The sequence below is a fragment of the Atractosteus spatula genome, chromosome 25 (assembly GCF_055471065.1).
Source record: "Atractosteus spatula isolate fAtrSpa1 chromosome 25, fAtrSpa1.hap1, whole genome shotgun sequence".
Lineage (NCBI taxonomy): Eukaryota > Metazoa > Chordata > Actinopteri > Semionotiformes > Lepisosteidae > Atractosteus > Atractosteus spatula.
Window position 1 is genome coordinate 2409839 of NC_142730.1, and position 224918 is coordinate 2634756.

The 224918-nt window shown below is 46.3% G+C and overlaps 14 protein-coding genes and 1 long non-coding RNA gene across 33 annotated transcripts; 8 read left to right on the top strand and 7 right to left on the bottom strand.

The window, feature by feature from the left end:
* Positions 1-1885: 1885 nt before the first annotated feature.
* On the bottom strand, positions 1886-15785 carry ppox (protoporphyrinogen oxidase). Of its 2 annotated transcripts, XM_088905388.1 has the most exons (13): positions 15714-15785; positions 12232-12341; positions 11260-11394; positions 10457-10572; positions 9541-9673; positions 8881-9025; positions 7915-8111; positions 7501-7561; positions 6944-7062; positions 6728-6841; positions 4532-4681; positions 3657-3699; positions 1886-2938 (listed from the first exon to the last, which is right to left on the bottom strand). In XM_088905388.1, exons 2-13 carry the CDS (start codon positions 12316-12318, stop codon positions 2811-2813), a joined length of 1428 nt encoding a protein of 475 aa, XP_088761514.1. In that variant the 5' UTR covers positions 12319-12341; positions 15714-15785; the 3' UTR covers positions 1886-2810. The 2 variants fall into 2 exon arrangements, with proteins under 2 accessions (XP_088761514.1, XP_088761515.1); XM_088905389.1 differs by lacking the exons at positions 7501-7561; positions 7915-8111.
* A 1076-nt stretch (positions 15786-16861) lies between these two features.
* LOC148815040 (immunity-related GTPase family M protein 2-like) lies at positions 16862-17646 on the bottom strand. The gene is made up of 2 exons (XM_088905812.1): positions 17623-17646; positions 16862-17401 (listed from the first exon to the last, which is right to left on the bottom strand). Exons 1-2 carry the CDS (start codon positions 17644-17646, stop codon positions 16862-16864), a joined length of 564 nt encoding a protein of 187 aa, XP_088761938.1.
* A 1909-nt stretch (positions 17647-19555) lies between these two features.
* Positions 19556-23704, bottom strand: LOC148815041 (immunity-related GTPase family M protein 3). Its single transcript, XM_088905404.1, has 3 exons — positions 23487-23704; positions 21554-22297; positions 19556-20748 (listed from the first exon to the last, which is right to left on the bottom strand). The coding sequence occupies exons 2-3, from the start codon at positions 22288-22290 to the stop codon at positions 19965-19967; spliced, it is 1521 nt and encodes a 506-aa protein (XP_088761530.1). The 5' UTR covers positions 22291-22297; positions 23487-23704; the 3' UTR covers positions 19556-19964.
* A 5939-nt stretch (positions 23705-29643) lies between these two features.
* On the top strand, positions 29644-39304 carry upk1a (uroplakin 1a). 3 transcript variants are annotated; one of them, XM_088905398.1, is made up of 8 exons: positions 29644-29691; positions 31518-31614; positions 32419-32619; positions 33232-33306; positions 33627-33734; positions 34642-34821; positions 36363-36446; positions 37692-39304. In XM_088905398.1, exons 2-8 carry the CDS (start codon positions 31549-31551, stop codon positions 37734-37736), a joined length of 759 nt encoding a protein of 252 aa, XP_088761524.1. In that variant the 5' UTR covers positions 29644-29691; positions 31518-31548; the 3' UTR covers positions 37737-39304. The 3 variants fall into 3 exon arrangements, with proteins under 3 accessions (XP_088761524.1, XP_088761525.1, XP_088761526.1); XM_088905399.1 differs by having other exon boundaries at positions 29685-29753; XM_088905400.1 differs by lacking the exon at positions 29644-29691 and adding an exon at positions 31221-31294.
* Positions 39305-41832: 2528 nt separating this feature from the next.
* On the bottom strand, positions 41833-102426 carry arhgap33 (Rho GTPase activating protein 33). 8 transcript variants are annotated; one of them, XM_088905369.1, is made up of 25 exons: positions 102340-102426; positions 81070-81138; positions 78278-78312; positions 73573-73664; positions 72262-72346; positions 70756-70842; positions 70032-70169; positions 69397-69489; positions 68395-68517; positions 67326-67403; positions 67050-67131; positions 66152-66217; positions 61797-61946; positions 60700-60802; positions 60426-60570; positions 59336-59418; positions 58559-58666; positions 57602-57747; positions 52931-53132; positions 52203-52339; positions 51334-51408; positions 49169-49767; positions 48335-48515; positions 47436-47788; positions 41833-47111 (listed from the first exon to the last, which is right to left on the bottom strand). In XM_088905369.1, the coding sequence occupies exons 1-25, from the start codon at positions 102356-102358 to the stop codon at positions 44901-44903; spliced, it is 5460 nt and encodes a 1819-aa protein (XP_088761495.1). In that variant the 5' UTR covers positions 102359-102426; the 3' UTR covers positions 41833-44900. The 8 variants fall into 8 exon arrangements, with proteins under 8 accessions (XP_088761495.1, XP_088761496.1, XP_088761500.1 ...); XM_088905370.1 differs by lacking the exon at positions 102340-102426 and adding an exon at positions 99952-100105; XM_088905374.1 differs by lacking the exon at positions 78278-78312 and having other exon boundaries at positions 102340-102350.
* Positions 102427-104922: 2496 nt separating this feature from the next.
* On the top strand, positions 104923-109235 carry LOC148815044 (interferon-inducible GTPase 5-like). Of its 2 annotated transcripts, none has more exons than XM_088905407.1 (2): positions 104923-105133; positions 107980-109235. In XM_088905407.1, the coding sequence occupies exon 2, from the start codon at positions 107987-107989 to the stop codon at positions 109103-109105; it is 1119 nt and encodes a 372-aa protein (XP_088761533.1). In that variant the 5' UTR covers positions 104923-105133; positions 107980-107986; the 3' UTR covers positions 109106-109235. The 2 variants fall into 2 exon arrangements, with proteins under 2 accessions (XP_088761533.1, XP_088761534.1); XM_088905408.1 differs by lacking the exon at positions 104923-105133 and adding an exon at positions 105983-106017.
* On the top strand, positions 107980-115412 carry LOC148815045 (BTB/POZ domain-containing protein 17-like). Of its 2 annotated transcripts, XM_088905406.1 has the most exons (4): positions 108041-108085; positions 110622-110679; positions 112708-112801; positions 113600-115412. In XM_088905406.1, exons 3-4 carry the CDS (start codon positions 112751-112753, stop codon positions 114869-114871), a joined length of 1323 nt encoding a protein of 440 aa, XP_088761532.1. In that variant the 5' UTR covers positions 108041-108085; positions 110622-110679; positions 112708-112750; the 3' UTR covers positions 114872-115412. The 2 variants fall into 2 exon arrangements, with proteins under 2 accessions (XP_088761531.1, XP_088761532.1); XM_088905405.1 differs by lacking the exon at positions 110622-110679 and having other exon boundaries at positions 107980-108085.
* Positions 115413-116963: 1551 nt separating this feature from the next.
* LOC148815046 (uncharacterized) lies at positions 116964-118432 on the top strand. Its single transcript, XR_016086078.1, has 3 exons — positions 116964-117184; positions 117822-117919; positions 118120-118432. It is a non-coding gene; the product is annotated as an uncharacterized LOC148815046 (long non-coding RNA).
* A 285-nt stretch (positions 118433-118717) lies between these two features.
* LOC148815047 (uncharacterized) lies at positions 118718-124327 on the top strand. The gene is made up of 4 exons (XM_088905641.1): positions 118718-118770; positions 118856-119209; positions 122560-122832; positions 123631-124327. Exons 1-4 carry the CDS (start codon positions 118728-118730, stop codon positions 123735-123737), a joined length of 777 nt encoding a protein of 258 aa, XP_088761767.1. The 5' UTR covers positions 118718-118727; the 3' UTR covers positions 123738-124327.
* A 1623-nt stretch (positions 124328-125950) lies between these two features.
* On the bottom strand, positions 125951-145490 carry LOC148815048 (guanylate-binding protein 6-like). 4 transcript variants are annotated; one of them, XM_088905697.1, is made up of 10 exons: positions 145349-145490; positions 143357-143776; positions 142761-143012; positions 142314-142450; positions 140900-141189; positions 139066-139252; positions 138510-138583; positions 138115-138269; positions 135270-135418; positions 134787-134875 (listed from the first exon to the last, which is right to left on the bottom strand). In XM_088905697.1, exons 2-9 carry the CDS (start codon positions 143761-143763, stop codon positions 135280-135282), a joined length of 1641 nt encoding a protein of 546 aa, XP_088761823.1. In that variant the 5' UTR covers positions 143764-143776; positions 145349-145490; the 3' UTR covers positions 134787-134875; positions 135270-135279. The 4 variants fall into 4 exon arrangements, with proteins under 4 accessions (XP_088761822.1, XP_088761823.1, XP_088761819.1 ...); XM_088905696.1 differs by lacking the exons at positions 138115-138269; positions 138510-138583; positions 139066-139252; ... (3 more) ...; positions 143357-143776; positions 145349-145490 and adding exons at positions 125951-128824; positions 129611-129684; positions 130485-130671; ... (1 more) ...; positions 133201-133331; positions 133533-133787 and having other exon boundaries at positions 134465-134875; positions 135270-137545; XM_088905693.1 differs by lacking the exons at positions 134787-134875; positions 135270-135418 and having other exon boundaries at positions 135706-138269.
* A 1510-nt stretch (positions 145491-147000) lies between these two features.
* fli1rs (Fli-1 proto-oncogene, ETS transcription factor-related sequence) lies at positions 147001-182459 on the bottom strand. Of its 4 annotated transcripts, none has more exons than XM_088905566.1 (10): positions 182321-182459; positions 162182-162378; positions 161436-161599; positions 156840-157043; positions 154970-155041; positions 153815-153877; positions 153457-153519; positions 152461-152508; positions 151770-151853; positions 147001-149880 (listed from the first exon to the last, which is right to left on the bottom strand). In XM_088905566.1, exons 1-10 carry the CDS (start codon positions 182336-182338, stop codon positions 149351-149353), a joined length of 1443 nt encoding a protein of 480 aa, XP_088761692.1. In that variant the 5' UTR covers positions 182339-182459; the 3' UTR covers positions 147001-149350. The 4 variants fall into 4 exon arrangements, with proteins under 4 accessions (XP_088761692.1, XP_088761691.1, XP_088761694.1 ...); XM_088905565.1 differs by having other exon boundaries at positions 161436-161602; XM_088905568.1 differs by lacking the exon at positions 151770-151853.
* A 9746-nt stretch (positions 182460-192205) lies between these two features.
* On the top strand, positions 192206-197854 carry etsrp (ETS1-related protein). The gene is made up of 7 exons (XM_088905838.1): positions 192206-192293; positions 193463-193576; positions 193738-193812; positions 194919-195128; positions 195549-195794; positions 196714-196832; positions 197600-197854. Exons 1-7 carry the CDS (start codon positions 192212-192214, stop codon positions 197852-197854), a joined length of 1101 nt encoding a protein of 366 aa, XP_088761964.1. The 5' UTR covers positions 192206-192211.
* Positions 197855-199892: 2038 nt separating this feature from the next.
* LOC148815051 (apoptosis-associated speck-like protein containing a CARD) lies at positions 199893-207283 on the top strand. The gene is made up of 4 exons (XM_088905813.1): positions 199893-200207; positions 203653-203922; positions 205659-205733; positions 206167-207283. The coding sequence occupies exons 1-4, from the start codon at positions 199946-199948 to the stop codon at positions 206427-206429; spliced, it is 870 nt and encodes a 289-aa protein (XP_088761939.1). The 5' UTR covers positions 199893-199945; the 3' UTR covers positions 206430-207283.
* Positions 207284-207393: 110 nt separating this feature from the next.
* LOC148815052 (apoptosis-associated speck-like protein containing a CARD) lies at positions 207394-211904 on the top strand. Its single transcript, XM_088905709.1, has 3 exons — positions 207394-207789; positions 210146-210235; positions 210672-211904. Exons 1-3 carry the CDS (start codon positions 207522-207524, stop codon positions 210932-210934), a joined length of 621 nt encoding a protein of 206 aa, XP_088761835.1. The 5' UTR covers positions 207394-207521; the 3' UTR covers positions 210935-211904.
* Positions 211905-212019: 115 nt separating this feature from the next.
* Positions 212020-218878, bottom strand: LOC148815053 (sodium channel regulatory subunit beta-1-like). The gene is made up of 6 exons (XM_088905711.1): positions 218612-218878; positions 217270-217436; positions 216052-216289; positions 214845-214986; positions 214347-214425; positions 212020-213735 (listed from the first exon to the last, which is right to left on the bottom strand). Exons 1-5 carry the CDS (start codon positions 218658-218660, stop codon positions 214377-214379), a joined length of 645 nt encoding a protein of 214 aa, XP_088761837.1. The 5' UTR covers positions 218661-218878; the 3' UTR covers positions 212020-213735; positions 214347-214376.
* Positions 218879-224918: the final 6040 nt, after the last annotated feature.

A 224918-nucleotide genomic window follows, 5' to 3' on the forward strand; every position in this document is an offset into this window, starting at 1 on the left:
CGGAATAGGTACAGAGCTCTACTTTATGTTATAAATGTCCGAGGCCTTTACCCTTCTGAAAGATACCCCCTTCACACACCTGAAGAAGGCTTCAGAGCCGAAACGTTGTGTTTTCTCTCTTCTCTTTTCAGCATGGAATAAACCCATTACTTGCTCCTCTACTGTGGCCTCTCCGGCTCCGCCAGGCTCAGATCGTGACGGGGTGGTCGGGCAGCGACGGCTGCTATTACTTCCGGTGATTCGAGGTCACCTGCGGCCTCACGGGCGGTTTCTGCGCCTGTACCCCGCTTCCACAGGCCCTTTTCGGGGGCTCCTGGATTTTGGGAAGTTTTCCCACGTTGCCCCCACACTTTCAGGCCCCGAATCTGAACACAAATCGGTGGACTGTGCGCCTCTGAGCCATCAGCCAATAAGCCTGTAACCTCCGAATAACTGCGACGGTATTTGAACGAGGTATTCTGTACCCCCCGACATTCTCCCTACGTCCCCGGGAACCATAACCCCTCATCTCCAAAATAAACACACATACAGTACGGTTTACGATCCCTGCCCGCTGACATCCTTCAAGTTCCTTCGCATTTTCTAGTGTTCAGGGCAGCGGCTGAGCCCTGCTCATACGCGTCGGATTATCAATGTAATGTACTGTGGGAAGAACAAATACGCGGAACTGGAGAAGAATTATTCTGCACATAATGGAGGCTCGCTCTGCGCGGCACGATTTGTGCGGGTGTTGACGGAGAATTTAAATTGGAATAAAGGAGCCGATTCGTCCATGGTGGCTGCTTTCTGAAACAACCGCAGTGACTTTCGAAGGGAGTAGATTCTAGACTGCTTACAGCACTGACCGAGCAGTAATTGAGTTTGACAGAATGCCATTAGGGTTGGCTCTCAATAATCATTGTAGACAGGTCTATCTTGACAACCCCCGGGCTCGAGAAATCCAGTTTTTACGGCAAAATGCCACTTAGCACCAGCCTTTATTTTTACAAACCCTTTCCTCTGTAGCAGCATGCCGGTAGCCCTTTTAAACTTGGAATATCGGGGCGGCTGTCGCTGCCTGTCGGTCTACCATTGTGCTGAAGGAAACACGTCGTACGCGAAGGGAAAAGTGCACATCCATTCACGCGTTCCAGTATTTTCAACAATCCCACGAACAGCGCGGCGTGGAGATGCTATAGCGATTTTAAAAGCGCCTTGTGTCGCTGGTGAAGAAGCCGGGCTCGGCCTTGCGCGCCGATGCCCGTCTCTCACGGGCGGTCGCGGTTCGCGAACAGACCTCGGGCGCCATCCGGAGGGGACGGGAGGCGGTAGCTCATCCCAGAAACCGAGTCTCGGTTTATTACAGTCACATCCTCTCCAGACAGAAGCCACGACGGGAGCCGACACAAAAGACCTACTCTTAACCTACTCTGACAGCAACGCCATACCAGGTTAGCTACTGGTGTTCTGCGACACTCGTACAAATAATAACCGCATCGAATATAATCAGGAACTGTCGGTTTACGACCAGCGAGGTCCGACGGAAAATGGAAATGTATCCATTATATATTCAACATTATACATTCCATTCAACAACCATTATGTAGCTTTTTATCGCGTGCAGCAAACTCCCCCCCTACACGAAAACAGTAAAAATCCGATATATTAATGTATGGAAATAATTCCCTCACTCCACTCCCATTCAGAACACGTTTGATCAAAAGCATCTGATTATTACATCATTTTATCGAAAGCACTTTGAACGGAGCGTGATGCCCCCTGTTGACAGTAAGGGGTAGTTGCGTCGAGTGGGACGCACACTGAGACAGCGATAGAGCAAGTCTGAAGATGACAGCAAGTCGATCGACAGACAACAACAACAACAACAACAAAAATACAGCAGGATTGTAAAACGGGTCACTTTTATTTGACTAGAAAAATGTTAATATTTGCCATAAAAATAATCAGTCACTGCTGGAGGCTCGTGAGCAATCACACGTCTTCAGTGTAAAGGTATGATCAATTTGTATTTCAAGAACACCAAGAGAAATCCTACAAATAAAACCATCTGTATTATTTCCACACAGTGGAACCCAGACAAGGCCTCACTGGTATCGGTGCAACGCTGTGTCAGGAAGGCAAAGGCTGCAAGAAGTTGTCAGTCTGTAGAATTAAGATGTATTTCTTGCCTGTGAACTGCGTACAGTGGTCTACCATGATAAAAGCACTGCACTGAGAAATCATGGCAGGGCATGCATGCATGCAAAATGGGACACATAATTGCAGGCCAGCTGGAGCATTGTGTGTCATTGGCTGTTAATTGCTGATGGAGCTGAGGATCTCTTCTGAGCTGTCTTGAAGGATCCCAGCATCGCTGTAAGCTCCTTCCAGATTCCTGCAATCCTTTGAGTAAGGAACCACCCCTCGTCCCCAGTCGTAATGTGTCTGAAGGGGCTTGACAAAGCCAGACGCAGTACATACAGTACTCACTTACTGGTAAACAACATCCAAAACTTATTTGACTTGAATGCTAATTAAATTCAGGTTACATCATGGTAACCTCTGCCATGCAGAAATCCAATGAAGACTGGAAGATAACTACTACCAGCAAAACAAAGTTTAAATTCCAACAAAATGCAGCTTAACTGCTGTATAGGGTTTAGACATACTGACATGTCTGATTTGGCAAATCGGCAAATCTTCACACCCCTAATGTCAACTGAGTTACGCATGACCGAATGTACTCTAGCAGCTTCACAGTTCACAGATTAATGTCCGGTAGTAGATTAGTCTCTTTCATGTCTCTCAAGGGTACTCAGTCTTCCCCTTGCCTATCCCACAATCCTCTCTGCCGCCATCTGTCCACTGCGGATGACATCATTCACAGAGACTCCATCAAAGGAGGCCCCCACTAGGCTGAGTGGCAGGCTGTGGTGGCTGATGTAGTGCCTGATTTTTTCTGTTAACAGAAGGGGGACAAGATGGCTGATGGTTTGAAAAACACAAAAAAAATATAACCCAAATAAAAATAAAAGTAAGCAATAGCTTCTAAAGAGAGCATTTGGACTAAAGTGAAAAAAATATTAGGATGGAAATACTATCTCAAGGCTTTGCTAGATGGAACTGGCATCTTGCTGGTTTCAAACAAGCCTGTTAGGAAGTACTGCAGTACTGGCAGCATGAACATCATACACATGTTCTATATTCAACCTGATACTTGCTGCAATATCACCATCTGCTTAATAAAATAATCCGCTGTTCACAATGAATCATCTTCCATCCCGTATGGAATATATACGTTGACAAGTGAATCACAAAATTACATGTCAGAATTTGCATTTCCGCGCTGGCACAGCCAACACAATGCGTGAAAAGCTGTGCTTTGGCAAATTCTGCATCTAATCGCCCTTCACAATCCTCATGGAAGACAAAAAAGCAGGCCTGGTCTGCATTGGGAAGGAGGAAGCTTTTGAAAAGCTGCCATCAGAAATATAGGGTCTGATTTGCAGTCATACATTCAGTTGAAGCTGAGAGTCAATTTAAGCCATAGAATCTAAAAGCAGTGGCTTATTTCATTTGGCTTTGAGTGTTGGTAAAATGTTAGGACTAAGCTTCAAGCTATGCTCAGCAACAGGAAGACAAGTATCCTACAGAATCAAGCAAAATCTGGCCCTTACCCAGCCGTTTCCAGTGTCCTAGCGTGTACTGGGGTATGCAGTCCTGAAAAGAAAAAAAGCACAGAGATTTCTTTTGAACATTTTGTTCAGGGATGTTCACCTATGTCCAACTATACTTCCCCATCGCCTCACCCCCTCCATTCCCAACCTCAAGAAGGGAAGAAGAGGAAAAACAAAATCCCAGTCATGGCAAAGAACACTCTTCCTACAGAGAGGCAGTGGAAGAGATTCCAATTTCCCACAGTTCCGGCGCTCCGAGCCTGAGGCAGAGGGATGATCACGGCCGTTCGACGGGGCAGAATCACTGCGAAGCTTTCGGTCTGAGGACAGCGGGAAGAGGCCGTCCCATTCGACATCTAGAGCCGCTCAGAACCCACCTCAAGAGCCGACGACGGGGGTCGGTGGGATTATTCGCTTTAGAACTGCTTTGTTCAGGAGCCTTGGAATTTTAAACAGGCGAAGGCCAAAAAAAAAAAAAAAAAAACTTCTAAGAACCAGCTTCTTCAAAAAAGGAATTCGCTCCTCTAAATCAGCTTAAGCCAAAAGAGTTCTGAGATCTGCAGTGGCCCGTCCTTATCGCCAATGAAAGATTACTACAGCGGTGCCCATGGGCTTGAGGAATTGAGCTGGGACTCTGTTGTTTGAGTCTTCCGCTGGTGCAAACAAATCACCCATCTGCCCAGATATTTATCACCAGACGGGCTTATTTGCTTTGTCTATAGATCACTATGATGACGGGGGGGAATCTGAATTTGAAAGCCAAGACTAATGTCACCCTGCCTGCTTGATGGTTCTGAATTACAAACTTATTCCAACACAGGCAGAAATTGAATTATAGACCCACTCCCTCCCCTATATGATGAAGAGTTGCTTACCTTTTGCAAGGCCACGTGGCTCCACACCGGCTCTGCGGAGACCCCCAAGTGCCCTTTCACTGCCTGGGTCGCCATCTGTAGCAGCTGCTGGCCAGTCACTTCCTCAGGGCTGCCAAAGGCTTCGGAGAACCACGCTCCTCCCATCATGACCTGCAAAAGCACCACTGCCCCAGTTGGCTCTTGATTTTCACAGTCACGGCTCTATCGCATCCTGGGGGTCCTGCTCCTTCCTGAATTACATCTCTACAAGTCCTGCGGCCCACTGGAAAGGGGAGTGTGTGGTGTTGGGGGGGGGAATGGTATCAGAAACCCACCCCCTGAGAGTCGGAAAGCTAGAGTCCGGCTCGGAGTCAATGAGCTCGTGCTTTAACCCATTTCACAGAAGCTGCACTTGCTGAACGCTGGACGAGGGGGGGGGTTTAGACGAGGACAGCCTCTTAAATCGACAAGGGGAGATGGGCACACTAGTGACGACACCTACAGTTTAAAACATGCCAGTACGGTTAGAACAGCCCGTCTTCTCCAAGCTCAAGAGGGGCTATTTTTCTCAATAAAAGGGTTTCTGACATCTGCTCGGATAAGTGGCTCTCTCAGAGACCCTCATCTAAGGACGTTCTCACAGGACATCGATCTGTTCCACGTCTCGTCTCAGCTCGAGATGAAACGACAGCCGACAGCAGGGGAAATCGGCAGAAATTGAACAGAACGGCAACAGTTTTCCTACAGCTGGGAGCACCTTAACCCAATTTACTCCTGCAGCCCGGGCCCTGCCTGCACAGACCACCAGCTTCCAAGCTTCTCTGCGGAGGCGGATAATGGCTTTAAACAAATACGCTTTTTTTTTTGCTCGCGAATCTCCATCTGAGTAATAATATAATAATAATGTCCACAGTGCAGGCAGGTGGAAAGGGAAAAAAACAAACAAACAGCAGAGCAAATTTCTCCTGGCTGGGCCGCGGCGATAACTCCGGCAGACTGCAGCAGCCCGGAAACGTGATAAATGGGGAATTCTCTTACTGAGGCAACTACAAAGAAAAAAGACCGAAAGCTCTCCCATTATCAGCGCTTTGTGTCACAGCACCACTGCGGATACAGATAATATCGTCTGGCTACATGGCTGCAGGCGTACTTCTTATCACTTGGTGGAAACACGATGACAAACTGTGCGGAGCAAGATGGATATTATTTGTTCAGCTACACCTCTTTATTCATGATATCGCCCCAGCCTTCGCTACATGAGCTCTCACTCTGGAGGCCGGCAGTTAAGATCTATCCAGAGATGAACGCAGAAAGGCCAGGGGGCAAGGCAGGACGACCCCCTCGCTGAGACGCCAGTCCGTCGCAGGGCTCCTGCACATACGCACACAGACGCACGCACTCCACACAGCCCAGAATCGAACCCAGGACCCAAGAGCGGAGAGGCAGGAGCACTAATCACCCAGTAGCTAAGATCGTCACGGGTTCTTGACAGGTAGGTTGCAAGTTCACATCCCAGACATAGCTGTTGTACCTTTCAGGAAAGTACTTAACCCGAATACTTCCTGTGTAAATTGATGCAAATGCAACTTGCTCTGGACAAGGGTCAAATAAATAAACTCAGTTTATTTCTCCGTTTCAGATCTGTATTTCATTAACTAGGTGAGACGCCAAAAAGGCCAGAAAGGGATTTGATTAAAGAATCTGGAAGCCTCCAAGTTAGTGACAACGGCATCTCAAGTAATGCTCTATGATCACAGACGAAAATAGGATTTTGGAGACGAGTACAAATTAAGAGGAAGAGTGCTAAGGAGTGCATATTCCACCCTATTTAAAGATCGCCCCCCTGGACAGCCTTCGGGATACAGAGTAGAGGAGTTTATTGCCCTGTACGCATGTGCATTGGAATTCTTAATCGCTCTGATCTCTCGGGACACAGTGCAGCAGACTTCACCACACAAGGTAGACAGTACATTACAAGCATCATAAATAATAACGACAGGCGCAATACATATGTTCTGGGACAATAAATATGTAGAAGTGAGAAAATAAAATGAGAGACCATGGGAAATGTGCGGAGTGCAGATGTGTACCGAGTCTGAGGCTCTCCAGCCAGCTGTTAACTATGTGCAGGGCAGTAGGGTGGAAAATCTGAAAACGGACAGGGATCGCAGGCCAGGCGGCACTCTGGGAAATCAACCCCAGGCCACTCGTCCTCACCGTCAGCCTGGTGCTGGGGTCGCCCCGCCGGTTGTGCTGGGGGAAGGCGACCGAGTCGTAGACGATCCCCAGCAGAGCCCCGTTCTCGAAGGAAGGCACCAGGTGACCGAACCCCTGCAGGAGAGAGAACCGAGGGAATCAGGCTCTGGGGAATGAGACCCCCGTGGAGACTGTGGACGGGTCAGGGGGACCCCCCCCGGGCGGCGGGCTGCTCACCGTGAAGGGCAGGACGGACCCCTCGTACTCCAGGTTGACCACGGCCACTGTGACGGACTGGATGCCACGGAGCTCCTCGGAGAGGGGGCTGTCAGCAGGGGGCAGCACTGAGGCCAGAACTGCAGTTCGCACACGGGGAAACCGTGGTTACAGACGCAAAAATAAAATAAGCACTAGATATACCATAACTGTTGCGCAAGAATGGAAACTTTAACAACTAATACCAGAACAATTACAGGAACAAGTTTAGATAAAAAACTTTGGTTTTCCATTCACAAGTTTGTAGAATCAACTTTAGTTTTCACACAGCACAGTGTCAGTGCAAACAAGAAATCGATCACACACTGTCCTTTCGACAATGTTTTATTACAATTTTACTTTCCGGCACACCAACTTGGGAAGCGCCAACAAACTCCTATCTTTTGAGTGCACTTGCGCAGCGATCTGATAGAACGGGGGTCAGACGGTGGTACGGATTTCCAGTCTGACTGCTCGGCGTGTTCGCGACCCAGCTGGGTGCAGGTTTGCTCAATGTACAAACACACCACAGACCTTACCTTTTGCTGGCACTGCAGATATGACGTGATCAGCCTTGATAGTGCCGTCCTGCAGCTTGATCTACAGCACAGAACAACAGGGACCCTGAGGAGAAGTTCCCTGTTCCTATTCTGAATTAACAGTCCCCAGTGCAGAAAGAACACAAAGGAGATCTTCAGTGACGCTAACTCATAACCTAATCAAGAGGCCCGATTTCTTAATGACAAAAGAGACAGTACATGAGCAGCCTGCTACATTACAGACCTTCAGGTAGAAGATTTATTTTATCTATGCAGAGTGAACAAAAACTGATTTGTGTGCAATTAGTAAAAAAAACAATCTCAAGAAGCATTAAAACAATCGAGAAGAAGCCTGCAGTGAGCAGGTTTCATTATTAATTAATTGCAACCCATCCCCAGACCCCTCCGACTCACCAGCCAGCCACTGCCCCCTGCTGGCCGGCTCAGGCCCTGCACGGGGGCCTGTGCGTGCACGGCCACTCGCTGGTCCGCCTTCAGCCTGTCCTCCAGCGCCTCGGGCAGGGCCTGCATGCCCCTCCTCAGGGACCACTGCGTCCAGCGCTCCGCCTGCGCCCGCCGGGCCAGCCCGCTGCGCGGCTTCCTGTCCCGCTCTGCGGATCCAGACACCATCGAACACCGTCAGCCCGCAGCTCCCAGCTGGCCGCCCACTGGAGCCCAGCAGGTGTGAGTCACGCCAGTACCTGAGTGGGAGGCTCCTGGGGAAGCTGAGGCTGCTGCAGGAAGATGTGTTAGTGGGGCCAGCAGGGGGCGCCCACCCTGCGGTCTGTGTGGGTTCTAATGCCCTAGTATAGTATCAGGGACACTGTACTGTAAAAGCTGTACTGGTCATTAAAAAAACAGGGTTTAACTCCAGGGTCCCGGCCAAATTTCCCCCCTGGCCCCATCTCTGAACTGGCTTCATCACTCTACTCTCCTTCCCACTGAGAGCTGGTGTGTGGGGAGCGGACTGGGGCATCATCCAGGTGGGGGTACACACGGATGGTGGTGGAGGGGATCCCCATGAGTTGTAAAGTGCTTTGAGTGGAGTGTCCGGAAAAGCGCTATAGAAGTGTAAGCAATTATTATTATTAACTACCAGGGCAAAATCCGAGCAGGGCGATGGGCTAGACTGCAAAACTGTAGCCACAGTGAAACTGGAAATGCATGCCGTGCTGATAAGACTACTCTTGCGTCAGACAGAGGCCCCACATGGTATGGGCCAAATTATTAGGAACCCCATGTCACAGGTGTGGGTGTGGCTCCAAATGACGGTTTAAATCACAGGAGGGGGTATCATTCCAAAACATGACCCTCTGCGCCTCCGTGATCATCCAGGAGGCCTGTGTGCAAGACGGCGGTGAACGGGGCGCCGTGCATCACCTCCCCCGCGGATCAGTCCCAGCACGACGGAGCCGTAGTCCCGCTCGGCGCGGAAGAGCGGCGGGAAGCAGGAGCGCACGCTCAGCTCGCGGCAGTTCCCGGCAAACACCCCCCGGCACAGGCAGTCCATCACGATGTCCGCGAGCTGGGGAGAGAGCACGCCGCTGAGCCCTCTGCACACGCAGAAACATGTTTACCAGCTTCCCCGCTCCACGACGCCTCTTCTGGGAGTCACTCACGACAGGGGAGGGCGAGCTGCTCCACACTCCTGCTACCTCTTTGTGTAAACACCAGCCACCTGTTCTCTGTCCTGAATGCAGGCACATGCACTAACTGATTCATGAGACCCTGACTTGGAAGAAGCAGTCAGAAAAAATGAATGGATGCAGGTTTACATCAGGTATCCAAATATCGATCTAGGACCCACAGGATGGAAATCAGGAGCATGTGCCGGCCTTTAAGAGATACTACTTGACACCAACGGCAGCGGGAGTCTGGAACTCTTTGATCTTTGGGAATAGGATTAGGGAGAGTGATTCAAGAAGGAGCAGGTTAGGATTCTGGGATGGTCTAGTTTCAATGAAACGAGCAAGACTGGACCCGATGGCCCACGGTCCCGTGCACAAGTGTGTGTTCTCCACAGAGGCGGCCCTGTCTCACCTCTTTCCCCAGGCGACGCTCTACGAACCCGTGGATGGATTCATCCTCCTGGTCCCCCCTGCGAGTCAGCAGCTCCTTCAGGATGCTCACCGCCAGTGGGCGGGAGAAAGGAGGCACCGTCCGCACCACCCCACTGTCACCGGGGGGCAGCAGCGACACCACAGCAGGGGAGGGGAGAGAGGGGAGAGGAGATGGTTACACTGGGCACGATCAGGACACCCTGGTCCAGCTGTCTCATCCAGGTCAATGGATGAGGATGGACAGGAAGCGGAAATATAAGCTAGCCCAGAATTCTCTCTGCATCACTGGAGGGGATTCTGGGATAGTTTGTACTTCCACTTCTAGTACACTCACTTGGCAACATAACGATCAAGAATCAGGCTGAAGGCAGAAAAAACAGGGAAACTGCCAGCTGGAAAAGGACCATAAATTTATGAGGCATATGTTACAACCTTGAATTGGGGAAAAAAAAAATTCAGCACATTTTCAAGGTTGTAGCGGTATTGCTTCATCATGCTGTGTAATGTGTGGAAGAATTATTGGAATGTGTTCTCTACGCAGCCCTGCACCAGCCTGAAAACTGCTCCAAGGTCTGTTACAGCCCCTGACTGATTAAACGGCAGTGATTGGTTTGCCCCTAACGAGGTCATTAAGAGAAAAGAGCGATCGATCTGGAACAACAGCACGCAGACCACCCGAGCCTGAAGCAGGCCAGTCTGTCACCTCCGACAGGAGGCTGAACAGCACAATAAGGGGTAGAGACCTTCAGCAGTCCGGCTCTCGTGCGGGACAGACCCCACACTGTGCTGGGGTGTGCACTGGGCTCAGACAGGGCTGTATCCTGCTCCTCTGTCGACGAACTGCCCCACAGCTACTTCAATCACGAAGCCCCTTCTACCTCGGGTAGCAGACTCACCCCACTCCGGAGGGCATCCTGTGTAGCTGGCCGCCGACGTACAGGAAGCGGTTTTTGGAGGCCTCGTGACTGGCCAGCACGGGCAGCACCTCGGCCTCCAGGCCCAGCTCCGAGACCTAGTGTAGAGCAGGGAGGATGATCTTTGTATTCAGATCAGCTTAGAAAGGCGCAGACCGAGCTCAGCTGAATATCTTCTATCTGTGATCACTTCGGCCCTGGCGCTACAATTGCTTTTCTCCCGGGGGCATCTCGCTCACAAGCCCACGTGTCATCTGCCATTTCTCTCCGATAGCTCTGCTAGATGATCAAAAGTTTTCACCAGAACTGGATCCTTTAAACTAGATGGGTGACAGAGTCGTCTCTCCAGTGGACCACGATGATGATGATGATGATTACAAAGTCAGCTTTGAGCCGGGCAAACTGTGCCTGTGGAACACACCCCGTGCTGAGAAGAATGCTCTTACATCACATAGAGGCCCCACATGGCCTTTGGCCAAAATATTAGGAAGCCCATGCCACCAGTGTGTGTGGCTCTATGAGATGGTGCAATTACAGTCAGGGGTATTTTCTTTCTGGAGGATTTCAATGGTGAAACGTCTGCTGTACCACATTGCACTACATTAGTCATGGCAGTGACCCGTGAGCCGGAAATGGAAAAAATGTTGCCGTACCGTCAGTGAATTTATTTTGTTACCGAGATTTAATCAAAATCGGGAGTGCAGCTCCCCCTGGGAATGTCCCAGAGGGCGGCTGCAGTGAGCCGTGGGGTTAACGCCCGGGTTCGAGGCCTCCGGTGAAGGTACCATGTCCAGGGTGCTCCTGCCCACCGCTCCGGCTGGACGCACGCCCCTGGGCCCGTGCTCGAAGATCGCCCCGTCCTCCCTCCGCGTGGACCGCAGCCAGCCGCCCAGCTGCCCGCTGGCTTCCAGCAGCACCACCTGCAGACACACGGGGGACAGCACGCGGTGAGGTCCGGCCCCCCGGACCGATCCAGCTCCCCTCCTCGAGGGCTGGATCACCGCAGGCTGGGCTGGACCCTTTTGGTTAAGTAGAATAAGAATAAGTCTCATACTTATATAGCGCCTTTCTGGACACTCCACTCGAAGCTCTTTACAGGTTATGGGGATCCCCTCCACCACCACCAGTGTGTTCCCCCACCTGGATGATGCGCCAGTCCGCTCCCCACACACCAGCTCTCAGAGTGATGAAGCCAGTTCAGAGAGGGGGATTATTAGGAGGCCATGACTGGTAAAGGACAATGGGGTACACTGGGGTAAAACCCCGACTCTTTTCAAGAAACACCCTGGGAGTTTTAATGACTGGCTTCACCACTCTGCTCCCCTGGTATTTGGGGAGCAGACTGGCGCACTTTGCCTGCTGTTGCATCATCCAAGTGGGGCTGACCACTGGTGGTGGTGGAGGGGATCCCCATTACCTGTAAAGAGCTCTGAGTGCAGTGTCCAAAAAAGAGCTCTAAAACTGTAGGGAATTACTGATAAGGAAAGGTATTATTATTATTATTATTATTATTATTATTATTATTATTATTATACATTATAAGCCTCACTTTGAAGGACGTGTACAGGCACTCAGTCAAGCAAATATCACACAAAAGGCTTTTTTTTTTTGCTTTTTGTGCCATCTAGGATCTTCACAGGATCTTCTATCACAGGATCTTATTTCATGCTGGTTTCCATGCCTGCAGGCAGGTGCAATACTTTTGCTTCGACCTCCAACCCAGAGCCAAGCGTCACACAGAGCAGAAGGCGCAGTACCTGGGATATTCGGGGGCTTCTGCTCAGGTGATAGCAAGCGGAGAGCCCACTCATACCCCCTCCGATGACTGCCACCGCCCTCTGCATTCAGACGTCCTGGGCAGCCCTCCCTGTGTAGGCACACAAAGCACAGAGACATCTTGTATACACCAGCGCCGTGGAACAGACAGAGATCATCTTTTCAGGTTTTTCAATATTACTCTTCAGGCTTCCTGCTGGGCCAGGACTGTCTCCTGCCTCCAGAGCTGGAAGGCTGACACCGTCAGGTGCGGTCCTGGCAAGACTGCCCATGTTTCTGTGGAATCTGGGCTTGGCTCAGCCCACTATAAAAGGTGTATTGTGAGACAAAGGCATGGGAACTGTAGAGGATGCCAACGTGAATCACATTTCAGCAATGGCACGATCCACTCCCCTCTCCCCTTTCCCCCCTCCCCCTTCCCCCTTTCCCTTCTTCCCCTCTCTCCTATCCCCCTCTCCCTTCTACCCCTCTCTCCTCTCCCTTCTACCCCTCTCTCACCCTCCCCCTCTCCCTTCTACCCCTCTCTCCTCTCCCTTCTACCCCTCTCTCCCCCTCCCCCTCTCCCTTCTACCCCTCTCTCCTCTCCCTTCTACCCCTCTCTCACCCTCCCCCTCTCCCTTCTACCCCTCTCTCCTCTCCCTTCTACCCCTCTCTCCCCCTCCCCCTCTCCCTTCTACCCCTCTCTCCTCTCCCTTCTACCCCTCTCTCCTCTCCCTTCTACCCCTCTCTCACCCTCCCCCTCTCCCTTCTACCCCTCTCTCCTCTCCCTTCTACCCCTCTCTCCCCCTCTCTCCTCTCCCTTCTACCCCTCTCTCCCCCTCCCCCTCTCCCTTCTACCCCTCTCTCCTCTCCCTTCTACCCCTCTCTCCCCCTCCCCCTCTCCCTTCTACCCCTCTCTCCTCTCCCTTCTACCCCTCTCTCCCCCTCCCCCTCCTCTCCCTTCTACCCCTCTCTCCCCCTCCCCCTCTCTCCCCCTCCCCCTCCTCTCCCTTCTACCCCTCTCTCCCCCTCCCCCTCCTCTCCCTTCTACCCCTCTCTCCCCCTCCCCCTCTCCCTTCTTCCCCTCTCTCCTATCCCCCTCTCCCTTCTACCCCTCTCTCCTCTCCCTTCTACCCCTCTCTCCTCTCCCTTCTACCCCTCTCTCCCCTCACAGGGCCCTTGATCTTCTGTCCATTCAGGAGCTACAGCTGCTCTTGCACAGTGACCCAGGAGGTGCCATGTACACACCACTCTCTGCCCGGGTGTCCTGGAGAGATAGCAGCCGGAGAAGGCCGGGACACCAGGAGCCCACACAGGGCACGGCGGAAGGCAGGAAGAGACGGCGGGAGGAGATACCGGGGTGGGACAAGCGCGCGAGCTGTGATAAAAGCCGCCGGGCCTTTTATCGCCAGACAGCGCCCAGCGACAGGCGCCTCGACTCTCAGAGAGCAGCCCCGCCTGGCCGCCTGACGAGCACGAGCAAGTGGAATAAAGGAGAAGCACCTCTGGTGCAATAAGCTCTGCAGACACTACATTTCTACAAGGAGCACTAATGACATCTAAGGAAAGCCCAGCACGTCCTAAACGCAGCTCCACAGCTGCTTGAGTTCCTCTCTATCCTTCTGCCTGGAGCCTGACATGACCAAACTCCACAGGTCTGATGGCGGATGATCACAACTTCCCGTTACCTCCTTCTTGGATTGCAATTTTGACTTTTTAAATGCATTAAAAAATGTATTACCATTTTACTATGGCATGGGCTTGTGCTATAGTTTTGCAGCCTCTGGAAATACAAGGGGAATCTTCAAAATAAGTCATTAGCACCTTCCCCCCAGCAAGCTGGCTATCAGGGGAATTTCAGACCACATGCGATGAAACCCGAGAAATCTGCAGCTCCAGCTGATCCACTGTGGCATCAGGAAACCCTGCTTACTTTGAGCAGCTCTCTATAGACGCCTGTTACACTTTCAGTTAACTACAGCGCATGATAACTAGCGTGAACTGCCTGTGGCTTTATTGCATCAGATAAACAGTTCTTGCCCAGTTCCTTCTCCGAAGTGACCCGGTTTACAAAGAGGCTGAAATCTAGTTTAGGCAAACAGTGACCTTTTATCCGCATTCCAAAACTAACCCGAGAGTCATTAAATACACAACGTTACTATTCGATTACGAGAGTCATTTGCTGTGTTTTAAAGGCTCTCTCTGTACGTATAATACTGCTTTTAAACAAAACTTTTACACATACCTTGTACATAACTCGAAATGCAGAGCTTTCCCAGAGCTATTGGCAGGCTTGGCGCAACCAACTAAAGTCATCATAGAAAATTTCATTACAATCAGTCGAATAGTCAACAGTAATCGGTATCGGCTATTTCACGGATTGGTTGTAATCGGTTCAGCCGCGAAACCACTGATGACGAACTGAACACGTTACCTGCGTTTCATAACTTTCGACAAGAGGGCCATCACCCTCGTGATTACATCTAAGAAGACTGGAAATTATTTTTTTGCGCATCCGTTGCATTCCAAGTGATATCATGTTACAGAGCGAATTCAATGTGTCGCGAGACATACTTTCTTTCAAGAGTCAGACATTACAGTACTTACGAACAGTGTTGCACAGTCGCGCAGTTACGTCTAGTTTCGTTTATCTAGCAGAGTAATTTAAAGTAATGAAACTCACTTCTACTTTTTAAATAGACATTCGCCCACAATTTTCCAAACAACCCCTAACTGCCTACGCATTAGTAATGTACAGATGCAGATGGGGATGATACAGTGTCGAACAATAATCGAAAAATAAAAATAAATGACTTACATAATTTTAAAAAGTAACTAAAAGCAGAGCACTGGCGTACTCCAAGACTAGGAAGCAGATCTGAAGAAAGAAGCTGAAAGCGGACGTCGTCGATTAAAAACTGACAGAACTGCAGACAGATTATTTCACCCGTCTTTATTGAACAAATGTTATACTTTAAATAAAATACCAGGCATTGTCTTCCTCTGAACAAATACACATACTGGCCCTGGATCCTGGTTCTTCTGACCAGGTTACGTACCTCGTCAGAGTCCCGAGCAAGTATCTTTTCACACTTTACTGTCTACATGAAGCAAAAATAAAACGAAATCACTTGATGTCCCAGAACAACTCCAGACCTTCCCAAAATACACCTCCGCGACCGCGTGCAACAACACACAACACGTAAAAGACCTGCTGTCCAGTCGCCAAGCTTGCTTTCTGATCGAGAAAACAATAAAACACAAAATGCTTGCAGACATAAACTGGTTTCGGTAAACCTGAGTGAACTACCAGAGTACTGTACCTGACAACTACTGTACCTGCAGTACACATGCCTGCAGTTCTGCAAGAACAGCTTCGCACTGCAATTACAGATCCGCCACCCCGTTGGACCTCAGCATCGACTTGCCTCGCCTGTGATCGCTAACTCGTGGAGGAATTAAAAATTGTAAGCGTTTGCTTTACCTGTATTTAAAACCACCGCACAACCCTCCGCTTCTGAGAGACGCTGACACACTGTCACGTCCCGAGCGCGACGCTTCCGGTCATGGAATGTGTTGGCTTAGTCCTCCAATCACGAGGCGGAACGCGTTACAGGACCTGACCAATGAGAGGAGACGGTAGGCCTTAACGCCCTCCCACAAAAGAGCGACCTCCTCCTCTCTCTGTAAATTTAAAATCATTAATACTTAAGAGCATAATCATATATACCTGTGTTCTTACTGCTAATAACAAATAACGCGTTGGTGGAACTGTTACACGCACCTGCATGGTTACGTAGGACATCGGGAGTTTTCTAGGACTTCACAGGAAAAAAGAAAGGTTTTCTGAAAGAATGTATTTGGGATACAAGCAGAACTCGATACACTTTTATTCCTCAGGTCCCGTTGGGATATATTATTTATATTAAACTGTTTTTCTTTCTCGTCAATTCAGTGCCAGATTTTCCACGCAGGTGCGCCGAGCTTAACATGGCTAAAAATGAAGACTAAGAAATAACCAACAGTCATTATTTGAGACAAGTGATTTTATTACGCCCGTGTACCTTCCAGGATAAAGCGCAATTCTTGTCTCTCTCCAACGGAGAGGTATCATTCGAAACTACATTCCTCTGAAGACTTAGTAGAGCATCATCCAGGTGGGGCTGCACACTGGTGGGATTAGAGGGGATCCCCATGACCTGTAAAGAGCTTTGAGTGGAGTGTCCAGAAAAGCTCTTTACGAGTGTAAGAAATGATGCCAAAGTGGCGTGGCTAACATGGTCCTTTGCTGACATCTACCGGATAGTCGAGGCTATTTTCTAAAGTATTCGATGTTCGAAATATGGTTTAAAAGGAAGAAATGCCTCGTGTGCAATATTCAGCAAACTCGAACCTTTTTCTTCTGTCGAGCCGCCAGCGCGTCCCCCCACCCTTGAAAGCTATGCACACCCACAGGAAAAGTACAATTACTTTTAAAAAGACAAAGCTTGCATTTAAAACGATGTTCGCGGCGCTACCTTGTAAATATACTTCAATATTTGAGTGAAAACCCCGGTGAGTTCAGAGCTAATTCCCGCTGGTGTCTTTCTGAGCTGTCGGCGATCACTCCGGGCAGGCTCTTGAGGAAGGCCTTCAGCCTCGGGTGCGGTATGTGCTCCCGCAGGGCCCGCTCAAGGCGTGGGAAGTCCAGCCCCCCCCCCCCCCCCCCCCCGCCCCCGCCTGGAAGCTGGACACGAGAAACACGGGGGCGTCGGCCAGGCCGGTCCCGCGCAGAGTATCGGCACAGCTCCTCCTCAGCCGCTCGGCGAAACCGCCCGGGCCGCCGTCCGCGTCCATCTTGCAGAACACCAGATAAAAAGCCTTCTTCAGCCCCCTGACCCTCCTCGCCAGCTGAATGTGACAGAGTCTCAGGCGCTCCGAAACCACGATGAGATACACACCGTACGTGGCTTTCAGGGAGACGAGGACGTTGTCCGCTTGGAGGCTTCTCTCTGTCCATTGAGCCAAACCCCCTATTCCCGGCAGGTCCCAGAATCTAACGCCCGGGTATGCGGGGTGAGTGCAGGCGGTGGGCGTCGTTGTGGTCTCTCTATCGCCCGTGGGCGCGGCGCCGAGACTCTCATTCTTCACCCCCCTCAGCGCGTTGATAAAGAGCGACGTCCCCGCTCCTGCCTCTCCGATGACGGACAGAAACACGCAGCGACGCACGTTTAACCAGGCAGTTCAAAAGGGCGCGATGCCAGGGCCAACCCGCTGATTGGTACTTTCAATTTTCCTGCTTTTAAGCACCTCTTTAACACTGCATATCTGTGGAGGTCTTATTTATTGACACGGCTTATTTAGTCAGGCTTCCTAGCGCTCCTAAATAAAGTCTCCTGCTCCTTGAAAACGACATCTTCGTGGGCTGTCTTCTTCATCCTTCTTCAGCTGGGAAGGATGGGGAAACGTTCAAGGGAACGTTTCCGCAGGTCTTTCCTCCCGGCAGCTGTCAGGGTGTACAGTATAACGCTGCCCTAGGCTGGGACTGTTAGCCCTTCATTTGCTCCTCTATGGACAGCATGTTTACTCCATTGTACTTTTTGGACAATCAGTCTGTATAAACCTATGCACATTTTGCACATATTTTATTGTTTTTACAGTGACTATGATCAGCACATTTTGCACACACCTATGTATTTATTTATTTTTATTTATCTTGTTTGTCTTTTGTTTTATAACGATTCTGATGTCTGTTTTGCTTGTCTTGGGCTGGACTGCTGTAACACATCAATTTCCCTACGGGATTAATAAAGTATTATCTATCTATCCCATTTTCTCAAAGGCAGGCTCTGCCCCTGCAGCCTGATGTACCAATGTAAGCCTCCTTCTCCCAGGTAGGTTGTGTTCACGTAGAAATTAAGAGCAGTCCACAGTCTGGATGTGGGGGAACTGAACTTTAATATGACCAAAGATTTTATTTCCTATCTAAGAAGTTTGCAACAAAACGGAATCGCAGGTCCTTGCACTGTATGTAAAGCCCTGGAATTTTTTTTTTTTGCTCTGCTGTACATCTTCAAAATAGCTCTTGTTAAGAAGATGAGCCTGTTTTATTCTAATGACCTCGGAAAGGCAGCACTCGCTGAATCAACACTTTTTTTTTTCTTTTCACTTTGCTGAAATGCTTCAGTTGCTTTTGTTACCGGGAAAACCAAACCAAACCAAAACAAATCTGGCGTCTGACCCTGCCGGTGTTTGTTCAGTCATGGACACCTTGAGCCACCCGTTAACGATTCAACAGTGGTTTGTCTGAGGCTTGGAACTTTATCAAAGAGATTTACTGTAGGAGAGAGTTAATCACGCTAACTGGATTGCAGGCAAAACTTTAACTAGCAGTGCTCATTCGGCCATTGATAAAATTAATGCGCAAATTGGCTTATTAGTAAGAGCCTTGCATCTCTTGTTAAACGTACTTCTGCAACATGGCGGAAAATGACAATACTAAACAAAACACAAGGCAAGTTCCTAAAGTCCCGAATTTTCTTTTTGTAGATTAGCGGTGCCTCCCAAGATCGCCAAAGATGACTCGCAGGAAATCTCCAAGTCCAAGTCTGTTTGGGTAGTGGACGCCGAGCTCCAGCTGGAAGCCATTCTGAAGATGTCTGACCAATTCAAGCCGGACGTGGCGGTTGTCGGAGATGCCAACACAGGCAAGACCACCTTCATCTGTGCCCTTTGGGGTCAGGGAGGCCGTGACCAAGACGGATGGCATAAGAGTTGGTTATTTCTTATATATATATGTACGCTTTTGTTGCTGCTGCTGCATGTCAGTCATTAAGGCTCATTATGAAATAAAATACCTGAAATTTAGGCGTTATTTATTTTGTAGAGCCTCTACAAATGAGCAGTCGAATCATTTAGAGACTAAGATGTACTTTGCTTCCAAAACACGTTCATGCTTATTTATATCGTTATTGCTATGACATCTTAAAATGTTTTCTGATTAACAGGATCTACTTAAACTGGGATTTACTGGCCACCCTGAGGCTATAACCTTTTCCCACTTAGTAGGTCAAAAATGAATAAACTTGAAAATTATGACTGCATTATCAGTTTCATTCCTGTAGCTTCCTTCCAACAGCACTGGCAGACAGGCATTTATTAATTTAGCAATTATTGGCTTATCAAGTCCTGTTCATGAAAAGAAGAGTTTGAAATGATTTTGGCCCATAGCTGTAGAAGGAAATAAATAAGACATACACTCATGCATCTGTACATTCTGTAGGGCCTTATGTTAAGTGTTTAATAAGATTTTAAAAATTGGCAAAATAACCCACAAAATTATTTCATGAATGGAAAGGAGTATCTTTATTTAACTTATAGTTCATGAAGTTGACACTTTACATAAAATTTCCACCCCTATGAAAACTACATAATTTTATACAATGCAGCACCTAATGCTTAGACACAAATCAGCTTATTAAAAGATAAATCTATGTTCTTCATAATGTATCTTTCTGATAAACTTAATCCATTAACTTGAATTCCTGATCTCCTTAAAAGACACTGGACATGAATCAATATCCGTCATTGTTTTGTTGTAAAACAAAAAAAACATCAATACATGGCTAATTCCCCTCGCTGATAGCAATCAAAAATTACAATTTTCATTTTTTTTTATTTCTGAGGCATTAAATGAGAAAGAGAAGAAAAGCTGCAGAAATATAGTGTAGAGCCCGTAGCTCAGAAGGCTATAACATCACATCAGCACACAAGGGTCGTTTTTCTCCCAGATCTGCTTGGCCAGCTCGGCCATGTAAAGGACGAAGGAGCGCCTCCTGAGCTCGGGAATGTCCTCCTGCAGAGTTTTCCTGAGGCTGGGGAAGTCGAACTTCTCCGCCTGCAACCCGGAGACCAGGAACACGGAGCTGTCGGATAGCTTGGCCCGCTGCAGTCCTTCGGCGCAGGTCTGCCTGACCGCCTGCAGGGCGGCGACCTCGCCCTCCCCCGGCTGCCCTGCCGCCTGCGGCTCTCTCGCCAGGTCCACCCTGGACAGCACGAAGCAGAAGCTCTTTCTCAAGCCGGCCAGCTTGCGCGCGAGGAGGACGGGGCTGAGCCTCAGGCGCTCCGAGGACAGAATGATGTAGAAATCGCAAGGCGGGGGCCCGATCTGGGGGGCGCCGTCTGCCGGGGGCGGGTCTGTGTCCGTCAAGCGGCCCATTCCAGGGAGATCCCACAGTCTGACGTCGGGGTGAGCGGGGAGGGGGTACGCCGCGGGTTCTGTGGTGGTATCGGTTACCCCGGTGGGGGCGGCACCTTCATCAGCATCCTTTAGCCCCCGGAGGGCATTGACAAAGGTGGACGCCCCGCATCCTGCTTCTCCGACCACCCCGATGTCCAGCTGGAAGTGATCCAGCGCGCTCAGTATGGCGTGGAGTTTGGACGCGTCGTCTGTCAGGTCAGCGGACTGAAACACAGCCCGGATCGTTTCCAGGTCCTCGCTGCTCATTTTCTCCATCTTAACGACTTCCGGCAAGGCGCTCCTAATGAGGAGAGAGCACAGAGATGACCTTCATGTCGCTACATCACAGCACAAGCAACGGGCACGGAGTGGGGCGTCCCCGTGCGGGATACCAGTCAGTCACAGGACACACCCAGACAAGCACATACTCGCACCCTCTCTCTCTCACACTTGAAGAAGGCTTCACAGCCGAAACGTTGTTTCTTTTCTTCTCTTTTCAGCAGGGAATCAACCTTTATGTGTGCTTTGGCAGCTCGAACTACTTCACTCACGCCAGGGCCGATTTCCCCCAGAAGCCAGTGAACCTACGAGCATTTCTTTGGACTGTGGAGGAAATTTCAAGGTCCGTAGTCTCTAATGTAAAATAAAAAGGTGGAAAAAGATGCTGCCGAACAATTGTTGTTCAGTTGTTCAAGAACAGACATTGTGTCAGATGCACCCATAGTGCAAATGACATTGAAGACACACCCCCTGACTAGGCGGGACAAATATAAGACACGCCCACCCAGTGGGTGTGGCACTATATAAGTGTTTTTCCCTCCTGCCGAGGTCCAGTGGGTTAATATTTCAGGCTTCACACTTGAATGAGGGCAGTTCTGAAACTCAGAAATTTCAGACCTTGGCTGACACTAATCACAAATCCCATCTGACTTTTTAAGATCAGAAAGAAACAATTTTTTTTCATGCACCCCAAACAGAAATCTGACACCAACGAGCCTGTGATTAAGACCTCGGGCTCGAGGGAAAACCCAAAACTTGGTTGGGAAAAAAAGTTGGGAACCACTGCAGTAGAGCCAAGATTGGCCATCGCTGATCCCCACACTTACGTCTTGGTCATGAACTTGGGGCCCCGAATTTCCCTGGTGACATTGACCATGAACAGGCTGAACGCTGCCTTCTTCAGTTCTGGAAAGGCTTCGGTCAAGATCTTCTCCAGATCGGCAAAGCCAACAATGTCGATTTCCGAATCCGGCAGGACGGAGCTCTGGGAGAGAGTGCCCCTTCCCAGGGAAGCGATCTGCTGCTCCCTCATTCTCTCCCAAGCGCAGGTTTTGCAGACGTCGCGATTCCTGCTGATGGGAAGCAAGTCCTCCTCCTTTTCCGGGCGGACAAAGTAGACGAACTTCTGCTTTTTCTGGATCTCGGCGGCCAGGAGGGCGTTGTCGTCCTGGCAGCGCTCGGACGTGATCACGACGAGGACGTCGTGCAAGTCGACGTTCAGCTTCTGGGCGCTGTCCTGGGAGCTGAAGGAAGGGGTGGTCAGCCCCGGCAGATTCCAGATCCGCACGTCGGGATGCGTGGGGTGGGGGAACATCACGGGCTCGGCGGCGCCCTCGGCCTCCCCGGCCGGGCCCGCCCCGTCGCCGTGGCCCCCCAGCCCCCGGATGATGTTGATCAACCTCATGTTGCTGGCGCGCGACCCTCCAGTCACGGCAACGTCCAGCTTGAAGCGATCGTACAGGTCCAGAACCGCCTGCAGCTTGGCGTCGCCGTCCGCCAGCTTGACAGACTTGAAGATGGTCGTCACCCTTTCCAGGTCTTCGTCTCGTATCTTGCCGGCCATCGCACGCCTGGAGCGCACATCGGAAAGAGAAAGGCCCTGAGTTAACTGGTGAAAAGTTAAACACCTTCAGCTGAAACCCTTCAAAAATTTTGCCAGATCTGCGTGGGTCTCTCGACAGCAGAACCAACCTTCTAAGGAGCAAGTCAAGGTTTATTCCAGACTGAGAAGAGAAGAGAAGAAAAGAAACACAATGTTTCGGCAGAAACAAAAAGTTGTGTTTTCTCTCTTCTCTTTTCAGCCTGGAATAAACCTTTACTTGTTCCTTTGCAACCATGCATGCTGACGCAGCTCCCTACTTGAACCATACTTCTAGTTTTCTTCAGTGTGTGTGATAACGACACAGCGGACTCTCCTGGCAAACAACAGATGGCGCCTTGGATTGAGGGATCATATGGCACTTTTAAGGCTCTGATCAACAGCACAGGAACTGCCTTTGTGGAAAACTCTTCCACCAAGGCTCAGAGACAGAGAGATCTCAGAGAAAAGTTCAAAGAGAACAAAGAAAAGGATGCTATTACTCCGGGATGCGAAAGGCTGTGCACATTGTGCTGTCATCCAACTACTATAAATATTTGTTTTGACTCAGGACACCTGCACACCTGTAACACCAATATTTATTGAAGCCTCTGTGTATCGGTGCCTCACTTATTTCCACACAGAAACGTACGCACGCAGCATACATATTTCTGTTACACACGACACTGACCGAATTCACTTCAGATCTGTAACGACCATTAATCTTCTGTCATAATTAAAGTGATTTTAATCCTTCAGCCACAGTGGTGATTGCTGATGCATGTGATTTCAGGTAAAACAATTTTGTAAGGTTGGTTGGAATGTAAGGTAGCCCTTGGATTGTGCTTTGGTTTAAATAATCCTTATAAATTGTTCTTGTGCAAAGAATTTAGGTTTTGCTGGTACAGAATCTGACAAGGTCAGATGCTCTTTTGTCTTACAATCCATTTTTCACTTTTCCTATTCCTGTTTTTTTTTTTTGGTGCACAAGCTCTTGCTGTTTCGAAGCAGTCTTTTCTATGTGTTGTTTTGAAATCAAAAATGTTGCAAAAACGACTTCGGGAAATGCTATCCATTTTATGCATTTCGTGCGGCTGAAGAGAGATTTTCCACATTTGCTCCCTGCCTGTTGCCGATGAAATAATGCAGAAGAAGAGACGGGAGGTCTGATTCCCCCTTACCTGCTCCGGAGGAGTCTCCTGTAGGGGGAACGTACGGGCTGCTCTGAAGCAGGAGCTGTTGTTTCCGCAGGCTCGACCAGCCACACAGTGAAAGTTGCGTGCTGGCACAGCGGCACTCCAAACAGATGGGTGTTGGCTGCTGTGCTGTCAAGGGGGCAGTACCAGGAGTACAAACCTCAACAGGTCACAGATCTATCCTGATTGCAGCAGGGAGCTGTAGCTTGGAAGAGATAAGAACAAGTGCGGTGTGTTAGTATGAAAAGAAGACCACAAGCCACTGATGATCATCACTGGAAAATGGCTGACCATGCTGTAGATCCTCAGTCATGCAGATCCCAATAGATTAAGGTTCATGGGGCGTTGCACAAGGCATTCTGAATCTACCAGCCACATCTGTCTTGGCGCACTGTGGACAGCATATTTCGTCACAGCTTCACTAGTGAAAGATTATCGCAGTGAACATGTAGGGTTTTGCAATTTTCTGAGGGTTGTACCGTGTTTATGCCATACTTTTCAAACTTGTTATATTGTCTCTGCCTCTCCATGCTTTTACCATGATTTAGTTCACTTTATTTTCGTTAGTCTCAATGTGCTGTTCTACACGTCACTGAACTGCCATGATGTCTCGCGTAATTAGTGCCCATTACTGTACTTTTACCATGATTTTGCTCTTCACTCTACTACACTATACCTTGCTTTGATTGTGTTGTTCCACACTTTACTACACTTTACTCTGCTTTTACTATGTTTTATACATCATATATTACAGTTTGCTTTCTCCATTAATTTCGCTGCACTTTAAAACATGTCACACTGCATTTACCCTCATTTCACTGTGCTTTACAGATTGTACCATGCTTGTCTTTTAGGAAGGTGAATTGTAGGATGAGATGAACATAGCACTGTGTTTAACTTGTCCCATTTCAGGAGAGGTTAGGCTGCCTTCCACAGAACTCTCACAGCAGAAGACTGCAGGTGGGCTTTTCAGCCAACAGTCCTCTCTGAGAGACGTATGGCTACTTTTTCTTCATGTTTGGAATTGTTCTTACTATCCAGCAATGTAAGCTCTACAGAGCAAAATGGGAATGTCAGCATTCTTCCCCTTAGCTTCTTACCTGTATTTATCTGTCTTCTGTTCATACTTAAATAGGAATGACCTCCGTCCATTAAATAGTCTTTTGTTTGAACTCCAAACATTTGCCTTCTGCAAACCCTCTGTTTTGCCTGAGCTCACACGTAGCGTTTATAGTCTGTTTATTTAGCGAGTCATGAGTGGGGCTGATCTGATTAAAGAAAAAAATGAGCCAACACAGCTGTCTCTCTGTCGGGTGCAGCACAGAAAACAGGCACCAATACATCTTTACCTGCTGGAGCTCTGCCACTTTACTGCTTCTCTTACTCATCGCAAGACAGGGTGCACCCTAAACGGGGCGCCAGTCCGCTGCAGATGGACATCACACGCAGACAAAGACACACACTCACTCAGGGCCCAGGGCCAATTTCCCCAGAAGCCATTTAACCTGCCAGCATGCCTTTGGACTGTGGGAGGAAACCAGAGCACCTGGAGGAGACCCATATGAACATATCGGGGGAACATGCAAACTCCACACAGACAGCACCCCAGGAACTGAACCCAGGGACCCAGCAATGTGAGACAGCAATGCTGACCACTGTGTCACCATGCCACCCTCCTGCAGATATCCTGCCATATGAACAGGTCTCCAACAAATAAGGATTATTCTAAATTGATATGACTGGTAAAATAATAAAGAAAAACAGTGGTGCTCATTTCAGGAGCACATTTGCCTCTCTGAAAGTTAAATGCTCTGATGCACCCAGTGTTGCTAGGTCATGAGAAAATCTTTTCCAGTTAGGGATCACGATGATCCTGAAGACTGTTGAGCCTCCCCTTTGGAGGAAACACAGCTGCCAGCTGAGCTGATTACAGAAAAGAAAGGAGCTTTTGGTTTGTTTTCCCCAAAGCTGGGGCATCAATGCCCTCAAATAAGGTGGCTCAGTACAGGCTTCTCATTAACAACTCTGTTTCCTTTGCAAGTGCAGTTTCTGAGGTACTGTGGAAGAGATAAGGATTATTGAAAATGCAAACTACTGCCAGGGAAAGATATGATAGCTATCCTTGTCACTTTCATTTGCATGCCTTGGGGGAGACAGTCACACCAGGAACTGTAGCTCTTTTTAAAATATTGTGTGTGGTTTGTTCACACTTACAGAAAGACACAGAAGGTGCTCCCCTTACTATGTGTGGTAGGTCATATTGCAAAAATGTATCCCAAGTGTTTTAGAGCTCGTCTGAATAGATGTTTTTTCTTTGAAAAAATGTGCACATTGATGCCCTGATAGTTTCTGTGTAGACTGGATGAAGAACGCGAGATATACAGAGAAATAAAACTTAGTAAAAACGGGTAGTTGCATCCTGCGGAGGCGTGTGTTTGTGAGTCATAAATAAGATTGGGAAGAGAGATTGATTTTGAGATAGTTTAAGTGACACCATCTTGCGAACATTCTGCTATTTAAGAAATAAGGGTGTACAGTAGCCTAATAGCGCACGAAGAAAAAATATTGCGTTTAAGCAAGATAACACTGCCTTTAAGTATATATATATAGTATATTGCGCCAATGTATTAATATATTGTAATATATATGCAATAATATTGTCCCATGCAAAGTTCGATTTTCATTAACAAAAAAATATCGTCACACTCCTCTGTGGCGCAAATTAATTGGTGTGATGGATCACGTGTGATGTCTTTTGTTTACGTGAAGAATAACACCCTGCTATTGAGCATTCCTGGGATAAACGCATGCCATTTTCACCATTTTTGTAAATAACAGAAAAGACACGACTTCACTAACGTATTTTTTACTGATGTGAAAAAACTAGATAGGCTGCCTGATCTTTAAACAGTGAACAGAATACTTTTACGATGAGTTAACAGTAAGACGTACAGTATACCTACTGTTGGTTTACAGTCCTTCTATATAAAAGCATAAAAACACAAAAAGCTTTAAGCCTGTGCCTAAATCGAATACCTTGATCGATTGCTTGAGCCCCATGCGCAGCTGATGAAGTCAGAGCGCAAGAAAGGAAAGAAAGTTACAAATAGGAAAACTCCATTCGTCCGGAAATTTGAGTCTTTGTAGTGCCAATTAATTTCAGGTAAAATACTGACCGCGTGTCTGTTAGCAGGATGGTAAAACTTAGCAATGGCTCCCGGCACGACAAATAAGCTCATTTAAGTTATTTTGAAGGGGGCAAACACAAAAGTACCTTGTACGCTAGTGGCTGCTCGTCCCTTCATGACCAGCAGAGGTCGCTATCAACACACTGTCTTCATCGCCGGCTCTAACGCAGGACGGCAGACTGGTTACGTTGCTGCAGCAGTCTATTAACTGCACACATTTAACACACCATGAGGTGATTAAAGACGATGTTTTTAAACGGTCATCCTCGATAGGTGAATAGAGATCGCCATGCTTTTACGCCCGCTCTGAAAGGGCGGAGCCAACAGCGTGCGCATGAGAGGGCACTCGCATCGGTCAAACGCACACCGAGCCTGCAGTGCGCTGACTTCAGGAGATCTGGTGGTCAGTTATCGCTCCTAATCAGTGAAGTTTAAAAAGGCAAGTCTTCGCAAGACTTGCAGGGAAATCCAATGCGTTCTGAGCTTTCCTCCCAGTAACCCCGTTCAGATTCTCCGTGTTTAAACGCGTTGCGCTTGGATGGGAAAACTAATACACGTCCTGTGGATTTTACACCGCTACAATGTGGAAGAAAGAAGTGATCAGTCACACGCACACCGCCCGGAAGCGTGTGTACGTGGTCACTGTCGGTTTTGAAGAACAACAATATGAAAAAGAAGGCACTTTCGAGTCATCGTTAGTGTTGTTCCGGGTAGCTTTCACGGCTCTAGATAGCATCTGCAGCTGCTGTCTAAAACGCACCTGAACCGTAAAACCCAAGAACACTATCAGCGCCTTTCATGAGCAATGCCTGTGCAAGAGGACTGAAAATGTATCAATGTATAAATCATACATTTTCATAATCATGAAGATTGTATTGCTGACTCCTTGGGGATATCGCTGAGTAGTAAAAGGACAATATTTAAGGGCAGTTCAACTGTACTACAATTGGCTTGTTTATCTGTCATCCGCATTTGACCACAACACGTTTGAAAAAAAAATGCGGAACGTCAGACGCTGAAAACACGTACAAATAACCCATCTTTTAAAGAAACCAGCTCCGAGAAGCAGGTGTGCTGCGTGCACACCTAAACGTGCCACTAGGCGGCAGTGTGACGAGGCCCGGTCGCCTCTCGGCAGGATGCGACCACGGCCGCCGAGTATCCGCTACGCCCGGGGGACAGGTGCGTGTGCGGAGGAGCGACGTCACCCCAACACGTCCGGTGCCATTCTAATAGGCAAACACAGCAGCGGCACTTTGTCAATGTAAATGTTCAGCCACCAGACAGGACTGTCTTAGTCCTTGCTCAAGGCCTATGACCTTCAACACTCTTTCATTACATACACATTTCCAAGCACTTAAAGCACCAATAAAGACGTACAATTAAAAAATTCACGAAGGCGGTTCAGATGACTAAGCTAACTGGTCATTTCTTTTTACACTGTGTGACGGGCGACAGAAACAAGACATACAGCGTATAACTTTAAATATATTTCTGTAAATCATTATGTAAAATCATAATTATTCATTATTGACTCCTGACATTGCACTCTTATTCTGTTGAATGCCGGGAGTTTTCCTAATATCTTTTTTTTAATAAACGCGAATAAACCGCCCTCATCCGTAAAAAAAAGCCGACAGTCCACCTGTATAAACTGTTCCGATTTCTCAGTGATCTTGGAGAAAGAACGATCACCTTACAGAGAATCGCAGTGAAAATCACAATGATTTGGGTGGATGATGTGGACTTCAAGGGCGAGACCAGCTCGGAGATGATTGTCGGAGATTCAACAACGCCATGATGTGGACCGGTGTAACAGTAACAGAGCCGCGCCTCCGTGCGGAGATGAACGAGGGTGTGTTGAAGAAAAGGGCGTCTATAGCACCCGAGGAGTGTTTTTAAGGTTCGTAAGGGTGATTGTGAACTTTAAAATAACTAAAATGACATTATTGTTCCAGGGCGTTAACCGACCAACAACAAAACTAACTTAGCCCGAGTTTAATTAATACTTAACAACAACAGCTAGAGAAACTGTGATAACCACCTAGCTATTCAAAATAAAAAAATTACAATGATCTGGGTTGTTAAGGAAATGCACCAGCCCACAGAAGTTTTCTTTTCTTATGAGTAGAACACTCGAAATCTCAATAATTCTTTGGCATCGATTGCCGTACTTTGATTTTAATCTTGCACTGAAGAAAATTAGCATTCATTTTAGTGTCATAACGTGGAAAATCAGAGTCATTGTGCCCAGCCACCCAAAGGGGTCCCACACCTGTGAATAAACAAATTGCAAAAAATAGCAGCGTTTAATGTTTGTCAAACCTTTGGAGTCATTAACATAGTACCATAACTTACTGGCATCGGTTAGAAATTAAGTCATATTTATCCCATATTCATACACCTATAGGTAAATATGCTGTAAATTGTATTTTCCTGCATACTTTTATTATGGATGTTTGTTTATTAGATTGAAATAGATCTGTACACTAGTCATAATAAATCATACTCTACAGAATTGCATTGAATACAAGTCGAACTTCACAAGATTATCTATCAGAAAGTATCTATTAGGCATTCGGTTTAAGAGGCTTAAAGTTGCTCGCAGAGAATTTCAGATTTTAATCTTCAGACACACTAGTTCGGAAATGATCATCGATGGGACCATCAGAAACAAATAGAATAATTGAAGTAGTCTGAGGGTAAGTATCATTTATCATGAAATAATCAATAGACAAGGTCCATACGCAATTGCTAAATAACGTATCATTGTTGTTTATGGCCTATTTCTTGCAACCGTGATGCTAAATTGAATTATTGCCGATTAAACAAGGGTGAGGGAGGATGAAAGATTTTTGGTTTTCGGGAATTCCGTTCCGCTTTGAGAATCCAGTTCAAGGCTTTGAATCTGACCCGGTGACATCATGGGTGTTCGGGTTTAATTACACCTTCAGCAGGTGAACTTAGGTAGAAGCTGGTTGGGACTGTTGCGGTGTTATAGGGTGAGTGTATCGTTGGGGGAGCTACATTGTCACCTAGTTTTAGCTAGGCGTAGCTGTTGAAGGTATGTGTAAAGATTGCGGTATTTTATTTTACAGATGGAAAATTAGCTCTTTGTACTGTGGACAGCTGTCGAGGGCTGGAGAGTAGTGTTAATTGTCATTTTCGGTCTGTGTCGGTATTTCAGTTTCGCGATTAAAAAAAAACCACGCCATTTATTCGTTGTCTAACACGTTAGCAAACGGTATCTTTTTCCCTCGCTTTTGTAACTTTCTCGAGTGTGTGTCGGGTGCAGTCGAACCCCGGCTTGGATATTACAGGTGGGAGTGCGGGACTCCGGCCAAAGCAATCCTGCTGTAGGATAAGGCAGAAAAGGAGACCCGGCTGTTAATCGGGTTTGGTTAAGACTTTGTGGAGATTTTACAAAAATGCTTTATTGTGGGGGGGACGTCAAACGGGGGAAAAAAAATCATTTCTGACTTTTGTTCGTACCTGTATCGCTCTTTTATACTGGACAACGCGTTGATTTTCATCATGACTGTTTCTGTTAGCTGGTAGAATCTCTTCATGGATATAAAGTACCTGAAATTCTCGGCCGGACGGTGGAAATTTCCAAGTGTGACCACGGCGGTCGCAAGTTTTGTTCTCGCCCACCTGTTGTTCTCTCTAATCAACTCGACCCTCTACCGATCAATACGGTCTGATTAACAGGCTGCCCCGATACATGTTGAAGCGCTATTGAACCGTTCAAGGTCACGGTCTGCAGCACGACGCGGATATCCTCTGGGCTGCTTTCACCTGCTTCGAGACGCCTTTTTCTGCACCTGAACTGTGGCGACCCGAGGCACTGGGGGGGTTTTGAGACCTTTCCGTCTGGAGCGAGCCCGATCAGAGCCAGTCTTCGCTCGCTGCCGCGAAACGCCGTCAAGCGGAAAGCCAGTTAATTTGAGAACTGGTGACGGGGGTACTGCACAATAATCCGAGATAATTCACTTCCCAGTTTGACTCCATCGCCTCATCTGAAGCGCTCTGTGTTTGTTCCATATTTATTTTTAAATGTCGTAGTACAGTCTCGCTGGTCACATTTCCAAATCGTTCTCCGGTGACCCACATAGTGCTGGCTGAGGGGAGGAAAACGGATCGTGCTTAAAGACTCGCAGGCCCCGGGATAAATCGATCCCGACACAAAAAGAACTACAAATGGTCATTGTGCCGTGACCCCACGTCTGTTCGTTAAATGTGCATTATACAGCACCGCAGCAAGGTGGCTTTGTCGAATCGCGGTGCTCGACGAACCATCCTACGGGATCATTGTGCGGAACCGGTCTAGCAGCTTAAGCGCGGTCTACAGCAGTCTTCTGTGTAAACAAGACCCACGCATATCCCTCCTCCGTATTAATTTTATCTCTTTGGCATTTAATGTCTTTAGGAAGCACAACCTGGCCCAATTCCTCTGTTGCCCATCTCCCGTTACACGAAACGACTCGAAATAGGCCTCTGCAGTACCTGCGTCTCGACTGTATGTTAGCAGCATGCTTTCTTGACTAACGCATTACCAAGAACATATTTCAGAAAGAAACGTCGACGTTCAGCACTTTAACATCCGTAAGCTGGTTTTTAACAACCCTAAGGATCCGGAATCTTGTCCTTCAGAAATGTACAATAGTTGTTGTTGTTTTTTCGTTCAGAACGCATTTACCTTGACGTTGTGGGAAACCATTTGTTTTTCTTTTCCGCTTAACATAAGGCAGTGCTTGCGGTCAGCAGATTTATCCGTTTCTCATACCTGACACATTGCCTGCTTTTTTTTTGTATGTTCCACCTGCAGGACCTACGAAGACGCTGTCCTCCAAGCAGCCATGTCAGAGGGGAGAGGATCCACGCTCATGATGGTTCTGCTGGTCGCAGGGAACTTGTTCCTGGCGGTAAGTCTGTCCGTCTCGCCGTCTGTCCCGTCTCTGTAATTCGGAAGTGGCTCCTGGCTCTCGGCTCTGTGCGTAGAGAGTTAAGACTTTCATTCACAAAAGTCACACTTGGCAAGCCAGACGTGGTGAGGGACTAGTAAAGGAAAAGACGGCGGACATCTGAGCAGATGGTCCTCACAATATTTCAGAGCTGAAAATGATGATGGAGCTCTCATTACCTTGTTTACTTTAACCTTGACCTTTCTTGGAAGAAAAACCTGAGGACAGGATTTAGGAAGCTTGGCCTCATAATTGTACTGGACAAAAGCAATACTTCTGTCCAGGCTGTAAAATGTTATTGATCCTTTGAAATATATATATATAATCCCAGTGTGGACAACTCTTGTTTTGAAGGCTACAGTGAGGCACTTTTCTTTTCTAGAAAATAAAGGGCTGCTTAGCAAAGTCTTGATGCAATTTTATTTTTTTCTTTTAACAAAGACAAAACTGAAGTGTGGGGTTTCGACGTCTCTCTTGTTCCGAGATCTATTCTTGCCCCACGTCCAGGGTCGGGCAAGTCCAGTTCCCATCGGACTGTACTGTTCATGGGTCTTCATTCTGCCTGGGGTGGTGATTCCCTGATGGTTTTTCCGTTGTTGAACCTTGGTATCTGATTGAAAAGCGCCCGCAGCCCGATAGCTGTAGGTCTGGCTCGTGAAGGCGCTCTGTCTGAAACGTGCCGGACCGGAGGTCTTCAGGTGGTTTAACTGGGCCGGTCCGGCGCCCTGTGCTTGACACCCCTCTCCCTGTCCTCCTGTCCCACAGTTGTGTGGCCTGGCCCTCTACGCCGTGGCGATCTGGGTGGCCACGGACGGGTACAGGCTGTACCCCCTCTCGGCCGTGTCGGGCAAGGACGACATCTTCGCCGGCTCCTGGATCGCCATCTTCACCGGCTTCGCCTTCTTCTGCACCGCCGTCTACGGCGTGTTCGCCGCCGTCCGGGAGAGCCGGGCCATGATGCTGCTGGTCAGTCCCTGGGTGGTCCAACATCTGGGCAGGCCAGGCTGTGTTGTTGCAGTTGCCTGGACCCCCTCTGGAAAGGGGCATTTCTGTAGATGAGGGGGTTGTGCCTGAGAGCGGGCCACTCAGTCCACCAGCAGCATGACTGGGTGGCTTGTTCCATACTCCCACCACTCTTTGTGTAAATATGCCTCCGTTAGTGTGAAATGAACCAGTGTCCTCTGGTTCATGTAACACTTCTGATTCTAGGAAGGCCACTGGGTTGACATTGTCAGTGGCCTTCAGATTGTGAATGCTCTTTGTAGTCTTCTCTATGCAAGAGATATGCTTAAGCCCTTATGATTCCCGATTTAGGTGCAGTCCTCTAGGTCTTCCATGTCTTTGTTATAAATCTCTTGATATTTAAGAACTTCGTTAGTCATAATTAACCCTTTCTTAGAAGGTCTTGATTTGTGGTTCTACTGAGAGATATAGAAAACCGGCTTGAATGGCCTAATTAACCAACTGATTAATTATCTGGAAGTATTTCTGGATTGAAAACCTTGGCCTCGGCAGTAGATGAACTTTCGAAAACAGCTTGGGGGTCTGCTGTTTATCTCTCTCTTCCTGTGCCTGCAGTACCTGGTCTTAATGCTGGTCATCTACATTTTTGAAGCTGCTTCTGCAATCACGGCTGCCACCCACCGGGACTATGTAAGTATCTCCTGCACCGCAGTGCTTGAGGGTTCCTAGGGATCTTGAGTTTGTTGTTTCACAGCGGGCTGTGATCCGAGTCAGTGGTGTGAAGAGGGGCGGTTGTGTTCTTTCTTTGTGCAGCTGTGGCAAGATCAGTGGACGCTTCTGTATTTGGTTTCCTGTGGGATGTTGTCCTTGGTGTGAGGGATGATCCTGTTAGGTCTTAATCCCGATTGGAGAGCTGCGCAGATGGAGTGGATAAGGAGTTATTGCCCAGAGCTCTTCTTGTGCCATAGTGGGGATTGAGCAGAACTCAGTAACCCTGTTTTGGCTTCCAGCTGGTTGGCAACAGCAATCTGATAAAGAAACAGATGCTGACGTACTATGCGGATGACAGCGACCCGGGGAGACAGGTGACAACCACATGGAATCGCGTCATGTTGGAAGTAAGTGGCTGTTGGAAGTACTGTGCGGGTCCCAATGCCCCTGTATAGAGATGGGGACACTGTACTGTAACAAAGGCATAATAATGCTCGTCCGATCTATGTATGCTGTGCTTGGAAATGTGCCACCCATCTTCTTTTATTCTCCTGGCAAGCTGCACTGTTTGATCCCAGGGCTAGCTTTGCAAGGAGGGAGTACTGCACAAGGACAAACTCCTGGGAGCAGTGATGGGCAGCAAGTCAGCCCCTGGCTGTCCTGAGTCTGCCCACTGCAGTGACGCTTGCCCTGTCTGGGCCCTGCTGTTGGTGGGGGGGGGGAATCCTAGACATGTTGTTAATGATATTGAGGCCAATCCCAAGCTTATACTGCAGGGGAAACCATTGCCAATTAAACCTGGAATCATGATTGAAAGATCTTGGAAACATCCAAGGGAGAAGGTTTGGGTTTAAATGGGACATGCATGTGAGTTTTCTCAGTTCTTCACTGCCACCCCACTGAAAGTGTAAATGTGAGTCCCTGAGAGTTTTAGTTAGGTTACAAGCTAAAATATACTGGTAATGTGGTTGCATGTAAAAATGCAAACACTCGCTTGTACGACTGCATTGAGGTGTTTGCTGTCCCCCATTGTCACGAAGGTGATGCATTGCATTTACCCCAGAAACAAAGTCACAAGAGTTTCTCGTTTCAACCCATGGTCATGGGTGTGTGCGCTCGTCTGTACCAAGATCTATTGACGTGAGTCACCACATGTACTTGCCCTCGCAGGCTGGGACGCGTTCCTGTCCTCCTGATCCGAACTCCTCCTGCTGGTGTGGCAGGACTGGTTTTGGAAGGGTGGCGGGTGTCTGGAGATGACGTTTATTGTTACTCTGATGATGCCGGTGGTTTTCTCCTGGTGCCTTTCGTCAGGTGAACTGCTGTGGGACCGACGGCCCTCTGGACTGGATCAGCTACAACTCCACCTTCAGGTCCAAGTTTCCCACTCAGGAGTATCCCTGGCCGCTCAACTGCTGCAAGAGGAAGGACAACTTCGAGGTGCTCAACCTGGACGCCTGCCGCATCGGGGACTGGAACTACATGAACTACAAGGTAGGGGCAACGTTTGGTTGTTTTGCACGATGGGGTCCTGGAATGAAGGAGGCTGAAGGTCTAGGTCAGTGGTTCCCAATCCTGGTGCTGGTGACCCATACACCTGCTGGTGTTCAGCCCATCCCACCTTCGTGAGATCATTGAAGCCTGAACTGATCTAAGAAGTCACTTCACTGGGATATTTGCATTTTGCTTCTGGTCTCAAGTTTGAGATTTTTTTTTACCCCACTTACAAAATACAACGGTTAAAAGCTTAGATGTGTTTAAGGGCTGGGATCAAACGGTTCAAATGAATCTTGAAGTGTGAAATCAATGAAGGGTTTGATGGTGGAACTGAGGGCTCAGCTGCAACCAAAACCAACAGGTCAGCACCAGGATTGGGAACCTCTGGACTAAGTGAAGAGATGGGAATGGAGGGAGTCGGTACATCTTCCCCACCCAGACTGAAACTCTTGTCCCGGAACCACAGTGTGTTGCTTCACAGTGTCGCAGGGTACAATGTGGGTATTCGTCTTCAATCTTTATGGCAGTGTGCCTCTGGCAGAGTTAGCCCACACCTAACGTGGACCTGAAAAACGTTGGATAGGAATACAGGCGGCCCAATGAAACCTTTTTGGAGACGTAACAGATTTGGGACAGGAGAAAAGCTTTTTCGTTTCCGTTCCAACCAAGTTCATAATCGCAAGATAACGTCTGAAACAAACGTTCTGTCCAGGTTTATTTACTTACCTAGTGTCACAGCCCTCCAGAAGTCATGGATGGGCCCACTAACATCTTGAGTTACCTTGGAAGCTACAGAAGGCACAGGCCTGGTTGAATTCCAGGTAAATGCACTGCTTGAAGAGCATGATGAGACCCCTGCAGTCACTTGGGATGGAGCATGAAATCTAAGTAAACTAAAGGGGTTAAACAAGCAATCGGATCAAGTTAAACTGGTGCCAGTGTCAATTCACAACTTGAACAACTCCTGTCCTAAAGGGCTGGAGGGTTTCTCCTGTTCCTTCCAGCTGCACACTTTATGTAACTGCACATATCAGAAACCTTTCCTTGTTCTTGAGAAGTGGGGGATTTAGAGAGCCCTAGAAAACCTGCAGCCTTGAGCCACACGCTCTGTGGTGAAGTGCAGGAGCACCAGTGCTATTTCCAGTGTCCAGGAAACTGCAGAAATCCTAACGCTCACTCCCCTGGACCAGTCTTGAGCCGGTTGTGCATCACTGCTTGGGGTATGAGCTGCCCGAGACAAGAAAACCTGGATGTTTCTTGACTAATATCTCTCTACCTAGTCTTTGCTGACATGAGACTTGACAATTGCTGATTTAATCAAATGATTGGTTACCAATTGTCACAAAGGTGGAATGAAGGGTCAGGATTGGGTCAAGGGTCTCCTGTCATGGGACCTTGTTTTGAAAGGGGTACAATTCTGTTCTGAAGGGTTTTGTTCTTTGCTCTGGCACACTGTTGAAACTGTGCTGTTAGCAGTCTGTATCTAAACTGCAGTTGAGGGTTAAACACGTGTATTGCTGATTATTCCCTATCCACAGGGCTGCTTTGACCACATTGAGTTCGTCTTCAATCAGTATGCCTGGGCCATCTGTTGGTATGGCTTTGCTGTCCTGATGTTTGTGGTGAGTACTCCAAGGTCTCTCTTGTCCAGCGGGTGACTGCATGAGCCAGTGTTTCTTGGGGATTTATAATATAATTGCCGTTCTGTGGCTGTCTTGAATAAGGTTATGACGGCCCACCTTAAACACAACATGCTCTTGGATGTTGAATTTGAAGCTGCAAGCCAGGGGTCTCTAATTTTAGTCCTGGAGCTCCAGTGTATCTGCTGTCTATAAAGAAACTGCAGCAGCATCTGAAGAGCTGGGAGACGCTGTGAAACCGGTTCAGTTAAAATAATGTGGATTCAGGTCATTACCTTCCCACCTGGTAAAATAATCAAATCTGTAGACCTCCGGGATTGAGATCCCTGCTACAAACTTCTCAGCTTTGCTTGTTTCTGAAATTCCAGTGCTAAATTTTAACTCTTCAAAACTTCTTGAAGTGCCCTGAAAATCCCTGAGATTTCGAGCTTCATACGTTGGTTTTGTATGGTTTAACAGCTTTGGGTAATTTTAAGCTGAGACATGACCTTTTTGTGTACATTTGTCCTTTATGCAGCGGGTTTCAAACTCTAACCACATGCCTTCAGTAAAATCTGTCGAAGGCAATTATTCAGTCCAAGTTAAAAACTACTGTAGGTCTGCACGGTGTGCTTTTGCAGACTTGCTATAATGTGCCTGCAGATTTAATAAAAGATGTCCACTTCAGGAACCAGTATTGTAGAGTTTGTGCATCGCTCCCTGGAAATCAAATTTTACATCTGAAATCACTCCTGCATTCCTCTTCTGGGCCTTAGTGTCTGTTGTAGCCTATAGAAACTGAAGAGAAAGTGATATTGCCTTTTGACATTTTTGCTCTTGCTTAACCAGTACTTATATTTGACTAGAGATTTGAAGAATGCCACCATTAATCTTTCAGAAGGCCAATTCATGAGTTACTAGAAGAGGGGAAAAAACCAATTCAAGTTCACATTAGGAGTTGTTCTCCTTTTTTCCTAAAGGGACATGTATCGATTTAACAAATGTGGTCCATGGGCAGCGGCAGTGCTTTCACAGTTTTTTAGAAGTTTAGGATAGCCAGTGCTTTTTAATGACCAGCTCTGTTAACATCTCAGATGGATGTGAATTGCAGATTGTGGCGAAGATTGATCAATCCCAGAGCCCAGATGAGAAAAGATGCCTATCTCTACGTTCTGGGGGAAAGCTGGAATTGATCTTCTAGGGGGAAAGGGGTTTGAAGTTTTACCTCCTCTTCTCTCTCTGTTCCAGCTGCCTCTGATGCTTCTGGCGATGGTATACTACTTGAAGCTCTGAAGATCTTTCATCTACTCTGGATTAAGCTGCGTCAGTTTGTTTTTTTTAAAGCCGAAGCCCACAAAGAATCCCCAACCGAGATGGAAAAAACAGGACAGCTGTCACCCTGGTGTCAGGAGCTCATTGAAGCCCGCAAGCTACTGTATGCCAGGCTTGCTGAGAAGGTGACTTCTATTTTTTTCTCCCAAAATACCCCCCACCCTGACAGGGGGGGATTCTAGTTTGAAAGTTATGGCCTGGACTGAATGATTTTTTTTTTAAAGACGGATGCAGCTTCTTCCTCTGCACTCATGAACAAGACACACAGAGCACTGTGGGTTGGGGCAGTTTCCAGATGGTATACAGTATATGTCTGTGCCTTGTGCCTTAAGGAAACCCATATGCGGAGATACCTGTCCCTTGACTTTAGGACCCCTGAGTAGCACTTTACTGTATCGTGGAAGCTGGAATTAATATTTATATACTTGAGAGGGGTTGTTTCTTCAACTCCTAAGTACCAGAACAAAAGATGGTGACCATTGGCCTTAGTCTCAGTTCAGCCTTAAAACTGTCCAATTGCTGTATATACAAGAGCTGGGAGCTGTCAATAACTGTTGGTGGTCCTAGTGGGAGGAGGCACTGGGGGTGACGCCTTGTATCCCCAGGGTGCTTGGTGGGGGTCTAGATCTGGGTGCTTCTCTATCGATAGTCTTGTCAGCCTGCATGTCTGTGTCTGCTTGAACTCTTCTTCTGCATCCGGGTTCGAAGGGAGGTGGGTCAGTTTGGTTATTTTTTTAATGACTTGGGTTTCCATCTTGGAGAGGAGACTGGTCCACAGATGCTGTTTGATACCGTTGCACTTCTAATTCTTGAGTTGCGGTGGATGTTGGCCCAACCAAAACGTTTGCACGTGCGGTCGCCCAGATCTTGTCCTGAGCTGTTTTTTTTTTAACAAGACTGTCAGTAAAGGCTTCAAATTAAATTCCTGGCAATCTTACTAGACTCTGGAGCGAGCTGGTCAGATGTACAGAAGCACAGCAGTGTGTCGCTGGGGAGGGGCTGTGAAATAAGTAACAGGGAAGCAGATGCAGTTTGTAAGCTGAGTTTGACTAAATTTGATCCTGTTGTTTGGTGTCTTGTGTTTCTCAGGTATTGAATGAATTCACTCATTTCTCCTCTCTTTCGTTTTGCAAAAGACTTCTTATAGGAACAGTGGATGCACTGTTTCAACACTTTTGATATTACTGTAGAATTCAGCAATGCAAAAGTGATTTTAAAATGTAATACTTTGGCAAGACAGTCCCTCACTTTCAAACAAAACATTCTGTACATTTCAGATCTCTTAAATCGCTTATATAATTAAATCCAGCGGAATTTTATGTGCACCCTTGTGCAATTGTCAATACACTTTCCTATCGGCTATATATATAGTTAGTCTGTTTCTCGTTAGCTAAGCAGTATGGGAATGGAGAACTTTAACTTTGTGAAATCCCGTGCTGTAGTTAAATCAAAATGTATGTCTTGTTGGTTATATTTTTATAAACGGTGTATTTTATGTTTTATTTGAAAATAAAGGCACAATTACATGACTGCGCTCTGTAGGATCTGTTTGTCTTCCCGGCGTTCAGTAACTAAAGCAAAGCTTTTCAATACTGCAGGATGACAGGAGTTGTCCCCTCTATGGGACCCGCCTGTGCAAACAAGCCTTTTAACAAGAAAACGATGGCCTTTCGTCTATTACGCAACTGAGGTCCCAAGATATTAACTTTTAAATAATTGTTTTGGAGCACGACGTAAATTTCACGTTCGACGTTGGTAATCGTCTTTAATTTCCCTGCAAAATGTGCCTCTGGTAGCGTTAAACCACGCCTGAAAAACGGGCTCGCCCAGACTTCAGAAACCGAATTCAGTGTTGAAACCTGTAAACTGCTTATTGATGGAATATGAAGCCCTTATTTATACATCGCGAATAAGACGTTAACATGTTGATACTGTATCCTTAAAGGCAAAATGATTTTGATTATTTCGGGTGATCTGTCCCTTCGTAAAATCACATTATCCCAGATCTACCAACGAAAACTTAATCGGTAGATTTCTCATTTTCTTTACCACTGGCGTAGAAGGCGTGGAAGAGAGATTATTGAAAGAACAGTTGTCCTGGTCTGGCTGCTGTCTAGTTGCTCAGCTCCAGTTAAACCGGTTCGGTCAGTATTCAACCGCACAAACCGCTCTATACATCCGGCCTGTCACAACAAGTTTGGACTGATTTTTTTTGTTTAAAAAAGGCTACAAGCGCAGAGTAACACCTTATCACTGGCGCTTGATACCACCCAATAAAGGCCGAGTTAAAATGTCACCCAGCCGCTACAGGCGCAGTGCGACAGCGTCGGTTACAAACTCCACTGCTCATTATAAGGAGCTATTAGAAAGAGGTTCACAGCTGAAGAGGGCTCCACGGCCGAAACGTTGTTTTCTTTCTTCTCTTTTCAGCATGGAATAAACCTGTTACTTGTTCCTTTGCTATTAGAAAGAGCCCACGTCAACAACTGGAAAACCCTGCCTTTCCCAAACTACGCCCCAGTTAAAGCACTGGAAGCGAACCTGTGAATTAGAGAACTAATCCCTTACAATTAAGTGACATTCACGGTGTCCGCGCCTCCTGGCAGCGAGGAGTGCCCAGCCCAGCCCCTGAAATGGATTAGTTAGCTGGCACGCAGCAATGTTGTGAGGTAAGACTAGTGACTGGATAGTCTTCTCGCTCAGCAGTGGTGACGACGTCAAACGTCCGACTTTAATTAGTGCTCCACCTCCCGTTATTAAGCTCAAGTCAAATTTTCCCCTTGCAGGCTGACCCGATCTCTCCTGACCTGCTCTCCCGTCCGCCGGGTCAAGCGTTCTTCGATGTTTCAAGTCTCTTACCCTTCAGATCTTCCGCCTTCCTTCACGAACAGGGCGCTCTTTTCTACACTGGGTCTCAGGAAGCGGCCTGCTCCAAAAAAAGGCACATAAAAAACCGCACGAATATGCGGACATCCAGTCTAGTCGACGAACCGAGTAAGGCCGAGGGGTTTTCAGAATATTAGACTGTTTCTTACACGCGCGGTAAAAACAGATTTGACCTTTTCCACGTTCCAATTTCTTCTTGCGTGTTGCAAAACCGCAATTTAGAAAGTGATGATCGGAGTTTCCCCCCAACTACATTCAGCAGGACAGTGGCAGAAGATATAGTTACACATTACCATAGCGCGTCTGATGTACGGTTACAAGTATGGGAAATTAATATGAAAGAGAGGGATTTTTTGTCAAGATGGGGTAACTATTTGTACGAGGTAAGGAGTAGAAACTCCGTGAGTTCGCGTTGTTCAATATTCTCTGCCTACAAGATCCAGGCCACACCGCGGTCTTGACAAGTCGGGGCGGCCCTAATTCAATTTACTAATGAGCAATGTAAAGGCGTGGTCGGTACCGTGCGGTACTGTACTAGATCATACTGGAACGAGGGCTAGATCTGTAAAGACTTTTAGCGTTCAAGAGAGCGTGGGAAAAAAAGTCTTGGACTGCGTTTGTTGTAACAGGCACCTGATCTGTGCTTCACAAGATTATATATAATGGATACATTCTAGACATTATTGTGCATTATATACAACACTCGAATAATAGTCTTCGTTACGCCCACTGGGCGAGTCGACCGATCTTGCTCTGCAAGGTGGAGATGGGCTTTCTTTAAACGCCACGTTCCCTTCCCTAAACCTGGCCGCGATCCCGGCTTGTAGGAGCGACTTGCTCGCCTACATTCCTTCACCTGTGAGCGGTTTCCGCCCTCCCTCTCCGTTACCTTTGGGAACCGAGTCGTTCTTTTCTTTCCGTAGTCTTTGAACAGCCTTTCCGTGTTTTTACTTCGGTTTTTTTCTCGCCTAACGCGCCCTATGTTAACCAAGCGCTCTTACATTCCTCGTTTTTATGTTGTGCTTGTTCTGCTCTTTTTCCAGGAAAGGAGCACGTTAAAGCATAAAACAGTTTTTATAACTCCGCCTTGGTCTGGCTACAGCCATGACCTAGTCACACAATTCTTCAAAGGTCATGTCAGCACACACACACACGAATGCAACCCCCTCTCTCACAGTTGAACAAATTCGATTTATTGGTGTTAATATTCTAAATTCGATCTTCCAAACAGATTTTTTTTTTTTGCAGTTGTCACATACTTCACAAAATGGCTTCATGCAGATCTGTTGTTTTTTTTCTCACTTGTTGCTTGGTTACAAAAATATCAGAAAACACACTTTCAGAAGGTGGGGACAACATTGCAAAAAATTAAAGTTTGCGCCAACAGGAAACCCAAAAGACTAGCTGGGCTGACCCCCCCTGCCCGAGTTCGACACTTGACACAAAAGTGATCGTTCCTTCATTTTTCAACATGGTGAAAGGGAGGAAGTTCCTCTAATCTGCATCAAATGCATACTTGTGCTGCACATCACTGGGTATCGATTAATCCAATGCAAGTCCTTCATTGGCAGTAATGTGACTTATGGGGACAAGGAAGTTCATGAACACATCAGTAAGACAACTGCATTCCAAGATTTGAGCAGGTGTCACAGGTGTGGGACACTTTCCCAAATTTAGGAATCAGAGCTGTAGGGGGGAATGGCCTAGCACTAGGTCATAACAGCAAGGTCCACATTTATGCCCAGCCTCCCTACGTGTGAAAAGTTACTGAACATCTCTGTGCTCTGTCTTCAAACTAAGAACCCAGTTTTACATGGTAGCGAAGTGTGTTTTTGGACTGTGGAAAATACCTGCAGAACTCAGTCCTCCAAGCACGGGAATGACTCATTCCTGTCCTGTAACATCAACAGCTTTTCCTGCAGAATGACAAACAACAGAACTCCACCGGATTAGTAGGCATCTATTCCCAAAGACAGAACAGAGAGAGCTTAGTTTCGGTAACTCAGATCCGGGTGGCAGACATTGAGGGCATGTCAAACTCAGGGCCTTCTCTTTAGGAGTGCTTTTCGTTAACCAGTGACTCGTTTATCAGAAAACTGTCGTTGCAAGAAAGATACAGAGAATAGTTCAGTGAGATGTCCCATCATGCCTCCACCCTGCCCTTCTCCACTACATTCAGTCACTGAGGTGAGATTCCTCTGCTCCTTCAATACCATACAGCACCGTTTCACCACCCTGTCACTGACACAGGACTTCCACCCCTCTTCGACCATCATAGAACCAGTGGAAAAAATATAAAACAACTGGTCAGGCTGCTGCATTTCCCCAAAACACTTCCATTCTGCACAACTCGATTCCAAAAGAGCACGACACTACCTTATCCTTCTAAACCTCTGTTCTCCTCCAGCCCCTCGTGAATTATGCTTGCGAGGAAATTCTCCGAGAATTTTCCGGCTCTCTCACAGCACCCACTGAAATGTCCCCTGCACAGCTCAGGGTTTCTCTGAAGACAGCGTTGAATGGCAGTTCAAGCAATTTCAAATTTCTAAAAGACACACGGTCTGGACCCAAGATAAAATTGCCCCATTCAGGGGTCTTCAGTGCCATTAAAATATTAATCATCAGTTTTAAAAATGTATTAGAGTGTGCTTCGTACAAATGTGGAAGAACTACGGCAGTACAGAATTCTGTATTTCCATACTTTCAGTATTTCCAACAGCATCAAAGGCGAACATTGAAGGTCCCAGAATTGATCGGAATGATTTACAATGGTCATAAACAACAAAAGTCATTCACTAAAAATTAGCCAGTCATGTTTCAATAGTCCTGAATTTCTCCCCATGAGGGCTCAAAAAATTGTTTGGAGACCTTTGGTTGAAAACTTTGATTTTTGTATGGAAATGATGAGTTTAAAAGTCAATATACTATGAAAACTGAAGGTGCTGATGTTACGTTATGGGGGTTGGGGTGAGGGCAGGCAGGAAGATGGCTTCTGCCAATTATACAATATTTGGTTGTTGAAATAATGCTAAAAACAAATTCGATTCATTTCAGATTGGTGTAGTGTGTGCTTGGACAGACACTGGGCTGTCAAAAGGTTTTTCTTGAAGTAAGCAACTTGTGGGCTCTTCTGAGGCTCATAAAAACTACATTTCCCAGAATTGCCGCCTTATGAAGACATGGTAAGCCTTTAAAATGGGAGTCCCAAAGGTTGTATCTCAAGTCGAACCCTATCTCTAATTCCCTGCATATAGTTTTGCAAGAGTAGTACCACAAGTTTGAACAGATCTGCTCACTATAGTGTCTGGATGCCTTCATTCCGCTGGAGTTTAAATGCTGTGGAGAAGAGTCACATGTTGGGGATGAGAATTATTGCTAAACTTTATTACAGATATCAGATCACTAGAGCAGTGCAGCCCACCATCGACTTGAGATACAGCCTAAAGTATCCAAATACAAAACTCTCCTCCACACGCACACACAAAAACACGCACACACTTGAAATCTGTAAACAACAACAGATACACTCCCCATATTGATATTCCCAAGGCTGAAAGAAGAGTGCACCACAAATTTAAAATGACAAGTGACACAGAAATAGACTCCCTTTCATCGAATGGCAGTTTTCACCGTCACGAACTGTGCTTCTCACTTTGTAACTGTTTAGATATGAAAGTCGTTAGATACATTGCAATAGCCAGGTTCCAAGAAATTACTCTATTCTTAAAAAAAATAAAAATAAATAAAATGTTAGGAGAAGAACCATCACTCGTTGTTTATGCATTTTTCTCTGGAAAAAAAAAAAGTCAGTCCTTTACACGTCAGCAGCTTTGAAAGTCTTCAGGAAGGAAACCGAGGAACTTTGCTCTTCACTGTACCGAGAATCCATTTCGCTTGGTCGAGCAATATCTGTACAAAGGTACAAAACAGAAACAAACGAACACGCGTACAAAACATTGTGCTCAACGCCAGAAACACTTCTTAAAGGGCCAAGACGTTTTGGACAGCAGGACCTGCAAAAGACTGGAATGTTTCAAACGGAGGCCACTCCTTGGTGAAGAACCTTTCGTTGCCCCTTCGCGTATTCAGCATCGTTCAGGCAATGTTGACCAAAAATAATAAGATGATTTAGAGGGGGGGAGAATGGGGGAAAAAGTCTAAATTTTAAAATATCCCCCCTAGAACCAGGGTCAAGGAAGGTCAACGCGAATCCCTTAAAAAGGAGGAGTGGGATGGCTTTCAGCAGTAGCTGCGCGTCTGTCCCTCCGTGTGAACGGTCCAGTTCGGGCCGGGTAGGCTACCCTGTCTGGCCATGCCACTCTGGTGCCGAAGACCCGGGCGAAGGGAAGGGTCAAGAACTGTATCCCTCCGGGGCACGTTGCCATACTGGGTGAGCATGGGCACCGACTGGAACTGGTACGCGTTGTACTGGCTGGCCATGGTGCGGAACCCAGAGGGACTATGGCCTCTGGCTGTGCCCAGCGTGGACATGGACACGTGCGCCAGGCTGGAGAAAGGAGCCGGAATTGGGGGATCTTGACTGGGGTAATGGGGGTGGGCTTCCACCTGGCGGCCTGGGTAAGGGTCCTCGTAAGAGTGGTGAGGAGGCGGGAGGGAGTCGCAGGCGGGAGGGTGGGGTGAGTGGCTCATGAAGTCTTGCGCCGCCCGGTAGAATTTCAGCACCTGGTCACCGGAGGGCATGACGTCGAATGCTTGGCGGTAGTGCCCGCCCGAAGTAGACCTCCGTAGGGCATCCTGCCGGAGGAAAGGGGCACCTCTGGGTGCCGCTTGCCCCTCGAAAGGGGTCCGGGAAGGTCCGGGGCTGTACGTCTGCCGATCGTGGGGTAAGGGACGATCCGAGGAAGTTCCAATGCATGAGCTCTCATTAGCCGTGTCTCTTCTCGGCGCTTCCTCGCACAGTCCGGCCGACGGTTCTTTCCCTGAGGGCGGCTGATCATCTCCGGGGCCTTCGGAAGTCTTTTCCTGGGGATCCGAGTGACTCCGGAAGTGCACCGCTGCTTCTGAGCCACCCGAGTCTTCATCCAAGGAGGCGGTCAAATTGTCATACTGGGAGACGGCCCTTTTGGGCTGCGGGCTTTCCTTGATGCCAGGAGCGGCTTCCTCCTTCGGGACAGATTCTCTGGGCTCTTCCATGGGGGGAGATTCCGGGGCTTGCCGAGTCTCTCCATCCAGGTCGGTGGTAGTCCAGGTCTTGCCAGGGTTGAAGGGGAAGTTGACGTATATGGGCTCCTTCTGCTCCTGCCTAGAGGGTTTGTGGGTAGGGGGCTGGTGCTGGGAATCCTGCGGAAATCCGTCTGGGTTCGCCTCGAAGTAGCGGTAGCAGACCTTGCCATTTTCAAAATAAGGGTGCAGCTGAGAAGCAGTGAGGTCCCCCGAGGGGGATCGCTGGGACCTGTAGGGGTTCCTCTGGTAGGCAGCCACTCCCTGGCCTGGGTGGATTTCAGTCCGGGAGACGGGAACCATCCGGACGATGGAAGACTGAGAGGGCTGGGGCGGGGTGTCCAGGGGGATTTGAGAGAAGGGCACAAGAGAGTGACCCACGGCTTGCAGCGCCCACGTTCGGGGGTCTGCGGTCCAGTGGTGAGGCCGGACCGCCATGCCGTGGACCCTCAGGGCCCTGTCCGCGGGATCAAGGTCCAGTCGGGTGGGACGGTAGGGTGGACCATCGAAACGCAGTCCCATGCTCGGGTAGCCGTACCGCGCCGGGGCGGGCAGCAGGTGAGGCTCGGGCGCGATCTCATAATAGAGGTTCTCGCCCTTGGAGTGCTCCTCCCCGCGGCTCTGAAAAGCGAAGTGCTCCTCCGCGCGGCTCTGAAAAGGGCTGCTGGCCGCCCGGCCGTGCCGCGGCGGCGGCAGCTCCCTGGACGGCTCCGCGCGATGGATCCTCTCCGAGCCCGCGCGGGAAAGAGGCGGAGTGGACTGCGACGCCAGCAGCCGCCTCACCCTCATGGGTTCCAGGGAGCGCCGGGAGAAGTTCTCACTGCGGGTCGGGGGAGGATGAGACCCCAGCTCAGGAGGTTTGGGTGGGACCTTAGGTCGGGTGGGCTGGAAGGCGCGGAGCTGAGCCATGGGAGAGCACTCGGATTTCGAATGGTGCAGACGGGGGTTGGAGGCAGGATTGGGGCCAGACGTGGGGACCTTCTGCTGCAGATGAGGGGCGGAGAACTGCCTGGAGTAGGCGGGGGGCTTCCGCACTTGGGACTGGCTCTCCGAGCCGCCCTGGTCCTCGGCGGGGCTCAGACTGGAACGGTCCGGGGGCTGGTCCGTGGGCTGACAGGCAGCGCTGGACATGATCGAAGGGGTCTTGGATATCTGATTCTTGTAGGTCGGCCCAGAGTCCGTTTCCCCAGAAGAGCTGCTTGCAGACACCTCCGAGATAGAAGCTCCGGACTCGGACAGCGAGGTCTGAGAGGAGAGGGTGCCGGTGTCCTGTGGGAGGGAGAGCGACAAAGAAGGGATGTTCATTTTCGAATCTGGAACTGAACAGGGCAAGGGTGGTCAGCGCTGATAACGATGAACCCCTGTAGACGGTGTAGGACTCTCAAATTCATCAACACATGCCAGCAACAAAGGAATAACAGCGTGATTTTGCCCCAGTAGCTGCAGCTTTGAAGTGTCACGCAAGTCATCCAAGACGTGGAAGTGCATCTTTTCAGAAAAAGCGCACTTACTCATTCCACGAGTGGAAGACACCCAGGAATATTACCCAGGAATCCCCGTCAACAGGCTACAGGAACAGCAGCATCCTCTTACCTGTGGCTGACTCCGGTCTTTCTGCTCCCCTTCTGCTTTGTCCTCGGTCTCCACCTCGGCCCTCCACACCGACAGAGGGCGCACTGTGGAGTACAGGGGGTTGGAGACCGAGGAGAGGACCTCGCTGGAGTCCACGGAGAGGGACCTCATGAAACGCGCCTCCAAACTCTCCCCGGCCTTGCCCTGAGGCCGGGGGTGGCGCTGGGACCCGGCGGTGGCGGTAGTGGCGGCGGGCTGGCCGGAGGCCTGCTGGAGAGCCTTGTTGGCACTCTCCGCCAGGGCCAGCGCCATCAGACGGGCAGGGTTCTTCGGGGGAGGGGGCGGGGGTATCTGTGAGGAGGGTATCGGCAGACCTGCAGAAGCACAGGATAAAAAAATAGATGTCATCTTTTGCCTGTGTGCCTTTCTGTCCCTTTCTGCTTCGTTTTCTCTCTCTTCGCCTGAATGAACAGGTAAAGCAGAACAGAAACGACCCAAAGCACTCCTTTCATAGCTCAGCCGCTTGGCACTACTCAGTTTTCACACCAGTCCAACATTTATCGTTAGAGAATTTTTAGCTGTGTTCCTCCACCTCTCCGGAATACTCTTTGCATTGTATCCGAGATGTTCCTACTCTTCCTTTGGTCAAGCTGAGATTGGAAACAATTTCTTTGTTGGTTTTCCTTTAAAAGCGAGATTTGACGTTTAAGGTGGTTGCTTCGTTAATGGCCTGGTTAATAGCTGTTATTTTAGCAGCTTCAATGTATGAGAACGTGTTATATTGATACTATTATTATCTGGTATTACCCATTGAGAAGGATCTGTCGGGCTCACCCGCTTGTGACCGAGGATGATCTAGGAGACAGGCATGGTCGGTTAGAGACCCAATTTCAACTTCTGACCTTTGACCCTCGACTAACCTTTGACCTTGAGCTCGCCGCCCTGGGTCAGCTTGCTGCGGATCTCCTCCTGGCAGCTCTCGGTCAGCTGGATGTCGCACGACCTCAGCAGCATGGAGATCATCTGGGGCGGTTGGGCGGGGCCCGAGCCCTGAGGGCCGGTCGGCAATTCGCCAGCTCGCCCGCCGATCATCTCCAGCACCTTGTGAAAAGCCAGACACTTTTATTTCCCCCCAACGTGCCTTCGTTATGAACGAGGTACTTGTGTTTTCATGACATGAAGCGACTTCACAGTTCTACCCATTCATATTTGTATATTACATTATGAACACTAGACATTCCCTAGTGGTAATCAATGCCAATCAGCTTCTAATCAATTAATAATAATAATTCTTTACACTTATATTGCACTTTTTCTGGACACTCCACTCAAAGAGCTTTACAGGTAATGGGGATCCCCTCCACCCCCACCAGTGTGCAGCCCCACCTGGATGATGCGCCAGTACTCTCCCCACACACCAGCTCTCAGTGAGGAGGAGAGCAGAGTGATGAAGCCAGTTCAGAGAGGGGGATTATTATGAGGCCATGACTGGTAAAGGCCAGGGGGAATACTGGCCAGGACACCGGGGTTACACCCCTACTCTTCTCGAGAAACACCCTAGGATTTTTAATGACCACAGAGAGTCAGGACCTCGGTTTTAACGTGTCATAAATGAAAACATATTTCTGAGGCAGCACTTTAGAAAGCCAGAGACTCAACCAGCTGTGTAGGGTTACCCGCAGTCATGCAGGTACCGTGCAGATGGTAAGTTTCTACATGCAGGCTTACGGACGCTGGCCGGGATGAGAGCTCACCTTGGCCGGGACGCTGATGGCGATGGGGTCGGAAATGTCCAGAGGGGGTGATCTGGAGCCTCTGGGGGAGAGGGCATGTGCCACCTTGCGAGTGAAGGACCTCCTCTCGGGAGGGGGGCTGCTCAGCTCCCCGCCCTGGGCCTGGGCCCGGTGCTGGCAGCAGGACAGGGATCGCAGCGGGGGCGCGGCCGTGGCAGCCAGAACCAGGCTCTTCCGGGCCGCCGCCTCCGACTGGTTGAGCAGGGAGTCGGGGTCCTCCGTGAGCGGCTGCTGGAGGTGGTGGGGGCCGCAGCGGAACGCAGGGGGCGGCGGCGGCGGCGGGGACAGCGGCTCCAGCTCAGGGCCTCCTCCTCCTCCTCTCCCTCCGCCGCCCTCCTCGAGGAAGGTGGGGCTGAAGTCCATCTCGTCCTCGGCCAGCCACAGGGCGGGCTCCTGGGAGAAGTCGGGCAGCATGTAGACGCCCTCGGGGTCCTCCTCGGCCTGCAGGCTGTCGTAGGAGCGGCTGGGCTTGAGCTCGGGCAGGAGCTCGGTCTCCATGGCGACCGAGAGCGCGTCGCTGCTGGAGCGGGGCCGGCGCAGACGCTGGAGCCTGGACAGGCCTGAAGCCCAGGGCGACACAAGCGGCACACGTCACGAACGGAGTCTAGACCGGACACCGCCCACAGGGGGCGCCAGGGAGAACAAACAGTATTGAGTCATCACGAGATACTGTTATTAACACATCGCCACCAACGAGACCCTCTTCATAAACACCCTGTTCACTACGGAAGCAACTCATGAATAAAATATTCAATATTGAATAAACTAGATAATATTGCGTTATTACAAGCTACCTGTACAACGAGACTCTCTTCATAAATACTCTGTTCACTCCGGAAGCAACTCGTGAGGAATCCTGGAACTGTTTTGGGATTTTGAGGGTGGCATTCCCACACAGTATTTTATTAAATTCATGTCTGTGCAAACCGACAGAAATACAGTCAGCTTCTTGTCCCTTCACTTAACACGTTTCCTGCCGCTTGCTGTGTAAATCCAAATTCAAATGTATTCGACTGAAAACCAACAGTAGGTACCAGCAAGGACTTACGGTGTAACTCATCGTAAATGTGTTCTGTTCGATGTTTGAAGATCTGGCAACCTATCTACTTGTTTCTGCAGCTTTACATCAAAAGCAAAATAGGTTTGTAAAAAAAAAAAAGTCATCTTTTCACAAAAATGGTGAAAATGACATCTGCTTAGCACAGGAATGCTTAATAACAGTGTTATACATAGGACTACACGTGCTTCATTGTACTAATTAATTTGCACAAACAGTAGTGTGATAATATTCTTTGCATGGTACAATATAATTGCATATAGATTGCAATATATTGAGACATGAGGCAATACTGTTTATGAAGTAATCATTGCAGTTAAAGGCAATGTTCTCTTGTTTAAGCGCAATATTTTTTTCTCCGTGGTGCTAACAGGCCTCTGAAGAATGGAGCAGGTCAGGCATATTAAATGACAGGCTGAGCCACAGGTTAGTACTGTCGGGGCCAGGTAACGTTTTTCTACCTTTCACACAAAAGGGCAGATTGTGTATCCTTCCACAATCGAATGAGCAGTCTTAACATGCACAAGTGCACCAAAACCCGAACACGAAAAGCGCAGCAGTCAGGAGCTCCTTGTACCCAGTGCAGGGCCTGATGCAGACACTCATGAAGATAACTGGTATTGCATGTACAGCTCTCAGGGCCCTACAATTGGAGCCATGCACTCCTGTACTAGAGGAAAATCACGTGTCTTTATTTTAATGAGGGCGGAGATACCACAGTGTTTTAACAGTTCACCTCTGTGCTGCGTTTGTTTTGTCTCGGCATAAAGACAGCTCATTTTCCCTGGGGCTAGACGCTGTGGTCCGCAGAGACGTAGCCTACAATAGTGATCACTTTTGCCTGCCCTCCAGATTTTCAGCATATTTCAGTTCTTCCAGCACCCGAGCTCTTAAAGAGGTAACTGAATCGATTTCTGACTTCAGTGGCTTAATTAAGGCCCTGCGGACACCAAGATCAATGTAAATCTTCAGGGCTGGCCAGAGTGCGGAGGACACACCACTGGTCTGCTCTGCTGCGCGGCTGGTACTTGCAGCTGTTATCAGAGAAGACGGTTTGCGATAGTCTCACCTGCCCCGCTGTGCTGAGAGCAGAGGGATTCCTCACTCTTGGCTGAACGCAGGGTCACTGTGTCCATTCGTGTGCCTGAGAAGAATGAAATAAACAGCAACAGGGTGACAGCTGCTCTCGACGTCCTCGAGCAGTGACAAAAACAGGTGCCCTTTTCACTGCAAGCCTGGGCTTCCCTTGGTTAATGACTTTTCCTATTACACTGGTAAATAGTTTGGAAGGAATACGAGTCAATACAGGAACAGAATTCCAGGTGGTACAGGTCAAGTCAAGTAGGGAGCTGCGTCGGCATTTGTAGACTGCAAAGGAACAAGTAAAGGTTTATTCCATGCTGATATATTCCAGTATTCACACCTGGAATAAACCTTTACTTGTTCCTTTGGCAGGTGAAATCAAGTTGAGAGTCTGCATTCAGAAGTTAATATTACAACTTTTGATTTTATTTGGCACTTTTTTCTCCCAAATTCTTCCACTTACACACTTTAAAACACAAAACTGTGTTTGTAGGTGGCACTAGACAAATTGGTCTGGTGCCAAAGGTGGCCATATGAAGAATTTCTGTGGAAAGGACAAGTAATTTTGTTTGCTGCCTATTTCACCACTAGAGGGGGCATATCATCAAGCTAAGAAAGGCAGAGAAGACAAGTTTTCCAGCAGTTCACTACAGTTCACTGGAAGGTTGCCGGTTCAAATCCCGCGGCCGGCAGAGGAATCCTACTCCCTGAGCAAGGCCCTTAACCCCGACTGCTCCAGGGGCGCCGTATAAATGGCTGACCCTGCGCTCTGACCCCCAGCTTCTCTCCCTGTCTGTGTTCCTGTCTCTGCCTGGTGTGGAGGAGTTGTACGCCACAGGTGGTTCATGACCTTACCGGCCTGCGACGTCGCTGGCTGGAACAGGGAGCTGATCCTGGTGTGCTTCCGGCGGCCGGATGCCTGCTTCCCGATGGCAAAGAAAGTCTTCCAGCTCCCCCCCGCCGACTTCCGCACCTTCATCCCAGTTTTCCGCCTGCAGGGGGGGGGAAGACCAGACTGAAATTCCTTCTGCGCGGCTCGGTGTTTCCCCCACGACTCGCGCCACCCTTTCTACTGTGATCAGAAGGTTTGTCACAAAGGACACAGTGATGCAACTCGATGTGATTTGGGAACTGAAAGGGAGTGGACACTGCTTCCATACTTCAGTAAAGGAGCAAAACAAAAAGATAGACTGATCCTCCCTAGGGGTGACGTGGTGACACAGTGGTTAGCATTGCCACCTCGCAACGCTGGGGCCTAGAGTTCAATTCCAGACCTGGGGGGCTGTCCATGTGGAGTTTGCATGTTCTCCCTGGGTTTGTGTGGGTTTTCTCTAGTTTCCTCCCACAGTCCTAAAACATGTTAGCAGATTAACTGGAGCAGAGTGATAAAGCCAGTTCAGAGATGGGGATTATTAGGACGCCATGATTGGTAAAGGCCAGGAGGGAAATTTGGACATAAAGTGACACACTCACACCAGGGGCAATTTTCCCAGGAGTGGGAACCACTGGGATATGGCAACAAGGTGTCGCCCCCTGCTGCCGACAAACAAAACCAGACAAAACCATCACTGCGGAGACTCTACCTGTCAGCAGGCAAATCGAGGACGGTGTGGAACCGGCCCTGGAAGTCCTCTCTCGGGCCCTGGAGAGCCAGGAGCCTGGCCTGCTGCAAGCACTGCAGGTGGGCCGAGGCCTGGGTCCTCGCCTGGGCCTCCTCCAGGGACAGGAGCCTCGTGGACAGAGACGAGATGACAAAGGACTTGGGCCGGCTGAGGGAGCACCGCCCTGAGAACCGGAAACCCACCCGAACAAAACAAAGACACAAGAGAAACAACAACAACAACAACCACCATTAAAACACGTTACAGAGGCAACAGCGCAGTTCTGTTACATCCTGCAGGAAAGCTGGAGGGTTAACGCCGGAGAGACACAGGCCGGAGGTGGCCGGCCTGGCACTGCGAGTCAGAAGGCAAACCGAGACGCTAGTAGGCGCAGCGCAAAAGACAAGTTAATGTGCCAGGCTTGCCAAGCGCTAGGATGCCCAGCCAGTGGCAGAGAGGGAACACGCCCCCAGGAAACGGAAGCATCTCACACACGGTAAGGCAACTCCTCGAGAAGCGTTTGCTAGGATAGGCCCACTTTTGACAACGTCTTTGCTGGCGCCAAGAGACTGCCCTAGAGCGGCAGGAAACGCAGCAGATTCCGACGCCATCGGAGAGCTTCGAAGAGGATTATTTGAAACCGTGGATGTAGGCAGTTCTAGAATGAGAAGCGAGCAGACGAAAACAGAAATCGGCGCTGCCAGGTGTCTCGTCTCTGCCCTTGCCTGTCTGAATCCTCCGCCAGGAGAGCTGCATCAAAATCATCAGTTTTCTGTTGCGCCACACAGCTAACCTTGGGGTGCCAACAGCTGAGCTTTAACTTCACGTTGTGTTGGGTATTGCTCTGGTAAGCCAGGGTCAACTCTGACCACGATCAACAGCTGCAATTCGCAGAATCACTGGGAGACAGAGGCCATCACGAACGTGTTAAAACATGTTAGGCTCTTGATCTGGTCTGGCGCTCCTGAGACTGCTAAGCGGGCAGCAGCAAAAGCCAAAGAATAGGACAGGCAAGATGGTGCATCATCTGCCAGCGGCTGCTGCTTAAGCCCCAGCCCATATGAGAATGCATTGTGGGATTGCACCAGAAAGCGTCCTGCAAATACACAACGAACTGGAGCCCTGCTGCATTAAAAATGAACATCTTCCTGTTTGGCCCATAGCTCTGTAGGCTAAAGCATGAAAGGTCAACCGTCTGCATGAGCATATGCTTCAGTCCCTGCGGTTTGCAGAAGACCGAGCCATCAGATACTGCTGTGTTTGAGTGTGCTCGGTTTTGTGCCTCGTGTTGGGTGGCGGACTTCCAGTCTAAAAGGCAAGGGTGGCCATTCTTATGCAGCAGGGCACTGTACAATTCAGTGGGATTTTGGGGGGGGGAAGGTTCCACAGTGCATTATTATATGGGCTGGACAAGCAAGGAAATGAGCCACACGGAGGCCAGAGGTATTACCTGCAAGATGTCTTGGAGAAGGTGTCGTTCAGGTGCACTCACTAACCATATCACAGACATCAAGGGAAGAAAAGACTACATTCTGCAGAAATATATTCTGTAAACTGCCTCAAAAAACCACAAACCACGACGTCTGTGTCACGGCCATTTTCGTAGATAACAAGCTAACTCTGAAAATGGAGCAATACGTTAAGACAGCATTCGCTGAAGTAACATGAAGTGAGGCCATCTCTAACACAGCTAGCTACACAAAGCGCATGCATTTCCAACAGCAACATCACCGGCAGTCAAGCTGCATACAAATATGCAACCATAACACAGCTAAGTAAAGAAAATGAAGAGTAACAAAAACATGATTTCCAATAATCTAGACCTGAATTCTACAGCATAGTTGGGGAAAGTAAAGTTTATTTTTCCAGCCTTGCACAAAATGACAGTAAAATTCAATCGTCACAAGCAGCAAAATCAATCAACCACCTTTATTTGAAATGTGGATATTTATTACAAAAAATAATCTACTTTCTATTAGCTGGGTAAATTTCATTTTCCTACAGAGACTGTACACACTTGTATTCTTTCATGTCAGCTCTATTAAAATGGTCTGTTGCATTCTGGACTTACAGTCAATGATGCTTGAAAAAGACACTGCAATATAATAGGCATCCAGCAAAGACTTTTACCCAGAACTGGGAAAGAGAGATCCAGGGGAGTCAATCACAGCTCCTACTGCAAGGTCACTTACAAACAAACTGCTAACAGAGTAGGGGCTTGAACCTGGAACCAGCTCATCACAAGCTGGGATTCCTAGCCCTCTTCAAAACTGCCAGGCTAAAGCAACATTTTGTAATGGTAGACTCTGATGTAGTTGTCTCTATACATGTTTTTTTGTAAAGTCTTTTTTCTTAATTTCATTGTGATTCTCTTAAGGAAAAAAAGTAAAATGCTAAATTCCTTCTGTGACTACCTTGTAACACTTCCGAAACAAGAAAAACACTGGCACTCTTATTCCCATCTTCAAGAAGTAAGGATTCCATCATGTTTCCTGCATCAGTGAACCAAGATGGTAGCTTGTTTAGCTCGTCGAACATTATTCCCTAATGTCTGCTTTACCCTTCAGACAACAAAGCCATGATCAGATATGCTGTAGCAAATTGCTTATGAACATAGTAACTCCCAAGCCAACCATACCATAATTTGTCAACAAACAAAAGTCGTAAATGTGCTGCTAATCATTTAGCCTCCTTAAAATCAAGCTCTCCAAGGCTAATTCCTCAAAGTTATTAAATCTTACTCATCAATTCACAAGAATTAATAAGGATCTGCAGGCAGCATTTTTACTTATACTACTGTTACAACGATCTGGTGTTACAAATGCCAGGCACTGGCAAGAATACATTTGGCTTTAAGCAAAATAATTCTTAAATCTTGAGGCTTAGCCTGAAAGAGCCTGGTTTTGAGATGGCAAATCAGGACCATCTTCTCAGTGCTCCTAGAGTCTGCAGCAACAACGGCCAATGAGATGGTCCAGTAGGTTTTCTACATCTCTTTAACACTGCAGCTGCCAGAGACCCAGAGGGACTGGTCTTGAGGGGCGGAGCCTGGCACTACGGCCCTGACCAATCAGTGCGAGGGCATCATTTCTGTCTCCTGATTGGCCGAGACTCTCAGAGAGGTTCCCGGCTTTCATTCCATGAGCGCTGTTAGCTTCTCTCCTAATAATTCAATTGACTGTCCATGCCTCCTCCTCCTCCTCTCCCAGATCTGAACTAACTGAAGTGTTAAAGAAAACTAAAAAACCTTCACAACTGCAATTGTCCAGATCCAGCTGGGTACATTCTACTGCATGAAAGAAAAAAAAAGAGCACTCCATGTCTGTACAGCTGTAAAGGAAGAGTGCTGAAAACTGCATCAAGGATTCAATTAAACAATTAAATTAAAAAATAATCACATCGGCCGACCTCTGCTCACAAATGCGAGCAATCACACACACACAGACACTCCCCCTCCCCCTGGTGTCAGTCCTCTGCCTCTGTAATGCTGGTCTGGGATGTGAACCGCGATCTGGAGAAGCCCCCCGTGTCCCTGGGCAGCCGGGTCTGATCTCGGGCCTCGCTCAGGCTCAGCAGCCTGCGTTTCTGGGACTGGCCCGGGATCTTTTGAAAGGCCCGGTCCACTGCTAGAGAAACAGACAGCGTGCTGAGTGCACCGCCACGGTGGGGGGGGCAGGACCGGAATACAACCCGAAGACGAGCGGACGCAGACCGACCCTCGGGCTGCTGCCGACGGGTCTCAACTCTGCAATACACTACACACCCCGAAGGGTGCAAACCTGTCTAGAGAGCCTCCTGAACCTCCCCACAAGCACCTCTTCCAAGCGACCGATTGGCCTCAGTGCCTCCCAATTACAAAGCTTTCGCCATGAAAAGTATCACCGTGACCCACACAACCAAATTGACAGTGGCCATGCACATCAGCGAACTGATGGCCAGCGCTGACAAGCCACGTATAGGGTCTGAAGGAGAAATTACAGGGAGATAGGACCCTCGTTCAAAACAGTGGCTGTGTCCTAACACTTCTTTACACAAAGGGTGGCAGGAGCATGTTACAATCTACCCAGCCATTTCGCCAACACCAGTACAATGGCTCATTCCTACGAACAGTTGGGTGGGATCCCCCATCGGGACAGGAGGGACTACTTTACCCAAAGGGTTGTGGGAGTACAGAACAAACTGCTCCACCATGCAGCTGTAGCCAGTACCTTGGCTTCTTTCAAGAAATGGCTGGATCCGCCAAAACTTTACACAAAGGGATGTAGGAGTATGCAACAAGATTTTCAGCCATGCTTCTTTCAAGAAACGGCTGAATGAGATCCTTGATGAAACACTAACTAGTAGAGGAGCCAGACGGGCTGTCTGCCCTCCTCTATATATTACACAAATATATTTAGCAAAATATTTATAATGTGCAATACAACGTTTTGTGTACTGTTCTGGTTTGTTCTTTGTATATTCTGGACTGTGAGCAACTCTTCTTAGTGCACTTTTCACTGACTGTACTGATTGTATTGTATGTATTGCATTGTTGTATTATTGTATCAATTTCGTTACACTGTTGCTGTGTTAAGCTGCTGTTGCACTGCAATTTCCCTCACGGGATCAATGCAGTATCAATCTGGTTCAGGTTCAGGTGGTTTTGGCTCCTACCTGTGTTGAACTTGCCCACGGATGTGAAAGAGTCGCTGAACAGCAGCTCCACGTGGCTGAGCAGAAACTCCACCACCACCGACTGCACTCGGACCTCCTTGAAGGCCTCGGCGCTGCCCAGCCCCACGGCCTCGATCTCCTTGGACCTGCCGAGACACAATGGGGGGAGAAGGAGGGGTCTTAAGCTGAGATCAAAAGGGACTTAAGATAAGACATAAGATCACTTTATTGGCCATATACAATTTCTTGCACTAGGAATTCATCTTTTTCGTATACCCCAGCTTGCTCTCCAGGAGACACACAGACAGGGAGAGAAGCTGGGGGTCAGAGCGCAGGGTCAGCCATTTATACGGCGCCCCTTGAGCAGTTGGGGTTAAGGGCCTTGCTCAGGGGCCCAACGGAGTAGGATTCCTCTGCCGGCCGCGGGATTTGAACCGGCAACCTTCCAGCCACAGGCGCAGATCCTGAGCCACAGAGCCAGTGCACCACCCCTTTGGGGGTAAATTCAAATTTCTTTCTTTCTGCATGCAGAACTCTGGCAGGAGGAGAATGCTGATGTTCGTGATAATCGTTTATGTAGAAGGCACGCGAGCGGTTTGCAGTGCCCTTTTCCACTGTGATTGAACTGGCCAGAGAATCTCACAAGACTTAAAAACCACTGGCCTGTTCTTAGTGGTTTTCAATGGCCTCCTCATAATCCCCATCTCTGAACTGGCTTCATCACTCTGCTCTCCTCCCCACTGAGAGCTGCTGTGTGATGCTGGCTGCCATTACATCATTCAGGTGGGGGTGGAGGGGATCCCCACGACCTGTACAGCTCTTCGAGTGGAGTGTCCAGAACAGCGTAAGGAATGAATAATATGACTGGTTCCTCAGCAGCGCAGGAGAGACTGGATCAGGATACCACTACAAGAAGGCCTGTGGACAGACGGCAAGGAGGAGCCCAGTCGCCTTCACCTGAGCAGGTTGGGAGCCCAGACGATCGCCAGGTTCTTGATGTTCATGTTGGTCTCTCTGCTGCAGGTCGCCAGTCTGGACAGGTGTCTCATCAGGTACTCCAGGGTCCTGGTCGGGTCCAGTTTAGGACAGAAAAAAAAAATCAAAAGGCTTTTGGTTTAAGGGATGTTGGCGGATTCCCAGAGCACCCGCCCACCTTGATCTAACCATGTGTCAGGCAAGGCCTAATGGCCATCTCGCCCCAGAACTCCTAAGTATATGTCGTGTGTGCACTTTCCACATTCTGAAGTTCAGAGTTTTTTTTTTTTAATTCTACTATCATCCAGTTTGCAATGGGCAACTGTTTAAGACCTGGTTTATTATCAGCTGCAGGCCGGCAGGCTTTGCTGCACTGAACGGGAGCAAGAGTGCCAACTGATCACTCGAGTGTGAATGCCAGCTGTGCCGGGAGCCAAGACCCTCTTGCTTGACTCATTCCCAGCACTGCCCCGTTTGAACCCTGGGTGGCACCACTTTGGGAATCCCAAAACTGCGGCAAGCAAGGGGCAAACTCAAGACACTCGGGCCACTAAGATCCGCTTGTATCTCTGCTTGCTGAGCTGATCAGCAGCCCTGTGAAGCTCAGGGGCGGATAAGTCTGAAACCTCCAGGGGCTTCCATCTCACACTGCCCTGCAGCACAGGGCCAGTGACATCACCTCCGCCACGCCCACAGGCCACGCCCACAGCAAGCGATTGGTGACTGACAAGGCCGCACCCACACACCGCTGGCTCCTACCTGTAATGGGGGGGAGGCAGCTGCTGGATGACATCGTGCACCTTCACCATTCGATCGTCTTCAGGCGTTGAGGCCATGCATTCCTGAGGGCGAGAGAGAGAGGGATCAGGAGCCTAGGCCCTTCCTGAAAATAGATCAGGGCTTCTGTCAAGAGCGAGCCAGACACTTTCTTAATGATGCACAAGACACTGGCCCACATACTAGCTCTGCTCGACAGACATCGCTACGCCTGGTTCTAGTATGTAGATCACATCAGCAGCTTAAAATCCTTCCATCTATTATTAGAAAGCCTTGTATCCCTGGTAAGGTTGTCTGCAACAACCCCGAGCCTTCATCTTGACCGGCACAGCTCTCAAGCTGGGACTACACCCCGGGACACCAGTCTACTGTAGGGTGCACATCTGGAAAAACGAGGTTTAAAATGACAGATCCGACTGACTAAAAGCCTTATCCACAATCAGGAGTTGCATTACATGCATCAACAATTTACTAAGAGCCTCCACTATTTTCTTCCACTGTCACAAAGCCTCTGGCTGTCAATGATGCAACTTAATTTGGGTGAGAAGGAACCAAGCTTCTCATTCAGCAGTCTCTCATTCACACTGATCTTTAAAAATGTGATCACAGCAGCTCAAGGTTTACTAAACACCCGCTGTCAAGATGAAGTGCTGTAGCATCTAATCCATCACATTTACCAATCAGATCTTCCTCATTGTGACAGTTCCTCATTATTAACATCAAGAGCTCCCCTCTACATGTCCACAAAGATTAAAGGCTAGTTTATCTAGATCTGACGGGATCAGCTTAAACCGATTCAAAGTTCAAAAGAAGACTGACAAAGAATTTCAGCAAACAGAACAGAGCCATGCGAGCAGGTCATTGAAGACAACAGGGGAAGAGCCTGCATTCTGTCAGGAGCTCAGACTGGTATAACAGCTAGGCAGCCGAGGGGGGCTCAACGATCAAGGTCAGCCTTCGCTGCAGCACAGCCTGGGCGCCTCAAGGGACAAGCAAAGATCCGGCGTCCTCCTGTCATTTCAGTTCCAACCAGCGTGATACACTGCGGTCCTGCCCGCTGCGCCACACTCACTGCAAACTTGTCGTAGAGCTGGTAGGTGAGCAGGGGGTTGGGCAGCTCACGGAAGTAGAGCTTGCACAGGGAGCCCACGCAGTGGATGTCCTGCATGTAGATGTCGCGCGTCAGGTCAGGCACGTTCTCGCTGTCAAACTCGTGCCTGGCAGAGGGAGAGAGAAGAGGGAGGGGAATCCTTTTACAGACTCACCACAAGGGGGCGACCAAGACCCAATAGTCTGGATAAACGCAAGCCAGTCAAGCAGGCCGCATGCACGTGTGGATTTCTCACCGCAGTTTCTGTATGTTGGAGGACACCCCAGAGTGCCTGTAGATCCCGTCCACGACACCGTGCTTCTCGATGAACTCCGAACAGCTCCTGAGCACCTGAGGGACTGAGGTGGGCACACTGAGTCAGGCAGCTGCAACCTTTCCTGCCCTGAGCAGGGAACTCAAGAGGGACACTGGAACTCCGGTCCAAGCTAGCTATTCGGTGCACTGCCTCGTTTCAGAAGAGGGCCTGTGCCAAGTCCCATCACAGTTTATATTAAGGCACGTACATGAATGTTTAACATGCTGTCAATCATCAGTTCACTATCCATTGAGCTAAAAAAAACAAAGATATTCTGCAGTGTTAAGGGTAGGTGAAGATCAAGGGTCAAAGGATAAATCACCATAAATCACGGGTTCCCTTTTACAGTTATTGCTACTATTATCGTCACTTTTTTTTTTGTCTTTGTCCAATATCTCCGTAAGCCATATTCAAATTCAATGCAGAGGATTTCAATAGAATGAACAGTAAAATAGAAACTAGAGGACACAGGTGGAAGCTACACTAAAGTGCATTTAGAACCGAAAGCAGGAGACCCCTCCACCTCCTTACACACAGAGTAGTGGGAGTGTGGAGCAAGCTGCCCAGCCATGCTGTTGCAGCCTTCCTCTTGGAAGGCTTCTTCCAAGAAATGGCTGGAGCAGATCCTGGGATCAATTCGCCGACGAATACTACTCATTTGTTAACTCTGCACGCAGATCATGTTGGAACAGTTCTGCGGTGAAATGTCAGCTGCACAACCTCTACTTATTCACTGTACATCGCATTACAGTAGTCATTACAGTGACTAGGGAGCAGGAAGGGCCGCTTCATGTCACAGTTCTTGGGAGCTCGAATGTGAGTTTGCGACTACACGGTGACTTACGGTACTTTCACAAAGTTCCCGATTGTGTGCTCGATTCAAAATTCATGACTTTTTTCCCCCCTATAAAATCAGTGAATTTATTCTGTACCCGAGACGTACTAACTGGTCTGAGAAAGTGGGACCTCAGCTGCCCTTTGAAGGACCTGAAAGAAGCCCGTACTTTGCCCGCTCCTGGATTGAAATCTGGGGTTACCTTCGCTGCCCGAATTGAGCAGGTGCTCCCCGAGGTCACAGCCGAACACCCTCTCCTTCAGGATGCCCCTCTGCTTCAGCTTCTGCTTGCTGGGCCGGGACTTCATGAAGGTCCTCAGGAAGCCCATCAGCTTGCCGTGCTTCCTGGACACTGGGGCCGGGAGATGGAGATGAAGAACTTGAGAGCGGGAATGGCAAGGGCCAAGAGCAGGACGCAACGGGGCCAAACTCAGAGACGAAGGGGGGGGAGAGAAGGAGGAGGAAACTGGGGAGAAGCACCTGAGGGTTGGGCCCGTGTCTGGGCAGATGGGTGAATGCAAAGTGAACCAGCGCGATCCAGGGGTAACTGACGTTACACACCGTTTCCGGACGAAATTTCCGGATCTGAACAGCGGAAAATGGCTGGGCTATGCCTTCACAGGAGTGTGAGACCAGTCACCGCTGTATCACTTTCGGGTACTGGCAACCATGAGGCATCAGGAGTGTTGAATTAATGCAATGGTATTAGCCAAAGGGTTAGAACAGGGGTCCCAAACACCAGTCTTTTGTTTGAATTTAGGAGCTTGGTGTCTTAACTGAATTAAGTTAACTGCTCAACTACAAAGCATTTTTGTAGATAGCATTTTGTTGATGAACTGAAACGCATAGAGGCAGTCCTCAATTTACCATCTCTTTCTTGCACTTTTCTGGTTTAACGTATACCAATATATCCCACCTCTGAATTTAGCTCTCACTTGAACACGCCTGGCCTGAGGGTACTCGGTTTACTCAGCTGTGCACCCAGGTGAACAGAGTCGCTGTGGTCACACACAGGCAGTCTTGGTATCAGTCTGTTGATCTCTCAGCATCACATGCTTACTAACTACATGTCTGTCTTACCCTGTGCCTTTTGTTTATAGGGTATAAACCCAAAAATAAAACTATAAAGAAGTAGGTTATAGTGTGAAAAACAATCTTCAAATCCACAGTACGTGGAAATAAAAATGGGTAATTGTGAAGCATTCTTTTCCCTACCAAAACTATCCTATAATCTTAAAATTCAATTAATGAAACAGTACACTATTAATAATCAGCTAAAATTCAAATGAGGATAAATTGGTTTGTAACGTTACTCAGAAGACCTCAAAATACTTGGCATTAATCAGCTCAGCAAGAGGAAAACCACCAGTCCCACAGGCCGGCTGTGTCTGACTCCTGATCAAACAGTTAGCGCACAGTGTTTCTTTTTAATCGGTATTTTCTACCTTCTTGTTGGGACTAAATAGGAGACACCTACCAACCCCCCACCCCCCCATTTATATCCATTTTTTTTTGGGGAGATTAGCTCTTATTTTACACATTTTGGAATTAAGCAGCATTTTTGAGGGAGCTATCTGCCACCTAAATCAAGACCTACCTGCACTTGATCACAAAGCGACATCCTGAGTCCTGGTTTGACACAATTAACTTGCTTGTTTAACAAATCTGAATTTGGGACTCCTGGACTAGAGATTCTGGACACATTAAAAATGCCGAAATTAAATTTTAATCTGTCAAAGCTCGCAGGGTGGCAGCACTATGTATATTTTGGCCAAGGTGAGTATCACATACTAGGTAAAATACAGATTGGTTAATAGCATTTTAGTGTTTCCTACAGAATTATATACTGGCTCTCCCATGAAGGACAGAGATAGCCTTCTGAAGTCCCTCTTTTTGGGTAACAGATTCACAGCTTTCTCCTCGTACTGCATTTCTTTAGCTGGCAAATGAGGTCTGATTCTAAAAAACACAATATAATCCATTGAATTCTTAAAGAGGGAGAAAATTAATGCAAAAGGGTGTTCCTTTGGAGCGATTTGCTCTGTGGCAGGGCACCTGACTTCTCAGATAATGGTTCTGCTTGTTTTCAGGGAGTGTAACAAGTTGAAAATTGCTGCTTTATCAGATGCGTCGGACAGTCCACATATGCACCCTAACGAGCACGCCACAGCTTAAAAGGCAGGTGCTGTTGAGACACTCATGTCGTGTGTGGTGTCTGTACAACCCTGGATGAACTGCAAAGCAAGCTGTACACTTTGAGAAACTGGGACACTACTGTAGCATGACTTGCAGACGTTTTGCAACACAAAAGGACAAAAAAACAGAAGACCTTCTATTTCAGAGACACAGCACGTAATTCATTTACACAACAAGCCTCATTTTGTTTTAATCACTCGCAGCCAGTAATTTTACGGCGCTCAGAAAATAGATAAGATCACTTTATTGGCCTTATACAATTTCTTGTATTAGGGGGTTTGTCTTGTCCCAGCTTGCTCTCCATGAGACACACAGACAGGGAGAGAAGCTTGGGGTCAGAGCGCAGGGTCAGCCATTTATACGGCACCCAACGGAGTAGGATTCCTCTGCCAGCCACGGGATTCGAACCGGCAACCTTCCGGCCACAGGCGCAGATCCTCAGCCACAGAGCCAGCGCCCTGCCTCATGCCCCCACACTGCAGCGCTGCTGTGTGATGTACAGCAGCAGAGAGGACTGGAAAGGCTGCAGAAGGACAAGCCCAGGTCTAGAGTGTACTGCAGTGTAACTGGGCTCTAGGAATGTGCCACATGGACATATGGGGACAACAGCCGAAGGCTACAAGCAGGATCCCCAGTCCCGGCTCCCAGTCCCATTTCTGGGTCTCTTCAAACCCCCAGGTGTTTAAATGCAGCTGAGGTTTGTTTAATTAGTCCACCTAAGTCTTAATGCAACTAATTCAACCCTCTCCCTTAAGACTTCAACTTCTATTTCAAAAAGAGATTCGTGGGCCTGCAGCAGAGGGGTACGGAGGACACAGATTTTTTTTTTTAGCCTAAAACGGAAGGAGACACTACCTCTGATTTTGTCCTTGCATTAACACAACATGCGTTAGGCTCTCCTAGCTTTTATAAAAACTTCCAGGAAGAAAAAAAAAAGAACTTCCACCCCTCTTCTTACCGCTTTATCCAACACAGGGTTGTGGGGGAGCAGACACACACTCGCTCGCACCAGGCCCAATTTCTCCAGAAGGCAGTTAACCCACCAGCACGTTTTTGGACTGTGGGAGGAAACTGGAGCTCCAGGGGGAAAGCCACACAAACAGGGGAGAACGTGCAAACTCCCCACAGACAGCCCCCCCAGGGCTTCAGGGCTGCAAGGCTGTAACGCTAACCACTGCTATATACAGAAGGAGTGCGAGGTAGTGTCTGTGTATTCTTCATTATCTCACAGCCTGTAATCTGAACTAAAACTGACCCACTGAAGGCTGCTGAAAAGGAATGGCTTGTCCACACCACAGTTACCTGCCCCCTTTTCCTTGTGTTTCCCTCTTAAAATTGGGACAACCACCTAGAACTGATTTCCAGTTAGAGGAGAAAGCTGTGAACCCTGAAAGCTATTCATTCTGAGACTGTGGAAAAGGTCTGTACCCTTTTCATGGCCAAAATGGCGTGAGATTACCATAGTGGCTCATTGCGTGAATGGCTGTGAAAGACTTTGTCTATGTCAGTAAATTAGGGGGGGGGGGGAATACTTTGTAATAAACAGTTACCAGCAAGTCTTAGGAACCAAGGATGCAGAACTAAGAGAGAGAAAAAGACGACAAAAACACAACAAACACCAAGACAAAATGACAATCTGATAACATAAAGAAGCGACTCAGAGTACATGGAGAATTCACAGAACGTGCTCCAAACGCCCCTTCTTTCTACATTGAGGAGCCACTGATATGCGTTCTATCAGCAAAATAAGAACTTCTGAGCAAAGGAGGGGAGCTCCCTTCAGCCTGCCTCCCTTGTTTGGTTATGGGTCTCAGAATATCAGCCAGATGCTTCCTGACTTATTCCGGAGGGCAGATTTCACCCCCATCGGGTCATCTGTACCAGATAAACGAGGAGCTTCGGTTCTCCATCCTCCGTAGGCATGCTTTTTGGTGTTGCCACACGCAAGAAAGGGCAGTCTTTTTTTGTTAGGCCTATGGTCCAGTAGATTGCACTCATTCCTCTAGAACAAACTTGTCCAAATGGCCCTACTGGAGTGACAGAGAGAGGGACGCCGCGTGGTGAAAGGATGGCATTTTTTTTTTAGACTGGATGTCGAACAGATAAAGGATCTCGACTCCCTGCTCTAAAGATTCAGGTGGCCAAAGCCTCTGCTCTTGCTAAATTCTTCATCTTGCCCCTGCTTTCAGCCTGTTTACGCGTTGCCCTGCCGATCGTCTGGCTTAACCTTTCATCTTGTGCGATCTGTACCCCAGCCTGTGCAAAAGCGCTTCTTCTTGTAAGATCCAAGAGGGCGCTCCATCACAGAGGGAGCTGAAGACCCGGGTCCTCACTGTCTTCAGTAATAATTCTCATTTTTACCTGATGTTGGAGAAGGAGGGCGCTGGACACCTACTATCCCAGCCTTGGTGTTACTGCCGTCAACATCTGAAAGCACAAGGACATGCAGTTGGGAGGGGGTGACGATCGCTGGGCTGAACGCACACTGCTCTGTGGGCTTCCCCGCGTTTCCACCCTGAGCTTCGTCCCAGCTTCACTTCAGAAAAACCCCCATTGCCCAGGCGGTCCGTTTCTACTCTATTCGCCAGACTGCTACACCCCCAAATTCCATTCACCCTCAGAACCACTCCCCTCTGCCTTGCCAACTAGGATGACACCCCGTAATCTGCCAAACCTCCACCCAAACCTGCCGGCACCCCAACCACTTTGAATCATTTTTGAAGGCGCTGAATCGGCAATGTCACAGCTCTGCCTCTCCTCATGCAGTCTCTTACGAATACTGCCCGTGCACAGAAAGGGTCTGGAAAAGAGGATACCCCGTGCCTGCTCATCCAGTCCGTTCCTCGTACGCTAATCCAACAACCTCATCTGACCGGCTCGTCAAAGAGCCACTGACGAAGCCAAAACCCAGTCTGACCATCCAGTACATCTGGACTCGAGCTGCTCATTCTCAGTCCTACACCTGGAACTGCCCACTCTGTCATTGTCCAGGGCCACTGTCCAGAGATCTCTGCTATATATATATATTGATAACGGAATGGATGCTGGAATGAAGTCAACTGAACACAAATTCCCATTTACAATGAAGACAGCTTCCGATGACTTATCCATCGTTTTATGGGAGAAATCGGAGTGAGGTGCCTCAATCAAAGGCACGAGAGGAGTGCTCCACTTGGGATTCGAACCCCTATCCTTTCAGCGACCAGCCCAGAGCCCCCCCCACTCCCACTCCACTCCGCAGGACGAGTGGCACGCTCACCTAGTTTGGCCGCCGGCGCGCAGGAGGGCTGGGCTCTCCTCTCGTTGATCAGCTCCACGCACTCGCTGGGGAAGAAGCCGACCTGCGGCAGATCGACAGGCACCGGGTCAAGACGGGACACGGAGACTGCAGCGAGCACGAGGTGCAGAACGAGCAGTGGAGCCCTGCTCATGGGGCCACTACATCCTTTTCAGGACACGCTCAGCACTGTGCTGTGCTGACCCCTGTGCGGCCCTGCTGTAAAACCGGGCTTTTCTCAGAAAGACGGATCTGTACCTGGAAGCCATGCTTGCCTCTCCACCAGCTCGTCTCCTCCTTGGGGGGCATGTCGATCACCGAGAGGATATCGCCAACCTGCGGAAAGGAAAACGTGTCCCGGAGGGCCAGGGTAACAAACGGCTATATCATATAATACCCATGTTCAAGCGCCAGGTGCAATCAGCATAAAGTGTAGCGTCTTTCTCCACTGCACTATCTCTAACTACTTCTACCCTCTGGAATGACGGAGCTCTTGCTGATAACATGGCAAAATGACCTGCAAGTTACAGGGATTGGTATGGTGCATAAAAGTGAGCATACCCTAACCCACTACAATCCCACCAGATTGCAATGGCCAGTAGCCTGCTGTGCTCTATCACTTGGGTGAACCCTGGTCTCACGCTTGGCCTCTGGCCCACAGCCCTCATCCTGCAATCTGAAGGCAGAGTAACCAGAGGCACTCGGGAGCTGAACCCCATTGTTTTAAAGCTGCATCAGACAAAAAGCAACCCGCTGCAGGCGAGACCTCTTCTCCCCCCCCCCCACACAGCTGGCGTCTGACCCAGAAAAGAAAAGAACGGTTTCCGAATTTCCTGTCTCATTTGCACTTGAGAAATCCCAGAAGAGACCTTTCACGGCACGGGTCACCCATATCCCTGGCACAGATACCCAGAAATAGGCAATCAGGGCGCCTCAGGGACAGGGCTGGAAATAATTTTGAGGAGGATGAAACAGGACAAGGTGTGTGGAGGAGAGAGTGGAGGGATAAAGTCGGACAGAATGGACTCTTTTATTCCTTACAAGTTCACTCCTTTCTCTTTACCATAAACCACTGACCAAGGGTCAAGTTTCTAGTGGAATCTCCCTGTGCACCATGCATCTAGTAGCCCAAGCACACAATTATTTAGATTATTACAATTATGCTCCATAAATAATTGCAGAATTTTGTTATTTAACATCTTCCTTCCCCATTAGTACAGGTGACCGTTTAAGCCAACCAATCAGCTCGCGGGTTCGGCCAATCAGCTGGCAGGCTCGGCCAATCAGCTGGCAGCGCTGCCCGCTCTCCCCGTGGCGCGAGACGCACCTCGATGGAGATCTCGTCGCTGGCCTGCGCCGTGTAGCGCTTGATGACGTGGGCGGCCGCGATGGCTGGAATGTTGAGGGACGCCTCCTCCTTCAGCAGGAACCGGTTTCCTCGGTTATCGATCTGCCCGCGGGGGAGAAAGACAAAAACCCATCAGGAAGGTCGGTCAAAGACGGGTGCCGGAGACCAAGCTGACGAAATCTGCTAGCACACGCTTAGATGAGAGAACCATCCATCTTGGAAGCACCCTATGCATTAGAGGGCCGTGGGGAGCCGGAGCCCATCCCAGCAAGCACCGGGGCAGACACAGATGCACACACTCACGCCAAGCGCAATTTTCCAAGACGCCGATTAACCCACGTACTCGAGCAAGGACTGCGCGAGGAAATCGGAGCACCTGGAGGAAACCCATGCAGATGCAGGGAGAAGATACAAACAATTCCTGGGGTGCTTTCTGCGTGGGAATTGAACCCAGGGCCCTAGTGCTGCGAGACACCAATGCTAACCACCGCTCCACCATGCCGCCCTCACTGAGAGACGATCAACAAATATACATACAGGCAGCAGGTTGTGTCTGTGAGGATCATTCATGATGTTTCCTTATGCATATAAATAAACACTAATATGCACAATAGCCGCAGGCTGGTCTACATTCTTAATCAGGCCAGTGAGCCAGACAGAAGGCCTTGGATGGACACTGGATAGATTTTACAGGTGCTCTTTAACTCACAACTGATTAAGACCTAAAGAATCCTAATGATTCGACTGATGCCCACAGTCGCCTCATTGACATAGTCAAGATCAGAGGTAGAATAAAGAAGAACCGGAGGACCCTGCTGGTCTTGATGGCTTGACCCGCCCCTTCCTGTCCAGCTTCTCCTGTATAAGGGCTTTCCAGCAGACTTCTGGGAAAGCCATCGGGACTCGGCTGCTGGTTTGTAGCACTGCGAGCTGCGAGTCCAGGAAATGTCCCAGCAGGCTGTGCGCCTTGTGGCGCCTTACCTCCATCCAGGTGAGGACAGGCCCGCAGTTCAGCTTGTTATCCACGATCATGGAGAGGCGGTTCAGGTATTCGGACAGCAGAGGGGTGAAGATCTGTGAACAGAGGCAGAGTGTGGCAGAGGCTATACACGGCCCGCTGCAGGAAACCTCGTTTTTAAGACGGTCTAAGAATCCTCAATTAGTTGGTGTTATATTAGCACCCAGTTTGGACTGACCCTGTTGTTTCTTTTTGAATCTCTGGACTCCTGTACCCACGTGTGGCGGGGGGAGGATGAGGAGGGGCACTCAGGCCACCTTCCCATTCACCGCATTGACTCTACAGGGGCATCAGCGCTGATCGGGATAGGGGGGTGTGTCTCGTGGATGTCAAGAAAACGTACAGGGGTCCGGGAAGTCGCGGCGGGAGGGGGGGGGGGGGGGGGGGTCACTGTCACCCCTGGAGCCCTGAGAGTTCTCTCTGACCAAGCCCAAACCTTCCTCCCTTGTCACACCACTGCTGTCATAATCGTGATCAGCAGACCTCTTCCTGGATTCCAGGAAGTCGGCTTCGACACAATTCCTGGGGAATTTCGCTCCAGCCCCTTTCGGCTCGAACGAAAGATGGACGTGCACGGCCGGACCAGAGACGCCCCTACCTCCAGCCTCTCGCTGACGTCCTCGATGGGTGGCAGCTCCACCAGCTGGGAGTAGCGGCGATCGTATATGCACTGGTGCAGGTGACTGTCCAGCGTCCGGAACTCCTCATAGGTCCTGCGGACCAGCCAGGTCTTCCCCTGAGCGTAAAGACACACCGCTGAGCTCGCCACACCCTTAATCCGTTTCCTTCAGCTCGTGTTCGCCCTTGCGTCACTGACAGCTGCTTTCATCGCATACTCCATAAACCGTACTGTTTTTTGTATAATTTCTGTTAAGTGCCTTGAGAAATCTCCGTGTTGAAAGGTGCGATATGAGAATAGGACTGGGTGTTGGGATTGATAAAGCAAACCCCACTTAGTCTTCTGTGGCAGATCATGAAACCCTACATGAAATGCCTGTAATCCTGTATTTTCCATTCCTCTGCAGTCTTAATGATCTTCCAACACTTAATTACTTACGTGCTCCTGGGTGGTGAAGTCAATTCAGAAACCAACCAAACCTTGTATGTTGTATGTTTATGTTGTGTATTGCTTACTGTGCGCATTGTATTAATAAGTGTTTGTTTAAAAAAAAAAGTTGTTGCTTGTGAGGCATGTTTTGGCTCTATCAATGAATTGTATATTGTATGTTTGGAAAAAAAAAGAAACCAACCACAATACACACTGAATCAAAATACTCAATGGGGGGAGGCACATCTCATTAAGAAAGGCTGGCTTTGCTCACCTGGCATGACACCTGTACCAGGAAGACCAGGTCCTTGCCTGTGGCAGATGCCCAGTTGGCACTGTTCTGCTCACTGGCGAACTGCAGCTGAGAGTACAGACACAGAGGTTAGAGTCTTTCACAAGCCGTTCCTGGAAGATGCGCATCAGGGCGTCTGTCTCATTCATCACCCTGAGAGAACTATAGCCCACCTGGACAGGACCCTACAGCAGCTCACTGCAAAACTCTAAACACCAGGCTTTCACACAGGAAGAAGGAAAACCTGAGGGTTTTTTTTTCTACATCATACTACCACAGCTCTCAAGAGTCCAAACCCCTAAAGCGTGAGGCTTTGTTTTGAAAATTGTGATTGCAAACTATCTGTACTGATGGTTTCTTTTCAAAAAAGGCATGGGTTAAATAACAGAATCACGGGTTTCTATAACCATAGTTTTACTTTCATTGCTTCATTTTTAAATCAGCCTAGACTTGAAATGTAGCCGTGGGAGACTTCCAGGCTTCAGAGGGTGAGATTTAGTCCAGACTGAGAAGAGGCAGTTCCTTCGGCCTGTCCGTGCACATTCCCTCCGCTGATGAAGAGCCTCACTGCAGGAGGTACCGTGACCCTGACCGACCCTGGACTGGCTGCGAGAGTGATTCGCACATTTCACTCTCTTCTGCTCCAGCACACAATAAGACTCTCAAGACAGGGGGAAAGAAGGAGGTGGGGGGGGGGGGGGGACGACTTGGATTTTTTTGAAGGTCATCAGACAGAAAAAAGATTGGCTTCAGTCCTGCCAATGGCTGAAAAGACCTCCCCCCCCCCCCCCCCCCCACACACACACACACACATCAGAAGAAACAGCTGTTTCCCTCCCCACCTCTTTCTAACCTTCACAAACCAAGCACACTGCCAGCACAAACTGCTAGACCGTATGAACACAACACTGAGATGTTCCTTCCACTGCCTTGACATTCTGGTCTCGCAGTCAGGGCACATCCATCAGCCTGCGCCTGGAGCACGCAAGGAGTTGCCATCAGATTGTAACCCTGTGTGCGTTTGCTTATGCTTCTTCTTTTCTTTTGTTTTAAGGGGGGATAGCCATCTAAACACATCATTTAAAAAATGATTCATGTTCAGATTAATGAGGAATGTTCAGATCTTTTAAGTCTGTGATACGGGGTGATATTTCAGTGGAAGGAGAAAGACAAGGAACTCATGACATAAGCTGTTTGATCCGTTTAAATTTGCATCCACCTCAGGCTCTTATATAAGCCCACACACTGCAGGCTGCGCCAAGGATGTGTTTGGATTTCGAGTACAAAAAATCAAATGTGAGCTTGCAGCAACATGGTGACTTACAGTACCTTCACAAAGTTCACGATGTTGTGCTGATTCATTTTTCTGCCAATGAATTTATTGTGCTACTGAGACGTAATAACCAGTCTGAGAAAATGGGACTGCAGTTACCATCTTTTACAGTTCTCATATCTTAGTTTCTTTTCAGGTCTCGTGACAACGGTTACCTGGATCGTTCCGAAATCCACATTCTCGTAGTGGAAGTGGGCACAGTCCACCAGCTTCGGGAAGTGACCTTTCACAATGGACAGCCTGCAAAACACAAGGGCGCCTGCTAGTGTCTGATAAAGCAAGGACAGGTGTCCGAGCAAACTGGACGGAATGAGAAACTTTCAGAAGGTCGAGAAACAAACCTTGAAATGCAGGTCAACAGGATATAAAAAACAAAACATGAAACAAACTGGTAAAAACCACCCGCTGATAACACAACCACACCGGCCAGCTGCGCTTCTGTTACTGTTATTCTTAAAAAATAAAAACACACTGTTAAAAGTGGGAAATTGGAGCCTTCCTCCTTTTGTCTGCATGATTCAAGTGTTTTAGCTGCATCTGTTTTAGCCTATTCCTCGTTGCAGAAGGGACATTTTGACTGTTCCGAACAGCAGGCCGTGAGACGGAGGCAGTAAGTTCTCTTCAAGCAGAGGCTAACAGCACAATACTTCACAATAAAAATCTTCACGGCGTTTCTCCAACCATCCTCCAACACGAAGAGTCCTGTTCCCAGATTTCCATCCGAGATCACGCCGAACCCTCTTTGGAAATCGGAGCTATTATTAACTGATTTGACAGACACTATTGCTGAAAGCCACTTCCATCAGCACTCACCCCCACACAGCCAGCGGAGCAGTACGAGCGGAGAGGCTTGGCGAGGAGTAGGAGAGCGCTGCCCTGTCCAGGATTTGAACCCGCAACCTTCCAGTCCTAACCGCTCCTCGACACCGCAGCCGGAGCACCGACCGGCCCGGACAAGGGGACACGGCACCTGCGTTGGCTACTGGTGTCCCTAGCGGAACAGGGACTGTGGAAGGCGAGGGACACTCTCATCCGGCACAACCCGGAGTGGGGAGCGAGGGAGCAGGAGGAGAGGATCCCTGTGGAGCTCAGAGGGAGGATGAAGGGCAACAGCGCCAAATGGAGATTCTCCACGGCGAGGGAGCGCTGGAAGGGACTGTGGAGGGAATCCCTGCTCCCTGAGCTCCTGCGGAGGGTCGGACGGCCGCAGTTTCAGAGCCGGGACAGGGAAACGGCATGGATAACAGCAAGGGGCAGGGCTTGGAGGGACTCTCTCATTGTGCCAATCCGGCCCCGTCACCCACCTGCACTGATCAATAACGGACAACCGCCTGATTTAGAACGGTTTTCTTTAATAGGGGATTGATAATCTGTTAGAGTGTGTACTTACTGTGAAATAAAGTTAATTTTGAGAGGGGAAAAAAAAAATCTGCAGCCAATAAAAAAAAAAAAAAACACATCCTCACCTTTTGCTCATTTTCCCCTTCCCGGCGGCGTTGCCTCCCGCGGAGCGAGAGCCGGGCTCCCCTGAGCTGTCCAGGTTATCTGTGCTCCTTGCCTGGAATCGCAGCAGAGAGAGGGAGTGTTACAGCACAACCTTCAGCTAGTCATCCAGGGACACGTTCCCTCGGGGCCTTCCCTACTCAGCCAGGAGTGTGACGTTTCAATACCATTCCACTGCAAGACTTCGCTACTTTCGTTAACAAACTGACCCTCCAGCTGCGGAAGACCACTCAAAGGAGTGTAATGAGAGGCTGAAACATGAAGACACTCTGTTAGGCTGAAGGTTGCCCAAACAGCAAAAACAATCACGTTCTTGGAACAAGCAAAGTCGTTCGATTTAGAACTACAACTCCCACAACACACTGTGATTCTTACAGCCGACTGGATCCAAATGACAGGATCTTGTGCAACCCTGGATGTCTACAGACTGCAGATCCACCCGAATCTGATGGCCAATTAATTTAGACAGGCTGGGTCCAACTCACGGGAGGTGAGTGTGCCTGTGGCTTTCCATTCCACCTCAGATCCTCATGACCTACATCTACACATAATTCCCCTTTAGCCAAATGTAAATCCTCTCCTTGCTCTTCACATGCTGCTGCCTTAAAACGGCCTAAAAAACTTCCACACACTGGCCCCTCCAAGACCAGAACTGGACCACCCTGAATGAAGTCTGCAGGGAGTTCGGGAGGCTGCATTCGGATTGCTCCCAGCTGCCAGCCACCCACTGCAAGTTGTCCTGGACAATGTGGTTTATTTCTCCCGGTGGGCATCAGGGAAAATCAGCCCAATAAGGATTTGAACACAGAAGTAGCAAACAGACCTACGCACACTAACAAGGGATATTAAGCACAACAGAACAGCAAGGTTAGTAAATTTCAGACGATCCGGTAATCAGATAGCAAATCAAAGAAACAGCGATTGAATCAATCACACGGCTGTTATACAAGAAACCGCTTCAGAGCTGAGAAACTATGAGCTAGAAGACACTACAGTATTCTCCCAAGTACTGGGACGCCGGGGGCACTGATCTCAGAGTAAGGTAAGGAGGCTTGGAAATCTCGACTGGTGAAGCTGGCGTGCAAAATGAAATGAGGCAAAGTTTCCAGGACACCCAACACTGCCAGCTGGTATCAATGTCTGGAGCCAGGAGAGTGGCCATTTCCTCTGGATTGGACCACAAAGGGGAGAGAAATGCGTACAATGGTACATAAGAGTGTCTGCTTGGAGTGCTGTGCTCTACCACTCTCTCGGTCAGGAGCCCTGGGGCATTGCAAGCTAAGAACTAGCAATGCATTCCTCCAGGAGTGGGTCCATTTAGCCTGCAAGCTTTCAAGAGCCCGCACTGGGTGAGTGACCCGTTATGCAAGTCCTGTGCTTGGTAAAGGGGACGAGACGTTCAAGGCTGAGCAGCGAGGTTTCAAAAGCATCGGGCTTCGCCATGTGCTGCCCCAGCTGTTCCGGTCACATGCCTGTCATTTCTCTTCATTGCTCACATATCTTGGAAGCTCACTGGTCCGCTGCCCCTACCCTGAAGATGCCAGCGTGTATCCGTGCCGCGGCAGAGTTGCATTAGGGGCTGCCATCTGCCTGCCGTTAGAGCTGCCCCCCTGCTAAAATGCACGAGACGGAGCCACGTGCAGTTGGCGTTTCCTCAGCAGCTGTGAGCCTACGCCCCAGGGCCAAAACAGCGCGGACCCAATTAAGGTGCAATTAGAAACAGGGTTCAGATGGGGCCCCTCCTGCAGCAGTGTCTGATGAGAAGCCCAGACCCGAGCTGGTCCACATTTGGAAGGGGTCTCAGCCAGCTGCGTCTGGGATTCCCCAAGCGACAGTGCGCCGCTGGCCGTGCTGTGCTGCAGGTTTTGACTTGGTGTGAAGCCTGCCAGGGGCTTGCGACACAACAGCGCCCCCTTGTGGTCCGTGCCAGGCCCCTATGCGTTTTGCATGTTCATCAGACTCTCCCACTGACGCCACAGCTCGCCGGCAGGTGCCGTACCCTCCCAGCGTGATGAAACTGAAGAGGGGCACTGCATACGTTTCACGTCGCCTCCATCTCTCTCCCTCCGCAGCAGGCTAAAAGCTTGGGAGTTTGGAAGACAAAGATGCAGAGCTCCGGCAGAACAACAGAGAAATCAACAAGATGCAAACGATGAAGAGAAACGCTCCAGGCATGTCAGCTCCAACACCCCGTGATGCAATGAAAGAACAGACTCGCTAGCGTGCTCCTCCAGTGCCTTGTGAAGTCACCGAGAGTGAGAATCTCCGTCTCTTCCTCACTGCTCGGGAGGGGGAGGAGGGTGAAACGGCCTGACAGCTTTTCATTCTCCGTTACAAAACCCATCTCCACGGAGATGGGCGCCGGGACAGGGCAGGGATTGATAACCTATATTCTTCTGTCCCGTGCAGCTGTGAAACCTGGATCCCTTCCAGAGCCCACAGCGCTCCAGGAACAATCGCGCCCATTCAACCAGCCCCGCGGAGGACGGCAGCAGACAGGAATGGGCGAGAAGCAGCCAGGGTTACAAAGCGCACGGGTACAACAGAGCGGGGATATTCAAACTGATCCACAAGAGGGCCACGATGACAAGGAAAATAAAAAAAAATGACTGTTGTTGCGGTTTCTTTATAACTGCATACAAAAGGTTGGCAAATGATATCCTGTCAACTCTGAACTGGTATCCAGTACTCAAGACAGTTCTTTGCTAGGAGGATCAGAGACCTTCCAGATCCAGATTTAAGGGGAACATCTAGAGCCATGACAGGACTGAAGGTTCGAATTAAAACAGCCCACTCCTGCTCAACAGTACAGCTTTGTGGAAGAAGGCCTCAGGGAGACACAGCTAAGGTCTGAGATTCCTTCATGGGGCTGTATACTTTAAGAATCGGATGAATGCAATGAGGAGACCAGGACTTGCGACTGTAACTGATTCACTGAAATTTCACCACTGTTCCGAAAACGAAGGAGATGTGTGTGTGCAGAAACATAGGTCTGATGTCTAAGGAGGAAGGTTTCGTGTCACGCAAAGGCCAGAGTCCGGTGTCAGTGATGCCATTGGACTCCGGCTGCAAGCCGTTCTGCACAAGCTCCTGCATACAGATGCATACAGGAAACGTGTCTTGGGTCGTGCGAACTTTATCCCTGCCTTGTGTTATTTTGCTATATTGAATTGCGTAGCGGTAAGCGCTGCTGGCTTGCAGCACAGAGCCCTGGGTTAAATGCCAAGTGCTATGTGCATGGAGGTTGTATATTCTCAGTGTTTGCACTGTCGCCCACACTCCAAATAAAAACCATGCTGGTGGGTTAACTGGGTTCTGGGTAAACTGACCCTGCCGTGAGTGCCTGTTGTCTGTGTCTGTGTGTCTGCCCTGTCCAGGGTGTGCCCTGCTGGGATAGGCCCTGAACTGGATGAAGCAGTTAGGAAACGTATGGATGAATTATTCAGCTCATTTCCGTTTGTTCATAATTCTCTCCATGGCAGTGCTGCCCTACGGTCATTTTTCAGCTCGAGATGGCTTGCAGTTAAAAGTCTCCTTGGATAAAAGAAGTGGCAGCTAAATTAACATTCATTTTCGGAAATGTCGCTTAGGCCTTCACACACACATCCTCACTTATTCCTCGCCGTGAGACACGGCAGTCCTGGTCTCCGAGCTTAGGAATGGAACAGGATCTACTCCTAAATTTAGCCCTCAGAAAAAAAAAACAACTCAGTCCAAATTTGGGATTGCAGGTCAATCATCTGTGCAGAAGGCTTCCTGGACTCACTCTGGACAATATGTGGGACATGCGTTTTCTGTCAGATAGCTGTATGAGTTTCAGCATGATGTCCCTCCAGCAAAAGGTATTGTTTCAATAGACACCAAGTGTCCAGGACACAACTCTGTGCCAACCCTGTATACACAATTCCACCCAATACAGCAAGGGATCTCCGCCGACCTGCTCACCCACAGTGGGAGCTGGGGATAGAAAGTGGCCCTTCTGTGCTTTTTTTCCCCAAAACATTTATTGGTAATGCTCATCAACCCTTACCACTGCTCCACCCTCTTGCCCATATGGTTAACCCCGGGCACCAGTGAAGGCAGTGTGTTTAGTTATAAAGCTTTAATCTGTTTTGTTTTTTCAGGGCTGCGTGTCTGACCCAGCCACTGTACTTAGTAAATTAACAATTTATAAGCGACACATGGTGACGATGAGGGGGTGGATCAGGTGTTGTGAGAATGATCTGGGGTTCAATCTTATTAGCCGCCCGCGAAGGATAGAGCTGGTACCTCTCTATCCTGCAAATGCAAGCAGTTAAGGCATCCGTGTATCAAATAATATGTTTTTTACAGCAGCATCCCACACAAGGGACTCATTAACTACTGCAATAAGCCAACACTAATTTGAAACGCAAGACAAGTAGAGCAACCAGAAAGGAGTGAAATACTGAACATCCCTGTTTAGTTGAAATAACCGGTCCAATGGTAATAAAGGTGTTGGAATGAAATGGCCAATCCCTGTTTCATTCTGTCCACAGTGCTTCACTGTACAGTCAGTGTCATAGGAGATCCCTGTGGATTGTACTTGATCCAACAATTTGGTGCAACAGTTATTTCGGTGGCAGATTAAGATAGATTGGTACGGCACAGACATGGAGAGACTTGCGTGGGAAAAAAAAAAACTCTTACCTGTATTTGCAAATGTAATGGGCATCCGAAGGTTCCTTTAAAAATTGTCAAAATAGCACCATTGAAAAATACACTGCAATCAGCGTTTTGTTTCATGTCAGCCAGAACCCATACACCCCTGCTGAATAGCAGCGAGATCCATTTCAGGACTTACAAACGGCAGGGGCTTTAACAAATCATTCCACTGAATCAGAGAAATCAAGTCTGAAGTTATTTTAAGTCTGCCTTGATACAAAAGATAAATCCGAAACATCCATTCTATCTGCAAAATACCCCAGACCTATTATTTGCAAATGTTGCCTTTAGGCTTGTAACAACCCAAAACGAAAAGGTCATCTGGAAAGATATCCGCAAGCCGATTTCCAGGAAGTGAGTGGAGGAAACATGTTTCTGTTGCACGAGCCCATGGGGGAGATGCCCTGTGAACTCGGAGATTAACGTGCTACATTAATAAATGTCCTTCTGACGTCACATCTCAAAGTGTTGAAAAATCAGAAGTGCCGGATTTCTTTTCCTGGACTTGGGCTCTTTAATTCAGCCTGTGCGTGACTGTAGCACAATCAACGGTACAATTATTATGAAGAGCACCTGAAGCGACATTCCCATGATTTCAGTACCAGCCGTGATGAAGATCATGCAATAGGATGAACGGCAAGACTCATCGGCTGTACTAACAATTATGGCGCACACCCTAACAATACGAATGACAAAGTACAACATATACCAGCCTTGACAGCCAATTCTTAAATGCATGACAAGATACAAGGTCCTGTCATTACACACCTCGACTCAGAGTTTACCAAACCTTGGTAAGACAACTGCTCCAAGACACTCGCAATGCCCTCTGCAAGCTAGGCCTCCCTCTTGATAGTAATGTGCTGCTCTCTTGCCCACTTGAACCCAGGAAGCTACAGGAGTATTTTTCCCCAACTCTAAATAGCCCCCAAACTGGGCTAAACTGGCGGAAAACAAGGGCTCCAGTCTGGTCAATCCACACCTTTCAATTTTCTTAATCTCTTCAGATAATTATTACTCCAGAACAACACGTTATGAAAAAAAAAACCCTGTAGCTTTGATCAATCCTCTCACAATTGGAGACAGCTTAAACCTGGCAATGGGTGACCAGTTCTCACAGCTTTTTTTTTTTATAAGGCCCTTAATGACTTGGAATCCACCTGCTAGTTTTAAATTAGTTTGATAAAGTAACGCGACAGCAGAAGTCAGAGATGGTGTCTCAAGGGAGCACAAGTTTTAAAATCTAAAACTCCTGTGGTTCGAGTTCACCTTCCAATCATTCACATTAATGATACTGTTTTTCCTGGATGAATTTCGAGGTGTCATCCTGCAGGGACACAATATACTAACAGGCATGACACCTTCCTGTCGGAGGCATCACAAGCCTCCCTCATGCTGGCTTCGTAAAGCCAGCCTGAAATAGCATCTGATCAGCCCCGACTTGTTGTCCGACCTCCCACTGCTTAAATCAAAACCCAGCCATGCCATCCCATATGACGGATGACACATTTCTCCCTATTCTCTCCATAGCAGTTGCAAAGTCTTTCTTAATTAGTCTCACGGCTGGAAATGCACTTCACCTGCAAGCCCTGGTTGTATCTAGACAGCCACAAATGACCTGACCTTGAGGCCTAAATACAGCCCTCACCCCAAAGAACATGGTATTAATCTAAAGACACGTGTTAGTTATTATTACAGATTCCCAGCTCTGATTTTTGATCCAGAGTGTTACTATACCCATACATTTTGAGCTGTTGTGTGCTCTGATCTATTGCTAAAGAGGTGCTCTCTATAAGCCTCTTGTCACAGCTGTGAGTTATTGCATTACATAAACAGCTCATTACAGATACCGTACTTATTCATACAAATTAATTCGGAAACTGTTAAGTAATTATGTTTGAAAACGTGGTCTCCTTAAGTTTCTCCAAGCGATTGGTGTGGATGCAGGGCTTGACAGAAGGTGAGAGTTTGCTTGCAATACAGTAAAAAGCTCAACACAGAGATGCACATGGGGGAAAACCTATTGTCAATATTTACCTTGAGCAACATTCGAAGCCTTTTACGGGAATCAAAAAGCAATTAAAAAATACGTGCACCCTATACCAACGTTCAAGTCCGTAACTCTATACCCGTGCTGTCTCCAGGGTCAAATAACCGCCAGGAGCTCGACAAAGACAGCAGTAATGGGATCTGTGCTGGATCTCCAAAAGCCTCATCTACCATACTGCTCTCCCACAGCCCGTCACTCGCCATGCCCTGTAACCCATCCTGCTGTCTCTCCTCTCTCAGCGCTGTCCTCCGCTCTCTCCGATAACAGCGCGCAACAAAAGCTGCTCCTCCGATTGCTTCTGAATTTTTCACGAGAGTACGAGCGCTCTGCTGCACGAGAACCTGTGCCAAACGTTAAGCCCGCTAGGAGTTTGCTCCTCCCGCAACCTGGGTTCAACTTTAGCTGTGCGCAAGCATGACAGAACATCTAGTGGACCTTGGGCCGTTTGAAGAAGAGTTAAAATCTCGCTCAACACTACAGCAAAACATTAAGATACTGAAGAGAAAGTCATGCAGTCACTCATCTGACAACTAAACTGTCTCCAAACTGCAAACCCCCGAGAACCCCAACGGGAGTCGGTTCTCAAGCCCAATTGCCTGAATCGCTCTTGTTGTTAAAGGCTTCCTAACAGTGAAGCACCTACAAAGCTATGCCGTCCCGGTGCTGGGCTCCCTCTGCGGGGAGATACGGGAGCGAGATGGGTTGGGTGGACGAGAGTGCAACTTACCTCCGACATCGGTGAGACTCATTGCCCGCATTAACATGGCAATCTTTCGGAACCCCTTGGGTCCTGACACTTGGGGCCATGGAAGGGAAACAAAACCGACACTTAGTACACCCCTCGAACCAGCTGGCCCCGACCAAACCACGGTCTCGCGTCCTCACGGTGGCAGCCGCCAGAACGCGCTCACGGCCTCCGAGCTTCCGGAACATTCCCGGGGGCTCAGTCCTTCCGGAACATCCTGGGCGGCCCAGTCACTCGGGAACATTCTCGGAGCCTCAGGGCTTCTGGAACATTCTAGGAGGCCCAAAGCCTCCGGAACATTCTCAGAGGCTCGGGGCTTCTAGAACATTCTCAGAGGCTCAGGGCTTCTAGAACATTCTCAGAGGCTCGGGGTTTCTAGAACATTCTCAGAGGCTCAGGGCTTCTAGAACATTCTCAGAGGCTCGGGGTTTCTCGGGCCGGGCCTCTGAGGCTCCATTCCAATTTCTCATGCTCCCCATTCCCCATCGCATCTTCTTAAAGATCACGGCGCTCCCAAAGGTTCATTTTCAGAATGTTCCCTTTTGAAACAGGCAACTGGGACGCGCTGTATTTTACAGCCTGTCCTGTTCTGCTGTTGTTTGCTGTGTTTAAGTTCATTCGCATGGTGTATTAGGTATCCACCACCCAGTACCCCCGGCTCCAGAGTGACCCTGAACTGGATAAAGTGCTTAGAAAATGGATGGACGGATGGCAGGTGGAATCTGAGGCGTATACTGCAGCAGCAGCTGTAATCCAGCGCCTTCAGCTTGTAGGACATGTAGCATTTGACAAAGACCTCAATGGGAGCACACGACAGTCCAGAGCAGCCGATTTCAGATTGCAAAAGTCTTCATGTACCACACGTCCATGACGTCATACTGCGTATCACCAGCTGGCTCCAGAACAGCTTGCTGTACGCAAATGCCACGATTGACCGTTCGCCTCCGATTCACAAATTTAAAAAATATGAAAACATTGACATTAGGGCCATGAAGGCATCAGCTCCGAATAATGCCATGTGCTCGTGTAGGCTTTTCAATCATTCCCAGAACAGTCTAGGAAATCACTCGTCTGTTTCTTCATGTGAGCTTAAGCAGCAAAGTCACTGAGGGGCTGTGAACTAGTGTGAAATAGTTCCAAGACAAGGCCCTGGAGGTCTGAGGAAAGCACTGCTGTACAAGCTGACAGCATTAAAAGCATTTTTCCAGCACAATGAAATAATCAACCGAGCTACACACGGACGCAGCAATCAAAAACTACTTTAACCTGGAATCCTGTACAGTTTTTCATTTGCGCTGTCAATTAAACATTAAACACCTGCGCCAGCCCCTTCTGAAAGGGCATGTAAGTTCTCTTAAGCCTGACTGCAGATTGCTAACAAATCCCTGGCTTACGCCGCTACATTTAACGTGTGAGCAGAGCTCTTCCTAAGGCAATGTCAGATACGGAATACACTCTTCACACCTGCTGGATAGGGATTCAGAGTGCTGTACACACCAATTCTTGACCCTTGACCTTTCATGACCTGAACTGCCTTCTCGGTCTCTCGTGAGAATCGCCGGGCCTGCCTCTGTCAGTCGGTGTGATGCGCCAGGTGGGGTTTGTGTGTGGTACAGAGCGGTCCAGCGCCTTGAGGAGGAAGTGTGCGTCACATGTCCAGGGAGAAGTAGGTCACTGTGTTGCTAGCAGCTTCCTCCTCTCTGTTCCTCCTGCTGCCATTCGGCAGATCTGCGCGGCCCTGCGGTTCAAGGCCGGTCGCCACAGCAACGGCACCGCCGAGATCCTGCCCGGTCTACGCGGCCCCCCCCCACCACCACGATACTCCCTTCCCCGATAGGCCCAGCTCTAGAATCCAGAGCTGCAGGTGTCCCCCGGAGAACCGACGACAGGTCCCCCCACCCTCGCTCGCCGCAGGCCTGGGGTCCACGTCAGCTGGGGGCGTCCGGTGCGGGGAGAGAAGACCCCCTCGGCCCGTGCCCGAACAGCCACCTCCTGTTCTCCCCGGCAGAGGCAGGCCCGTGGCAAGCAGGAGCAGGGAGACACCTGGGGTGCGTCGCCCCGGCGACTGCCAGCGTAGTGCGGGGGTGTGGGGGGTCTGAACTGAGGCACTCCTGCGACGTTTTTTCCCCCCGCCCCTCCCAAGGAAAGCGGGTTCTGTCCGCAGCCTCCGCGCCCGCCACGGGCTGGTACGATTCACACAAACCGAGCTGGCGCCGTTCGTCCCGCCGTCAAGAGATAAATCAGCCCTCCCGCAGCCCAACAGAACGGGGGCAATCGCCACTGCGAGTCCACCGTCTGGGGGGGGAACAAGCCACCCCCGTGACATTCATGTCCCTCTCTGCTCCCTGTTGTGCTGAATACACTGCACACCCTTGTACAGGCGCGCCTGCTCTCTCGGGAAAAACGGCGACGTTGTTTAAAAAAAAAAAGAAAAGTGTCATTAGACAAAACAACATATTTTCCGTGCAAACGGACCCAGTTGCACATTCAGACACGCTGGCTGTAACTCTTTCAGCTGCTTCTCGTGTCGCACACAGGAGACTAGTTTGCTTCATTTGAATGGGGGCAGTTCAGAAAGTGATATTCTGATCAGGAGCGCGGCCCTGTTTGGTAAAGGAGGTGAGAAAAATCGATGTTGCAATGATTGACACTGGTCTTTGTGCGGCCAGGCAGTCTTAAGGCGCACCATTCAGTCTGCACTCCATTAGGGCAGCGTGGGTTCAAACCCCACTCCAGAAACACCGGCAAATTCCGATCGCCCTCCACGCTCAGGATAAAAGAGCCCAACCTTCTCCGCCCTGAGGGGACCTGATCCAAGTGTTCATAACTCTCAAAGTGAAATGTGAACTAGAGGTGACAAATGGAAAACTACATAGAAGTGCTCTTAGATCAGGAGGCGCTACTTTACACAAAGGGTTGGAGGAGTGTGGAACAGTTAGGCCATTAAGGCCAACACCCTGGTTTCCCTTCAAGAAATGTCCAGATGAGATCCTTGGATCGATTACTAAGTGCCGAACGGGCTAGCTGGGCTGAGGTGCTTACTCTCATTTGTAACCGTTATATCTTATACCGTTTTATTGTGCAAGGCTGGCCTCCTGCTCATTCTTCTTAATAATAATTACTTACACCTATATAGTGCCTTTCTGGACACTCCACTCAAAGCGCTTTACAGGTAATGGGGATCCCCTCCACCCCCACCAGTGCGTACCCCCACCTGGATGATGCACCAGTACACTCCCCACACAGCAGCTCTCAGTGGGGAGGAGAGCAGAGTGATGAAGCCAGTTCAGAGAGGGGGGTTATTAGGAGGCCATGACTGGTAAAGGCCAGGGGGAATCCTGGCCAGGACACTGGGGTGACACCCCTACTCTTCTCGAGAAACACCCTGGGATTTGTAATGACCACAGAGAGTCAGGACCTCGGTTTAACGTTTAATAAAAAGGGCATTAACCCTGGTACGCCACCTAATGTGTGCTTGGGGCTGGTATAATTCTGGCTCTCTAAAGATCCCCCTTCAATGCTAAATCTAAAAAAAATCACTATAGCGGTTTTTGAAATCAGATTGCCTCTTGCCTTTTGGCAGACAAGCACTCAAAACACCTACTCCATCCTTTCCTAGGCTAAACGAGTTCTAACACACTACAGCTTGAATGGCCAGGCTTCGTGCTGGCCTCATACAGGGCAGGGGAGAACGACCAAGCCAGCCAAGCTCTGTCTAAACTGAAACCATGAAAAGCTTTAAAAGCGGACATGATGCCCTTATTACAGAATAACTGATCTTTACAGAATCCTAAAATGTCTCCTAGTCTACGCCACTGAGAGAAACAGCAAAGTGCTGGAAAGGGCTCCCCTGTCTGAGAACACAGACAATCGCAACAGGCAGAAAACAGGGCCTCTTCAATGTCCACCCCGAACCCCAACCCCCCCCAGAACAGCCCATTCACAAACGCCACTTCTTGCGCCGCAGGGCTTTAAAATGCAAGCCCAGCACACACACACACACACACACACACACACACACACACACACACACACCTCAGTCCCGCTCATTCAGCTGTACTATGGGAAGACTCCGTCAGGGGCACGTCGTATACAGCAAGGTCAATTTTATCTCCGCATTCCGGGACCATCTCTTGGAAACCACCTCCCTATACAATCCCAAGTTCCTTTTCCGTGCCTTGTTAGCGAAGGGGCCACAGGCTGCATACTAAACACCCAGGGGTGCCAGCTGCTGCTACAGACCCTGACAACACCTTCCACACGGTTTCCTTTCTCTGAGCGTTCTGGATCGGCTGTCCAGCGAGTTCTTCAGTAAAAAGACAAATACGGAACGGAAGATGAATGGAGGTGGGTGGAATGAAGAAAGAAAACATCTCACAGCCCCCATCTACACAATTTCTAAAGCTTTCTCCTGCCCTGGCCCAGAGCAAAGGTTTCAGAAACAAACGGCACGAGTTTCATGTCTGAAGAGAGGCAGACAATGAGAAGCTTGCGGTATACGGAGCCATTTGGTTTCTTGAAAAGAAGGTGCGGAGATCTGCGCTGAATGCAATTTGCCAGCTGAAAAAACGATGAAGACTTTGCACTGGAGTGAACAGTCCTCTGTCCTGCCAGCCCGTGTGTGTGTGGAGCTGGAGACGGACATTTCAGTCACAATTCTTTACACTTATATAGCGCTTTCCCGGACACTCCACTCAAAGAGCTTTACAGGTCATGGGGATCCCCTCCACCACCACCAGTGTGTACCCCCACCTGGATGATGCTCCAGTCCGCTCCCCACACACCAGCTCTCAGTGGGGAGGAGCAGAGTGATGAAGCCAGTTCAGAGAGGGGGATTATTAGGGAGGCCATGACTGGTAAAGGCCAGGGGGAATACTGGCCAGGACACCAGGATAACACCCTTACTCTTTTAGAGAAACACCCTGGGATGTGCTTATTTACTGAATGGACCATTTCAGTGTACTGATTGCAGCATTTTTTTGAGGGGGAGGTAAGATTTATTTCAGCACTAAGGGCTTGTTTCTAATGAATTTCACCAGGCCTACAAAAAGGGAACTGGTAGCTATAATTTTCCTTCCAGCTCTTATACTGTGCTCCTAAAATAAAACAGCACTTCACTTGTTGTTGCAGTCTCAGCAATAACAAAAAACCCTATTCTTACCAGCGCTGCGTCTTAGCATTGAGACCACGTACCAGCGGATCAACTCAACCACATCCAACTGTACATCAGAACGCTACACAGAGTTCACACAGGACATCGCAGCCTCAGCGTCTAGCGCTGCCGGCGATGAACCGCTGTTAAATAGGCAAACAGGTGATCAAGAGGGCTGTGGCAACCTGACAGCCCGAGACACGGACATCCTGTAGAAAACTATCCCATCGCCTCGGGATATACAGCCCTCTCCCACTTTGTACACAGCTGAAGATCCCGACCTCACCTCCTGCTCGGCGTCAGATCTCCGAACGCTGCGAGACAACGAGGAGAGACTTAAAGGCAACCGCCTGTGCCTTCACCTCCAATCTGCTTTCTCATAACAGTCGAAAGCCGAAGACTTGAAATCACTCCCACAACACATGCCGCTTTTGAAGGAAAATTCCCCTGGGCGTGCTCGTTTTAATCACAGATCGCGTGCCCTCTAGGAGGGGGCAGTCGAGCTCGTTGTAGCAGAGGGCACTGAGGCACGTGCCTCAAGGAGGGCTTTAGCAGTGTTCTGGAATCATGGGAACTGAGAAGCGACAGAAAACATATTCTACTGCTCTTCTGGGATTTGGGCACTCCAGTGAAGGTACTGTTGGAACAAAGATTCCTAATCCCCTCTGTGGAGGTGGTCAAGATACTAATGGCCATGAACCCAACATGGCAGATGTGCAGTTAGACGTCGCGGATATGACCTAAGGCAAGACTGAGACCCAGAAACGCTGCTAAGCGTGTTTAAGAAGCGGGAAAACGGCAGGATCTGTAAAAAATCCACAACGCTGTGGAAAAGCTTCAACAGCCGAGTGGAACCAAGACGCAGCAGGTCGGTGTTTCCGCAGGAAGTAAAAAGGTTTGCGCAAAGAGGAGCCCGTCGCCCTTGACAACCGCCTTGCGGTGCTTCAACTCACTTAATGCCTCGTTTCATCTCCACTGGGCTCCTCTTACCAGTGAATCCCTCCTTCATGGAGCCAGCCAGTGTAAACTGAACACACTCTTCTCCTCAAATACTGGGCAGGCCAGTTTCCCCGCCTGTCGTGTTAATGGAGGAAGGAGCCGAAAAGGAGGAAGAGGAAGGCAGAAAACAGACAACAACGGGGACTTCGAAACCCTGTCAACCTGAATCGCAGTTTAGTACTGGTGTCTGCTACCACAGAACCGTAACTAAATACTACAACTGCTGAGCGGACAAGCAAACGCAGACAAACATAAGGGACACATTTGCAGGGCAATTCCTGGTAGACGTATTTCAATTCAGCTTGGGGCTATTCTCCAAAAACTCATTAAAGGCAAAAATTGGCCAACTGGCTATTGCAAAGCCCTCTGAAAACACAAGAGAGCGTGTAGACTGTTCCCCACCAAGACTATGCTCACCTGCAGCCACTCCGGTTTGTTGTCAAAGCAGAGAATTAACAATTAATGGCAGAGAAGTGCTCATCACGGATCAGAAACCAGCCAGCTCAGAGGCGCACGCATGAACCCGGCTTCCCAGGAATGAAACGACGCAAAACCTACAAACGCCGGGGAGGGGATAAAAGCTCCCACTACGCTGGGGTATCAAACTGTTTCAGGTTCTGGCAGTGCTCGCAGGGCCTGGAGTTCACCCCTTCTCGACTCACGACACGTGAAGACAGCGCTGGGAACTCGGCACATACTTGCCTTTCGGCTTCGCAGCAAAACCGCAAATGCATCAGGAATCTTAACGTGATCCCCAGCGCTGAAAGTCGTGAGAGTGCTGGGGTCTTGGAAAAGGACATGCAGCCATCTCCCCTAGGGAGCTGACAGCAAGGAGACCCTGAAGGATCGCCTGACGCAAGCAGGAAGTGCAGAGGAGTTCACAGTGGGCCCGTGACCAGAGGCCAACTGCAGCTCTTTTTTTTTTGTTTCTGTAACACAGACGTACAGAGGCGCTGTATAACCCATCTGGCGGCCACAGATGCGCGCTCTCCCACTGCTTGCTCTGCAGCTGAAAAGCAGGGATCTGGGAAGACAGCGAGCAGTCGCCTTCCAACCACACGCCTTCAAAAACCGTACAAAAGAAACATCAGGAAACCGTGGTTTAGTCATGAAGACTCATCTAATTAGAGCACCGGGTTCGAGCTAACCCAATTGAGAAATCTCTTCTCCTTTAACTTTGAGCTCAATGCAGAACAGGTTGACCAGTGCGCGTCACAGTCTACTTGAGGTTTGTGATCACCCTGATAGAAATCGCAGCTCCTGACAGATTCATCTCCTGTCACTCATGGGGGTCATGCATGATGAAGCAGAACCACTGCAGCCACAAATAGCCAGATTCTGACACGACGTTTTAAAGTGCATTAGGGACAGCAGAATAACTGTCTCTCTCTCATTACTGCCCTTGCTCACTGTGCAGGCTGCACCAAAGATTTTTTAATTAGCACGGTGCAATCAACACTTTTGGTCCCTAATTAGCTCTGTAGACAGTGTCTGTATAAAGTCAAGAAACGGCATTTTACAGAAACAAATTTGCAAGAATCAAGACTTCCGCTGTGAGATTTCTTCTTGAAAAGTCTAGCTTTGGAGCAATGGTGCATCTGGATCAATGAGCATCTCAGCTCTAGCACTGAACCTCCTTAAGAAAACTGACAAATACTGAAGTCCAATTAAAAGGATGGGAGAGGGCCTTGATAATTATGGGAGGGGGAAGCAGAGTCTCGAACCCTGGCCAAGGTTTCTACAAAGTGAAAAAATGCTCCCACGGCCCCACACTTGCTCTGACGGAGACGAGTCACCAGGGAGCTAGGCTTTCTGGGACGGCAGGAGTGACAGGGAACTCAAGCGTCTTCTGGGACACATCTAATTAAGATCAATGGAGATCACGCGGAGGCCTGGAGTCGATTAAAGCACTCGGCAATCGGGAGCCTGATCCGCTGCTTGGACCGAAGCCGGGTCCGCCCATGACCTCCAGCTGGTGGACAAACGTTATGACCAGCAGTTTAAGCCAGAGGCCCCCCTGAGCATCACAGCCAAGTTGGAGTAAAAATGCCAGCATTTTTTCTACCCTTTACTTTCCTGGATTCAAAATATTTAGCTTCGGTTTAATTTTATATTAAAAAATTCAGAGGAGCAGGAGATAACGCAGGGAGCTCCAGTCCTGATCCCCAAGAGCCCCAAATCCACTTTGTTTCATAGGTCGCCCTCAGTAGAGATCAATCAAGCATTTGTATAATTAAGGGACCTATGAGCCTTGGCAGCTGAATAGTCTCCAGTTTTTGGTTTCAAATGATCCCTAAATTAAAAACAAGTCACCTGTTTAACTGATCACCTTCAGCAAAATTAAATGTCTGGGACTGTTAAGCCTGGGACAGTTAAGTGACCCAGGTCTTTATAAATGAGTGATTTATTGGCTACTTAGAAAACCTGCTGGACAGGGGCACGACAGGAGGAGAGATGGAGATTGTAGATAAACTGTGAGCCTCTACTGGAAAGCGCTGTGTGACCTCACAGGCAGTATTGCAACTCACGTGGCTCGGCGTTGGTTTCACAACACCCCCACTGCAATCTTCGAGGGGAAATGTCACCGACACTCCACAGCACCGATTCCCACACCGCGTCCTAAAGTCCTCAGCCTTCCAGGGTTCACAGAGAACTCCAAGCTCCACGATAAGGAGAGATCTGGGACACAGCTGTAGTTGAGACCAATCGAGCCGCTCATGAACTCAATTTAGTCACCAGGAGCTCAAGGGTGGAATAAAAACCCGAGGCCCTTGTCCATCTCCAAGACCAGATGTAAGGATCACAGCTGAAGGATTTTAAACAGTACTTCGATTTTAATAGTTAATGTTTACCATCCCTTAATTACTCCGCGACGCAAATATATGTTGCCTTTGTAATTCTCTGTGGCATTTCTGAGACGTTCTCTAAGAAAACAAACATGCAAGCTGATCACTGTAGTAAATAATGCACTCAGCCCCAGGTGTCCGCAGTATGAGACACCGGATTAGGCTACACGGTACACTGGCTATCTCCTGCACACATCTGAAGACAGCACACTGCTTTCTTTAGAACCCCGTTAATAATTAAAACACCTCCACTTGCAGCTTCAGATTCAAACAGGAAGAAAACATTTACTGCCTAGGTAGACTGACGCCACTCCTTTATTGTCCCAGGTAGGAAACTGGCTTCCTCCCGTTCAGGTACAGGACAACACCATACAAAGAACAAAGAACACAGGTAGCTATTTTAACGAACCCGTTTCCAAATCAGAAACACGCGTGCATAAGCCGCAAAAAAAGATGTAGATACGTAAGATATGTGCATGATGCAAAAACAAAGACGTGTACAACCGCCTGTCTAAACTGAGCGGGTTGTTAGCTGTGGGAGTGGACGATATCTTTATTCTATGGCTCTCACTCTAGGTAGTCTGAACCGAAGCCTGACGGAAGGAGCTCTCTGATTCACTGTGCAGGGGGTGATGAGTGATGAGATTTATATTTGCTGTCCATACTATGTGTTTGGCCCAGATGTCTGCCAGCTGTAGCTCTCGTGCACCGATGACTCTGCTGGCTGCCTTCACCATCCAGACGGTCTTGGGCTCCCCGTCAGATTCCAGGCCGAGCAGCACAGAGTCCCAGGATGCCCCGCTGGCAAGCACGCGGTATTCCAGGGGCTAATCCTGCTGCTGGTGGGGCACAGTCCCGCCGGCTTTGCAAGACTCAATTAAAAAACAACAACAACAACAACAAATGCCCCGCAGGAGCAGAGACCAGGATGCACGTTCTGCTACACTGCAAGAAAGGATGAGGGAGGAGAGAGACGATCTCCCTCCGAACAAAAATAAAAATCCTACATTAGAGTCCTCACTCCTGCCGGGTTAAGAACGCTACGGACCCTACCGGGGGAGGGGAGGAATCTCAGTAGAACCGGCAGCCCAGCACGTCATCCCCCGTCACAAGCCCCAGGACACCCACAGACTTTCCCAGGAGTCTCCCATCCAGGTACTGGCCAGGCTCACACCTGCTGGGCTCCAGTGGGCTGCCAGCCGTGGGTTGGAGGGTGATACGGCTGCTAGCTACAGGAAGCAAGCTCCTTCACCTCCTTGCGCGCCGCTGGCCTTCAGGAGAGACGTTGAGCGACGATCTGAAGAGCAGCCACACAAAACTCAGCAAGGCATCCTGGGTAAGAGAGCCAGCTGCCTCCCTGACATCACACTGTACAGTACCAGAGGCTCAACCCTGGGGGCTGAAGGCAGGGGGGTCTTTAAAATGTCATTCCCTTGACCCCCACCTCTTAGAATCAACCATTTACTGCATTTTGTTTTCAAGCTTTCAACGGGTAAGGATTCAAAGAGACCTACAGCAACCGCAGGACTGCCGCTCACTATGAGAGGTGCTACAGTCAAAACTATTTAAAAGATGGGCAACCCACAGCCTACATTACTGGCCTAAGTGCCCTGCTGTTTAAATTAAGACCATGCAAAATATAACATGATACAATACAAGTTATGCAAATCAGGTGAACAGTCCTTTAACCCAAATGTATCCAGTACCTAGTGCCAGATGAGAGATCACTAAGAATAAGTGCCTCGTGCATCAAAGGTGCTCTTCGTTCCCACGCAGAATTTGAATATTTTATTTTTTCACATGCAAAACCCACTCAGGAACTCCAGCAGCGTATTTAAATGATGACCGCTCCCTTTCATGTTTAGGGCGATTTCGGGAGAAACTCGAGCTTGCCCTACCGGTTTTATGCAAAGGCCGTTAGGCAGCTGCTTCTGCTTTTAAACCCTGCCTGCAAGACGGTCTAGATAAGAAAAAACGGCGCTGTCGTACTGTCAGGTACGGTAGGGTTTAAGATACTGGCTGGCAGTACGGGGATGTGAAGTCTGGACTTGCGATCCACTCGGCGGTGTCCAAACCGACCTCTCCTGCTTCAGCACCGGCCCGGGCAACACCACACACATCGGGATTTGAGTTTTCTCCTTGGCCAATCGAAAGTTAGATCTGCACCCACCCACACACACACACACACTGGGAAATGGAGAGATGCGGTTGGGGGTGGACTTCACCCGCCGACAATACCAACACACTGACAGCCATGGAAGCCACATAAAACGACCATTAATCACATTTCCTCTTCCAGTGACCCCGGAACGGAGACGGAGGGAAAAGAGGGGAAAAAACAATACCGGCCCCCAGAGATGCTAACGCAGCTACAGCGGGGCCTTGAGAGTGTTGAAGACAAACTCTGTAACTATGGTGATTAATCACGTCCCGGCTTCTGCAGCTACACAAACAAACGGCGCACAGAATGCCGTTGTTTAACGGTAAAAAACGCACTGCACATGCCTTTGAACACGGGGCATCGGCTTTAGGAGCCTCCTTCGGTGACGCGAGACCATTTCTGACTTATTTAACAACGGCAGCGACAGCAGCGGGGCTGTACTTACACCTGCGTGCCAGGTAAGCGACAAGACAAGAGAGATGGGGGTAGCTGTATGATCTGACACCGCATGCAGCGCCGTCTGACAGCGGTATTGCATTTCTTTCATTGATCAGCCAGTCAGACAAGGTAAAAGGTCGGGGGATATGTCCTGCCCAGCTCTCGGCACCCATTGGCAGATCAGTGCAGCGCAGACCGGGATCCGTCACGGCCATCTGTGAAGGCGAGGGTGAAGAAGACCCGGCATGCCGAGCACCATTCCCCTGAAGAGGCAGTTTCTCCTCGTCTTGCAGTTCACAAAGCTTAAGCCGCCCTTCATCGTCCAAGAGGTGGGGGTGACACTGTGGCCTGGGTTGGGGATACGCGCGTCTCCTGGCTCTCCAGTTCACGTGTCTTAACGGGACCCCACCTCTTTCCGGACAGAAACAACTTCAAGGGGTGACAGCCGCCCCCTTTCCAAGAACAACAACAACAACAACAACAACAACGTTTCTTGTACCAAAAGTGTTACAATAACAGCCAACAGCCCACCTCGAAAGAGAGAAACGGGAGGGTGTTTTTGTTTTGTTTTTAAACGAACCTTCGCTTCTTGGCCACCAGCCTCCTACGTAACAAGCCCCGACAGTGACGGACACGCCTGCGGGGACTATTCCTTTCCAGCAGCACGCAGGGAGACGGGCACATGGTCGCCCCAGCCACATATCAGCGTAGAAATAAATAATAGTGGCATACCGCCAAGAGGCCGTTGCATTTCAGCGTGTTAGCAAAACCCCCATCACGGTTGGCGATCGACCCGCACCTGCTCTCAGCCCGAGACAGACAGGGGTGGGGCGGCCCACCGGGAACGCCCACCGCCACCAGCACCTCCACCGCGTCCCAGGCCGACTCTGGGGGGGGTCGATTCATTATTACAACAACAACATCACGCCTTCATCGCGTTTCACAACGCCACGCACTTCAACCACAATCCTCCCCCTCCTCTCCTCTCCTCTCTCACGCGCGCAGCCCCGCGCCGGGAGTCGGGAAGCGAAGGAAAAAGAAAAAAAGAAACGAGACAATACGTACCGGCGCACGCGACGCGTCCTCCACGGGCCCCCCGCGTGCTTCTCCCCGGAGCAGCTGCATGGGGGGTGGGGGGCGAGTCCCGCGGACCGGATGGGTGACGGCCACACACGCACACGCACACGTACAAGCACACGCGCGTTCAAAACACCGCTAACCCCCACCAGACTGGTGCGCGGATGAGCTCCCGAAGGCACGGTCCCCCCCCCCCCCCACACACTCCTCGCCCAGAGCAGGATCAAGCGGCGTGTAACTAATAGCAACAGCAGCTCAGTCTCGCCCTCCTCCTCCCCCCTCACTCACTCTCCACCCCTGTGACGCTCCTGCGGGACACAAAGAGTTAACCGCGATCTGAACGGCACGGCCCCCCCCCGGGCAAAACGGGCAGCAGCAGCAACAGAAAGAAATACATCATCATCATCATCATCATCAACAACAGCATGAACCCGATTGCCAGAAACTCACCACCATTCCGGACTCGGAGCTGGGCGACGTTCAAATTCACACACGGTCGCTCTCCCCCTTTCTGTTTTGAGCGGCGTCTTTTTTTTCCCCTCTCTCTTTCTCTTTCCTTTAGGATGATTTTCTCATGGTCTCGGAACGCCGCCTCCACCCCCACCCCCCGTACCCCCCCCCGTCCGTGCGCGTCTCAAGTCAGACCCCCATATTCCTCCAAAAAACGGGGCGCGTCCCGCAGCCCTGGAGAGCTGAAGAGGCAGCTGGCGTCCCGCTCAGATGCTACTGGCACGCGTTTTCAGTCACATTTAGAATCCCGTGTTTAAGTTTCGGGATAAAACACCCCCGTTCCTCCTCCTGCTCCTCCTCCTCCTCCTCTTCTCAGCGTCCCGGGGTCCCGAGCCTATAGACGCGCCTCCCAACAATGTGTCTCCGCTCCCATCAAGCAAACCCTGATGAGCGTCTCCGGGATCTCTTCGCCGCAACCAAAACCGAGGCGACGGGGGGAGGTCCGCCGAGGCCCCCAGCGGGCGTCTGTGAGCGTTTCAGCTTACACGCCGACACGGACGACGTGAATGCGAAACACGGGGGAGGGGGTGCAGCTAACAGGAGCCCCCTCCCGACTCCACAGCCCGGGTCCGGCCGCGGTCTGGTTCAGCAGCTTCCCCCCCCCCAGGCGTCGCCCCCTCCTCTCTCGTCCGGAGATGGGGCGCTCCGTGGAGATGCCTGCGGGCCAAAGGTGTTGCGCGCCGGGAAGCCGGGAGACCAGCTGCGGGCGGACGGATACTCCGGCGACGGGCCCGCCAGTTACAAAAACACAAACACGAAACGACTGCCTCTGGGTTCAGTGGGGACGGGTGCGTTCGTGTTGCACGCCCCGTGCAACCTTAAAAAAAAAAAAACGATGATGGATTCCCGTCACACATGTGAAGAATCCCTCGCCCCCTCCTCCGGTTGCAGGAAGGGTCTTTGTGTTATATTATATCACTGCGGTTTCTTCGGTGGGAAAACGACCTCCCGTTTTGTAAGGGGGGGGGGGGGTCGTATGGTCGACTCCACTCCACCCCCTCTTCGAGACGCAGGAATTGTTTTTATCTTTTTTCCCCTCTCTCTCTCTCTGGAATTTGAGGCCGATTCGTGTTTTGAGTCTCTCACATTGCCGTAAAATATTAAACGAGAGCTCGTTTTTGTTGTTGCCTGAGCGGCGCATTATAAGCACGGGAACAAGGGGGGGGATGCATTTCACGCGGAGAAGTAAAAATAGACGAGGAAAAGCGCTGCTGCGGGTCACTCGAACTTGCTGTAGTGCATCTGTACCGGTTTCATTTAATAAGCACATTGCTTCAGATTTTTTTTTTTTAGTACACGTCTGCGGATTATTTTTTCATTAAAACGGAGGGTAGGTTTTCCTTATTTACGGGAAGTCTTAACATAGTTCGGGCCGTTATTCTCTCCATTACATAGAAAACAGAAAAAAAAACACACGGATCTGGAGAAACCATACGTCTTCAATAAGCTGGTGGTTACCGCGTACTGTCGGTGTTAACGTGCTATTTGTTGTTGGGGGGGGGGGGGGTTCTATGAGCTTTAGGTGATCAAAACGAGACCGAGGTTCGACATCTCTTGCGAGAGCCAGAAACTGTCAAACTCCTCCTTAGTTTGAGAGGTCATTGCTGAAGGGAAACCCGGGGTGAACCCTTGTGGCAATTCTGCCCATCCCGGCCGTGTGGTTGCTAGTATCCCTGCTGATGGAAGTATCCCGTTCAGCCTTTTCTCGAAGGAACACTGCTGGGCGGCCTGCCCCTGAGTCCTCCCTTCACAGCGCTTTGTGGAAAAGAAGTCCCAAAGGTTTCTGAACCGTTCTGAAATAGTTGTTTTTTTTTATCCCACTTTAAGTGAATGTGAGGCTGGAAGGCTTCAATGGAAGGAGGTCACTGCAGGGGGGAGGAGTGATACTTTCTCTGCTACTGTCGACTGGTCCCAGCGCCTCTTCCGTCAGGTTCAGCGCTGGCTTAAAGCACATGAACACTTATGGCCTCCAAAAGCAGTTCCAAAACTCGGAGCTACAGTATCTGCCACACAACGACCCTGAAATTGAGAACTCCCTGCTCATGCCTACAGCAGACAGACTACATGGAAATAAACATTAAGTGCAGTACATCTATGTTTAATGGCATCTGTTTAACTGCAGCTCCATCTCATCATTTTGATGGTAAAGAAAGGTTTGCTGAGGATGCACAGTGATGTTGGGTTATAGCCCATCTGGAGCCGTTCTGAAATACGTTTTTTTTTTGGACTACTTTAAGGGAATGTCAGGCTCATTCTATGTCCACACAGGTGGTCACCCCACTGGAGAAGTGATACCCAAACTGTTACACAGAGAAGGTCATAAAAGAACAGGTTGTTTGTTTTTGTTGAATATGTCAGGATTTCCCATTTGTAGAAACGGGACTAAAATAAGCCTTACACTAAAACCTCCCGTTACACACAGTGTAATTCAAAACGAAAGTTCGCGTTGTCATTGCTGTGGGCGATAACAGGAAATCAGTGTTCAGCTGAGGTTTCGGGACCACTTCTCCATTCTCCTAAATAAATTCAATTTCTGATTTGTGACTCATGGTTTTTGCAGTACCTTCTTGTTCGTGTCTCTCCTCACTCTTTTATGCCCAGTTGGCTCTAACCCAGTCTTGGAAGGAAAATAAGAAGCTGTCGAAAAATAATTTTCAAAGCTCATGGACAGGAAGTACACAGGGGACACTAAATGAAGCTGCGCAGTGCTCAGATACCCGTTGTTCCTAATGTGTCAGAGAATGGGCCCTATAGCCTGGACTTACAATAAGTAAAGTCCATACTAATTGGCAGAAATGGCAGTTCCTAATTACCACACTGCTCTTGAGTCATTATTTTAACTTTGGGTTGCCAAACTAATTTGAATCAGCGATGACTGTAACCCACATGACTCGAGGTTTTTAGCTCGTAAGGATTTAAAGATGCAGAGTGGCAGTCAGCCTGCTCCGTGTGCTCTAAGCTTTCAAGTAATCTTGCTTCATTACCAATATCCAGAGATTCAATGGGATTTCCTGAAGTTTACACAGCCAGTGCTCTCGCCAGGCAACCCAGGATGAGCTGGTACTGAATAAACTCGAGTGAAATGATCAGATTAGTTACGTGCTGTGCAATTCGGGATGTGAAATTATAAATCTGAATCCCACCTCACTGGAACTGCAAACCACCGCCAGAGATGACGCACAGATTGTTTCCCAGAATACAATCCCGCCACCTACTGGCCATGCAAGGTATTGCACACATGCAGGAGGCAGAGAATTGCAAGGCCTTGCCTGGGGTAATTTAATTGCCCCTCTATTGCCCTTGTGGGAACTTGTCTTGCGCATCAAGACAAATGATCAAGAGCTCATAAGCATATAAGATACACAGCAATAATATCATCCAACAACACTACAATACCATGATACACAATAACATTTAACAACATTGCTCAGTCAGAATTTATCGCTTTTAACCTGAGTAGTCACCTTTAATCATCAGTTTATAAAGACACATAAACTCAAGTATGTTTCGCGTAATTTATTAATGTACATTGGGAGAGTACAGCTCTTCTGGCCTGAATGGACGTAGGGCAAACACACTGTTTTTTCTGTACAGTTAGATTGGAGGTGGAATACAGGTTTAGTAGCAGATGTCTCTTCCCACAATTCTGACATAGCTTACTCCTGTTTCTCTGGCTCTCATGCCCATACTGGTGGGGACATTTTTCATTTCAAATGAATCTATGGCCTTAGCTAGATTGTGATTCCTCGTGATCATTTTCTGTCAAACAATTTCATCTTAACCCTCTGCGGTTTTTCTCCAGCGTTTACTGGGGAGCTCTGAATTCCAACATTTAAAAATGAAGCTTTAATGCTTTTTAGGAAAGGTTCTGAAGGCTGTCTGAATATATTTTGCTCTGTATTTAGATTCTAAAAGATTTTTAAAACCGTTAGTAGAACAGTCTAAAGCAGGACTCTTGTTGTGGAATGCCTTAATAATTCAGTACATTGTATAGATCTGTCTAAATCATTCATTTTTGAGGACTTGAATACCTTTTAAGTTATTAATCAAGTCTGCATGTCCTTAGAATGAAAAAAAAAGAAAATAAATGTAATCCAAGCAGCTTGGGGCAGCTACTAACCACCATTAAAAATGAATTTAACGAAAGCCTGCTAACATATACCTGTTGCTTTGTTTCGTTTTTCTAAAATTTTAATAGAAAGGCGTTCTTCCCTTTTGGGTAAGATTTTGTATTGTTATAAACAGTTTTTGAGTGCACATACAATATATATATATAGTAGTTCAGGTGGGTAGCTGTGTCAGCATGCGTAGGCTGCAAAGGAACAAGTAATAGGTTTATTCCATGCTGAAAAAAAGAAGAAAGAGAACACAACGTTTCGGCCGTGGAGCCTTCTTCAGGTGTGAGAGAGACAGGGCAGTAGGGCAGTCTACTGCCCTGTCTCTCTCACACCTGAAGAAGGCTCCACGGCCGAAACGTTGTGTTCTCTTTCTTCTTTTTTTCAGCATGGAATAAACCTATTACTTGTTCCTATATATATAGTATACGTTTAAACGTGTAGTTTAATGTGTGCACGTGTGGTTGAGTTTGAGCCTCGCACTCTTGTGAAGTGTCTATTTAAGTCTGACTGATGTCATACCTGAGACGGAAGTTTGCCTACAGACGCAGTAAGAGCCAGCGCTCAGTAGCTTTGCTTGCGGTTTCCTCTAAAGCTCCGAGTCTATTTTTTACCCCTGTTCTTGCCTGGTGAGGTCTAGGTTGACTCTCATTGGCGCCATGTGCAGCTCAAGAATGGTTCACTGCGAAACGACGGTGTTCTGTTCATTAATTTTGGTCATGGTTTCAGTTCGAGAGAGGGCTCCGTCAGTGCGCCGTCATTATCTCGTTGCGTCTTTCATTCCGGCTCTTTAAAAGGTGTTTTTTTTTTTCACGGCAGAGGAATGCAATAAACATCTGCAACTAGAAGCGCATGTACATACACAAGCATCAGAACCGTGCCAAAAGAGCGTTAAGATACTAACGTGTGAAACGGGTGGTGCAGACTGTTGATCAATAAATGCACCCTTGTGCAAAACCACTTCTGTATGAAAACAGTATTATCGCACTTCAGCTTCATCCTTCTGTAATAGAATTAAATACCATCATTGCACAAGAGGATATCATGAAATATATTAATCTGTTCTACTGACCTTGTACATTGATTACTTGGACGACAAACGCATGCAAACAAAAATACACTTACACCCATTTATAAGGGTAAGTGTTTTACTGAAGCCACTCGCTACTTTGCTATAAGTTATAACAGCGGTGTCTCACTTGAGATATGAACCCACAACCTACCGGTTTCAAGACCTCTACTGTGTGACGCTGTTAGCTCGTATCCAGAGTCGCAAAGCAGACAGATGACAAACGCTTTAAGAAAGAATGTGAAATTCTACAGTAATGTAACGGTAAACGTATGAGTACATTGTGATCCGATAACATCTTTACACATGTCCATATGGGTAGATTCTACCAGACAGTTAACAGAGGAAAATTGTTATTTACAAATATACGCTTCGGGTGACCACACGACACTCTTGTGCCAAATGGAGAAATGCCAACAGTATCTACTGCACAAAGCCGGGAAGTTTTTCATTTTCGTTTCCAACATCACAAAATCATATTAAACAACAACTCTCACCTGCTTATTCGGATCCGCTTTTTGGATGTTTGTTCAGAAACCCTGATATAGTTTTCCCAGATTCGCTCTGTTTGACTTCTGGCTTTTCCATTACCGAGTAAAAAGGAACTAAGCCCTTTTTTCTATCGCGGGGATTTTTTGTCAGAACCGAGAGTGTTTAAGGAACTTGCGTGAAGTCTCATTTCCTCATGTAGCAAGATCAGTTAACAGACACCGAACGCGGTACAGTACAGTATGTGCGCGTTTTCAGAACAGAGTGTGTGTTTCACGGTGGGAGTTATAAAGTCTTGCTCCATCTCCAAATCTCCAAATTTTAATTCCACCCTCAATATTTGGAAAACTGACCGCATTCATTGTACTCTGAGATGGACGAGGGCTTAGTGGTGTTTTTCTTCCTATAACCTGTATATTTTAAGGTTAAAACAAACTTCAAAATCATAAATCAAAAATCAAATATTCTGTTCCACACGAGAGGGGGGGGGGTCTTTAAACCCACCTAGCAGTGATAGCTGGTAGGAAATACAAATCCAAATCTCACCAAGCCGTTTCTTGAAAGAAGCCAAGGTACTGGCTTCAAAAACAATGGATAGCTTGTTCCATAGTCCCACCACTCTTTAGATAAAGAAGTGCCTCCTCTTCTTGGGTTTTAAATGCACATCCATATAGTTCCAACTTATGTTTCACTCTTTATTCTGGAGATGCCTCCTGGATTGACTTTGCCAGGGCCTTTGAGGATTCTGAATACTTGTATCAGGTCCCCTTGCAAACCCCTCTGTTCCTCAAGACCAAAGAGACTCAGTTTCTCCAGCCTGTCAGTGTGGGACACTCCCTTCAGACTAAAGAGACTCAGTTCCCCCAGCCTGTCAGTGTGGGACTCTCTCCCTTCAGACTAAAGAGACTCAGTTCCTCCAGCCTGTCAGTGTGGGACTCTCTCCCTTCAGACTAAAGAGACTCAGTTCCTCAGCCTGTCAGTGTGGGAAACTCCCTTAAACCCCTTAAATGTTGCAATGCATTACACAATTTTAACACAACATTCCTTGCTTTGAATCCAGCACTTTTAAATTTTAAACCAGCTATTCCTCTTTCATTAACTAAACGATTCTCACTGTTGTCGAGAGTATAATGTCCTTCATCCTTAATGGTTCTTTTGCTGTTGTAGCAGAAGCTGTTGCTCTTGTAAAGTGCTCTTTGTTTTTAACATCGTGTTTGTCACATTCTATCTGTCAATCCTACTGATTTGTCTCCAAATTTACATGACTTATTATTTAATATTTTATTTATTTGATCATGGGTAAAGTGTTCAACTTGATTATTTAAAGGCTGACTAGATACTATCTATCGTATTTCTATACAGAACCTGCTACACTGGAGCTCTCCAGGACCAGATCTGAAGACCCATGAAGTAGGAAATAGACACAATATGGGGAAAAAAATAATCTTGTTTCTTCGATACGTCCATGAGCGCTATTAAACCAGTTCATATTCAAACGGGAATTCCATTCAAACTCACCACAATAAGTACGTTTACCTTCAACTGTGAACCATTCTTTAGTTTTCTTTGCTTGGGCAAATCTACACTTTTCAAGGAGAGTGACTCGTTTATTTTCAATTGCAGTTAGACTGAAGGGATCATCGATACCCAGGAAATCCGAAGCACATTGGCCGAGGGGATCCGGCTGCGTTAGGAGGCGTCAGCATTCCGAACTAAACGACAGATCTGCCGAACCCCGACGCGGAGCTCCCACAAGCCAAGCCAGGGCAAGAGATCACCTGCTTAGGAAGCGTCGGCTACCGCGGTTACAGCGGGCAGAGTTTGAAACGTCGCAGCTCTGGATTGTAAAGACAGCGGTTGAATGGCGCACGGAGTCGAGGCGTTGTACCAGCAGGAATGTCTCTTAAATAGAGGGAGCAAGCCGTTGAACATGCAGCCAGCCCGACAGACCACAGGAGGAGGCTAGCGTGGCTTTGAGTCCGGGGCTGGTAGACGTTGGTAGGTGGGAGGGATGGAGGCCGCGTTTCAGCCGTGGGACGACACAGACCGCTTAAGCAGGTTTGTGTCGGCAAGTCAGTGACACCCCCCTCCCTCACTCCCGCTTGCCTTCGCGACGTTTTCCTGCGGACCCGGGGGCCGCTCGACGATTCAAGCGAGCCCCGTGTTTGAATCCGGACCAGCGCGGCGCTCTAACTCCGCCAACTCTGACCAGCGCTGGGTGATCCGCAAAGCGCGGCTGTCGGGTGGCGTGTGCCGCCGGCTCGCCGGTGGATGGAGAAGCGCGCTCACACCCGGCGGCCGTCGTGCCGCCGCCGGGCAGGGCGGGGCGGGGACGCGCAAGAGCCGGTGTTCGCGCACGCAAAAGCATCCCAAGCGATCAGAAACCAGACGCCTACCTGTTCCGCGTCGCTGCATGGCTTTAGTAAGCGGGAGTGTGCGCTGGTCATCCGCACCACTTCTTTTGTTTCCCCCCAACAAGTGGAGGGACGCTGCTTCTCTCTCTCTTGAAAAGAGCAGCCAGCTAGACTTACGATTGGCTGCTAAGGTCTGCTATTCTGCTAAACGATTCTGCTAAAGTGCCACAGAAGAGGAAACGCTAGAGCCACGGGTGAACCGCAGGCCCTGGGCCCTTAAAGAGGCAGACGGGCGTTTTCGCGATAGAGACAGCGATTCGAAACAGTGAATAACAGCGCCACTGCGCTGCTCTAGAGAGTCAGCGTGTGCGATGGTTTCCTTTCCTGTAGGACTCCCGAGTGACTGAATCCGATGAATCAGTTGGCTTCCAGACCAGCCTGGCGCTCCCGGCCCAGAGGGGCCGCTCCCCTGCTTCATCACTTAAGGGTGCACTTCCAGAGGTAAGCCGATCCTGAAGACGGCGTGGAGCGCGTCAGCTGCTCCTGTGGCCGAAAACGACATTGATCCGGGGTGGGGTGGGGTGGGGGGTCATAAATCGAGGATTTAGGGGTGACTCCGAAAAGTGCGAAGTTGCGACAAGTCCAAAATAAGGACAATGCACAAGAGCCCGCCGGTTTTTTAACCGCCTCAAACGCGGTGTCTGATATCGCGAGATCATTCGGGTACCACCTTAATTACTTAATTAGACTGGTAAAACGGAGATCAAAAGTCAGATTACGTGTTTTGCTTCCACCTTAATTAAAAGCGAGTTGAAAACCGTCCGCATAACATGTTGACCTTACTTCAGGGCTGGCGTAATCTTTTTATGACCTTTATACGTGCTGGTTAGGTGACCTGGTGTCCCTGTGTATCAGCGCTGTGGCGGGCTGGAGCCCTGTCCCAGGCGGCAGTCCTGCCAGCCGAACTACCCCGAGCTGCTTCGGGTGGACTCGGGGATTTCCGCTGTGTTCATCGCCGAGCGATGACTCGGTATCCTCCAGCGGCCCTGTATTGCCACCTCGTGGCGAGCATTTGTTTAACCAGAAGGATTGAAAGACCGGAAGAATGTATAAAGATCCTGGTCACAAAAGATCATTCCACCTATCCGGCTCAAATATGAAAAGCTGTTTTAAAATTTCGGATTTTATTATTATTAAATGTATTAGCCGTCGCAAGTATTAAAAAAATCTCTCTCTGTTCTTTCCAGCAGCCACATCACCCTGCAACTCACACCTGGCAGCCCACTGAAGATAAGCAGGCGTGAGCCTGGTCAGTACCTGGATAGGCGACCTTCTGGGAAAAACTAAGGTTGCTGCTTGTAGAGGTGTTAGTGGGGCCAGCAGGGGGCGCTCACCCTGTGGTCTGTGTGGGTCCTAACGCCCCAGTATAGTGACGGGGACACTATACTATAAAAAAAGGCGCCGTCCTTCGGATGAGGTGTAAAACCGAGGTCCTGACTCTCTGTGGTCATTAAAAATCCCAGGGCGTTTCTCGAAAAGAGTAGGGGTATTACCCCAGTGTCCTGGCCAGATTTCCCATTGGCCCTTACCAATCATGGCCTCCTAATAATCCCCATCTCTGAATTGGCTTCATTACTCTGCTCTCCTCCCCACTGATAGCTGGTGTGTGGGGAGCGTTCTGGCGCACTATGGCATCATCCAGGTGGGGCTGCACACTGGTGGTGGTGGAGGGGAGACCCCATTACCTGTGAAGCACTTTGAGTGGAGAGTCCAGAAAAGCGCTATAAAGTGTAAGCAATTATTATTATTATTATTAATTTTTCCAGATTGTTGTACTCATCTTTCTACCCTCACCTACTTCAATAGATACAATTATGTGGAGCAGTTTTTTTTTCTTGGGGGGTCTAACAACTCCTGTCCGCGTCACCCACTTTTCCTGAGAAAACATCCCAAACCAATGTCCTCACTATGGAAGCGCTTTGCTGCTGCGTCCAAGGAACAAACCCACTCCTCGCCCTCATCTCCTAGTATCTCACGCCCTGATCTCCCAGTGATGACAGAGTGACTCTCGCGTGCCCCGCGCGACCACGCGATAGCGCAGCTGTCGGACGCGGTAACACCGTGATCATATCGCCGTCCCTGTCGAACGGACATCCCTACAAGTTCTGCAGCGCCGGACAGCGATCATTACACCCGAGTGCCTGCCAAGCTCACGGTAGCTTTTTAGATGCGTGCAGCGCACAACGTAAACAGGTTGCACATGCACCGAAGTGAGCATCGCTATGAGCATTTCCACTAAGACGATTCGTTATCTCGTGATGACGACATGCTTTCTCGTCATCACGAGATAAGGGGGGGTTGTTTTTTTTTCTGCTTCCCTCGTTGGCAGCAAAGCGCTTCCGTACCAGATTCCTCATAAGAGCTGGGTACCAAGTAAGAAGAAATCCGGATTCCTGTGAAACCGCGAGTCCTTCTCGGACTGCAGGGAAAAGCGTGCGAACGCTCTGCGTAATTCATGTTGCATCCGTTGTTTTTTTCTTTTGCTGTTAGTGGTTAGCTGTCACCGAGCGCACAGAGCAAGACAAAACACGCAGACTATGACGTCAGTAGCTAGGACCGGATTTTATAGTCGTGTAATAGGCGTTCATCTGCTTGATTAAACCAGCATTGCGAAATTGAACAGGTCGCGGAAGGCAGATTCGTGCTTCGACGCGAAAGAGCACTATAACGGGAGAATAACGTGTCGGCATCGGTCTTCATTATTTGCGTGCACGTTTTTATACTGTATGTGAGAGAGGAACACCCGGTTCTACGTGAGTTCAAGGTAATGATACAGGTGAGTGTACCTTACAAGAGGTTAAGGATCTCTAGAAGGGCATCGCTGATAGTATTATGTACAATTCTGGTCACTACGGTGTCGAATCGATATTGCTGCTCTGGAATGACGATCGGATACGATGCGGGGATTAAAGCTACGTCCTGCGCTGACAGACTGAAGGAACTGAACTGCTTTAGTCTTGAACGGAGGAGACGACGGGTGTACCTGGTTCAGGTAATTAAAATCCTCGAGGGCAGCGACAAAGCCAACCTGACCTCCTCAGAATCAGCGGTGGACACGAGTGGAAATGACACGGATGAGCATTTATATCTGAGAAGAGAGCTGAGGTGGGGGAGGGGGCGCCTTTTTATACACAAAGAGTTGGGGGAGTATGGAACAAGCTAGCCAACCAGGCTGTTGAAGCCGATAACCTGGTTTTTGTTCAGGCGACGGCTGGATGGGATTCTCGGATCGATTGGCTGCGAACGTCCGAACGGGTTAGAGGAGCCAAAAGGCATTTTCTCACGTGGAACCCCCCCAAAAAACCGAGAAGTATCGTTTCCTCCGTTTCTGGAGCGAAAGAACGAACCAGCAGCCCACAACCGCACAGAGTAACTACACAGCATATAAAGCGAGTTAAAATGGACGCTACAAATGTGCTCCTGTGTGTTTAATATTCAGTGTTAAGATTAATATCAGTGTGAATGTTTAAGTGACGATATTAAGAATGTCAAATACGACTCTGTCGAGTAACTCGAGAGCTAGGTTTCTAAGAAGGAGCTCTGTGGGTGTGGCAAAACCTAAAGCGGTTGAACCACCAGCTCTTCAGAAACGAACTTTATTCTTTCAAGGTTTTACGCTCAGAAAGGCTGTACCGATACAAACAGGAGGCGGAAAGACGAGTATGTATTTATTTATTTTTTTTAAATGTTTGCTACGATGAGTATTTCTGCCTGTATACCAACGTCGCTTTTTGTTTTTAAACTTGACAATTGCAACGGAGTGAAACCCCGGTTGGAAAGGGTCCGGTTCGGCGACCGTTTGTGACGGGTCGTCCCGCACTTGAGATGAACACAGAGGTGTACGGTGGCTGTAAATGTCGGGAGTCGTTCGAGGCGTTAATGAAGATCGCTCTTCACGCGCTGACATTATCCTTTTATTTCAAAGCCGGTGCAAGTGTCCCGGGAAAAATATGTTGGTTTCTCAAGAGTTTGCGGATTCGGCACAAACATCTGTCGAGGATTTGGTTTTTTTTTTTTCTGCACACAGGCAGCAAGCAGGAACGCAAGCACAGCCCAGGGGCATTTATTTGGAGACCCCTCGGAGATATTAAAAAGATATTTTTCGTCCCTGCTGTGCGCAATACTAAAACCTGCGCAATAACAGAATTATTTCCTGTTCCGTCGTTTAAACGAAAAAAGCAATTACACAGACGGGCTTCGTGAGATAAAAAAAAGCCTTTTTCTCTTTCCACCTAACACGAAAACAAAAACAGAAGAGGTCCGGTGTTCATTTTCGTTCGGATGAAGTGAATGTTGGAAGTCTAACAGCATCCCGAATTCAGACCCGAAGCGGTAATCTGTGGAAATGAGGTAGTTTACTCCCGGACCACAGCAAATTGCGATACGGAAATTCAGGGTGTATTAAAACACACTTATAACCTCGCCTCTTTCGCCTGTAGTCGTCAGATTTAACACAAAAAAAAGGTTTCTGCTTCCATGCTTTTTTCGAAGTCTGTCTCATTCCACATGAGAAATGTCAGAAACGAGGAAACGGTGTTTTTTTTTCTTTCCCAGCAATATTTCTAGAAGACGTCCGTGCTTTTTGTATTGTACAAATACAGTGAATAAAAATAATAATAATAATAATAATAATAATAATCGCCGGCTTTCAAAGTCGCTGGACACCTGCATTCCCAGGAAGAAAGGAGAAGGAGTGTCTGCGAGCTCTGTGAACGTGTAGCGGGGAAGAATGTTTTGCTCCAAGGACACGGAATCCAGTTTCTGTCCGCTACACATTCAACAGCTTTATCAGGCAAATCTGAAATACAGCTCCCGCCTTCTAATCGTTTGGCTTTTTACAACCGGCTGTGGTGGGAGGAGGTCTCTAGGGATGACGTGCTGACTGCTCTCTGGACCGGCGGGGTGGAAGGGCTCGGGGTGACGTCACACGCGAGGCGCTTTCTCATTGGCGGAAGCTGCTCTCGGTCGCTCGCGCAGGTCGACGCCCGGCTGAGCGAGGAGCAGCCGAGCTCTGCGTCACGTGTGAAACACGGATCGGATCTATTGCTCTGCCCGGGGATTTACCTAACGGGACGTGTGACAACGTGTGAGGTGTCGGTATTTGAGGACGAGGAGAAGTGGTTGAACGTTTTAAAAACCGGATAAAGAGTTCAGTCAAAGGATTCAGTTTAACAAAAGTCATTAGGAATTGATTTGGAAAAAGTAGACATGGAGAGCGCCTGGGATATAGGATGTAGAGATAACCGTTCAGAAACAGTATAAATACTAAATTCACGGGGTCCCACCCTCTGTTTCATTTTCAGCATCGCATTAGAGCTCCAGTTGCCGACGATTTTACGGTGCTGTTGGTCGGGCCAGTGAGACCGATGCCCATCAATTTCTGACGTCACCCCGACAGCCCGAGAGTGGGAGTTAATGGGTGTTAGAGGGTAAAACGTAGGCAGACATCTCTGCGCAGATGTTTAAAATTCAGGGCCAAATTGAGCGTGCTACAGTTCTCAAGTTTCATTTCAAGAGCATGAAGGCTCAAATGTCAGACCGCATTTATTTGTCTTAGGAGATCAAAGGGATCACAGAGTCTGAAAGCTCACCTGATGCAAGACGTTTTCATTTTGTCTTTAGCTGCACCATGACGGAGACGTCCAAGAAGAAGAAGAAGAAGCTGAAGAACGTGACGGAGACCTTAGACCAGAGCCAGCTCGACGCCAAGGAGGTGATCGCGGACCTGGTGAGCAACACCACCAACATCGCCGTGGCGGGGGAGCAGGGCCGGGCCAAGTCGTCCTTCATCAATGCCGTCAGGGGCCTGGGGGACGACGAAGAAGGAGCGGCCCCCGGCCGGCAAGACGAGCCCGCCGCCGAGCCCACCAAGTACCCCAACCCTAAGTATCCAGACGTCCGAATCTGGGACCTTCCAGCACCCCCGGCGCCGGACTTCGACCCGGAGGAGTATCTGGAAGACATGAGGCTGGGTCGCTACTGCTCCTTCATCATCGCCGCTTCGGAGACCGTCGATCAGAGCTACTACACGCTCTCCGCGGCTGTCATGGCAACCAACAAACCCCTGTACTTCATCATTCTGGCGTCCCCGGGGGAATCTTCGGAGTGCCTGCAGGAGAGGAAGAGGCGCAGCGTGGAGGGCTTTAAGACGAGGGGGATGGAGGCGCCAAGGCTGTTCCTGGTCTCCTCCTGGGCCCTGAGACGTCTGGAGTTCGTGGACCTCCTGCAAGCCCTGCAGACAGACCTTTCGGAGATGAAGATGAACAAACTTCTGATCTCCCTCCCCGCCGTTGCGGCCCCGGTGCTGAGGATGAAGAGCAAGGCCTTCAGGAACGACATCATGAGGGAGGCCCACAACTCCGGCGGGATGCCCTTCCTTGGCGTGGGCTCCAAGCCGGACCTCAGGGGCCTGGAGACGCTGCTCACCAGGATCCAGGAGTCCTTCGGTCTGGACCGCGCATCCCTGGAGAGGTTGGCCAAGCAGGTGGACCAGCCCGTGGAGCAGCTCAGGGCGGCGCTGTCGTCTGAGATCTCCTCGGAGGTCAGCAAGAGCCTGGTGAAGAAGCTGCTGGCCCAGGTGAAGAGCCAGGACTCGGCGGCGGCCAGGGCGCTGGACTCCTCCCCTGCAGGGGGGAAGAAAGTGAACAGACGGTTCTCGGCCAAGTACGGGATGCTGAAGTCCGCTATGGATGAGCTGGAGAAGGATGCGGAGGCTGTCCTAGAAAAAGCCTGGGGTGGAAAAGACTAGAACATAAGAGTGGTAAAGTCTAGAATAACAGGAGTGGGTTCAGCTCTCTCTTCCACAGCCAAGATGAATGGGAAGAAGCTGACTGACCCTTGTCTCCTTCGGGTGTTCAGTGGTGAAAGCTCTTGAGACAGTTATGTAGCACAGTAAACCCTTTGTTTAAAAGGCTAATATGGGGGGTGGGGGGGTGGTGTTTGTTAAATCACAAATGGCATTTTCTCAGCCAAACTATGAGAAATATTTATTTACTATATATGCTTTTTGGATCTTTTGATCTATGCTCACAATTGCAACGAACACAGTCAGTGAAAATTGTTCCTGTGCCTTTTTTGACGTAAATATACAAGCTATTTATTTCATGTGTTGTAAATAGACTGTATAAAATTTGCTTAAGCATACGGAACAGCCTTTGTAGGCAACTGACCAACACTAGTGATATGCCTGAATTTTAAACCTATGCAGTGTTTATTTTTACCTTGTTTTATTATTTGTGCATTTTCCAGTTATTGTGGGGAAGTCAGCGTTTCTGAGTTTAATGAAAAAAAAATCCCCTTTAGCAGATTTTGTCTGTTAAATAAGAAGTCTGTTAAAGAGAAGTACGTTAAACCACAGGTTTACTGTATTCATGTAAGCTTGTTCCTTGCCTGTCTTTGGGCTCTTAGAAGTGCAAACTTATTATTACAAAAATCTGTTACCTTGTTTTTCTCAAGGGGCTCTCAATTTCTGCACTCTTAAAACTTATATAGTTAGATACAGCATTCCTAAAATTGATAGCTCATTAGGAGGCAGAGAAGAAATGCTTACGCAAAATAATACAAGAACAACAGTGTCGTTTTATAGAGCAGGATTTTCAGCACACTCTTTGATCACTTGCATTTTTTGTGGTCTGCTTGATATTAACACAAGCTAACCTGCTGGCCTAGTCTGTCCAGTCTAAGGCATCAGATGAGAAGGTGTCCTCAACTGGCTTTTGACAGTGGACCCCTGAGACACGTGAAGAGACAGCTCCGCTAGGTACTGTAGAGCTCTTTATGGGATGAGATTGATGAGGGTTACGTGTTATGGTATTAATTTGAATCTTGGGTAAGAATTTGCATTTCAGTGAACGTTCATGTTCCATGTTCAGTGTCAACTCTGGATATCTGTAATAAAGCAGCAGGGCAGGACAAGGAGGAGAGAGAAAAACAGAAGAAGGCATTAAAAAAAGAACATTGTCCCCTTCATGCTCATGTTTCATTCCACAAAGAAATCCGGATAAAACCCAGACTGTGAACATCTGTAAGGTTAAACAGCATCCTGCTTGGTCTGTCGTCTCACGACCATGTATTTCCTGACTTGACTTTGTGAGGAACAGTCATATCGAAAGTGAAGGCGTAAAACCCGCCTTTTGGTTTTGGTCAGCTGACTGTCTGACTTGGGGACAACGGTCAAGGATACATTGTACTCCGCACGACATAAATCATTGAAAGTGTTTTTTTTCTCATAACTAAACTCCGCCATTCCTGCCCCCCTTTCAAAGCTCAAAGCAACGGAAATCACTGCTAGCAAGCAGGGGGACTTTTCGCAGGAGTAAACCGGTAAGCAGAGCTTCCGTCAGGAAAAACGAAATGCGTCTCGCCATCCAGGTCTCACACCGCGGGCCAGCGCGAATTGTCAGCTTGACGTTACCTACAAGATGATTCATGAATATTGCTCAGAATTTGACTGATGTTGAACCCTGTACACGTTATTTAAAAAGGGAAACTTTATTCTTAACCAACTAGGTTCGAAAAAAAAACTTTCCCAAAAGAAAAAAAGTGCTCTCCTGCCAGGAGTTTGAACTGCAGGCATCCGGCTGTAAATGTAAATCTTGTAACCTGCTGTCTTCTGTTAGATCGTTTATAGCAGCTCTCACTGGCAATGATAAACAAGTGTCTACCGATCTTTAGGTTTCATCTGCTACACATTTAAAAACTACTACATAAACTACAAAAAAAAACGGGTTTCCTTGTTTTAGACAGTGTGCCACAACATACAGTACAGTGTCTTTAAAAAGTCCTTTCAAATGACTTGAAGGTTGCAGTCCATCAGCCTCCCCCCTCGCAATTGAACTGAGCTTGAACAGTTCTGTGAGGAGGGGCGGACAAGCATGGCCAAATCTGTGAGTGCTGAATTGGTACAGACCAATCCAAACCGAGTTCTGGCTGTCATTCCAGCAACACGGTCTTCTACAAAGTACATCTGCACGCACTAGCTCAGGGGTGTGTACATGTATCCAACACATTTCTCTAGATTTTCAGTTGTAATTATTTTCCAGAATGCTGGAGCATGTGTTTTTCGCCTGGAGGCTATGCGTCACGGTGTGTAAATAAAAGGTCAAATACATTTCCATTTTAATGTGTCTTGATTTCATGCTGTTAGGCCACAGAATGTGATACGTTAGAAAGGGTGTGTAGGCAGTAAGCAAAACAACAGCGAGCAAATCTGGTGAGATCTCCTTTTAATGTCTTCACCCAGTAAAGTAATTAAGAAGTGAGAGAATTGCACACAATGCACAGCATCCTGGCCCTGAATATCAATAATAAAGACATTATGAAACGCAGTCTGCCCCGTGTGGTTTGAGCAGGGAAGTGAAACAGGCCATTTGAGCTGGAGAAGATCTCGTGGACAACATGGAAAGAAAACCCTCTACTTTGGTTGCCCTGTGACTATTTTAATACGCTTGAAACCCTGCTCTCTTGGAACTACACCGCTCACGGGTACCAGTGTTTCATATGTCATGAAAATAGAATACTCCACCGCAGGGAAGGAATTGTTTCACTTGCTGTCACAAACCGCACGCAGACACCATCACATTCCCACGAGCACCCACGAATTAGCCTCACGCACTTTGTCCATTTCAACTCGCGCTCTGCAGCTTGTCTTCGCTCACTATTGAGGTTCCCTCAGCCCGAGCTGCGTACAGTATCTACTTAGCGATTGTCCCTGACTCCTCGTTCGTTCTCGTGACCCCCCGGATTTCTGACCCACCGCCTCTGATCCCCGACCTCGCTCCAGCCTCACGACTTGGATAACGTTCGCCTAGGAATTCAGTTTTCTCTCTCACTCTCCGCACGGGGTCTTTTCCCACCTTTTTTTCCCGTGGGGTACGTAACACTTGCATGTGTTGAGCTCTAGCTGAACACCTTCTGTTCGCTCTCCGTACACGACCTTCCCAATGCAATCTGTCTGCTAGGCCCGTGCCACTCAAAGGGCTCTTCCTTCGCTCTGATTCAGTAGATCATGGAGCCTCTGCTCGTCTCTGGGACAGCAGAGGGGGTTGGCTTTTCAGCTCCCCCTGTGACACGTTGGCGTGCAGACTCCAGTGGTGGTGAATCCATGTGGGCTATAAGCACACCTCTCCCACTATATTAAAACTCCTTAAAATGCAATTTCTATTTTGGGGCGTCGGAAAGCAAATCAGATTATTGGCTACAGAAACTGCAACCTGGCAAGCAAATTCTTTCCCCAACAGAAAATAGCCTTCACCTGGTCAGGTTGTTCTCCCTTAGCATAATCATAGGATATTCTCTAAAACCTCAAATCTAAGACTTAAACATTTCTCCCACACTCTCTTCCTTCTCCAGGCACACAATCTCAGGCTCTAGATTGGAGAGGTTTTTGTGCCGTATGAAGAAACACAGGAAAGCAGTGGGACCCGTGGAGAAGAGACCTGAAATGGTAAGCACACAGAGTCTCACAAGCAAGCGTCTCTCACCACGCAGGGCTTCTAAAGGTGCAACTGTCTCCTTGCACATGCTGGGGAAGACACACGCCCGCGCCACGGATGATGTTCACAGGTTTGAATGGACAAGATCCCCTACAAAGGAATCGGAAGCCAAGTTAAGTTAAAAAGTTGGAGCTAGCCGTTAGTGCTGCTGTTGTTTTTGGAAAAGCTGGAGTACGGGAGGTGGCCGGCTGGTTCACACCGCACTCTTGAAAGCACAAGCTGTGAGCCTGAGGAGAGCAGTGGGGACTACAGAGCCCTGTGATGGCCTTGTGCCTGTTGACTGCAAAAAAGAAATCCTAGAACAAGAAAAAAGGAATTGGAACTGAACCAGGCCGTGCAACAGACTGATCTGTTCATTTCTACCTAAGATGTTTCCAAAGGGATGCAATAAGAACCTTACATTTCGCTTTATTGGAATTTTGGTCATAGTTCAGGTTTATACTGTAATGCAAACCTGTTCCTTTAAGCCTTACAATCTATACAGAACATCCTTTACATCTGCATAGCCACAGTCTGATAAAAAGGAGACAGATTAGCCACAAAGCACAATGAGCTTGCCATGAGTAATCAGTTTCACTTCCTAAAAAGCATTTATTTATTCCTTTATATGAAGGTCAGCATTATCAGTTCCACAATTAAAACATCTACTGCATTCAGCTGGGTTAATTTAGACTTGGGTGGATTGATTCCATTATTCAGTGGGAAACTGCAATGTATCAAAATGGCTTTTACTGGTTTTCCTGGTGCAGGAAATGGATGCAAAGATGCCCCCCGACACCCTAGACAACCACCAAGAGATCATGGAGGAGCTCTGCCAGCTCTTTAACAGTGAGGATTTCTGCGACGTCCAGCTGGTCATCAATGAGAAGGTCTTCCTGAAGGCCCACCGAGTCATCCTGGCTATCGGCAGCGACTTCTTCCGCAACATGTTCTCCAACGACTCCTGGCAGGAGAGCAAGCAGAACGTGATCCAGCTGACAGAGCAGGACGGCTGCGTGGACTACTTCCAGGACTTCCTGCGCTACTTCTACACTGGCTGCATCACAGTCAATTCGGAGAACCTCTTCCCCATTTACATGCTCTCGGATAAGTACGGCGTCCTGGCTGTGAAGCAGGGCTGTGAGAAATTTGCCCTGAAGAACGTCACCAACTGTCCCATCAGCCAAGCCATTGCCTGGTGCCAGCAGGCAGCATACATGAACTTTAAGGAGCTAGAGGAAGCATGCAACAAATTCATCGCCTTGAACATGATGGCTGTTGCCAAGTCCCCAGAGTGGCTCTCCCTAGAGCCAGAATATCTCGATTCCCTGCTAAGCCGGCCCGATCTGGTGGTGGAGAGCGAGTTCGAGCTGTTCCGAGCCGTAAAGAGGTGGTTGTCGCAGAACAAGGGCCACGCCGACGAGATTCTGAAGCACGTCCGCTTTCCCTTAATGGCGCCCGAGGACGTGTACGACCCCGGCTTCCTGGATTCGCTACCCGAGAAAGTGAAGGAGACGTTCTCCTCCCAGAGCGTGCTGGTCTACCAGGTCAACTCCCTCCCCATCGAGACCATCAGCTTGTTTCATGACGTGCTGTCGCCCCCATTCTCCATGCGGCTCTACACCTCTCCGAATTTCGGCTGCTCCCGCAAGATGAATAACTTTAGCTGCTCGTCCAGCGTCTCCATTGAGTTCTCTACGCGGCTGTTTCAGTCGAGGACCTCCTGGAGCATCACAAGTCAGGGAAGCTGCCAAGACCGTTACCGTGGAAACCCGTGCACCAGCAGTGCGTGCCCGTCCTGGACGTGCCGAGTGAAAGAGTGCAACCTCAGCGGGGAGAACCATGACCATAAGCTGTGCCTGCTGCTGTACAAAAACATTGGTGACAAGTGGCTTGTGTGCCACTACAAAACTTACGACATTCCTCACGGACAAGACGTGGGGCTGGGGAACCTGATCAGCAAGTCCGAAAGAGAGCAGTGCATGTACAAAAACACCATTTTCGCCCATTTCATTGGGAAAACACTTTGGAAGAGGCCTTAGGAGGAGGAGGCCAAAAGGCTCATGGCTGTATCAGCTAGCAATGCCTGATTGATTGTTTTGCCTGAAATCTTTCACCCCTGTTCCATTGAAGTACTAGAGTCCACTGACCATGGTCAGTCAATATTATTATTATTTAGCACCTTTTAATCCAGAATATTCATGGCACTTTAAATCAATTATATACATAAAAAACTACAGTAAACGAGAAATACAGTAGACGTTTATATAGTATATAGTATAAATGTGAAATTATAAGAAGGAAATTAAAAACGGATGGCCATTGAATAGTCAGCTTTGAGGCAAGATTTAAAAATCTTGATTTAAAAAGCTGTATTTTTAGTAAGGTCAGGAACACCAGGGTCCAAAGAGGAAGGGCTGCTGCTGAAAAACCTCAGTCCCCTGGCATACAGTGTGAAAACCCTGGGAATGTGGATGAGCCTAGAGCCTGGACCAAGTAAAAATGATATAATGAAACAAAATAATATAAATGAACAGTTATTATCATGGTCATTGTTATCACCATTAAAGTGATTATATACTGTACAGTAGTCACATGTTGTTTTTATTCCTGAAAGGCATAGAAGAATAGAAGAAACCAGAAAGGCCAATATTACTATTTTAATTCCAAATGGCAACATTTTGTGTTGTAGCACATGACGTAGCATATGATTTGTGAAATACGAAGGGTGCGTATTTATTACTACTGAGAAAGGGAGGTGAGGAAGGAGTTACTTTTCCAGCCTTTATATGAGGGTTTTCCCCAATATCAGTTAGGAAACAGTGGTAGTGTAGTGGTGGCAGATGGAACTGTATTAGGCAATCCATCCATTTTCAAGATCTGCCCAGTCCAATGTAGGGCTCAAGTGAGTAGGAGGATCATCACAATTCCAAAGACTTTTCATCCCAGCAGATAGCAGTGCTCTGCACAAAGGACTACTTCACCCACCACTGAAGAACAGCACCCATCCTGGGGGTGGAAGGTGGCTCCAGGGTTTACACACCCACTCTTACAAAACGTATTCCTGATGACTCGTTAATGATCAGAAGTAGTCGGGGTCTCAGTTTAAAGTTTAATTGAAGAGACAGCTCCTCCTATAGCACTGTGTTTCCCCGTCCCATTTAGAAATTGTGGTCCAGGAGGGATGACCAGCAGGGGGCGGTCTTCCCTGGAGGTCTCCTCTCCCCGTACTGATCAGACCCAGCCCCTCTTAGTTTCCAAGATCTCACAAGACCAGTATGTAAGGAGAGCAAGCAGGAAGATTGCACATAGTATATCATGACAATGTTAATAGGATATGGTAGTAGAGAATAGAGGAGCTTATTGCCACATGTTTGCTTTTGAGTCCATTGCTTTTCCAATGATCTATGAACCACTAAATTGACCAAACCATTGTTTTGCCCCAAAGAGAAAGCGATAATTGAAGTAGTGATCCATAGAACCTGCTTGACTGGAGGATCCCCAGAAACAGGGTGACTCACCCCAAGCCTTTAAGGTGAAACTCAGATATCAAAGGGCTCAGCAATGTGCACAGGAAAGACTCCAGCAGCCCTGCAATATTTTGCTAAGCATGCACAGCTTTGATATCCACTCAGCTAGCCCCTAACAACTATGCATTGCCTTTGGGACACTTCGTATTTCACAATCCCATTGGAATTCTTGTTTGCGCCAGGACATGCACAGGACATACCGCAGACGACACCTTACGGCAGACAGCACCACACAATGTAGACAGTATATTACAGAACAGTACATAACAATCGACAGTACATACAGCCAACAAACAACAGAAAGACTAAATATGTGAGAGAGAACAACAAACACATGGTAGATCAAGTCAAAACTTTATAGTGCAGAGGTGCATTGAGTTCTAAGGCATTGCAACGAGCTGTTTATGGGTAGAAGCTTCTCTCTCTCTAGTGTCTACTTAGATAAAGTATTACCTAATTTCTAACAAGTCTCCAGTCTCAGTGCCCAAAGTTTATGGGGCAAGGTGTCAATTCTATCAGAAGTGAGCATTCCTGCAGGACGTTTTGTTTATCAGCATCCTGTACAACATTTTCTTGCGAGTGTGTGTCGTGTGTGTCGTGTGTCGTGTGTCGTGTGTCGTGTGTGTGTGTGTGGTAGTCGGGGAGGAGGGAGAAGCGATCGAAACGATTCAGAGAGAACGGACAAAGAGGAGGAGAAGAAACTGTGGCTTGTTTTCAGTTTGAAGAAATATCTTCGAGGCCAGTGAGAGCAGGATGCTAAACCCACACAGCACTGATAAAGAAACAAACCTTGTCAACTGCTCAAGTCTTGACTCATAATCTGAGGTAAGTGTTTAAAAGATGTGGTGTTCCGTTTCAGACAAAATGAAATAGAAAGTTGAAGACGGGCTATTTGATCATATAAGTGGTGCCTAAACTCAGATCGCCATTGTTTGTTTCTTTCGGACGAAAAGTCTCTGGGCAGCGCAGCAGAACTTCCTGTGAAGAGTGTTTAGAAAACAATACAGCCATACAAATCTACTCTACTACTGCTCGGACAGCTGCTTGTTTGAAGTTTGGGAATTTCAGATTCAAATAGAACTCGGGGCTTTAATATGGTCCCTGATATAAGATTTGTTTTTAAAAAATGTTTTGGTTTTTTTTTAATTTACTGCAAAATAGTGCTTGAAAGTGTATAGAATGTCTCATACTGTGAAAAAATAGAAGATAGGTAGCCAATGTTTGGTAATCCACAGGGCCGTAATGTAGAGATTATTCGTGTTATAGCTGTTATACAGAGCCGTTACTTTGATCTCTTGGTTTTGCTCTCTTGGCAGGTCTTGGGTCATTTTCAAATGATCAGTTTGACTCAGGAAAATTGATCAAACTCGCCTAATTGGTTTAATCACGTTCGTCAGCTGTGTAGAGGCCAATCAGGGCTGCGGAGTGTGCTTGTTTTCATTTCTCCTGATCTCTGGACCAGGAAATTGACCGGACCATCCTTTTGCCCCAGAGAGAAAGCGATCATTGTGAAGTGGTGATCCATAGAACCTGCTGGACTGGGGGATCCCCAGAAACAGGGTGAGTCACCCCGAGGGTAGGAGATGCTGGAGGCCTTTCAGATGAAACTCGGATATCAAAGGGCTCAGTAATGTGCACAGGAAAGACTCCACCAGCACTGCGACGTGTTGTGTGTTTTTTTTTTGCAATGTTTTGCTAAACGTGCACAGCTTTGATTGATCTCCACTCAGCTACCCCTAACTGCCATTGCATTGTCTTAGGTACACAACCAGAGGTGACTCAGACCTATAAAGGTTAACACCTACAGACGCTTTGAAGCTACAACTCGCCGACAGAAACGCTGGAAAAGACCACCCCCATCTTACCCATCGGCCTCGTCCCGTCTTGTTTTTCAAAGAGCCGCCTGCCATCTTCTGCTCGGGGCTCAAGTCGGCTCTCGTTTTCGCCCTGGTAAGTGTGATCGGATTGTTGAGGGATAGCTATCGGAGAGTCAGGGGGAAAGATGGACATGCTCTCTGTGGCTCTGTGGGGTTTTAAACTGGTCAATTGTTCTCACAGAGCCAAGCGAATCCAAAGCAGGGACAGTCTTGTGAAAGATGGGAACCTGCCAGCGGGGACTCAGGGCTGCCCGTCTGGAAAGTGGGCACTCAAGCCACGAACAGCCTCTCAGACTCGTTTTTTTGTTGTCCTGTGAACAACAAGGCAATTATTAACGACAGCAGTTAAACATCCGGGGTCCAATTTTTCTCACGAATCTGTTTTTAGATGCGTTTCCACTAAGAACAACTTTTTTTACCCCCCCTCGGGATCTGGAAACCCCCCAAATTAACATTGATCTTTCTTCTTTCCGTAGCGGGTTTTCAGAACCATGTGGAAGGCTGTGTGTCTCGCCGCCGTGGTGTGCTGCAGAGGTAATGACGGGTCGTTAACTGCATCGTTAGCGCGACGGTGTGGTTGGCGACAGCTGCAGGTGATGAGTCTGTTTGTGGGTTGCAGTGGCCCCGGCTCTGGAAGTGGTCCAGCCCGCTGTGGCTTTCGCCCTGCGCGGGGAGACAGCTGTTCTGCCCTGCTCCATTTCTCCCGGAAGCGCGGCCGTTGAGCGCAGGATTCCGCAGTGGTACTACGGTCAGCGGGCCAACAAGACGGCCAACGTCTATCCCGAGAACGAGCTCTCTTCCGCTGAGCACAGGGGCCGCGTCGTGATGGACCCCCGGGGAGACGACAGCCTGTCCCTGGAGATCCGCGGCGTGCGCCCCGGAGACCACAACACCTACTACTGCGCGCTCTCCTGCCTCCTCAACCAGACCTACTACCGGCTGACGGGGAACGGCACGCTGCTCTTCGTGCACGGTAACGAGAGGCCGAGACCTGGAGTCTTATCTGTTTGCGTGACATATGTGGCTTGCACCTAGACACAAGTTAAGCTGCAGTACTAGAGCCGTTTTTTTTTTTGCGTAAAGAGCAGATGAACTCCTGTAGTACCTTTTTTTTTGGAGTGCAGGTCCCCTCAAAAAGAGTAAAGGCGTCGAGCTGTGGTGTAGAGTTCAAAATAGCCACTCGGGGGCGCACAAGATCAAGACCCGAAGTCAAATATAAAACTGTTACCGAAAACATGGAAAACGTGTGATAAAAACGATGAGGTGATGTTTATTATTGTTTTAATCATGGCTTGTAAAAAGGAGCAATATGTTTTAGTTCTGAGCCAGGCAAAGTTTTATTTGCTACATTCTGACAACAATAATAATAAACCTTATTTTATATTGCGCCTTTAAAGGTGGTTTCTCAAAGCGCACAAGATTTGCACAATGGAAGGGAGACACAATGAGAGGAGACAGTAAATGAGGGTACTGACTACAGTAGGAGCAAAGGTGCCAAAGGCGCCAGGCCAGGCACAGCCTTATAGGTGAGCAGGAGGATTTTGAAGTCACGAAACTTGACAGCCTTTGCAAGGACTCCAGGATAGGAGTAATGTGATCACTTGCACTGGACCTGGTCAGGATTCTGGCTGCTGAATTTTGGACATACTGCAGTTTGTTCAATGTGAATTTCAATTCGGGAGAAGACAAATGTTTTGATCAACCTTTCAGCAACAGTTAGTGATAACACAGGACATAGTCTGGCGATATTTCTGAGGGGAAAGAATGATTTTTTGACAATATATTGCACATGTGGGTCAAATGTCAAGCCTGGATCAAATATAATGCCCATGTTTTTCGATTTAGACTGAAGCTCAAGTACAGAACCATCTACAGATAAGGTTACAGGATTGGTTTTTATGAAGTTGATGGGTGGTGCCAATAAGCATGACTTCATTCTTGTCACAGTTTAGATGAAGGAAATGTTGAGTCATCCATGTTTTTATGTCAGAGATGCAATTAGATAGAATAGAGAGAGCCACATCAGTGTCAGGTTTGGTATGGATGTATATTTGAGTATCATCAGCGTAGAAATGATAGCTGAGGCCATGTGATCTTAAAAGCTGACCGAGTGGAAACATGTAAATGCCGAAGAGCAAGGGGCCCAGTATCGAGCCCTGAGAACAACAGCTGTCAGGCTTCATGGTACTAGTGGCTTTACATTTTAACATAGATGATTTAGAGGGGGTTCCAATCAGGGATATGGGCAAGGTTTGGAAAAGCTGGAAGTATTTCATGTAGCCTGTCTGCCTTCTCTTCTTGACCCGGTTTTGTCTTATGCTGGAGCTCTTGTGAGCTCCGGACATGCACATCTCAGACAGAGACTTAATTGTTGGGAAAGCTTAGAGAAGAGTCTCAGAGGGAGACTCTGTTGTGAAACCAATTAGCATCGTAGCCACCTTTTTACCAACAGAGAGGGCCTTGGGGAGAAATCTCGTTAGCAACGCTTCAGCCCACTCAACAGGGAGACTCATTTCCTTGCAAGCTGAAAATAGAGATCTCTCTTATGTGTGCTTATTGTGCAGTTCGTTATCCTTATAACCATTTTCCTGTGTTTTAGCTTTTTTTACACATACTGAAAAGCACTCTGAGATGGAACTTCAAAAGGCTATAGGAAATAAATTGTATTATAATAAGAGTCCAATTGGTTTAATTAACCTCCCCCCAAGGGGGCGCCATAAGGCTGATCCTCTCCAGTCCTATTATGTTAGACTGCAAACTCTCTCAACTTAGGGGCAGAGCGGTGGCACTGTGGCTCAGGATCTGTGTCTGTGGCTGGGAGGTTGCTGGTTCGTATCCTGCGGCCGGCAGAGGAATCCTACTCTGTTGGGCCCCTGAGCAAGGCCCTTCACCCCAACTGCTCCAGGGGCGCTGTACAATGGCTGACCCTGTGCTCTGACCCCAAGCTTCTCTCCCTGTCTGTGTGTCTCCTGGAGAGCAAGCTGGGGTCTGCGAAAAGACAAATTCCTAATGCAAGAAACTGTATATGGCCAATTAAGTGATCTTATAATTAAAAGTCCCATCAATTACATTAGTAGCAGCCAAGCCTTCAAGAGTTTAGGAGCTCTTTAAGGTGGTGAGCCTGCCCATTGGCCATATTCCCTTCCATGTGGATCTAGTTACAATCAAAATGAGGCTTTCCAGTCTTGAACAGAGAAGACTGGGGGGACCTGTATTAAAAATCATCAAAGGCAGAGGGCCAAACAGACTGGAGGGCACAAACGGAAACTGTGCAGATGTGTATTTTTAACTGAGAACAGGAAGCACTTTACACAAGGGAGTGTGGGAGAAGCTATGCAAGTATACTGCCAAAGCCTGTACCCGGGCATCCTGCAGGAAAGAGCTAGCGGAGATCCTTGAATCCAGCTCAAATGGGCCAAATACCCTCCTCTCATTTGTAACCCTTCTTATGTTGCAGTGTGTTTTAGGCATTACAGAGGGAGAGAAAGGGAGATTGCAGAAAAAATAATTGATTTAAAATCGACTTTGAGTTTATTGTTATTTTGATTTACAAATCAACGGAAAAGGTGCACCTCTAACAGGTTTCCAAGAATATACATGGAAGCCAAATGCATTGTAACAGTCTAATAAGCCAGCTCTCACTCCCTATGTGTTGTGGCAATGCTTGTGAATCTAGTTACAATCAAAATGAGGCTTTTCAGTCTTGAGCTGGGCACCAAACCCATTCTTAGTGTGACCCTCCCAGGGGTTGGGTTGCTGTAACAGGGTCTTTAAAAATAGTGGGGTCCAGGAAAATGTACACAAAAGCCAGTAGAAGCCAGAGTTATATTTTCATATAGTGACAAATGAGCAAACCACAAATACAAGCAAACAATCAAAATAACTTCTTTTGTCCCCTCTCTAGTGATACTGCTGGCCAGCTCACAACTTTACCAGCTTCCTAAATAAGGTTTCTCTTCCTAGCCTTTTCTCGAAACAGTCTCTTTCCCAGACCCATAAAAAATACTCCTAAAAAACTCACAGATCCACACAAGTTCCAATTCAGCTGATCACTTCTTTCTTCCATCTGGTGACATCACACAGAAAAGAACTATGTTCTGTTCACAAACAGCTGATCAGACCATCACTAAAAGCCTTTACTTCCTGGTTTCTGAACTATCACCTGACCACTTGTTTCCTAGCGACTGGTCAGGTGACTGAGGGCAGCAGCTCATTCCCCACAGCATTCTGAAGAATGTAGTTCAGATAAGAATCTCCATCTTGTCTGAACCTACTGCCTTTTTTACAGTAGGATTACTTTCACAATTGTTTCCTCTCTAACAGAGCCCATCCAGATGTCTCAGTCTCCTTGCATGGGGAAGAACATTACCCTCTCGTGTCGTGTTGTGGTTGCCAGGCCTGATAAAGTGCGGCTGGTCTGGAGAAAAGCCAATACCTCACTGGTGGCAAGGAGTTTTGTGCAATATGTACCGGGCAGTGGAATGGTGGTCATAAAGAGCCAGCTGACAATCTCCAGTTCTGAGGAGGTAGAGACCTACACCTGTCTTCTGATGTACGACTCCCACCTCTGCCTCCCAGGAGAAAGCATCACAATCAGTAAGGAGCTAGACTAAAATCAAACTCGTTCTGCTTTGAGATGAGAATGCTATGCTGTTCCGATGTGGGTCACGAATAAAAAAATAATTGTGCTTAATTCTCCAGATAAACCTGTAATGGTTTATGTTATAAGGCAAATGGTAGCTTTTAATAAAAAAAAACAATAGTTTGTTTTAAATTATGGATCTTATAAAGGACATATTTGGATTTTATTGCAGATAAAGGGTGATAACTATTGACATAATCTTTATACGTAGGCTATTAGTCCATTTATTCATCCTTCTATTTTCTAACCACTTTATCCAATGCAGTGTCATGGGGAGCCTTACTTATCCCAGCAAGCAATGGGAGCAGGGTGCGGTACACCATGGATGGGATGCCAGTCCATCACAGGGCACACAGAGACACAGACAGAGACACAATCACACTGGGGCCAATTTTTTCAGAAGCCAATTAACCCACCAATTAACCCACCAATTAACCCATCCAGTGTCTTTGGACTGTGGGAGGAAACCGGAGCACCCTCTAGAAATCCACATGTATACAGCAAGAACGTGCAAACTCCACCCTGACAGCACCCCAGGCCTGGAATGGATCACAGGGGCTCTAGTGCTGTCAGGCACCACTGCTAATCACTGCGCCACCATGCTGCCCTACAGTTAGAAGCAGAAATCCACAAATCTAAATCAAACACACCCATTTCAACAACGATCCTCCGTCGCTCCGCACAGATCATGCTGAAATGCCTCGCTCGGGTCTTGTGTCGGCGACTGCAGCGCTCTGTCTCCTCCTCTCCAGGCTCCATGAAGCTGCCGGTCCTGCTGTACATCGCCAGCCTGATCATCTCCCTGCTCACCCTGCTGGCCGTGGCCGGCGTGCTCCTGTTCCGGAGGGTGTGTGCCTGACCTCTGACCCCAGAAGCGTGACGCACAGAACGAACTCGAAACCTCTTCTTGCCTGGCGAGCGGCCAGAACCAAAAGCTTCGGTTTGGGTGGATTTCAGAGAGCGTGACTGCCTGCCCTTCACACGGACACTGCCTGTGATTCCCACTCTGCTCTGTCTGCTCACAGCGTTTCCTTCATGATCACACAGTTCTATTCCCTCATGTTTTCTACACAGCTACTTTATCACGTACACTGTTGAATATGTCTCCTATGATCTTCTAATTCATGCCGTTAGAATTATGTCCCCTTCTGTTAAGGGAAGAGTTTACAGGCTGGATGGAGTTCAGCTGTATGAGACTGACCTTTGCATGAAGAGATGACTTTTTCTGGTTGGTACAATATTATTCTCATGTTTTACATCCTCAGGTTTCTAAAATAGCAGTTAATTATCTTTTAAATCGGTTGGTTTGTACTTTGCTTGAATGACTAATTTTGCAGAGCCTACTATGCATGGTTTATGTAATCCACTATTTTCACTGAATGTATTATTGTGAACAGTGTGCTCGACTTGTGTACTTGCATACCAGCAAGAATAAAAATATGAGATTGATCAACAGACTGATCATACTAGATACCAGAAATGGTCTATTATCACACAAAAGAGTTGCAGAAATTATTAACTTATTGCAGTTTGTACAAGTCCTGCCTTGCAGAACAGTTCATCGTTTGATTGCTTTCACAAAAAATGCACATGTCCAACACATTTTTGCATGACAAAAATTCAAATCTCTGCACTAGAGACAAAAATCAGTTCTGCGAGACTCACTGGGACTCTGTTTGTCACACCAGAAAAAAACCAGACACCAGAAAGTGTTGAGCTATACCATGCGTAAGCAAACTGTAATGACTAATTTGTTCAGTCACCAGTCATCCTAGATCATACATAAAGAAGGCCGCCAGTGACCTGGGGCTGGAGGGAAAGAGGAAGGAGAGAGGACAGAGAGGTGTAAGAGAGCTAGGAGCCCCGAGAGGAACAGGGTTCTGTGTTGGTACAGATAGAGGAAAGGGGTGTGTGTGTGTTGCAGTATTACAGCACACAGGACACAAGAATTGATTTCAGTTGTGGTCTTTCAGCTTGAAGAGCTGGACTTCTAATAAAAAGGTCTAAGCCCCTTTAATTTGCTTCAGACACAGCAGATACAATTTCAGGCCAAATATGGTCATTCCCTATATCCTACATTAAAAGTGGACAGACTTATTTACGATTAGTTTGATCGTAACATATTTCTTCTCCAATGCTCTCACAAAATCCTCTGTCGAATCTATATTGCTTCTCCATTTCAGGGACCTCTGCTCTTCAGATGTTATTGTGCTCACATCTTTCTATATAACGGAAACTAGCAGGGTTATGACCATAAGCGGCAAGCACAGAAAAGCACAACATTCCCTCTCAGGGTTGTTAAATCTCAGATGATATCACCAAGGATGAATAAGGACACAGTAAATTGATTTTCCTCGCTGTACTGTGAGCAAAGATTAGACCCAATGTTGAAGACCACCTGTGGCCTGATCAACAGGAAAGAATAGAAGGGCAGTAAAGTACTTTCTCTTAACTGTAGATTTGTGTTTCTTTATATTTCTACAGTTTGGCTATTCTGTATCCTGTTTACATGTTTCCCCAATTTACAGTACAAGCATGTTCATTTATATTTGAATTGAAACTTTTACAGTAAAACTTCAAAATGAATGTGTTTTTTTTTCAGCAAAATAACATATGTGTTTCCATCCATCCATGTTATAATTGCTTAATCCAAGTGCAACAAAGGGTACGATCTAGGTGGGACACTAGTCAAACCCACACATACATAGGCACACACTCGCACCAGGGCCGGTTTTCCCAGAAACCAATTAACCTACCAGTATGTTTTCAGACTGTGGGAGGAACCCGGAGAAGCCAGAGGAAACTCACACACAAACGGGGAAGAACATACAAACTCCCCCCAGACAGTACCCCAAGTCCAGAATTGAACTCAAGGTCCCAGCATTTGCTACAATTGAGCAGTTACTCTTCCCTCTGACTATCCTATCTACAGTCTCCACTATCCCATTTCAGAATGTCTTGAGGTCCTTGTTCTACATCTGTCACAATTTAATATGCAGATACAATATCTGTTGACACATTTCAATTCCAAGGAAAGGGAAACGATGCAAGAAGTAAGGAAGTCACCAGGAGTACCAGACAGTAAGCATTATATTTATTATCAGATAAGGTTTAAACTTTTGATATATTTGATATTGTTGTGCACATTCATAGGTTAGTATGACTTAGTTTGAATTCCACTTAAAATTATTTCTTTAAATGCAATCATTCAAAAAATAAGAGGTTAAAAATACAAATATATGTGAGTTAAAGATATGGTTATGTCTATGATCCTGGTTACAGTTATGGTATGATAGAGAAATTAATTCAGCCAATGTCATTTCACAACATCACCAGTAGAGGAAGAGAGACTTTGAAAGGAACTGAATGTGCAGTAAAAGAGTAAGATGTGTTCCGCTAATATAACCTCTCATTGCTCTTTGTTGAAAATAAGCCTTTTTTTAAATACAATATTCCTTTGGCTTTTGGTGTTCTGATAGTCGAGCATGTGATGCATTAATGAAGTCCAGATATATTCCTTTTCATTTGTAAATCTAAGAGCCTTTCAAGTTCCACTTATAAAATATGTGACTTATTTTAAGCTTGTATAGTTGATCAATGTGAATTAAATATCACAGAATGACAATGACAAACTCTTTCTTCTCACTCAGACTAAGATGCACAAACAGAGAAGTCACAGCAATAGCAAACAGAAATATAAACGGCTTTTCAGCAAACATATAAACTGCCTTTGAGAAAACATAGATATACCTTTAGATATGATGATGCCAAAGACTTTTGCAGAGCAGTGCTGAATAAAGCAAACATGATATATGGTTATAAATGCTTATAGCTTTTAATTTATGTGCATGTAATAACTCATAAAGTAATGAATTGAATGCAATGATTAATGAATGCACTCTGATGAGAAAGGATAAGCAATATTAACAAGTACTGCATACCTACAGATTATATCCATGAAGCAAAATGTCACAGAAGAAATAAAACTCAATTTAAACTAATAGGTGACGTTACTCTTTCTAACCTATCAAAGCGGACAATAGCAAATTCACGTATTAGTAAAAAGTAACTTTTTTTAAAAGTTTTAAAAACAAGATTTCATTAGGGTACTTTAGATTCATACTTTATGTATTCTAGGAACGAAATTGCGGCATTAAGCTTTTAATATTTGGTCACACTATTTTGACTGATGAATATTCGTTTACTTGCGATGTATTTTGAAAACGGAATATTTAAATAGTACACGTCTTTAATAGTACAAAGCTTTGAGGTATTGCCAAGTTTACTTATTTAGTTTACTTTGAGTGAACGTGAACTAATGCGTTATGTTCCTCGTCCTGTCATTTCTGTACTGGGACAGACGAGATGACGTGTTTAATAGAACAAAGCTTTGAATAAACAGAGCGCGATATTGCCACGTTTTCTTTAGTTTCCTTCGCCTGTTTTGAGCCGAGTCCTGCTCAACATGAACGAACACGATGTGTCATTACTTTTTTGGACGGACAGAATGACATTGAATTTCATTAAACTGCGAGCGGAGAATGATACATTCTTCAAAAATATATATATATATCGGCCGACACGCACTTGCTCACCGTAAAAGAAGCATCAACACGAAGCATCTTGACCCTGAGCCGTGCGACAAAGGAGTGACGTCACGCCAGGTGTCCCAGGGATACAGACCCGGACCCTCACTGGCGCTACGTCACAGAAGTGCGGACTTGGAGGGGTCTGAGGGCTGAGAGGGAGAACTGGGACCAATCTCAAAATGATAACTAATTACATCTAACAGGATTATAGTTCTCTATTGCAAATATTGTGACTATGATAACAGAACACATACTAGAACAAAGAATAATAATAATAATTGCTTACACTTATATAGGGCATTTCTGGACACTCCATTCAAAGCGCTTTACAGGTAATGGGGATCCCCTCCACCACCACCAGTGTGCAGCCCCACCTGGATGATGCGACGGCAGCCATAGTGCGCCAGAACGCTCCCCACACACCAGCTCTCAGTGGGGAGGAGAGCAGAGTGATGAAGCTAATTCATTCAAATAACTATATCTTGTCCTCCTGATTTACCTGAGTCTTTTTTTTCCCCAAGACACAACTCTTCATGCAATTTATTAGGGCTGTACTTAGAAATTTTCACCGCAACATGCAACAGCAATTCAAGCATTTGGGGTTCTGATGGTTTCTGTTTTTACTGAGCTACTGTATGCTTGCTGTGATGTCTCTGATCATTAACATGAACTCTCCGATCTCGTCGAGACCCTCTATGATCTGGTTTGCCTGCTCACGGATCTTCTGCGCCTTCTCTGTTTTGCAGCCATCATAAAGCTCCTTGGAGTTCTTGACCAGAAACACCATTTCCATAACTAAGCTTACCGCTGCGAAAATAAAGCCAATGATGACCACTGTTCTTGACAGGACCTTGGCTCCTAATCCTACAATGTCATCAACAAGAGAAGCGATGTTCAGTGCCGAGGTGACGCCAAATCTGGAGTCAGCTAAGAACCGTGGCAAGCCCTGGTCTTGAAAACTTAAAAACAGCTCTCGGACGCATGTAATGTGCTTTTCAAGTTCTCGCATGTCTGCTTCAATGTTCTCTGCTAGCTCTTTTAATTCCTCCTCATACTGTCTGTTTTTAATGATCCTTCCTGCACTAAATGAGACACTAGTTGCGGCTCCAGCAACTCCTATCCCAGCCCCAATCCCGGTCAGAATCCCAGATGCTCCCACTGTGACAGGAATCAGAGCCAGTCCTACAATAGTAAGAATTGACCCTGCTATGGCAGCAGAACCTCCTGCAATGTTGCCTATAGTGGTGCCCTTCTGGGTGAAGTCAATACCGTCAGCAATCTGCCTCAATTCCTGCACAAAGTCCTCAATCCTCTTCCTCTTTTCAACATACATTTCTTCCAGGCATTTTATCACCACCTGTTAAGAGAGTCATCGAAATACAGTGTCATGCTTGTTAGTAAAAGCAGACGAAAAACAAGGCCTTTGAATAATTGCCCCCATGATGCACCTAATTTTGTGCTTTTCTCTCGTCATTGTGAGGTTATAAATTCCAAAGAGGACAAGTAAGGACCACCCAGGCTTGTTCCTCAATAATGGGAACGATCGCTGCTGAAGGTTTGTGCAGCTCAGAGCGAAAGACAGGTTTATGAGGGGAACATGGATCTGAGCATGAGACTCCAGGCCACTACCCTAAGCAACAGCCTCTGGAGCGCTCTGGGCAGAAGCAGAGCTCATGGAGGTGTCTCATTGTCCTGGAGAGGACTCACTCATGAGCCCCATCTCAAGTTACATGAACTTCATTGAATTTCTTTCTTAATTCTAATTACTTATATTATATGCTGAATAAAGTGTAAGTATGCAAGCTCTGCCAATCCTAAATAAACCCCTGCAAGAGTGTCCTTATAATGGCCTGTAATTGTTTTGCTGAAAACACTCTTTACACACCATACAGCAAGAGGGTGGTCTCCAGGTGTCATAAGAAAGGCAACTCTGTTGTGTCTGTCTGGTTTGACCTTCAGAGACAAAGGCTCATACCAGGTCTGTGTATCTCTGACATCCACTATACTATACACAATGAAAATATCCATTTATTTCATTCATCCCAATATAATAAACGCTATCTGAAAATTGTGGCCTTTGGGTCTCAAACATTCTAGGAGAAAATTTGAATATTCTGTTGACTTACAGAATAAGTTGACTTACCTGGTAAGCCTTTTCCTCATAGGCACCAGTTCTGAGACATTCATCAAATACAGATTGTTTGGCAGGTCCCAGATCTAAAATTATATGTAAAATAATATATTGAACAATATAAAAAGAATCACATGACTAACCACTCTCTACTGATATTTAGCAATGCACAAAGTTTCAAAGCTGTTTTTTTTGTTTGAACTCATTTTGGTGATGAAGAATCAGATAGTCATGAGTATTTAACCTACATGAAAGCAAAGCACATAAAATCTAGGTATCTGGAAATATGTTTGGTCTTCTAACACTAATGAGAAATAATTAATGATTCCCATCAGCTGTGCTATCATTTTATTTATTCTCTCATGTAAGTGCTACAGTTAGGGTTAAATGTTACATGTTGTACAGTAATTGTGTTCTTGAATGTAAAAAAATAATTTGTTGGATTTTGAAACTATGTCAGTATAAATCGTCAGTTATATATCAAGTATATAAACTGTGAAACACACTGGAAACACTCTACTATGTAAAATAAGTTAGAAAAAATCCCAATAAATTAATCATATTCATACACCAATTAAGGTTTCTGTTTTGTAATGGGGGGCTTGTCTGGATCAAGAACCAGCAGGAATGTGGCCCTCCAGTGTTAAAACTGGAAGCCCCTGATTTAATCCAATGCTTAATCTGAGTTCTGATGATTCAGGCTATCTTAGTCTGCCAAAGACCAGCATCACATAATGAATAATAGAACCTACATTTTTAAACAATGACTTTCTTTATTATTGCACTGCATCTTATATACAGTATACTTCTCTTATCCTTATGAAATGCTCACTGATTTAAGAATATTACAGTATTAGTATTGGGAAACTATATTTTTGACCCTTACACGGCAGACTGAAGTATTCTTCTTTCATTACTCTAATTTTCTTCTGCAGTTCTGAATATGCTCTGATCCCTTCGCAGTCCTGAAGATTGTGTATTCTCGCTAGTCTCTCAAATTCTGTCTTGCACGTCACCTCAGATTTGTAAGAGTTTGTCCTCTTTTGTTTATCCTTCATTTCATCCAGTTCTATCTGTAAGAGAAAATCATTACAGTTTTTATTTTAACTCAGCACATTTTCTAATTGACCTTGTCCATGGTTCCATATTTTGACTTTGCAATCAGGATGTCATGGGAGCCGGTTCTGACTCCCTTGTAGTGCGTAGTTAAAGACCCTATGCTTGACGGTATAATTCAGAATGGTCTAGAGAAGGACATCAGGGGAAGATACAGCAGGGTTAGGATGGGTTGACAGACAGGGGGGAGACGACCAAGTCCAGAGGGGTCCAAAAAGGGGTTATCAGGGCGCAGTCCATAATCCAAAGGCCGGGAGATCCATCCAAGATGAAGACACTTAAAATCCCCGGGAAGGGGAACCAAGACCGGGAACACTACAACTTTATCAGGACCAGGCGCTCCGAGCCCCGGACTCAGATGGTCAGGACGCCTGGGGATAAGGTCTTGCCCTTGGGATTCTCCTGAGCCCGGTGGATAGGCGGGCCTTCAGACGTCCGTCTTCCAATACTGAGACAGGAACTGCAGACACGCTAGGCTTTTAACCAAAATACAAACAAGACACACCAGGAAATAATAAAAACTAAACATAACAGAAAAGGGTAGGAGCGCCCTCTAAAGGAGGGATGTGGAATGGAACACATGAAGAACAATTAGAAATCTGTTTAGGTGGTTCATATTTCTAGCACTCTATAATAGCCATAGTTAATATTTTCATCCTCAGAATTCATAGCCACTGTTTGTGATATGTCATAACTTCAAAAGTGTTACAAAGGAAGATCTCAAAAATGTTCCTTGTCAGATACATGTTGTGGCATGTGGACAGGTGAAAGTGTCCTTTCATGGGAATACCTGATACAATATTTACACTAATTTCAGTGACCAAAGTTACCTTTGTCATGCTGATGATTCAGCTGTATGTGGCTAACTGTCACGATCGTAAACCCCCCCTCTTAAGGACGCTTCCTTGTTCTGTACTCATTCCCTGCACCTGCCTCCGGTTCCTGCCCCCAGTCCTATAAAAGCCGGGCACTCACACTATTCCAGGCTCTGCATTGGTTCCCGTACCAGGCGAGTCCGGGACCTGGAAGCGCCTGGTCCCATCAAGGTTTTAGTTCCTGTTCCTGTTCCCGTACCGGTCCCGACCCGGTTCTTGTTTTAATCTCATCTGTCTTGGATGGACTGCCTGGCTTTGGACTTTTGCCCCATTTTGGATTGCCCTTTTGGACTCAGCTCTGGATTGTTTGCCTCAGCCACACCTCCCCCGAACACCAGCGCACCATGGACACGCCCCCGGTTCTCATTCCCGACTCCTGCATGCCTTATTCCTCATGTTTTCCTCACTCATCCCCGGATTGCGTCGTCTGCATAGGGTCCGGAAAGAACGCTTTTGTTACACTAGCCTTAGATATGCAAAGTGGAATTAGTCTGTTTAAATGGTTCTGCACTGTGAAATAGTTATTTAATATTCCCCTTCTCACAGTATGCATATAGTTATATTACAGCATATAAACAGTAAATTCGTATTTTTATTCATTTAATTTATATTTAAACTACAATCTGAAGTGCAAAAAAATAATGGTTAGTCATCTTCACAAAAAGAATCACAGATCAATTTTTTTTTAATTTTTAATGTCATCATCAGCCATATGATTGGAGTGTATGTCTTCTCACTCACCTCAAGATCCTTTAACTTCTGTTGAGTTGCCCTCTTGTCTAAGAGGAAGCGGGTGTAGTTTTCGAAGACTGACATTGCTTCCTTATGGGCAGAGCTGTGGAGATCTTCTAATTGCTCGGCTTCCATTGGGCGATCATCTAAGACAGCAGTCTTTTCAAACTCTTTCTTTGCCATTAGAGCAGCATTACTGAAAATATTTTCAGTCATATTCCTGGAGGCCTCCCTGAGGCAAACAATCTCTTCATTGTTCAGCATGTTGATGTAGACTTCAGCAAGGTCTATAATGTCTAGAAACACAGAACAATGAAATTTACAATAAACAGTAGGTGATGAACACTGTTCAATATTAGATGAAATTCAAGACTGGGCAAACACCTGAAAGAAAGAAGACAATTAAAGTAGGCATGAGCAGGTAATAAAAATATGAACTATAGATATCGAAAGTAAAAAATGAGCTAGAAGAGGCTACTTCTGAAAAATACTTAGATGTTTATCTTATCATGCCACACATGGTGCAGTGGTCAGCATTGCTGCCTTTGAACACTGGGCTTCAGTTCTTGGTCTGCTAGGTATGTTCGCATGAGTTTCCTTTCACTGTCCAAAAACATACTGGCAAGTTAATTGGCTTTTGGGAAACTGTGTGTGTATTTGTCTGTGTGACCTGCTTTGTGCCTGTTCCTTATCAGGAATGGCTCCGACTCACCTATGATCCTGTACTGGTTAACACAGAAAATGGATGTATGCATCAATGTTGTAAATGTTGCTCTTCTCTCTATTTTACAGTCAGCTGACAGATTTGTCTGTGTCTTTCGCTGAATGCAATGCGTTCCCACACGAAATAACATTACAGGAAGAAAATGTGCTCTTTACCTTTAGGTGTGCAGTATATTTTGTCACCAATTTTCTTTGGAACAGAAAGATCTCGTACAGAGGTGATCATGCTTGTCAAAGAGTCTTGGAAGTCTTCATCAAGTTCATTATATTCCAAAGCTTCTAGACATCTGTAGAAAATATTATAAAACCTTTATATCTATATATATTGCCTTGATTTTTACTTGGATTACCAAAACACAAAATCCTCTACGAGATTTCTGTTTTTATACTTTGGTTAGCTGGTACTGAGATGCTGTGTTGAAATTATAACCAAAACCTCAAACAGCAATCGGTCTTATATCTAAAACTGTTTAAGAAACCGCTCAAACCTGAGTTTGTCTTTGGATGCTGGTGTTGGTAGAAAATATACTTTCAGAGAGGAAAAGGATTCTTCCACATTTTTTTTTATTTCTGGGCCAATGCTTGTCAGCACTTCTTGCAGATACTCATCTGTTTCACCTTCTTCTGACTGGTAATCACGGAGCAAGACACAGAAGAGGTTCGGCAGATAATGCTTGATAGATTCAGCGCTGCCTTTCGAGCTTTCATTGACCAGAATCTCCTGGACCGACTGGACCATGATACTGAGATTACAGTCAAGTCAAACCCATACAGTAACATACAGAGAACAGCTCTCAGCCCCTCAATCCCATGACAGTGTAAAACTAAGAGATGGGTTTGAACATCCTGAAGTGATCAAATAAGGCAGGACAAGTGACTGTGACAGTTAATCCTTTGGATAAACTAAAAGAACAACTCAGTCAGGTTATTTGAGCACTAAGTAGATCAATTCTAGAAGTCAAGCAAAGGAATTGTAGTCTAATTGAGGAAATAGTTGTTTTCTATTTGTGATATCCCGCTGGCCAGAGAACCTACATTTGTTTAGTGATGAAAAAGCTTCCCTTTCATTTCTAAACACATTTAAATAGAAATTTGTCCTGATTGATGTGAAGTTGTGCATCAGTTACAGGGTGATTTGTACTTTTCCTATGTTTTAGAATAACTTAATAGTAAAAAATACTGTATGTTTGAGACGTATAGTAAATATTATGTTGGCCTTTGTTTTACTTACTTCTTCCTGCTTTGTTAGCACACTATATCTAGACAAACACAGACCACTTGGAGTTCAGTAGATCAAGCTGGTGTCAAGACATTTTGTTGGATTGGACTTCTAATTTCAAACTTAGGTTTGTCTATTATTATTAGTATTATAATTAGTAGTAGTATGTTTAAACATTAAATTGATTTTTAAAAAGGATACTTAATTTCTTTAATATCACTTGCATCGATGCATCTTGTTATGTTGTAGATGAGGCTGCTGGACAGCAGGGCAGTCAGTAATAATATCTGCTTGTCCTGTCTGACTGTCCCTTTAGGGTCGTCCAGGCCCTCAGTGTCCAGCAGGAGCAGGTTGGTGTCTGGATGAGTTGGGTGTGGTTTAACCCACAGCCAGATCCCTCTGGTACCTTCCCTCCTGGAGCTGAAAACCGGAAATCCTTTCCCACTTCCAGGAAACCTGGACAGGAGGTAGGACTTCCCAGTCCCATGCTTGCCCACAATGCCTATCACCACTGTTTTGTTGGTCAGCTTGGTGAGATCTTCTTTAACCTCCTCGTTGATCACCAGCTTATCTCCTCTGAATGCAATGAAGAGCTTGGGAGCTTCCATGATTCTGTATGAAGCAGGCAAAATCATTCAAACATGGTTTAACATGTGTCTAGCAAATCACACAGTGGCAGATGGATCACTTATTAATAAGGGGTGGACCAGTTTTTCACAACCCTTTCTCCAGAACCAATGTCCTCATTTTAATTAGTCCCCAATCATCAGGCCACTGTAAATATTTCAAAATAAAGGTTGAGATAAAAAAATATATATACACACAGGTCAGTGATTTATAAGCTACTATATACTGTACATCTCATATCTACATTTGTTTGAAGCTGCATATTACTTATTACTTAATAAATTCTGTACATAATTGAATGTTACTAGTGAAAGTTAAAAGCATTAAAAAAAACTAACATTTGTTGATTGCATAAATATAATAATATTAATTCACCCACTGTGGTATTGTCACGAATGACCCGCCGAGCAATCAGGAGGATGGACCCTGTGCGGCACCTCAGGAGACAGAAGGGAACAAGCAGGTAGCTTCCGATCCAGGAGAGGGCTGGGCAAGTTCCGTAGTTCGTACCGTAAAGAGTTTAGAAGACTAGAAAAAGAGAGCAAGGTAAGAGCTCCAAAGGGCGACCAATACCAGGCAAAGAGCAAAGAGCTTTAGAGGGTTTAAATATCGTGAGAGGAGGAAGGCATGTTGATAGGTGGAGTGTCGTGGTTGTCCAATTTACAGGAATGGTGTCGTTTAGAAGAAGTGCTCGGGACATTTCCGTGTGGGATCTGGTTGGATGAGGGTGTGACGGGTATGACTTCATGCTTGGAATACTTTTGCAAAACACTGTATACAGTATGCATATTTGTAACATATCTGGATTATTCTGGTTTTGACCACAAAGACCGCAGACTTTATTATGTACAGTATTTTGAGACCTTGAAAGCTTTTGCAAAACCCAACAGAGATGTAATTATCATTCTGAAAGAATTTTAATTACTATAAGTTACATACAATTGTGCACCCTGCCAGAATGCAAATGATACCACTGCAAGTAATGACTTATAGGAAATCATATATAAATGTGCAAACTATAATTAACCTTTGACAATTTGATTCTATGATGTTTTGTTTACTTCTGGAGCATTAAATTCACCTTACACAAACTGTATTGCCCCTACCTATCTAATTTATGGCCAGACCCAAGCCAGATACTGACTGAAAAAGAAGTTCAACTTCCCTAACTTCCCTTAAGTAACTTCAAGATGAAGTTAAGCTATGCTATTCCTCACTTTCTCTGTGCCCTGTACAGTGCCAGACAGCTGAAGAGACTGCAGTGGTGTTTTGAAAATGCTCTCAATAACACCGAACTGGGTGACATGTAAACTTTGATATTCACATCATAATCTCCACTGTACGGTGTATGAAATACAAGTTAAATGCAGTTAAATAAGTGCAATACTATTCAGTACAGAAGTCTGTAGCACAGAAATAGGAAAGGTACCAGAAAACAAGAGAGTTTTGAGCTCAACACATGAAAACAGGAAAGGGCTATGAAAGTAGCTACTGTAGGCAGCCTACCGAAAAACTAACAGATGTTGAATAAAGTTTTGCTTAATTCAAAATTTGTCTTTCTTTTCTATAACGTCAATGAATTTATTTTGTTACTGAGATTTAACAACCAGTCTGAGAAATTGGGACTGCAGTTCCTCTTTAATTTCACCGTCCCTACTGATCTAAGTACTTATTATTAAATGTCTTGAAAGATATTGACAAAGCTTGTTCAATGAACTTCAGAATAAAACAGTAAAAGATGGAGTTAAAAATATTGCAAACCATTTCTTCACACAAAGAAAGTGAGTGTCTGAAACAATCTGCCTGAAGCTCAGTCTCAGGGATCATGTCCTACGTTACATGGACTTCAGTACATCTGCTTTATAACATGTATGTTTTTAAAGCAAATTTACTGAAATCCACGTAAGATATTATCTCTGACTCAGAAAGCTTTGAGCAACCAAGCAAATAGCCTTCTCTCAATGGCAATCTACTGTAAGTCCTTACCCAGAACTGAAGCATTACTTTCACAACTGGACCATTCTTAACGAACAGAGATCCAGTGTTAGGATTGCAGTGCAAAGAAAAGACAATGAGCACACTGACAACAAGAAGAGCAGGGAGACAGGGAATCACAAGACAACAAGAAATACCGTAAGACCCTCATAAGAAGCAGAATATTTATGAACATCCATTTAAATAATTTTCAACCTCAAAGGAACAGGCCACATTTCAGTAAAAAAAAACCCAGATGTTTCAGGACTTAAATTGTTGCAATTATAGCAAAACTGACTATAAAGACACATCCATCCATGTAAAAAAGAAGCCACAGCACAACTTCTGAGCTTGTTGAAAGTCAACATAAGGAAAATGTTTGGAAGGTTATGTGTGCTCTCCCTACTTGTAATCTAGAATTACATACAATCCTTATCCTATATAAAATAAGATTTTAACAATCTCACTGGAGATTTACTTTGATCTATGTGTTGTTAATAGTTAAATACTCTTAGCATATAACCGGCAAGAACCTTCTAAAATATATCCACAGCAGAACTAAAACATATAAGGTTTAAGCTGTAACAAATAAGAAACATACAGATACTTTTGAACATTTCTTTTTCCTATTAATTCATCTTGTCCCACGGGTCTGTTTGTGTTTGTCTTACACAGATCAATTAGACTCTTGCATACGTTGGACCTCTGACACAAAATTCTCTATCATGTCCAGACTCTCCATGATTTTAGCTGCTTCCTCACGTAATGTTTCTGCTTTTTCAGTTTTGCACCCTTCATATAGCTCTACAGAATCCTTGACGATTGACACAATCTCAACGATTATGTTGATGGCTGCAAACACAAAACCCACAATCTGCAACGACCTTGACATGGCTTTGACTCCTAACCCTGCAATGTCATCAATTATGGATGTAATGCTAATGGTGGCTAAGACACTAAATTTGGAAGAAGTGGAAAGAAACTCTGGCAGTCCATGTTCTTTGAAGATCAAAAGAATGTTACAGACAGACATAATGCATTCATTTAGTTCCTTAAGCTCAGCTTCAAGGTTCTCTTTGATGTCATTTAATTCCTTCTCATATTTCTTGTTTTTAAGTACTTTGCCTATACTAGATGAGACACTAGTTGCAGCTCCAGTAAGTCCCACCCCAGCCCCAACCCCGGTCAGAATCGCAGATGCTCCCAATGTGACAGGAATCAGAGCCAGTCCTACAATAGTTAGAACTGACCCTGCTATGGCAACAGCACTTCCTGCAACACTTCCTATAGTGGTGCCCTTGTGAGTGAAGTCCATTCCATCAGCAATCTCACAAAGCACTTTCACAAATGATTCAATGTTCCTCCTTTTCTCAGAATACTTCTCCCGAAGGGATCTTATCACCTCCTGACGAGAAACAGAGATCAAATTAGAGCCCATTTCCATTTCTATACTGCTTTCTCTTTGCAGTTTTGACTGACATTTAACTTCTTTTACCGGTGAAATTGTTTGACCATTCAATTTTGTTGTAGTTGAAACATTCAAGCGGATCTGGCATTTGGTTTTATAGAAACCATAGTGCCATTTCCACCTCAATGAAGGTCAATTTCTATGACAGTGAAAGAGGGTTCTGTAAAGAACAATTACCTGGAATGAGTTCTTTTCATAAGAGTCACTTCTGAAAAGATCTTCGTACACAATCTCTCGGGCAGGTCCCATATCTGTAAATACAGGTGATAAGTTATGCCACTGTAGTTATGGGGAAAAAATGAAATCATAGTTTTAAATTCTCTAATTCATTGATTTTTTAAAAAAGCATACTAAATGTTACACCTCACTATTAACATATTAGGAAATGTCTAAAACTTAAGTCTATTATATGGGATACTCTTTCAGAATTTCTTCAACAAAATTCAACAGATCAAATAAATCCTAACAAAATATTCCAAGTATAAAGCCTTTCCATTGGAGAATGAGTGAATTTGAACCTACTAGCGTACAGTGTATCCAACAGCTAGTACTTTTAACCTTCTAGTTTATATTCAAGTGCTAGTGTATTAGCTGGTCACTGTCTCTTTGGAGTCTAAGAAAATAGAAAGTTAAAGATATTGCTGAAGCTTTCTGCACCAATGTCTGTAGAAAGGTAAGACCTTTACTCTTTACCCTTTCTGACTACTGGATATGCAAATAACATTTCCTTTACCTGGAAGACTAAAATACTCTTCTTTTAGATCCTTGATTTTCGACAGCAATTCTGAATAAGCTGTGATGCCTTTGCAGTTTTCAAGTTTGTATTTGTTCATCAATCTGTGAAATTCCATCTTACACTTCTCCTCGGATCTTTTAAGATTCTTCTCTTCTTGATCTCTTTTAATTTCTTCCATGGTTTGCTGAGACAGAATAGAAATCACTCATAAGTTGTATGCTAGTTTACCATTTTCAGTTGTGCATGCATTTTCATTCCATTTTAAGGTTTCTGGGACAAAGAACAATTATATACAAATCAAATCCATCACACCTATGTAAAAAAATACCTCCCTCCCCTATCAGCACCACACCTGATCTACAGTGCAATAAAGACCTGGCCACTGCTGAAAACAGGAAATGCCTCCATCGCACCTCAGACCATGAATACAAGCAAAAAAAGGTTCTGCATAAGTGGGGTCTATAAAAAGGAGCTGCTTCTTTCTGTACACACCAAGATTAACTAGGTAGGTCAATTTCTATTTGCACCAAATACAGTGTAGGAAATCTTCTTCATTAAATTTTTTTTCATTTGTGTAGTGCTATTCATTTAGTAGGATCACCCATAATATTCATAATCTTTTGTGCAGAAAAATAAAGATATTTGTTTTCTCTTTCTTTTAGAGGATACATACTGACTTTTAGCAGCTGTTATTATTTGCAAGTGCAACAAGACTGAAGTCACCTTCTCGGCACCCCCTATCAATTATGTAAAGCCAGTGCAGTAACTCTTGTCTGTGGATGGCACCGTACTGGAACTTCAATCTGAACTGAAGAACTCTGTAGGTGACATTTGATCCAGGCTTGAGCTTTGACCCACATGTGCAAAATATTGTAAAAACATAATTCTTCCATCTCAGAAATATCACCACACTACGTGTTTATTTTCTTCTCTTTTCAGCAGGGAATAAACCTTTACTTCCTCCTTTGCAGCCTACGTATGCTGATACAGCTCCCTACTTATATTACATCCTATGTAGTCACTGACTGTAGCTGAAAAGCTGGTCAACACATTCATCTTCTCTAGAACGGATTACTGCAACGCCCTACTCGCTGGTGTAGCTAATTCGACGCTAAACAAACTTCATTATGTCCAGATTTCGGCAGCCAGAATCCTGTTCAGACTTACTATGTTCCTGTTCCCTTCTTCACAACCTTTGTTTTTCTGACTCGGATCTCTTTTGTGCCGTTTGTCCCCCAAGCTCATTTACGTTCAATGGGTAACAGGGCCTTCTCCTGTTATACCCCAATGCTCTGGAAATATATTCCCAAGGATATCAGAGAGTCACCTTTCCTGAACACTTTCAAATCCAGACTCAAAACCTTCCTCTTTAGAAAATACAGGTTAAAAAAACTACACATCATTTCTACATTCTATTTATAGGTGAAGAAGGCCATAACAAAAAAAATACAATATTTAAAATGTTTACATGTATGGATAAAATTACTCGATATTAATATCTTTTTCTGAGGAAGTCATTACACTGATGTATTTCTAGGCAAAAACAATATCTCCAGAAACCTACTGAGATACAGTGCGTATTATTGTTAGTATAAGGTTCTTGTTTTGAAGCTTTTACAAGGCTTTCTCCTAATCCCTGATCCTTTTTTTATCAGTTGAATAAAATCCAAATGATAGGAGCAGATGTAGTCTCAATAGTAATTTATGTTTGTTAATTGCAAAGATTTCAAGGAATAATATGCAACGTGCACAGCGACATCTGAGAATAAGGGTTTGTTCATTATGTACCACTTACAATGGTAAAGAATGGAGATGGACGTAAACAGCTCACCTCAAGTTTTTTACGTCTGTTTTGAGTTTTCTCTTTTTTTAACAGGAAGTGGGTGTGTTGATCAAAACGAAACATTCCCACACTGTGTGCTGAGGTCTGAAGGACTTCCAGATCCTCTTTTTCCATTGGCTTCGTGTTCAACATCTCAGTCAGACAGTCAAACCTTTCCTTGGCCATTCTTTCAGCACGATTGAGAAGGTTTTCCATCATATCGTTGGCAGCCTCTCTCAGACACACAATTCTGTTGCTGTTCAACATGGTGATGTAGGATCGGGCCAGGCCTACAATGGCTTTTCAAACAGACGACGGTTTAAACTCGGATTTCTGAACTGTCTTTACAATAAGATAATATCCTGAACATACAATTCTGTATGCTGACACCACTGTTCCTTTGAAAACTCTTATGACAAAACAAATGGCAACTAAGAAAATTATATTTCTACTGTTTTGATATTTACAGTATGTTTTAATAGTTTAAAGAGGCAGTATGGTGAGCATTGGTGCCTCGCAGCGCTGGGGCCCTGGCTCAGTTTCAGACCTGGGGTGCTGTCTGTGTGGAGTTTGCATGTTCTCCTCATGTTCATGTGGGTCTCCTCTGGGTGCTCCAGTTCCCACCCACAGTGCAGAGACATACTGGTTGGTTCATTGGCTTCTAGAAAAACTGGCCCTGCTGTGAGTGTGTGTGTTTGTGTCTGCCTCGAAATGTTGAAATTGTCTAGGTTGTATTGCCTCGCCTTGCGCCCATAGCTTGCCGGGATAGGCTCCATCTCCCCCGCAACCCTGAACTGGATGAAGTGGACGGATGGATGACCAGTTTAGATGAATAACTGTACCATAATACCAGTTACTTAAAATGGGTTTGAAAAAGAAAGAAGTGCCGTATGAGAACTCACCTCAGTATTCCTTTCAGAAACTCTTCCTACTTAAGAAGTTTAACTATTGGTGAGGAAAACAGGATGATTCTCAATGTACAGTAAAGAAGAACCACAAAGTACAAGCAAGGATCCAGAGGAAACAGTGGAGAGACAAACAAAATGCACTACTAGACCCGGCAAACACAGCTTTATAATGGGTTCAGAGGGTTTTTTCTTCTTTGAGTACAACAACAACGTTTACCAGAATGAAGTGCTCCTTTCTCTTATGGTTCCTTAGGGGCCCATAGTATTCATTAGACTAAATGTGTTTAATAATCAGCTTCAGTATCTGTATCTTTCTTCATCTACTATTTGCATTAAAGAAACAAACCACTGTTCTGGGGTTTACCTTGTGTTTTCCAAAATAAACCAAGTGCTTTAAATATCCTTCTCTCATTTGAAACTGCTCTTATGTTCCTCTCATCTCTGTACTTGTGCTTGGTGAAGGGTCTGTCTCCTACCTATATCAACAAAAGCTGTAAACTTTATTGTTGCTTTACCTGCAGGTGTGCAGATAGTCTCGTCCTTCGCAATAATCTTTGGAGTCGACAGCTCATCCCGTATGGATTTGATCATTCTCTCCAGGACATTCTGAAAGTCTTCATCCAGGTCTTTAAGCATCATGGTATCCAGGGATCTGTAGGAAAATGTTTCTGCATTTTAAAACTTCTATCACAAGGAATACAACAAAATGCAGTTTTCAGAATTATCCAAATAAACAGCAGCACAATAGAAAAGCCCCATGTTGTTTTTTGGGGGGGGGGATCATTATTATTAATAAATGAGAAGGCTGCTGCTCACTTTTTATTGCTTCTCCTTTAAGCAGATGAGATGTTGTCTTGATTTGTTTAATGCTCAGCTCATGTTTTATAACCGCAAGAAGGACAGACAGATTTATACCGTACTAGATTAAATCTAGTGTTCAGATTTGAAAAAATCTGGCTCACCTAAGTTTCGTCTTGTGTGCTGGTGTTGGAAGTAAATGGACTTCCATTTTAGAGAAAGCTGCTTCCACGCCACTTTTTATCTCTGGTCCAAGTTTCTGCAAAACATCACCTAAATGCTCATCCATTTCACTCTCTTCAAATTGGTAGTCCCGGAGTAAAACAGAGAAGTGCTGCGGAAGATAATTCTGTATTTTTTCACTGTCCAGTGACCCTTCTGTGACCAATATCTCTTGAACTGACTGGAGCACAAAACTGAGATTTCAGTTAAGACAGAATACGCAGACTGGAAGCAGACAGCAAGGTTAATGACATGTTTAAATCCAGAATTGTGCAATGGAATGGAATTATTTGATTTGTATTTTGCATGACGGTATGCGGTCGCATGAAAATCTTAAGACTCGGTAATAAGCTCTCACTCCCATTAAAACGTCTCTCACAATTCAGCTACCTAACAACCTAGTTATTGCATGTCCTTCTAAAAACACCCTTTTTAATAAAATAGCAATTACTTCATGTAATTCTAAGCATTAACTGCAAATAACAAACAAAGTAAAATTTAAAAATGATAGACTTGATAGAAAATGATAGAAGGATACAAAATGTCTTCAATGTTACTTTTGTCAATGCATCTTGGTATATTGTAGATTATACTGCTGGACAGTAATACAGCCAGTAGTAATATCTGCTTATCTTGCTTTTCAGTGGCTCCAGGATTATCCAGGCCCTCAGTGTCCAGCAGGATCAGCTCAGTGTCTGGGTGTTTGGGGTGAGGCCTGCACCACAGCCAGATCCCCTTGGTGCAGGCGTCTCTGGAGTGTCCAACTGGGAAGCCTCGCCCTGTCCCAAAGAACCAGGACAGCAGAAAGGACTTCCCAGTCCGCTGTTTCCCCACGATGGCTATCACCTCCGTTTTGTTTCTTAACCTCTCCAGGTACGCTGCAATCTCCTCATTGATTTCTATCCTATCCTCTTTCAACTCGATGAACAGCTTGGGTGTCTCCATGGCTCTCTGACCTCTGTGGAGGAAAGACAAGGAAGATACTGTGTTTCACTGGAAGGAAGCACGCTTTTTTTTAAAAAACAGAGAATTGTGAATCTGAATTAGTGACTATTTTATTTTTTCCAGCAACATACAGTATGTAAATAAGCATTTATCTAATTAGCAAACAACGGAAACACTGTTGTCCACACCCAAATCTACACCTTATGTATGGTGTTAAATGGGCTATAAATTCAATCCCTCCCCCCCCCCCCAAATCTGAGAGAAGTGGTTCCCAACCTTTTTTTCCAACTGGGCCACAACCATGGCTAAAAGCAAGTCTCGCGGGCTGCATATATGAATCACTACTAGGCCTTCCTTATCGGTGTGCATAATAGCTACTATAATATAGAATATTAATAGTAATACAGTATATAATTTTATAATAGCTATTAACCATGTGTATATATATAAGCAAAGTGCTTCTGAGGTTGCAGAGCTGATAAAGGACATCCTGTTTCTCAAGCAACCTTGTGTACTGCACCATAACTTTTCCAACCTCTCTCTCTCTCAATATATACAGTATATCACCATCACTGAATGATCTGTCATGTTTAGCGAGTAGCCATGACATTTTGAACGCTAGCGTCACCGCCTGGGGCGCTTTTAAAGTAGCCCGTGTGATTTTCTGCGCGGCAACAGCAGTTTTTTCGAGATTACCTGCTGGATATTGCTGGTCAAACTTCCTGTGAGTAGTATCAAAATGTCTTTTTACATTGTACGTTTTGCAAGGGCCAATAATTTTACTACAAAGCAAACAAAATGGTTGCCCATCTCTAGCAATCACGGCAAATGTGCTCCTCCATTCTTCCAGTACTTTCCTACCCTCATCGCTCATGCTCCGAATCTTTTTTTTCCCCCCTCTTTGTACGTTTCATTGTCTGTATTTGTTTCGTGGACATTTTCTTCCTCTGCCCCATGGAGTTTTTCCCGCCCCTTACAACAAACTTTCTCTATTTTTCTTTCTTTCTTTCTTTAATAGGAACTAGCAGGCTACTAGGTTTATTCCCTGCTGAAAAGAGAATAAAACGCAACGTTTCGGCCGTGGAGCCTTCTTCAGGTGTCGGCGAAACGTTGTGTTCTCTTCTCTTTTCAGCAGGGAACAAACCTGTTACTTGTTCCTTTGCAGCCCACGCAAGCTGACGCAGCTCCGCACCTGAACTACCAGCCCAGGCAGCCCTGCTGTGAGCGAGCTTTTATTTGCGCTCAGTCGCATGACGGGCGCGGCTGACAGCGATATGAACTTTGTTCGAGTGACGCGCGTTATAGCCTAGAGTAATGGAAAACTTATCTGACCACTAGCGAATCTATTCAGAAACGGTTTTACGTGACTAAAACACACTCTTAGTGAGGCTGCGAGTTCTATCTATGTTTTAATTATTTTTTTTATCGAAGGAATCGACTGCAAACAAATGTAATTCATTTTGAAAGGGGTCGGACGTTGCGGGGCGCAGATTGAGAACCACTGGCAGAGCATGCATAGGATACATTCAGGTGACAGCATCGCGAAACTCCCCCCGTTACAAACAGCTCAAACATTGAAACTCACCGAATTCGTTAGAGCCGGTGTGTGCAGTTGAAAAGCAGCGTCCGAACCGCATTCGTTCCCAAGATACAGCGAAGATTTTCAGGGTGTGTCCTCACTCAGCTCCCCTACAATGCCACAGGAGGACAGAAAAGACGAAAGTGGAAAGTCGGATCTGAAGTAATTTCGCTTTCCACTTCCTTATCGGGAAACCACGTGACCTGATATAATGAACTTTTCGAGGAAACAGAAGTCGAGGACTAGGAGACACCGCGCACACTTCAGCTCTGCATTAAGTGATAGACGCAGAACAGCTAATGTACTTGATCACTGAATACGAGGGAGCTTGGTATCGGTGCACTTGGATATATTTGCTCCGCACAACTACAAAGAATTGATATTGAAAGAGAATTGTGTTTTAACTGATGTCAACACCTGCAAATTGGTTTCTCGGTCTTTCCAGGCGTGGAGTGTCGCTTATTTGTATATTTTGGGCGTATTTGTGTGAATAGTAAAATAAATCCAGTCTCCAATATCTTAAAGTAACCACAGGAGTTGCCGTTTTAGGCTTAAGAAGGTAACTTTAGGAAGCAATTTCATTTTCAAGGTTTAGAATGAGCAATGTCCTACATTGAAACACCAGACCTGGATTCTGCATTTTGTGAGGGACACTGTACTGAGTTGACCTTAATTACAAATCAGCAAAACAGTCGTATTTAAAAAATATGTGTACTTGCTCCTAAAACTATGCAGAGAGTATCTTCCATATTGTATTGTGTTTGAATTGGAACATTTTTACAATTATACAAATTTCTCTTGTCAACCTGTAATTTATAAAAACTATTTGCTATTGTCCTGTACAACCAAGGCTAGCCGCACCTCCTATCCTGTGTGAATTAGAGAGACAAATAAAAATAAAAAGTGAGATTTTATGTCTGTACATATTATAGCTAACTGTGAACTCACAACTGCTGCCTCGGGTTTTACTTTTTTGCTCTGTTCAGGGAAAAAGCAGAGTGGCCATTTTAGTGAGTTCAGGCAGCAGAAACCCCATTTAACCCCATTTAATAATAAATGAAGGGACACCCTATACACTACAGGCATCTGTACATCTAACCCTCCCACATCTACACACAACACAAAACCCCAGTCAGAAAAACCGTAAGTGCTGAATGTGACACAGAAGGGGTCACAGAGGTACAAATAAAGGTTAATTCCTTGCTGAAAAAAAATAGAAAGGAGAAACAGATATGTGGCTGTAGAGCCTTCTTTAGGTGTGTGTGAGAGAGAAAGGTGATGAGAATTTAAAGAAGAGGAAAACAGAGTATAGAGTAGGGTAAGAATGGGCAGCCCACCACTCAAATATATTAGGGTCAGTCCTACAACAGTACTCAAAATATCATTGAAATAGGAGCAAAATGTGGTCTGGAAAACCACTTTCCAAAAGGTCTACCAGAAGAGTGACAGAGTCACTATTTTGAATGTAGAGTGTGGACAGGGGCTTCGTGTGTTGCTCTCTAGATAGAAACAGACAGAAACTTGGGGGTTGATATTTTGCGACCCTCTAAAAGCTAAACAGCTGTTTCTTTTGTACTGCACATGTTTTTTAACCTGTAGAGCAACAGGTATGTTTGGCTGCAACCTCATGGCACGCAGAAAAGGAAACACACAACACACAGATTGGCACATGTTTATTTCAGAATTCTGCTACATGAGAATGGATGAAGACGTGATGTTGGGGCTACATGAAAACCTGCTCGGGGAGGAGGATGGAAATTAAATAAGAAGAAAACAAAACAGTGATTTCGCTCATACGGGCCATTTAAATACTGTCTTAGGACAAGTGGCTAAAACTATTGCTTACCAAAATATACATGCTTGCGAAGACCAAAGGAGTAGTAGAACAGACCGCTTTGGAACATGCCAAGCTGGATAGCATGTTATGAGCAAGCTGATTGTGACCCACCTGGAGAGAAAAGCATTGGACACAACAACATCTCATCTGGTTCTGTGCTTCAACTTACAACACGACTAAATAGTTTAATCGTCTCGCCTGAGTATAAGCAAGCAGATCTGGCTCCCAAAGTAATTGGGCTTGAGAGCTCTTTGGCAGACTGGACAAGCCTGACCCCTTCAACAAGCGAACATAAATATCAAACCTCCTTTGGTTACAGAAACACTTGCTTGGCAAGTCTTATTCTTGAGGACATCTTGAGGATTGTTTTCAGGTCTGTCTCTGAAGTGTGCACTGAGTTTCTGGCAGGGATCACATTTCCTGTGGGACCAGGGAAATCCTAAACCTTTCTTGAGCTAGATGACTACAGATCTGGAAGTGTAAGAGTCTGCCTATCACTAACACTCGTAGACCCCCCTCCACATTATCACACTCGTGCTTCAGAGCAAAGATCACTGGCCTTGTGAGACCCAATCGAAATATTGCTTAGTTTAACCTCGCTTTTCTGGTCCAATCGTAATTCGTCGTGAATCCGAACCTGTCCCCTGAGAACGGTTAAAACCAGCTTCAATCGCGGCTGCCAATCACGTTCAGTGCAGATCAGGGACTTCAGAAACATTTGGCGAATGTTAATGCAGGGACAGTCTTGCTAGTTTGCTTCTGTTTCTAGCAAGCGCTGTGGAACAGGGCTGAGAATGTGGAAGATGAATATTTGTGTGTGTGCGTGCGTGCGCGCGTGTGTGTTATTGTGGATTCCCAGGATTGGTCCAAACTATGACATTAACATACAAAGGTAACAAACCTATTCAGAAGAATACAAAAAGAGAACTAAGTAGGAAACAAAATTCTGTTTCCATCCACCAACTAAGCAGCAGGAAAAGATCTGGATGAAATCTGCTTCAGGTCTCCTGAAATGTATTTACATTATTAATGGGTCCAAACCTGAAGACATTGCAACGTGTAAGAGACCTAAACAGACTATCTCATGCAAGACGAACAGTATCTGCAGACCCACTGGAGCTCTGCCTGTGTGACTTCCTCTTTGTCATAAGGACGTTTTCATCAAAGTTATCAAGAACGTCAGAGAATAAGATTAATGTCTGGGTTGTGGTACAATAGACAAACAGTGCTCTGTTCTGATGACAAATATATAGGAGGACTTTTAGAGCTTCAGGTGCAAACCATGTGTCTTCCCTTGAATTAACATTGAAACGTTTAACAGCCAGGATTCTCATCATGGCACAGCAGTGGAAATGAGTTCACACACAGTCTCTTTTAAACACAAAACAAAAACATCTTCTTTCAGAGCTAATGGAAATGTCATCATTGCAGGAAGTATAATGGATGAGTCAGTGTGTATCTTCCCTTTTACGGACTGACGGCTTAGTTTTAAAAATGATTTTTTTCCAACCTTTCTAAATTTGTTCTGTTTTTTTTTTTGTTTTGTTTCAGTTTTCGGTGACCAGTCTCGGGAAACGAGTGCCATCCCATTGACAGTGTTTTTTGTAAAGAGCCACCGCTATCGAGGAAGGCAAGAGGGGTTTTCTTTCTACACAACAAAAGGATGTGTTGATCAACATTTTAAAAAAAGAAGCTTTCAGTGGTCAAAAATACACATATATACAGTATACAATTAAGATAAAAATAATACTAAGACGTAAAGAAATAACATGGATGTTTTTCTGAGTAGTATGCAGTATATAAGGCCATGTTTATGTATTCGTGACACAGTCCTGGCATAAACCTAATTTCAGGAAACTTTTCTGGGGTTCACTTGGGCTTCAACACATTCAGTGTGGCCTTTTTTTGTTGTTGTTGTGTTTGTTGCTGCTGCCATTTTGCTACGGTGTTCAAAGCAGCCGTTTCCTTGATGTGGCTCCCGCCAATCCGGGCGCGCGGGGGAGAGACACGCCCCCCTTGGCGGGTGGGCGGGCCGAAGCTCATCTCCCCTCCCCCCCGGGGCAAAGAGATCTCGCGATCCGGTCTGGCGGGAAAGAGCGCAGTCAGAGAGGAGCTCGGCGAGGGCTGCTGTCCGTTCGGCTGGGGACGCAAACAAACTGCGTCTCCGCGGCTCAGTAGTAGGTGCCGAGATGCGAGGAGACGTGGGTGCCGGGCAGCCTGGGCACGGCCGGACTCTGGTAGATGGTGCCGGTCGCCGAGTTCCAGTAAGGCGATGGGGGCCCGAAGAAGCTCCCAGAGGTGACGGGCATGGGGGAGCTGTGCGTCCCAATGTAGTTCACTTTCGGCTGGTGGCTGTGGTACGTCTGGACGTAGGGGACCTCGGCGGGGTACTTGAACACCCCAGAATCGTTGCCGTGGTTCTGGTGGGCCTGCGAGATGCCCTGGAAGTCGAACTTGTAGGCGTAGCGCTTGCCGTGCACCTTGGTCATGATGTTCTTGTCGTAGTAGTAGCGCAGCGCCCGGCTCAGCTTGTCGTAGTTCATGTTGGGCTTGCTCTTCCTCTCCCCCCAGCGCCGGGCCACCTCGTCCGGGTCGGTCATCTTGAACTCCCCGTTGGTGCCCTCCCAGGTGATGCAGGCCGAGTTGTTGCTGTCGGACAGGAGCTCCAGCAGGAACTGCCACAGCTGGATCTGCCCAGAACCTGCAGGGGGGGGAATATTCCAATGAAAGAATTCGGGGCAGGGCTTCGGTAAGCTCAGGCAAAGCAGTTCCACCAATGATGAAATGAGTCAATGCTTTCCGTTCTGAAATGTGCCTAGGACTTCAGATGAAAGCATGCAACTCCACTGAAACTGCCGGCAAGCAATCGGCGTAAATGCATTCATAATGCCATCTAGTGGGCATATTTTGCCAATACAATGATGGTTTGAAAAGCAATGCGACTACAGTACTTCCTTAACCAGCAATTTCTTATGTGAGAGTCTAATATACAGCAGAATCTGATCAAGTGGGATTATGTAAAAAGCGTTTGGTTTGCTTTCTGGGAATGACAAATGTACTATAGATGCATTTAGATTAATATATATATATATTCCAGTTTAAGGAAAATGCATTTGGTCAGTTGATAAAGATAAAAGATTAAGAGCTTTACCTTAATTTGCACTTTTCATGATTCATTAAAGAAAACTAGAGAAACAATAGAATTTGAAGTCTGAAACTACTTCCCTTGAATGCAGTGATGGTCTTTCACGGTGTCGGTACAACATAAAAACTTTCTAATCAATAATCGTTTTCAAATCAAAGCTCCTAATAAGTACTAAAATCAGTCCTAAAAAATCAGTTCTGGAGATGTGAAAACACATCACCCATCACATGAAACAAAATCGAGTTCTACTTCAAAAAATCTAAACAAGGGTTATGGGAAAACTCATTTCACTGAGAGAGCAAACTCCGGAAGAGAGTTCTGTGATCGGTTACAACAGGCTCCTGCAATATCTGTTTTCAGCCAGCAGATGGCAGTGGAACTGCAATAATGAAAGGCGTGCTAGTTTCTGTGTTTGCGCCTTTGTAAGGATGCATTGACACCACCACCCAGGTGTCATCTCCCTTATTTACATCACACAGGGCTGAGATGAGCAGGATTAACAATGATGAAACTAATAACCAGACACACAAGACCACTTACAGAAGCGTCTTAGATTGCCTAGTCCCGCCACAAAATACGCCCCTCGCCAAGAACAAGAAATGTCGGCTGGATTCATCCACCTAATCCCGAAAAGAACTCGAACTGTCACCATGTCCAGGAGGGCAGATGCCTACTGTTAGTACTTCATGCAACAATAAATATGGTGCTATAATTGTGTCCAGCATTGTGGTCTGCCTCCAGTACTGCGCCATACAAATAGAAAATTTTCCGTTCAGAAAAATGTGGCAAACTCAAGAGAGGTAACCCTGCAGTTTCCCATCTCCGGGATGGCTGGCACTGGAATGGTTATTCATCCAGGTCACAGGAAGTACAATGGTATAGCAATAACCTGCTAACCTGGAAGAGGAGAGTGGTGTGTTCTCAAAGAGAAAGAGTTGCTTACATTTTTTCACGTAGTGCCATGTGATGGCTGAAGACCATCTTATTTATACAGAAACAATGACAAAAGTTACTTCCACACTGAAAAGGAGAAACGTTTTTGTCTGTTGAGCCATCTTCTTCATACCCCACAGAAAGCTCAACAGCTGAAATGCTGGGTGTTCAGTGTGGAATTTAACCTCTACTTGTTCTTTTACAACCAGTGAATGCTGACAAAGACTCCCTTGGAACATCTTACGGTTTTGTATCAAGATCCTCTCTTGTGGCAAGGCGTCTCTCGCACATTTTGACTTTAGTGACTTCAGCTGGGCCAGTTAGGAGTGCCCATGGCTATTTGCTCTCCACAGGTGGTGAAAAAAAAAAGAAATAAAAAGTCCGGCTTTGGCAAAAAAACACCCCTAAACTTCTCAAACTGTCAGTTAAGCCCCAAATTTGCAATGCAATTCCGAGCAGTTGCTGTTAGTTTCAGTCAGAGATTCACAGATATGAGTCTGCTCACAACCTACCCACAATCCTGTGAGTGCTGGAGTCAACGAGCTTGTACGTTTCGTGTTTGCCTGTTCTTGTCTTGTGGTGTGGCAGTGCACTCTCTGTTGAGACATGGCAAAAAGCATTCATTTCTGTCTCGCTCTGGGGAAGCGCCAGGCTCTTTGTTTTCGAGGCAAAGTGGGACAAAATCTGACAGCTTGTTCCGCTGTTTTGAGGAAGTATTGACGTAACAAATCTGATCGCGGTCCAAGTGCTTCACACAGGAGATGACAGAGCATGTTTCGGGGAGGGGGGGAGAATAAGGATTTAGTGTTCATTTGCCAAAGCAGGAGGTGTCACTTCAAAACCAGAGCGGAAATCAGCCTGATACTTGTGGCCACGTTTGCGCTGATTTATCGTCATCAACCGTACCCGTATCGTTTGTAAAGCGATCACGGCCCAGACCAAAGCGAAACCCAATGGATGGAGGAAAACGGTCACGAGTCCTTAAAATCGACCCAGTTGTGCCCAGCAGGGCTGTCCCTAAAAGTAAATTCCCGGATCAATCCTAGTCGGGATAATCGAGTGCCAGCCCCCGTTATTTCAAGACCATGCAAAACAAATAGGGTATCTAGCCCACGTTCGATTCCCACTGAAGGCTTTGTGTTGGAGAAGGAGGCCTGTATCGGAGCTCTGGTGTTGGAGTTGGAAAGAGAAAGCCTGGATTACCTGGGTTGGCCAGTCGGCTACTTGTGGGTCCCAGGACTTGGTAAGGATCTGCAGAGACAGGATGGAGCGGATTTAGAAGACATGGCCAAAAGTGATTGAAGACAGAAGACACCGGATGGCAGATCCAAGATGGCCGGCCCAGGAAATACACATGAGCTGCGTCTCTCGGATAACCACAGCGACATACCCAGGAGGTCAGGAAGGTTGCTCTGGGTTTATTATCACACTAATTAAAGCCCCACAAACCCGTTGCCTGGAGGTGGTGGAGTTAAGCCTTGGGTTTGGGGCCCCCAGAGGTTTCTCCTCTCCAACAGGGGGGTTTTCCCCTCTTCCATGCCCACGTGGTTTATTGTTGTTACATATAATAGATACTTTATTGTCCACTGCTGTGGAAATTGGTCTTTGACTACTCCCACAGAAGTACGGAATACACAAGCAAAACATAAGAATCACATGAAATCACATGAGATCACAACAACATTATGTGATAAATAGATAGGATACATAAATAGGTAGAGGGGGGAATACATTTACATACTTTCAATGAGTAGTTTTATTGCAGAGGGGACAAAGGATTTCCTATAATTGTTTTTGCTTGAATTTGGTCCCTGTACCGTCTCCCTGATGGGAGCGTTATGAATTGAGAATGTAGTGGGAGTGTAGAATCAGCTGTGATGTTCCTTGCCATTCTGAGAACTGTATTATGATATATATTGCAGAGCTGGGGCTGCTGTTTCTCAATTATTTTTCCTGCCATTTTCACAATCCTGGACAGTTTGGTTTTGCTTTTCATCCCCAGGTTTCCATACCAAACTGTCATGTTAAATGCCAGGATGCTCTCAACAATTATATTGTTAATAGCAATAGGAACGTGTCTTTGGCAAAGTATTACTATAACAAGTAAAATCATGACTGGATGGCATGCTCAGTGGCCCTTCAATAGCAGCAGGTAGCGATGCCAGATGGCACTTGAAGAGACTGGATCCAAGTCCTTACCTGGAACATGGCGTGGAGAGGGTTCTGTTACTCGGGTGTTGGGCTGGATCTGTGTGGGAGAGCCTGGAGTAAAGAAAAAAAGGAAAACATGAGACTCTGAGGCATTTCTTTACAGTTTCTCAGGATCCATATTCAACCAGATCTTGTTTCTCGGACTACAGAATTCCTAAAGAACTTTCGGCACGGGTAGAATTGTGGAAATTTTACCTGTTGAGCAAGCATCAATTGATTTTTTTTTATCAAGACTGCATGGAGTCCAGGTTAGTGAAAAATTGGTCATGAGCAGACCAGCCCCATTAAACTAGAGCTGATTGGATGTGTACCTGAAATCCCTCAAGCACAGCAGGGAAGAAGTTACCTTTCTGCACTGCAGTTATTGGAGATTGCCAGTTGTTTCTCCTGATCTCCTCAAAGGTATTTTCTGAAAGAAAGAATGGAAGAATGTTTAATAAGTGACTCAGAAATTCCCTTTGTTTTCCCAGGCCTATTATCACGAGATTTGCATTGTGTCCTCACACTGGAGTCCTGCCCTTGACTTCCTGTTGCTTGGCAGCTGTTTCCTGTCTGGAGTTCCAGAGGCAATCTTTTTTGCCAGTTTTGTTTAACTCATAGAGCTCTGTCCCGGCAGAGGGTTTAAAGAAATTCAAACATGTTGCTCAGATTATGGCGGTAGAAGAAATTATAATTCTTCCACTCCGCAGTGCTGGGTCAAGATAAAAATAATTCAGACAGACATAGCTTTAAGTCCATCTTTGAAAAGTCGAGGCAGGGAAATGGTTCATCTTGGTTGCCTCCTACTGCAGTCCTAACAATGAATCCTCCTCCCTCTCTCCTCTGTGTTCTCTCAGTGTAGCTCATGTCATCCTGTCTTACCTTGCTTACTACAGCCACTTCAAATTGTAACTTGTTCCTAGATGTTTTTCTTTGCTACGTATTTTTGGGATTCTGCATCGTTACAAGCAACACGGTGGTCATGTTTGCAGGAATGTACCTTCACAGCTGCAGGTCACGGGACCTTAACAGTTTTTCACGAACTGATAGCGCCAGCACAAACGGGGGGAAGCTGAAATCTCGAAAAAACAATTAAAACATTTGCCGCCTCCACATTACAAGGGTTCCAACTCTATCTCTTCCTTTCTCTCTTTCATCTTATATGGTACTTCGCTGCGCACTCACTTGCATTTCTCTGCTTTTTCCATCTCGCCCCCCCACCCAATTCAGATGGGTTTTGCCAGGTGTTCCAGATTCTGCTCACCTTCCAGAGGCATGGTGCATACAGTAGGTACTGATAAATTGCGAAAAAATTGTGAAAAATGACATGCTGATTGAAACAGCTCTCTGTGGCTGCTAAATGTGATGTTATCCATATCAGGCTGGTGGCTCCATTTAGATGGTTCTGCTTCCTAGAGCTGTGAAATGGCCAGAGCTAATTAATATTGCCTCTTATATAAGCATGTCTGTGTTTGTGGGTACACAGACGTATTTTCTATAGGAGGAGCTTTACTTTTCTTACCTGCTTTAACCTGAAGTCGTGGCTGTGGCTGCGTGTTGGCTGTGGTTGTGGAGTATGAAAACGTGGGGCTACCTGGATGAGGAAGAAAAGACGAGAGACTCAACAGGAGCGGGGGAGAAAAACACCTGACTTACGAAGGCCCGAGCCAAACTGAGAAGCCAAGGGACTCTCAGTGTTCATAAGTCGTCACCATGGCTCATTCTCTTGACATCCTGCACTAATGGAATGAAAACGAATCGGATTTGGGTTGATAGTCCAAGGTGTAATACAGGACTGCCATTATTTCACATTTTCATTCTTCTTGAGCTCCGAATGGTCTATATCTTGTCTTAACTAGGCCTGTTGACTGTGACCCAGAGTTTTACTCTATTAAAAAAAAAACTCTGAACGACAGTCCGGGAAGGCTTGAGTTAGGAATCTATTCATGTGAGCAATCAAATACCAGACTCTTTAATCCATACAGACACCAGAAAATAAAAAAACAAAAACTTAAGAGTCATTCCAAACAATAGGAGTCTATCCTGGCTATGTAGTTCATATTATCCAGGGTTTAGTGACACAAAACTCCTGCTGAGTCATTTCCTAAAGTACTCAGACTTTTCTCAAAGCCCCACAACTGTGCCAGTGTAGGAGGAAGGGGATTAGTATAGACAGTTTTTTAATTGTTGGGCTTATAATCAATTCAATTGCATAAGGATCTAGATGTACAAACAACAGTCCATAACACTTCCCAACATTACTACAGAGATCCATGAGGCTGGAGTTGACCGAGGTGCTGAAACATTTGCTCAGAGATATCCTCTATCAGAGCTACTGACTGCAACAGTTTCAACCAAAGATTATAAATAACTGTTACCACTACACCCACAGCATGTAGCCACAGCATTTCATATGCTGTACGGTGTACTTACTAAAGCTGTAAAGATACTAATTCAGTCTTTTTCCCCAAAGTGATTTACATTGGCACCCATTTAAACTGCTGGGTTCTTTACTGCAGCAAGTGAATTACCCTTGACCAAGGTACGACAGCAGGGTCTCACCTGGGCAACAGCACAAGAGTCTCATGAGTAATATCCTCTGCTACTAGAAAGTACCTGATGGAACTGTACCTACCGTGATAATAAATATCACTATCATGGAACAGGAGTAATAAGTTTCTCCAATCGAGTTTTACAGTATTTCACAAAATATAGGTTGTGGAATGTTAGCCTGTCCTCTGATACTGTTCTATTCAGTGTGGAAAAGGCACATCAGAAACAAATGTCAGATTTACTAGAATTCCAACTGGAACTAGGAATAATGACGAGTTTTTAATTTTGCAGTTAAAAATGAAATCTGCAGCAGGGCTCAGTGCATTGAGCGAGGTACAGAAGTGACATCCCGCCCTCTGAAATCCAGCCCGTGTGATGAGAGCTGGTCTTTCAGGAGGGCTGAGTTGTCCGCTGTCTAGGGGGTGGCACAGTGCATGCTGGGAGCCCACGAGCGACCGTGACCATCTTGGGGCAGGGGGAGCTATACCCATCGCTTATGTTAGCTTTGCCCACAAGTGAGATCACGGCTCTGTGGCTAAGGAGGTTGCCAGTCCAAATCCCATGAACGGCAGAGGAATCCTACTCCATTGGGCTCCTGAGCAAGGCCCTTAACCCAACTGCTCCAGGGGTGCTGTACAATGGCTGACCCTGTGCTCTGACCCCCAGCTTCTCTCCCTGTCTCATGGAGAACAAGTTGGGGTCTGCGAAAAGATGAATTCCTAATGCAAGAAATTGTATATGGCCAATAAAGTGATCTTATCTTATCTAAACAATCCATAAAATACCCGTTGACATCAATCGCAACGCATTTTGAAGTGCGGGCCCTGAGCCGTCCTTACTCTGCCGGAGGTAATTCAGGTGCGAGAGCAGCACGTCCGTGTTGTAGGCCGACGTCAGGCGCATCATGTCCTCCTTAGTCATCTTGCAGAGCGCCTTGCCGTCGATGGACTGGAACAAGGACACCTCCACCTCCACCAGGCTGTATTCCTTAATGGCCCACTCCACCCACTGCCTGACGTGGTCCTGCGTCCACACTTCCGGATCTGCAGCAGGGAAGGACAGGGAAGGGTTTCAACGTTGCTCCAGGCTTGATTGCTCCCCTCACCTCCGCAGATCTAGGAACTGACGAATGAGGGTCCATTCTGGTAAAACTCAAGCTCGCTCTCTAGATTTAAAGTGGAGGCTGCATCACTGTTATACTGCCGAAATGCAAGTTATAGCCAGCAGCTCCCAGCAGCCCACTGGAGCCCAGCAGGTGTGAGCCAGGCCAGTACCTGCATGGGAGACCTCCTGGGAAAAACTAAGATTGCTGCTGGAAGAAAGCCCAGGCCAACTCACCCTACCCCGTTCATGGTGGCGCTTGACCAATTGTGCACTGTGGCCTGGGGGAATCCCTGTCACACTCTGTGTCCCAGGCTCGAACCAGTGATCACAGAGCCCAAGCACTGAGGCCAAGTGTCTCTACGAGCTGAGCTTAGGCTGAGACTTTGGAATTCTGTTTCGTGCGCTTAAAACAAAACACAATGATTCGTAAAAAGAACAATGAGCTGGTGCCACCCACCCCTCGGGGACTTCTTTCACGTTTGGGCAGGGGAGTGGACCGTGTTTCTCTGGGAATGGCGTTTGCATATGACGGCGCTAAAGCTTCAGCAAACCAGACAAAGCTTTAGCGGGATGACTAATCACCACCTCTACGCCATCCAGCCTGAGCTTCCCAGACGTGATGCGCTGAGAGAGGCGGTCTGGGGAATCGGGCAATTTGGTTTCCGGAGGCAGGATATCCTGGTCCACTGAACTACATTTCTACATTACAAGACGTCGAGGATGGAAAGCACTGCACTTAAGCAACGTCAGGTTCTGGATGCAGCTCATAACGGCAGACCAGGTAATGACCAGCCATCTCCCATAGTCCCGGGGGCTAGAGAAGCCATATAAATAGTAACATTGAACCTATGATACAATAAATCTAAATAGACGGCCATGTTTGGAACCCAGTACCCTGGCTGTTTCCAGGAATAAGGTTTGATCAGATCTACCAAACTGGCCAGGTGGGGGCTGAAGAGCCATCTCTCATTTGTCACCTGTTTTACGTTCTTAAAGGGGAGCTGCAACAGTATTTTTATATTGCAGGATGAGAAAAAAATCATCATTTCAAACTGCTACAAAAATCAAATGGACACAGTAACTGGTAAAACCTTCAACTGACATCACAAAATAAACTAAATTTCATGGTCTGGGCAGTACCATGTTGTGCAATTCAGAATGAGGCAACAAAATATTATTATATTGTAAATAAGCAGGCTTGTGAATACATCTCTTTCAATCCAATAGAAATACTGCTCTCAATTTTTAGACAGTTTTGCCAACAAATGCCACTTATTTGTTAAATCTGTATGCAGATCACGTTGGAACATTTCTGTGGCGAAATGTCTATTTATGTGCTCGTACATCTCATGATATTAGACTAGTGAGCAGGAAGGGCTGCTTCACGGCGCAATTCACGGGATCTCGAATGCCAGTTTGTGACGACAGGAAATGGGGGGAAAAAACGAAAAATATTGAATCATCTCAGTAAAATATGGAGAGAAATCTATTAGAGAGTAAAGCAAAAAAAAGATTAAAACACTGATGTCAATTGTCTTAAGGAAAGATGCCTGCATTTTTATCTTTTCCTTTAAGTTAGGAAGGAGCTGTCAACTGCTGCTCTCCAACCAGGTGGATGCCGTCACGTTAGCAACACTCCTTTTTTTAGCGCCAGAGGGTTATAATCGCTGTAACCGAATGAGCCCTGTACCGGTCTCCCTGTTGAAATTCCTCCTCCAAAACTCCACTGGCAGCAGATCATCAGTCTCTAGGCGCCGATGACTCAGCCATCAGTGTTCGTCACAGCTGCAGCAGTGTGTCCCCCCAGATGGGAATTCAGGCATGTCCTAGTCGCCCAGGACCACACCAGTGACACACAGGCCTCCACATGTGCTGAGTCACAACACCGGTCATGTGACCTAGCGGGTTGACCACGCCCCCAGAATGATCTCACCAATCCAAGCCTGGTACTCAGACATTCTTGGATTCTTAACTAATAACCTTAAATCAATAATTCGCAGTTGGCAGCTTTTTTATGAAAGAGTGCTGTCATACGCAAGGTGCAGAAATCTGCAAAACTGTTCCTGACCGGGCTACACCGGGCTTGAATCCTGATTAGGACACGTGTAAGTGAGCACATCACAACATTACTCCTGTCCTAGAGTCCCTGCACTGGCTTCCCATCAGGTTTTTATCTTATGTGCAGAAGCATTACCTGATCTCAGAGGTTAGGCATGTTGGAACCTGGCCTGTGCTGGGATGGGATGGGACACCTCAGGAGAAAGGGATAGGTGGCGCTTTTCTCTCTGGGCCAGGCTTTTGAAACCAGTGCCCCACTGTGATGAACAGGGACATGGTGCTGGAGGAGGTGCTGTGCTTTGGACAAGACGTTAAACTGAGGTTCCGAATACTTGGTCATTAAAGATCCCAGGGCAGTGTTCAAATGAGCAGGAATGTTAGGCCAATGTCCTGGCTAAAGTGCACTCTGGGCTTGAACAAGCCTTCATAAAGTTCCCTCAATTCATGAAGCGGTTACTCACTTCTCTGTGGGTGGGGGGATATTTGTTTCTGATTCCCCAAAGCTTTGGAACATGACCCCAAAAGGAATCCAGAACTCGTCATACTGAGATTTTCTTTCAAATCTAGCCGGAAAAGCTACTCATATTTTGCTTTTAGACAGTCTTTTTTTGGGTCAGTTTTTGTCCATTCTGTTTGTTATGCCTTCAAAAGCAGCTTTGCAATTTTGAATTGAAACTATTACAACATACTGTGCGATGCTTTTAAAGGCTCTGTATGAAGTAGTTTGTTATTATTATTGGTGCTGTCACTGCTACTACCTCTACCCTCCTTTACATGACATGCTGTATATTGAAGCTCAGGTCAAACCCTCAGAAGACAGGTTAATAAAAGCAGGCAGGAAGTCACTATTAAACCACGTGTGGCTGCATAATTTTAGGCTTGTGTGTGCAGAGCGTCGATGTTTCTGTGTGTCTGTTGCTTCCTGGATCTCAAGCACAAACAACAGTGCTTTGTATCACCAGGGTTGTCCTGGGCGACTGATAAATGGCAAAATAAAAATAAATAAAGACGGGCAATCTCAGAGCTATCCTATGGCACATGTCGTCTTGTAACAGCACAAGGCTCTCGATAAAGGGAAGATATCTCCAAGTGTCAGGTCCGTGCCACCAGTATCACCAAACCCCCCACCCGACTCTTGCTAAATATACTATCGGCTCATTTTGCAACAAGTAAGGTTGTGCAACACCGCCAGTCAGTGAGATCTCCTGATATCATGGCACAAGCTGTTGTTTTTCTTGCTTTGGTCACATTTCCAGTCCCTAATGCCACCTCCAGCCCCCGATCTGGAAAGATTCATCTGCAAAGGTGAATGTTGGGTTGCCTCCAAAGCAACACAAAACGTGAATACGCTTGTGCGTCTGTCTATTCACATAAATACCCATAAATGTGACAACCAAAACCCACATTTCCTCAAACACAAACCAGAGGACACAAGTGGAAGGGGGCACTTAAAACTGAAAACAGGAGGCACTTTACCCAAAAGGATGTGGGAGTGTGGAACAAGCTGCCCAGCCATGTTGCTGAAGCCGATACCCTGTTTTCTTTTTCAAGCAGTTCAAGCAGAAGCAGTTGGGTGAGATTCTGGGATAAATTTAATAGCTAGTTGTTTTCTTTTTATGTTGCTGTTTGTTCATATTTTCTCATTTCATATTTAATATGGAAAAACCAATAAAGATATTGTTTTTAAAAAATAGCTAGTAACCACCAACTGGGCTCACCTTTTTAACACTCAAGGGCAGACAAACAGACTGACCGCACACTGACAGACAGTTAGATAGGTGGTGAAATATTAAATTTACCATTTGTGTTTTGCAATGCAAAATCACAGTGTGACTGTGTCCCAGCACAGTCTAAATAAGCCATGATCACATCACTTTGCATACCCCCCCCCCCCCTCCAGGAACTAAACTGCGTGGTTTATGAATGGGGACAGCTTTTGGGGATTCCCTAATGTGGCTGATGGCAACCTGGGTCATTCGACATGACCGCCCACAATCCCGCAGGTGTGATAAAGAGTCTCTGACAATCGAAACACATCTTGCACCAGATGAGGAAAACCCTAATGATTCTGTTCTTTCTTCCGTTAATTAGAGGACTGATTTTAAAGCATTGATCTGCGTCGTGCTTTACCCTCAAACCCAGTGATCGCTTTATGGGAAAACAAGTCAAGAGTCGTGACTGGTCCCTCAGTGCACTGGGGACACCTGACTGGAAGCCCAGTAGTCCAACAGGTGCAGCGAGATGAGATGAAGGGAAGAGGAGAGACACAGCACCTGCTGGGACGATGACTCTCTTCTCGTCGTTGTTGCTGCTGACCGCCGTGTTCTGAGGGCTGGACCTCTGCTCTGGGTAAGAGTTCTGGTAAATGAGATGGTTCCCATCCGTGCTGTTGGCGATGCGGGTCCTTTTGGTGACGCTGCAGTCAACGGGGGATTCCCTGCTTCGAGGCACGCAGGAAAAAAAAAAGAATGAGATTTTAATCCCGAATCCCCCCCTGCTCATGGGCATCCATTCGGGAAAGGTCGATTTTGTTACCCTTTTTTTCTTTTAATTCGGGGGCCGGGCGCAAAACCAAAACGGCATTTAAAAACCCCAAAAGGGAATTTGACGAATCCGCACTGTGCTAGCCATCCGTCTTTTTTTCAGTAGAACGGTCACTATCGAGTCTATAGTAATAGCCTGATCACATATAAAAGGGAAGAATTCTGCAGAATTCACAGGAAGGACATCAGGATGGCTATTTTACAAACCCGATTACTCCTCTAAATCCAGTATTATCATACATTATTACTAAAGAGATCACTGACTATCAGTAGGATAGCTATGGAAGGTGTATATTTAGCATGCGACAGCTCAGTCACTTTCCTGAGGCCTGCAGGAAGTTCTCCGTGGAGCGGATGGGTTCATGTTTTGGCCTCCACTTGGACCTTACAGCTCCAGCACCCCGAGGCAGGCCTGAGGCGATCAGACCGCAGAACGGCGCCGGGGGCCACACAGCGTTCTGGGCCTGGTCTCTCACCTGGAGCCGTTGACCTGCTCCCCCTCTCTCTTCACCGACCGGCCGCCCTGGCTGATCCACTCCGGCTCCACAGACTCGGGGCTCTCTTTGGACCCCTGGCTGAAGCCCCCTGGCGAGGTCATCTCCGCCTTCATCATGTGAGAGGGGTAGGCGGTGTCGAAAATGGACTGGTCCTCGCTCACCACCGAGAGGGCTTCCTACAGCACAGAGCAATCAAACCAGGTAAGGAGGAGGAGCCAGAATGTGCCACCACCCTGCAATGGCAGAGCGTGTCTGTTCAACTAAAACGAAGCTTCTTGAGCACACCTGCCTGGGTAAGGCTTCATAGCTCACTTAGCGCATGGGTCTTGTTAAGCAGGGGTCACACTGGAGCCTCAATCTCATATACCGAAAATGCAGATCAACACCCTTTTTACAAGACCGAATGTAAAAATTGTGGCTTTCTCGTTACAACTTAAATTGGAAGATGTTCGATGTCTACACTGTATATAATATAGGAACAAGTAAAGGTTTATTCCAGGCTGAAAAGAGAAGAAAAGAAACACAACATTTCAGCTGTGGAGCCTTCCTCGGGTGTCAGAGAAGGTGGAGAAGGCTCCACACAGCCGAAACGTTGTTTCGTTTCTTCGCTTTTCAGCCTGGAATACTGTAAACCTTTACTTGTTCCTTTGCAGCCTACGCATGCTGACACAGCTACGCACCTGAACTATATATAATATATATGTTCAATGTATAATGCGCTAGCGGGTACACTTTCGGTCTTCGTGTTTAGGCAGAGATATTGCTGTGTTTTGCATGCAGTCCAGAGAAAAGGAACTAGACACATTCCAGGGCTCATGGGAATGACCTACACCGATAGCCTGAAAGGACTGAATCTTTTTAGTGTTGAACGGGACAGAGTACAAAGAGGCCTGATCCAAGCAGTTAAAATCATCAGAGGCCCTGATAAAGTCAACCCAGCAGATTTCCTGTGAACAAACAGTGAAACATGACCCAAAGGGCACAGGAAACTACTTGGAAGTGCAATTACAGCTGAGAAAAGGAGACACTTCTCTACCCAAAGACTTGTGGGAGCATGGAACAAGCTACCCAGGTATGTTGTTGAAGCTGATAGCTGGCTTTCTTTGGAGAACTGACTGGATGAGTTTCTTGACTCAATTAACTACTGCCGAACGCGCTAGTTGAGTCTTATCTTAAAGGCAATCGTGGACTGTAGGCGTCATTTTCTTTCTAAAACCCCAACAGTGCTTCATTAACTTCTACTTCCTCTACAGGCAGTTTGGTCGCCACGTTCATTCATGTGGAAATAAAAGTAGAAGGTGATTCGGAAACTTCAACATACTTCAACATACAGTAAACACAATTTTACAAAAGTGCTGTGGAAATCCGTTAGCCGCACGACTGAGGGATGACGCTGAAATATATGGGTTATTCTGCTTAGTCACTAGTTTTGTTCTTTGTATGACATTGATTGGGTACTATTCACAGCTTTTTGTTTCAAAGGAAATGTTGATAAAGAGAAAATCGGTAGCTTATATATTTCAGCAGGAAACTGGTGTCTCCCCGTACAATTCCCAGTGATGAAACAAACTCCGCGGCACCATGGTAGGTTTTGGGGAGAGGATAGTTTAGTTTGTTATGTCAGTCTGTCTGCTTTGGGATACAACAATATGTGACCCTCCTTTCTGATTCATTGCTTTCTCTACATTTCTCTGCTATTTTACCATGGTTCTGTGGCTTCGTCTTAAAGCAGTACCGCTTTTTACCACTAGAAAATAATTTGTGACGTCGTCTTCACGAAAGGCGGGGAGATGGAGACGACCGCAACGTCGTCTTCGTTTGTTTTTATTTGCCGTTCAGTAAAAGTTTGGAGAAAAAAAACTATGGCCGATTGAGAAAACAAATTCGCGTTTCAAAAGAAAAAACCGGACGCCCGTACTTCCAGGAAATGAGGAAACGCTTTTCTACGAGACCAGTTTTATTAGAATTTTATCTGCAGTGAGATAGCGAGGGTGAATCAGTCGCTTCTGTAGAATGAGAAGACAAAATCGCGATAAGGCGTTGCTGTGCTGGGTGAACGATGGTGTCGAAGGCAGAGAGGGGTGCCTCTCGGGTTCCTACGTCAGTACGAGGGCAGGAAGGAAGCCACAGGCCGGTTTGTGGCCTAACCTTCTGGCACAGGCAAGCAGGGAGGGCAGGCTCAGAGGGAAGTGAGACACAAGTTCTGAAGTAAACAATTGGGGGGGGGCAGGATAATCTTTAGGAGGAAACGGGTCTGTCTGGAGCCCCAAGAAAGAGGGGAATTGTGTTTGTGTGTGTGGGGGTTGGGGGCTGGAGCTCTATTGTGTTTTCGGTGCCCACCAGATGCAGCTGAGGGTACAGAATCAAGCCCACGTCATCCAAAACACAGGATTCTGCAAAAAAGAAATCACTGCGCAGATGGGCTGTTTTCAACCTCAGGTTTTGAGAGAAGGAAACTACTGACGGGGACCGAGACCAAAATAAAAAAAACAAAAATCGAGGCATGACCTTTGAGGTTAAGGACAGGGTACATTTTCTTTCTGGGAGACCCTGGTTCACCTGAGGCCACCTCTAAACTCCTTTCTCTCTCAGAGCCCTGAACCAGTATCCCAAGTATCGATTCCTAATCTGCTTTCAACACATTTTCCATTGTATAGTCTTCATATCACCTGGAATTAACCTGCTCTGTGCCTTCAAAACCTTCAACACTCAGTCAAGCTGACCTTGAGATCTTGCTCTGCAGAAGCAGCTTAGGTATATCATTCTGTCCTCATGGCTATCAGCCTGGGAGAAGTCAAGAATGTCTTTATCTTTCTCGTAATGACTTCAGTTCTTCACTACCTGCATGATGTTGTGTGGGGTGCGTATTCATCAGGTCTGGCTATGTGCAACAGTCAGAGAAACGTTCTGGATTTAAACTCATAAATGAACCTCTGATCTAGATTTTTTTCCCTTCACAACCAGCCTTTACAGTGCCCAAGAGGTCCAGTAACTAATCCTCCTTCTGGAGGTAGGCCCAACACCAAATGAATTTGCTTAGAAATAAAAGCACGAAGTGTTTTGTAAAAAGTATGTGCAAATCTAACTCCACATGTGGTCACGGTGCAACGTGATGTATAATCTGTATTGCACATGATGTGAGTTTCTTCCTTTTCATACGAACATCTGGGCTTTGTTCCCTCAGCAAGGATAGCTACCATAAGGAGATCATGTGGATAGAAAACTATTGCATAAAGTGCGAATGCAATTTGTGTTTTTCATACATCATGGGGTTCTATAATTGGACTTCTGTCAAATGCTTTAATTAGTTTACTAATTGAGCGGAATTTAATAAAGGGCGTTGGATTGTGTGGGCAAGTGATGTTTATGTTAAATGTAGCTGTGGTCACTGTCACATCCATCAAAAATTTGCATAATTATTTTACTCCACTGTGATCAGGATACACCACTTAGTCAGCCTTCACCACAAAATGGAAAAAAAAAAGCTCAAATTTCCCTTTTCGTTGCAATCAGAACCACTTTCTTAAGCGACTCCTCGACTGAGGGTCAGCCTAAATAAAATCTAAAACCTTGATCAGCTTCTAAACTTTAAACTCGAACCTGCAATTGTTTTAGGAATCTGCGACTGCAATGCTAAGGGAGAGACGAAACATTCCTCCTTCCAGTGAAGTCTGAACTGAAACCCCTGACCACGTCAATTGGTTGGACTGAAGAGAAAACTGCTTTTGATTCATAGGCTGACACAAGCCCATAGCTTGATATTTTGGTCATCTGAACCGAGATTATGGCTTTAAAATGGGATAGGCCAGACTTCTTGGATACTGTCACAGTACAGTGAGATGTCTCTCCAGTTGCACAAACCTATGTATTTTGCAGTTCAACGTCTATTTTTGAAGTCACTGGTTTTCCCCTTACATCTGACTCCATCCTGATGCTCAAGCCTGGTAGGTACAAAAAAAACCACCCAACACCTCTTTCAATCTGACTGACAGGCAGTTAGATCACTTCCTACTGATAAAATGCAAGAATCCTCTTTATAGCACCTTCACCTCTCTCCTGTTCAAACCTTATCAATAGCAGAATGTCGTTCGTGTAATTTCTACTGTATTGGTTATTTATAATACACTGACCATATTCCCATCCATTCATTTTCTAACCACTTTATCCAGTACAGAGTTGTGGGGGAGCCAGAGTCTATCCCAACAAGCAAGGAGCACAAGGCAGGACACACCCTGGGTGGGAGTCCAGCCCATCACAGGGCGGGCAGGCACAGGCACACACACAGTCACATCAGAGCGAACTTTCTCAGAAGACAATTCGCCTACCAGCATGGCTTTGGACTGTGGGAAGAAGCTGGAGCACCTGGAGGAAACCCACGTGAAGGTGGGGAGAACATGCAAACTCCACCCAGACAGCACCCAAGGAATTGAACCCAGGGCCTCAGCACTGCAAAGCAGAAATGCACTGCCCCTGACCATATTTTAATAATTACTCTTATAGAAGCTATGTCAATAAAAATGAGAAGTCAATGTTTCTATTGGAAAGAGCTACATAGAAAACCAGGTTTAAATGAAAAATAGGAAAAAAATCCCTGAAGATCAAATGTTTGATGAATATTAAATCTTAAAATAACCCAAACACAGAATATCTGGATTGAGAATATAACTAGGCAGCTGGTGCAAATACCAATGGAAAGAAACGAAAGTAAGCATAAATGCACACAGCTCACTGGAACACGATCCAAAAACAACTTCATTATGGAGAGTTTTTCAAGTCAGTGATAGTACGACTGCATGTTAGACACTGCAAATGCACGTATGCACGCCCTCATTGACAAATCATTTCAGTGTCTATTGTGCAGCTGGACTATGACTGAAATAAAAAGCTCTTCACATTGAGCCTTTTTTTGGATCATGCCCGACTGAGCTGTATGCATTTTTATAGTACTTTTTTTCAGTATTTGCACCAGTTGCTTAGTTATATGCTCAGTCCAAGCATTTTGCATTTGGGTTATTTAAAGCTTTCACATCGATCAAACATCTAGATAAGCGTGTTGGAGGATTCTTTTACATTTTTCATTCACACCTGGTGTTCTGTTTAGCGCTGTCCACTAGAATAATTTCTCTAATGTTGATTTTGAATGATGAAGAGTTTATGTGCGACTCAGGTGAAAGTTGCTTTGCCAACATGACTACCTGGCAAAAGAGGAGAAGACACCCTTTTTGATATCGGCCATGTTTCTTTTGTGCCGTGTAAAACAAACGTCTTCAAGGTGAGTTTATTTTCTGGGCTACGGCCATCATCTGCTACCTAAGAGCAGTGGCACTGGATGTTTGTGTTTCTGATCTGTGACAGGTTAGCAAACACCACAGAGGACAGCAGGACATTTTCTGTTATCTCCTCCTGCAAATCAACAAGATTTCTAACCATAGTAAACTTATGGTTTATGGGAATTGATGTTATTGCCCTAACACAGTCATACCAGAAATGTAACAGTTTTGCACAGTCTGCATATTTTATATTCATATCTACTGTAATGACAAAATAAAAAAGTGCTGTTTTTTTCAGGGGGAGAGGCATTGAATTTTATCCTTCTGCTCTGGGTGATCCTATAGTTTGTCCAAACACAATTCCTTAAGTATAGGACAGTTCCAAGGAGCACGCTTTCTTCCGATTGAAGTTTCCGGCATTCAGGAGAGGGAGATCCTTGAATGAAACACCCAGCTTTGCTTCAATCACTCAGAGAAATCAGCAGGCTCTGAAATCTCAGGAAATTTTGTTTTACACTCTTCATGCTACTTCATGGTAGAAACTTGTAAAGTGTGAGAAAGAGCCTGTGTGGGGTGTGACTCCTTTCCTCCAGAGATTTAATCAAGTTAACCACATGAATCTCATCCAAACAAGCTCACAATATTTTGCAAAACTACGTCTTTAGAATACCATACTTTCACTCTGAAACATATGGGGAAATAAAGAGATCAATATGTCTCCACACACCCAGACAATCCTTCAGTGGTATGAATAAGGACAGTAACACCACACACGGGTTAGATTAGGGTAAGGGCAACAATGTGGAACACTAGTTAGGCTCCTATTCCTGGATTGTTGTGGGTTCACAAACCAGGTGAGACGGCGCTGTTGTATCCTTAACAAAGTACTTCACCTGAATTGTTCCTGTATAAATTGGTGCAATTATAAGTCACTTTTCTAGAAAGGTTTCAACTCAATAAACTACTAAGGAGCCCAGCAAGAAACATACTCGGTTGCACTGCATTTACTTGTGCAATACTTCACTGGGCACCACAGTTTTCACAATACTCTTTTTGTAAAGTTTATATGGGGCCCAACTCACTCATAACTCTTTCGATATAATAATCTGTAGAGAGGGGCATTCTAACATTTCCTGATATATGAGCCGGCAGCGTTAGTTTCTGAGTTTATCTATATCCAGACGGGCTGAATGTTAGGGTTTCAGGGGTACACTGGTATCATGGAACACAGTCATATTTTACACTGTTCTCTCTGGTCGAGAACCATGCTGTGCTAAGTGTTTAGGCTTATTCCTTACAGTTTAACATGCAGGCTGATGTCAAACCAAACTTCATTTTTATAGCTTGTCTGGTTCCGAAAGCAACTGACATGCCAAAGCATTGACTGTCTGTTTCTTCTCATCATTCACTGTTCAATGATCCTTTCCCTTGTGGAGGTGGCTGTCACAAGGGGCAGGTGTGGGTTTTTTGGGGCTGCCTGCCTGGTTCTTGGATCGGAATATTTTAGGTCCACAGAGAAGTGATCATTTCATCTGGTCCTGGAGAGCCACAGCCCAGCAGATAATTGGAAGTCCATAAGCTTACTCACTGAACTGCTATGCCAGTTGAAAGCAGTTAGTGATTCAATTAATAAGAGTTAGGAAATAAGAATAACTGTTTGCAAAATGCTTTTTTTTAAAGTATCTCATATAATCATGGTGGACAATGCATCAAAATCTATTGTGGAAAAGCACAAGCTACAGTTACTTGCCAAAAGCATATTCACAACAGCCAAGAATTTGGCATATTAGAAGATCTAATGAGCCACAGTAATTTGGCTCAACTCGTTTGGCTGAGGGTTAACCTCCTGGCCAGTGGGGTGGAGGAGGGAGGCAAAAGATGTATGTGAGGGAAAGGAGGGGATGTTTATAGTGTTTAAGTGAGAAAATGACATCAGGTTCAATTTCAAATTACAGACAGCAGAGGGTGATTGAACTTGACTGCTGTTATTTCTCCTGAACTTTCATTATAAACTCCAGTTCGTGACAGAGAGAGTTCTGGAACCAGAAAGTCCGGCATAAAGCACATTTCCATAACCGCTGGATCACTGCAATTGCTTAATGCAGGAGCTCCAGGCCCATCAATAAGAATCACTGCACTTCTCTTTGTGAATAGACAGGACTAGTGAGCTGTATCTGCAGCTAACGAGGGCTCATTTCCCTACGTTTTGCAAAAGCAAAGCAAAACTGTTTAAGGGAGGGGGCTGGGGGGGAGTGATCAAGACTTGTTGTGCATGCAGACCCAAAGAAGATCAGTGCTACTCTGGAGGAAGACATTTCCTGCCTACGTTTTAGCACGATTTAGACTGAATCATGAGCAGAGCCTCTGTATATGTGCTTGTGTGTGGCCTCACATGTGTGCTCATCTGGACTCTTCTTCCAGTGCTTTAGAAACCCTGTCCCGCTCAGCAATAATTGGTGCGCACCACTCTCAACCAAGAAGTGAAACAGCAAAGAGTGACTTCCAACCACATACAGCACAGCGAGCACAGGAAGGTCAGGGCAAGACACTGCACAAATCCTGCCCAGCCAAGGGCTGATTCATGCTTCAGAAATGAGAGGGCGAGTGACAGATGTTAAAAGCAAAATAAGGCACCTTTGATGTACGGTAATCTTGCACTTTGGCCATATTTCTTCCTTGAATGTTTTGTACTAATTGCGATTAACGTGTTGGACTATTATTAAAAAAAAATAATTATGGAGTAGAGGTTAGGGCTTTGGTCTCAACCTTGCAGTAATGTGAGCCCAAATCTTGGACAGGGCTTTACTGCTGTCTCCTGGAGATACTGTAGACACTTCACCCAGTTTAATTTTTGTATAATTTCCCAGGGTTACACATTTCAGTCACTTTGGATAAAAGCATCAGCTCGTTAAAGTGATTAATAATGATAGAGTCCTTCAGTTTATCCTGGTAAATCTAACTCAGACATTTTGGAAATCAGATAAAAACCACTGTGCAATAAGATATGATAATAGAATGAATGACTTTCTGCATTGCCCTTCTGTGCACTTGTTATGGTTCATTTTGGTGCAACCTGGTCTTAGCCTGAGACAGAAGCACAGGATAAACCTTTGGAAAGTGATTCAATATAAAGCAAATTATATCATTAAGGCCAGCATAACCATGCAAACAACCCAGAATCAAGGTATTTCACTAAAGACCCAGAGCAGTAATAACAGTAGCATGGCCTGGACTTGAATGTCCATCACTCTCCAAGTACTATACAGATAAGGCTTTTAGAATGAAGATGCATAAACCAGACAAAACAAATGTCTTTAAAATAATTTACATATGACCCTCCACTACCTTCACAAACAAGCTTGCAAACACACTAACCTGACCGCTGACACCACAATCACTTCCTGATCTGAACAGTTTCAGTACTTGCAGGACACTATTTTGATTGCATTCTTTCCCCGATGAAGGCTCTCCACAGCAATATCAGAACACCCATCTCTGTGTGTAGGCAGTTCGTTTTTTCTGTGCTTTTATTTGTGCACATGACTTAAAAAACAAGAGCAACGATCAGAATGGTTTTGCATGTATTTGCAGCTTTTTGTTCAGCTGTTTGGCTTGCAATCAGACCATCGGATGGGCTGTTATCAGTGCGAGGTCGGCCAATTGGAATTTGGAAGTTGGTAGCAGTTGTACCTCCCAGGAGATTGAATGGCTCAGCAGGTACCCTCCCCCAGTCCATGGTCTGATCACAAACATGCCGGGTGTTTTATTGGTATTAGAACACGTTTCCAGCTCCAGTTGCACCTTGGGCTCAAAACACTTAGGTTTAAATTTGTGTAGAAACCAATGGAAGGTTTAAGTTTCAAAATGTTTTGACTGTAGGACATCTTAACTTTAAATTTGCACTGTGTTTTAATCTTGTTGTCCTAAAGTCTAAGTCTTGACAAAACACGTCTAAGTCTTGACTACACATGCACATTTAATACCTAAAGTGGTGTATGGAGCTTTCACCTGTCCCTTCATAGAAAACATAACTCAGTTAAGCAAGGGGAGATGTTTCTAAGTATTGGACGTCACATCGTCAGGTTGCTTTTTGAAAAAAAAGCTCTAGAGTTAGGGGCTAGGAGGAGGCTGAGAGCAGCAGTTTGTGTCGAGTTGTGCTTGTTCAAACATGAATGGATGTCCTCAAAACCTCTCGGCTATATTTGTCTAAGCGCTGTCCAATCCCGGTTCTGGTTTTCATCCCATCCCACCTTAAATAGATAATTGAAGCCTTAATTGATCTAAAAAGTCTCTTTATTGAAATAGCTGGGATGGGACACAAGATTGGGATTTGATTTCCCCTACAAAATACAGCGATGGAAGCTCAGATGTGTTTAACATCTCAGATGGGCTTGGCTGCAACAAAAATAGGACCAGGATTGGGAACCATTGCCACAGTACATGCGATCACATTACTGGATAGCAGGCATGTCTACTTCTCCAACAACATCACTTGCTGCCTCCTGCTTTTGGAAGCTCCTGTGGGAAAACGCATTAGATCTACAACAGTGAAGAATTGAAAAAGGAAAGGTTTTAATGCCAATGTGCTGTAGCAAAACCCCTGCTCCTGGTGTATCTTCTGTCTGTAATAAATAAACTCTTTTCATAGAACTCTTTGCTTGATAAGATCTTTCAGAACGGTTTTGGACTCTTGATGAATTCATGTGGGTCTACTCTTCCACTGCCAAGACAAACTAAAACTCTTATAGGGATCTTTGATACTTGACAGTTACAGTGTTTACAAATTAATAACCAGAAACCAGAAGATTTGCTTAAACAGTTATAGGGGACCGTAAATTCACTTCAGTGCATTGAGCCTGGATTGAACAAAGTGGTGTTTTTGCTGAGTATTCTTGGCAAAAATACAAGTAATAAGACTCAATCAGTTCATGTTTATGTGTTCAGTTTAGGAAAGAAGATGTAAGAGTACTTCAGTATCAGCACTGCACTAAGAGCAAGACAATTCAAATGATGCAAAACGATCTCACATCAAGCACAGCGATTCAAATCCTGGCTGGATCTAGAGTAAATCAGGCAATGGATCCCAGATCAGAGGGCAAACTACACCTAGTCAGAAAAAAGTTACTGAGGCACTATGCAGAAGCTTTTTTTGCAGAAAATAATAATACAAAATAATTCAACAATCTGCCATCAATGCTCATATCTCAGCGAGCTGATGCAGCCTGGAGAAAAAAAACATCATATTTGCAACATTTTGTGATAAAAGGAATGCTACCACTTGTGGGCGGCTAACTATTCTGTTCCACCACAACTCAAGCCAAGGCAGGGCAGTTCTTTCGCACAAGCAATCTGTGTGGAATCTGGTTAGCAATTTAAGAAAACCTGCAGCCTCTATCGATGCAGACTGCACTGCCCTACATATTGTACTATGCAGAAAGTTCACAAACACCACATCACATGCTTGGACTTTTTAAATTCAGTGCACAGGGCGCCAGGTGAAATTTGTTCTGCCATTCCTTCAGAGGCTATAAATGAACATTTCATACGCTGAAAATTAAATTAATTGTTGAATTTTGGGGTCAAAGCTTAGCTTTAAGGAGTTAGGCTTTAATGAGCATTGACTGCATTGCAATAGCCAGCTTCTCGAAGGAATTCTCAACATTTCCTAGAACTCATTCCATGTGTACAGAGCCGGTGCTGTCTTTCCATGGGCCCTGGCACAGACATAACAGATATGAGAGATATGTGGCCATTCTGCTGGGGAGGCGTGTCCTTTCTCTTTGGTAGATCAGGGGATAGGCGTGGCCATTGTGCTTAGGAGGTGTGTCCTTTCTGCTTAGGAGGGAAAAGGGAAGAGGCATGCCCATTCTGCCTGGAAGGTGGGGTGGGCGTGGCCACTAGGTGCAGGTCTCCACCAAGCATGTTCCTGGGAGCAGTTGTCTTCTTGTGGATTTGCTCTAGCAGTCCAAAGACCTAATAGCAGGTGAACTGACTTCTGGAAAAACTGGCCCTGATGTGAGTGGGTGTGTCTGTGTATCTGTCTGCCCTGTGATGGACTGGAGTCCCATCCAGGGTGTATCCTGCCTTGTGCCTGTTGCTCTGCATTGGATGAAGCAGTTAGTAAATGCAAGGAGATGAATAAAACCACCAAAATATAAAGACCATTAATATTCTGTGACTCTAACATTGTATGACTCTCAATAGAAACTTATTCTCCTGTCTGTTCTGAGCATTTCTGTCTCACTCTCTTATGTGAGCCCAGTTTTGCTCTGCATGCTTCTCTTGGGCGTGTAATGTGACTTATATAGTGACTTAAATTATTTTCTTCCTCATATTGCACAACTCATCTCCTTCGTCATCGTTGGACTCCTTGTACATCCCATTGGCCGAGGGCAACAGACACTGAGGGGACTCAAGTCCATCAAATCCAGTGACAATCAGAATGAAGCAGAGGGCAAAAGTGGACACTGTGTGGCAGTATGATCAAAAAACGCACACGACCCAGCCATGTTATTGAAGCTGATACCCTTGTATCTTTCAGAAACCGGCAAATTAAATACTCGGCTCAATTAGCTGCCAATTATTAATGATTATTAATTACCAGCTAGGCTCCATCACCAAATAGGATAGAAGAGCAGAACGGTCCCCTCTGGTTTGTAACAGGTCTAACATCCTTAGGTCCCCAAAATAGAAATAACAATCCTGCCCTTTTCATGCAGCAGTTAAAGACATTATCTCCCCACTCCCCGCGGTCATTCAAAAACATTTCAATTATCCCAGCTGATTCAGTCTATAAAAGCCCCCAATCAACGGCACGCACACAATCTCAGGAGCTAAAGCCAGCTTTGCAAGTCATGGAATTTACCCAGGAGTGGCACCAAAGAAACCAGTTAAGCGAAAGTTGTACTCCATGAATAAAAGCAAAACAGAGCTCCTCCATTCATGACGTTACATGCAACTTAGGGTTTTTTGCAAAAGCAAACCACCCTATTGAATCAAAAACATGAAAAATCCACAGAACAGAAGAAAGTGGAGACTGTTCCACCCATCTTAGACGTTTAGTTACGAGTAGCGGATGATCTTCACAGGTTTCTGGAGGGCACACAGGAGTTTATTTCCCACAGCATGGCTAGGCAGTGTGTGTCAGGCCCCTGTGATAATTTCTCCACCAGTGGAGAAAGTACACTGTAGCACAGAAACAGAGCAGCTCGGCACCTGACCCTGCTGGACTGGTTCATTCGGGGAGCCTGTTGAAATGATGCAGCAGGAGTTCAGCACAGCTGGAGGAACTGGGCTCAGGGCTCAGGCCTGAGAGGGATCAAGGGCCAGACCACACGGGTCACCCAGGGGCTTACTGTTCCGAATGATGTGTCCCCGAGAGAGAGAGAGAGACAAAGGACCCTGCGTGTTCCTCTCAGAGTGTCGGAGAGTCGGAGAAAAGGAGGAGCAGGGAAAGGAAATCGATGGCTACTTATCTGTCAGAGTCGAGGGACGAAGGCCAGGGGTTCTGTCAAGACGAGGATACCTCAGTCAAGAAGGACGAGGTGGGAGCTCATTAGTGTGGTGTCACGGTTGGATCATTGATCAGCGCGCTGGCGCACGCTGGAACTACCCCTAGCTGTGGCCTGATTAGCAAGAGGTCGTTTGCGGGACACAACACGGTTGCTGGTGGACGTGACAGCTGACCTGTCCTGCAAACCTGCTCGGCTTCCTTTTATTTCGCGAAAGAACGGCCAGGGCTCATGTAGAAGAGCAGGGAATTTTGCGGATGTTTCATTCTGGTCACAAATGTCCGATAGCCCTTTTCACTTTCCAATCAGTTTTTTTTTTCTAGCACATCTTACAAAAACAAGAAATTAGGACTCCAGATACACTTACATCCCTTTCAGCACATGGGCTGCAATTCATCCTAACTGTACCTGGAAGCACTGGGCAGACTTTCCAAAACGCCAGTAATTTAAACAAGAAATTGTGAGTATTTAAATAAAAAAGAATTGAAAAATTGCATATAAAGATTACTAGGACCAGAACCAGTGTTAGTGAATTAGAATATTCTTCTGTGATCAAAAGGTGTAGAGTACACTGCACAAGTACAACTAACTTCACTTGCTAGACCTTATTCTTATGTCCTGATTAAGTTTTTGTTTCGCATCAGCCCATATTTAACCTATTGAACAAATTATTCACCCATCTGACCTGAATAGGTCATTTCTTTCAAAGATTAATGCACGTAATAGTTTAATAACTTAACCACATAAAAACTCTTATACCGGATTTTAAGCTATGTAACAGATTTTCCAGGAGAGCAATGTGTGTGCTGTCCATTATGATTACATGTCAAGCTAGGTGTGAATACACTAGATGAGAAACACCACATACCGGCATGCATGAATTGTTAAAATGGATATCTACTGGGTTTATCTTACTCTAGGTCAAACCATTTGAAGCACTCTCCTTTTAAACTGCAACACTGCCAGTGAGAGAGCAGGTTTTAAAATTCTGAGGTTTGTTGTGCGAGGAGGAGTTCCTGTCTCTAGGGCAATGTAGTCATACTGAAGATCTAGGTTCCTGATTTTTTTTAATTGTCGCTTTCACCACCCTTTTGCATATCCCAGCTTTCTTTAGAACTTGGGTTATGCAGGCAAAGGATTGTGATGGTTATTTGCGATCTGATATGGTCACACAGTGGGGGTGTGCTGGAAACCCCACAGCCAAAATGGGAAATAAGTGATAGAATAAATATAGATGCTGGTTACAAGGCGGTCATGATGGAATAATATCACAAAAAGTCAGGGATCAGAGTTTTTTTTTCCTCATATCACTGGGGGTGTTCATACACAACCCTCCCAGGCTAACGCTAGAAATTGATCATGCATACTTGTCTTTTTTTCAGGCTTGATTATTGCAGTGCAGTGCTTGCAAAGCATCCATATATAATCATGACTTTAACCAAACCTAAGACGCATTATTGCACATCACCCAGATTCCTTGCATTGGCTCCGTGTGAATTTCATCCATTCATCCAATACTGGGACATGGGAGAGCTGGAGCCTGTCCCAGCAAGCAACGGGTGCAAAGCAGGGTACATCCTAGAGGGGGCGCCAGTCCATCACACACAGACACACACACCAGGGACAATTCCCAGAATCCAATTAACCACCAGCATGTCTTTGGACTGAGGGAGGAAAGCACCCGGAGGAAACCCATGCAGGCATGAGGAGAACCTGCCAACTCCACACAGATAGTACCCCAGGTCCGGCACTGCCCCAGCCCTGCGAGACAGCAATGTTAAGTGCTGAGCCGCCCTGTGGATTTTATTGTAGGATAAGATTCCAAGTACTGCTTTTCACCATTGAGGTCAATGGCTTGGCTCCTGACTACACGAGTTTAACTAACACCACCCTACACACCCACTCTGTGCTCTTTTTCTTTGTGCTCTTTGGTCTCTGGCCTTCTCTCAGTTCCTAGTCCGAGGATCAGAACTCAGGCACACCGGGCTTTCAGTTCTGTTGCTCCGGGCCTGCAGGACTCCCTGCCCACATCAGAACTTGCAAGTCGAATCAGTGGAGCGGCATTTTCAGGTTTTAATCAGGGTTTTCTAATATCTGCAGGAACCTGGCACTAGAGGACCAGGGTTGCTTATTTCTGCACTAGCTTTTCATTTTTCAAGAAAATCAAGAAATAGGTGCCCTGTTCCTTCTACTGTATGGACTATGGAGCTCAGGAACCTTCAATACAAGCTTTCTCCTGTTTTACCAAAACTGAATGAGACAATGCACAAGACAGTGTGCTTCTGGAGTGTTAACAACCACATGCTAAACAACAGGAGCACACAAGGAATGTGTTGAGGAGATGAGGGAAAGCCGCTTGGCCATTCTGGTTTGTCAGGTTGTTAGTCATGTATTGATCCAAAGCACACATCCAATCCTGTCTTGAACGATCCTCAGGGATCGTTTCTGAGAGCTTTGGCCGATCATTTCAGACACCACTGCCCCTTGATGTAAGGAACCTTAAGATCCATTTTCAAACCTAAAAAAGCTCTCCTGTCTAAACATGGCTCTTCTTTCAATAACGATCAATAAAGTACAATCAGGTGACTTTTCCCCCTAATACCTTTTAGGATTTTACACACTTGCATATCATCCTTTTTTACACTAGAAATAGAAGCAATTACAAAAGATTCAATCCTTCCAGCCTTTTAATCAATAGAAACTATTCGTTGTGGACCAAGTGCCAGGCTAAATCTAAACACCTGATACGGTACATTACAGGTCATTATAATGGACTCAAATAAAATGCAAGGCATTATTTGCAATCCTGTTTAATTAGATAATCCAAACGAAGTGATTAAAACCTAGATCAAAATCCAATGCTGAAATGCTCGAAAGAAAATGCTGGGTTTATGAAATGCTGTGGCTAATTACGATGGACTCTCAAATGAAGAGACACTTCGTTTTACACAGAGAATAGAACTAAAGAGCACCTTCAGTGCATTTGCATTGCAAGAAACTTCATAAGCTGAGGACAGCAAGCCCAGTTGCCAATCGGCGTCATTATGGAGGTTAGTGGATTATTAAGCGAGAAGTTACAAGATGAGAAAGACTGCCACCTACTCCTCTCAACTCATTCACCTATATTCCTGGCATACAGATCCCAGCATAAACTCAAATCAAAATCCTGAATCCATTATCATCCAGTGATATTCTGTATGGAGCGAATTGATGGGCACATTTGTTTGAATCTGTTTTCTGCACTTAGTGGAAGGAAAGCATTTCTAAATGTAGGCACTACATCTGGATGGGAAAGCGTTCTCCAGCTCCGGAAGAATTTGGAACTAAGAAATTAAGATCCATTTGTTTTAATTTGGTGGGGTGTTTACAAGAGTAGCCTACACTACCTCGATGCCCCTGGAAATCAAATAAGTCATTGAGAGCCCTGATGGTCTTTCAGGTGAAGTGGATATTCCTGATCGGAATAGATGCCTCTCTGCTAAACCACTCATAACTCACTCTGTAGGCTCTGGAGAGTTGCTCAGAAGTATTAATATGCACACTAGCATCTGCAATATGACAATCCACAGCACACATGCACAATGCCAGCCAGCACTTAGACCCTGCTGGACTATTCCAGTGTATTAACCAAGTCTGCTCTCCAGACATTACACAGCTCAAAAAGGATTGGGATTCAAGTGGGGCGGACGAAGCAATCTGGACATTGCAGGCTTGAAGCCACTACATTCTGGTTGTAAAATCAGGACCCAAAATACTACTTCACAAAACAAACGATACCAAAAGATACAAAAGATATTGAAGAGTTATTATCCCATGCTTATCAATGCATTTCATGTTTAAGGGATAACGAAATATATACGAATATATCATGTTTTTGCAATGCAATAATCTGTAGTAATACTGTACAACATGTAAGTATTCAACTGAGCTGAATAAACATTAATATTATCCACTGGCTGCATAAAACAACATATTGTTTTAGTAGCTTATGTGCATCATTCTTCTTAAGGGCTGTGGAAACACAAGCATGAGAAAACAAAAGTTGCATGTGTATATTTTTAAACATTGATTTGTACGCATAGATTAAGTGATAAACAGTAAAAAAAAACAGTTATCAATACTTAATGTTTTTCATTAGTATTGCTTGAGTAGGCCTATGTGTCTTTGCACTTGCCCTACTTATCGGAGTGCAAAATCTCGTTAAGTTTTTTTGTGTGTGCCTCTGCAAAGTTGTTGGTTGTTGAAAAAAGAAAAGAAAGGAAAAAAAGCAGAAGTTCTGGTTAAAGCTGAGCTGATTCTGCAAGTGCAAAAAGGAGAGGTACTGTCAGCTGCGCCTCGCTGCAAAATTTGCGGTTTTCACAACATTTTATTTGCAGCAATAGCGCTCGAAGCTCGTTGCTCTCTTTTCTGCCGTTAAAAAAAAAATGGCGGGCGGCTTCGGAGTCTGAAGGCGTTTGATAGAAAGCGGGATTCTTAGAGTCTTTCGGGCATCTCACTTTTGGAACATAATTAAATAGAAATTAAGCAACAAGCTTTTAAAAAAAACACGCCTATGTTGAACATTTCGTTTGGAAACGATTCTATCTCTCTCTCTCTTTTTTTTTTCGCCTCGGGGGGCTGTTTGCTTTTGGTGTCGCGAGGTTGCGGAAGTTCGGTCAGGAAGTCTGAGGCTTTGACAGGAAGCCTGCAGAGCTCTTGATAAAGACACCTGACGAGAGCATTTGCTCCCAGTTACTATCAATTATTCTTTAAATAACTCTTCCATCCTTGGAAAAGAAACAAAAAGAAAATGTGCTGATCATTGCTCTCCCGATAAAATTCCAACACCCCCTCCTCCCTCCTCCCCCACCTCGTTCAGGCCTTAATTTTTTTGTAGGAGCGCTCCGTCTCTCTGTCCGTCTTGTGTGGGGGGGGGGGGGGGGGGAGGGTGTGGTTGTGTGTTCGCCTGGTGCAAAAGTACAGAAGTACAAGTAAAATCTGACGGTTTAAGATCTTAGTGGTGAATCATAGCGATATCAAATGGGCAGCAACGGTAAAAAAAAAAAACAACAACAACAAATGCATCGCTACAAACAAGCCCGCTCTTTCTGTAGCACAAAAACTGCGTTTCGTTTAAGGGCAGTTGTAGAACTTCACAGAACCTCACCCACATTACACAAGTCAGACTGTGTTCGCGAGCAGTTTGACGTCTTTTGTTCTGTAGCGGTTTTAAATAACAGCAATGACTACGGCCGTGTCAGGCAAGCTACATTCAAAATACAGGCCGGCTCAAGTCGGTGGTTTTTCCTTCTGTGAAAGTTGCCGACCTGTTACGGTCTCTGGGAGAGCTGCTCTTTCTGAGAAATGCATTTGGTTAGATTTTACAGGGCAAATGACTCGTTAAAAACGAAGCGTTCGTAAAACACAGTGTGGCAAAAAATAAATACCTTGGCAGGACAATGGATTTTCATGCAAACAAATCGAACGTACAACAGTTATAAAACATTCCAGTAGCAGAAATGAATATAATTATATTTAAGGAAACAAAAGACTTACAGGGTGACCTTTGTAATGAAGAATTTATATTACGCGACTGTAAAGAGGATGATTCTGTATCTCAAGTATATTTATCTTCTACTGTTTGCAACTTAATGTCGTTTAAGACGGTAGCACTAACCTAATGTGTTAAAAAACAATGTATCTAAGCAGAGATAATCCTTGATTTTAACAGAGACTTGTGTTAATACTGGTTAAACGCCGGATTGTGTTTAACACATTGGAGTCTGCATACGGTTTAAGATATTAGTAGTGAATCACAGCGATATGGGTATCACGGCTGAACGGGCAGCACCATGTTAAGAATATCGACGTGAATTCAATATGGGCATAATCAGTTAACGAGATTTAAAGCTACAGACCTATACGTAGCAATTGTGACCAATTTGTCGTTTACAATGTGAACACTATGATGGAACAATTCACTAATTCACCTTCACGCAAACAAAAACCAATAAATGGCGTAAATAATAAGGAACCCAACAAAATTTGCGTACTGTATCTGAATTATTGCACATTCGTTCCTCCGTTACGGATTTAATAGGTCCTAGAAAATCTGAAAATATATACTTTAAGTGTAGAGATGTTATTGATTTCGTTTTGCTGGTGTAGCAAAAAAAAACAACAAATCGCATTTGTTTTCCATGAACACGTCTGGAGGTCTGACGCTTCTTAAAAATACTGCATTCAACAATTATTCGTTTAACAACCTACACCCGACCACACAGCGACCTAGAATTACTCTGCAAGTACACGGTTTATCGCTGTTCTAGCGATGCGCTTTTATTCAACTCCCGAGTCAACGGCCGTTGTGTGCGCCGCAAAAACGACAGTCCAAAATTAAATTTCAAATCCGTCGTTGCGGAAAAAGACTGTGCACATTTCTCTTGCACATTGCAAGTAAAGCCGAATCAGGAGTTTTGCGCTGTTTGTCAGCTGCATTTCTTTTGAGGTAGCAAATCGAATGAATTTAGCAGGATCTTGGTAAACAAGTGGGTGTCGTCATTTAAACAAAGACATTTTAAACAAAGGCAGCTGAAATGCATTCGATGTTGGTTTAGTCATGACCAAAAGTATTATTCAACCTTAAACTTATTTGCCAGCTTTTTGGCGTCTCTTGAGATGTTTTTTTTTTTCTGAAAAGTATGTCACAGCAGAAATACCAAACTCCACGGCGGCGAGGCCGGCGCCCAAATAATGAGTAAAAAAAAAAACAATCAATAAAAATGAAGCCGTTCGAACTAACCGTTTTATTACTTTTCTCTCTCGCTCGGGGACTGAGGGGACGGCGGGTTGGGGGGGGGGGGGGGGTGTTTGGGACAAGTCAAGTTCAGATCAAGCCTAGTCCGCGCCGGACCCCCACCGCCTGGAAGACCCCCGATCCGCTGAAAACGTGAGAAAAGCTCCGCGGGAGGCCGGTCCCGACGTCGCCTGCTGCCGCCGCGGCCACCTGCCCGCTGAGCGCCCTCGCACCCTCCGAGGTTGTCACCATCTTCGCGCAGATTCGAGCGCGCCGGGAGAAAACGCGCACGAGGCAGGGCTCCTTCCCTCGACCCGCCTGGAGACCATCGGGTTTTTATCTGACTCTAAAGCGGCGGTTTCTTGTGTTATTACAGAGCCGACATACAACCACTAACGGGAAGGAAGAGGAAATTTTGTACGAGAAGGAAAGAGTGGGGACCTCGCATTGCCGCCTCGTCGCTGCAAGATCTGTGTGAACCGAGCCAGTCAGTGGGTGGTTTTCTATTCATTTTAAGAAACTCTCAACGCAAACAGGTAGAGAAGAGGAGATATCCGCCTACCTTAATTGTGCAGTCCATTGGAAATGCCCTGGTGTTTAGATTTCATGAATTGGGTTTTGCTTGATAAAAATAAATACTTTGTGCTTGAGTCGCATCGGCTTCAAGCGAGCGCCCTTTAAGGTTAGGTACAAACCATTGCAACAAATTCGCTGAGACCATACCGGATGAGTACAATTTTTTTTTTCTAAAATTGGGAAGTGAAGTCACACACAAAACCATCAAAGCTAGTTTCCTATTGGTGAAAATGAGCCATTTTTAATTTCTGAAACTAGCAGGCGTTGATGCCTTTTTTTTTCTTCTTCTTCTCCTCTGAGCAAAAGTTAGACCTGCAGGTTGCGTTGCGTAAACGACAATCCACATATTTCAAAAAAAAAATAAAAATAAATCAAGCATTGAACTTGACATCTGTCGTGACCTTTGGTAGGTCCTTTCGTTGAAATCTGAAATGGAACGGTGGATTGATTCATATCTGGTACAGATGTCTTTGTAACTTTTAAAGGCTAACGAATCTCGACATCTTTGATGGAGAAGTCGACTTTGTATTCTGGTTCAGTAAACTGCAATTTTTTTTTGTAATGTCAGGTCCCAGAAAGTGGGGCTACTGTAAACGCATCTCGCATGTTCCTCCCTGCCCTTCACTGGCAACAGATGTCAACGCATTCTTCAAGAAGGCAGACAAGGCCCGGGCGTTAAAACTCTCCGTCACAGGTGCAATCGACCAATCGACCAGTCGACCATTATCAGTCAACGCAATTGAGCTACGCGCGCTCAGTGGCTAAACAGCAACTATCCACCCAGCGCCAAAGAGGAGGCAGGTTTATGTCCGTGGACAGGAGCTGCGCCTCATGCCCTCCGTGCTATACGGTGGTCCTTTCTTTGTTGTCAGAAATGAGGGGGAAAAAAAACAACACTTTTGACCAGTCCAGTACACTAGCGAGGCCAAGAAGCAGAAACACCCTTTGCGGTTGTTGCGTTGACGCCCAGGAGCAGAGAAAACAAATTGTTTTCCGCCACGAAGGCAGGAAAGATCAATATTGCCATCGAATACCAACGTCCTTTAAAAAAAAAAACAGGACCTTGCGTTAAGTGGAGTGAAAACCCATGGAAAGACGGCAAATCACAGTACAGATGCTCAAATCTAAACAAAAAACACAGGAGAAAATAATACACGCGGCTATCTACTTTACCCATTGGGAGCCTCAGCCCGGCTCGACCTGTACATCGCCCCAGATCATCGTTTTTAGGATTATGGACGAGTACGTTATTGAAGAAAGGCAATTCGTTCGATTAACTTAACTCTGGTCGTCGAGGGGGCGAAAGATCTTTTGACTTTGGGTCCAAGTGAGTTCTAGATTTGATTAAGTGAACAACCCGTCTGTTTAATGGTACCAATTAAACATGTTTAATGATTTAACGTCCAACTCGTACCTGTTGACGACTGTGTAAGCGCGAAGAATTGACCCAAAAGTGATGGATATACAGCGGGGGTTTTCTAAAGGGTCAAACCGAAGGCCCGGTTCGGTTTTAAACCGCTGTTCAAATAAGAATGTTGGTTTCATTTTACATCTTCACGCTTCAGTTTTCCACTTGTTTTTATCTGTACTAAAAACCCAAACAAAAACCGAGAGAAGTCGCAGAAAAGAACAACCCGATGCGATCCTGAAACTCTACATCGCGGGAAGCTGAACCCGCGTCACTGAAGCTTTGTTTTTCGCGGGCGGCTTGGGGTGAAACTGCTCTGTCCGCGTTTTTGCGCGAATTGTCCCGTTGTGGACAGTTTCTGAGTCTAGCGGCCTTTAACGCGAAGCTAAACCCTTAGTTCCAATAAAGTCCTTCGCTTTACAGTGCTGTAAACAGACGGAAGTGAAGGAGGCAGTGCAACACCGGAACGATCTGTCTCGGCGCCTACTGTACACTGGCGTCGGTCATTTACTCTTGGGGACTCTTGTCACTAGCGCGCTCTTCTGCACTTTGCGACGCGTGGGCCACACACGACCTGCATTCCAAAACAGCAGCTGTATCACTCTGCGACTGAGAGAGGTGTTAGAGGGACCAGTAGGGGGCTCTCAACCTGCGGTCTGTGTAGGCCCTCATTCCCCAGTATAGTCATAGAGACACTGTACTGTAAAAAAGGTCCCGTCCTTTGGATAAGACATAAAACCGGGGTCCTGACTGTCTGTATCCCAGGGCATTTCTCGACATGAGTAGGGCTGTTACCCCGATGTCCTGGTTAAATCCCCCCCCCCCCCCATGCCTTTACCAGTCATGGCCTCCTAATAATCCCCATCTCTGAACTGGCTTCATCACTCTGAGAGCTGGTGTGTGGGGAGCGGACTGGCGCATCATCCAGGTGGGGGTGCACACTGGTGGTGGTGGAGGGGATCCCCATGACCTCTAAATAGCTTTGAGTGGAGTGTCCAGAAAAGAGCTTTATAGTGTAAGCAATTATTATTATTGGTGTTATTATTACAGTATCAGGGTCAAACGCCTGTGTGTTGGGAGGCGTGTGTGTAGTATTGTTACCAGTCAAGCCGTGCTTCTCCTAGGAAGGCGAGAGAAAGCCGGAGCACCCTGGAGACAGCAGTGCGCACCACCCGAGAGCTGGAGAGCACTGACCTCCGTGGCATCACAACACCACCCCCGAGCACAACGCGCTTTGGGAATGCCTGGAAATGGAGGAGTTCGACAATAAAGAGTGAGCATCCGCAGTGTAATCCTGCCTCAAGAAAACGCTTACAGTGCCGTGTGACCGGTATGCAACACCGGAATACTTCTTGGTCGTAATTCAATGAGCAGACGGCGCCCACACGATCGCGACTCTTAGTCGTGAATGTCTCAAGTCGTCGCTTTCACAAGGGTCTGTGAGCTCATGAGGTCGTATACAACGCAATTCTGCTGCAACAAAAATATATATTCCAATACGGAAGGCAACAAAGCTTTGTGCAAAGTTTAATGAACAAAGCGCGTCATCGTTACACGCTCAAATTAGCCTTTGTTAATATCCATTACATCTGTGCTGCTCCTATTATTTAAAAGAAAGTATAATTTATCGCCCATTTCTGTGTTTTAACTGTCTTCTCCGTGTTGACACTGTTAATCTGCATATGACCAGTTATATTATTAAGCATCAGTGGCCGTGCAAAGGGGTGTGAGCAGAACGATTGCACAGTCTCTAGCGCAAGGGTGATTAATCCATTGTCAGTGTAACTCCCCGGAAATATTTCTCACAGGCGAATCGACTGGACCCTATCGAGATTCTAGACTTTCTTCCCGTTAAATATGATTTTAACCTCCGAGATCCCTCTGACTGCCAGGTGCGCTTTTAGCAGGAACGAGCACGGAACGGCCCGACCTGAGTTAAACTGGTCTCCGTTCACGCAGTCCGTTACAGGTATCGACCTTGTACCGCGCTCCTTCAGTTACGCTGCCCCCTGGAGGTGCCATTTAAAAGTCATCGTGTGGAGAAAGACGCCTCACAGAAACAGATCGCCTTCAAATTTGCTCGAGATTTGCCCGTTCTTTTTCTCAGTCGGATCCTTTGTGCTCTTCTGTCTGTTCGTGAGGAAGGGGGGACTCACCTGTTTGTGTAGTTTCTTAGTACTATCATCCGGTATCGACGATTTGACCAACTCGGACTTGTTATTCTCTTTAACTGGAAGCGACTTAACTAAAAGTTTCCGAACTTGACATCATCTGTAATAACGGGGAAAAAAGCTTGGTTGTCAGCTTTAAAAACTCAAGAAATTAGATGCAGGCAACAAAGTTGTTGTTGGGTAATCCTAAACTAATGCAAAAATGAATTTCGATGCTTGAGGGTGTGTATTCCTGTGAGCTACCTAGCTTGAAATGAATTGTATGAAATGATATAGAAAGCAAAGACAAAATATTACGAAGCCGCATCACATAAGATGTATGTTAAAGGGGGAAAGTGGATCACAGAGAGACAAACCATTTGAGATTCCAAGAAAATAGTTACAGCGCTGTCATTTTGAGTAAAAAAAAATCTGCAATTATTCGATTAGAAATTCGACTTGCCAGGTCTTCTGCATTCAGAACACTTTACTGACCTACTCGAATCAGATAAACGTTGTTTTTTTATAAACCACAACCGTAGTCACAAGGAGTCACAATTATCAAGCAATCTCATACACATCTGCGACGGAATGTCCAACACATTATGTATTGATCTGAGTTTTCTTTTACAATTGTAGGCTTTGCAACGAAGTATGTGACTTATTAATCGACACTGTTCAAAGTAGAAATACATGAAGATGATTTCTGTTTGTATGAGCATTACTTCATATTGCTCGCTACCATATTAGACGCCTCAGTTGAATGGCGCACTGCACCCTGCCTGAAAACGGGCGAGGACACTTTCAGACTCTTTCAAAACTTCCTGCATGTTGTATTATATTATCTACTGTCCTGCTTGACTTCGGCACACTACAGAGGGGCGATGACTCGCCCTTATAAACCATCTAGCAAAAAAAAATTTTAAACAACAGAAATATTTGCACCTCAACGTGCTTCAATTTCCTAGGCTTTCAGAGCAAGAAGAACGTCTGATTTTATCCCACCAATATTGGGATTTTAAAACCAGATTGCGTGTTATCTCCGTTTCTTCGTGTGTTTTCATTCCTTTTTATTCCGTGGTTTACTTCCTTCACTTAACGCGTTTCGAAGCAGGGATAGCGCATTTTCGTGTTTAGCCCAGCAATTGACCAGGCTTTGTGATCGTTGATTTGAGCGCCAGTTTACAAAGATCACGTAATACGCTTGTTAAATTTAGCCCTATGAAGGGACGAAGCTGAACTTACGGTATTTCTCGCACTTACTGACATGAGAAGATGAAAGTTTGTTAAAAATCGTCTGTAGCACCTTCTTCGACAGGATGCCAGCGAATAACATTGATAGGTATTGATACGTGTGATGGCTAGCAGGGCTAACACATTGATCCGCAGGCGCATTCGGAGTCTAATGCGCCTGGTCTTTCGGCACCAATATTTATCCCATCAAAGGAAGAATGTTCGTTTGAAAAAAAGTTATAGTCATTCCCTTTAAATAAACCTTTAAAATTCCGTGAAGTCTCACCTCGTCTGGATGAGCATCAGAGAGTCACCCTAAAATAAAATGTATTGTCTATGTTTCAAACGATTTTCACCGTTGTATAACTTAGAGCCGGGGAATTTCTTAATTGAATTGCATCTTTGAAGCTCCGGTTTTAAACGCAAGAATCGAAGCAGAGGAATAAAGAGGCAGATAACGGCCTAATTGTACATTTAGATTCGAAGTGACCTTCGTATTGAGCAGGGAGATATTTTATTTACTCGCGTCCATAGTTAAATGGGAACAAATTCGTATTTACAGTGATGACCTGGAAACCCTTTTACACTTGTTTTACTGTAACAGACTTCGAGATACTTTTAGGACAGAAATACCCCACACGTGATTTAAACGCGCATTCTTCTGCTGTGGACCGCCGTGCCCGAACAGCACAGCGACAGCCGCGGCTCTGGTTAGCGGGAGAGTAGCTGGGGCAGCACAAGACCCTGGACAGACTGTGTCCAGACTCCAAAATAAACGTGCTCCCTGTGCAGACCACTCCAGTCACTTAAGATCAAGGACGCTCTACTGTAAAGACCGAAGCCTCTGTTGGCGCGATTTGTAAGCCGCAGTTCCTTCGTTATCTGTTTTCAGTCGGGAGTTTGAATTTAAACAGTTTCATTTTCTTAACGAGGTGTAAAAAGACTTGGGACTCTGGAACGCAGGTGCACTTGTGAAACCATACCACACGTCAAAGTCGAAGATCTGCCTCCAAGCGCCAAACTAGAGGTGGAACAGAGACATTATTAATAATGATAATAGTAATAGTAATGACGAGGTGGAGGCGTGTGGTTTTAGTAGAGTTAATCGAACCAACAAATGAACAGCTATTTAATCACAACCGATCAATCGGGGGCGCAGATACAGAATGTGACTGAAAGTCCGGCCGGCCTGGAAAGGCAGCGGACGCCGAGGTCACGAAGACGAGGACTAGGAAGCCTGAAGAATAAATCACTGGGCTGTAACTTGACTCTCGAAGTGTCTGTCGGGTCTCAATCACGACTCGGGCCGGCCGCTCGGCTTTGCCAGATGTGATTTTCCGCGGAGGAGAAACAAGCTGTTTGTTTATAAAAGGGCTTGCCATCGCCCTTATCTGCGCTCGCCACTCACGCTGTGATTTCTGACTTTTTAACAGCCCATTGTCTGAGAATGACCCTCTTGGGCCGCTCTCGTCGTGCAGACAAACCCACGAAAACACAAACAGTGCGGTCTAATTAAGGCGAGTTCCACACGGCGTACGTTTCGGGAGTCTTTGTTGTTCAATCTGAAACCACGATTTGAAAAAACAACATCGACGCCAGTTTCTTTTAAAAAAAGGCCCAAAATAAACTCAGTGTTTTTCAAAAGGAACAAAAAAAGTCTGGCACTGTTTAATCTGTGTTTTGGCAAACACCTTTCACGTTAGATCTACCGTATGACATTATTTAACCAATAACTGGTTACCGGATGCCCCAGGAATTAAATCCGAAAGGTTTTGGCAGTAAACCCGCAGTTCCGAGTGCACGTATTATTGATTTCAGTCTGCATTTGAACTAATTTGAAACAATTCGCAGTTTCTATAGGCAATTATAGGATATTGTGTAACCACTTTATATTAAATGAAATGTATTATTATAAAACATTATAATAATAATGTATTATTTACATTGCTGTATAGCTGTATGAAATGTCCGTTCAATTAGTACTGTACACCTCTCAGAGAGACATTAATGCATAATAAACAGCACTAATTTTAAACTTTCAGTATGTACGATACTGCGCACATTCATCAACAGTGAATTATAGATTACGTGGCTGAACTGTCTGCCTTTAAGCGACGTATATACTGCTTGTTGATTCTAATAATAAAAGCGTTTCATTCTGCCGTCTTTAGATCGGCCTGTTTGGGGACCACGCAACAGACACGCAGCTCACAATCACAGGGGTGCAAAAATAAATCTCGCAAATTGCTCGAGTCCCCCGAGTGATGACTGAGCGGTATTTGTACGAACAAGACTGGCTTGACCTTCCTTTACAGAAGATCACGAGCGCGAAGGGCCGGATCGGAAAACTAGAGCAGGAGAAATTGACTTCCTATCGAAAGTACTACAACGAGAAACGCAAAGCATTATATAGGATATAAATTATTAATTATTATTATTATTATTATTATTGGATTGGTGATTAGTATCGGTAGCAGTAATTACTCTGCAACTCTGCATAACACTGGTGGAATTATAAAATTAGAGCTGACGGAAATCTCGGCTTTTGCGGTTGTGGACAAAGTATGCCAGCGAAGAGCCCAGACCATGAGTGCATGATGTCCTGTCCCCCGAGCACAAACACCTACAGTTGCGTAGGTAACGATACGACACGGGACGGTCGTGCCGTCCTCAGGAGAAGTCGAGCTGCTGCAGATGCGCTTCTCCCACAATGCGCTTCGAAGCCACAAAAACCTCAAAAAGCCGGGAAAGATAAGGTCACGAGGCGTTAATGTCCTTATTATTGGTCAAGCCGTGAACCCAGCTAATCGGCTGTTTGCGTATGCGTGCGTGCCTGTGTAGTGATGAATAAAAAATAAGAATTTAATTTAGGTGAAACAGTCTATTTGCTTTGTTATCTCCCTGGCCCGCGCCTCGATTAGCAGCACCTTCGCTCGATTAGTAGGGACCCTGCCGCCTGTGCCAGATGTCGACGCGGGCTTCATGGACACACCGCAGCGGGACAAACACTCATCCGAACTTCCCTTGCTTTGAAGCCGCGGAGTTGGCTTTCTGCCGCTGGCTTCCTCTAGCCTTGAATGGGAGGTATTAAATATATACATGGAGTCGTGGAAAGACAGTCTCATACGCTTTTCCAGTGTCCGCTACTTGGTTTACGGAGAACAGGCCGTCTGTTCAAATTACATGACATATGTTTTCCACTACTAAGTAATACTATTATAAATGCATGCAATGCAAATCAAATACCACTGGCTGGTGGTTATTTCCAAATAGGATTAAATTAGGGGTATCTGTTTGTCATGCTTAATTTTACATTCATAGTCTCTTTATTTCCAGACACGTGCCGCTTCTGATTTCTATAAGAGTGTTTTTGTTTATCAATTCAATTTAGCAAATAAAACAAGGTTCTTCCCGCCGTTTTTCGTGCATTTTTTTTTATCATTCGCGGATTTATTTATTCCCCCGCCCCGACATGACGGCCGGCTCGCTTCTCGCGAAATCGTGAAAACCCATGAATGTGAGAGACCGGGCAACTTCGATCAGATCAGATAAGAACTGGAGAACGGCGCTAATCAATAACGCGCCGCGTGCCCCCTGTGATTTAAACGGCTCGGACAAGAGAGACTTGGCACCGAACCGGCTTCCCCTCAAGGAAATATCCAAATGTCTTTGAGAAAATTTACTGCATTTCCTTCACACAAAGGTCCCATTGCTGTTCAATAGCGAAAAAAAGGCTCCCCCTTTTTAAGCACAAAACGGGGTTCCTTAGATGCACTGTGCAAAGCTCAACTGGAAGATTTCGGATTTCTTTTTAAAACGTTTTAAAAACGGTGTTGTAATCTTCTCCATTAAAAAAAAAAACATCATTACACCCATCTCACACAGATACAACCCAAAAACTTTTGCAGAAGTTAGAACTTGACTGCCGGTAGGCTGGAAAACACCTAAAATTCTCCAAATTCGGTTATTATATCTGAAAAGTACCGAGACTTTAAATTACAGCTGGAATTTAATTTTAAAAATAATTTATTGCCGTGGGTCATTAGAACAGTCTGTGAATTCCTCATAGGTTGTTGAGGAAACAGGGAAGAGATTTTCAGCCTTTCTTTTCGCAAGACATTTGAAGTTCGCGAGTGAAGTTCCAGATGTTTTCTCCTTTTTTTTTTTAACGGAGTGGAATTACAGATATAGATAAATCATAAATCTGCTTGGACACGCTCCTCTGTATCAAATCGGTGTTCGTGACTCCTGGATGACGTCACTAAGAGGGTCTGAGACGCGAGTCACGAAGCGGCCGACCTGCAGCCCCGCCCTTCCCCAGCGGCTGCGCTTATAACTGTCTAGAGCCGGACAGGCAGCTAGCTCACCACTACAGGAGTTTACAAACCTCTGACCCAACGCAGCGCTGGAATTTGGAAACGAACGGATTTATTTTCCCCCGAAACAAGGCTAAAAGGTAAGAATCATTTTCTGGCAAATCTTCGCGCTGCTGCTATTAAACTGCTTCAAAGGTATAAAAACCAGTCTATGACTGTGACCGGATTATGAAGAGTTAGTTTGTCCAGAACTTAAGTTACTTTGGAGGCCTTTCGGCATAAAATAGGCATTTGTGCCTATAAAAGAGGCGCGTATTATAAAATTCAACTACAAAACGAGCCCTACATTCTATAAGTGTAGACGTAATCGACAAGTAAATATTGTGTTGTCACACGAAAAGACTGACGATCAAAAAGACGTTATTGCATTGCGATTTCTATCGATAACTTGCATAAGGAGACTAGAACATGTTGCCTTTCTTCTTTGATTAAAGGTTTATTAACCGAGTTGTCTATAAATTATTCCGGGAGATATGCCTTCATTCAGCACACTCAAAAGTTATCTTGACACTTTGAATAACCCACGTTTGCTCCTGGTTGGACTGAACGGCTTCATTAACTAAAGGGAAAAAGGGGGCGACTTTTTTTTTTTAAAGCTGTGAGGGATACCCGTCTTTTCGCAGATAAAAAACTGTCGGGTTGTGAAAGATCTTTAATTACTTTCGGCTCCAGCTTATCCGCGCGTCTCCCTCATTTGCAGACTCGCCGCGATGGAGATGTATCAGGCTGGATATTACTACGAAGACTTCAGATCGCAAGAAGTCCCATCCGGGTTCGACTGCGGATCTTATGGTGTGACAATCTATCGAATCGATTATTTTTCTGTGAGCACAGCAAACACCTAATTTGCACTTCTGCTGCTACAGCTCCCGTTTCCATTATTTACAATTCGAGCATTTTTTTCTGCTTCTTTTGCATCTGTGGCTGTTGACTAACATTTTGTGCCTAGGGTTATGCAGAATAATTATACAAAAGTTCGCCTTAAACAAAAATAATTGTACACAGGTCCAGTCACTTTAAGTTGGCGGCAATAAACGGGCGAGTCAAAACTGTTTCATTAAAAAAAAAGTTCCTGTCAGGTTTTATGATTTTCTAGTGTCTTTCCTAGTTAATGTCACAAGTTGCCCGTCCCCCGTATTACCCATTAGCCTTTGCGGCTGGGCAGCAGTCAGTTTTCAGGGGCTTGTTTGGATAACGCGCAAAATTTCCCAAAAGTTGACTTTCCTGAAACAGGCACCGCTAATCGCGCTTCCGGGCAGAGGAGACCTTGAGAGATCGGGTCATTTAGTTTGGGTGGGCTGCGTCCGGAAACGGTGGTCTTTTGTTTGACGTTTTAGCTAAAAGGGGATCTCGGCCGAAGCCCCCCCTTCCTAATCCTGTCCTGCAGATATCCGACACGCGCAGGCGGACGGTCATTTCTCCTCCTGTCCCTGTCCTATGCCATTTACTCCCGGACCGGCCGTTTCCTCACAGGGTCCGGCTATAATAGGACTTCCTATCCTGGGAACTTCAAATCCTGCCCTCTCCGCTGTCAGTGCGGAGAGTCAGATGTTCTGCAGTAACGGGCCGAGCTGCTTTGTAATTGTATTATTATTGTAAAAATACAATAATACAATTGCAGTAGCCCTGCTGATCTCCTTCGATGAATTAGGATAACATTAGGATAATGGGTACACCTATATTCTCCACGGAACACTTCCTAGAGACAACAGCACGCTATCTTTATTATCTCGATCATAGCTTGAAATATTTATTGCAGTGACGCTACGCAGGGATGTGAAAAATACATTTTCAAATCAGATCGAGAGCAAGCGAACTGAATTTCTGGAGGTTAGACGTGGGGTCAGGAAGATAACTCGTGTGGTGTGCAAAAGAAAAAGTGTCCTGATTTTGGCAGAGGGGGACGCGGGCGATTTGCGGGCGCAGGACCAGCTCTAACAAACGTGTATGTGTGTTCCCAGATGCCAGCGGAGACGATCTGTCTTTCATGGTGGACAGCGCCGTGACGGGACACCAGAGCTTCCCCGAGGTGTACGACGACTTGCCGAAGGAGTTCGGGCTCTACAGCTCCAAAGGTAACTTAACCCGTCCGTGCCCAGAGCATACTGCGGGTTTCTCGGTACAGGTACCCCGATTTTAATACGAACGGCGAATGGGTTCAAGTCCTCTGAAACGTTAGATTCCCAATTGTTTTGCGTGTGTGCAGAAATCAGATGGAACCTTTCTTTTTCTTCAGCGGGCTACGGCGAGTCCGGACTGTTCGATCTGGACTGCTACTCCGACCAGCAGTACTGGACAGCGCACACAAATGGTGAGTTAGGAACACAAAAACCCACTTCAGATTCCCTTTCGGGCGGTGCAAAACGTCCTCTGAGCAGAGGAGCAGCAACGGGAGAAACAGCAGCTCTAGCGTGGAGGTTTCCATCTGTGCTCCTGAAGGATCTTCAAGCATTCAGTAGTAACAGGAACGGTGACCAGTGAGACCAATAACTGACTCAGTTAAGTATAGGAGAGATGAACTGGAAAGAGAAGCAAGCGTCACTCAGGCTCAGACTTTGGAATGTCCTACTTTCAAGTCAGAAATGCACAGTATGTGGTGAAGAATTGAAGCTTATTTATAAAAGAGAAGGGTCAGCACTCCATTGGTCAACACCGCTGCCTCGCAGCTCTGGGGTCCTGGGTTGAATTCCAGACCTGGGATTGCTGTCTGTGTGGAGTTTGCATGTTCTCCCTGTGGTCATATGGGTTTCCTCCCACAGTCCCAAGGACATGCTGGTTTTACAGCAGTATGACAAATGGCTTCTGGGGAAATTGTCCCTAGGTGCGAGTGTGTGTCTGTGTGTGTGACTGGTACCCAGTCCAGGGAGCACCCTGCCTTGTGCCCACGGTTTGCAAGAAGGGGTGAGATAATGGAGGGATGGCTAAAAGAGAAAAGAGAGCAATGTCCTCTGCCTGTTGGTGGCCATAGTGGTGAATATGGAAGACAGTGATGGCTCTCTAGGGATCCAGAGCGCAGTCAAGTAGGGGTTTCTGTGTAGTGAACTCGGGGCTGATTGTGAAAGCTCGGGGGTAGCACCGACTGCAGCAGCCCATCACAGTGAATTAATGGGGAAACAGCACGGTAGCATACTGTAGGACACACACCCAGGAAAGGCCAAGCCAGTGCAGGGGAGAAATACAGGGGAGGAGTCCATGGCACAGTACAACTACTGTAAATTGGAACTATATGCAGTCACAGTAATACTTCCTGCATCATTCCAGACTGTATTCAACACCTTTTCAAACAGTGCTCTGATAGTGTGTGTGCGGGGGAGGGGGGGGGGGGGCAGATAGACAAAGCAGCACCAAGATGAAGGCCACTTGTGTAGACTCACCTTCTTATCACCGTGGCGACCAACCTGACCGTTTCCATTTCAGGAGGCAGCGGGACTGCAGTAGACCCTGCTCAGGGGGTGTACCAGGAGCCCAGTCACTCGGGACAGAGCTATCAGACTCTGCTCCCGGTAGGGCGCCTGGCTCCGAGGGACGAGAACAGCGCTTCCGCCGTCGACGGCCAGAATCACTATCTGCCTCTAACGCAAGAGCCCCAGCCGGCAGGGGGCAGCGCAGTCAGCCTGGAGCACCTCGGTAAGAGAATCCGACGTTCGCTCATCTACTCAAACTAGACCCAAGCATTTCCTTTCTTCGTTGAGTTAACAAGCTGCTGCCCACAGGAGTGCCGTGATAACGCGCTGTTGTTGAGCAACTTCATCTGCAGTTCTCTTGCAACGGCGAGAGATCTGACATCTTAAATAGCGTTGTTTTTTTTCCCCCAAAAGTCTGTCTTCCGTGTTAAATTAAGACACCTTGCTCACAAATCCTGAAGGCGCCGTGGTTTTCGGGAAGCAGACCCGCACCCCCGCACATTACGGCCCGGAAATGCCTGTACCCACTAAGCATTTTTTTCCCCCAAAACATTTTCTACACTCTTCAGAAAACAAAAATAATAAAATCCAGATCTAGCTTTTGTAGCGTTTCACGAACGGTCCCCTCTCTCGACATCCGCAGGTTGTCCAGATCCAAGCTACGCGCACGGCGGCCTGGTTTTCAAATCCGAACCCCAGGACCCCCCTCGGCATTGGAGCGATTTTATCCCTCCCAGCAGCGGCCGGCCCCTGAGGGAGTACGCCTCGCCCCCCGCCCTCCCCGCCGAGCGCTGCTGCCACCGTGTGGCCAAACACCGAACGCCAAGACAAGCCTCTCAGAGGTCTGGGACCGAAACTCGCCAGGCAGCGGGAATCGTAGCTTATACCGGTGAGTGTCGCTCCGAAACTAGCGGACAACCCAGCTGTACTAGATGAGAAATCTTCCTAGTCCACCTGTCAGGTGTGAGACTTAATTAAACTCTTTTTCTAAGAATTTAGTGATCAGAGTAATCGTGCTAAGAAATGCACTTTTTATATTCCAGTTAATCTTTCACTTCAAGGGCTTAATAAAATGAGTCCCAATTAATCAAGTTATTAGTTTAATTAGGGTTCAGCTAAGTAATAGCATAACTGGAGAAAGTCAGCAGATTTGGACGGGTACATTCTATATTAATTACATTTTGAATTATATATATTCAGGTGAATTAATATAACCTTTCCATAACGTGACCAGTTCTTAAGCAGTTGGAGAAACCTGGTTGCTTGAAACAATATCCAAGTACCTTGAAATCAGGGGGCTTTTCTAGAGCTGCGCTTTTTGTAAAAAAAGAGTCAAGCAGCAACATTAAGCAATAATGTCAATTCAGATGTATGTGTTAATGTAGTTCAGGGGCCTGTTGAAAACCCTCACCACTGACAGTCACTGTTATACCAGAGTGCAGTATGCAATAGATGCAATAGCTAAGCCCTCAATTTGTACACAAGAGTCTCACTTGTAGGATATGGTGTAACATTGTTGTTTCCAAGCCCCTACACGCTGATCTAAATTACATACCCAAAGCTGTAGTGTGAGGATATATTTGCATATTATTTAAAGCCATATATTATTAAAAATAAACAACTCTCACATCCCGTCTTCCACAGACAATTATGGGAGACACTGCTGGAACTTGCCTTTCTTTCAACAGCAAATGTGCCAACAGAAATGATTTTTTTTTCTATCTCACAATATTCTACTTTTCTAAGCCTTTACATGTAACTCTGGAAGCTAAAATGCGGTCTCATGAAAGTTACTTGTCACATCGCAGGCTCTGGGCCCATGCAGCTCTGGCAGTTCCTGCTGGAACTTCTCCTGGATGAGTCGTGTCAGAGTTTCATCAGCTGGACAGGAGACGGCTGGGAGTTCAAGCTCTCCGACCCTACAGAGGTGAGACAGCTGGGTGAACACGCATGTTTGTATCTCAGGGCAGCCAGAGACACAAACACACACACACACACACACACCAGGGCCAGTTTTCCCAGAAGCCAATTCACCTACCAGCATGTCTTCGCACTATGGAGGGAAACTGGAGAACCTAAATGGAAACACAATGGGAACATGCAAACTCCACACAGACAGCATGCTTGATATATCATGACCATTTTAGAGGGGAACTGCAGACCCAGTTTCTCAGACCTGTTATGAAATCTCGGTAACAAATTAATAGACGGTATAGCAAAAATTTAACAAAGTTCCAAATTAAGCACAAAATCGTGAACTTTGTGAAAGTATCGTAGAGTTGCCATGTTGTTGCATACCCCTGGTCTCATCATAGGTGATAGCAAGAGCTTGCATGTATCTTCAGGTAAAATCGGCCCTCCCTGCTCACTCTCCATAATGACTGATGTACATATGTAAATGTAAAAAACTGATGTACAAGTAAATAAATATGGGCTGGGCAACAGACATGTTCCAACGTGAACTGCATGCAGAGTTAGCAAGTAGTATTTGTTGGCAAAACTGTCTCAATGATGAGAGCAATATTTCTATCGGATTTACAAGGATCTATTCACAAGCCTGCTTGTTTACAATGTAACAGGGACGCTTTACCTCACTGGTATTATTATTATTATTATTATTATTATTATTATTATTATTATTGTGCGACGCCGTGCTCGCCATAGCTAACGTACTCCGTCCCTCCTCCGTGCCAGGTTGCCAGACGCTGGGGTCGGTGCAAGAACAAGCCCAAGATGAACTACGAGAAGCTGAGCCGGGGCCTGCGGTACTACTACCACAAGAACATCATCCACAAGACCGGCGGCAAGCGCTACGTGTACCGCTTCGTCTGCGACGTGCAGGGCATGCTGGGCAAGACGGCGGAGGAGCTGCACGCCAGCCTCAACGTGGCGCCCAAGGCGGCTCCGTCCCTGCCGATGTACGAAGAGCTGCCTCCCTTTGGAAACTGATGAAGGGTTTTTTTTTTGTTTGTTTGTTTTTAACGCCCTCGCGTCCCCAACCTCCACCATTCGCCCGCGCCGGTTCTGAAGCTACCTCCGGGACGGCACCGCAGTGCGGACATTCACCCACGGCCCGTCTCCTCCTTCTCGGAATCTGGCATCGGGCTTTTGGAAACGCTTTGACTCGGTATTTCAACGAGGCATGCTCCTTTTCGCGCTGAGACTGTCACCCGAAGGGTCTGTGTCGCTTGGGGACGAGTCGGGCTCTGGAATTGGGAATCCTCTGATCCAGACTACACATGACGCACCCGGGACAGGCAGCAAAGAACTGATGGTGTCGCGAGAGGGGGAAAGACATGTCGGAGCTCAGAGCGGTCGAAAGCGAATGTCTGATCATCTGTACCCAGCAGCACAATGAGTTCCGGCACGTCCTGGTGTGCAATGATCTTACTGTAGCCCCCTGAAAAGGTCTTGAGTATAATACACGTTCTGGAGCACGTGATCCGGGTATTTCGAGTACAGCGATCGTGCGCTGGGATGGTCGATCGTGTTTTAGCACCGCCTTAACAGGTGAAGCTGGAATGCACAATGGACAGGTCCGGTTTTTTTTTTCTCTCTCTCTCTCATTTACAGGGCTGAAACACTCTGTAACAAAGCGGAAGGACTTTGTACATGAAGTATGGTTGTAAATAAATTGAGTTTTTTTTATATATCCCGGCTGTGGTTTTCATGTGAAATGAGAGTGAGGGAATGGATGGGGTCGGTCACAGTTAATATTAATAATATTAATAACAATAACAATAACAATAATAATAATAATAGTAATAATAATTACTTACACTCACGTAGCGCCTTTCTGGACACTCCACTCAAAGCACTTTACAGGTAATGAGGACTCCCCTCCACCCCCACCAGTGTGCAGCCCCACCTGGATGATGCTCCAGTCCGCTCCCCACACACCAGCTCTCAGTGGGGAGGAGAGCAGAGTGATGAAGCCAGTTCAGAGAGGGGGATTATTAGGGAGGCCATGACTGGTAAAGGCCAGGGGATTTTTAATCCCACAGAGAGTCAGAACCTCGGTTTTAAATCTTATCCGAAGGACGGCTCCTTTTTACAGTACAGTGTCCCCGTCACTATCCTGGGGTCTTAGGACCCACACAGACCCACACAGGTGAGCGCCCCCTGCTGGCCCCACTGTTGTGGGAAATTCTTCATCAGAGGAGCAGGACAGTCTTGTGCAGGTTCAGTTTTATTGAGCTCAACAGGCTCTTGCTCTCTAGTGGTTAGGAAAATGGTTGCAGGATATTCGTGATAATTCTTCTCCAGCGATACTCAAGTAGTCTCATTAGTATTTGTTCCAAACACAGAAGTGACAACTGGGAAAAAAAAACATGCAAAGTAAAATTGCAACAGTTAAACAGAACAAATAAGAGGAAAGATAATGGCGGGTGAATGAAAGATTGATTGCAATGAAACCCACACAACACCCGCCAGGGGTGACACGTGCAGAGAATATCCGAGCTGAGCCCCGGCTCACGTGTTGGAGGACATGCAGTAGACCTCAGACTTCCTCCGGCGTTTCAAAAAGGGAGAAGCGAAACTTGCAGAGTGTGTCCTGGCTTGGGAAAAGTGAAGTTCGGAAATAAAACCCAGAATGCGATGTGTTTGTAAACAGGGAAATGAAAGTCACCGAATTAAGAGCACAGGCTCCTCTTTGGCTGACTGTGTCCTTTCGACTCGTGTAGAAAATTGTAATGTTAAAAGCATCAAGCATTACATGCTTTGCGTGTAATGAACGAATATTAATTAAGAACCTCCCCTCTATGAATGTATTTCTCTAACTTAATTTGCAATAGACTCTACGTTAGCGTATGAAGTATTTTCAAATCTCACTTAACTATGAAGCGCCTAGATTGTCCCTGTCCCACACACTGGAAGGTGTTATAAGTTATGCTTTTTTCTACTGTGACTCGTGGTGTAAAGTTTCGGTTTTAAATAGGCGCAGGCGCAGAACCTGTTTTTTCTTTTTTTTTAAAAAATTCACAACTGACAGTGCGCGGAAATCTGCGAAGCTTGCACATTTTTTTAAAGAACCAGAAAATGTCGAAATCCGTTAAAGACCACATTCTGGAAACGCTGGAAGACCTGGAGGAGAAGGACCTGAAGAAATTTAAGAACAAGCTGTGTGACCGTGAAGGGGAGCCGAAGGTTCCCCGAGGTCGCGTCCAGAAGGCAGACGCTATCGACCTGGTGAACTTGCTGGTCAGCTACTTCACGGAGCGCGGGGCTGCAGAAGTAGCGATCGAGGTGTTGCGCGCAATTAACCTCAACCAAGAAGCGGACGAACTGAAAGCAAAATTTTAAGGAGGTGAGGTAAAGGTACGAATCTGGGGAATGTGAATTTTCCGTGTGAATTTGGCGCCTTGGTTTCCTGAACTTGACTTTTTTGTTGTTGTTGTTGCTGTTTCACTTTCGTTCTCTTCGCTTTTCCAAAATAATTAAAAAATAATACTAATTCGATTGGCAAAATCATGACATTCAAGGGCAGAAGAGAGAGCTGCGGTGATTGTGCCTTCGATGCTTCGGGGTCCCGTCTCAGATTGATCACGTTTATCCTCACGTCGCCTTTGCTATGTTTTCGTGAAGAGGAAATGGCAGTAAATTGCATCAGTTAATACGGCGGTTTAGCCGGATAAAAACGATTAATGCGAGTTTTCGCAATGTTATTGGTGTAGTTTGTGGTTTTGGCTCATCTGGAGATCTTCATATCACTTTTTTGGGGGGGGGGGTGTTCAGTAATTTCACCGAATAAAATGACACGGCCAAGACAGGGACTAGAAAGCGGAAATAACGCCAATTAAACGATTTTTTTAAAGTAAAACTTTCAAAGCAGGATTCCGTTTTCCAAACTGTGTTCCATCTCTGATCTTGATGTTCTCACCCACTTGCTTTAGACGAAAAAAAGCCACACCTGCACCGAAAATGTAAATAGTTATCTCAATTTTTAACAACGCTTCCTCTTCACAGTCTGTGCGGGCTAAATACTGTATAATAGGGTGGAGAACCCCTCTTCTGTGGCTTGTGCCGTCCGGACGGTTTATTGAGAACCTCACAGCTTCGACGAGTCCACTTGCTCGTCTTTAATATATTGTGAGACCCAGGAGAATAATTAACCCTCTACTGTCAATGTGGCTGTCAATCCTGATCCGAGGAGAACCATTGCGCCCCCGTTTTAGCTCCAACCCTGTTTTAAATCGCAGGCAATTCGATCGAGTTCGATCGTCTGTTTTAGGTGGCTTTTTAATTATTTTTTTGTCAGCGTTTAAAAACCTTTGGGGTTTGCGATTTGCACCAACCTCGTGCAAAATCCTAAAATAAAGCAGTCATCCCCAGCCATGTCTCCTTAGAGAGAATTGATCATGAGCGCTTTTAAATATTTAACTAATGCACCCACCTAATCATCAACTAAAATAGATCATTTGGAAAATAACAAATGAAAGAGTATTCGGTTTTTAACAATGGGAAGAATGATGTCTTTATAGATTCATTTCTTCCACCTGAGATTCTTAGTAAGTTAACGAAAACAAATAGCTATTACCCATTCACATGGGTGAAAAAAATTATCTGGAAACAGTCATAGTCCCAGCGACATTACCTTTTCAAACGAACCCTATGCGCTGTGATTTGCTACAATTAGCTTGTATTTGCCTATTGCTCTCCTTTCAGAATCAAATGTCTGACATCGAATTTGCTTAACTCTATCTGTTTAACTCGTATAGGTCCCGGTCAACTGGCATGTTCATTATTCGGCGGGTCATTAATACGCAATGCCAAAGGCTTACTGGGTGAAAGATGAGGCTAACTTTCAAAATCGACGGCAGCGTGAGAGTTGTTTCTCACTTCGATTTCTTGCATTTTCAGGTGGAGCTGCTCCGGATCCGTCTTCGCTAACCAACGCACACTCCGCGACTTCCGGAAGAAAGCACATGGGCATTCCTTTTCCTGAAAAAAAAAACATGGAGCATGGACATGGTGTATGAAGGACAGCCGATTTTTCTCAAGTCGGCGTGAGAACACAGCTCGAAGCGGTTTGAATAAAGTTTATTTCGTCACTCAAGGTCAACATTCAGTACCGCTTCACTGTTCTCTACAGCAATATCCCCAAGGGTATAGAAGAAAATGGGGGAAAAAACGTCAAAGCAGGGATGTGTATCATGGTGGAAACAGACATCTCAAGGGGAAATCACAGAGGTTCCCAGTATCCCTCCCCGAATACGAGCAATGAAAATCAGCTATGTGCAATATTCGTTTTGCATTGAGATGAGAACAGCCTGTCAGTAATCTGTAATCATTCCTGACGCCATTTCCCTTCGACTGTCATTTTTCCTATAAACGTTATAAATACGATACATAACCCTCCCCCTGTCCCTTGCATCCCCCCTCCTCGACATGTACTGTGAATGAATCAACCCGATATGTTTGTCATCAGCGCGTAAATTGTGCCCTGTCAGTGTCCCGGCTCAATAAACCTTTTGAATGCGCTTCGCTCTGGGTGTTGTTATTCCTAGTGAGGTTGCATTAGCACACCGTATAACATTTTTATAGTACTGCGAGTCCAAGCAACGGCATGTCTGTCGGGGGGGGAAAAACCACCTACTTTAACATGAACTTCTTTTCAATTTCACAATTTCTGTTACCCGTGATTCCGTGCAAGGACGGATAAAAAACCAAGTATCATCGAGATACTCAATCAGAGAAAAACTCCTTTCTACTCTCCGCTTCCACTGAATCAGGCTCAAAGATACTTAAGGCTCCACACCACGGCGTACATCTGATGCGGATGTAGGCTGAGCCTGTTTATTCGGGAAACTGCCAATTACTACTGCGAAATAAAGTGTTGTTGTTTTCTTCCCTACACTCACTTCAGCTTGTCTCCGTCCTCCCTGAATGGAACTGGCAAGCCTACCGCATTCCAAGCTCCGTCAGAAAAGAAAATGGAAGAGGAATGTCGGTGAGGTGCAATTATATGCACAAGGTCGAAGAAAAGCTACAGGAGTGCCTATGTCTTGTCCTGCACGAACCCGAAAGATCGAAGCGTCGTTACTAATAAAATAAGACAGGATGATTCAGTCTAGGAACGCAACATCGCATCACAAAAGAAAATGCTTTACCCCAGAGCGAACTGAACTGTGGTACTTTAGCTGTCTGCTTCACAACATGTATGGTCACTTGCCTTGTTAAGCGCCTTGGGGCAAGCTTGTTGTGAAAGGCGCTATATAGAAATAAATTGAATTGCCTCGCCTTAGCTCGTAGCTGAACCCGGGCTCTTTGCCTTGCTCATCAGATCCAAGTCTCTCTCTCTCCCCCAGGCCTTGGCGCGGTCATGTAAACCCGATTCTCACTTATTTTCTTAAAGGCTAAACCGTGTTCAGACGAGCGCTCTGTTTTTAAAAAGGACGGAAGATGAACACAAGCAGACGGCTCGGCTCGATGTGTTTTCATAACACAATCCGTCCACACGGAGTGAAGCTGCGTACTGTATCCGCAAGGACCTTGCCTCTGACGGTTTGAGTTGATTAGTAACAGCCTATTAATTTGCATGTGTTTTTTTTTTTGAGAGAGACGCGGGTCTGTTTAAGTTATAACCTCACGCTCCACGAGAGACCGAAAACGAAAGAAATAATCAGAGCGAGAGAAGAGAGAGAGAGAGAGCCATCTGTAGTTTGAAACCCCTCCACATTAACGCCTCTGCTGTAAGTGAAGACTGCCAACGAGCATTGTCCGTACATTTGCGCCCAACGGCTGACACAAAATGCCCAAAACCATCAAAGACCGCATCATAGACGCCCTGGAAGACATCGGGAATTCCAAACTGAAGAGATTTAAGGCTAAGCTGTGCGACGGCCAGGACCGCAGAGTACGCCGCGGAGCGATTGAAAACGCCGACGAGATTGATCTGGCTGACAAACTGATCAGCGCGTACACGGAGAAGACGGCGGTGAATATCACGATCGATCTCCTGCGCGCCATTGACGAGAACCAGGCGGCCGCAGATCTGCAGAACAGCACGAAGGAATGTGAGTCTAGAGACCCACGGGAGGCGTCCTAAAGCCATACTTCCCTGTATCATATATATTTCATATGATTAAATATAAAGTAATTAATAACTGTAGGGTAGTAAGTCAAGTCTGGCCGCCAGCTCAACAGCCTAAATACATTACAACTATAAGATTTGTAACGGAAATTAAACTACGAATAGGAAAACAGATACGCCGTATTGAAGTTTCTCTTAACTTTAAATAAGGGTTAGGGTTCATTAAGTTCAAGATTTACTTTTCTTGCTTTCTTAATATAGATTTTCCGGTGAGAATGGAAGAGTTGAGTTTTTTCAAGTTGCTGGATGCGATAAAAAGCGAAAACAATGAAATGATAACCCCCTTTAGATAATAGAATATATCATATACATTAAGTGCTAACGATGGCGTTTTTGCCCTTGTTGTTTTGACATATTTTAATCGACCCGTGTGCGTCATGCGTTACTAAGGGCAAATTTACAATGGATTTACTTTGGGATTTTGAGAAGGAACTGGCGGAAAAAAAATGTCGTCGTTTCCCGAAGTTAACTGGGAACACAATCATATCCCACATCTTCAATTTAGTGTTGTGTTTATGTAGTGCGGTCACCGCTACATAACCGCTACATAACAAAGACATGAGTCACCCAGTCACTATTCCGTTATTTCCCAACTACTATGCTATCGTTATGGTAAAATACATTCCACTAATTTGAAGAACTACTGTAGTTTGTCATTTACACTTTTTTTTTCACCTGAGCGAGAGGGAATAAATTGTGCTTCACACCTGAAGAAGGCTCCACGGCCGAAACGTTGTGTTCTCTTTCTTCTTTTTTTCAGCATGGAATAAACCTATTACTTGTTCCTTTGCAGCCTACGCATGCTGACGCAGCTACCCACCTAAATTGTGTTTTGCTTGGCTGTCAGGGCAGATCTGATATCTGAAAGTCTCGGCGACATGTTACACTTGTTCTGTTGCTAAACATTCCTGAAAACCGCTGGATGGCTGACTGTCTTTCATGTTTGAGCAGGACGTGTTTTATTTTCGTTCTGTTTTTCATCCTTCTCGCCCCACTGCTGTTGGATAATGAACTTTTTTTTTTAAAAGTTCACCGCGGTGGGCTTTGGCGGCTGTACATAACGTCATGCGATGTCACGTGTCATTTGCCAAACCGCTTTAAACCATATGGTGTCTCGGGAAGCCGGAGTCTATACCCGGCAAGCAACGAGCGCAAGGCAAGGTACACCCTGGGCGGGACGCCAGTCCACCGCAGGGCAACTTAGAATAATATTATAATATTATAGAATATATTAATCAAAATAACGAGTCGGGGCGGCACGGTGACGCAGGGGTTAGCTTTGCTGCTTCCTGGTGTCCTACCTGCGCGGAATTTGGATGTTGGCGGAGGTTTTCTCCCTCAGTCCAAGACTTGCTGGAAGGTTAGACCGCTTCTTGGCCCTTTGGCTAAGATCAAATGTGCTTTCTGCGGGGCTAACTGACTTCCGGGAAAACTGGCCCTGGTGTGGGTGTGCGTCTGCATCTGCACGTCCTGCGATTCGCTAGCGTCCTGCCCGGGCTGTATCAAGCCTTGCTCCACAGTGCTCGCCGGGACCCGACCCGCGGTTAGAAATTGCGTGAATTGAGCCTGTTCCACAGCTGCAGCAGGACGGACAGGCCACTGGTCTGGCCCGCTAGCTAGATAGCTCCGTCTCACCGCCGTGTCCTCGCCATTTTTCAGTGATGGGAGAGGCGTCTACCGGGAAGCCACCCGCAGGGGCAGCGGCAGCGGCAGGAGGGCGCTACATGAAGGACGGTGAGATCTGAACCCCAGGAAGGCGGAGAGGGGTGCGAGATTCATACCCTATCACCCCAGGACACACGGAGACAGCGGTGTTAAAAGCTAAGACTGCTAAAAAACCTAAAAACAACGAGTGAACTAAACATACAAATACCTCTCCACAAACACGATATTTTGTATTCAAAGTTTTATTACTACTACTACTACTACTACCACAAGTTTACTAGGTGTTACTTCCACTGGGAGGCCCAGTAAAACTATCGAATATCTTTTTCTGATATTGCAGAGGTCGCTATTCCTTCCTAAGTTCGCAGCTGACCCAAGGCCTATTTTGAAATAATTTTTAACCACATATTTAGGCACCAAGACACGCGAGCTAAAATACTGCCGTCATGAAGTATTTGTTGTTGTTTTTTTTTAAAAACACGTTTCTTTTTTGCGTCAACAGGAGTCCATTTTGTGGACAGACACCGGTCCGCCCTCATCCAGCGGGTCACCATGGTGGCGCCGATCCTGGACGCCCTCCTGACCAAGAAATACGTCAGTCAGGAAGAGTACAGCTCAATCCTGGAAGAACGCACCCCCTCCAGGCGCATGAGGGCGCTCCTCGCCGGCCCCATGGTGACCTGCGGTAAAAGGGGGCAAGATGAGCTCTGTAGGATTTTGGAGCAGGAGCAGCGCATTCTAATGGAGGACCTGATGGGACAGTAATGCCGAATCGTCGGCCTGGATCACCCGCGGACTCGGGGCCACTGCTATCGTCTCGCTCGATTGTTCCGGTCTGAAAGTACAGATCAGAAACCTGACGAATGATTGAACTGCTGAAACAGAATGGGCGTTGGCACGTACAGTAGCTGCCAGGGCATTATGAAAGCAGTTCAAATCCAAGGGAAATGATCTGTAGTCTTCTACACATGCGGTAATGACCCTGCTCAGACTAATGTGTGTGTGTACGCGTACTTCGAAAAATGGCTTTCTATTAAAAAAAAATAATAATAATAATGATAATGTCAATGTCTTTATCGGTCTTCACGAGCTGGTGAATCCCATCCTGAAGGACACCAGTGGGTGATACGTCCGGATAAAAACAAAACAAAACAAAACACTGCTTTCTCAGTGGGTTAGTTTAAACAGGGCTTAAAACCCTGAATCGAATGAGAGTTTAACTAGGCCCTTTACTTTCAGTTTCATCACATACAGTATATTTTTTTCCTAAACTTGAGAACATGCTCAGAATTTGAGATTTGTAAGAAACGCTAGGCCTCATGCATCCATTAATAAAGACGGGGGTATTCCGCTGTAAAAGTGACTGCACATCTGCTACACCCTGCTGGGTGAATCTGTCTACCAACACCGAATCACGACAGCAGTTACTTACAGGCGGTTTCACTGTTATTTCGTTCATGGACAAACTCTTAAAACCGTTAAACATGCGTGCTCCTTCCTAAAAAAAATTAGGTGCACGTCGCTTTCAATTGGTTGTGATTTCATGAACTGTCTTCAGCAGAAGAGCAGGATTAATGAAAGGTTTTCCTATAAAAGTGTGGTAAAATGTAACTAAATGTAGCCAGACTGTAGCGTCCGAGAAACCAACAACTTTTGAATAAAACTGCGGTGTTTTCCGTTTATCTTCACCTCGGATGGTGTTTCATTGCAGTGGAGTATTAGATACATTTTATTTTCACAAAGCCAGGCCCCTCCAAGTCAGAAACGCAGACCCGCGAGAGAGGAAGGAGGAGGGTGGAGCAGGCAGTTCTGTTTCTGCACAGAACACACTCGCCCGCGCACGGAGCTTCAGGAAGGATGGCCAGATCCCTGAAGGACCACATCATCGACACCTTGGAGGACCTGGATGACAAGGGGCTGAAGAAATTTCGGACCAAACTGTGCGATCGCCCAGGGGAGCCAAAAATCCGGAAAGGGCAGATTCAGGATGCCGACGCCTTGGATCTTGCTAACAAGCTGGTCAGCACGTTCAGAGAGGACGGGGCTGTCCGGGTCACGGTAGAAGTTCTGAGGGACATCTGCGAGAACCACCTGGCCACCACACTCAGCGACAAAACTAAATCGCGTAAGTACGCGGGGGAAAAGTAACCCCAGGAAAGGTTATACAATTTGTTTCTTCTCTTCAACATGTTATCGAGTAGGAAACGTACTTACTTTCGATTTCGTTCATCGTCAAGTTCTTTATGGCCTAAAAAAATAATTTGCAAAAGCCGAAACACACACACACACACAATGATCTGAAGTGCACCAGGCTTAAGGTCGATAATTTGTGAGGTTGGTAAATGAAAAAGCTAGGTGTCCAGGGCATGGTGTCACTAAACAGGAAGAGAAACTATCACATCTGAAGATTTGCTTATCGACAGCGGCAAAGTACCGCGCACAGCACGCGTAACCGAGAACTCAAAGGGACGACAGGGAGACATTTAGTGACAGTTATTTGGAAGCGATTTAGCCCTGGATGCAGATCTAAAGGTCTTGCCGGTGAGTTATTTCTTTCGCGCCGTGTTTATCCAGCGAATCCGTACTACGGTATATACAGCACATCAAAGTCATGAAGTTTGCACCCTCGGAAGCGTGCTTGCCGGTTCCGTTTCAGTTGAAAACAACAACAACAAAAAATGCTGTTCTGCACCGAATGGGTTAAGGAAAGCACATTCCCTCCGTCGCAAATGGATCCTCAAAAGTGCATTTCACTTTTCCGGGTTTGAAAAACAACGCAAAAGTGTTATGTACATTTCGGTTCCGGTCTGTTCCGGCTTGTATAATCTTCTGTACATTTGTTTTTAAAAAAGGAACTACAGGGCAGAATGTGAAACGTGAATGGATTTTACATTTTACAATAGAGTAGCAACTTCTTCTTCTTCTTCATTCATTCAGAATTTCTACCCTGTCTTTCACAATAATTGACCTAATAGCCGTGTATATATATATCTACTCGTGTCTGAGTGACGCGGAAACCTCATAGTTCTGACTCCATGGGGCTGCCCTGCTTCGTGACGTCACAGCGTGCCGGCCGTGACGATGTGCCTCTCCGAGACGCGATTGCGCTCTGTCCTCACAGGCTGGAACTGTACTCTAGCGTCCTGTTTCTTTTCAAGTAAGCATTCCAATCTCACAAGAGTCCAGAAACCAAAGGGTTGGATGGAATTACAGTGTAGGAACGTTTTTCTTTTCTCCCACAATCTAACATTCTCGATTCTGTAATCGCCTGCGAGGGACAAAGCGGGGCTTCGTAAATGTGTTAGAGACGAGCCTGGCCAACAAGCGCGCATCTATGTTCTAAATAAAATTCCTTCGTTTAATTCTAACTTTTCAGATATTAAACACGGATGGTGGAATATTATTATAATATTATTGTAAGATGATTGTCTTGCTACAACAGCTTTCGAGCTGTTTACTTCAGCCCTCCGTCTGTATCCGAACATTACAGTTTGAGGAACTGAATTTATTTGTGGGAAATACTTAGTGTGTTAGTGGGAAATTACATTGAATAACATATATTAAATTATACGACAACAATTATTAAACAGATTTCTTCTTGATTTTCCACTGACGAACACTTTTATAACTTCAGCAAAATCCAAAGACGCTGTAAAGTTATTTTCAGTGATCACATAACGCTTTAGATAATGATCGCTTCTCCACATTTTCCACAGGCCTCTTCCTTTTTCTTATTTTTTGTGCATTTCGCGGCTCCCGAAAGAGACATTACTTACTGGTCGCCCAAAGTGAGCACGTTTAGCACAAAGCCTTGCTCTCCAGATAGCAGCAACAACTAATGACCACGAACTAAGCTCGCATCGCCAGCCGACAGGTCAATACAGTACGTAACTCAGCCTGTACGCGGACCTAACATGCTACAGTATATTGAACATCTTAAAATGGCCGTCTAGAACCTGTCTGTAACTTAATAACCTGCTTACAAATAAACTGAACGGATCCAAATCACCTTACGTTTATCTGCCTCCAGTAAAATATCAGATGGTTACATAGGAGAAACATGTTTAAAGGTGAGTGTAACCATGTTTGGTGAATCGAAAGTTTTTTTTTTCAAAACATAAGAAGTCTTCCCGTTTTTATTTACAAGATGATTCTTTAAACTGCGTCCCATAAAGCAAGGAAAATCTCTTAAAATATCGAATCCAAGCCTGCGGGTAAGAGCGATGTTGACGTGCAGAGCAACCAGATTTGTATCATGTTACTGCAGGGCTTACTGGCAATCCGTGAATGTGCGCAGGTCCCGCTCCTGTCAGAACTCCGTTTGCAGTGAGATGCAGCAGGACCGCTTCAGAGGTCACGTGTACCCGAGACTATGCCGTTCTAGTGAGACTTGAGCCGTGTATTCCAGCTGTGTTAGAACTAGAGGCAGGTGCTGGACAGTAAGGAGGAATGCCTCACTGTGCTTTCTGTGATTTCTGCAGTGGTGGGAGACATCAGCCCCAGTGGATCCGCTACAGGAGGAGGCACCTGCGACGAACCAGCTGCACCAGCCATCCCCATCAATATGGATGGTGAGAACAGAGAACCAGTCACCCCTAGACTTATTCCTACCTAAAATCTCAACCCCCCCCCCCAGGCTATGTGGACAGGGTTTCTGTAGCTAAATGATACTCTTTCTCAGTTATGATGAGCCAGCAGGATACTACTTTATTTGCATAAGAAATCGTCTTCTCCACCCAGAGTCTTAAAATTGTAGCTTTTCATTAAGAAATATTATATTGGAGCGAATTGTACTGACGTTCCTGACCAATGCTCAATCACGAGATCGCTATTTCCAAATTTCTCAGTTTTTTTCCCCCGAAATGTTCACCATATCCCAAGCATTCGGGTACAATAAATCCAAAAGGAACATTCGGAAAGGAATAATATGGGCCTACAACCCTTTTCTGTGCCAGCCTGACCAAACACACCTGACATTCTCTTCTCCCCCCATCTCTTTTGGGACAGAAGTGAATTTCGTGGAGAAACATCGGAATGACCTCATACAGAGGGTGACGCAGGTGGAGCCCCTCCTGGATGAACTGCTGGTGAGGGGAATCCTCAACCAGGAGATGTACAGCAGCATCCTGGCAGCCCCCACCCACCAGGAGAAAATGAGGAGGCTGTTTCAAGGGCCCATACTGGCTGCTGGGGCCAGAGGCAAGCGCATACTCTACCAGATACTGCTTGAGCAGCAGCCCTTTCTGATCGCTGACCTCATGGGACAGTGAATCCAGTCTTAGACACCAACTCCCCCTTCCCAGTCGCAGACCAGGGCTGACCACACCCCGCCCTTTAGGGTCAGAGTGTATCCTGTTCTCAGGTTCAAAATCAATGTCTTCATTAAGAGAATGGCTTTCCGTAACACCTCACTAATACAATATTACTGAACGCTGCAGAATTCTGCCCCTTAAGAGCCAGGTGTGGCCTCCCCTGGCACAACAGTGCTGGGCATTGTGCTGATCTGTAGTATCTGGTTTGCTTTCAAGCTGACCCGAGCCGTGTTTTTTCAAATGTTAGCTAGGTGTTTGGTATCCTTGTGCCGAATCTGAGAGGGCCTTAGTCTCCTTAGTGGAGGAACGTGACCGATTGGGCCCCATGCAGATCCAGCGTGGTTTTCGTCAAGACATTGCCCACGTGCGTCTGCACAAGATTGATTAGTAACCTATTAAGAGCTGTAAAGAGGGCAGTTTCAGAAAGCTGAGAACAGACCGATCAGAGTTCAGCCCACATCAACGTGGCAAACAAGCTTGAAGAATAAATATTTCAGCTGCAACCAGAACTAGAGTCACAATGTCCTGAGCACTAGGACTGGGAGACCCATCCCCTGTAGGCCAGTTAGACTACAGTACCCTGTGTTGTGCATTCCTAATCATTCCAGAGTATGTCAGGTCTTAAGTACAATCAGCTTTGTGATCGTCTGCGTTTGTTTAGACATATGTGGACATTAGGTTTTGTTTTGTTCAGGAAATGTACAGTGTACATGGGCCAGTATTGTGAGTATATCTGATATTTCACTCCCAGAACTGACAAGCAAGGATCACGCTTTTTTGTAAGTCGGGAATTCAAAAGAGTGGCGGACCTTGCTGTGAGACTCACTGTGAAATCCAAAGAATTGGAATTTTTTTTAACGAGATGTTTTGCATTTTTTTTGCAAATGAAATGGGGGATATTTTCATGGAATAAACGCGAAAAGCTCCACTCTCCTGCGCTTCTTCAATTTTTGGTGCTGTTGTTAAACATGACACTCTCATTGCCCCCTCCAGAAAAAAAAATCGAACTTTAATTTATCGACATTAGGAAAAAAATCAGTCTAGCTATATTGAAATCTTAAACGTTCAATAAATCATAAAAAGACATGCCACAGAGTTGGAAAGTCAGAGAAAACCTGGGTTATCACATACATTAAAAAATGTGAACACTCCGTCTGTGGAGAGAGGGGTAGAGTATCTACCCCAGTATCCATTAAATCAGCTCATAAAATGCGCTTTCAGCGTACATTTGCGAATATTACTGCTGTATCGTGCAATAAAGAACTACATACCCCTCCACATGAGCCCAGATTCAGTACAAAAGCAACAGAGTAATTGGAGATTATGGGAAAAAGTCAGTGAGAAAAAGAAACTGTTATGAAGGTGGTTTATTAGTTCTCAGATTGTACCAAGAGATGGATCACATCAGCAAAAAGTTGACAAATTTAAACCGTTGAAGTGATTAAACACCAGCATAAGCCTGCAACCCAAACATGCATTTAATTTCATGTGTGAAAGGCTTTTCTAGCAGAACTATATAATCGACACCCAAGGTAAAAGCACTGCTAAACATTAACTGGGTAATTTAAAACAGGCAACCTTATTCTATCAACCACCTGAGGTTTCAGAATTTAATTTAGGTAATGATAGCAAAACGAGATCAGGCCTTCCCAGTCTAAAGAGGGCGCACACAAGATTGATTATAAGGGCCTACATGGTCAAGTGCTGCAGCATCTAATTAGAAAGAATTCTCCGGAGGCAAACAAAGACAGTGGGAACTAATGACTTGTTTAAAAGAGTCTTTTTTTCTAGCTTTATGTCATGAGGATGTAAGTATGGAACATTTTGGTTCTAGATTCTCTCCTGCTTCTGAAGCAGAAGTTCACTAGGTTTTATAGGTCATTTATAATCCTCGATGAGTGAAGAGTTACAGACCGATTACTTGAATGACTGCTTCAGATCAAGTCATTAAGAATCCAGGGTGGAATGGACCTGTGAAGACCCAGCAGAAACAGGTTTGACTATGATTGCTCTAGACGGATAATACTGTTTACGATGTTGGTACAAAATGCTTCTTTTCACTCACTCTCTTATCTAACTCATGACAAGGGAAAAAAAAAAGACCTTATGACTTAGACTGCAGGAAAACCCACTTGACAGGACAAGGTCATCCAATGCTTCATCCAATTCAGGGTTGCAGAAGCCAGAGCCCATCCCAGCAAGCAATGGACACAAGGCTGGGTACACCCTGGACAGGACACCAGTCCATCACAGGGCACACACAGGCCAGGGCCAACATTCCGAGAAACCTATTAACCCACCAGCATGTCTTTGGACTGTGGAAGGAAACCAGAGCAGCTGGAGAAAACCCATGTGAAACCGGTGAGAACATGCAGACTCCACACAGACAGCAGCCCGGGTCTGGAATGTCAACCCAGGCCCCAGGGCTGTGAAGCAGGAATGCTGACCACTATGTCACCATAAAGCCCTATAAAAATGGCATTTACAAATTTGTTTTGTTTTTCAGGGGAAGCATAGCATGCTCACTTGGAGCCATAAGTGACTATAATAAAACGGTAATACCGGTAAGCTTGTGTGTGTTATTCTTTATGAAACATCTGTGCAGCACCGACCTCTAGCTGAAGTTAGATCAATGCAAAGTCTACCTTAAAAACAGAAACTATCCCACCAACCACAGTTTTCCAGGACGATAATCACATACTGTATTTCATGCAGATTTAAAAAAAAACCCAAGGATGGCTTATGGTAGCTTCTTGTGCCTGTGACAAAAAAGCAAATAAAATAATATCAGCCATATTGTGGGACAAAAAGCTTACATTCTGCAGGGTTCTGGGCAGAGACAGGAGAACTGATTCCATAATAATGATTAATAATCTTAGTGCATTGTGCCAATAGGTAGCTACTAACCTACTGAAGTGTACAAGCCCAGAGGGTCCCAATTCGTTTCCTGGGAACCCCCACATCTGCTTGCATTTGTTCACCTGAGCACTCAGTCAAATCAATTAACCTATTAATAGCTTTAATTTCACCACATTGCTTTCAGTCCATAGACATTTAAGTAGGAGGCTGCCTTTTAACTGCCATGTTTCGTAAGAACCAACCAACCTTTGAGTAGGAAAAAAGCTTGCAAAGGTTACATCCCAGCAACATGTTGTTTTCAAATAAGGATGCATTTTAATAACGGACTTAGCTGCAATGAAAACCAGTAGGTGGTGTGGGTCCCCAGGAATGATATGATGCCCTATGATAACAATATTCCAGAGACAAAGTCTGGCCATTCTTTACACTGGTTGTCTGTGAGCTATTGGATTTGGAATTAGGGAGCAGACATGGCAGATGGTCCTGACTGTCGCTAAATGAGAGCTCTTACCTCGATCTTCAATAGTCAGTTCTTTCTGGCCTATTCATCCACCTGGATCCCAGCACAGTTGTCTTTGCTGTCCAAGGGCCTGCAAAGAGAGACTAAAATGCTGATTCCTTCATTTTTGAAGGTTTAAAGGTCTGCGTGTTCAAAGGCTCAAAGGTCTTTTACAGAGACTAAAATGCTGAAGGTGCAATCCAACAAAACCCCACCTTTCTACCCTGTGTGCCCAAGAAGTAAACCAGCGAAGCTCAAAAGAAGCCTCTTTGTGTGAGTGGAAATGACGTTTTTGATATTGCAAAGAATTAGAGTGATAAAGAGCAGAAACATGGTCTCAAATGGTTTCGAAAGAGTGTGTCTTCACACAGTGAGCCTCCCCACAGGAAATGAAGAAGCGTTCCTTCATTCCAAAGGACTGGGTGCAGGACTCACTCTGTCTAGCTTGTCAAGGGGGCGATTGTGAAGGCGACCTCCGCGTGTGTCGGATGTGGGGTGCAGAGAACTCACTCCTTCTCTCTCTCGCTCTCTCTCGCGGCCGCGGCGGTCTTCTTATAGCAGAGAACCAGCACCAGGACAATGCCGACCTGGAAACCCACGATGCACAGGTACATGAAGACCTCAGAGATGATCGACGTCAGCTCCCGGTTAGCTGGGCAGGGAGAGAAACATTCGCCGCAGGTTTCAGAGTCCAGACAGCTCATTCCCTACCCTCACGTTGCTCCTGCATTAGAGAGTGTTGCGGTGCACACTTCAGCGTCCACGTAGACAGGAAGAGGGAACTGGCTTGTTCGAGACCCATGGTCGTGAACAGAGAAGACGGTGAGGGCACCTGATACAAACATCTGAAATCCTCAGAGGCCCTAACAAAGTCAACCCAGTGGGTTTCTCCAGAATAACACTGAAACACAAAGCAGGGGGCACAAGTGGAAACTACGTGGGAGTGGATTTAAAACGGAGAACAGGAGGCCCTTCTTTACACAAACAGTTGTGGGAGTGTGGAACAAGCTGTTGAAGCCGACACCCTGGTTTCTTTCAAGAGGCGGCTGGCCGAGACCCTAGGCTCAATTAACAGCTAACTACCACATGGACTCGCTGGGCTGACAGGCCTCCTCTCATTCAAAAGTATTCTTACGTTCCTGAATTGACCATAGGAAGTGCACACTTTACCATGGTATTTATGCGAAACCTGTGAGGGTTTCACAGCACTTTAAAATATACTGAAAATATCAGGGAAGGCATGGTGGCAAAGTATTTATCTCTGCTATCTTGCAGCCCTTAGAGCTGAGGTGCTGTCTGTGTGGAGTTTGCATGTCCTCCCCGTGTTCACATGGGTTTCTCCCTACGGTCCAAAGAAATGCTGGGAGATTAATTGGCTTCTGGGAAAACTGGCCCTGGTGTGGGCGTGTGTCTCTGTGTTTGTGTCTGTCCGCCCTGCGATGGCCTGATGTCTTGTCCAGGGTGTACCCACCTTGGGGCCCATTGCTTGCCAGGATCGGCAGCTGCTTCCCCTGTAAGCAGCTGGAAGAAGAGGATAGAAACTGGGTGGATGGATGAAAACAGCAAGGCCACCACTGTATAGTCAACAACCATCCATCCATTTTCTAACCTCCTTATCCACTACAGGACTGCGGGGCAGCCGGAGCCTATCCCAGCAAGCAGCGGGCGCAAGGCAGGACACGGAGGTGACGGCCGAGCCCAGGAACGGCGTCCAGACCTTCCTCGACCACGGAGAGCTGGACCAGCTTGGTGGCGTTGGTGCGGTGCTCCTGGATGTGCAGGAAGAGTGTGCGGTAGAAGTGGCAGCGGTAGGTGCCCGTGTCGTTCAGGGTGACGTTGAGGATGTACAGGGACCCGTCCTGGAGGTCGTCCGTCCTCTTGCTGCCGTTCCAGGCGAGCCGCTCCAGGAACTGCTCGTGCAGGATGGCCGGGGTCTGGTCTCTGTACTCGTAGATCTGGGCGGGAGCCAGGAAGCAGAGAGACACAGGGGCCCCAGCTGCATCACTGCAGGTGAGGACGCTTCCGAACGGAAGGACACGATTCCCGCCGGGAAACAGTTTGTGCATGGTGGAGGAGAATATGCCACACACGAAATACCACTGTAACATTTATTATAGCCAGCAACTACAGTATATCACCCTGTAACTCACAGCTGGGAGCCAGTACTCCTGGGAAAGCTGAGGTTGCTACTGGGAGAGGTATCAGTGGAAGAGACAAAACCCAGGGCATTTCTCGAAAACAGCAGGGGTGAATCTCCATACAGACAGGGAATCCTGAACAGACATACAGACACACGGGCCCTCCAGAACCAGGACTGTCAACCATTGCTGTAAACATTTTTATTTGCACCACATCTATTCTCTCCACAAGGCAGTTTTTGCAGTAAAGTTCTGCAGAATGAATCAGCAGTCATACTGATTAATGTGATCGTGTGGTGACGGTATATAGTGAAAAATGTTTGGAAGACAAGTTAGAAAAAAGTTCAGTGGGGAAAGAATACCATTTTATGAGCAATGCTTGCTAATTTGTGAGGGGGGGGGGAGCGCTGGCTCTGTGGCTCAGGATCTGAGCCTGTGGCTGGAAGGTTGCCGGTTCAAATCCCACAGCCGGTAATGGAATCCTACTCCGTTGGGCCCCTGAGCAAGGCCCTTCACCCCAACTGCTCCAGGGGCGCTGTACAATGGCTGAACCTGTGCTCTGACCCCCAGCTTCTCTCCCTGTCTGTGTCTCATGGAGAGCAAGCTGGGGTATGTGAAAAGACAAATTCCTGATACAAGAAATTGTATGTGGCCAATAAAGTGATCTTATTTTATCTTAATTTGAGGGTTTCTTAATTTCATCTTCTACCCGCTAGGGGGGCAACAAACCGACTTTGATGGGACTAAGTCTTGGGTTTGTGCTAAAAACCCTCCTGCTTAGGGTAGGTGCTGCTCACCTGGACAAAGTCGGACTCTCCTTTCGCCTGGAAGTACCACTCCACATACGCAGACGCCGCCACCTCTCCTCGCCTCTTGCAGGAGATGCAGCCCAGTTTGAAGCCGTGGCCAGTCACTGCCTCTGTCCTGGAATCTACCTCCACACAGCCACACCAGCCCTGACTCACTGCGGAGGAGGGAAGGAGAGAAAGCCGAGTCTTACCCAGGTCAGAGAGCTGAGTACCTCGCCAGGATCAGAGACGGCGAAGAGAAACAGATTCCGACAAAGTACTGGCTCAGTGACCACAGTGACCACAGCCTGGCCATAGAAACTGGACACAGGCAGGCCGGTGTGTCCCAGAGAGGACAGGCTCAGTGACCACAGGCTGGCCATAGAAACTGGACACAGGCAGGCCGGTGTGTCCCAGAGAGGACAGGCTCAGTGACCACAGCCTGGCCATAGAAACTGGACACAGGCAGGCCGGGGTGTCCCAGAGAGGACAGGCTCAGTGACCACAGCCTGACTATAAACACTGGACACAGGCAGACCTGGCTGCCCAGAGAGGACAGGCTGTGCTCATACTACCTGCAAGAAGAGGTAGAGACAGACTATTCTCAGCACAGTGAGCAATTCTCTGGGATTTGACAAACTTTCTTCCCTAAAATAACAAATCTAATCCTGGCATTCCAATCCTACCGAGGGAAGCAGAAGGAAACTCAACAGAGCTGCAGCCCAGTGCCCAGTATGTGATCTTCTGTCACAGTCTGAGGAACAGTGAGCCAGTCTCTCCAAATTATTTTATCTTTTATGTGATGTCTGTAAACATGATAACGTGTTTGTACGGTAAATGTCTGTAAACGCTGAATGAATCGTTTCTGCTTTGGCAACTGTAATTCACCGGCTGTGCCAATGAGGAAGGCTGTTATCACTTCAATCTGAATGGGAATGTGAGCGAGGGGCGAGGACCGAGGGAGAGGGAGATGAGGAAGACGAAGAGACGAAGGGAAGGAGAGGAAGAAAGCGAAAGGAGAGGGAGCCAAGGCCGAACGGAGACAGCAGGAGAAGGGAGGAGTGAGAAAAGTGGAAAGAGAGAGAGAGCGAACAAAGGTACAAGTAGGAACAGAAAGACAACGAGGGGAAACCGCAACACGCTCCGCAGGCGGGAAGTCCAAACGTGCTTGAGCCGGTCAATAACTGGAGTCGAGCACCGAGTCCAGAATCCGAGGTGAAATTAAAAAAAAAAAACTTTTTTGGTAAAAGTACTGCGTGAAGCGCAGTGTAATATTAATAATTTGTACTGGTCCAGAACGTCAGAAAGACACAGACAAGCGACGGACGGACGAGAGTAGGTTGTCGCTCACCGTACAGTGCGAGACACATCAAAACAGAAAGGCGAGGGCCCCGTAACATCTCCGGTGACTTTCTCGCTGGGGCTAGTCGCTGAGTTTGTACAAAACGTCCTTTTTTTTTTCTTAGTCACGTTTTTCCGGTCTCTAAATTTGGACAAGAGGCCGCCGACGGTGAGGTCTTGACTTCAACTGATCGGGAAAACACGGAACTGGAGGACCGTTAAACCTGACCCGTTCTGTCGGTCGAAGCCTAGCAGAAGCAATTCAAGTCGTACACCCGTTTTAATCTGATATTCCTGCCTGCGAGTCAGGGAGTAGTATTTTTAGCCCAACTTAATATCCTACATGTCAGAGGGCTCCTTGGAACGCTTGCTGATGAATGCTTCACTCAAGCACGTCCTCTATCCCAGAAGTATTATGCTACAGTGTTTTTTTTATTTCAGGCAGCCCAGAACGCGTCAATATTTAAGTCCGTACAGCAGTAATGTAAAATAACCCCAAATGTTGATGGAGTGCTATAATTCTAAACCGTGTGTTAAAAATAAACCTCGGCAAACTTGGTTTCTAAACCTTAATCCCCTGAGACGTTTCTGGTTTGTGGTGTACTGGAAACCGATCTAGTTAATATTCATTTATCCCGTTAGCGCCTGAAACTAATGTGAATTATTTCGGGCGCACCTACCGTGTAATACCGAGCACTGCCACAGGGAGCACGTCTAACCTCTTCAAAGGAGTTCCAGGTACCTCTCTGAGGTCTCTCGTCTTTTCAGTTTGTACCGAAGGAAAGGGTGGAATGATGACGCAGCTGGCTGGGACACAGGTCAAACACACGCCAGAATTCCTCCTTTCATCAGACCTGTCCGACAGTATTAGAAGTGTTCATTTTCTTTGCCCCAGCAATACCAGTGGTTTGCCGCTGCGTGATCGACGAACAAGTCCTTTGTATAGTATTGCAAAGTCACAGGCGTCGCTCCACACGACCAACCGTGATGTAATCCTTAACTTCCCTACACCAAATCAAGTGGAACGAGCAATTGTTATAACCTGGTCAGGTAGTGTGCAATTATTAAGAACAAGGATTTTTTTAATTATCTCTGAATCGTGGAGTGCGCAATTCCCTCCTTGGATTCGCATCCCCTCCTTTGCAATATCTTATGTTCCGACACCATTTTTAAGCACGCAAAATGTTTTCTGCCTCAGGAACTGTATCCTGTGTAATCTCTTCCATCCATGTGAGTGCACACGGTGAAAGTCTGAATATAATGACCCTCACAAGAGTATTACAGGTACCTTCTTACTATTACCTACACTGCTAGACATGCAATAACATTCGGATATAGCCTGCACAGAGATCCCAATAGTCTTCTTCACAGTAATCTCTGTTTTCATTAACTGCATCCCTTGACACGTAATACACTACAGACATATCCCTTAGGATCGCTGACTCCTTGTCTGCCTTGATAATATATTTGGAACTCTTTACTGCATGGATCCACGGTGCCTGAAGAGGGCAGCAGAGGTTTGGCGTGCGTCTGCCGAGCCACTCAATCCTTGTTAGAAGCTGCTTCTACTGCTTGTATTGTTTTTAAAGGGTCCTTTGACTTTTGCCCTTAGGGACTGTGCTGAGCTGGAACAAGCTGCCCAGCCATGCTGGGGAGGCTGATCCCTGACTTCTTTCAAGAAACAGGTGGATGACATCCTCCAAGCAGGACGCGACTTTACACAAAGAGTGGTGGGAGTGTGGAATGTGTCTTTTCAGCCGTGCTGTTGAAGCTGATAACCTGACTTCTTTCAAGAAAGATGCTGGGGTCAATTAGCTACTGTACTATATATTTAAAAGGACAAGCTGGGCCAAATCGGTCCCCTCTCATGAACTCTTGTGAACTTGGGTGGTGAGGGAAGGGGTGGGAATGGTGTTCCATGTGTCCCTTTTTCCTGATGTGTTTGATAAGTTTAAATAAAAAGGTACACCACAGATACTGATGAAGATGTTGTTTTAGGTACCATGTAAGAGCATCCCAGTGTGAGGAAGGATAAATGTGTCACTGGGTGAGTAAGATCGGGGTACTTGGACAGTACACACACTGATGTTTATGAATGCACAGTTGCTTTCTTCTTATTATGGGAGCAGTGTGGAGACGACACATTCAGTGAGACCGAGCAGGTCGGATGTTTGTTTTTAATTTTGTCCCCGTGAACTCCTAAGCAGGAACAGAAATTCATTAGGGACAGAAAAAGTCTTTGGAAATTCATCGATCACACTAGTGTTTTTTGCTCTTCTTATGCATGCCACTTGAGAACCGGCACACAGGAAAATGGGAGAGAGTCTTCATACTTAATTACAATAATCTCCGTCCCCATGGTGTAATTAACTAGGCCGCTGAACAGTTATTGTCATTAACTTTAGTGACAGCACATGGTGACAGATTGCTTTCTATTCTAAGATGTCCTTATGGAAATTTTAAAGACACAGCAGGAGTAGAAGGATTTGCAAGAAAAAAAGAGAAAAGTAAAGATTTAAGCAACCTAATGCACTGTATTATTTATTTATGTATTTATTGATACTGTTCCCCAATATAATTTCTGAACAATGAATGAAGCAACACCATCTACAAGATACCTGTCCATACCTGTTAGTAAGTAACATTAAATAGGATAAGTCAGCTGTAGGAATCATTTCCCAGGAAATATCACCTTGGCATTAACAGGCCTCTGGAGGAATCTTGATCTATTGATCAGGACAGCACCTCCTTCACAGACCTCCAGGTAGGATCATCCTGTGGCCTGTATCATGTGGCCTGTATCAAAGACAAAGTGAGACGTATCACAATGCTGTCATAACCTTGCCAGTCGCTGGATAATGAAACTCGTCTACCATGGATTTTACTCTTGAACATTCCTGAAATGCAAGCCACTTGCGTCTGCAAACCCTATAGGCAAGATGCAGTAATGTTGTTCATAGAATATACCAGCTTATGCAATTCCATAAAACTCTTGATTTTAAATTCAGCCATAACTCGGTATTCATATCATTCTGATCTTCCATCGTCACTGACTCAGTATTAAAGTGCTGTCAGGCCACTGTTGGGGGAAGATGGGTAATGATCGCACTGGCGTAATTCCTGATTTTTGACCCACATATAGAGCTCTTTGATGCTGTTCAACACTGGCACCAGACAGCAGCTCGCTGCGAATTCTGCTGCAGCTGTTGCGCCAGTCTGTGGAGGAGAAGGTCAAATGCTCTTTTTGAGGAATGGGGGCTACGGAGGTCACAGCACTGCAGATCTATTTTAAAGGCAGGTCTTTTCGGAACGTAGGATGCTGCTTCCCATCTAACTTGAGCCATTCACACACCAAGAATTGCGTAAGCTGGGAGATCACTGTGTCCGGAAATTCTCAGAAACTAGCAGAGCCTTTCCAAGCGTTTTTTTGTTTTTTCCATGTGGGGCAGAGGACAGGCTAAGAGGAGCTCACAGTTTGCAGCACTGTCTTGATTCACAGAAAAGGGGTGCCTGCACACGCCGGCATTACATTCTAACAAGATGGACCAAAGCGCCATCTCTCAATTCAATCTTTTATTTAACTCTTCAGATTACCCAAAATGTTTCCCCTATTATAACTAAGTTTGAATTCAAACTTATAGCTTTGAAATTCAAAGATGAAGTCCGTTCTACAAAGCAGCTTTCTCTTACTATACAGTGCTGTAGGTTCATCCAGTACAAAGAACTTCCACTCATCCATCCATTCCCTAACTGCTTTATCCAACTCAGGGTCGCAGGGAAGCAATGGGCGCAAAGCAGGATACACCCTGGACAAGAGGTCAGGCCATTGCAGGACACACACAGACTCACACACTCATTAACCCATAACCAGAGCCAACTTTCCCAGAAGCCCATTAACCAGCAGTATGTCTTTGGACTGTGGGAGGAAACCAGAGGACCTGGAAGAAATTTATGCTAACATAGGAGAACATGCAGACTCCATGTAGATAGTAACCCAGAGACCCAGCACTGTGAGACAACAGTGCTCATACTACACCATCGTGCAGCCCTATGAAGACCTTCCTTGTAGGCAAAATATACTCAAACATTTCCCTCGTCACATCAAGAGGAATGTCACAGGAACTGCACACCCACCTAACCTGAAGGGAAAGAATTAATCTTTGGTTTTCCATTCATATTAAGAGTCTTGCTCATTAAAGACCTCAATGCTCTGCTGACCTCTGTTCTCACACATAATTGGAAATCATTGTTCAAAAAAATGGTGCAATTTGTAATTATTAACCCAGGAAGAAAACTAAATCTTCCTCAAATCAATGAGAGCAAGCCATACACATGCAAACAGATGAGAATATATACTTAAAAGCGCTTAATTTAAACTGGGGAATGTTGCAATAAAATTGCAAAAATGTACAATTTTAGTGGTTATGCTAAAAAAAAAACTTTGCTGCTCTTAAACTGGGACAATGAAGAGACTTAAAGGAATGTCCCCCATCGAGGAACTAAATCTCTTCGGTCATGGACAGAGACAACGAGGAGAAAACATGATTCAAACGTATTAAAGACAAAGAACTGCAGGCACTTCCTTTCAAAATGACTTGTCTGGATAAAGATGCTCAGCCAAGTAGTCCGAGCTGACACATACTGATCTGTTTTGTTCAAGAAATGACTGGATGAGATCCTTGAATAAATGAGTTACTTGGAACCAAAGGAGCTAGATGGCATAGGTGACTTTTACCCCGTTTTGTACTGCTGAGTTCAATTTGAATCAGGACAGCTGCACGAAGTTCCCTTTAAAGGTCATAATTGGGTGAGATGCCTCTTAATTGTGGGCCTACAGAATGAGCTGGCAGGCAAGGGGCATAATTGCTAGGAAAGGAGATTTCAAAAGCCAGTGTTCAGGCATTAGGAAGCTAAATTTGTGCAAGTGCATGTAACTGTCTTTCTTGGCTTTCTAAAAAGTGAAGGTTCAGATATACAAAAAAGCCTGGTGTCAGTTTTTAAAGGGACCGATTGAGATAGTGACATCTCGTTCACCTCCCCCACTTGACTGGACAAGCTACAGCAGGGCTTGCAGGGCAAATGGAAACTAAATCACCACTCGCCCCAGCATGGCCTAGCATGGGGGGCAAATGTGATGAATATGAGTTTCAGAACACTGGGCGACGGCAAATTTCTTCCCCTGGAAACCAAGGCTCTCCACGGAAAGAAAAAGCAGAAAAAGCCGAACTGGAGAGGCTTGTCACTTTTGGAGGATACCTCTGGAAGCACAAAGCCGGTTGCTAAACGAGCTTGTGCTGGGCAGCTGGTTATATATCAGATGGTGACATCTTTACAACGGATTAGAAGCTAGACTGAGAACAACAAAACAAACAAACACAATTTAGTCTTTTGATGGTGATACAAGGAATGCAAGGTGCAATACTGAAACTTGTGCCCAAGCTGGTGACAATGTGTAGCCAGGGCTTGTGTCTGCATACCCTCCAGAAACAGCCAAGCAATGATTTTGATAACATGCAAGAGAAGGGAATTTTGTATGGGAATGACAGGGTGGTGGACTCTCAGCTATGACACAATCACACCAGTCGGGACACAATCTTTTATTTATGCTGTATAGGACTCCCCTCATAGAACAAAGAACAACGTCTCTCTGTCTTTAAAACAGAAAAACCATTTTTTCTGCTCCATTTTTGATGTCCTACAGATGAAAGCACGAGAGGAAGACGCAATATACAGCTACTGTAGGACACATCTGGTGCATTTCAGGGCTGGAGTCTGGGACTTATCTTCCTCGTTAGATCAAGGCTCATTTAACGAGGCAGGGGGGGCCCTGAGGAGAGAAGGCAGGCCGCCCAGCAGGGCCATCATGAAAACACTGCAGCGCTCCTTCATCATTAACACTAAATCACAGGCTGGGGATCAGGACAGAGGTCGCTGTGACATCTCCCTCTCTCTCACTCTCACTCTCCTCCTCTTTTTCTTCTAAATGCAGAAAGGAATTGACTGAAATGGATTTTTCTTTAATCAATCACAGTGGCCAGTAGCCTTTCTAATGGAGTAAAAATCTATCAGGCTCTGCACTGCCGCAGGAGCTACCTGACAGACAGAGCACACTGAGGAGCCAGACGAACACAGAAACAGAGCTCCAAGCTTCCCAGTCCAGCTTCCTGTGACTCCAGTGTCAGCTGCTTTTTGTTCCTGCTGACCTCTTAATTGAACTCCAAAGCCAATTAATGAATTGATCAGTGAATTAACCGCCCCGTTTTGAGCTGTTCTTCATTCAGGAAACTGACAGAGGATTTTCATTTATCTCCAGAAAA

Coding starts and splice junctions, on each gene's coding strand:
- etsrp (XM_088905838.1), top strand. CDS start 192,212: ATGGAGATGTATCAGGCTGGATATTACTACGAAGACTTCAGATCGCAA. Junction 193,577..193,737: donor CGGGCTCTACAGCTCCAAAG/GTAACTTAACCC, acceptor CTTTTTCTTCAG/CGGGCTACGGCGAGTCCGGA. Junction 195,129..195,548: donor AGTCAGCCTGGAGCACCTCG/GTAAGAGAATCC, acceptor CGACATCCGCAG/GTTGTCCAGATCCAAGCTAC.
- LOC148815047 (XM_088905641.1), top strand. CDS start 118,728: ATGTGGAAGGCTGTGTGTCTCGCCGCCGTGGTGTGCTGCAGAG. Junction 119,210..122,559: donor CACGCTGCTCTTCGTGCACG/GTAACGAGAGGC, acceptor CCTCTCTAACAG/AGCCCATCCAGATGTCTCAG. Junction 122,833..123,630: donor AGGAGAAAGCATCACAATCA/GTAAGGAGCTAG, acceptor CCTCCTCTCCAG/GCTCCATGAAGCTGCCGGTC.
- LOC148815048 (XM_088905693.1), bottom strand. CDS start 143,763: ATGGAGACACCCAAGCTGTTCATCGAGTTGAAAGAGGATAGGATAGAA. Junction 139,253..140,899: donor ACAGACGTAAAAAACTTGAG/GTGAGCTGTTTA, acceptor ATTCTGTCTCAG/CAAACCATGGAAGAAATTAA. Junction 138,270..138,509: donor ATGAAAAGAACTCATTCCAG/GTAATTGTTCTT, acceptor GTTTCTCGTCAG/GAGGTGATAAGATCCCTTCG.
- LOC148815051 (XM_088905813.1), top strand. CDS start 199,946: ATGTCGAAATCCGTTAAAGACCACATTCTGGAAACGCTGGAAGACCTG. Junction 203,923..205,658: donor GCAGAACAGCACGAAGGAAT/GTGAGTCTAGAG, acceptor GCCATTTTTCAG/TGATGGGAGAGGCGTCTACC. Junction 205,734..206,166: donor AGGGCGCTACATGAAGGACG/GTGAGATCTGAA, acceptor TTGCGTCAACAG/GAGTCCATTTTGTGGACAGA.
- ppox (XM_088905388.1), bottom strand. CDS start 12,318: ATGCAGAGGGCGGTGGCAGTCATCGGAGGGGGTATGAGTGGGCTCTCC. Junction 9,026..9,540: donor AGCGTCGCCTGGGGAAAGAG/GTGAGACAGGGC, acceptor CTCTCTCCCCAG/CTCGCGGACATCGTGATGGA. Junction 7,063..7,500: donor ATCTGCAGTGCCAGCAAAAG/GTAAGGTCTGTG, acceptor TGCGAACTGCAG/TTCTGGCCTCAGTGCTGCCC.
- LOC148815053 (XM_088905711.1), bottom strand. CDS start 218,660: ATGTTACGGGGCCCTCGCCTTTCTGTTTTGATGTGTCTCGCACTGTAC. Junction 214,987..216,051: donor GCTCTCCGTGGTCGAGGAAG/GTCTGGACGCCG, acceptor CTCCCTGCCCAG/CTAACCGGGAGCTGACGTCG. Junction 214,426..214,844: donor GAGAGCGAGAGAGAGAAGGA/GTGAGTTCTCTG, acceptor CTCTCTTTGCAG/GCCCTTGGACAGCAAAGACA.
- LOC148815040 (XM_088905812.1), bottom strand. CDS start 17,646: ATGAAGAAGACAGCCCACGAAGAT. Junction 17,402..17,622: donor AGAAGACAGCCCACGAAGAT/GTCGTTTTCAAG, acceptor GTCATCGGAGAG/GCAGGAGCGGGGACGTCGCT.
- LOC148815045 (XM_088905405.1), top strand. CDS start 112,751: ATGAAGAAACACAGGAAAGCAGTGGGACCCGTGGAGAAGAGACCTGAA. Junction 112,802..113,599: donor TGGAGAAGAGACCTGAAATG/GTAAGCACACAG, acceptor TTCCTGGTGCAG/GAAATGGATGCAAAGATGCC.
- fli1rs (XM_088905565.1), bottom strand. Junction 153,520..153,814: donor AATAACTGCAGTGCAGAAAG/GTAACTTCTTCC, acceptor TCTTTACTCCAG/GCTCTCCCACACAGATCCAG. Junction 151,854..152,460: donor TAGCCGACTGGCCAACCCAG/GTAATCCAGGCT, acceptor ATGTCTCAACAG/AGAGTGCACTGCCACACCAC.
- LOC148815044 (XM_088905407.1), top strand. CDS start 107,987: ATGACGGAGACGTCCAAGAAGAAGAAGAAGAAGCTGAAGAACGTGACG.
- upk1a (XM_088905398.1), top strand. CDS start 31,549: ATGTCAGAGGGGAGAGGATCCACGCTCATGATGGTTCTGCTGGTCGCA. Junction 32,620..33,231: donor GCCGGGCCATGATGCTGCTG/GTCAGTCCCTGG, acceptor CTGTGCCTGCAG/TACCTGGTCTTAATGCTGGT. Junction 33,735..34,641: donor GGAATCGCGTCATGTTGGAA/GTAAGTGGCTGT, acceptor GCCTTTCGTCAG/GTGAACTGCTGTGGGACCGA.
- arhgap33 (XM_088905369.1), bottom strand. Junction 66,218..67,049: donor CGCGCCGGCGGCCAAACTAG/GTGAGCGTGCCA, acceptor TTGTGCTTTCAG/ATGTTGACGGCAGTAACACC. Junction 60,803..61,796: donor GCTCAATTCGGGCAGCGAAG/GTAACCCCAGAT, acceptor TGCCCACCTCAG/TCCCTCAGGTGCTCAGGAGC.
- LOC148815041 (XM_088905404.1), bottom strand. CDS start 22,290: ATGGCCGGCAAGATACGAGACGAAGACCTGGAAAGGGTGACGACCATC. Junction 20,749..21,553: donor CCCAAGTTCATGACCAAGAC/GTAAGTGTGGGG, acceptor TCTCCTCATTAG/GAGCGCCTTGCCGGAAGTCG.
- LOC148815052 (XM_088905709.1), top strand. CDS start 207,522: ATGGCCAGATCCCTGAAGGACCACATCATCGACACCTTGGAGGACCTG. Junction 207,790..210,145: donor CAGCGACAAAACTAAATCGC/GTAAGTACGCGG, acceptor TGATTTCTGCAG/TGGTGGGAGACATCAGCCCC. Junction 210,236..210,671: donor CATCCCCATCAATATGGATG/GTGAGAACAGAG, acceptor CTTTTGGGACAG/AAGTGAATTTCGTGGAGAAA.